At 38.3% G+C, this 288,358-nt stretch overlaps 13 protein-coding genes and 1 long non-coding RNA gene across 26 annotated transcripts; 8 read left to right on the top strand and 6 right to left on the bottom strand.

Moving 5' to 3' along the window:
- Positions 1–17,161: 17,161 nt before the first annotated feature.
- On the bottom strand, positions 17,162–30,642 carry rnf168 (ring finger protein 168). Of its 3 annotated transcripts, none has more exons than XM_055195908.2 (7): positions 30,494–30,642; positions 29,493–29,901; positions 23,399–23,469; positions 22,900–23,070; positions 19,362–19,456; positions 18,900–18,972; positions 17,162–18,233 (listed from the first exon to the last, which is right to left on the bottom strand). In XM_055195908.2, the coding sequence occupies exons 2-7, from the start codon at positions 29,824–29,826 to the stop codon at positions 17,535–17,537; spliced, it is 1,443 nt and encodes a 480-aa protein (XP_055051883.2). In that variant the 5' UTR covers positions 29,827–29,901; positions 30,494–30,642; the 3' UTR covers positions 17,162–17,534. The 3 variants fall into 3 exon arrangements, with proteins under 3 accessions (XP_055051883.2, XP_073718778.1, XP_073718777.1); XM_073862677.1 differs by lacking the exon at positions 30,494–30,642 and adding an exon at positions 30,176–30,439; XM_073862676.1 differs by lacking the exon at positions 30,494–30,642 and adding an exon at positions 29,987–30,133.
- A 1,649-nt stretch (positions 30,643–32,291) lies between these two features.
- LOC129454735 (uncharacterized) lies at positions 32,292–41,345 on the top strand. Of its 2 annotated transcripts, none has more exons than XR_012367798.1 (2): positions 32,292–33,257; positions 40,656–41,345. It is a non-coding gene; the product is annotated as an uncharacterized lncRNA (long non-coding RNA). The 2 variants fall into 2 exon arrangements; XR_012367799.1 differs by lacking the exon at positions 32,292–33,257 and adding an exon at positions 38,363–39,087.
- Positions 41,346–75,653: 34,308 nt separating this feature from the next.
- Positions 75,654–93,969, top strand: LOC129437638 (SH2B adapter protein 2). Of its 5 annotated transcripts, none has more exons than XM_055195902.2 (10): positions 75,654–75,806; positions 76,026–76,114; positions 78,966–79,857; positions 80,423–80,524; positions 80,701–80,792; positions 80,885–80,985; positions 88,777–88,908; positions 89,024–89,229; positions 89,526–89,697; positions 92,529–93,969. In XM_055195902.2, exons 2-10 carry the CDS (start codon positions 76,110–76,112, stop codon positions 92,825–92,827), a joined length of 2,001 nt encoding a protein of 666 aa, XP_055051877.2. In that variant the 5' UTR covers positions 75,654–75,806; positions 76,026–76,109; the 3' UTR covers positions 92,828–93,969. The 5 variants fall into 5 exon arrangements, with proteins under 5 accessions (XP_055051877.2, XP_055051876.2, XP_055051879.2 ...); XM_055195901.2 differs by having other exon boundaries at positions 76,026–76,151; XM_055195904.2 differs by lacking the exon at positions 76,026–76,114 and having other exon boundaries at positions 78,977–79,857.
- A 5,136-nt stretch (positions 93,970–99,105) lies between these two features.
- dnajc30b (DnaJ (Hsp40) homolog, subfamily C, member 30b) lies at positions 99,106–100,745 on the bottom strand. The gene has a single exon (XM_055195907.2). The coding sequence runs from the start codon at positions 100,537–100,539 to the stop codon at positions 99,940–99,942; it is 600 nt and encodes a 199-aa protein (XP_055051882.2). The 5' UTR covers positions 100,540–100,745; the 3' UTR covers positions 99,106–99,939.
- Positions 100,746–107,487: 6,742 nt separating this feature from the next.
- On the top strand, positions 107,488–114,615 carry bud23 (BUD23 rRNA methyltransferase and ribosome maturation factor). Its single transcript, XM_055195906.2, has 12 exons — positions 107,488–107,802; positions 108,295–108,332; positions 108,750–108,845; positions 108,922–109,004; positions 110,334–110,430; positions 110,523–110,619; positions 110,820–110,870; positions 112,205–112,290; positions 112,399–112,444; positions 112,522–112,583; positions 113,414–113,503; positions 114,309–114,615. The coding sequence occupies exons 1-12, from the start codon at positions 107,617–107,619 to the stop codon at positions 114,361–114,363; spliced, it is 987 nt and encodes a 328-aa protein (XP_055051881.1). The 5' UTR covers positions 107,488–107,616; the 3' UTR covers positions 114,364–114,615.
- A 2,043-nt stretch (positions 114,616–116,658) lies between these two features.
- stx1a (syntaxin 1A (brain)) lies at positions 116,659–139,366 on the top strand. Of its 2 annotated transcripts, none has more exons than XM_055195899.2 (10): positions 116,659–116,890; positions 118,975–119,049; positions 121,455–121,548; positions 128,084–128,158; positions 130,363–130,421; positions 130,517–130,625; positions 135,773–135,843; positions 136,787–136,924; positions 137,313–137,423; positions 137,858–139,366. In XM_055195899.2, exons 1-10 carry the CDS (start codon positions 116,861–116,863, stop codon positions 137,933–137,935), a joined length of 840 nt encoding a protein of 279 aa, XP_055051874.2. In that variant the 5' UTR covers positions 116,659–116,860; the 3' UTR covers positions 137,936–139,366. The 2 variants fall into 2 exon arrangements, with proteins under 2 accessions (XP_055051874.2, XP_055051873.2); XM_055195898.2 differs by having other exon boundaries at positions 116,676–116,890; positions 135,770–135,843.
- A 180-nt stretch (positions 139,367–139,546) lies between these two features.
- Positions 139,547–145,256, top strand: p2ry13 (purinergic receptor P2Y13). 2 transcript variants are annotated; one of them, XM_055195897.2, is made up of 3 exons: positions 139,547–139,655; positions 142,079–142,788; positions 142,891–145,250. In XM_055195897.2, exons 2-3 carry the CDS (start codon positions 142,081–142,083, stop codon positions 143,230–143,232), a joined length of 1,050 nt encoding a protein of 349 aa, XP_055051872.2. In that variant the 5' UTR covers positions 139,547–139,655; positions 142,079–142,080; the 3' UTR covers positions 143,233–145,250. The 2 variants fall into 2 exon arrangements, with proteins under 2 accessions (XP_055051872.2, XP_055051871.2); XM_055195896.2 differs by having other exon boundaries at positions 139,553–139,655; positions 142,037–142,788; positions 142,891–145,256.
- A 4,572-nt stretch (positions 145,257–149,828) lies between these two features.
- mlf1 (myeloid leukemia factor 1) lies at positions 149,829–164,834 on the top strand. The gene is made up of 7 exons (XM_055195900.2): positions 149,829–149,988; positions 154,428–154,590; positions 159,304–159,381; positions 161,721–161,849; positions 161,929–162,088; positions 162,325–162,463; positions 164,384–164,834. Exons 1-7 carry the CDS (start codon positions 149,948–149,950, stop codon positions 164,424–164,426), a joined length of 753 nt encoding a protein of 250 aa, XP_055051875.2. The 5' UTR covers positions 149,829–149,947; the 3' UTR covers positions 164,427–164,834.
- Positions 164,835–166,153: 1,319 nt separating this feature from the next.
- gfm1 (G elongation factor, mitochondrial 1) lies at positions 166,154–185,018 on the top strand. 2 transcript variants are annotated; one of them, XM_055195892.2, is made up of 18 exons: positions 166,154–166,339; positions 166,989–167,141; positions 167,605–167,737; positions 167,917–168,121; positions 170,624–170,740; positions 170,960–171,110; positions 171,198–171,352; positions 171,698–171,782; positions 171,868–172,005; positions 172,182–172,283; positions 172,747–172,803; positions 172,888–173,025; positions 175,215–175,297; positions 181,457–181,619; positions 182,229–182,373; positions 182,666–182,826; positions 183,108–183,161; positions 184,667–185,018. In XM_055195892.2, exons 1-18 carry the CDS (start codon positions 166,265–166,267, stop codon positions 184,796–184,798), a joined length of 2,247 nt encoding a protein of 748 aa, XP_055051867.1. In that variant the 5' UTR covers positions 166,154–166,264; the 3' UTR covers positions 184,799–185,018. The 2 variants fall into 2 exon arrangements, with proteins under 2 accessions (XP_055051867.1, XP_055051868.1); XM_055195893.2 differs by having other exon boundaries at positions 166,179–166,217.
- lxn (latexin) lies at positions 175,496–188,056 on the bottom strand. The gene is made up of 7 exons (XM_055195894.2): positions 187,841–188,056; positions 180,756–180,911; positions 180,561–180,623; positions 180,226–180,401; positions 177,935–178,067; positions 177,170–177,232; positions 175,496–175,691 (listed from the first exon to the last, which is right to left on the bottom strand). The coding sequence occupies exons 1-7, from the start codon at positions 187,976–187,978 to the stop codon at positions 175,566–175,568; spliced, it is 855 nt and encodes a 284-aa protein (XP_055051869.1). The 5' UTR covers positions 187,979–188,056; the 3' UTR covers positions 175,496–175,565.
- Positions 188,057–193,308: 5,252 nt separating this feature from the next.
- mfsd1 (major facilitator superfamily domain containing 1) lies at positions 193,309–215,956 on the top strand. Of its 2 annotated transcripts, XM_073862582.1 has the most exons (17): positions 193,309–193,563; positions 193,652–193,704; positions 193,882–193,994; positions 194,094–194,136; positions 194,303–194,370; positions 194,448–194,556; positions 198,031–198,133; positions 198,776–198,879; positions 200,063–200,169; positions 200,298–200,354; positions 201,757–201,913; positions 202,132–202,229; positions 202,406–202,518; positions 203,805–203,852; positions 203,935–203,986; positions 213,676–213,787; positions 215,739–215,956. In XM_073862582.1, the coding sequence occupies exons 1-17, from the start codon at positions 193,413–193,415 to the stop codon at positions 215,796–215,798; spliced, it is 1,548 nt and encodes a 515-aa protein (XP_073718683.1). In that variant the 5' UTR covers positions 193,309–193,412; the 3' UTR covers positions 215,799–215,956. The 2 variants fall into 2 exon arrangements, with proteins under 2 accessions (XP_073718683.1, XP_073718684.1); XM_073862583.1 differs by lacking the exons at positions 213,676–213,787; positions 215,739–215,956 and adding an exon at positions 211,769–213,601 and having other exon boundaries at positions 193,316–193,563.
- A 19,160-nt stretch (positions 215,957–235,116) lies between these two features.
- On the bottom strand, positions 235,117–237,508 carry LOC141361578 (uncharacterized). Of its 2 annotated transcripts, none has more exons than XM_073863092.1 (2): positions 236,883–237,508; positions 235,117–236,267 (listed from the first exon to the last, which is right to left on the bottom strand). In XM_073863092.1, exons 1-2 carry the CDS (start codon positions 237,203–237,205, stop codon positions 235,556–235,558), a joined length of 1,035 nt encoding a protein of 344 aa, XP_073719193.1. In that variant the 5' UTR covers positions 237,206–237,508; the 3' UTR covers positions 235,117–235,555. The 2 variants fall into 2 exon arrangements, 1 of the variants encoding a protein (XP_073719193.1); XR_012367705.1 differs by lacking the exon at positions 235,117–236,267 and adding an exon at positions 236,393–236,797.
- A 10,929-nt stretch (positions 237,509–248,437) lies between these two features.
- On the bottom strand, positions 248,438–250,259 carry LOC141361373 (uncharacterized). Its single transcript, XM_073862470.1, has 3 exons — positions 249,290–250,259; positions 248,929–249,155; positions 248,438–248,797 (listed from the first exon to the last, which is right to left on the bottom strand). Exons 1-3 carry the CDS (start codon positions 249,650–249,652, stop codon positions 248,758–248,760), a joined length of 630 nt encoding a protein of 209 aa, XP_073718571.1. The 5' UTR covers positions 249,653–250,259; the 3' UTR covers positions 248,438–248,757.
- A 9,065-nt stretch (positions 250,260–259,324) lies between these two features.
- On the bottom strand, positions 259,325–261,113 carry LOC129437630 (prenylcysteine oxidase 1-like). Its single transcript, XM_073862734.1, has one exon. It carries the CDS (start codon positions 260,980–260,982, stop codon positions 259,453–259,455), a length of 1,530 nt encoding a protein of 509 aa, XP_073718835.1. The 5' UTR covers positions 260,983–261,113; the 3' UTR covers positions 259,325–259,452.
- Between the last annotated feature and the right edge of the window lie 27,245 nt (positions 261,114–288,358).

Below are 288,358 nucleotides of genomic sequence, written 5' to 3'. Positions count from 1 at the left end.
CGATATCAGCAGTGGAACAGCAAACTGTGGCGACGGGACGTGACGTCTCCGTTCCCTTCCTTCAGGGAACGAGGGTTACATATGTAACCGAGACGTTCCCTTTCAGTCGGTCACTACGACGTCACGTCGTGACCGACGAATTGGGAATCCCTACCAAAGCGCCACTGAAGCTGACCCTTCCAGTGCCTGCGTAAACCCTCCGACTCTCCTCTTTTAGGGAACGGAAAAGGGGTTGAAGCAGAGGCCGGTCACTACTTGTTCCTTAACCCACGATAGTGACTAGGCGAACTGGGAAGCGAACTCGTCAGGCGAGACTAAGATCGCTGCGGAAAGAAAACCCTCTAGGGGTCTACCACTAAGGTGATGGAAAAAAAGACACGAGGTCTAAAATATACACTCTCTAAGCAACACTAGAGAGGTGCGGAACGAACTCCGCTAAGGGAAACGTGGTAAATCAGAAACTTTCCACGGAGATCCTCACAAAGAAACCACTAGGGGGCGCAATGTGGGCGCTAACCTCACCCAGATTGTCAAGGGTACATCTAGTGAGAGGCTGGCAGCCGATGCTCCGCAACATCGGCCACCAAGCGGTGGAGGAGACAAAAAACAGTTTTTTGTAAAATTTTTGCCTTAACTGCCTTCCATACTGGTGCGGTTGTGCAGCACCGAAAAGAAAGGCTCCAAGCCGACACAGGAGCCGTTCCTCGATGTTCTCACTGATCTGACGAGAGAACTCGAGAGGATACCGGCTCAACACGAACACTGTAGAATCTAGTGAATGTATTAAGTGTCGCCCAGCCAGCAGCTCTAGATGTCAGAGAGGAACCACGAGCCAATGCCCAAGATGATGCTACACTTCTCGTAGAATGTGCACGCAGATTAAACGGACAAGAAATACCCTGCTTTTCATACGCAAGGGTAATAGTGTCCACAATCCAATGGGACATCCTCTGCTTGGTGACAGCATTCCCCTTCTGCTGACCACCGGTACAAACAAAGAGCTGTTCTGAGGTTCTAAAGCTTTGCGTCCGAGTTACATACACACGTAGCGCATGCACCGGACATAATAAAGCCACGGCTGGGTCTGCCATCTCCGGAGGCAGCGCTTGGGAATTCACCACTTAGTCTCTGAATGGAGTAGTGGGAATTTTGGGCACGTAGCCGGGCCGGGGTCTCAATATTAAAATGAATTCAGCGGGCCCGAACTGTAGGCACGAATCGTTGACCGAAAATGCAAGAAGTTCCCCCATCCTTTTTATCGAAGCCAAAGCAAGGAGTGTTAAAAATTTTGAAAGTTAGAAAGTCTACACTCACAGAATGCAGAGGCTCAAAGTGGATGTCCCGTATAAGCTTTCAGCACCACGGACAGGTCCCAAGGAGGAATAGAGGGAGGACGAGAAGGATGGAGCCTTCGTGAGCCTCTCAAAAACTTAACAACCAGGTCGTGCTGACCCACTGTCCGACTGTTTATCGGGGCGTGGTGCGCGGATATCGCAGTGATATCCATTTTAATGATATAGGTAGACAGCCTTCTGTCCAAGCAAAGGAGATAAATAAGCACGAGTCTGATCGAGCATTTTCGGATGTCTTCTCGTGAGAAGCACACCAATCAACGAACAGATTCCACTTTAGCGAGTACGCCTGTCTCGTAGACGGCGCTCGCGCTGCAGAGATGGTGTTAGATACCGAGTGTGGTAAATCACCTAAAACCTCCGCGCCCCGTCCAGAGACCACACATGGGGGTTCCACAGATCGGGGCGCGAGTGCCATAATGTGCCAGGGAATCAGCCAGGGAGGGACTGACGCGAGGAGAGTGACTCTGTAAAACCAATTCCTAGTTGTCTGATACGGCGCAACGAATAAAATGCGCTCCTCATCCTCCCTGACTTGCACAGTGTCTGCGCAATAAAGCTTACTGGGGGGGAACCCCGCGGCCAGCTGTGTGCCAGTGCATTCTCGCCGAGTGATCCCTCGGATAATGAATAAAACAGGCGACAATGGGTTGTCTCTGAAACAGCAAACAGGTCTAACTGCGCTCTGCCGAAACATTTCCAAAATCAGCTGAACCGACCGGGGGTGGAGTCGCCACTCACCGGAGCGCGCTGCTTGTGAGAGCGCGACTGCCGCTGTGTTCAGCAACCCCGACATGTGAATGGCACGAAGAGACCTCAGATACTTCTGACTCCAGAGGAGGAGAGACGGGCGAGATGCGACAGGTGACGAGAGCGCAGACCGCCTTGGCGATAGATATACGCTACAGCCGCAGTGTTGTCGGTGCGCACTACATCTTAAGCATCATTCACGCCGAGTGATCCCTCGGATAATGAATAAAACAGGCGACAATGGGTTGTCTCTGAAACAGCAAACAGGTCTAACTGCGCTCTGCCGAAACATTTCCAAAATCAGCTGAACCGACCGGGGGTGGAGTCGCCACTCGCCGGAGCGCGCTGCTCGTGAGAGCACGACTGCCGCTGTGTTCAGCGACCCCGACATGTGAATGGCACGAAGAGACCTCAGATACTTCTGACTCCAGAGGAGGAGAGACGGGCGAGATGCGACAGGTGACGAGAGCGCAGACCGCCTTGGCGATAGATATACGCTACAGCCGCAGTGTTGTCGGTGCGCACCACATCTTAAGCATCAAATCACGTTGATGAAACGGACGAGCGCAAGATATACAGTGCACAGCTCGAGGCAATTTATGCCAATGTCGCTGGAATGTCGACCAGACCCCCGAAGCGACGAGCCCGCCGTACGTGGCTCCCCACCCCGTGATAGAGGCATCTTTGCCAACAATAGCATGCCTGGAGACCTCTCAGTGGCACTCGCACCCTGAGAAACGCTGGGTCTGACCACGGGGTGAAAGTGTGACGGCATCTCGATGTAATTATAATACTGTGAAAGCCGGTGAGCCACGCTCTCCTCGGGACTCGGTCATAAAGCCAACACTGAAGCGGTCTCATATGGAGCAGCCCGAGCGGTGTCACGGCCGCGGCTGCTGTCATATGCCCCAGAAGTTTCTAAAATTATTTCAGTGGAACCGCAACCCTGCCTTTAAATGTTGAGGCAAGCCAGAATTGACTGAACACGCGCTTCTATGAGACGTGTTGTTAACTCGACCAAATCCCGTTACTTTCCGAGAAAAGAGATCCTCTGCACGGGGCAAAGTTTACTCTTTCCCCAGTTGGCCTGAAGACCGAGACGAGGGAGGTGTTTAAGTACACGATCTATGTGTGTGCACAGCATCTGACGAAACTGAGCTATTATAAGCCAATGCGCCAAAACGCAAACACCGCTCTCTCTCTCAGGGGCTGCAGTGCGCCATCCGCAACTTTCATGAAGACACAGGGAGAGAGAGAGAGAAAGCCCGAACGGTGAGACTTTGTACTGATATGCCCTCCCCTCGAACACAAAGCGGAGAAACGGCCTGTGTCGGGGGAGTATGGAGACATGAAAGTACGTGTCCTTCAGGTTGAAGGCTGCGAACCAATCCTATGGGCGGATGCATTAAAATATGCTCCTCTGCGTAAACATTTTGAACAGCATTCTGTGAATGTGAATTCTGTGAATTCTCGATTCAGTACGCGCAAATCTAGGATCGGACGCAACCCGCCACTCTTCTTGGGTACAATGAAGGGCTGTAAAGCCCCGAATTTATCTCGGCTGGAGGGACCGGCTGGATCGCGTCCTTTCGCCAATAGGACAGCAATCTCCACACGCAGTACGTGCGCATTGACAGCCTTCACCGTGGTGAAGCGAATGCCTGAATATTTGTAAGGTAGCCGGGCAAATTGAATGCGTAACCGAGACGGATCGTGCGTAAAAGCCAACGCGACGGGCTGGGAAGCTCTTCCCAGGCCCCCAGATACCGAGCGAGAGGAAATTAACGGCACGATGTGTGTACCCGTGGCGAGCGGAGACGGGGAACTCAACGACGCATGCTCTTTGGCCGCATTGTGAGATGTTGTGTGTAATGAAACACTCACCCGAAACCGCTGATGGATGCTGAGCAAAGGCTCCTTTGTAGATGTCCCGCTCGATACATCCGCTGGCGAAAGAGGAAGAGGAGAACTTAGGGTTTTGAGCCTGTCCGAAACTCCTATATGCCTCCGGTGATCTGGAGAAAGAAGAGGAATTCTCTCTTTGAGGTTAGTGGGTGCCGATTGAAGTCGGCGGAACACAAAACGAAACCAAGGATTCCCCACCCGGCCCTCCTCCGGGGTGGGGGGGAGAATGATGCTTTCACCATCTCCTGAAGAGCGATCCTCTCCATCTTCAGATCGCCCGACTCAGAGCCGCTAAGTTTCATTTTCCACCTCTGTAGCGGGCTGAGTGGGCGGGTGTACTGCTTACGACAGGTTCCTCAGAGCTGCCGGGATGAAGGAACAAAAAAAGACGTAGCAGGACGCCCTCGGCGAAAAGCAGACCAATATACTGACGTAACGGAGGGGGCAGCTAGGCTCCGACGTGGCATGATGCCTCAGTCTGCTCTAAAGCAGCCGATCATTGTTGGACACTCTCAGCCGCGTCGCCGAAATGGCTGGTCTAAAATAGAACATTAGGACGATTATTAACGACCTACTTAATGCCCGCAAGACACAACCAGAGATGGCGTTTCTGGACCACCGGGGGTGGGCATAGCACGTCCGGCGGCCTGTGGGGTGAACCCAGTCGCTCGTAGCGCCAGGTCAGAGCCACACAGGATTCTTTAGTTGCCGGACCGTGACCTCACCTGTGCAGATCCTTCAGTGCCTTAGCCTGGCGGACCTGCATCACGCCATGGCGCGCACAGCAGAGGCCGCCTCTCACAAGCCTGTGGGTCTGTGAGGGGAGGGAGGCTGGTCTCTTGGAGCAGCATAACCCTTAGCGGCCCCGCCGTCAGGAGAGGTGAGAGGTGATGGCTGAACGATCGGTTCCGGGAGGAAAACGAGTTTTCCACAACCGTGTCAACCAACATGCACCCCGGGAAGAAAGGCACAAAAGGCTAGGGCTTTTCTTGCAGTCCTGAAGTGCCAATCATCTAGGCGGGACGGTGCGGTGGGGGAGGAGCTCTCCGCTCCACGCAGACTGTCTCCGCGCTCCCGAGCGTACATGGCCGCCACTCGGGGTCGAGCACGGGAGCCCCTACCCAACCCGAAGGCGGGAGTGGGTCCGAGTCGGCGACCGAATAGACGACCCCCTCTCCGATGCTGTGACAGACATAGAATCCTCGTGAGGACTGAAAGAGGACGAGAGCGCGTAGAACACGCGCCACCCGTCTCTTACGGCACCTCTGGCTGTGGATGGGGGTGCTGAGAGTCACTGGACGAACCAGCTAACCGATTCAGCACCGTTTATACGGAGATAAGATTTCCGGAGTTTTGCCACCGCACCTTTAACGGGGCTCCGCAACGGAAAAACGGGGGTGACGTTCCCGGAGGTACGAAACCCGTCTCCGCCATCCAAGAGGTTCATGCTCTCTTAGGAGTATGAACCCTCCACGATCGCAGCCCCAGCATGCACTCTTGCGCACGAGAGAAAACGATCGTGGCCACCCGGGGACCCATACATTTGCCGCATCCAGAAACACGGACGGAAAGACATCTTTAAAAAGACGCTCCCGTCTCAGTGCAAGTGAAATGCTGTCTTTAAAAAGACGCAGAACACCGCAATACTCTTTTAGAGGAAATACTCTTTTAATGTGCTGATGTTGAGGAAGCACACAGGGGAACGGCTACGCACACACTCAACTAAGAGTGAGAAAAAAGTCAAAAAATTAAAAAGAGAGGTGGAACACCCGCGAGCCTCCGCTGAAATGCCTTTGCCCAACCAAATCGAACACGCAGAGTTCTCCAAAGAGCAGAGAGTAGCTTCTCGTGAGCAGTCAGTCTGCCAGCTTTCGAAGCTAAAAAGCTGATTTGATAACTGCACCTGCCGCTCATTAAATACCTGTGCCGCGGGGCGGCGCCGGCAGATGCAATTATCTGCATGCCAAGTTCATTGGCGTTTTAAAGGTTTCTCGAAGCAGATAGGTCACCCGCGAAGCGGTTCCCAATTCGTCGGTCACGACGTGACGTCGTAGTGACCGACTGAAAGGGAACAAATAATATGTAAAAATAGCTTTCAGTTGTGTTAAAATGCAATATAATGTGACAGATTAAAGAGTAAAACACGACACAATGACGGCACATATATGCTAATCGGCGTGGGACGTCATCGCCGCCACAGTCTCTCAAAATCCTGTGGGAAACACTGCAATTGTTAAAAAATAAAGAAAATAGGCATATTTGTGGAAAAAAATCTAATACAGTCACCTCCACAAATATTGGAACAGAAGCACATTTTGTGTCATTTTAGCTGTTTACCAAAATGTATTCCAGTTACAGTTATGATGGTTTTTCTTTATAATGGAGGATAATGCGATCATCCACCACTGTTATCCCATTTAGACATACAGGATTTTAATGTTGCTAAGCTCACCACTGTGTTGTTTTTTATCTGGATGTGCCAAATTGTTGATGTGGCCAGTCTTAATGTTCCTGCCATCTCTCTGATGGATTTGTTGTGTTTTTGAAACCTAATTATGGTCTGTATCACTTGCATGGAGATGTCCCTGAATCAAATGATTTGGGTTCACAGCCACAGCTTCCAAATGCAAATACCACACTTAAAATCAACTCCAGACCTTTAACAGCTGTCATTCATGAGGAAATTATTTAACAAATAGACAATACCTGTCCATAAAACAGTTTTTAAGTCAATTGTCCCATTACTTTTGACCCCTTTAAAAAGGGGGAGCTACATATTAAATGGCTGTAATTCCTAAATCCTTCAGCCATTATGGAAGTGAATACCCTAAAAATAAAGCTGAGAGTGTTCACTGTAACCAATATTCATAATATGAATGTAACTCGAATACATTTTGGTAAACAGCTAAAATAACACAAACTGTGCTGTGCCAATATTTATGGAGGTGTATTTGAGATACATAAAAAAACGTTTTATTTGTTTTCTTCCTATACTTGAAATAGTGGTCAAGAAACCCCCCGCCCAACACAAAAATGGTTTGGTAACTGATCAAAATTTTATGATGTCATTTGATTTGAAGTTCAGTAAGCTCAAAATATCTGGTCAGACTCAGCACAAGTCCGGTGCTCAGAAAAGAAAAGAAAAGAAAAGAAAAGAAAAGAAAAGAGAAGAAAAGAAAAGAGAAGAAGAAAAGAGGGGGTTGACGTTATATAAATAAAAGTTATTTTGTGTCAGTATATAGTGTCAGTACTACATTTATTTACCATATAAATGTTGAATACAATGTATAATAATGCAATATTCGTGGGTCATGAATCTGATAATGCCAAATGTCTTGTTACCAGTAAAAAGTAGGGGGGCCGAGGGGCCCTCCAAGATTATCTTGTCCCGGGCCCAGGCAAGACTGTCAGCTGGCCTGCCTGCCTTAAGTGAAATGTGGTGTTTATTTGACTTTGAAATACTGTTTCCAATTCCAGCCTAATGCAAAGAGACAACCATAAAGTAAGAATCTGATACAGTGATTCCCAAGATAATTGTAAACATCTTTTACACATTACTGTGTTCATGTGAAAATACTAATCAACCTGGCTCAGCAAATTGTGTAATATCTATGTTCTATTTGTAATGAAAGACAAGAGAATGTTTAGGTAACATGCATGAAACAGTCAGTATTTTTGCAATACCATTTGAAGATGCTAGTAGCATGAAATTATAGATGGTATTGTGTGAATAGGCGGCGCTTGTGTGGCGGCCGTGGAGATCTCGTGCAGGAGTAAAAGTTTGTCCGTGTTTGTTTGTGTTTATGTCTATGGTGCAGTGCATTATGAAAATAACCTACACCCGAAATGAGCTACGTAACATCAGCGCATCATCATTTCTTAGTTGCCACCCTGATCTGCAGGGTTGTCATTCGGATATCCTTAGAAGCTCCACGGAATATAGCCCATACAAACACTCGACAGCCCGTCCATGGAGGCTGCTCCCCCGCTACAGAGCGAGGGGTAATCGAGCTGGGTGCCGTCGCCGCTTTGAGAAGAAAGGGTTCCGCGCATCTCTACCTGGACTAGTTCTGGCTAATGTGAGATCACTTAGCAATAAGCTAGATGAGATCCAACTTCGGGTGGAGACGGACAAGGACTACTCCCATATAGCGGCGTTCTGCTTCACGGAAACCTGGCTTCATTCTAATATTCCTGACACGGCGTTGAATCTGCCTGGCTATCAGCTCTTTAGAGCGGATCGCGATACGACAGCCAGTGGAAAAACAAAAGGCGGAGGTGTTTGCTTTTATGTGAGTAACAAATGGTGCAGTGATTTGACAGTTATTTCTGAATTTTGCTCCCCCGATCTGGAACTGGTGGCCATACACTATAAACCTTTCTACTCGCCTAGGGAAATACCATCTATTATCCTTGTGGGTGTTTATATTCAGCCACAGGCGCACGCAGACACAGCGCAGCAGCTCTTAGCTGATCATATCACGGATGTGGAGAACAAGTTCCCTAACTCCACTGTATTTGTCATGGGTGATTTTAACCACACTGATCTGAGATCTGAACTTCCAAAATACCATCAGCTGGTGCGCTGTGCCTCCAGGGGAGAACGGACTCTCGATCATTTCTATTCTTCCATCAAGGATGCGTATCGTGTGTGGGCGTGCGCGCCACTAGGCAATAGTGATCACGCTGTGATTAAACTCATCCCCACATACCGGTCTTTACTTAAAAAACAAAAGCCGATCAAGAGGGTAGTACAGAAATGGACACCCGATGCTGTTGAAACATTACAAGCTTGTTTTGACAGTACAGACTGGGAAACTTTTAAATTGGCATGTAATAGCTTTGATGAGTATGTAGACACATGCTCATCCTACATCTATTTCTGTGAGGAACTTTGTATTCCCAGACAATCTATTGTAATCTATGGGAATAGTAAGCCATGGTTTAATAAAGAAGTAAGACTACGGAGGAGAGAGAAGGAGGAGGCCCACAGAAGCAGAGACAAGGCTGCCTACACCAGGGCCAAATATGCACTCAGCAAAGCCATCTAGCATGCTAAGAGGTTGTATAAGGCAAGGATTGAACAACAGGTCAATGACAAGAACATCAGAGCTGTCTGGAAGGGTCTACAATCTGCCACAGGCTATAGTAAGTCACCTCCACCAGCTCCCACTGACCCAAACTTACCAGATAAGTTCAATGTGTTTTGCACTAAGTTTGAAGCATCGTGTGAGCACCCCCCACTCAACCCCCTGGCCCCTCCCACCCACTCCATTAGCTCACCTGCTCCACTGGCTATTAGGGAGCATGAAGTCCGAAGGCTCCTCAAAGGTCTGAACATCAGGAAGGCGTGTGGACCAGACAGGGTGTCACCTGCTTCCCTTAAGCACTGTGCTAGTGAACTGACCCCAGTGCTCACAGACATTTTTATCTGGAACTTTGCCGAGTGCCTGCCTGCTTCAAAACCGCTGTTATCATTCCAGTGCCGAAAAAGCCCAAGATCAGCTGCTTGAATGACTACAGACCGGTTGCTCTCACTTCTGTAGTGATGAAAGCTTTTGAACGCTTAGTTCTCTCTCATCTTAAAGCATCTATCGATCACCTCATTGATCCTCTTCAATTTGCATATCGTCCCAACCGTTCAGTTGACGATGCTATCAACATTGCACTTCACTTTATTTTACAACACTTGGACAATCGGAATACCTATGCTAGACTCCTATTTGTGGATTACAGCTCTGCCTTCAATACTATAATTCCCAATCTTCTTCACAGTAAACTGTCCCATCTGAACATTAACCCTCTCCTCTGCTCATGGATTATTGATATCCTTACTAACAGGACTCAGTATGTCAGGCTGGGCCCATATCTCTCACAGCCCCGCACATGTAACACCGGTGCCCCTCAGGGCTGTGTGCTGTCTCCTCTGCTATTCTCACTGTACACCAATGACTGTACCTCTGGTGACCCATCTGTCAAAATCATCAAATATGCGGACGACACCACAATAATAGGCCTCATCTCTAACAACGACGAGTCAGCCTACCGCAGTGAGGTTAGTCGCCTGGAGTCCTGGTGTGCAGTCAGTAACTTGGAACTTAACATCAATAAAACTGTGGAGATGATTGTGGACTTTCGTAAAAGGCCCCCGACTCATCCTCCTCTGCTCATTAATGATGCATCCGTGTCTGTCGTGGAGCACTTCAAGTTCTTGGGCACAACCATTACCAACTCAATCAAATGGGATAATAATATCTCCCAACTAGTGAAGAAGGGCCAGCAGCGTCTGTTCTTTCGTCGCCGCCTAAAAGGACTACTGCTTAGCACCTCCATCATGGTACAATTCTACAGAGCATTCATTGAGAGTGTGCTAACTTCCTCCCTTACGGTCTGGTTTGCCTCTGCATCAGCCCGTGCAAAGGCCAGACTACAAAGAGTCATCCGGGCAGCAGAGAGGATTATTGGCTGTCCCTTGCCCTCTATTATGGACCTGCATAGCTCTAGGACCATTAACAGAGCTGTGAAGATTGCGGCCGACCCCTCTCATCCTGCCAACAGTCTGTTTAATCTTCTACCCTCGGGAAAGCGGTATAGGGCTATTTTGCCCAAAACATCACGCCATCGCAACAGTTTTTCCCCCCATGCAATAGCCCTTCTAAATGACTCTTAACTTAAATTCATTTGCATGTTGTATGTTGTACTGTGTGTTGCCTGCATGGAGAATACCGAACCAAATTCCTAGTATTTGTATACATGGCGAAATAAAGTTGAATTGAATTCAGCAGTAACAACATAAATGGCTTTCATGGAACAAACATAACTTCCAGTAAATTTCCACAAATAATTAAAAAACAATAGAGTCATTATATAGTACTTTATTTCTGATAACAGGGGAATAATAAATAAAAAATACACTCTAAAAAATGCTTTTAACACAAAATGACATAATGTGTTAAATAGCATAACACAAAAAAAGAGTAAAAAATTAACACATCCTTTCTAAGGGGCCAGTCACACCAAAAGCGCTTTAAACGCTTGCAAACGCAAGGCGCGACGACCTGCCTTTTTTAAAAAAGAGCAGTGCGACGCGGCTTTTCATATTGCTAAGCAACCACAGAGTCAGCTGTCTTGTCAATCAAATATTGACTCGGCGCTCATTCAAAAACGCGTGCGCGGCAGGCGGCAAAAAAACGCAAGGCACTCGGCGCGCATAAACAATGCGCAAACGCGCCCTGCCCATAGAATATCATTCAAAAAAGGCGCCTGCAACTGCCATAAACGCTTTTGGTGTGACTGGCCCCTTAGAGTGTACCATTGATCCATGATCACCGTCTCCAATCGTCTTTAGGAAACCAAAACATTTGTTATTTTTGACAAGCTATTTGTTCCAGTGTTCAGTTTAGCTAATTAGCTAATTAATAACTTATTTTCAGTTTTTTTTTATACAAGCTGCAAACTCATTATGAAAGAACTGGGGGATATTAGTCAGCAGTGAGGATTATTCATGCTGTGACGAGAGGCACGGGACCACACTGGGAAGTGCTGCAACCCGTTTTAAACCACAAATATGGAAATACTAAAAGAAAACTATAATAGGATATGAGTAACGCAAAAGAGACGCAATAGTCGTTACAATTACTCTGAAATTCTTTCTAGAACAAAGTGTCTAACATTGAAAGCTTGGTGAGATCATTTCTTCAGATTTTCATAGAATTTACGTTTTGCAGTTTTCATGTGATTTTATATAATATTTTATATGAATGGAATGCTACTTAAAACACAAAGAACCATCATTACATAGAACCAAACTCACACATTGCCCATAAACAATACAATAAAGCCCTTGTTTATCTCTTTCGTACCAGCATGCAAATAAACCAGCTTGTCCCACAGCTAAATGTACAGAAATGCAAAACAGTCTTACACCACCAAGCCAAAAGATTAGTTGTTTTGCAATGCTATAAGGACTATTATTGTTTCTCAGTCTCTTTACAAGAATACAACCAGAAAATAAAGAAACATTTTTATTCATTATTAAAAAAACTGAATAAATTATAAAGTGTGTAAGCCACATGATCTAAGTTTGATCTAAGCTCTGTCAGTTTATCTTAAATCCTCTGTTTTCCTATTTTATTCGTATTTATTTTATTTTATTTTTATTAAGTTTACATTTGCACAATAAATCATCTTATAGCTATGGTAGGTCTCTGACTAAATACTGATTATAGTTGTTAAAAGCAATAGCAAACATAATAGTTCTGTATTTTTGAATTGCAGCAGACAAAGACTTTAAATAGCTTAGCATTGTATGAGTGGTTGGAGACAAAAAATTTAATACCTGCCTTTGACTATCATAATGTTAATTTTGGGGTCTTTTTGGACAACAAAGACATTGAATTTTTGTGTAATAATGTGTTGATTGTAGCCAAATTTTAGCTACACAAATGTTGATTTGTTAAAGTTTCTCCTTGTTTTGAGGCATTTAAAAAAGACTTTATAATTATATTTAATTCCATGAAACAACTAAAAATGAGGAGTGCCTTAAAACTCTCTAAATTACTGGCAAAATATATGGATTAACCCCCATGGAACTTAATTTACTCAGATATAATTTGCTTTTCATGTTTTATTTATTTATTTTATTTTTTATTTATTTACATTATTTTTTTATTATATTATTTACATGCTGCTTGGTATTTTGTTAAGATCTATCATCGATAGTATGTTAATGCCTTTTTATTATTCAAAATGATAAAAAAAAAACTTTAAATAGCTTAGCTATGTGGGCTTGTATTTTTGGTGCGAAATGAAAGTGGTAGGGGACCCAACCTCATATTCTTTCATAGGGCCCAGAATTGCTAGTGACGCCCCTGGGTTGATGGATTTATTCACACATGTTAAAAATATTTATTGAAGCTACTTTTTCACATATTATTTGCATAGCATTATCAGAATAGGCTGTATATTAAAGTGGCCGTTTTTCATGATGCCATTTTTCAAACTTTAGTGGGTCTATGTTGCTGTTAGAGCATAAATTATGCCTTCAAAATTATAAAGCTCAAAGTTCAATGCCAAGCGATATATTTTCATAACAAGATGAATTACACAGAATGGCCAGTTACAGCCCTCAACTTCATGTATACATGACTTCAATATAAACACTTTTTTTTACTAACCTCCGCCCACAGGAATAAGCCAGTCACCAGCTAAACTAAGCTGCTGTTGAATCACAACACAGTAAACCAGCTACACAATCAGAACTCGATACATATTTCTGAATGAGGGACGTCTTTGAACAAGAATACTGTTTTTTTTTAACATAAAAACATTAACATGTTGTATTGGGCACCATTAACACAATTAAAGCTTCGAAAAAACAGTAAAATGGGACCTTTAATATATTGTGAGAAAGCTGTTGTGTAATCATATGTGAAATCAGATCATTTTAAATTTAATGATCCTCTTTTTATAACACATCTGCAACGATTCGACTGTGAGATGGTAGTTGAATCAGGCTTCTATCGAAGCAGTGGCGTAGAGGCTGGGCATGCAGGGTATGCACGTGCAAATGGGCCCGGGCCCACACCAGCTTTTAATTAAAACTTTTTTTCAATTAAATTTTTATTTGTGGCCGCAATAAATATATTTTGTATGCATATCATGTGTAGTGATTTCTTATTTCTCCATAATGTCTAACTTCTCCGTCATTTCTTGTTTGAGTTTATTATTTTTTTGCACTCTGTGGCTGCCGTAGACTACTACGCCATAATTTTTTTACATGACGCATCGCCGCGCCCAAAAAAAAAGAAAACACAGTATGAGAGGTTACTATAGCGGCTATCTACATGAACATTAAGGATGGACAAATATAAACATAAAAGTGGGGCCTTAAAGAGAAAAGAAAAGGCGGAGAATTTAGTCACGACCCAAAACATTTTGTTTTTCTTTATTTAAATCTACCCTTTAAAGTAAAAAAGTAAAGTAAAAATATTTGACTACTTTATTAAAAGTATATGTTGTTAACAGACATGCGCGCCACAGTTAACAGTGCCAATGGGCAAGGTTGGTGGGGGGCTTTGGCTTAAGGGGGCCCGTACATTTTTTTTGCATATGGGCCCGGGACTGACTTGCTACGTCACTGTATCGAATCATTGAATCTTCGGCTATTCGAGGTTACCCCTATAATACTTATTTGTGTTTCATGACATATTACTGAAGTAAGCCATTAAACTTCATTATACGAGTATGAAATTCCTCATTAAACTAATCTTTGTAAAGTAAACAGTTTAAAATGCCATTTCTGACTACACAATACATGTCACATTAAAACAATTAAATTTTCTTCTTAAGAATGTTTTGTGAATCCAGCCCCAGGTCTACAATAAAAAGGTGAACATCACAGGTTTATGAAAAACTTAGATCAACAATTTCAATATCGTAGATAGTGACCCTATGTGTCAGAATGAGATTAAGTGTATGACTGTGTAGATGTGTGGACTGTGTGACCATTTGCATTAAGCCGAAGGAAACAATAAGACTAACATATCAACATGTCTGAATCACAACAAACATGACTTTTAAAGTCACCAACAATCAGGAGCATTTAAGCCTGTGTGGTGATGCCACCTACTGTATAGAGTTAGCAAATTCATAAAAAAGTCTCTGTTTAGCTTTGGAGAATGGTATATAACCGCAATCGCCAGGTATTTGTCCCTTTTTAGATGAGTACATTTAGGCATTTAGCAGACGCTTTTATCCAAAGCAACTTACAAAGTTTAGGAAAAAACACAGGGGTTGTGTCATAGGGAGACAACAGTAAAAAGGTGCTTATACCAAGATACAAGTTTTCACTATTCCGAAACAATACCTGATGAGAGAAAAAGAAAGAGTTGGTGGTTTTTCTTATTAAACTGAAAAGAAAGAAGAGATTTCTGAATGGTTCTAGAAGTTTCTGGATGGGGTGTAGGAAGGTGTGAAGTATGCCGGTGCAGTCCCAATGAAATTTCTGTAAGTGATACTTACGGATAGCGCATTTCATAGCTCAGCGTACTAGAAGCAAAATGCTTTATACAATACATTTGACAGCGATTTATAACTTAAGTATATATATAGCAGTATAGCATTATATAGTTAACCATTACAGCAATGGCTTCCAGAAAATTTTAATATCAACATCCGGAAGAAAGTAGTTAAGCTAAACATTGCTATGCTCCGTGATGTGAGGACTCCTCAAAGTTCAACTCTGTATGATTTTTCAAACATTTCCTGTGAACAAAGAAACACGCAAAAAGTAGATTTACAACATTCACCGTGTCCGTGAGAGATTTAACATCACATCTTATACAATGATCGGCAGTCATTTTAAAAGTTATGACCTGGTCGTGCAATTGACCCATAAAGGGCGTTGCTTGCTAAGGAAGGAGGTTGTACCCAAGGCCACGTTATCCTAATGGGCAACATAGGCTGCAGCCCAGGGCCCTGAACACTTTGCTCGGAAGAGCTGTCACGGGCCACCACTGCTTTGAAGATCTACAGGAGCACATGGATGATAAACTTTGCGTTTTGCTGCTCCCTCAACAATGACTTCTCGCCTAGTGCTTTTTGTCCCTATCTGCTATTATAGCTTATCAGAACGGCGGAACGACATGGAAGCCTCCTTGGACTTACCCGTTCAATTTAAGTAAAGAGAAGAAATTCTAAGCTTACAAAGAAAAGTCACTGGCAGAGGCCATTTGACACCAATGAGGACATATTTATGAATAAAGACATTGAACTTGGTTAATAAAACACTTCAGTCCCTTTAAAATATATTAAACTCACAGGAGAAAACAAGATTTCAAGAAAACAAGAAAATGTCAGTTAATTCTAATAAATTTTGGTAGAAGAACATCCAGGACAGCTCCAAAATGATAATTGTAAATTATTTGTGTAGAAATCAAGTTTGTATAGCTGTCAAGACATGCGTTTTCACTGAAAGTGTTGGGGCACTTTGGAACAGGTACTTTTGGTTTAACCATATCCGTAAATAACTCTTTTCCTTTTGCCTATTTGAAGGGAGTATTGCATAGAACAACAAATAAATCAACTGATTATTACAGATAAAGTACAGGTCATCTGTGGTGTTGGGTTTTTAGTGATGTGCCTAACCATGTTTTGTATTTTTGTGTGTGTTCCTGAACTTTTAAAGCCTATTGTATATACAGGGTTCCCACACCTTAGTTAACTTCAAATTCAAGAACCTTTCAAAGACTTTCCAGGTCCAATACCCTCAAATTCAAGGACTAAATGTGGGGACACATTTCAAGAGCAAGGTTACATCGTGTTACCTTTTAAGATACATTATAACAGTTCCCTTTCGAGCGAACTCGCGCTGCGTAACTGCGGTGACACTTTGAGGACGCTTCCAGGGGTAAGTGCGTCTGAATGTGTAAATCAAATTCAACCAATGATGAGGCTTAACGACAAAGACAGGGTGACACTGGAGCCAGGAAGTATATTGCTATCTGAAATATTGCGTTACAGGGACGCAGGAAGTATGAAAAGGGAGACGCAGCGTCTCGTTCCCTTCTCAGGGAACAGCAGTTACATACATAACCCGAGACGTTTTCATGTGTCAAACACAACTATGCAAAATATCATTTTGGTATGAATCAACATTGGCATACAGACGATATAAGCATTTAAAGCGAACAGTTTAGCACATGTGCTTAAAAAGTCTATAATTTTTATGATATTATCCTACACTACACAGGAAATAATATTGATCTTTTTTCCAGAAAACTTCTTGCGTAAAATAGATTCAAGCACTTTCAATGACCTGTATCTATGTATATTTTTAAAAACTTCCCAGGGCTTTGAATTTCCCCCCAGATTCACAAACTTTCAAGGATTTCAATGACCCGTGGGAACCCTGTATATAAAAATCTCAACCACGGTGCTGCTGCTGCTTATGTACAGACCTATGCTAAATGGCTTGCTCTTCTGCATTGGTATATTTAAATCTCTATCTTTTTAAGGCAGGTCCCGTGTTGCAGATACACTCGTATGTTCTTCACAAACTTTAAAAATCTAGTTAATATTATCTGGAAAAATCCAAGTTGAACCTACTTTAGTGATTGTTTTACACTTGTCAAATAACCACACACCATGAACACTTATAGTTTTCCATAAACTGATTTTTCCGTTTATTGAAATTATGTAAGAAACACCTGCAAATGCTTACAAATAAAATGTGTAAAACTAATTTATTTTAAAGCATTCCCACTATTACATACTCTTAACTTGTCAACTTTCAACTGCTCTCAGAAATAAAACTATTGCATTTTAACTTTATAGTATGACCCTCCCAAAATTACAGCATGGAAAGGCACTAAAGGGGGATAACACCAGATACAGACAGAAGTTGAAAATGCTAAAGATTACACAACATTCTTTATTAGCAGCAGTGCCCATAACAACATTTTTTAAGTTGTGATTTGTAGTCCTTGGAGTATAAAAGAAAACAGTCTAAGGCTAGAGAGGACAGCTTTAGCTGCTCATGTTGGTAAACATTTCAGTAAGGGTGGTCTGCTTGGTCCCTTTCTTAAGAGGAGTGGATTGAACTGTTGTTGTTGTTGCTGGAGGAGAAGACACAGTACTTTTTCCAGAAGTTGTCCCTACTTGATGAGCGCTTGTTCCAGACAGTTTCTTATCAGCTTTCTCCTTGTCTTCCCTCCGTCCTGTGGAGCTCCTTGTGTTTGTTGCACTGTTCCTTCTCGTACTTTCCTCATCCGGGTTTGAGCTCGGAGAAGCCATGCTGTTTTTCTGCCTAAGCTGATAGCTATCGGCCGAACCCTTTCTGCGGTCCACGCTGTTATCACGGTTCAACTCTTTCTGAAGTCGCATCGCCAGCCGCCGATCCTCCTCCTCTTGCTGCCAGCGGCTCCGCAGAGCCTCCTCGTACCACACCATCTCTGATAGGACGGGGCTTTCCACTAGTGCCTGTTCACAGCTTGGATCAGCACAAGGTCTTTTTTTGAGTAGATCTTCTTCAGTTTCCACCTCTATCTCTGAACTCTTTCGTTTGGATGTAGTGTTGTTTGGACTGTTGTACGTCTGTTCTAAGCAGTCAGAGTTAGAGTTTGAGGTTGAAGGTTTGCCATAGTAGTCCAGCACAGGCATGTTCTGGTCAGCCATGTTCTTCTCAGATTGGGAAAGGAGGGTTTTTGGATGGTTCAGAATGTTTTCCTTAAAGGCAAGACAAATCATGAGACTGTTACAAACTAGTTTTTTTCATTTGTGACACAGTGTTTGATACAGTTTAGACATGATCTTTCTATTACTGTATCACCTAAAGGATTATTAGGAACACCATACTAATACTGTGTTTGACCCCTTTCGCCTTCAGAACTGCCTTAATTCTACGTAGCACTGATTCAACAAGGTACTGAAAGCATTCTTTAGAAATGCTGGCCCATATTGATAAGATAGCATCTTGCAGTAGATGGAGATTTGTGGGATGCACATCCAGGGCACGAAGCTCCCGTTCCACCACATCCCAAAGATGCTCTGTTGGGTTGAGATCTGGTGACTGTGGGGGGCATTTTAGTACAGTAAACTCATTGTCATGTTCAAGAAATCAATTTGAAATGATTTGAGCTTTGTAACATGGTGCATTATCCTGCTGGAAGCAGCCATCCGAGGATGTTTACATGGTGGTCATAAAGGGATGGGCATGATCAGAAACAATGCTCAGGTAGGCCGTGGCATTTAAACGATGCCCAATTGGCACTAAGGGCCCTAAAGTGTGCCAAGAAAACATCCCCCACACCATTGCATTAATGAGAAATTGAACAGGTGTTCCTAATAATCCATTAGGTGAGTGTATGTAACTGCATTTAAAAGCATGTTCACCTTATTAGCCATAATAGAGGAGTCTGGGCTGCTGTCACTGTTTGGCTGTTTATGAGGCACTGGGCGTAGAAACCTGAGGTACAGGAGCATACTGTTACTTATACTCTAATCGAAAATGTATTAATATTCTACTTTTCATTCAAGGGATGTCAAAGAATGTCAGTGAGATTTGGCACACACAAAGTCAAACTGGTCGAAAGTGTTTTCGAAAACGCATCTTAATACCAGGTGTTAACAGCCCCTAAGTACCGCAAGAGCGAAGTCTCTAAATGCATATTTTTTTCTGTAATACTGTGCCTATGGTAGTAGGGAGGGACAGTCTCATTTGATTGTAAATGCAAACATGTACATTTTGTTTGTTTTTAATTTAACTTGTAAACATACAGCTTCTCAACACAACACATTATCATTTACAACAATACTAACATGGTGGGGTGCAGATTAAAAACAAAAGACACATACTTCTCAATATCACCTCCTGTTGTTTTCTTTTTCTTTAATGGCGTAGCATCAACAGGCTTTATGTTCCAAGATGACTCAGAGATTGGTCCTGAATTCTGAACAGACAACCACAACAACAAAACAGCATTACAACTTGATTGTACACTCTTGGGTTGAAAAACATGCAGTCTGACTGATGTTTTTTCTAATCAAAGCGGAATCAACTTAAAATATTCCATACTTTGTATACATTCATTATAACATCAAAACTTTTTGCTTATGTTTAAAAAATAAACAGGATGCGCTTTCAGACGTGTCTGTCTCCACGAGCATCTTTCTGAAATACGTTATAAAAAAATCTATTGATTCTCTGTGAATACTTGTCACACAAACATGATACACATCTAAAAAAAGCCTGAAATGTCTACCTTTAAACAAAATAATTACAATCGAAAACAAATATTGGATGTTTATGTAATCTATATGAAAGAAAAGAGAGGTACAGTTTTTCCCACTGATCTCTCACTGGATTGCGCAAAAGAGTTGGAGCGGCCATCTCTGTATTCCCAACCGGCAGAGGGAGTCATAGACTTGCATTCAAAATCATGATCTAAATTTATCCGGTTTACAGCATAAAGATTATTTTTTAGGATATATGTAAGTAAATTAATTGTTACTTTTGATGTTTACGTTTTAATCGGGTTTTATAGAAAACGTTAAAGGGATAGTTCACCCAATAATGAAACTTCTGTCATCATCTACTCACTTTATAAATGTCTTTGTTCTAATGAACACAAAGGAAGATATTTTGAGAAATGTTTGTAACCAAACCGTTTGTGGACCCCATTTACTACCATAGTATTATTTTTTCCTACTATTGAATTGAATGGTGTCCACAAACGGTTTGGTTACAAACATTTCTCAAGATATCTTCCTTTGTGTTCATTAGAACAACGAAATTAATACTGTTTTTTAACAACATGAGGGTGAGTAAATGATGAGAGAATTTTCATTTTTGGTTGAACTATCCCTTTAAGGTGAGTGTATCTGTATTCTGTTTATTTACACCATAATGACACAGGTGTAAATAAAGTTTTATGACATTAAGGGGTGGTTTCCCGGACAGGGATTAGCTTAAAACAGTACTAGGTCTTAGTTAAATTGGGATATTTAAGTCATTTTTAAAAGCACAATTTATAAAAAATGTATGAAGAGTTTGGTTCCAAAATGCGATAAACAGCATTTTTGATAAAAAGTGAGTAACTGCCAAAATCAGTATTATATCAGGTCAGTATTTAAAAGTAAATTCTTAATTTTCTCCCTTTCTCCCAAAACGCAATAAACGGCACTCCTTTTCTACAGAATGAATAATAAATCCGCTCCACAAATTACAGCGCACCATTTCACGCATTGTAAACAAACATTGGCGGCGCGTTGAATACACGGAATCTTAGTTTTCCTCATCTACTTTGTACTTCGTGATCAACAAACAAACAAAAACAAAATAATACTTTAATGCCATTGATAAACCTGTGATGGTTTTCTGTGCCGGGAAAGAAATGTAAGCCTATAATAATCTAATAATTTACGTGAGAGGCACTCGGAAGACGGTCGCTTGTTCTCCCGACAGCATCAAGCTTTTGTCATGCTAACACATTGACCCCAGGGGATCTTATGAAAAACTTTCCATCATTTTACTCAAAGTCAACGAAAATCGAGCGGGACCAAAACATTTTACAGCTGATCGCTGTGAAAAATGTTAAGTGATGACGTCAAGAATAACCACAGCAATGACAGTGATCTTAATATGACAAAGTAAGTGTTTTGATTAATGTCATTAATGTTTATTTTTTTAATCAGTGTATACCACTAGTCAACTAAATGAATATAAAATGGCAAATATAAATGCACATTTACACATTGATTGAATAGATTTATAGCATTTTGAAAAAAAACTTGGAAAAAATAATTTGTTCTTATAAAAAAATCAACTTATGGATTTAAATTCTTTATGTTTTTATAACCTAAAGATGCTATGTGAAAGTTTGTAACAGAAAGTAATGGTTTTCATCTTGTCAATTTCTTGGTATAGAAAACAAGTTTTTACCGAAATTTGTCAAAATGGATTTATTGCGTTTTGGAACCAAACTCTTCATATCTCAAAGATAAAAAAGGAGCGTTTCCCGGACTCAAAAAAATACGCTGAAGTCGAGTTGCTCTTTGAATAGGAAAATAGTAGCATAACAAACCAAAAAAACTCCAAGGCACTCTCTTAAAAAAGCAAAAAAGCCTTTATTGATATGGCTTGGTCATAATAAACCTAATAAAAAACTTCGGACATGGTAAATCCGGCGCGTTTCGGCATACAAGCCTTCGTCAGGGAGTTTTTTACTCCCTGACGAAGGCTTGTATTCAGAAACGCTCAGAATTATTAGGTTTATTATGACCAAGCCTTATCAATTAAGGCTTTTTTACTATTTTAAGAGTGCCTTGGAGTTGTTTTGGTAATTGTTATACTACTGGTGTGCATCTTGAGACACAACACTCGTGCTAAGGGGCGGTTTTCTGGACAGGGCTTATCCTGCCTAGTCCTGGATTAACCTAAACTCTGTCCAGGAAACTGCATCTAAGAGCATACACGGTCAGCGTTATTTCTCTGAATAATTTGTAAAGTTAAAAACACCTATATTCTATGGCTGTTATAAGCATAGCAGCATCGAAATTGGGGATAATATTTATATAGCTGAATCAAATGTTACTTCAACCAAAGTTTAAAACATTATCTTTGCATTTCACTGTACAAACTAAACCAATACTGTATAAATTAACACAATTGCAAGACCAGCAAATTATTGCATGCACATGCACTACTTAAAGCATGATTACTCATCAGTAATCCACTTGCCATCATCGAGGGTAAAATGAATTATTACGTTAAAAAAATCCTACAGGATAATGTCAGGGTGGCTGTTCACCAGTTGAAGCTCAGTAGAGGTTAGTTGATGCAACAGGACAATGACCTTAAGCATTGTAGTAAATCCACTACACACTGCACCTTTAAGAAAAACAAAATGCGGCATTTGGAGTGGCCTAGTCAAAGCCCAGACCTTAACCTGTGGAATGACCTCAAGAGAGCGGTTCACACCAGACATCCTACAAATGTGTCTGAGTTAAAGCGGTTTTGTAAAGGGGAATGAGCAAAAATTGCTTCTGAACGAGGCGCAGGTCTGATTCAGAACTACTGAAAGCGATTGCTTGAAGTATTTGCTGCCAAATGAGGTTCAACAAGCTGTTAAATCCAAGGGTTCACTTACATTTTCCTCCAGCACTGTGAATGTTTAATGGGGGTTCTCAAAAAAGACACAAGAAACTAGAATTATTTGTGTGTTGTCATATATATATATATATATAATTAGGGGTAACTTTCGAGGTAAAATCTTGCCATAGTCTCTAAAAAAGCAGGTCTGCACAAACACTGTTAAGTAGTGATATTTATGTTAAATAGTGGGTGATAGTTCACAACTCTTGTATAACTCTTCTGTGTGATGTGTGACCTCACCAGCTCTTGACTGAGCAGTCTGGCCAATCTCTCATCATTCTCTAGCTGCTGCTCCTCCTGTCTTCTCTTTGCCTCCACCAGTGGCTCCTCCTCTTCGGCTAGGAGGCGTTGAATGTACTCCTCACTGGCTCTCCTCTCGGCCTCTTCCAAAGCTCGCTTCTCCTCCACCAGCTGTTTATTGCAGCAAAAGAAGTAATGACCACTATAGCATACTGGAAAATTGCGATTCTTTTCCAGATGCATTTTAATGTCGCCCAGCATGACAAGGGGACAAAACTGCAGTCACTTTTTTAAATGCCTTCAGTTTAAAAAAGTTTTTTACCAAAGGGTGACAGAAAATATGTGGGGGCAATACATTACAATATCACCAATATTACAGTTAATACATTAAATGTAAACATGAGATTTAAACTGTGATGTGTACATTCAGTAAAGCGTGCCTGTTACTATATGCACAGGCATCTAAAAAACCCTAATTAGATTATCATAAAGACCTCACCTTACTTATCTGATCCTCATACTCTCTTCTCACTTCTCCTGGCTGACACACCCGAGGCCTTGGAATCATCACTGGAAGAGGAAAACACAGAAAGCATTAAATGACAATTCACCCAGAAATGATGAAAAGAAGAAATTAAGAAGAATGTTCACACTGCTCTTTTCATACCAGTTCACGTTTAGTGCTCACACCGGTGCCACTGCAAAACTGATTCGTTTATAGATTAGTTATTCTGTCATCTCAGTTTCACTTTCTCACACATTCACTGTATGATTTAACGAAATATGAATAACATGTATTAAATATTGAATTGAAATTTACGAAAAAAGAAATGCCTCTCTTAACTCCTGACAATTTGGCCTTTATTATAAATGTATGATGTGAAAAACCAGAAGGGCGCAGCTTAATGAATTGAATGTGGAAAGCGTGGTTGTTGCGGTTACTTGTCATCCATGCGGTTAAACTTGTCAGTAGCGCGGTAATACAGGATTGCGGATACCGCGACAGCCCTAATTGGTATCATTAAAAATTTATATATTTTTTGTAATCACTCTTTTAATTTCTGGGGTCATTTCTGTGGGGTAAAACTCTAATACATTCAGGAAAATAGGGGGCGTATGAGGGTTAAAAACATTATTTTATTAGGAATTTGGCAGAAATGTTGTCAGTAGTTGACAGAATGAAACACAAATAATAATTTTGCTTAAAAACACATACAAAAAAATCTGAAAATCTTGGAGTGGTCTCTTAATTTTTCCACAGCTGTATTTATGTGTTAAATTCATCACGTTTTGATGAAGTTTAAGTTTTCTTTCTTTCTTGCCACAACTCATGACTCTGGTGCTACCAACTTAAGTCCCCGTGCCACCAACTGTACTCTCAAATGTTAGTCTAGAGCCCTGGACCTATTTCATTATAAATGCGAAATAACAAAAGGGCCATTCTGTGTCTCATCAACCAGATGTCCCTGGCTCAAATTTTTCATTTCAATTATTCTTTTTCTGGTGAAATACTAAAGTGATGGGAAAGCCAAACTATTAAAAGCAATAGATTAATATTTACTGAGTAATGCATTGATTTTCAAAGGGAGGTCAAAATATGTTAATTTTTACTTAAAGATGCAGTGTGTAAATTTTTGTGGCATCTAGTGGTGAGGTTGCGCATTGCAACCAACGGCTCAGTCCACTGCTCACCCATCACTTTTGAAATGCATAGAGAAACTACGTTAGCCGCCACGGGCAAACATGTCATCATTGGAGACAACTTAGTTAAAAAAAGTTTGTCCATTAAGGGCTTCTGTAGGAACATGGCTGCTAGGGGTGCACGATTCAGAAAATTTCACGATTCGATTTCGATTTTTAGGCTCAAGATTCGATTCAGAATCGATTTTCGATTCAAAAACGATTCACAGTATGTAAATGTAGTTTACTTTTTCCTATGTGACTGATTGTAGTAGATATACAATTTTAAAGAAAATAAACACAACAAATTAAATGTAGTTTGATATAACTTTATGTCTTTATGCAAAAATAATAACTGATATGAAGCAATTAGATGACCCCTTTTATCAAACTCTATTAAATACAATAATATAGCATATTAATGATAGACAGTGCAGGTCTATAGATTAGAAATGTGACTGGTGTTATAATGATTACTATTTCTATTAGATAGAGCAGAAGCAGGAAAAGTGCCTCTCTTTCTATTTCGATAAAAAAAAAGCTAAATCCACTCATTATTTCAGATTCAAAAGTCTACTTGCTGTCCCAGTGACAGCGGACTTTACATTACAGCTTTGCGTTTTGTAAATCTTGAGTCAGCTTGAGCTTTGCTCGTTCATTGCAATAGGTTGTAGAAAATATATGGTTTATTAAAGGAATAGTCTACTCATTTTCAATATTAAAATATGTTATTACCTTAACTAAGAATTGTTGATACATCCCTCTATCATCTGTGTGTGTGCACGTAAGCGCTGGAGCGCGCTGCGACGCTTCGATAGCATTTAGCTTAGCCCCATTCATTCAATGCTGCCATTTAGAGATAAAGTTAGAAGTGACCAAACACATCAACGTTTTTCCTATTTAAGACGAGTAGTTATACGAGCAAGTTTGGTGGTACAAAATAAAACGTATCGCTTTTCTAAGCGGATTTAAAAGAGGAACTACTTTATGGCGTAATAGCACATTTGGGAGTACTTCGACTCGCCTAAAAAGTCCGCTCCCCTTCTCCCTCTCATAATGGGAGAGGGAGGGTGTTACTGCGCCGAGTCGAAGTACTCCCAAAAGTGCTATTACGCCATAAAATATAGTTACTCTTTTAAATCCGCTTAGAAAAGCGCTATGTTTTATTTTGTACCACCAAACTTGCTCGTATAACTACTCGTCTTAAATAGGAATATGATTCAACAGTTCTTAGTTAAGGTAATAACATATTTTAATATTGAAAATGAGTAGACTATTCCTTTAATAATAATAGAAAAGAGCCAGTTTTAGCGCGGTAGCACTCACGGCCACTCTCCGTTCGACTCGGGTTTTACACACAATATTAATCAGACTCGGGACCCGGAGTAATTAAGTATGACTGACCCGGACCCGACTGACCATTTCAAATACAAACCCGGAACCATACGAGCCGCGGGTGCTCCGTGAAGTACTCGTAAAACTTTGCTCAAGTTCAGAAACATGAAGGATACAATGTGACACAAGCTTGTTCGCGTCGCATCCCAATTCATTGAGAAACAGAGCACGTGAACGCACACCGAACTCATTATGTCGCACACAAAATGTCATTATTAAAGAGTGTCATCATCACGGAAAAACAAAAAAGACAAAATTGGATGCCAGATATACTTGGGCACTTGTTAACCTGGGCAGCGCTGCACAGCAATGTGTGGGGAAAGACTGTGACAAGAGTGTGCAGGCGTCAGTGTGACTTCAACGCGCCATCTATGGGAATACTGAGATAAACTCATTTCAGGACAATAGTAACACGGCGTTAAAAAAATATATATATATGAATCGATTTTTGGAATTCTATGAATCGATTCTGAATCGGCAATGCTTGAATCGCGATTCAAATGTGAATTGATTTTTTTGCACACCCCTAATGGCTGCACAAAATGGCGACTTCCATGTAAGGGGACCCTCGGTGTATGTAGATAAAAACATCTCATTCTAGGGTAATAAAAACATAATGGTTCATTATAAAAGGTCTTCTTTATACACCCCTGATCATATAGTTTTGTATACTACTTCCCATTTCTGTTGAGAGATCCTTCTAAAAATTACACACTGCACATTTAAAATTTGGAGCCAGATTTCACGGGGTGAAAGATGACAATAAAATAATGGTAAAATCTTGATTTAATTTTTACGCAGACATTGGTACAGGGAACTACACTAACCTTTTCCACTGGTGGCACTTGCGCTACCAACTTTTTCAGTTACTGGCGCAAAATATGATTTGGTCGCACATATTTTTTTCAAGTTATATCAAGGCACCCTGGATAATAATAAACAATAATGATTAATTAATTGTGTAACAATAATGAAACTGTATTGCATACAGATATGCTTTTTATTTTACTTGCCATCTTTTAAACCACATGCCTTCTTGTTTTCTTAAACGTTGCAGTGTTTCCCACAGATCTGAAATTTACTTGTGGTGGTAGCTGGTGAAAAGGGCAATCATTATTACCCACTGACAAATAATGGTCTACTACACATGTGACGAAGAACTAATAATGTGTGACACAACACAATACTTTGATTTATTGAAAATTAATATTAATTTCACATTATATTTCATTAATCTAACCACCCCAAACTTTCTTTTGCCATTAACAAAGCTGACACTGTTTGTCAAAGCACCACGAAAACACTTACTGTTTTTGCACTGATATATGAAGCAATAAGACCCCTTTTATCAAACTCAATATAATACAATACTATGTATAGTATATTAATAGACAGTGCAGGTCTATAGATTATAAATGTGACTGATGTTATAATACATTGAAATCACTCGCGCTTCACGCCTCTACCGCGGTTGGTGTAAATGCACCATTACGTCTGACATTTTATTCCGCGGTAACGGAATATACTGTCATACCGCCCAGTCCTACCCTACAACATGTACTGATAATTTTAAGTTCATTTCACTTGAATGTTTTAGTTTAATGGATTTTATACGCTTAAGTTAAAAGAACTCATTTTTTATTAAAATTTACTATGCAGTGACTATAAAACAGTTAAATAATACAAGAAAATATATAATACGACTTACTATTCCCACACAGTTCATTTTGTACATGAATTAATTGTGTATTTATTTAAAATTTAGTTCTCAATAAATGTTGATATATTACTATGTAGAAATTATGAGCTTTAATCTTATATTTTACCACACAAAAAGTTTGTTTATTCAGTGCAGTACAATTTGATTCCCTTGTCAAGACCGGAGGAAAGGATGACAGAGGTGACATGTGGTGATGTCTAAGACATCTAACACACTGCAAAGGAGCACACTAAACTTTAAATGAAAAGCTTATGTTATATTTCTTTTGATTTTAAACAACTTTGCTGTTTATTAGTAATAAACCGCAATTAATTTAATGTTTTATATAATAATTGTCATTATTAGGCTTGTTGGGATAGTCTGTGAAACCGGTGATACACGGTGCTTTAGACTTTCACCGATTAGATCACTTGCCCACCGCAGCATCTTCTTCCACTCATTTAGATTTTTTCTAGTAATAAAATCATTTAGTTTCGTTAGAGAGAGCAGACACTAAAACTGAATGTCTTCTGCCTGAATTCAGTGCAAACTGAATGTGTGTCATATCACAGAGCAGCAGGTGTCAGATTTAATTTATTACTGTCCGAGTGTGAGGTCAAGCCGACTGACAATGACTTTGTCGCCATATTGATTGCATCTCCTCACTCTACGGTAGCACAAGAGTCAATCGGAGTCAACAGAGAGCGAGCAACTACACGCGTATTATGTGCAGCTTACGGTGTGCCTCATAAGTCTTATAAAGTGAAGCCGCTGGCTCTTTGATCGCCCCCTGGTGGCTGGCTGCAGTACAAGTCACATACCCCGCCCTCTCCATTTAAACGAATAGGACTCTGCTCTAAATAAAAAAAAATTTACACATCCAATAAAAGTTTCCAAAAGATGGTTTTGGTCCTTTCAACTTTCAAGTAGTTGTTATCATGCTGATATATGTTCAATTGTTCATTTTTGTGATAAGTTTAATTTTAGCTAGTAATTTGATGCTATAGAAACGTGGTGTGTCGTTATGATTGCCGTGGTTGAATTGGTCGCGCAAGCGTTTGGGCAAAAGTTTGATATCGCGGCTCCACCTCTGGCTCCAGGGACGATTCCTTCTGCGCATGCCTTGGCTCCAAACTGACGTTTTTACGTAACATGGCAGCGACCATGGTCGGAAATTTTTGGCTTCAATTCATTACAATGGAGGGAGGCAACGTCGCGTCGTCCATCTTTTTTTAGAGTCTATGACTGATACCAGATCGTATTGAAATAACCTTTTACAAGTAAGAATAAACAATAATTTTGGTTATTTTACCATTTACAATATTATGTTGTGTATAATATGTGTAACCAAACTGTGTGAAAATCTGGTAAAAAAAAATCAGGGAGTTATGCTTATTGTTGTTGGGGATACACCTTCCTCAGTAGAAATAAAAGCAGGAAGGGACCCATCTAAGATGTCGGACGCGTTGATACGTCAGCTTCAATAGTCAGTGTCAGTCTATGAGGCGTCTATGTACATGTCTATGGCTAAAACAGTCTATATAGGCCTTATAAATGTAGATACCAAAAGACAATACATTAAGAAACAGAATCTTGCATTGCATTTACTAACTTTGTTTTCTTGATTATTTTAGTATTATTTTCCCCAGAAAGAGTCATCAAAATAAAAAAATTGAGCAGGAAAATTTCTAGAATTTGGTTGATTTGACATGGAATGAACCAAAACATATGATCTTAAAGCAACTACTGTTCAACTTTGCCATAAAGTGGCTCATTTTTTAAATGTTGGAGACACAAAGTTCAGTCACACTATACTTACTGTCAACATCAACATCTTCGATTCCCTGTAATCTCCGCTCACATTCCTCTGGAAAAGCATTCTGTATGCGTCTCCAAAACTCCATATTGACCAAAGTCTTGTTCCGGCTATTGAGTCGTGCCCAAGTGGACACTCGTTTCCGACAAAGAGGACAGCACATGTTAGACTTGTCCACGGTCTCCAGAAAGCAGGGTTTGCAAAACGTATGCGTGCAAGGTAAGGTGACAGGCTCCATAAATATGTCCAGACAGATGGTACACACGCAGTCTGACCGTGTCAGTCCATCAGAGCTTTCTTTAACAGGACTCATGTCCACTTCAGACACTGGGGGCATCCTGAAGCCTGTCTTTCTAAATGATGAGTGATGTTGTTTCTGGTCTTAGATTTATAAGCCACAAATGCCAATTATCTGAAAGACATGACAATAACAAAATATTTAAAAACACACAGTGGCTTATTTATAACGCTGAAAAACATTAAAGAAAAACTCTTACAATTCCTGTATTTGACGATCTAATGTAAACATCACACAGACAAACTCACAAGTTTTTTTCCAACAAATCTAGAACTTACTAAAAGTCATTAGTGTAAACCTCAAATAACTAACCATTCGTGCTATATTAAAACATGCTCAGTAAGTTAAACTGGAAAAGAAAAATTGAAAAAGATTTTATTGTGCTTACATGTTTATCAGTTCAATGACAAAACGTATATGCAGCCTACAAGTTTGCAAATATTTTACAACAACAAGTGCAGAATGGATTATAATTTCTAAAATTGAAATATATTAACAAAAAACCCAAATGAACTACAGTAGTTTTTATGTCTAAAGTTAAGTTGTTATACTAAACAGCACATCTACTTATAATCAACTTAAACATAGAGATCGATCACTTAAAACTGAAGGTATCGTGTTTAATATATCGTCTCAAGTGTTAAACGAGTAATACATTTGAGCGTAGAAACCCAAATACAACTGTTTAAATTCATATCTAAGTTACCTAGTAGGCCAAAGATTCCCTGTATTTTAGCGCCTTGTTACTCTTTCACGTGAAGCCATCAACACCAATGACACGAAAGATTTTCAAAATAAGAGTCCCAATATGGGATGTGAAGCCACAGAGACCACTGGCAGAAAAGACTTTCAAAATAAAAGCCACAATATTGCCACAAAAAGTAGATTTTTTTTCTTAATAGATTTAGGGGCGGTTTCCCGGACAGGGATTAGACTAGTCCTAGACTTAAACACTTTTAAGAGCTCTCCAAATGGAAAACAACTTTCACTTACAGATCTTAAAATACATCAGGGCCCTTTGTTTTACTTCAAGATGCACACAGGTAATGTTTTTAGTAGGCCTAAGGCATGTTGTTTAAAACTAGTTATATGTCCTAATTAAACTAAGGCCTAGTCCTGGATTAAGCTAATCCTGGTCCGGGAAACCGCCCCATAAGGTTATAATATATATCGGAGTGACCAGGGCTAGTTATTGCAGTGTTTACACTTATAGGGGTGGTTTCCCAGACAGGGATTAGCTTAATTCAGAACTAGGCCTTAGTTTCATTAGGAAATATAACTAATTTTAACAAACATGCCTTACTAAAAACATTACTTGTGTGTATTTTGAGGCAAAACAAAGGGCACTTGTGTATTAAAAGTATGTCAGTGCTAGTTGTTTTCAGTTTGGACAGCTCTATTTTAGTCTAGGACTAGTCTAATCCCTGTCCAGGAAACCACCCCATTAGGCTTAAAATGAATTGATGCAAACAAGTGTGTATTTTCTTTAAGAGTATTAATGTATTTTAAGACCCAATCCTATATTTTCTATTATAGTTATATAGATGCTTAGAGAACACAGGTAAAGATAATAGCATGACAGTGAAGAAAATAACAGAACAGTTAAGAAAAACCACAATCCTAATTTATACCCCATACCCTTTTAGCGCATACGATTACGTCGCAGAGCTAGCTGGAAGCAAAACCAAGGAAAAACTGGCCTATATTGACATTTTTGCTTTTATTGTTAATTTGTGTGAATTGTATGGAAGCCCGTTTCCGCCATGTTGTAAAAAAAAATTAAATAAAATTCTGACTTTATATCTCAAAATTCTGAGAAATAAAGTCAGAATTCTGAGATGTTAAGTCAGAATTCTGAGATACAAAGTCAGAATTCTGAGATGTTAAGTCAGAATTCTGAGATACAAAGTCAGAATTCTGAGATACAAAGTCAGAATTCTGAGATACAAAGTCAGAATTCTGAGATACAAAGTCAGAATTCTGAGATACAAAGTCAGAATTCTGAGATACAAAGTCAGAATTCTGAGATGTAAAGTCAGAATTCTGAGATACAAAGTCAGAATTCTGAGATGTAAAGTCAGAATTCTGAGATATAAAGTCACAATTCTGAGATACAAAGTCAGAATTCTGAGATACAAAGTCAGAATTCTGAGATACAAAGTCAGAATTCTGAGATGTAAAGTCAGAATTCTGAGATATAAAGTCACAATTCTGAGATACAAAGTCACAATTCTGAGATACAAAGTCACAATTCTGAGATATAAAGTCACAATTCTGAGATACAAAGTCACAATTCTGAGATACAAAGTCAGAATTCTGAGATATAAAGTCAGAATTCTGAGATGTAAAGTCAGAATTCTGAGATACAAAGTCAGAATTCTGAGATACAAAGTCAGAATTCTGAGATACAAAGTCACAATTCTGAGATACAAAGTCACAATTCTGAGATGTAAAGTCACAATTCTGAGATACAAAGTCAGAATTCTGAGATGTAAAGTCACAATTCTGAGATATAAAGTCACAATTCTGAGATACAAAGTCAGAATTACGACTTTGTTTCCCTTGCAATTCTTGTATTTTTCTACAGAAATATGCCATATATTTCACAATTCTTCTGACATAGTTTCTCACAGTTACTCATTTGGATCTTGCGTATGGTCATGGATAACATTATAGAGTATTATTTTCGTTGCGGTTTCACAAATAGAGAGATCCTGATTTCATTGGAAGAGTCACACAACGTAAAGCTAAGCCTCCGGACTCTTGAAAGAACGTTACAGAGGAATCGGTTGTGGCGAAGACGCAACAAAACAGATGATGCAGAAGTGGCATATTTTATACACCAACAGCTTCAGGCATCAGGGCGTCAACATGGCTATCGGTGGATGCACCAGAAATGTTGGATGTCTGGGATTATTACAGACCGAGAAACGGTTCGCCAGTTAATGCGACTTTTAGATGGACAAGGTGTGGATCTTCGTTCGAGAGGTCGTCTACGTCGACGCGTATATACCAGTCGCGGGCCAAATTATGTTTGGCATATTGACGGGTATGACAAATTAAAACCTTACGGAATATGTATAAATGGATGCATTGATGGTTTTTCCAGAAAAATCATCTGGCTCGAGGCTTACAAAACTAACAATGACCCACGAATAATTGCAGGATATTTCGTAAATGCTGTTGATGAAAATAACGGATGCCCACAAAGAATTAGAATTGACCATGGAACTGAAAATACTCATATGGCAGATATGCAAAAATTTCTCAAAGAAACTGCAAATGGAGAAAGTGTCACACTTGGTCCAAGCACTGGAAACCAAAGAATAGAACGATGGTGGTTGACACTGAGAAGCCAGTGCATACAGTTTTGGATGGATCATTTTGAACAACTTAAAGAAGATGGACACTTTGTTGACAGCTTTATTGACAAATCTCTTATTCAGTTTTGCTTCCAGCATTTTATTCAGGTAAGTTAACACATTTGGTTCAATGTCAGAGTCAGAATCATTTGTGACCCCGCCTGTGAAGGCTAATGTCGTGTAATAAAGCTTCAAAGTATTCATGACCAGGGTTGCAGTAAATGATATATGCAATTGACACTACGCTTTTATTCTTTTATATTTAATATAAAATAAACAAAGAAGAACCCAATAAATAAATAAACATTTAAAACATTACATTATCGTCATTGCAGGAGTGCAATTTGCTGGTTGTCCTGCAGGTGACCTTGTAACTCTGTTGTACGATGCACTTATGAATGAACGATTACTCCAGAGCACTCGTATATCTACGATGATTTTAAAGTGCAACTTAAGTTACGAAGCTTTTGGGAAACAGCCAGTAATTCTAAGATGATTCGTACGATCGTTTTTACGATCTACTTAGCCTTACGATGCTTTTGGGAAACCCGGCCCTGGTCAGTGCAGGCATAAATATTGCGACTTTAAACTTTATTCAAAGCAGATATTTGTTCCACCACTAAAATTTCAGGAACAGCTTCCCTGTTTTTTAACTCGAATTATGTCAAGGAAACCACGTTATTATTAAATACATTGATCATTTTATGTCGATAATGTTTACAGAGCCCCGCGCGCGTTGCAGAAAACAATTCTATTTTGGCGGAAAGAGCAAATCTTTGATCACCGTTTTATAATTAGCACACTCAGTTTATAAACCATACTCAGATCCCTTAGTTTAACAAATCGCGCTCATTGAGACTGGGTAGCAACGGTACACACTTCTTACACCACTGTAACACAACGTTTTTTGCATTCCGTACCCACAAATTAAACAGTATGCACGCTCTTGCGTTGTGCAATCCGACCCCAGTTTTTTCCAAACTGTACTCACATCCTGCAAATGGAAGAATAAAACAACGAGTAACAAGTTTATTGTATTCTTTAATTCTATATAATTCAATTAAATACATTTAACTATATGCTTAAATGAACTATATATAGCTGGGTTGAGCTAGACGTACATTGCACAACAATTAAATGAGAACGATGTCTTGCCATTCTGTTTATGTATATATACTATATACATACATATATACGTGTGCGCACACGCACACACACACACACACACACACACACACACACACACACACACACACACACACACATACATATACATGTATACACACATGTATATATAAACTCCTCACAAGTTACAGGGTTCTTTCAATCAAAAAAAAAAACTTTACTCCAAAAGTGATGTGAACATATGTAAAATACGTCCAGCTTAAATTCAACACCCTATTATTAATATTATAATTATTTTTATTATTATTATTATTATTATTGTGCATCGTATGGAGAAAGAGTTCTGATGTAACCTGCATGACAAATCGAATCAAAATTAAGTGTCTGAAAATAAATGGTATTTAAAAATAAAAAGTGGTTGTGACACTTTGTAACTTCATTTCTTAAGAGAAATAATTCAAAATGTATCAGTATTCATGATAAAACATAATTAAACAATATCACAACACCTAAATCAGGTGAAACTTAATTAAAAAAACATTAAAAAAAGCAAATGATACTATCACAAAACATTGGGGTTCGTGGGTCGTGTCCGTGTACCTTCGGATAATTCGTTTATTCGTTTCTGTCTTCAAAACGGAAAAACAAAGAAACAGTTCATTTATTACATATTCCACTCTACTCGTGAACATAAACACCAGTTTTGGGTTTGTTTTTGTCAAAATGTGATCTACTGCATCAAATAAATTTACAATAAAACCAAAACGAAAAATCAAGCATTTTATGATCAAAGTTCGTTTTTGTCCACCGGAAGTTCTCTTGTACTGGCTTGTGAACAGGAGCATTATAAATATTAACATTAAATAGCAACTTAAGGGGAACACTATGTGCTACCAAGCGACGGACACATAAAGCTGCCTGCTGTGCTGGAGCGTGAGGGTGTAGCATACACGCGTGTACCAGCGAACAATATTATTATACTATAATAAAAATATACTACATAATAGGCATATACTATAATAATAAATAATACACAAGCTTGAATACAAATTTATAGGCGTTAAGTTGTAGAACAGCCCCTAGACTTCTTCATACTCAGTCAATTTAATACCTTAGCAGAAATATGCCAATGAAATCATTTTAATAAGGTTGTGCATATGACAGAGCAATCATGCTCTCCTGTAAGTCTTATTCGCTTATACAGTCCCACTTTTAAACTTTTTTCTGCTTTTTTCTGCTATTATTATTTATTTATTATAAACACCTTATGTAGTGGAAGAGGTTTGCGCAGCATTTATTTTTTAGGCAATAGCCTACACATTTTTTTTATCACGGTGCATGCCATATCCGAATAAATAATAATAAGAGAAAAAGGTTTAAAAGTGGAACTGTATAAGCGAATAAGACTTACAGGAGAGCATGATTGCTCTGTCATATGCACAACCTTATTAAAATGATTTCATTGGCATATGTCTGCTAAGATATTCAATTGATATTATAATATATGCCTATTATATAGTATATTTTTATTATATAATAATGTTGTTCGCTGGTACACGCGTGTATGCTACACCCTCACGCTCCAGCACAGCAGGCAGCTTTATGTGTCCGTCGCATTTATTACATATTCCACTCTACTCGTGAACATAAAACACCAGTTTTGGGTTTGTTTTTATCAGAATGTGATAATGCATCAAATAAATTTACAATAAAACCAAAACGAAAAATCAAGCATTTTATGATCAAAGTTTGTTTTTGTCCACCGGAAGTTCTCTTGTTCTGAGAGCTTGTGAACAGTAGCATTACAATGCAATCCGTGTATCGTTCGTTGAGATTTTTCAAATTAAAAACAAAAATAATAAAACGAATAACGACTTGTTTTTCGATTTTTAGATTGTGCATTCAGATCAAAAATACAAAATATGAATAACGGGATTAGGACAAATTTTAATTTTGATTTTTTATTTAATACCTTAGCAGACATTTGCCAATGAAAGCATTTTAAACAGATCAGGGCTGCGTTTCCCGATAACGTTGTCTCTTAGCGCGCTACGAAGACTCTTAAGTTAAACCTTAACTACAGGTATACCTTTCCTACGTGTGTTCTCTGAACTATACCTTAGGATGTTGCTCAAGGTAAACCTTCTTAAGTTCGACCTTAGCGGGTGCTGTCCATGGTGGAGGTGCTGAATAGGTTGATATCGATTGCTCGACAATCAATTATTCACTTCATGTAATAGGTTTCGCTGCGTTATGAGATAGCGGTGTTCTTTATTAAATAAACATTTTAGAAATAGTTCAAGTTTAATTTATTAGGAATATCTGGTAAAAAAATATTTCAAATTGCAAACAACTAAATTCAACCTTCTATATTTTATATCAGACCCGTGCAAAACCCGCAACTTTATTTCCAAACGTATCATGTTTAAACTGCTCCAATTCATCCGCTATGCCTTGAAAGGATCATTTATATTAGGGGTTCCCAATAAGTGCGTTGCACAGGGGAATAAAGTGGGTTGTGCAAGTACTTGGCTGTGCATTACACTTAAAGTATATAAAAACAAACTGCTGTTGTTCATTCGTTCACGCGTTTATTGTGCTTGGAAGCAGCGCGTTAACAATGCGGATAAACCTTAATGGACGCATTTCTGGAGCCTGTCTGTCTAAATATAACATATCAAATATTATATAATAGCCTATAAATATATAGTATGATTGCTTTAGATTTTAGCTTTGATTAGTTTTAATGTGGAAATTTTGTTGACCTTAGACTATCCAAGCAGTAATGAAGTGCACAGTTTATTTTGAATGTTTATCAAGAATATGGCATGCAGTTGCCTCAAAGTTATAAAACATAAAAAAACTTCGCTGCACAGTCGAATTAACATTAATAATCATAATTATTTTTTGTAATTTTACCCGATTTATTTATGCAGCTAGAATACTAGCCGTTAGACTAAGATTTAACGGATATGAAATGCACAAATGAAATAGTAGGATTCGCTGTATAGCTGCCAGTTTCACCAACTCCATCACCCAAAATATATATTTTTAAATAGTTTCTTAATCCTGTAGCATTTAATAGTTCGCAGTTGATGTCCCTTTGGAAAACATAATTAAAAATCTAACAACCATCAATGTAATGATGTCTAATTATGTAAATGTTTTATTATTTAAATATAAAAATATTTGCCTAATTAAACACGGAGTGTATTGCATTTTTTTTTAACAAATATTTAGTTATATAGACTACAATGTAAGCTTTTATGAAAGTGATGGCCCCTAGTGGACATCATGTGGGATAAGGTATAGCTAAGAGTGCTCCAGACCAACCTTCCGAACGAACGACTTACAGAAGTGATACGTAACTAAGAACGTTTCGGAAAACACGTATTAGCGATAAGGTACAGCTTAAGGTACAACTTAAGAACGACGTAGTTTCGGAGAACGCAGCCCTGTACCTTAGCGGGATTCTTAAGGTATACTTTCTGACGTACGACGTTACCAGGTGCTGTCCATGGCGATGGTGCTGAATAGGTTGATATCGATTGCTCGACAATCAATTGTTCACTTTATGTAATAGGTACTTCGCTGCGTTATGAGAGAGCGGTGTTATTTATTAAAGAAACATTTCAGAAATAGTTCAAGTTACATTTATTAGGAATATCTGGTAAAAATATTTCAAATTGCAAACAACTAAGTATAAACCATGTAGGCTATATTTTATTTTATATCAAACCCATGCAACTCGCAACTTCATGTCCAAAAGTATAATGCATAAACTGCTCCAATGCATCCATTATTGCTTCACTTTAAAGGATAATTTATATTAGGGGTTCCCAATAAATGCGTTGCACGGGGAAATGGGGTGGGTCGTGCAGGTCACCTGGCTTGGCATTGCACTTGAAATGTATAGAGACAGGTTGTTGTTCATTGGTTCGCGCGTTTATGTGCTTGGACACTGCGCAAGCAGCGCGTTTACAATGCAGATAACGCCTAATGGAAGCATTTCTGGAGCCGCGCCTGTCTGTTTACCTTAAATATAACATAAAAATATATATTATGATTGTTTTAGATTTAAGCTTTGATTAGTTTTAATGTGGAAAATTTGTTGACCTTATACAAGCAATAATCAAGTGGAGCATTTTCTTTTTAATGTTTATAAAGAATATGGCATGCAGTTGCCTCAAAGTTATAAAACATTAAAAATCAACAATTATGATTTCGTGATGAATGTGCTACCGTGGCATGCAATTTTTTAACTTGATTTGTTTTATTTGCAGCTAAAATAGCCGGTAAACTAAAGATTTAACGGATATGAAATGCACAAATAAAATAGTAAGATTCGCTGTATAGCTGCCTGCCGTAGTTTCACCAACTCCTCCACCCAAACTCTTTTTTTAATAGTTTCTTTAGCCTGTAATAATAGTTCACAGCTGATGTTCCTTGGAAAAAAATGTTAAAAATCTAACAACCATCAGTGTAATAATGTCTAATTATGTGAATGTTTTCATCTTTAAATAAATAAAAAATGCGTGATTTAACACGGAGTACTTCAACTTTTTTTTAACAGATATTTAGTTATATAGACTGCAATATACACAAGCTTTTATCACAGTGATGGCCCCTAGCGGAGTCAAGTGGGATAAGGTAAAGCTAAGATTGCTCCAGACCAACCTTCCGAACGAACGACTTACAGAAGTGATACGTAACTAAGAACGTTTCGGGAAACACGTATTAACGATAAGGTACAGCTTAAGGTACAATTTAAGAACGACGTAGAGCTAAGAAGGTTTCGGGGAACGCAGCCCAAGTAGGTAACAGATTACAGACATTTTAATAAGGTTGTGCATATGACAGAGCAACGAGCAAGAGCAATCATGCTCTCCTGTAGTCTTATTCTCTTATACAGTCCGACTCTTGTCGGATTCTGTGGTGCGGGATTAAATTTAAGAGTATAAATACGGTAGCAGTCGGAACTCTGGGGTACCCATATTGGACGAATGATCCTCACCCAATGTGCATGTAATAATATTGTTAATAATATTGTTTGATATTGTTCAATGACTAATTGCACATTTTAATAATTTATGCTATATCATCTTTTCAATATTTAGTTAGGACTCATTCCATTGTGAATTGCCTTTTTAAGTTTATAATATTGCTTATTTTTGCTATCATTGCTATATTAATATCTTATGCCGTTTATTTTACATTTATTTTACCAGCACGGATGTATACACTGTTCTATGCATACTTTACACATTATTTTAAGCACAGCCTTTGGTCATTATTAACTTCACATTAAAATAATGAATTATAAGAGCTTAATAATACAATGTCTCTGCAAATCTTTAGTCTCCTCACGTATTGCCTTCTACAAAATAATAGATGAGATCTTACATGGGAGCACAGTGCTATTCACGTCCTTATAAAAGGGCTGTATCTGTTATCACAATACTTGTTCTGTTTAAAATTAGATATTAATATAGCAATGACAGCAAAAATAAGTAATAATATAAACTTGAGAAGGCAATGCAGTGAATGCACAATGGTATGAGTCCTAACTAAATATGGAAAAGATGATTTCACATCGCATAAATTATTTAAACGTGCAATTAGTCATTGAACAATATCAAACAATATTATTAACAATATTATTACTTGCACATTGGGTGAAGATCATTCGGCTAAACTTTTAACAAGCGTGTGCTACAATTAAGAGTAATTCTGTAGGCGACATTTCAGCACTTGACAAACGTCGAAAACAAGTCGTTATTCGTTTTATCATTTTTGTTTTTAATTTGAAAAATCGATTGAACGAACGATTCAGGAATTGAGGGGAATATGTTTATTCGTTTATCCGTTTTGAAAACATAAAAGAATAAACAAATTATCCGAAGGTAGGCCTACATGGACCACATTGACACCCAAAAATGATCAGTCATCATTTACTCACTCTCATGTACAAACCTTTATAAATGTATTTGTTCTGATGAACACAAAGGAAGATATTTTTGTAACCAAACCTTTTGTGGGCCCCATTCACTTCCATAGTAATGTAATTGAAACCTTTATTGTTTTCAATATTTTTCGATCATTAGTAGGCGAAAATATTTTTTTTCACGGCCGTACTCAGTCAATATTAAACATATCAAGGTGATATTTTGACCACATGTTCTCTGTATATTGAATGATTTTATGTAAATAATAAAGCAACGTAAATCACCAAAAAGACTTCAGCAGCGGGTTTTCACGGGCGGGCTCACATTTTAGATGATACATTATCTAAATTTAAATAAATTAATAATTTAACCTTTATACATGTCATATAATTATACCTCAGATAAAATGGTTTTGTTTGTATTTTTTATATTGAAGGAGGATCTTGATGAAACAGTCGATGCCTGGAATTGCCACAGGATAAGGCCAACTCACAACCCACGTGCCCCCAGTGGTCGACCTTCAATAATGTTTGCTGTTCCCAATTTATATGGAGTGCAGAATTTCGTCCATCCAGTTGATCAAACAAAACTGGCCGTTTGCAGAGAGGATTGTTTATTTAAAGACTATCCTTGTGATGAGGACGTATTTCACATCTGTGTGGAACTAATGGCTGACCATAATCTTGTCATGCCAAATGATGTTTATGAAATTACAGACCTCTACCTTAGACTTCGTCAGTTGATCCTTCAGGAACTGGACTTGGATGACTAGGTTAAATTATTCTACAATATCCACTAGAAGCCATTTAAATACACTGTGTACACTTTTAAGAGTTCAGATTGACAAAATATTGAAATTTGGGCCATTTTTTCTTCATAAATTGACACCTGTACTTGTTGAACTACAGCAATACCCTCCTTTACTCAATGTACAGTGTTTGGACAAGTCATTTGATATGATAATTTGCTGCCTAAACATATATTTAAGAAATGAGGTTTTTGTATTTTATAATTTATAATGAGAGGACTAAACATGTTGTTGTGCGTATATTTGGGCACATCATCACAATCAATCTTAGAACTTTTTCTGTCATCTTGGTATTTTGAATAAAATGTATATTAACCATGTTGGGGTATTTCGCTCTAAAAACTCTTTATCTAAATCAGGGATGGGCGTCTTCGATCCTGGAGGGCCTCTGTCCTGCAGTGTTTAGCTCCAACGTGCCTTTTGTTTAATTATGGTTGGAGCTAAACCCTGCAGGACACTGGCCCTCCAGGACCGAAGTTGCCCATCCCTGATCTAAATAGTAATGCTATACTCATAGATAATTGTACACTCATTACTAACATAATTGTCTGTAATACTGTATTTTGTATTACAGTAACAATTAAAAAAAGTTTAAAATGTTAACATTTAAAGGTGCAGTGTGCAAATTTTAGCAGCATCTAGTGTTGAGGTTGCGAATTGCAACCAACGGCGTAGTCCACTGCTCACCCCTTGCTTTTGAAACACATAGAGAAGCTACGGTAGCTGCCACCAGACAAACATGTCATCGTCAGAGACAACTTAGTAAAAATTGTCCGTTAAGGGCTTCTGTAGAAAAATGGTGGCACAAAATGGCGAGTTACATGTAAGAGGACCCTCGTAATGTAGATAAAAAGGTCTCATTCTAAGGTAATAAACACATAACGGTTCATTATGAAAGGTCTTTGTACACCCCTGATAATATAGTTTTGTAAATTATTTTTCATTTCTGTCTAGAGATCCTTCAAAAAATTACACACTGCACCTTTAAAATATTAGAATAAGTTAACAATTTAAGCATTTAAAGATAAGTATTTAAGTAAATGTTATAGTAGCTATATAGACAGCTATATAGCTATAAGGAAAATGCACATTGTTAAAAAAATCCATAGAAATTGCAGCTGGGTTGCCGGTAACTTACCGTAGATTTAAATTTATGTTGTTTACTGGCAACATTTTGTTCAAAGTTAAATGAACATTTAACATTTACAAGTCTTTGTCTAAAATAAAAAAACAGCATCAAGCAAAACATTCAAGGAAACAAAATCTGAAGCAAAAAAAAAAAAAACAGAAAAAGGTTGATGATGATTTCTGGTTCCCAGAATGCTTTGCATGAGAGGCTGTTATTGTATAGTTTTATTCTGTAAAGATAAAGACTTGTTAATATTTAAAATTCATTTAACTTTGAACAAACTCTTGCCAGTAAATAACATAAATTTAAATCTACTGTAAATTACAGGCAACCCAGCTGCAATAACATTGTAATTTCTACGGAATTTTTTACAGTGCAACAGTACTGCAATATATGACATTTACCATTTTAGAAGTGCCATCGAATAACAAGATTCAACAAATTGTGCTGCTTTTCTAGTGGTGATTAAACCGAAATGCATATTTAAATTTTGAACATGCAAGTATAAATATGTGTGGTAAAAAGGACAGGAGGACTTGAAACTTTATTGTGCATTATTTAATGCACAACTTGTATTGGCCACTGCAACTTAAGTGCACTCATCACATTGGTTCCACATATCCAGCTTATATTTGAATATACCGTAACACAAGGTATTTAACAAAAAATTAAATGGTAAATAAACAAACCACCGTAAACAATTCACTTGTTAGTACAGTATCGAAGTTCACTAGCAATGCAACCCAAAACTGTACTGTATCCATATAAAGAACACTTGATTTTAGAACACGTTAATACAATTTAAAGCCTGACTGACAAATTGACTGACAGAACAATGAACACAAGCAAATAGTGTTTTTGCAGGCCTTATGATATTCAGATATTTAACCTCTAAATTATATCCATGACCCAGACATTGCTCTCAAGAATTTTATTCATTTCTGACCTAAAATCAGGATAGCTGTCATAGTGCACTGAAAGCATAAAAAAACAGCCACATGTATGTGCCACAGGTCTTCTCTCAAAGCCTTTAAGGTCTGTGAAGTCAATAGTTATAGTTTTGCCGATAAAGAGATCGGAGCCTGTACAGAATCTCAGGAACAAAGACTGTTTCTTTGTGTCACACTCCCGCAGGTATCTTGTCAAATGCTTTGAAATTTCTTTTTGGTATGCATTCATTGTTTCAGGGAATTTCAGGGATCTCACAATTTTCTTCACAGTTGGCTGTAGTTCCCCATATGCAGCTTCAATTTCATCAAATTCCTTGCTCAAAGGCTTAAGTATGCTTGCCCATTGTTCGAGAACATAGGCAGTCTCTTGAATTAGTTTCTTGTGTGCCAGTTCTTGCAAAACTTGCTCAATGTTTTCTGCCGTGGGAAATGTCCGGCAACTGTAGCTGTCCAAGACGTCCAGTAATTCCTCCTGGTCTACACTGTAGAAGTCTGTTCTGCAGGTTTCTAAAACAGCACATTCATTTTCTGAGACGTACTTTAAAAAGTTGACAATCAGATCGCTTCTTACAGATCCCTGTATTGCTTGCTCCATAATTACTGGTGCAAGTTTTATTGGGAGATACTTTTCCTTCTTCCAGCCAAAGTATATGATTCGGCCAATGCTCTCCCACTTTTCCTGGCCAAAATCATGCCGAAGAAAAGGTACTTTAAAGCTGTTGCCTAGTGTGCACTGTTCATAAAATTCATGCCAGAATTCTGATAGGCAATCTCTGAAAACTCCACCAATGTCATGACCCATCTCATACTGCCCATTTGGGAGAAGCAGCCTGATTTCAATTTCACTCTGTGTGTGTGGAAGGCTTTCATCAAAGAAGTGTGAAATAAGTTCAGAAAATATCTGTCCCCGTCGAATCACAAGAATTCTTTTGTGTGGGATTGATGCTTCTGGGCTCAGAGGCAAAGTGTCTTCTAAATTTTGTTGATCTATCTCAGTGATTTCTCCAGTTAATATTGTCACTTCATCACTTGCATCTAGCAAAGCTGTTGTGGAACTGTGTAAAGAAACGTTGAGATCATCATATGCAACATTTAGATCCTCTCCGGAATGTAGGCGGGGCACATCATAACTGTTTAAACCAGTACTTTCCACAAAAATAACATCCACGGCATCTGAAGACTGAAATATTAGAGTAGAAGAAGAGGGGAGACTCTGGTCCTGATCATTTACATCCTCCACTGTGTCTGAATCTGATATTTCCACAACAGCTTCCCTCTTCATTTTTTTTGTTGTGAGGTAGAACCTCATCATTGTGAGTTTTGATGCATCATACATTTCCCCTACTGTACTGTTGTCATCTAATGACATTTCCTGATAATTCATTAGATCCACTTCAAATTCAGAAATGCTGCCTTGAGAATTTTTTCCATTTGGGAAAAATAAACGAATTGCCTCCTCAGTCAGTTCTCGTTTTTTCCAGTCTCTTGGCACAGTCAACTTCCTTGTTCCACCTCCTTTTTTGGTTCTCATTTGAACAAAGCCTTCCCCGTCGTGGAGCATCCACCCAATCTCCACTTTTCTTGTTGGTGGAACATTCTTCTGTCTTGTGGTTTGCTGATCTGTTTCGGAATTATTTGTTTTTTGTCTTTTGTTTAATTTTGATTTTAGGCGCTCAAACAGCTTGGACTTCCTAGTAGTGGGTTCGCTTTCTTGCCTCCTACAATATCCCATCACTGCCAGCCTGTCTCCATAGGAAGGCAAATAGTTTTTTATCTGGTCATCATTCATTAGCAGAAGGACGCTTGGATCAATCTACAAACAAATACATTTAGTATTAGTGTAGGAGGAGTGTGTGTGTGCCAACCTCCATAGATGATTAAACTCAAACAACTAAAAAAATTAGGATGTCTGTGTAGCTCTTGTCTATACTGCCCTCCAAAGGCTAAGTGCAGTATCTACGCAAACACTGAAACTGAGAAAAATGGCTTTAAAGTTTTTTACACCAGCCAGTCAAACATGTTACTGCAATTTTGGCACACACATTTCTCTGAAATGGGACAAAATTTAACCAGGAGACTTTGTCACAAGACACAACAGATCTCACAAAGCCCATTTTAACCCTTAACTCAATTTTGACCAAATGCGTAGTTACTGCGCTTTCGCTTTGTAGGGCAGTATACAATAAAAAATATTAAATGTGAAATCGGACGATTTTTCTCCCAGCCATTTTGCCTTAAAGACAGACAAGCATTCAAGTAAAATATATGGTTGGATTGTCACTATCAGTAATAACACTAAAAACCAAATTGCAACTTGCACATAGGCAGTTAAAACAAAGTATTGATGAATGTCTTAATGAACCGGTAACACTTTACAATAAGGGTGCACTAATAATCATGAATTCATGCTTAACTAATGCACAGATAATACTGAATGAATGTATTACTAATGATCATCTAAGCTATTCATTAGCAATTCATTAATGATTGCCTCATTAGCAACTAATGAAGAGTCTGTTTGATTAATATATTAGTTCATATATGAATTGTTATTAATTAAATATGTAATTGTGGATTAATTCCATCATCACTTCTTTTATGAACTAATAGTGTTAATTAATTTGTTAATTACCACAATGATCAAAAGCCTTATAATACAGGTAAACTAATATGCATTAATACATTATTAATTACAGCATTAGTAGTGTGTTAATTAGTACAATTACTAAATAATGAGATAATAATGATGTGCAAGTAAAGTCACAACATAATGATATATTTGCAAACCATTAGCTAATGATTAATTAATAATTAATGACCATCACTAGAGTTTATAAAAGTTATTTATTTAACACTGTTTCCTAAAACATTGCCAAAAACACATTTCCATAACACACTACATTTAAACACAACATTAAAACATAAAAAATAATATAAAATGAAATAATAGAAAAAGAAGACTGATCAAAATTAGACAACACGTTCAGATACCTCACAGATATCTGTGTTAATCTGGCACCCGTGCTAATACATAGCACAAATGTACATTTTTAAGTCCAACCGTTTCAGTTTGTCAGTTGTAAAAATTGGATGGTAACAAACTCTGATAGAGAAAAAAAACATGCACAGACAAATCCAAATTAAACCCTGCGGCTCGTGACGACACATCGATGTCCTAAGACACTAAACAGTATTTATATAATTTTTTACCTCTAATACAACACTAACCCCAGAGCAACACGTGCATTCACATCACCGTTTTGTTTATTTTTCACATCACCGTCTTATTCATCTAATGTTTAATGGCGGGTTGAACAACTTTATAGGTGCATACTGCCACCTACTGTATCGGGAGCCCCGTATAGTTTATAAGCACCCTCATGCAGTGCACCCGATACGGTAGGGGACGGTATGCACCTATGAAGTTGTTTCGCAACCCACCATTAAACATTAGATGAATAAGACGATGAAGTGAATGCATGTATTGCTCTGGATAGTGTAAAAAATGGATAGAGGTAAAAAATTATATAAATACTGTTTAGTGTCTTAGGACATTGATGTGTCGTCACGAGCGGCAGGATTTAATTTGGATTTGTCTGTGCACGTTTTATTTGTCTATCAGAGTTTGTTACCATTCACTTGTACGACTGACAGACTGAAACTTAAAAATGTACATTTGTGTTATGTATTAGCACGGGTGCCAGATGAATACGGATAACTGTGAGGTATCTGAACGTGTTTTCTAGTTTTGATCAGTCTTCTTTTTGTATTATTTCATTTTATATTATTATTTTATGTTTTGATGTTGTGTTTAAATGTAGTGTGTTGTGGAGGTGTGTTTTTGGCAATGTTTTTGGAGGCAGTGTTTGGTGAATGGCTTTTATGGGCTCTAGTGATGGTCATTGATTATTGATAAATCATTGGCTGGTGGTTTGCAGGTATATCATTATGCTGTGGCTTTACTTGTTGAGGCACATCATTATTAAGTAATAGTATTAAATACAACACTACTAATGCTGTAATTAATAATGTATTCATGCATATTAGTTTACCTGTATTATCTGGAAGTTGAAATATAATGCTTTGGCTCATTGTGGTAATTGACAAATTAGTTAACACTATTAGTTCGTGGAATAGGTGATGATGGAATTGGTCAACAATTACATATTTAATTAATAACAATTCATATATGAACTAGTGTGTTGGTCAGGCAGACTCTTCGTTGGTTGCTAATGAGGCAATAATTAATGAATAGCTAATGAATAGCTTAGATAATCATTAGTAATACATTCATTCAGTATTATCTGTGCATTAGTTAAGCATGAATTCATAATTATTAGTGCACCCTTATTGTAAAGTGTTACCTCTTTATTAATAAGTTATTATTTCAAGTCTTCTGATGCTATACACTTGAACCGTACATTATTAGTTATAGTTAATTTTAAATTAACAATAAATGCATAGCAGTGTTTTCACTCTCCTAAAAATGGGCTGATGTCTTCCTTGTTCTAGGAAGTCCCTCCTTCTGAAATCTGTATTGAGTTCTGATTGTGTAGTTTGTTTAGTGTGTTGTGATTCGACAACAGCTTAGCTTAGCCAGAGCCGTTGGAGCTTAGCTGGTGACTGATGTATTCCTGTGGGCGGAGGTTAGTAAATAAAACATTACACACTATCTAAAGTTTGACAAATGGGATCAGGAAAACCCGACCTTTAAGCTGTTCTTCACTGTGTCTTCTTATTGTGTTCCTTATAACCTGATCTTGTATACAAACTGTCTTCTGTATGTTTTTTGGATTACATTTTCTGTCACTCTCTTTGAGTAACCATTTTTCAGGACTCTCTGTCCCTCCATTTTATGCGAGTTTAATTGGTCACGTCCCCTAATAAAATTTTCCTTTTGTCCTTTTAACTTATGGGTAATTTTATTTGGTTCAATACCTTGTCCTCCTGCATTCTCTGTATAGTAGACTCTGGGATATTCCTCTCCCTTAGAAAACAAAGAAGGTCTTCCATTCTGAAACAAAATAAACAACAACAATATAACAAAACAAACATATGTGGAAATATACTGAAAAATAAAATGCAATATATTAAATAATACATTCTCTTTGTGTAAGGGCTTCTGGTACCCCAGTTTTCCCCAAATAAATGGTTACTTGAAAGTCAATGCCTGTATATCACCTTCATTTAAACAGTTTGCATAATCTTTGTGGCTGAAGTTGCACAACAAAGTTGTAAACACTTCCTAATTAATTATCTATTCCACTAAAATGTAATGCTATACCATGCAGTACCATATAAAAAAAAATCTTTGTTACGGCCTTTATTTTACCCTGGAATGACTGTATGGGGGTTTGGGTGGTGAATGTTTGTCATACCAAAGTTGTTTAGCTTGGTTTAGTTGACTTTATATGCAAACCAGTGAAGTTTTTAATCATTAATTTTTTTAACCTTTCTTTGTGCACATGGGCATAATCATGTTGAAATAGATAAGGGTCCTGCCCATACTATTGAAATTATAAAATCCATAAAATTAGAAACACAAAACTCTCATATACTGTAGCATTAAGATTTGCCTTCACAGAAATGACTAAAGTAGTCAATCCTCTTCATTAGAAGGGGCTGTCACATTCCTTTTGTCCTTAAAGTGTATGCCAGTCACAAAAAAATCACCTGACAGTTGGCAACTGGCAAGACTTATACCAAATAATAAAGTTTATACAACAGTTTCTTGTGGTTCTCGAATCTGATTAGCTGAGTGCTACGTGCAAACTGAAACTATAATGCACACACATTCACGTTTAAACTGTCTCTGTTTCATTCACCCTTACGAAAATTAACCATGGTTTTACTACAGTTAAAACCAAAAAAACAATGGTTAGTGTAGTAAAACCATGGTTAACACAAAATAACCGGTTTCATCATGGTTTCATAGTTAAACCATGGTTACTGCAGTACAACCATGGTTTTGCCAATGGTAATCAATACACACACACACACACACACACACACACACACACACACACAAAAAAAAAATGGTTACTACACTTTTACCACAATATAACCACGGCTAATTTTGTAAGGGCACACACATCCCCTCTTCTCACTAATCTCATTGATTCACACTAATAACTTCACTGAAGCAGAAGTCATTCATTACTAATTCTAAATTTACGTTTTAAAATTCGAGACTTGTTTGTGACTGTTATGACCAATCTGAGGAGAAAGTTCCCTAAAAGAATTTAAAGAATCTCCTTCGGAGTTTTTGTTTCATCTGCGCACTTGTCCCGTCGAACTGATGTATAAACACAAAATTACTCTTGATATTGCTATAATAGTGATGAGGAATAACCGCAATTAGATAAGGTGTTATGGAGCGTCACACATATTGTTGGGACGGAAGAACACAGATGCAGCGGTTATAACTCCAATGATCTCTCTGTAAAAGCAGATTGAGGAGAGGAGACATTTTATTATAGTCTTGAACTCAGTTATTACATCCTACTAGTGCAGGAGCAGTTTGTGTCTACATTCATGAGGCGCATTCCAGCGTCACAATCAGTTTCTGCGTGTTTCTCTATGTGCGTACTAATTTCTACTGTAGCGGGCGGGGTCTAGTCCGCGCAGAGCGCGTATTCGCGCCGCATCAAACCATATCGATATGAACAGATATTGTCTAATTCGGGGAGTCGTCGTCAGGGTAACCATATCGATATAACCCCAAACCCAATATACCGCCCAGCCCTAAAAAATGGATGGATGATGAATTGATAGCTTGAAATATTTTGATAAAAATGTCGCAGTGCTCTCACTTATGCCTGAATTATTACATGATACATCTTACATGACGTTCAAACGTCAAAGTATAACAAAACATGCTTTATTTTTATGATTTTTAAAATTGTTGATTGAGTTTTATACTATTGGGGCAGTTTAAAATCCAACTGTGTTAGATAAATGTTCCAGACCCCTAAATTCTCGAATATGTAATAATAATTGGTAAAACAGCTATGCACTTAAGAGTTAATTAGCATGAATTCACACAAAATGTTCCAAAACCACATGTGAGCACGTGTTTTTCCACACGAAAATGTTGGCCTATATTAGCTGTATATCATGCTGGTAACGTGCTCTCGTTACGTGTATGTAGTCACATTTCAATTTAAAATGCTAAATATTGTACAGTAGCCTACTGCCATACCTTGACGTGAGATGTTCACAGGTCTGTTGATGGTGAAAGTGTGCTGAAAGAGCGCGGTAACAGATTCATCACGTTGCGTGGTTCAGGTTCTGCGGTCAGGTGCTGCCATCTAGTGGCAAAAAAGTCAGAATTCTATGATATAAAGTCAGAATTGCGACTTTATATCTCAGAATTGTGACTTTATATCTCAGAATTGTGACTTTATAACTCAGAATTGTGACTTTATAACTCAGAATTGTGACTTTATAACTCAGAATTGTGACTTTGTATCTCAGAATTGTGACTTTGTATCTCAGAATTGTGACTTTGTATCTCAGAATTGTGACTTTATAACTCAGAATTCTGACTTTATAACTCAGAATTCTGACTTTATAACTCAGAATTCTGACTTTATAACTCAGAATTCTGACTTTATAACTCAGAATTCTGACTTTATATCTCAGAATTGTGACTTTATAACTCAGAATTCTGACTTTATAACTCAGAATTCTGACTTTATAACTCAGAATTCTGACTTTATAACTCAGAATTGTGACTTTATATCTCAGAATTGTGACTTTATAACTCAGAATTGTGACTTTATAACTCAGAATTGTGACTTTATAACTCAGAATTCTGACTTTTAAACTCAGATTTCTGACTTTACATCTCAGTATTCTGACTTTACATCTCAGAATTCTGACTTAACATCTCAGAATTCTGACTTTATAACTCAGAATTCTGACTTTATATCTCAGAATTCTGACTTTGTATCTCAGAATTGTGACTTACATCTAAGAATTCTGACTTTGTATCTCAGAATTCTGACTTTGTATCTCAGAATTCTGACTTTGTATCTCAGAATTCTGACTTTGTATCTCAGAATTCTGACTTTGTATCTCAGAATTCTGACTTTGTATCTCAGAATTCTGACTTTGTATCTCAGAATTCTGACTTTACATCTCAGAATTGTGACTTACATCTCAGAATTCTGACTTTATATCTCAGAATTCTGACTTTACATCTCAGAATTCTGACTTTTTTTCTCAGAATTTTGAGATATAAAGTCAGAATTTTATTTAAATTTTTTTTACAACATGGCGGAAACGGGCTTCCATAGAATTGTCACTTAATAAAGCATTAAAAAAAGGAAAAACTGGCCCATAGGCAAATTGACTGGTGGAGTTCTAACAAACTTAGTTTTTTGTTTATTTGTTTGTTAGAAACAAATGCTATTATATTAAAAGAAAATGGTTATGATAAACTCTTATAGTAAAAGAGGTCTAAATTTTATTGATCTCAATTTCCTAAACTATACTTAGTATATAAACTCGCTAAATTATTACTTCAAAAAAAATCAACATTCCATCTGATTAATTATCTCATTAAAAAAATTCTCAGAAATTGGAGGCATACAATTTATGGGATAATTATGACATTTCATAAATCCTAGTTAAACTCTCAAACTTTCATCAACAGGTATTGTTGGCATGGGCTTTAATATATAAGCATAATTTTACCCCCATAAGAGGAGACACCGCACCAGATGGAAGATCCGATACAGCTAAGGATGGCCCTGATCAACGCGAGGTCGGTGGTAAATAAGACTTTTATTATCAGAGATTTCTTTACTGCTCGATCATTAGACTTTTTATTCATCACTGAGACATGGCTTTCAAATGGAGATCTAACTCCGTTTTCGGAGTTGGTACCACCTAGATGCAAATATCGAAATTCACCCCGCCTTGCTAAGAAGGGTGGCGGCTTGGCTACTATTTTTAAAGACTGCTTTCAATGTCGGACTATACAAAGAACTGATTACAACAGCTTCGAACTACAGCTGCTCATGTTGGACTCAAATTCTCCTATTGGTGTTGCTGTGGTCTATAGACCCCCAAAGCCACATAAAGACTTCATGAGTGACTTTAGTAACTTTTTAGGAGATATTATGTCAAACTTTTAGAGATTTTTAATCCTGGGGGATTTTAATATTCCTATATGCTGCCCCCAAAATTCATTCATCAAAGACTTTATAAATTTAACAGAAGATTTTGACTTAGTGCAACTGGTTACTGGACCTACACATATTAAGGGGCACACCCTCGATCTTATTCTGTCCCATGGGATACTACTGAGTGAAATTGAGATAGGTGATCATAGTTTCTCTGACCATAATCCCATCACATTTAACATGCCTCTAGCACTTAACACGATAAATCTCTGTAAAACGGGGAGGAAGACACGGAGAATCACTGATGCTACCTCCACTGCCTTTGCTGAAGCTTTTGAGGAGCAGTTTAATTATCCTGAATCTGTTTTATCAGTATTGAACCCGGATGAACTACTTTATAATTTTGAGTCTACCTGCAATACTATTTTAGATGATATAGCGCCACTGAGAATAAAACACCTGAAGTCCATTTCTGAGCCCTGGGTCAATAACACTACTCGTACCCTGAGACAGATATGTAGAAGGGCCGAACGGAAATGGAAAAAAGACAAACTACAGGTCTCTTATGAGATGCTTAAAGACTCACTTTTTACCTATCAAAATGAGTTGAGAGTGGCCAAATCAACTTATTTCTCTACCCTTATAGATAAGAACCACAATAATCCCAGAGTTCTTTTTAATATTATTAATACTGCAATAAATTCAGTTGTGTCCATCTACCCGAGTGAGTCAGTGGCTATGTGTGAGCAGTTCTGCAAGTTTTTTGTTGATAAGATAGCGGGAATTAGAAATAACAGGCAACTGACCACGGGCAACCCTGTAGGTCAGTTAAACTACACCGGCAGACTAAGTAAGTTTATACCAATCACTATGACCTTCTTACATGATACGTTGAAGCAGCTAAAACCTACAGGATCACCATTAGACATTATCCCAGCACGACTATTTAAAAAAGTGTTTAATGCAGTGAGTACGACATTATTACACTTTGTAAATAAATGTCTTGAGTTGGGAGTTGTCCCTGAGTGTTTAAAGCATGCGTCAGTACAACCCATACTAAAGAAGCCAAATTTAGATTCCTCTAATCTATCAAATTTTAGACCTATTTCACATCTCCCATTTTTAACAAAATTTTTAGACAAAGTAGTCCTATGCCAGCTGGAAACTTTTTTGAATGAAAATAAAATTTCAGATATATTTCAATCTGGTTTTAAAAAATTTCACTCCACGGAAACGGCGCTTGTGAAAGTGCTGAATGACATTTTTATAGGCACTGATTCTGGAGACTCTGTAGTTTTGATACTCCTGGATTTAAGCACTGCATTCGATACGGTAGACCACAATGTGCTGCTATCTCGTCTAGAACACTTAGTGGGCATTAGAGGCCCTGCTTTAGATTGGTTTCAATCTTACCTTACTAACAGGAGTTTTTCAGTTAACATTGGTAACTACCAATCTACACCAGTAAAGTTAACATGTGGAATTCCTCAAGGCTCCACACTGGCTCCTATGTTATTTTCATTATACATGCTTCCTCTGAGCACTATTTTTAGAAAATATAACTTGAGCTATCATTGCTATGCAGACGACACTCAAATGTATTTTCCCCTTAAATGTGCTGTTAGTTAGTTTACTAGGTTAAGTTAGTTTACTAGGTTAAGTTAGTTTAATAGGTTAAGTTAGTTTGCTAGGTTTAGTTAGTTTACTAGGATAAGTTGAGTTAGTTTACTAGGTTGAGATAGTTTACTAGGTTAAGTTAGTTAGTTTACTAGGTTAAGTTAGTTTACTAAGTTAAGTTAGTTAGTTTACTAGGTTAAGTTGGTTTACTAGGTTAAGTTAGTTAATTTATTAGGTTAAGTTAGTTGGTTTACTAGGTTAAGATAGTTAGTTTACTAGGTTAAGTTAGTTAGTTTACTAGGTTAAGTTAGTTTACTAGGTTAAGTTGGTTTACTAGGTTAAGTTAGTTTACTACACTGTAAAAAATAAAAAGTTGACTTAACTTAAATTTTCAAGGCAACTTGCTGCCCAGCTTTTTTGAGTTTACTCGGATGATGTAGTTCACCTAACTCAATTTACTGAGTAATGTCAACTTACACCAAAAAGTTGAACCAACTTAAACTGATTTGGTAATAAGCAAATTTCTATGTTTACTCAACTAGTGACTAAGTTGGGTAAAGAGTAATTTAGTATATCCAAATTTAACTAATCTACATAATTTGGACTGTACAAAGAAAGGTCTCATAAACAAAGTCTTTGTCTGACTTAAACCAGAGACCTTTTTGCTGTGAGGCAACAATGATGGGCGCTAACTCACTGTGCTGCCCTCTACACTGAACACACACTTCTCAATCATGGTAACAATGAACAAACATAATTCTTTAAAAATTACTCTAAATACAACATATAACTTACATTAACAACATAAAAACATAAATAAATCCAGCAAACATTAAAACAGTCATCTTTTTTAGTGAATATAAACCAAAGAAGTGAACATGTCGCAATGCATGCTGGGAACCATTCCGACCATTGTTTTTTTAAATTGCTTGTTCAGATTACTCAGTTTGGCAAGTTGGGTGAACGAATTGGACAAAACGTATACATCTAAGTCCAGTCAACAAAATAATATTTGTTAGCTGAATGATTATGCTCTTTTCATTCAGTGAACACAAAATAATCAATTGACGCCCTTTGTTCAAATCTTTGTTCAAGTTACTTAATGTTCTTTGTTGAATGAACATTTTAAAGTTTGATTTTTACAGTGTAAAGTTAAGTTGAGTTAGTTAGTTTACTAGGTTGAGATAGTTTACTAGGTTAAGTAAGTTAGTTTACTAGGTTAAGTTAGTTAGTTTACAAGGTAAAGTTTAGTTAGTTAGTTTACTAGGTTAAGTTAGTTTACTAAGTTAAGTGGAGTTAGTTATTTTACAAGGTTACGTTTAGGTAGTTAATTTACTTGGTTGAGTTAAGAAAGTTAGTTTACTAGGTTAAGTTAAGCAAGTTAGTTTACTAGGTTAAGTAAGTTAGTTTAATATGTTAAGTTAGTTTACTAAGTTAAATTAGATAGTTTACTAGGTTAAGTTAGTTAGTTTACTAGGTTAAGTTAAGTAAGTTAGTTTACTAGGTTAAGTTAGTTTACTAAGTTAAGTTAGTTGGTTTACTAGGTTAAGATAGTTTACTAGGTTAAGTTACTAGGTTAAGTTAGTTAGTTTACTAGGCTAAGTTTAGTTAGTTTACTAGGTTAAGTTAATTCGTTTACTAGGTTAATATAGTTTGCTAGGTTAAGTTACTAGGTTAAGTTAGTTTACTAGGCTAAGTTTAGTTAGTTTACTAGGTTAAGTTGGTTTACTAGGCTAAGTTTAGTTAGTTTACTAGGTTAAGTTGGTTTACTAGGTTAAGTTAGTTAATTTATTAGGTTAAGTTAGTTGGTTTACTAGGTTAAGATAGTTAGTTTACTAGGTTAAGTTAAGCAAGTTAGTTTACTAGGTTAAGTAAGTTAGTTTAATAGGTTAAGTTAGTTTGTTAATTTAGTTAGTAACAAGATTTAGTTAGTTAGTTTACTAGGTTAAGTTGGTTTACTAGGTTAAGTTAGTTAGTTTAATAGGTTACGTTAGTTTAATAAGTTAAGTTAGTTAGTTTACTAAATTTAATTAGTTAGTTTACTAGGTTACGTTTGTTAGTTTACTAGGTTAAGTTAGTTTACTAAGGTTACGTTGAGTTAGTTTACTAGGTTGAGATAGTTAGTTTACAAGGTTAAGTTTAGTTAGTTAGTTTACTATGTTAAGTTAGTTTACTAAGTTAAGTTGAGTTAGTTATTTTACAAGGTTACGTTTAGGTAGTTAATTTACTTGGTTGAGTTAAGTAAGTTAGTTTACTAGGTTAAGTTAAGCAAGTTAGTTTACTAGGTTAAGTAAGTTAGTTTAATATGTTAAGTTAGTTTACTAAGTTAAATTAAATAGTTTACTAGGTTAAGTAAGTTAGTTTAATATGTTAAGTTAGTTTACTAAGTTAAATTAGATAGTTTACTAGGTTAAGTTAGTTAGTTTACTAGGTTAAGTTAAGTAAGTTAGTTTACTAGGTTAAGTTAGTTTACTAAGTTAAGTTAGTTGGTTTACTAGGTTAAAATAGTTTACTAGGTTAAGTTACTAGGTTAAGTTAGTTAGTTTACTAGGCTAAGTTTAGTTAGTTTACTAGGTTAAGTTAATTAGTTTACTAGGCTAAGTTTAGTTAGTTTACTAGGTTAAGTTGGTTTACTAGGTTAAGTTAGTTAATTTATTAGGTTAAGTTAGTTGGTTTACTAGGTTAAGATAGTTAGTTTACTAGGTTAAGTTAAGCAAGTTAGTTTACTAGGTTAAGTAAGTTAGTTTAATAGGTTAAGTTAGTTTGTTAAGTTAGTTAGTAACAAGGTTTAGTTAGTTAGTTTACTAGGTTAAGTTGGTTTACTAGGTTAAGTTAGTTAGTTTAATAGGTTACGTTAGTTTAATAAGTTAGATTAGTTAGTTTACTACGTTTAATTAGTTAGTTTACTAGGTTACGTTTGTTAGTTTACTAGGTTAAATTAGTTTACTAAGGTTACGTTGAGTTAGTTAACTAGGTTGAGATAGTTTACTAGGTTAAGTAAGTTAGTTTACTAGGTTAAGTAAGTTAGTTTACTAGGTTAAGTTTAGTTGGTTAGTTTACTAGGTTAAGTTAGTTTACTAAGTTAAGTTGAGTTAGTTATTTTACAAGGTTAAGTTTAGTTAGTTAATTTACTCGGTTGAGTTAAGTAAGTTAGTTTACTAGGTTAAGTTAAGCAAGCTAGTTTACTCGCCTAAGTAAGTTAGTTTAATATGTTAAGTTAGTTTACTAAGTTAAGTTAGTTAGTTTACTAAGTTTAGTTAGTTTACTAGGTTAAGTTGGTTTACTAGGTTAAGTTAGTTAGTTTACTAGGTTAAGCAAGTTAGTTTACTAGGTTAAGTTAGTTGGTTTACTAGGTTAAGTTGGTTTACTAGGTTAAGTTAGTTAGTTTACTAGGTTAACTTAGTTCACTAGGTTAAGTTAGTTGGTTTACTAGGTTAAGATAGTTTACTAGGTTAAGTTAGTTAGTTTAATATGTTAAGTTAATTAGTTTACTAGGTTAAGATAGTTTACTAGGTTAAGTTACTAGGTTAAGTTAGTTAATTTACTAGGTTAAGTTAGTTGGTTTACTAGGTTAAGTTAGTTAGTTTACTAAGTTTAGTTAGTTAGTTTAGTATTTAGTTTACTAGGTTGAGTTGGTTAGATTACTAGGTTAAGTTAGTTAGTTTACTAAGTTTAGTTAGTTAGTTTAGTATTTAGTTTACTAGGTTGAGTTGGTTAGATTACTAGGTTAATTTAGTTAGTTTACTAGGTTAAGTTAGTTAGTTTACTAGGTTAAGTTAGTTAGTTTACTAGGTTAAGTTACTAGGTTAAGTTAGTAGTTTACTAAGTTAAGTTAATATACTAGGTTAAGTTAGTTTACTAGGTTAAGCTAGTTAGTTTACTAGGTTAAGTTAGTTAGTTTAGTTGGATAAGTTAGTTAGTTTACTAGGTTAAGTTGGTTAAGTTAGTTAGTTTACTAGGTTAAGTTAAGTTACTAGGTTAAGTTAGTTTAGTTGGTTAAGTTAGTTAGTTTACTAAGTTAAGTTAGTTAGTTTACTAAGTTTAGTTAGTTAGTATACTAGGTTAAGTTGGTTTACTAGGTTAAGTTAAGTTAGTTTGTTTACTAGGCTAAGTTAGTTAGTTTACTAGGTTAAGTTACTAGGTTAAGTTAGTTTACTAGGTTAAGCTAGTTAGTTTACTAGGTTAAGTTAGTTTAGTTGGTTAAGTTAGTTAGTTTACTAAGTTAAGTTAGTTAGTTTACTAAGTTTAGTTAGTTAGTATACTAGGTTAAGTTGGTTTACTAGGTTAAGTTAAGTTAGTTTGTTTACTAGGTTAAGTTAGTTAGTTTACTAGGTTAAGTTACTAGGTTAAGTTAGTTTACCAGGTTAAGCTAGTTAGTTTACTAGGTTAAGTTAGTTAGTTTAGTTGGATAAGTTAGTTAGTTTACTAGGATAAGTTAGTTAGTTTAGTTGGATAAGTTAGTTAGTTTACTAGGTTAAGTTGGTTAAGTTAGTTAGTTTACTAGGTTAAGTTAAGTTACTAGGTTAAGTTAGTTTAGTTGGTTAAGTTAGTTAGTTTACTAAGTTAAGTTAGTTAGTTTACTAAGTTAAGCTAGTTAGTTTACTAAGTTTAGTTAGTTAGTATACTAGGTTAAGTTGGTTTACTAGGTTAAGTTAAGTTAGTTCGTTTACTAAGTTAAGTTAGTTAATTTACTAAGTTAAGTTAGTTTACTAGGTTAAGTTGGTTAAGTTAGTTAGTTTTCTAGGTTAAGTTAGTTTACAAAGTTTAGTTAATTTAGTATTTAGTTTACTAGGTTAAGTTGGTTAGTTTACTAGGTTAATTTAGTTAGTTTACTAGGTTAAGTTAAGTTTTCGATATATTACATGATTAGGCCTATAAAAATGTGTTTATTTACAAATATCAGCATTATTGTACCAACATGATTAATACATACGAATAGTCTAAATAATTTATACAGTACTGTTTTTTCTGCTTCTTGAATTTCATATAAATTCATCTAAATGTACAATTAAAAATTTGTAATTAAATGTGTAAATAATTAAATAAAAAGTATATGACCATACTATCAATTTAACATCAAACTATTCTCACATATTCTCATAATGTTGAGTTCATGGTATGAATGCACAATAAGTGTGCCTTATATACGATGTAAAGATATGGACGAGTGGTTAGAGAGACTTGTTTGTAACCCTGGGATCGATAGTTCAAATCCCACAGCCGGCAGGAAATGACTGAAGTCTTTCGGTGTTGCAGTGGATGGGTGAAGTGCGGAGACAATCATGTCTTTTTGCTTTTTTCATGTCTCTTTTTCTTACACGGAGGTCCTACGGATGTCGACATTTAAACATGCAGAAGACGTCGACAAAAAGACGTCGCCTGGCGTTACAAAACAACCCCTTTTTGGACCCGATTCGGATGTCCAAAAATTACATAAAAAAGACATCATTCCGACATCAATTTGCGCAGTGGGTATGAACTCTCTGCCTGGTCCAAAATTGACTATTTGAATTAACCAGTCTCTCTGTTCCATCTATCTTGAGTTTTGTTTCTCTGGCTTTGCCTGCCTCTCTCTCTCCTGCTCTTGTCTACAGGTCCAGAGCACCTTCAGCACCACCATGTGTTGCGATCCTGACCAGTTCGCTGATTACGCTTGCAGCTTCACCCTGGTCTCCAGCTATGCTCTGGTCTTTGGCCCTCCCTGCGGCACCACCCTGGCCGCCAACTCCACTGTGGTCTCTGGCTTGACCTGCGGCACCACCCTGGCTTCCAGCTCTGTTCTGGTCTCTGGCTCCACCTGCAGCACCACCCTGGCTTCCAGCTCTGCTCTGGTCTCTGGCTCCACCTGCAGCACCACCCTGGCCTCTAACTCTCCTCTGGTCTCTGGCTCCACCAGCAGCACCACCCTGGCCTCTAACTTTACTCTGGTCTCTGGTTTCGCCTAAAGCTTCACTCTGGTCTCTGGTCCCGCATGTGGCTCCGCCCTGTCTTCCTGCTCTGCCTGCACAGCCCTGACTTCCTGCTCTGCCTGCATCTCCCTGGCTTCCTGCTCTGCCTGCACTGCCCTGGCTTCCTGCTCTGCCTGCTTCGCCCTTGTTAATGCTCTGCTGGCTTCACTCTGTTCTCTGCCACACGAACTTGACCCACCCTTGTTACGTCTGCGCTCCATCCTCCTCCATCTCATTGTGGCCCTGGGAGTGTCTTGAAGCCGCTCTTGAGGGGGGCTCTGTAATAAACCTGTCTGTGTTTGCACTGTGTTTCTGTCTGCCATTTTCCCCAACAGCTAATTATTTGCTCCTCCCACTTGTTTGTTGCCATGGTCATTCATTAGACTCATTCATTCCCTCTTGTGTGTTGTCATAGTTACTTATTGTCTTTGCTTAATGATTGGTTGTTGTCCTTTATATCTACACTGTTTGTTCACTTCCCTGTGTCACGGCCGGCTCGTTCTCGACCGTAACACAAAATAGGTTCACACTTGCACAGATGATTTCACTTGCAAGACAAATTTATTAAAGTACAAATGAAACCATTACAAAGAATATAGTAATGTCTAGGGGTTTAAACAATACAAAATAATAATCCAAAAAGGTAAGGAATGTTCAATCAATTAATGTAGTCAGGCAACAGGGGTGTGCAATCAACCACATGCTTCCAAGAGATTCTGCCACCAGCAGGAAAGGAAAGGGAGCACAAGGTCGTAACACCTGTGGCTAGTCGTTGTTCAATGATGTCACCAGTTAGCTCTGTGTCTGCTCGTGTTTGTTTTGCCTGTGTTTACCTGCCTGTTTACCTGTTCAGTGTTACTTTATTAAATATTGTTTAAACTGCACTTGGATCCTCACCCGCCTCTGCCTCATCCCAACAACCATGTACAGAGCTTGTATTATTCATCTATGCCTGGATAAAAACAGTTTTACATTCTGTGGCACCTTTAAAATCTCTATTAAAGTGTCTGTTTAATGCCTAATTTAAACGTAATGAAATAAGAGGTCCAAACCTCAATCACTTGATCTAGGCCTCCTGTCTGTTTTATTTTTGATACAGATGTGCATTGTGAAATCATATTAAGTCTTAGTTATTGCATCTCATATAATTCACTAAGTTAAAAAAACGTACGCAATTATTAGTGAATAAGACCCAATGTGTCTAAAGTCAAAAGGTTTCTCTGGACTTACGTTTCACATCAATATCTCATTCCCATCCCAATATACAAACTTGCTCAATGCCAAAAAAAAGGAAATGTTAGCTTAGCGTAGCGTAGCGTAAGTTCTACCAGGAAACTCAAATGTTACGTCATTCATTTCCAAGGCGCAATCAATCACCCCTGATACTGAGAGTATATAAGCCTCGTACTCACCTGTCTTTGCGTTCGCAGATACTGATGCCAGCATTTACACGCTCGATGTCCAGTGCATATGTACACTAAAGCGTTAGTTACCCGTAAATGTTGAGTGATTTTATCGGGCATTCGAACTGTTTTCCTGGGATTTTCTCATCTCGTTTCGTTTCACCTGCACCATCGCGAGGAGCTCTCACGGAAGGTAAAAGACTTAAAAAGAAAGTCTGCAAGCTTCCTTAAAAGTGTGTAACCCTGCAGTACACAGGGAAGGATACCACAGGCCGTTTCTTTTTATGAACAGTGCAAGAACATTTGGATGATCTGTAAAGTGTAACCATAATATTGACTGTTGCACACTCTGAACGCCCGCAGCAGATGTCAGTAATCATCATTGATTGGCGAAGCGCTGCACCTGCACGCTGGCAGTCGCCGTGGCGGGTTTGGAAGAATGCCGAAGGTTGATATCTCCCTCATCACAGGATCTTTGTCTTCCATCTACAATCCGCTTATTATTGGTTTTAAACTGTACGCAAATGTTTTGTGAAGCAAAGACATTGAATTGACTTGGATGAACGGCTATTGCTTACGAAAATTTGCTTAATTTTCGATCGCATATTAAATAGGGCGTGTATGCAATGCATGACATGCCGCAAAGAGGCGAATGACGCGGCCTAATGCTCGTGTGTTTCATTGGAATAAGGAATGCGCAAAGTATAGGAGCTTCATCTGAACTGTCCATTTCAGTGTTTCCCTAAAAATAAATAATATAAGGTACCATTTATTCATGTAACAGGCTATTGCAATGTCCTATACCTGCTACGGTACTACAATGCAAGTTGCTTAATGCCTAACAGTTATTCATGCAAACAGATCAACGGCAAATATTTACGTTAGATCTTCACTCACCTGACCCTAATTACAGACTTTAAGGATACGGGAATACGCTATTTTACGAACTTTAAATCTTACGGTAGGACACACCATTAATATATCATTGGAGAATAAATCCTGGTCATACAGCGTAAAGTTTTCAAGCCCACATTTTGTTGCTGAGCAAATCGTAAGTGTGTGTGGTCGAATGGCAACAGTAATGCATATTGTCAATTTTATTGAGCACGGGGTTCAGCATAAATGTTTCTATCTAAAGCTTTGCGCTTTAAGATCTTCAGTAATTTATGTACATGCACATACGCCTTCTCAAATGAGACTTTATTCCAGATCTCGGTCAACTTCTTATCCGAGCTCGGTCGCGTTGAACATCCATCTATTTATCTGGATTATCTTCTCCTAAGATAAGCTCTCTTATTCATTATACTGGATTGGCTGATATTGCACATTACATGCTTTTACAACCGAAAGATGGCAATGACCATGTCTAACAGCGCGACATGGAGACGGAGCTGAGGTTGTGTGGTGTATTTAAAACAATTAAAACGTGCATTGGTGTTATTCCTGAGGGCTTGCCGTTATTTTGGTCGGTGTGCGGATGTCTCAACAAAAGTTGAGAGCCTGTACACCCTCATGTTGAGTTTGTTTGTTATGCAGTAGACATCACTTAAAGTTGAAAAACGCACGCCTTGCTTCTTTAAGAACACGACAGGTTGCATCAGTTTAAACCATTTAAAAGCATTGTGCTTTGTTTGCGACGCAGGCACCCAGAGCATGCGCATGGGTGGCTACAGCGGATGTCTGAACACTGGTTTGAAGATGTAATGTGACTGCTAGCTTTTAAATCACAGCACGTAATTTCAATTTAAAGTGCTGTTGAACGTTGGCAACGTATGTTTCGCCCGAAATGGTGGTGCCACCAGATATAACCACAGGATACAAACACAATTCCTTCTTGTTTTAACATGGACCAATGGAAATAATGTCTAAATATTTCTTTGAGTGGTGTTATGTTCGAATATAGTGGTGTTATCTTATGTGTTTAAACTATTTAATTCTAATCGTCATATGCTGTTTTAATGAATTCCAACATGACTGGAGAATTGGAATGCATCTGAAATAACTTGTTTCTAATTTAATTCTATGTTCTGTTTAAAGCCTGGAATACACCACAGGATTTTTGCACTCCAACAAGATTGTAGCAGCAAACGCATTGTGCGGTGATCATGCTGAATTTCTGACACTGTCAGAAAACTATTGTAGGCTATCTTGGACGCAAGACCAAGATAAACGTCCGTCTTTGAACTTCTCCCACCGTACAACACTGTACCACCGACACACCTGTCGCTATGGGCGGGCCACAGGGGGCCGGGGCCGCCCCCCAAGCCGCTTGGGCCCTCCCGCCCATTATTTAAATAATACGGTAATTTTATATTATCATATTTTTTAATTTTGTGTTGCATTAATGTTGTTTTCTTTAACATTAAAACATCAAAACATTAAAAATATTTAAAAAAAACAATGGTGTGATTTTGTTTGATTGATGGGAATCTAGCTACACTGCAACAGCCTATCACGAGGCTATGTTCGTGACGTAGCCTACGTCAGTATAGCCGCTCAACAGTTACTGCACTTTTTTTAAACTGGATGAGTTTTAGCTTAGCTACTGCTTTAAAATGGATATCAGCAAATGGTTTAAAAGCCCACCAACAGTCTCCTCTGCCAAAATTAAAACGACATTGACGCCTGATGTTGGAGAAGAAGACCCTGGACGACAGCCTGAGCCCGATGCCAGCTCCGTGGAGCCCGACCCCGGGCCTTGCGGGTCAAGTGCAACCGCGACTGGGGCAGCATTTCGGCCACAACAACTGCCTGTTGAAGCGGGTGTGAGTGACCTCGGCACGGACAAACCCAAACAGGTTGTGTTGAGCAAATTACCAGTCAAAAGGTTGGTTCAAAAAAACGATCCTTTTCCTCTAGCTGGTATTTTAACAGGGACTGGCTTGAGTACTCGGTGGAAAAGGACTCCGCATTTTGTTACGCCTGCAGGAAATTCAAATCGGTATCATCGGGCACAACGTTCTCTATTAAGGGATTTAATGATTGGAAACATGCAAAATCCTGAGTCAGGTTTATGATGGCGCATCACTCATGTCTGGCAGGCATGGTGGTGTGCAGAAATTGCTCCAAAACAAGCTGGATCGTAACATACCATATATTCACTGCTTTAATCACCAGCTTTATCTGGGTGTAATTCATGCCATGTCCAGTGAAGCAGCTGTCGAGGATTTTTTTGGAGTATGCAACATGCTGTACAACTTCATCAGGAAGCCAACCGTTGCGATTCTGTACAAAGGTGATACCCTGAAACGTCTCTTGGATCAGAGATGGACTGGCCACTTGGCAACGGTCAAAGTTGTGGTGAAGAGTTTTCACGACATTTCCACATTACTGACAGAGGTGGAAAACACACGAGGCCTTGGAGCGGAGGTGCGCGTTGAGGCTACGGGGCTGCTTCGTGCCATTACGCAGCGCAGTTTTCTTTTCATTGCGCACCTTGTTTTGAAACTGTTGTCACTTTTAGAGCCGCCTAACAGACTACTACAGTCAGAAGATATGGACTTGTTCACTGCAGTGACACTTGTGAACAGCACTTCTGACTGCGTGAAGACACTGCGCACAGAAAACGAGTTTTCTGCACTGTGGGATATTGGCGCTCCTCCAGCATCTGTTACCAAGACTGTGCCGGTGACCGACCCTGGTCCAAGCAAGAGAAGACGCACAATTAACGAGAACCTTCACGGATTTGCAGTTGAAGAAACAGTTGGTCAGCCACAAAGTGACATAGATGAAAATACTGAGTTCATGAGATTGTTTTACAGTGTTATTGATGCTGTGCAAGGAGAGATAAATGAGCGTTTTGGAGAGCGTTGTAGCGCGCTCATTTGCGCACTGGCTGCTTTGAACCCAGAGGATGTGGATAATTTCCTGGACCCATCAAAGGTAACCCCTCTCCTAGTATTAGCTGGAACTGATGTGGTTGAATCTGAATATACTGTGGCTCATGAGTTCCTGGTGAAGAAAATGACTGACACCCCGGTTCCCCCCGTAGATAGAAAATGGACAATAGCCAACATCCTCAGCACATTCAACTGTGCACTCCAGGCTATGCCTACTGTTCTCACAGCCTACACACTTGCCCTAACTTTAGGAGCTTCCACGGCGATATGTGAAAACTCATTTCCACGCTCAAAAGCATCTTCTCAGAGCATCGGCGCAGTATGCTGCACAGACGCAAGGCCCAGCTGATTCAGCTTGCTTTTGAAAAGGACCTCACTCACAAGTTTAATTCCAAGTGGAAGAAGACTTTAATGAGGAGGTTCTGCTCGGAGAAACAGCGCCTGCCGCTGTACAGGAGGGAAGGGAGAGACGACAGCGCATCCTTCACTCAAGTGCCGGTAGGTTCAAAGTCTGCGTGCGTGTGTGTGAATGTGTGTGTGCGCACGTGTCTCATGTCAATGCATATCCCTCTGTTGACTGCTTTAAAATGCAATGTTTGAGAGATGCCTCTGGTGTTACATGTAATATGTTTTATAGATTTATGGATATTCATAAAATTGTTTCTATGTAATGTGGTGTAGGCTATAGGCTATCTGGTCATATTGCTGATGGTTATGTTTAACGTGATGATTACGTGCTGCGCGAATAGAGTATATATTATTATAAGTATATGTATTATGTAGGCTAATAATAAGTGTGCCCTCCCATGCATTTCATATGCCCCCCTTAAGACTGAGGTCTGGCGACGGGTCTGACCACCGACGAAGAGCCACGATCATAGAAATCGTGATGATTGTTTCACGATGGAAATCTTTCGTCTGGGAAAGCCAAAAATCATGCAGTTATGATTCTAAATGATCACTTTCCAAGGAACTTTGTCTGGAATTAGACGCGTACAATCCACTTACTCTGCATCCTCAAGAAATAGCGAAACATGCATCAACTTTCCATATAACCACATTACACCGGCTGCTAGGATTTAAACCATTATAACAGCGCGGCTGCATACATGAGGCAAGCTATTTTAAAACGATATACATGTTTTTACACAGACTACGGACATGCAGTTCTATAAGTGCTTTATTTTCAGTGCGTGTATTACCATCAGGGCTCTTTATCGACTTCCAGGAACTCTAATTGCAAACGGCTGCAAGGATTTGAACATGCATAATTGCTACATGTACAAGAAATAAGCTTTCGTTAGTATTGGGCCGTGCGCACTTGCCGCGTGCACGCAGGTTGTCACGTTTCACGTGCACGGTCGTGTATGGTGCGGACTTCGATCTTTTCTGGAATGCCAGTGTGGCGGAGGATCTTCATTAAACAAATAATTCAGAACTTCTTAAGTGCATATCATGTAAGACTGTTAGCACAAAACTGTCACGTTTAATCATGCTATTATGGTTAGTCAAAGTTTAAGCTGTAAACTTTCATCTAGAAGGCTATTACTTTCGGAGTACGTCCATCTATCAACTGCACAACCCTACTGATACCGCTCCTCAGTTTTTGGGGGGTCTTAATTTACATTGTAAACAGAGAATTTTATAATCATCTGTGTGTCATGGCAAAGCAGGCAAGACAAGGCAATGGATCCAAATGCAATGGTTTATTTCTTAAAAACCCCAAAGCGCACAAAGCAGAACCAGAATGAAGACCAGAATACAGGACTAAAAAGTGATGACAGCAAACTATACTCGACAAAGGACAACTGAAACACAAGGACTGTATATATTCATGTGGGTAAACAAGATATCAAGACACACCTGGGAAACAATCTAGAACAAGGACCAACGAACTACAAGAACTACAGACATGGATGACATTACAGAACTTCAAATAAAGAGTACAAGACTGGGGAAACACAAGACACGACAGTGACACAGTGCAATCTTTATCATCAGTCAGATTTGTTTGTAACCATCTAATCTTCTCCCTACTTTTATAATGACAATATAAAAGCATGCCTACATCAATTGTCTCTCTTCATCAGAAGCCGCGCTCCTAATTTCACCGTGTGCAGGAAAACACTATGACATTCAATTCAATAATGGCAAGCAATAATCAAGGTATGTTTTAAGCAAATTACTGGTGGTGGTGGCGTATTCAACCATGCTATATCATGGCCTTTGCACCATTTATATAATTTCTCACTCTGGCATAACATTGCCTTCTGCGGCCTACGCGGCCTCTCTGCTGTCAAGCCTAACAAGGCTTTATTTTCCAGCGGCCTACGCGGCCTCTCTGCTCTCAAGCCTAATGTGGCAGCCTTCTACGGATATCCTTTACTGCTGACGTTATGGTCAACATTTACGGACATATTAATGGTATGTATCTTTTGTCAATACTCGTGGTGGTGAATCTTATTGCAAGCTAACCTGTTGGCTTTTCCTACTGGGCATATTGTTGCCTTCTACGGCCTACGCGGCCTATCTAACCCTGGCATATCTTTGCCCTTCATGGCCTACACAGCCTCTCTCAGCACGGCATATCATTGCCTTCTATGGGCTATGCGGCCTTTCCCACTCGGCATATTGTAGGCCTACGCGGCCTATCTCTATCTGGCATATCGTTGCCTTCTATGGCCTACGCGGCCTATCTCTATCTGGCATATCGTTGCCTTCTATGGCCTACGCAGCCTATCTCTGTCTGGCATATCGTTGCTTCTAAAGCCTACGTGGCTTTGTCCCACTAGGCATATGTCACCGGGTGACTATGATGGGGCGGAACCGAAAGTGGCGGAGAAAGGTTCCGCCTGAAGATGGTTTCCGCCCGGGCCCGATTTTTAACTACACATTTTACTTCCTGGTCTCCCTGGCAACACAGATCACGGGCAGATGAGCCACAGGTGTTACAGATTAAGCTGGCAACTAGTGATTGGAGGAGAGAAGAGAGACAAGACCCATAAAAGGTCCAAGGAAAGCACAAACAAGGAGAGTTGTTTTGGGCACGAGCTCCATTGCTGCTTAGGGCAGAAAAATTCACACGCTCCGTCCTTGGAGGAGCCGGAGGGCGCCGTTGATCCACGGAGTGCTTATAGCAAGAGGAAAGAGTGCGGCAGCCAAGAGAGGCGAAAAGGACGGAGCTGTGATATTTAAAGGAGCACTGCACCACGAGGACGCTTTTGTGTGCTTAGTGTGTGAGTTGAGGTGCGGAGCTGTGCTCGTCCGATACGCATTGGAGGCTGGTTGTACTTTCTCTCTCTCTCTCTGTCGTAGTTCGCAGTGGATGTTGGAGTAAGAGAAAACCCTGTGGGTAGAGGAAACATCGGTATACGTGACACATTTAGAGAAACCAAGGAAGAAGGAAACGAAACAGTTTTGCAAAACATTAACCAAGAGGACCGCTGTGAGTATTAGCTTCTGGATGTAAATGAAGTGTAACCACTAACCTGTGCATTTATCGAACACCTCCAGGAAGAGGAGGGCGGCCCTGCCCCTGATCCAGCGCGGTAGGTGAGCCGCAGGAATAGTTGGACTCAGCAGCCACAGCAGCAGAACTAAACATCCCGGCCGTATTGTCATCGCCCCCATCCGACCTCAGCGAAGTGGAGGACGTCGGGCGTCTCTTGTGTACACCTGTAGTGTGGTGGGTGAGTCCATGTAATTTGAAAACCTTTCACGTTGAAGTGGTGCTGTGTATTTGCTGTGGGTTGCTGTGCAAGTGCTGTGTGTCTTGTCAGACGTACCCCGCATCATCCATTTTACTGAGGAAGAGACGGAGAGGCTGACGGTCGCAAGTAATATCATTCATTATACGCTGTGTGCGGTTGAAGTGTGAAGTGACGGTGTGGGCCTCTGGAAGCTGCCCCCGTCTGTCTGTCGACAGGTTTCGGAGTGTGGCGGTGAAGACTTGAAAGCTGGCAGTGTGTGTGTGAGTACAACTACGGGCCTTTGCATTGCTACTTCACCTGTGTGTTTTCCCTTGTGGCAGAGTGAGAGGCGAAGGTGTTCCGCCGCCCCGTGGTCTCTACAAAAGGGCGCCCCTGTCCGGTATTCGATCGCCCTACGGGCATTGAGGATAGGGCAGCGCTCGGCCCGGTGAGACGGTGTGACAGTTCGCCCCCTGCTGACCAGCGAACTCGCCGAGAGGGTTTTGCCCCCGGCGCCTTCTGGGGAAATCATCGCCCGTTTGCCCTTCTGTGTAGGCCAGCCATCGTAAGCCCGCCCCCGTGCATTGTCGATCAGGACGCCGTACAGCGGAGAGGTGAGAAGCATCTAAGTTGAACTAACCGTGTTGTTGTGTCCAAGCTGCCTGTGGAGAAAGAGAGAACGAGAGTGAACGTCAGGAGAACGAACTGCGGACCGTCATACGTACCCAGAGCTGTAAACAGCGAAGAGGTGAGGAGCATCCAAGTTGAATTAACCGTGTTGTTGTGTCCAAGCTGCCTGTGGAGAAAGAGAGAACGAGAGTGACCGTCAGGAGAACGAACTGCGGACCGCCATACGTACCCAGAGCTGTAAACAGCGAAGAGGTGAGGAGCATCCAAGTTGAATTAACCGTGTTGCTGTGTCCAAGCTGCCTGTGGAGAAAGAGAGAACGAGAGTGAGCAGTGAAGCATCAGCCTAACGCGATACAGGTACAACGGGTGAAGAGAGAGTTAAACCCTTAAATCACACTATTTTGTCTTTGCCTCCAGGAAAGAAGAGGAGGGCGCCACGGATAGCGGAGTTTGGCAGGAGCCTGTGTTTCCCGTCTCCCCCCCCTATACCTTTGGTCACCAGCCCCCCCCTGGAACCCCCGTTGCCCTCTTCCCCTTCTTGCCACCTCCCTGTGTCGTGGTCTGCCTGGAAGGCAGAGAGGAAGCTTAGTTTTAATTGCCCCTTCCCCATTTCCCAAGTTATTTTAAATATTTAAATAAAGTTTGTTTTAATACTTACCTGTTCTTGTGTTGTCTGGTCATTGGGTTGGCTTTGGGGACCTCCTCGAGGTGGAAGTTGAGAAGGGGCGTGGCTTTAGTCAAACACAGCCAGCCCCTGGTGGTGACAGATTTTGGCGTAGTCGGCAGGGTCCCACCTCGAGTTGAGTAACCAAGGTCACCCAATGGCCGGCAACGGAGAGCTTGAGGCCCTTCCTGTTTTTAGAGGGAAACCCCACACATTTTACCTGTCCCTACGAAGAGCCCGTTCTAGGGACTAGAACGGTTTGGCAGGGGGGGATGTCACCGGGTGACTATGATGGGGCGGAACCGAAAGTGGCGGAGAAAGGTTCCGCCTGGAGACGGTTTCCGCCCGGGCCCGATTTTTAACTGCACATATTTGCTTCCTGGTCTCCCTGGCAACACAGATCACGGGTAGATGAGCCACAGGTGTTACAGATTAAGCTGGCAACTAGTGATTGGAGGAGAGAAGAGAGACAAGACCCATAAAAAGTCCAAGGAAAGCACAAACAAGGAGAGTTGTTTTGGGCACGAGCTCCATTGCTGCTTAGGGCAGAAAAATTCACACGCTCCGTCCTTGGAGGAGCCGGAGGGCGCCGTTGATCCACGGAGTGCTTATAGCAAGAGGAAAGAGTGCGGCAGCCAAGAGAGGCGAAAAGGACGGAGCTGTGATATTTAAAGGAGCACTGCACCACGAGGACGCTTTTGTGTGCTTAGTGTGTGAGTTGAGGTGCGGAGCTGTGCTCGTCCGATACGCATTGGAGGCTGGTTGTACTTTCTCTCTCTCTCTCTGTCGTAGTTCGCAGTGGATGTTGGAGTAAGGGAAAACCCTGTGGGTAGAAGAAACATCGGTATACGTGACACATTTAGAGAAACCAAGGAAGAAGGAAACGAAACAGTTTTGCAAAACATTAGCCAAGAGGACCGCTGTGAGTATTAGCTTCTGGATGTAAATGAAGTGTAACCACTAACCTGTGCATTTATCGAACACCTCCAGGAAGAGGAGGGCGGCCCTGCCCCTGATCCAGCGCGGTAGGTGAGCCGCAGGAATAGTTGGACTCAGCAGCCACAGCAGCAGAACTAAACATCCCGGCCGTATTGTCATCGCCCCCATCCGACCTCAGCGAAGTGGAAGACGTCGGGCGTCTCGTGTGTACACCTGTAGTATGGTGGGTGAGTCCATGTAGTTTGAAAACCTTTCACGTTGAAGTGGTGCTGTGTATTTGCTGTGGGTTGCTGTGCAAGTGCTGTGTGTCTTGTCAGACGTACCCCGCATCATCCATTTTACTGAGGAAGAGACGGAGAGGCTGACGGTCGCAAGTAATATCATTCATTATACGCTGTGTGCGGTTGAAGTGTGAAGTGACGGTGTGGGCCTCTGGAAGCTGCCCCCGTCTGTCTGTCGACAGGTTTCGGAGTGTGGCGGTGAAGACTTGAAAGCTGGCAGTGTGTGTGTGAGTACAACTACGGGCCGTTGCATTGCTACTTTACCTGTGTGTTTTCCTTTGTGGCAGAGTGAGAGGCGAAGGAGTTCCGCCGCCCCGTGGTCTCTACAAAAGGGCGCCCCTGTCCGGTATTCGATCGCCCTACGGGCATTGAGGATGGGGCAGCGCTCGGCCCGGTGAGACGGTGTGACAGTTCGCCCCCTGCTGACCAGCGAACTCGCCGAGAGGGTTTTGCCCCCAGGCCTTCTGGGGAAATCATCGCCCGTTTGCCCTTCTGTGTAGGCCAGCCGTCGTAAGCCCGCCCCCGTGCATTGTCGATCAGGACGCCGTACAGCGGAGAGGTGAGAAGCATCTAAGTTGAACTAACCGTGTTGTTGTGTCCAAGCTGCCTGTGGAGAAAGAGAGAACGAGAGTGAACGTCAGGAGAACGAACTGCGGACCGTCATACGTACCCAGAGCTGTAAACAGCGAAGAGGTGAGGAGCATCCAAGTTGAATTAACCGTGTTGTTGTGTCCAAGCTGCCTGTGGAGAAAGAGAGAACGAGAGTGACCGTCAGGAGAACGAACTGCGGACCGCCATACGTACCCAGAGCTGTAAACAGCAAAGAGGTGAGGAGCATCCAAGTTGAATTAACCGTGTTGCTGTGTCCAAGCTGCCTGTGGAGAAAGAGAGAACGAGAGTGAGCAGTGAAGCATCAGCCTAACGCGATACAGGTACAACGGGTGAAGAGAGAGTTAAACCCCTAAATCACACTATTTTGTCTTTGCCTCCAGGAAAGAAGAGGAGGGCGCCACGGATAGCGGAGTTTGGCAGGAGCCTGTGTTTCCCGTCTCCCCCCCCTATACCTTTGGTCACCAGCCCCCCCCTGGAACCCCCGTTGCCCTCTTCCCCTTCTTGCCACCTCTCTGTGTCGTGGTCTGCCTGGAAGGCAGAGAGGAAGCTTAGTTTTAATTGCCCCTTCCCCATTTCCCAAGTTATTTTAAATATTTAAATAAAGTTTGTTTTAATACTTACCTGTTCTCGTGTTGTCTGGTCATTGGGTTGGCTTTGGGGACCTCCTCGAGGTGGAAGTTGAGAAGGGGCGTGGCTTTAGCCATTAACAGCCAGCCCCTAGCCGTGACACATATCATTGCCTTCTACGGCCTACGCGGCCTATCTCTCAGCCTATCTCTCCAGCCTATCTCTATCTGGCATATTGTTGCCTTCTATAGCCTACGCGGCCTATTTCTCTGGCATATCATTGCCTTCCAAAGGCCTATGCGGCCTTTTCCCACTAGGCATATTGTTGCTTTCTATGGCCTACGTGGCCTATCTCTATCTGGCATATCATTGCCTTCTAAAGCCTACGCGGCCTTTTTCCCACTAGGCATATCGTTGCCTTCTACAGCCTACGCGGCCTATCTTTCAGCCTATCTCTCCAGCCTATCTCTCTCTGGCATTTGCTGCCTTCTACAGCCTATGCGGCAATCCCATGGCCTCTTACGGCATCCGTCAATGTCAGTAGATAACAATTTCTCTTATCTCTGTTTCAGGAACCTCTAAGAAACACTGGTGGGTACCGATCATCGTTACCAATTTTTGGGGATTAGATTCTGGCCTGTCTTCATCTTCAGACAGGAACAGCAAGAATCCGTGACCCCCGGATTTGAACTATGGTTGGGGCCTACGCCAAAGAACTATACTGTGTTACATTCCAGCCTTGGTTGCTAACTACTGTTAAATAAACTCATATTAATTCATATCCTATCTTCGAGTCTTTCTGGTAGAAATATTAGCTTAGCATAGCGTAGCGTAAGTTCTACCAGGAAACTCGAATGTTATGTCATTCATTTCACAAGGCGCAATCAATCACCCCTGATACTGAGAGTATATAAGCCTCTTACTCACCTGTCTTTGCGTTCGCAGATACTGATGCCAGCATTTACAACCCACCCTCCCTACCACCATCACCAGGTCGGTTCCGTCCATACTTGAGGGGAATTAGATTCTGGCCTGTCTTCATCTTCAGACAGGAACCGCAAGAATCCGTGACCCCCGGAATTGAACTATGGTCGGGGCCTACGCCAAAGAACTATACTGTGTTACATTTCAGCCTTGGTTGCTAACTACTGTTAAATAAACTAATATAAATTCTTAACCTATCTTCGAGTCTTTCTGGTAGAACTCACAGATAGAATGTAAATATTCCTTGAATTTTGTGCGTCATGGATCATGTTGCCAGCATCTGCTCCTGGGGATTTTTTCTTTACAATGTAGTGTGGGAGGAGAAGCTGAATAATTAATGCTATTAATCACTGGGTGGTCCCAGTGATAAAACAACCGGGTCATGAGTCGCAGGCGGTAAGTAGAACTGCATCAAATGTGAGATAGTGGAATAATGTTTTGCTCAAAATTCACTTGCCCACGCAACGCCTCCAGGAGCTCTGCTTTTTCCGAAAACAATCGTTACAGCTGATCTGTCTTTTATAAATCTGATAAAACTAAAGACTCTTCAGAGATATGAAGGATGCAATAATACTCTATAGGTACTCAAGATCAACATGAGATGAGCAGAAACAGAGAACATAGCCCCAGCGTTTGAAAGCAGAGAAACCTGCCTGTTCTTCCAAGATTTTGATGACTTATAGTGGTTTTTTAAATCGTTAAAATTTGGCTGGGTGGTTAATATCACATTTTTTGTGGTGTCACAAACTAAGAACTGGAGATGTAATGTTTACCATTTTAATGGTTAACCGTGACAAAAAAAGGCAACGGTTAGTATTACCGCATAATTTTTTATTACTGTTTAACTGTGTCAGTGTCACAGCTCAAAAACCCCTGTTCAGCATCAACCAGTTTAAGCAATAACATGAGACAAACACATTAATTCACATCTGCTCCCATGTGTTTGTAATTACAGTGCTTCACTGATTGAATTTAAGTCCAAAAGAATTTACAAATTTAGGGAAATCTAGTTGTTCACTTAATATTTCTTTAGACAGACATCTTATTAATTTTCCATTAAATGATGAGATCTGATGAGTTTAAAGCTCTGTTTGCTTCTTTAGTGATTGCTGTGAGCAGGTGTCATGCAGCTTTACTCCTGGGTCCTAAAGTACACCCCAAATTTCTCACAACATATGCAGACAGATGACTTACTGATTTGTCCTGTGTTTATATATATGATTTACTCACTTTTGTTTCATCTGAGCTAGATGAACATTTATCTCACAACCCCGAATGTGCTATGATTATTTATTTGATGTTTATGAGAACAAAAGTGCACTTGCAATGTAAAATAAATTTTAAATTTGGTTTGCATCAGTACTTTTTTTTACATTCTAGACATTGTTCACAAAACCATGATCATATCTGTTGTGATTTTGGTCACTTTAACCGTAATGTAACATTTTCATGCCATTTCATCACTTTTTTCATGCCAATTTACACAGACTTGAAACTCCACTAAGCTGCTGTGCTTGATCTACCGTTTTTAATAAAACATTTTATAATTAATGGAAACTTGTTGTTTTATTCCTATAAATAGCATTTCCAAAACAAATTTAAAAATAAATAAATTGAATAAATAATTAAACAGGAAAGCAGAATGAATAAATAATAACTTTATTTTTATTTTTTCTCTGTATGTTGATAATATAAAAAGAACAGATAGGCCTAAATGAATGAATATTGATATTTTTCTAATAATTGAATGACTCATAATAAAGTATTTCTTGCGTACAATAAAATTTCACCTCTATGTGGATAAGGAGAGAATAAAGGCATGACATTACTTACAACATCTTTATTTCATGATGAACATCCCCTTCCTACTGACTCTGAGATAACAATGACAGCTTTTAAATATGAGATTTTTAGCATATACAATATGTAAAACACTCTTATACATATGATTGTATAGATAGATCACACAGGATGAAGCAGGACTTTACTTTGATGTTCGGTGCTGTATACATATGCAAACATACTTTTGTTTCTAATTTATTAGCATGTGTATATTGTGGCCATATGTTGTACTGTAAATGACCTTCCTCCCTCTGGAGAAAACCTGTGCACTTTTGAATTATTTCTTCATGAATGTTAAATGTGATCTACAGTAATCCCTGTGCATGATGCTCTCAATCACATTTGTTCACTGGTGACCGATGACTTCATGACGTGTCCTAGTTAGGGACCAATCAAATCACGGCACTTTCTCTTTAAGAGCAGCTGGTCAGGCTGGAGAGAATAGTTGAGCTCGCGTCAGGCGGATGGAGATGTTGTGAGATACTGCGGCTCATGTAGCAATGAGATGTGCGGGGATCTTCTTAAATAACAGCACGGATGCGTTAATCACGAAGGTGAGAAAAAACGACTTTATATTCAGCGTGCGCGTTTACACGACGCGTTAATAAACCTCTAGATTTGAGGTAAATGTGTGTGTGTAGCGTGCGCGTGCATTTATATGTGTTTATATTGATAATGATTTTATTGTAATGCGAATGATCAGATGTAGTGTTCATCATCTATACATTGTGTGTGTGTGTGTGTGTGTGTGTGTGTGTGTGCTATTGATTCAGGCCTGATCCACACAGACGGGCTTCATTCAAATAGAGACTCGTGCACTCGCATCATCATCATCATCATCATTAGCACAATAACAGATGATGTACAGTACAAGGCCTCATGGATCATCTGTATACACAGTTAGATTGTCTTCTCCACATTCGTTTTCTTTGTATTTTCTTTATTTAGGATCCTTTCTGATCATTGTGTTCTTATGTAGTGTTTTATTTCATTGTGTATATAATCTCTTAGACATCTTGGCCACACAATATTTGTGATAATATGTAAGATTTAATTTTTCTTTTAAAGATTTCACACTATTTTTTATTTAAACATCTATGACATTATGAAACTGCACGGTGTACCTCAACATTAGACAATGTGTTTACATTAGATATTTAAGTAAAGGGTATAAATAAACGATTACTTTAACCCAATATAGAGGATTTGTAAACAGATTTCAAGTTGGATTTCTAGATTTCACTGCAGTTTATCTCAATCTCCAATCAAAACTTTATTATTTAACTAGTACGATTTTTAATTTACTCTACAGTGGCCATTCTGACTAGTCATTACGTGTCATTACAATTGCGACTAAACTTTATTATTTAACTAGTAAGATTTTTAATTTACTCTACAGTGGCCATTCTGACTAGTCATTACGTGTCATTACAATTGCGACTAAGATAAATAATGTTATCAGTAACTATTGCAAAATACACTAATGTCTAATATATAAGTACTAGTACTTAATGAATAACTACCAGTGTCTATTAAATAGGTACTAGTATCTAATGAATAAGTACCAGTGCTTCATAATACTTACTAGTATATAGTTACTATTAATATTTAAAAAGACACTTGTAATGTAATTTTTGGAATACGTACCAATTAGAAATGATTAGTACTAGAATAAATACTAGTACCCATTTATTCTGAGATATCTGAGATATCTTAAGGAACTAGTAAGAAGCTGTTTGGAGATATCTTGATTCAAACCAATTATTTCATAAACATAAGTACCCCTCAGCCATCCAATCAGAGTTTACATAGTAATACAATGTATTACTATTTGAAGTGATATTGATTGTTTAGTAACTGTATTAGTATGTTAGCTTATCTGGCTAATCGGTTGGCATAAAGACACAAAGACATTTGCACTATGTAAAATGTTTTACTCTGTCATGGTAAAGAGTTGAATTTAATCACATTAAAGGTGTCAAAGAATGCATTGAAATAATGTCAAATTGTTCTTTGATATTTACATAGAAGGTATGTAACTTTATTAAGTGCAAAAATTATCCAGAAATGTTTTTAAATGTCCATTTACAACCCTGGGATTTGTCCATTGAATGAAATGGTCTATTTTTGCCCTATTTAGAAGGGTTATGAATAATAATGTTGAGCTCTGCTCTGAGGCTCATGCCAGTAGCTCACATAGTAAACAAACCTAATGTTTGAGTCTGTATCAGACAAAAAAAAAACTGATTGAGGAATAACTACTTGTTTGGGGATTGTTAATGGATGTTTCTGAGTGGTAAGTTTGTAGTTCCTCAATTGGGTTCCTCAATTGATAGTTTTCAGTCGCATGACCCATCAGGGGGCTTAGACAGTTTACATTGGGAGAGTCCACACAAACCAGTCAATTTTCCATCTGTTTCAAGCCACGGTTATTTAAATGACTTCTTAACAGAAGAAAAATTAACATAATGAACACAAACTACAAATTGTGGGCACTTACAATTATACACAGCAGCTGATTTTATATTTTATTTTTATATTTTGATTTTATATACTTAGATTTATAGTCACTAAAAGACCAACAGATAAATGCCAGACCATGTTTACATGTATTTTATGGAAAAGTCCTTGCCTTATACTGCCACCAGGATTATATATATATATATTTTTTTGGCAGTGAGAGTTTTGCTCGCTGTTTATGAGCCCTGAGCATCTCTCGTTTTTTTGTAGCAGCGTTATAAACGATATAAAGAGTGCTCGCCTTTTATTCCTTAAAAGGCAGGGTAGTGCACCTTGCGTTTTCAGACGTTTATCAAACATTTTGTTCGATGCAATTACAATTTGATTTAATTTATCGATACATTAATATTATGTGCTTAGTTAAACAGTTACATTTTTAATAAAGAATGCAACCAAAATATATAACTTGTACTTTTAATAAATTTTTTTTTAAAGGTACAATCTCCACCAATGGGACATTTACAACAACAAACTAAGAAACAAATACACATAAATAAAGAAAATTAAATATTGAGGGGAAAATATCATATAAAAACAAGCTTATGATGGTAACAGTCAATGTCTTTAGCGTTTCAACTGGGGCTGGCAAAAGTTTTTTGCCAATCTGTTTGTCCAGTCCATTTTCTAAATACAAAATATTTCCAAACTCACGATTTGCGTCCGATAGCAGTCACAACTTCTTCTGCCTCTTTCGCTGTGTTTTTGCTGCTACAACCGCTTTCACTTGCTGACACTAGCACAAAAAAAGAAAATGCACGCTTGAAAATGGCGGAAATGCGTAGATAGACGTTACTTCAAGGAATGAGGACGTGGAGAGTGTCAAAATAAAGATATCGATATTTTATGTGTGGCATCGATGCATCGTATCGTTAGAAATTTAATTGATGCATCGATCCATATAGATGTATTGTTACACCCCTATACTGTACATAAGAACATGAGGGTAAGAATAGATGGCATTATTTTGAGTTAAAGTCAGTGATCTTGATCTTTCTGTTTGACACGTTGGTCAAATTAGATTTTCACAATGTCAAATTGCTTAGAACTTTACACACAGTTTTTTTTCTTCAATGAAGGACCGGAATTACAACACCAGCAATGACAACTACAACCACAAATGGTTTAAATTGAATAGCAATAATGGATGCTTTTAAACATATAGTGCTTTACCTCTCTTTCTGTCTGTCTGTCAGTGTTTTTTTAGGGCATCAGCATGGCCCAGTAATGAATGGTGACGTGGCTCCTAGCAGCCCGGAGCACTCCTCCTGCCCGCTGCCAGACTGGAAGGAGTTTTGCGAGCTTCATGCTCGTGCTTCTGCAGCCGATTTTGCACACAAGTTCCGCCGTTTCATCAGCGAGAACCCATGTTACGACTCGCCTGGTGCTGACGCCAGCTTCTCTCAACACTTCGCCCAACACTTCCTGACCTGCTTCTCCTCTCTCCTAGAAGAAGCTCCAGAGCCCTGCTTGCCTGGTGGCACCTTGACCCCCAAATACAGCATTGTCCCTTTTGTAGGCATTCAGAGTTGCTCATCGCCCTACGGCCACGACCTTTACCATCGCCGCAAAGACTTGGGGGCCTCGAGTGAATCGCTGGATAGCATGGACAGTGGAGAGGGTGGAGCGAGTGGACAGGAACAGCAAACTCCCACCCGTAAAATGGGTGCTGTAAGCCAGTCCAGAAGTTCAGAGGACGTGTCGCTGGGGCATCGCAAAGCACGCTTTAAAAAGGGCTTTTCCCTGCGCAACATGAGTCTAAGCGTGGTTGACGGGGTTAAAGAAATTTGGCACCGCAGGGCATCTCCAGAACCAGACCCATCGGGTAGTTCCAGGAGGGCCAACGGAGCTGAGGTCGTGGGGTCAGACCACTGGAGCCAAAAGCTAAGGCTAACGCGGGGCTCTCAGAGCCAGAAAACAGAGCTGTTAGAAATCCAGAGAGAGGGTACGCTGAAATACATGGTAGCCGACGACACAAATTGCATGGGAGCGACACAATGGCAGAAATGCAGATTACTGTTGAGGAAGACAGCTGCCTGCATGGACACTGAGGAGAAGTTTCTGCTTGAGTTTTATGTACCACCAAAGGTAGAGGAACACTCAACATTTCAAAGCTTTCATGTTTATGTGTGACATTTATGGACAGGTTGTGGCTAGGATGTTTAGGCGGTATAAAATATGTCCCGATCAAGTTGTTTGTGTCCCCAGTCTGATTATCAGCTAATACTACTCGCTAATACTACTGAGTTCTATAGTAGGGATGCACCGACCGAAATTAGGGAAAAGGGCATTTTCTGTGTTCGGCTGAACAAGTAAAAAGACTGAATAAATTTTACAGAACAATAAGGTTTTTGATGATCAAATTGCAATCAAATAGCAAATATAGTAAAAAGGACATTCTAAAAATGTAACTAATGCAATGCAAAATAATTGGGGGGAAAAAACAACCATGTTCCGTATTCAGCTTTCGGCTGAGTGTTTCATTATTTTCGTCTTTCGGCAAGAATTTTCCTTTCGTTCCATCCCTATTCTATTGCTGCAGGTTATGTAAAGTTGATTTTTGCATGAGCACCTCAGGTCCATGTGGGATTGGTAATATTTCCAAAGAGACTGTGTTTATTTAAATGCCATTAATTTTGTGTTTTGTTTGTAGTCATCTAAACCCAAAGTGAGTGTTCCTCTATCTGCTATCGTGGAGGTGAGGACCACGATGCCTCTGGAGATGCCTGATAAAGACAACACATTTGTGCTCAAGGTAAAATTAAATCTTACTCCATTACCGTGCACTATGAGGAATTCCTAAGCTCATATTGTTCTACACTGAACAGATCATCATGTACAGTCTGATATCACTGAAAATGCAAACGTACTATGCCACAAAACAGCTCAAAGAGACTTGTAAAATGAGTTGTTTTGTATTTTATGTTAAAGGTAGAAAATGGTGCTGAATACATTTTGGAGACCATCGATTCTTTGCAGAAGAACTCGTGGGTGGCAGATATCCAGGATTGCATAGACCCTGGGTAAAAAAAGAGATTATTTGCCACCTGTAGATGGGTTAATGTTTTTAAAGGACCATCCTTGGATATATTTGATTGTGTGCCATGTGTTACAGGGACAGTGGAGATGACATTGAGCTGGAGTCATGTTCACACAACCATTTGCTTAAAGACCTCTCACTGGTTTCCTCCTGCAGCTGTGAGATGGTGTGTGATGGTATGTTATCCCGATGATGCACGACACACACACTACGAATATGTGCTGTTCGAGATATTGATACCACTTTCTATTGAGGTGTAGTTTCATTCGACTCGATGTTCTACTACAGGACTACAAACGGTCCACGGCACATTGGCTCATATGCCTTCACATCCCTTCAGATTTTACATACATACCATACACATTACTGCTCAAATGTTTTGGGTCACTTGGCTTAAATGTTTCACGTGATTTAAAAACATTTTATTCCAAAAGATGTTTGCTTAAAGAACACCTAGTATGCCCTTAACCTTGGCTTTGTTTATTGGGGTGTATTCATATTTTTTACATTATTACAACTTTTCCAGTTTGTTTCAACGCTCTGTAACTTCTGGACCCCTCTTTCCATTTGATTGGTCAAGCTGTTCCAATATCTTGTGATTGGTCAGTCACTTAGGGCCCGCTCACATTACAAAACAAACCGTCCCTGAGCATGCAGGGCTCGCAAAATTTTAAAATCCATGGTAGCCCTTTGGGCACGCACTCTTCAGTTTTTGGTAGCCCGAAATAAATGCAAAAATTATATAATTTTTTTATGTAGAATATTGAGACAAAACATCTATCAAAACACAAATAATAATAATTTTAAATAGTAAAATTACAATTATCAATCCAAACATTTGGTTCTAACTGAACTTAAAATTACTATAAACTTCAGATTTTGAATCTTTTGAAACATAAATGGAAGTCACAGATAAGAAAATGCCACTTGATGTTGAGGGCAAAGCACATGGTTCCTCAATTAGTTTTCACCACAAGCCAAATTTTGCCAACAACACAAAGCTAAGGGCCACTGACCACAATGTTTGCTCTGCTATTCTTGTTTTTGATGCCTGAGAAATCTGGATTTCCATGCAAGGCAACTGTTCCTGTTCTCTTTTTTTTTCTCCACACTGGATCTACTCACAATTTAATAGTGGTTTCAATGAGTCACAAAACTCACAGTTCGGATCATATAATGTTTTCCCAATTAGATATGTAATCTCAAAGAGCGCTGTTCTAAAGGAGAGAAGTCAATTGCGCGACCACTCGCCTTCGTAAAAACTATCTGATGCACCCAGCTGGGTTACGTGAATGTCTGAGCTGCACACTCGACAGATCAACTAAGCAATATGATAGGCATGTGAGAGACAGTGTGTCATCGCGCACCAAACAACTCAGAATAAAAAAAACACAAACTTAAAGGGGCGGTGAATTTGTCGATTTTATTGTTTTATAATGTTGTCTGAGGTCTACTTATGATGTTTGCATGGTTTTTACATTTAAAAACATCAAAAGCAGGGAACTACACTGCGACCAAAATGGTCGCATATGCGACCTTTTGAACTGCCATTTGTGCTACCTAATGTTTTAGGCAATATGCTATGATTTACTATGAGCATTTATTAAAACAGAAATGTGGATTTTAAGAAAACGTTTTATAACGTGCTCTGAGCCTTCAACACGTTGGCTTCATTTTGCGTGAAAGCACGTTGTGTCTCTCCCTATGAGTGTGCGTTCGCAAGCTCAGTGTCTTCCATGTTTCTGAACTTGAGCAGAGGTCTTGAGGACGCGGGACCCGTATGGTTCCGGGATTATATTTTAAATGGTCAGTCGGGTCCGGTTAGGTCCTAGTTAAATTACTTTGGGTCCCAAGTCTGATTAATATTGTGTGTATAACCCGAGTCGATCGGGTTTCTATGGCGATGGTTCTTGTTACGACCACGCGCTGCATTTTCTTTCTCACATTTTTTTAATAATCTTATTATTAATAAACCATATTTTTTCTAAAACCATATCCATATTTAAAAAGTTTGCAAAGAGATTGTAGCAAAAAAGCAGTGCTAATGTCAAGCCCATTGCACTGAACGAGCAAAGCTTAAGCTGACCCGAGATATAAAAAACCCAAAGCAATGTAAAGTCTGTCATCGGGACAGCAAGTAGACTTTTAAATCTGAAATAATGAGTGGATTAAGCTTTTTTTAATCGGCAAGAGAGAAATAGAAAGATAGAACATAAGCAGTAAAAGTGCCTATCTAATAGAAATTATAACCATCATAACATCAGTCACATTTATAATCTATAGACCTGCACTGTCTATTAATATACTATACATAGTATTGTATTATATTGAGTTTGATAAAATGGGTCTAATTGCTTCATATATCAGTGCAAAAACATTAAATGTTTTCGTGGTGCTTTGACAAACAGTGTCAGCTTTGTTAATGGCAAAGAAAGTTTGGGGTGGTTAGATTAATGAAATATAATGTGAAATTAATATTAATTTTCAATAAATCAAAGTATTGTGTTGTGTCACACATTATTAGTTCTACGTCACATGTATAGTAGACCATTATTTGTCAGTGGGTAATGATTGCACTGGCTACCACCACAAGTAAATTTCAGATCTGTGGGAAACACTGCAACGTTTAAGAAAACAAGGCGGCATGTGGTTTAAAAGATGGCAAGTAAAATAAAAAGCATATCTGTATGCAATACAGTTTCATTATTGTTCATTATCATCCAGAGCGCCTTAATAAAACTTGAAAAAAATATGTGCGACCAAATCATATTTTGCGCCAGTAACTGAAAAAGTTGGTAGCGCAAGTGCCACCAGTGGAAAAGGTTAGTGTAGTTCCCTGAAAAGCAATAAGTAATAGGCTATTTTGTAACATGGATTAGTGGCTCTCTGGAGAAAAGCTTCGTTTGAAGGGGCGGGCCGCATTGAAGACCTGGACGTAAACGCCCACTTCTATGATTGGACAGCTTCATTCCCCGTCATTACATGTGGGGAAATGTTTTAAAAACATTCATGTGTAAAAATAGCAGCCGAACACAAATATGTTTGAGCCACAAAAGATTCTGGGTGCTAAAAATGATACACATAAATGACAATACGTATAGTAAAGTAAAAACAAAACTTTAAACTCAACGTGACTAAATTACCATATACAACACAGTAAGCGCGCATCAAAATTTAAACAGCAGCTGATAAATCCTTATCAATAACTTTGAATATTTCTATTGTGCTTGTGAGGTTGCTCTTATATTCACGTAACGTTACATACCACAGTTATATGATAAAAAAGCTTTGTTGAATGTTGGACCTTTCAAACGCAACTTGCCTAAAATACCATAAACAACACAGTAAGTGGGCATGATAACCTAAATTGCGGCTGGTAAGTCCTTCCTTATCACTAAATTTGTATATTTCTACCGTTAAATTACAGTCGTATTGTTAAGTGTTGAACATTTATTTATCGTTTAACGTTTTTAGTAAATTAAAACAGTCAAACATACTTGTTTATACACGGATGTTACAACAGGACCTATAAAGCTATCTCTTCTAACAAAGCAATAGTGAAACGCAATAACTTAAGTAAAATGTTTTACTTACTGTGTACTGCTGTGTCATTTTTGTCAGACCCAATATTAGTGGTGCTTTTAATCAGTCTCTCTGCAAATCCAGCATCGACTTCTTTACAAATGAATCCGCGGTACACAAAGTAAAGAAACACTCCCCACATGAGCTGGACCTTCTTCAAAAGCAAACTTTATCCATGCATTCCTAATGTTATGTTTTGAGCCTCCGTTTTCCAGCATCTGTGTTCTTCCCATAGACGGTTCTTCCACAACCGAAAACTAAAACTGCGTTTCCATGGTTACTCTATCATAACAGGGGCCGTATTCACAAAGAATTTTAAGGCTAAAAGTAGCTCCTAACTGGCGAATTTAGGAGCAACTCCTAAAAATAATGGGCGTGTCACTCCTAACTTTAGGACTCCTAATTTTTTTCACTAAAAGTAATTCACGAAGCATTTTAGCCCTAAAAGTAGCACCTAAGTCTGGGACAGCTTAAAAGAAGTCGAGAGGACTCCTAACTTACTAAGACCTATTCACAAAGGATCTTAAAATGCCTTAGGGGCTGATCCTCCTTAACATAGACAGTTTCACCAACTCAAAAGCATTGCCTATACTTAAAAGCACACTTTAATGTAAACATATTGTTTATGACATTTGTTTCATAATTCATTCATGACAAGCAGGAAGTTTTTAGAATTACATGAAACAATAATGATATTAAATATTTATTATAAAACGGCCAGTTCTGGTTCTTCATTCTGATTGGTTGAAACGCGTTCTCAGCTGTGATAAAACTCACCAGTAAACCCACGGCTCAAACCGTATTACATAGCTTGTATCACTGCGCCACTGTTGTTGTGTACTGTAGAAAATAACTGTCAAAATGTCGGATTTTGTTGTCAATTTTGATTTATTGGGTGGGCTAATTATATTATATTGTATTAATTATAATCCTCAACAATTGAACAATTAATGGCGATATCCAGATAAGTGTCAATAAATATTGTTGAGTTTTCTTGTTAATGCTTCCGTGAGGAGTAGTTGTACCGTATATTATCCACTGGGTGGCGATCACTGATCAGTGGTGGCGATCTTACACAACATAAACACTGATGCTTTCACTCAACACTTTAAAACTCAAGTGTATTTTTTGATCAGCGATCTGAATCGGATCTCTAACAAAAGTAATTCACAGAAATGGAATTATCCCAACATTTTGCTCAAAATTTGAGAGGATAAAAGAACAATTGAAGGTAGGGTGAAACGTTTTTATTTTGTTGTTTGAAAGCAGAGGGTCTGTTCTTTCATTTGATATATTGTATGTTTATATATCTAAAGAAGAACATTTTTCTGGAAGGCATTAATGTTTAACTAAAGCTGGGTGGCAACTCTTTTAAAAAACGCTGGCAGGGAAAGTGTTAAGCATGCTTCCAAGCATATTTGATCCACACGTCAACAGTTGCACGGTATAAATGTTAATGTATAAATTAGATGAATGTTGATTTATGAAAATAAACACCACAGTCTTAATGAATCATATTTTCATTGTGTCTTTGCTCCGTCTGTTTTGCTTGGGAACCGCTCTGTTGCAGACACACTTGAGTCTGAGGAACTACTTTGTTTGGCGGAAGACTAATATCTGTACTAATATAATTACAACTTATTTGCTGTGTTTTATTATATGAAATCCTGCTATACATAATTTGAAGCAACCGTTTTATAAACGCAATAAGCCCCGCGAAGCAGTGGGTTACCAGTGCATTTTATAACGGCTAAGGGGGTTTTAGGCACTCCGCTTCGCGTCGTGCCTAACAACGCCCCTTAGCCGTTATAAAATGCACTGGTAACCCACTGCTTCTTGGGGCTTATTGCTTTAATATTGTATGCCAACCTGTTGCCATGCTTGCCCGTTTAAAGGCTGCAATCTCAACCCTTGACTGCGATTGTAATGCATACCACCGCCTCTCGCAGTCGTCCGGGGTCCGCGACACAAGCGGGAATGCTGCATTGATCTGCAAACAAATCCTCTCCCAGTGATACGCTGGGTTGATCCGAAATGAGCGGGTGCCTGCGGTTATAAGTCATCCAAAAATATTTTTTCATGATATTCGGGTCGCGGTTGGTCGGGTCATTTGAAATAAAATGCCAGTTAACTATTTTAAACAATAACTACTTTTTAAAAAATGCGGGCCAGGGAGCCGGTCCGGTATATTTATTTTTTATGTTTTGCGGTCCGAGTTGCGGGCGGGTTAGTTGAAAACGTTAGTCGGGTGCCGGTTGTTTTGAACATTGATCCACACATCACTGTCTCCCAAGCTTACTTTTGCTTAATATCTCAGTGCTGAATTTCCCTTTTATTATGTTTCTTTTTTCCAGCACCAACTGGGACAGCAGCAGTAACTGATCCTGCGTCCAGTTGGGCTTTCTTTTCCGTTTTGACGAGTTCATAATCCACCCTCATTTATTTATTACATTAGGCCTCTTCAATATGGGCAACATTTCCTTGCTTTAAGTAGTCTATTTAGGCTAATAGGATGTAAATTAATCAAGCAAGTGTTAATGCAATGTCGTTTTATTATTAGGCAAATGGCGGTTTTATTTGGGTATTAGGCTCCCTTGATTTAATTTAATTTCATTCACGACTTTTCTTTTATATATATGCATTTCGATGGCATTACTATTATTATTTTGTGTAGGACACAAACATATTTCGATGTAATTCCATGATTTGGTGCGTCTGTGTTATGTTCCGCATGACAGCCCTGTCATCTAACAACCAATCACCGTGGTCATTGCGAGTCAGCTCGTGCATGAGAATTGACGTCATCCATATCAACGAAGACCCACTTTTAGTTTAGGAGTAATCATTTTTCCTTACTAAAAGTAGGTCTGAAAGGCGTTGTGAATAACTTTTAAGAGAAAACTCCTAGCTAAAATCTTTTAGTGTGATTTAGGAGTACTCTTAGTGGTAAGATAAAATTCTTTGTGAATACGGCCCCAGATCACCGCATCAAAATAAAAGTCTCTCAGAAAAGATTTATTTAAAAGTCATTTTGGTTACATTTTGGCAATCTTTTTAAAGACATGTACTGATTGTTGAGACACACGTGTGTCACGCGAAGCTGTGGGCGGGGCTACAAAAGTGGTCATTGTATTTGGGTTTGGGTAGGTGCTTCAATTCTACTCTGACGTCATATTTCCTCACTCGGTTTCAGTAGCACGGACGTTTTCAGTTCTGAAACTTGCAGGATGTTCACTTAAGTATGATGATCTCTTATATATCAAATTATCAAGTTAAAGGAGCGGTGAATCAAATACTCAATTTTAACATTACATAGATATATAAGTGGGCCCTTAGAGTGTGTGACAACAAATGTCTTGTCTCTTAACATATTGAGCTTGCCAGGAGGCTAAATCCTTTCTAGTTTATGAAGTACAAGTGATGTGATTGTCAAGTATGGTAGTTCATACTTGAAATGTGACCTCGCACACCCAGAGCAGTGGGCAACTATCACTGCAGCACCCGGCGAACAACCTCAATTACAACCTGCTAGCTGTCAGACTCGAACTGGTGAACTTCAGGTTACAAGCCCAACTCTCTAACCATTAGGTCACAACTGCATTACACAGAATAGCTTTTACAGTGGATGATAAAGTCTTTTGAATGGATTATTGGGACATTATGTGTGGAATAGTCATAACACACTATAGGAAAGACAAAGTCAAGAAAAGCAGCATAATATATGCTCTTTAAATGCTTGAAATGAGTTATGTTGACAAAAAAGGAATATTTTCTTTCATTAACTAAATTTACTTTTTACTAGTTCAAAATGGACGACCTTCACTAAATAATGAAGAAAAAGCAGCCAATAATAGATATAGAAAATATATCACAGTGTGAAAGCTCATGTGAAAACATGTTCCTAAACGTTTGATTGATAGTGACACCAGAGCTTCTCAAACGTTTTGCTGCCAGGGACGCCAGGACCTCTTTTAAAATTCTAACAGTTACTAAGCATATTCTTACCCTAAACTAAAGCTTATTTTTATACTTGTTTCATAGTGATTCAATTATGTGTTTTAGGAGGGTTGTTTTGTTTAACATTTGGACTCAACAGTTATACTTTTAAAATAATTATCTTAAAAACTTTCATAAAATCAACAGTAGCAAGACTGACATAATTCTTATATGTAAGTATCTCCTTCTTAACAATGCAACACAATTATATCATTATTTAACATTATTTTAACAAATTATTTCTCAAACCCCCTGGCTAAGCATTGAGGACCACCAGGGGTCCCCGGACCCACTTTGATAACCCCTGATGTACACACATTCTAGTAGTGTCACGATTCTCCAAATCCTCGATTTGATTACATTTTCGATTGTCTGCATGTTTCATTCAGAATCACATCGTGGGTCTGAGCGTTCATGTAGTAATACGGGCGATCACCTGACTGTTACCCAGCATCCCTCACACGTGGCCTTAGAAAGATTTCTGCAGTCACCAGAGTCACAGAAGACAAACATCACATCAGGTACATTATCATGCTTTTTCTGGTCCTGCTAATTTTCTGAATACGAGTTGATGTAATAAGCAAGAATGCTGAAAGAAGCCAATTCTTCAATTTAATATTTTGCCTGAAACTTTAGGAAGTCCTGGTGAAACCACAAGAGAAATAGAAGGAGAACCCAGTTTGTCCGGTTACCCGTGGTTCCATGGGACCTTGTCACGGGTGCGAGCGGCTCAGCTCGTCCTCACCGGTGGCGCCCGCAGTCACGGTCTGTTTGTCATTCGCCAAAGCGAGACGCGCCCCGGAGAATACGTCCTCACCTTTAATTTCCAGGGTAAAGCCAAGGTGAGATTAAAGGTGTCATTTATGACTGAGCGCTTAACATGCTTGTCAAACATTATTGTATGCATTAGCTTGTTATTTATATTTTTCTGCTCAGAATGTGGTCGGTTCCCATTTTCAAGGTCTTGCCTAGGGCCCCATAACCTCATGTTGTGATGTTGTGTAACACATTGATTAGTCAGATACAGTTTAGGTCATCAACACTACACATGATTCCTGTATGACTAAATGACTCAAAGGCTGTTATTGTTTAATATTTCACTATATCATCTCATCTGATCTGATATTTGTGTTTGTAGCACCTGCGGTTGTCTGTGAATGAAAACGGACAGTGTCACGTGCACCATCTCTGGTTCCAAAACGTTTCGGACATGTTACGACATTTCCACGCTCATCCTATACCTCTGGAATCTGGCGGCTCAACTGACATCACACTACGATCATATGTACAAGTCCAGCAAATGCTCACAGGTACCCTGATGTCAGGAAATTATATTATTGTTGTTCATGGTTACAGGATTTACTCAGTTAATAGTATGTAGATCACTTTTTTCGAAAAACTTCATTAATATGCATTTGTGTTTAAAATTCCTATTTACACAGGAGAAGACAAATCAGTTATCTGTTATATCTGATATATTGTCCAGTGATCAAGTGAGAATATACTCTACTATAAGTAAAGATCAGGGGCCGTATTCACAAAGAATTTTAAGGCTAAAAGTATCTCCTACCTGGCGAATTTAGGAGCAACTCCTAAAAATAATAGGCGTGTCACTCCTAAGTTTAGGACTCCTAATTTTTTTCACTAAAAGTAATTCACGACGCATTTTAGCCCTAAAAGTAGCACCTAAATCTGGGACACTTTAAAGAAGTCGAGAGGATTCCTAACTCACTAAGACCTATTCACAAAGGATCGTAAAATGGCTTAGGTGCTGATTAATACATACATGGACAGTTTCACCAACTCAAAAGCTTTGCCTAGACTTAAAAGCACACTTTAATGTAAGCATATTGTTTATGACATTTGTTTCATAATTCATTACATTCATGACAAGCAGGAAGTTTTTAGAATTACATGAAACAATAATGATATTATATATTTAATTGTACGCCAACCTGTTGCCATGCTTGCCCGTTTAAAGGCTGCAATCTCAACCCTTGACTGCGATTGTAATGCATACCACCGCCTCTCGCAGTCGTCCGGGGTCCGCGACACAAGCAGGAGTGCTGCATTGCTCTGCAAACAAATCCTCTCCCCAGTGATGCGCGGGTTGATCCGAAATGAGCGGGTGTCTGCGGTTACGAATCATCCAAAAATATTTTTATGATATTCGGGTCGCGGTCGGTCGGGTCGTTTGAAATAAAAATGGCAGTTAATTATTTTAAACAATTACTACTTAAAAAAAAATGCGGGCAAGGGAGCGGGTCGGGTATATATATAATTTTTTTTTGCGGTCCGAGTTGCGGGCGGGTTAGTTGAAAACGTCGGTCGGGTGCCGGTTGTTTTGTACATTGACCCGCGCATCACTGTCTCCCACGTCTCAAGCTTAGTTTTGCTTGATATCTCAGTGCCGAATTTCCCTTTTATTATGTTTCTTTTTTCCAGCCCCAACTGGGACAGCAGCAGTAACTGATCCTGCGTCCAGTTGGGCTTTCTTTTCCGTTTTGGCGAGTTCATAATCCTCCGTCATTTATTTATTACATTAGGCTTCTTCAATATGGGCAACATTTCCTTGCTTTAAGTAGTCTATTTAGGCTAATAGGATGTAAATTAAATGTCGTTTTTTATTATTAGGCAATTGGCGGTTTTAATTTGGGTATTAATTTCATTCACGACTTTTCTTTTATATATGCATTTCGATGGCATTACTATTATTATTTTGTGTAGGAAACAGACATATTTCGATGTTGTAATTCCATGATTTGGTGCGTCTGTGTTATGTTACGCATGACAGCCCTGTCATCTAACAACCAATCACCGTGGTCATTGCGAGGCAGCTCGTGCATGAGAACTGACGTCATCCGTAGCAACGAAGACTCACTCTTAGTTTGGGAGTTATCATTTTTCCTTACTAAAAGTAGGTCTGAAAGGCGTTGTGAATAACTTTTAAGAGAAAACCCTTAGCTAAAATCTTTTAGTGCGATTTAGGAGTACTCATAGTGGTAAGATACAATTCTTTGTGAATACGGCCCCAGAAATGCATTACATTAACAGCCAATCATATTCAATAAATATCAGAGGATTCACTCTTGATAGTCATTCAGTAAACATTTCACTGTTTCACACGCACTGTTTACATCTAAGGCATCTAAGTTTACACGACAGTGATGTAGTAAAAAGACGTTTTATTTTTTTGCATTTTTGAATAATGTCCTGTTCACACTACACACCGCATGTACGCATTCTTCTACAGAGCAGCAAATACAAACAATCAAGATGGCGAAAGCATGAAGCAGTTTAGTTTAGATGGATGATGAGAGAGGTTTATTACTTGTACACGTTGTTGGAGAAGTGTTCATAAACTCAGGATCTTGAGCTGCAGTCCTGTAGGACGCCATTGTTGTGTTGGTTACACTCACGCATGCCTGTAGACTGAATAAACACAAGCATGATGTCGCCGTTATCACAAATTCACGTTTACATAATTTCAAAACTCTTCGTCTATTTTTGAGCCCGATGCTAATGGTCTAATCAGATTCAACAGATTATGCTAAGCTATGCTAAAAGTGGTACCGCCAGATCCGGAGATCAGCTGAATGGATTCCAAAATGGTAAAAATCTCCTTTTAACTCTAAGGTAGCTGGAAAATAAGCATGCTACATGCTTAAGCAGATGGCTACAGATTAAGCACATCTTGTCGCAACCGGCAGATCATTCCACAAATGTGGAGCAGAACCAGAGAAGGTATTTGATGTGATTTTTTTTATTTTTTATTTTTTGGGATGGCACCACAAACTGTCGCTTGGTGGCAGAGCGCAGGGATCTAGGGGGTATAAGCGAGTGAAGGTAAGGGGGGCTGACCCAGTGGTGGTTTTAAAGGCCAGGAGCAGAGCTTTGAATTTGATGCGGGCTGCTATAGGAAGGTGGTGTAACCTAACAAAGAAAGAAAGGAGTGAGTAACACCCTCTTTGGCTCATTGAAGACCACTCTTTCTGCTGCATTCTGGATCAGCCTGAACTAGGACTTGTGTAGCATGCTCAGATAGGAAAGGTCTAATTTTCCTAATGTATCAGAGGGGTGTTTTCCAGTGAGCTGTTTGCCATCACATTGACTTTATGAAGTTTTATTTGTTTGTGTTTAGATGCTACTGCACCCCTGCGAGATGCTGCTGCCTGTCGGACCGAAATCTGTCCGTCCGCTCATCCGGTGTCCGCCGGTGTTACCGCCCCGCTGTCAGACACCGCCCTTTCATCCAGCTCATCTTCATCACCGATGGCTCAACCCAGTACAGGAGCATCGATGTCCACCGGACTCCACAGTCGCAGTAACAGCGCCGAGAGACTCCTCGCACCCACCGCCACCGGCAGCACTGATGATTATCATGACAGCGATGGTTCTCGACGGACTCGAGCCGTAGAAAATCAATACTCCTTCTACTGACATCATCGTCACTCACTGATTTCTCACCATCATGAATGATGAAATACACACTGCTGTCTTTAGATTCTCCCTGATAGACGTTACTGCTAAGTGCTCAATATTAAACTCTTTTTTTTTTTTTTGAAGGTATTTGCACGTAAGGCCGTTTATTTGATCCGACTTACATTACTTGAGTTCAGTGTTTACAGATGAAATGTAAATGAGTTCAGTGTGTATTGCCAGTGTTTTGACAGAAAAGAATGAATGTTGGAATTAATTTATTTGTTGTTGTATGATCATTATAGTATGTTTTCTGACTGGTACAGTGTTTTATTTTTTTCTCATAAAAACAGACCTGGTTGAAATGTTTCCTGACTCTGAGACAAATGTTGCTGTTTTAATACCTCACTCAATGGGTTTTCTGTTATCCTACTGTAGATGTTTACTGATGAGTATTGGGATCTGTGTTTCATGAAGGTTAAAGTGTTGCACTGTTTCTTATGTTTAATTCACACACTTCTTTATTTCACAGATGTTAATCTCACTGGTGGCATAAACAGATTATCTGTAACCCTAACAAATTCCCTGCAGAACAGCTGTAAGCCGTCTTCCTTCTGATCCCTTCACTGCTGTCATATATACACCTATTAGCAGTTTAAGGATGTTTGTTCATCACTAATCTAACAGTGTTGAGTATTATATCAGTTTGATATTTTACTGCTGAGGAAACTTTTGATTTCTGAAACTCGTGATCGGCTCATGATGATGGTATTTTGTGTGTGTGAGAGAGAAGTTAAGGATTGTTTATCTCTCAGATGTTAGTTCACAATCTGTAGTCTGTATCTGCTGCTATTTCATGTGTTCATGATTTAATGTTTCTCATTTTGATTTCTCAGTTTTTAAACCGTATTTTGTGTAATTGTGTAGAGACTCACAGAAAATAATTGTAATTTTCGTTCCACAAAGTTTAGTTCCCATAAAACAATCTTCTGTTTGTTGATTTATTGTTTACTATTTGTTTTGTTTTATAGGAAAATAATTATGCTAACAATGGAACGTTTTCACCATTTTGAGCTTTTGTATAAAGTGATGAACGACACACAACTTTATATTTCTGTGAATAAAATGGGTGAACAATAAAAAAATGAACAAACAATCTTGAAGATTTGTAGTGATAAAACTTAAAGTAACTAATGTGTCTTGAGTTTATTCAGTATGCACTTTTTAATGCAGCATAGCATAAAAAAGAAAAAGCCAGAGAACAGATACACATAGTGAATTCAAAATCGTGTCAGAACCTGTTCCACCTTTATTGTGAAACTACAACCTATATATTAAAATGAATAACAATAAAAATTAATATGGAATGAAAAAATGGCAAGTTAAATTGTTCAATAACCAGGTTACATAAGTGTACACACCCCTAAACTAATACCGTACTTTAGATTTTATCACACCATGCAATTTTAATGAGTAAGTGTCAATCAGTTTCACCAATCTTGACTTTGCAATTTTACCATTTTTTCCATGCAAAAGCATTCTAACTCTGTTAAATTGGTTGGGTGTCTCCTGTACACAGCCCTCTTCAGATCACCTGATGGGATTTAGGTCTGGACTTTAAAAAAAAAGATCTGGACTCTGGCTGTCCCATTCCAAAACCTCGATCTTGTTTTGGTGAAGCCATTGATTTGGAGGTGTGCTTTGTGGTTGTCATGTCAAAAGCCTGAAAATCCTCTTCATCTTAAGTGTTTTGGCAAAAGCATTAAGGTTTTGGGCTTTACTTATTTGGAGCTATTCATTATTTCTTCCTCCCTTATTTAAGCACCAGTCCCTGCTAAAGAAAAGCAGCCATTAACCATGTTGGTGCTGTCACCCCGATGCTTAACTGTGGGTTTGGTGTTCTTCTGGTGATGTGCTGTTGGGTTTTTTGCACCAAATATACCTTTTGGTATTATGGCCAAATTTCAACTATATGGTCTCGTTGACTATAATTCATTATTCCACATGGTTTTGTGAGATAAATATTTTTACAAACTTAAAAAAGCTCATAATCAAACATGAAGAATTCAGGATATTTTTGTTTTTACAGTGCTTCAGGGTGTATTTAATGTTTTGGAATTTTTTGTAACCCTCTCCTGATTTATATTTTTCAACAAGATCCCATACCTGCTGAGTGAGCGCTCTGTTGCCCATGACTTTTTCAGTTGGATATTATAAAAAATAAACAGCACATTATAGTTTCTGCATCCTTAAAGTATTTATTATACAGTAGTAGAAATGTGAATATTTGGTTAGCATGTTGATTTACGGTGTGTGCCCCTAAATTTTCTGGTTGTGCCCCTAAAATTTTCAGTTGGGGGGCACTGTGCTACTAGTGAAAAAAGTTAGTCTGGAGCCCTGCAATTTATTAAAGGAAAACACCACCGTTTTTCAATATTATACTATGTTCTTACCTCAGCTTAGACAAATGAATACATACCTATATTTTTTTTCTCTGCGTGCACTTAATCTTTGTACAGTGCGTTGTGAATGTGTAAGCATTTAGTCCAGCCCCACTCATTCCTTAGGATCCAAACAGGGATGAATTTAGAAGCCACCAAACACTTGTTTGGATCCAAAGAAATGAATGGGGCCAGGCCAAGTGCCAACACAGTCAAGAAAAAATATCACTTTTTATATTGAAAATCTGTCATTTTGTGTGTGTTTTTCCCCAAATCAGTGACACCACTTATGAACTTGGCAATTAAAGAGTTAAATCATGGAATTTTTGTGAAGATTTGGTAGTTTTGATCAGTACTGAGGTTGATTAACAGATTTATGAAAAAAATTTGGAAAAAATATTTATCTGATACATTTTTATAGCCGTTGCATTTAGTGGATGTTTTCATCCACTAACAACATGAAAGGGTAGTAAATTTGCCCACGGTATATCGTTGAGTTTTTTTTTCATTTCAAAGCATTTTCTTAAAATATATGTAAATATAAGATTTGTCACCAAAAATCATTCAATTTGCTGAAACAGAGAGAGTTGTGGCCAAATTAAAATAAAATAAAAACTCTAGTGGATAAAAACATCCCCAACAACACATACAGGTTAAGGGTTTATTCTGTCATTTTAATGATTCTACATATATTTAAAAGGGTGTGCACAGTCATGCACTTTAATTTATAGGTAGAAATTACACAATAGAGACAGAAAAGGTTCTGACATGATTCATCTTATTTCTCAACGGGACCTGCGGGTTAGGGTCAAAATTATATAAGCAAATGACTCGGGTGGGACCTTGGGCTTAATCTTTTCCGCTCAGTAAAAAAGATTATTAATCATCGCTGCTGTTCACCGTAAAGAAAGTTTGGCTGCTGCGTGCAACATGCATCACAGAGAGGGGCAGGGGCAGACCTGACGCCGCTGTGTGCATCCCTTTAGCCTGGAGAAGATGAAGGAGTTGGAGAAAAGTAACTTGCCGCAGTTGAATTCACCATCGCTACTACAGGAGGGGTAACCGCTGGCTGGGTACAAGTGTGAGTTCTTTTTATTTATTATTGTGTGATTTTTATTTATATATTTAAAGTTTATTGTTTCAGTTGTTTGTATTGTTAATTGGCATATAATTCATGTTGAGGCATAAAAAAAAAAGTTTGGTTCCGGTTGGTTGTCAGTTTAGGTCATGGGTCGGTAGGGAATTTATTTTATTTTATTTTTTATTTTTTTTACAGTGGCAGCAAGGGATAGGTAGGAAATTGTTAAATATTTAAATTGAATAGCGGATATATTTGAGGTGACTTTGGCCCTATTGCGTGTTTGTCTCACGCAGCGCAGAGCCACAGATCTCCACGGATTATCTATTTTTAATTGTGTGTGTGTGTGTGAGAGAGAGAGAGAGAGAAAGAGAGAGAGAGAGAGAGAGAGAGAGAGAGCAGTAAATGCAGCTGAACGAATACACTGCGTGTTTTAAAGTAAAAAAATAAATAAATAACGAAACGCAATATGTGGAGGCCGGTGTTGAATCTGTCTGTATGATATGAAAAATATCTTACGTGAGCCTGTGGCTAAAGTATAAAAGTGGAACTCTTTGTAGCATAATCAGGGCTTGACATTAACTTTTTTGCTCACCAGCCAAAGTGGCTAGTTGTTTTTCAAAGGTACTAGCCAAAGTTAAATTGTATATGATTAAATTTGACTTTGGCATCCTAAAATTACTTTAATTCGAGCAAATTTACTTACTAAATTAGATGCAGACTGAATTTCAAATGCAGTCTGACTACCCGAATTAAGACAACATTTAGCTGGTATATAGCTAGTATATGATAAAGATCATATAAGATGCATGAAAAACATGCTAGTAATTAAGGCATAAATAGATTAACTTTGAATGAATATATTAAAAGTAGAACAGGGGTGTAGAAGAAACACTAATTCTAAACTGAAAAGATAAACACAAAACCCATCGATAACCACTTGTCAACTGTCAAGATATGTACATTAATTTTACTGTCATGCAGATGTATTTTATAAGCTAAATGGTTTCTGATAAAAGTGATTTAAGACTTTTAATGACAAATGTCGGGAGGGCATTATTGTTACATTAAAATGATGCGCGAACCTCTCGATGGCGGGTTTCTTTTGATTTCGTGTGCATTCAGATGCGCTGAATTTCTCTTCGCTCTTGCACTGAGAGTTTGCACGCAATTTATATCTAATCAATCACTTCCATGCAATTGTTTTATCTTTCCCGAAGTGTGCATGCGCTCAGACTGCGTCCTCTTGTGCATTCGCAAATCCATCTCGCGCGCTCTCTGGATGGTGACGCTTTGGTCCGCAACGCCCCGCTGATCGCGTGCGCGTCTCTCAACAGATCTCTGTGCGTTGCTCTGGGTGCAGAATGCTCATGGAAGTTGTAGTATCCCAGTGTCGCATTGCGTATTGTTTATCATTTCGCATAACTTTTAAGAAAACAGACCCGCCTTACGGCCGAAATCTTACCCGCGTTTGGCGGTGTTAATGTCAAGCCCTGGTCATAATACCATAAATTCAAATATTATAATTCACTTACTGTAGGTATGTTGCTAACTCCGCTGTCGCGGCTGACGTTTTGGTTCCACTCAGCGAAACTCAAGATTTTCTCAGGCGGCGCGCGGTGCTGTTGAAAATAATGCTTCTGTTGGTTTGTTGATGGCGAAATTTCTGAGTTTTTATTGTTAACACCACCGGAAGAACCATAGGTACCTTCTCGTTTTCAGTCACAACCTTTTATGTTTCACTACTGGCCGTGCGAGCTCGCCAAAGTCGGTTGTTTGAAAAATAGTCGTTGTTTTTGCTGAAGTTGAGTAAAGACATTCTTGAAATTGTAAAGACATTTAGTTTAATTGCTAAACTACAAGTGAACGAAATTTTAAGAAATTTGACCGACTACCAAAGGTGGTTTTACCTCTACCAAAATCTGCTTGAATGGTAAAGAATGGGACGCAGCCGTATAGCCATGTAGATGATATCTGTATATATAGACTGAATAAAGAGTGTTATTTGGTGTAATTAGTGGTTTGTTTTTTTATATATCTGACTTTTCAGAAGTGGAATATGTAGAGGATATATCAAACAGCTTATCCTGAAAGATTCAGGTCAATATCTTAACGATTTAAAAAGTTATAGCTAAAAACTTCATAATTTTCATGATTCGGTCACACATTTTCTTGAATTTTAATGGAAAACATGGGACCAAATAAAGTTATGATTTTCGCGTTTCAAATGGCCAGTATTTTGTTATTCTTTAACCCATATACATGATCTTGGTCTCATTTAAAAGCTTTTTTCAAGCTCTTTCTATCTGAACAACTCGTTTTAGCATTTAACCATTTTGAAAATTTTAGCAACATACCTACTTACTGCCAGCAAAAATGAGCCTTGGTTTGTGCTCTCTGGAAGAGAAAAGCCCACTTGCATATTGTTGTTCAGCTCGTCTTTTTTTGTCTGTAATTTACAACTTTCGGCGGGGCAAAAGATCACGTTGCTGTGTACGAAACAGCATCTCGAATGCACACCAAAAATTACCACTTTACCAGTGCTTTTGTAAGTGGCGACAACGATCTGTGAACTATTGTGTTAACGACTGTGTAGCTGCTTTGTTTGTTGCTGGAGGACGCGTGCTTTACAAAAACGGTGCTGTACTAAAAGGTAAATTATAGTTCGCCTCAAATTTTTTTTATTTGTGTATTTATTTAATGTGAATTATTTCTTCCCCAAGCTCATAAAATAAATTTGGGTCGCACATAAATTGGCAGGGTCGGTCGGAAACCGGAACCAAACAAATTTTTTTTTTAGGCCTGATGTGTCGGGTTACATCCAGTCCAGGCTTTAAAAGCCACGGGTCGGGTTGTAATTTTCAGGCCCGTTGAGAACTCTATCATCTTGGTTTCATTTGTTAAATCACAATTAAAACCTGCCATTTTAACAGGGGTGTGTGTACTTTTAATCAAGTTTATTTAACTAAGTCCGGAGAAGCATGGTCATGTTATCCAACCAATCAGCATGAAGAGGTGCCCTTCAAATAGCTGTACTTCACCTCTGTCCCGTGACATTTTTTGCAACATCCCTCCTCCACCCCATCACCTCACTCTCAGCTAGTTTCATCTATCCCAGTTAAAGAGGGGGAAGTACTCTAGGTTTGGGCTAAAATTCCGAGCTCAGAGCCCCCTCGGACAGCACACTAGCTCTTACATTTATTTTATTTTAGTCTAGGACTAATCACTGTCTGGGAAACCACCCCATAGTGTGGCTTCAGTCGTATTTTTGGTCAACTGGGAATTGGCCATATGATATTAACACCTGGGTCACAATATTGCTATTTTTATGTTAAGAGTATTCAATTGTAAAATTGAACATTTTGTTACCTCATTTTTTATTAGTGGTGGTCAATCTAATCCCTATCTGGGAAACCTCCCCTAAGTGTTTTGTTTTTAAAACAGTGGCACATAGTCTCATGTGTTATGCACCAAAGCTTAAAACAAACAACCAAAATATGAAAATATGATACTTTACTGAAGAAAACCAACTGTTAGAAGAGTTCAAATTATTGGCACCACAGCCCATTAGACACAACCTCTCTCTCTCTCTCTCTCTCTCTCTCTCATATAATTTAAGATTTTAAATTGATAAGAATGACTCCTCCACACAGCAGCAGAACGCCGGCTGCTATTTCAGTACATTTGTTCAGTTTCCATCTCTTGAAATGTTCCCGCTGCAATTGTTCACTTTGTTCTCGTGTGCGTCTCATCTCTTTCTCTCTCTGCAGCTGCTCGCCATAGTGAGCCTGATAAAACGCGTCGAAGTTAAAGTACGCGTTCTTGGACGCGTCTGACGCTCGTCTAGGCTTTTGATGCTTTTCTGATGGTCTCCCGGTGGCTTGCGCGTCACTGTGCGTCAGAATGCCGCGGTCATATCTCCTCCTGAGCGCCGCGCTGCCGAGCACGCTGTACGCCTCCGAGATGAGGGCGAAGCGTTGCGACGCCTCCTCGCCGCGGTTCCGATCCGGATGATACATGAAAGATTGTTTGTAATAGGCTGTCTTGATCTGCGCCTGCGTCGCATTCGGGGAAACTTGCAGAATGTCGTAATACGCGGTTCTGCTCATCTGGCGGGGAGCTGACGCGTCACCGGCTCTGCTGCGGCTGTAAGCTCGCGTTCCCCTCAGAAACATGAGGCAGCCTCGGATCTGAGGTCTGTTGTAAACAAACATGATCTAAAGTCTGTTGTAAGTCCTATCAGGCAAATATCATGATTCCTTTAGTTTAGCATGTCGCTAATAGCTCATTTATACTCGCATACACAAGAGGTGGCTGATCGCAGATATATAAGAACATGCGATCATCTAGTTGTTTTTTTAAAAAGAAGAGTTTGTGATCGACTCCTCACACAGCTGTTGACCTCTGTAGTTACTTTATATTTCCGGCATACTGATATGACCCAATCAGATTCAGGAATCTGCGTAGACCAATGAGCAACGTTAGTAGGGTCTTCTTCTTCTTCTTCTTCTTATGATTTTGAATGGCGGATTGCAAACCAGCTTTTTGGAGCATTACCGCCACCATCTGGACTGGAGTGTGGATCAAGAGGTCAACCCACACTTACTTAAATCCTTTTTAATAACCCAGTTATCTTCAAGAAAGGAAACAAAAATTGAAAGCAAATGTTCTCTGATCCTCTTTGCAATAAAAGCTGTAAATTTAATGTCATCTGGCTCTCACTAAGTTGCGAGATCAATCTTTGTCTGGCTTGATGGTATTTAGGACAATACATAATTACATGCTCTATGGTCTCTTGACTATTGCAATATTCACACATTCCATCAACATGCTTTTTCATTATAAATAATGTTCCATTTAATCCTGTATGTCCTAGCCTCATTCTAGACAACACATCTTCTTCTTGCTTATTTCTGCATGTATTCCTGCTCTTCCCCACTTCTCTTTGGAATCTATACAGGTGTCTCCCAGACTGTTCATTATCCCACATAAACTGCCATTTTTCTTTCGTTTTAGCTTTAATTATACTTTTGACTTCAGCTTTACTGTACTCAACATTCACCTCTATATCAGGTAGTTCTGCTGCTTTCTTTGCACACATATCTGCCAGTTCATTACCTCCTACACCTATATGAGCTGGTACCCATATAAATGTAGTACTAATACCAGACTTAATCAGATTGTTCGCTAGTTGCATTATTTCATACACTATATCCTGTCTTGTCTCAGAGTGAAGAAACTTAAGGCTTGTCAAAGCTGAACTGGAGTCTGAGGCAATCACCGCTTGCTTAGGTCTGTTGCTCTCTACCCACATCAAGGCCAGCCATATTGCTAACAGTTCTGCTGTATATACTGCCAAATCATCACTAATTCTTTTTGCAACTTGAATATTTAATTGAGGGATAACATACGCAATTCCCATTTTCGTATCAGTCTTCTTAGAAGCATCAGTATATATAATAATTCCTCCTTTATATTTCCTTGAAATGTATCTCTGTACCATGTACTGATCCACTTCATTATCCTCTTTTTCCTCCAATAAGCCTAAGTCAACTGGTACCTCTGCCAAAAACCAAGGAGGAACCCCTGGGTAAACTACTGAAGGGCTTATTTTAAGTGCACTAATTCCCATTATTACTACCTTCTGCCTTATTGTCCATCCAAAACTTTTAATTAAGTCATTCTCTCTTTCTTGACATTGCCATAGAACTGACTGACTCAAATGTTTGTCACCATGACCCCTCAAATTCGCCCAGTAAACAAGAGACAATTGGTCTCTTCTGAGATGGAGAGGCATCTCCCCCATCTCTACCTGAACTGCTGCTACTGGAGTGGTCTTAATTGCCCCACAGCATAGCTTCAAACCTTGATTTTGAATTACATCTAACTTTTTTAATGATGTTTTGGCAGCTGACCCATACACTATACACCCATAGTCCAATACCGATCTCATCAGCCCTGTATAAATGGATTTCAAAGCAGTTCTACTTGCACCCCATTCTACTCCACGGAGACATCTCATCACATTCAATACTCTCTTGCATTTTTCTATAATTTTTTGAATATGCATTGTCCAAGTCAGTTTTTTATCAAACCACATACCTAAATATTTATAAGCTTCTACTCGTTCTAATTCCATTCCAGATAACTTGATTTTTACATTCATACTTATTTTCTTCCTAGAGAAGAATAACGTCTTTGTTTTGTCTATAGAGAACCTAAAACCCCATTGACAGGCCCATTCTTGGACTTTGTTTACTGCCTGCTGCATCTTATCCCGTACAAATTCTATATTTCTTCCCTTTTTCCACATTGCTCCGTCGTCTGCATACAACGCTACCCCAACTGAATTTTGTATATCCTGAAAGATATCATCAATCATTATTGAAAATAATAGTGGACTGATAATGCTTCCTTGTGGGACACCATTTTCCACACTGTAGCTCTTACTTAGTTCTCCATTTACTTTAACTTGTATTGTTCTGTCAGATAAAAACCCTTTTATCCACTGGAGCATTCTTCCCTTTATTCCCAATATTCTTAACTTAATTAGCATACCATCTTTCCACAACATGTCATACGCTTTCTCGATATCAAAAAATACTGCCACTACAGATTCTTTATTCACCTGCGCCTTCCTTATTGTATCTTCTAGGTATACAATGGGGTCCATGGTACCTCTACCTTTCCTGAAACCACTTTGATAATTTTGCATTAGACCTTTATGTTCCATCCAATATGTAAGCCTGTCATTGATCATCCTCTCCATAGTTTTCCCCATCTGAGATGTTAAAGCAATCGGCCTGTAGTTATTCGCTTTTTGAGGATCTTTCCCAGGTTTCCTAATTGGAATGATTATAGATTCCTTCCAGGTTCTAGGAATGCAATTACTTATCCACACTTTATTATACATATTCAACAACACATCCTTCCCCTTATCACTTAAGTTTTCCAACATGGAATAACAGATTTTATCTTTCCCTGGAGATGATTTACCTAATTTCCTCAATGCATTACTGAGTTCAAACTTTGTAAATAATACATCCAATACCCCTTCAACACTATCCTCATTGTCAAACACATATTGATATTTTTGAACTGTTTCTTCTCTACCTCTCTTTTCTTCATAGTGTAAATTTTCTGTGCTGTGCACCTTGGCTAATGTTTTTGCCATAACCTCTGCTTTTTCCTTACTACTAGTGATAGTTCTTTGCCCCTCAATCAGCATTGGATATCCATATTCCCTTCCATTCCCTTTCATTTTTTTAATCATATTCCAAATTCTCTCCACTGGAGTTGTTCGACCAATTGAATCACAGAACTGTTTCCAGTAATCTTTTTTCACCTGTCTTATAGTTTTCCTGACCATTGCTTCAGATCTTTTATATCGAACTAAATTCTGGTAATTATGTGTTCTCTTTAATTCTTTAAACGCTTTATTTCTATCTTTTATTACTTCCTTACATTCTTTCGACCACCATGGTACTATTTTATTTAACATCTTAGGCTTAGTTTTTGGAATAGAATCACCTGCTGCAACAATTATACAATTGCTAATTTCACAACATAATCTTTCGACTTCATGATTATTATCAATAGATGTCAATAATTCATCACTAACTTCTCTATACTTATCCCAATCTGCTTTATCCAAAATCCATCTCTCTTCTCTTACTTCATGTTCCTTTCTTAATTCCACTCCTATCTGAATTCTAATAGGATAGTGATCACTTCCTACTGTATTTCCTCTCAACACCTCCCAAGTACATTTTACTGCAAGTGTTTTAGTGACAATAGTGAGATCTATTGCTGTCTCTATACCCCTTGTCACATCTATTCTGGTTCCAGACCCATCATTCAGACATACCAGCTCTTTCTCTTCCATAAATTCTTCAATTACATTTCCATTAACACCATCCCTCTCTCCCCATAATGTACTATGTGCATTAAAATCCCCACAACAAACAATTCTCCCTGTCAAATCCTTCCAAATATCCTCCAGATGTCTAATCTCTATTTGCTTACATGGATTATAAAAGTTTATAATGGTCACCTTATCTTCACTTGACCTTACTTCTGTGATTATATACTCCAAATCTTTTCCCGTTTTAATCTGTCTATACTGAAGTCCCATTTGTATAAATATTACAACCCCTCCTCCTTTACCTACTTCTCTATCCCTTCTTATAGAATGATACCCCTTTATTACAAAATCCAGCCTAGGCACTAGCCATGTTTCCTGCACACAAATTATATTAGGCTTTTCTTTGAAATTGTCAACATATTTCTTAAATTCTTGACCGTTTGAGATTAAACTCCTAGCATTCCATTGGAGTATAATTAAAACCATTATGTATCCCCAACCCATGTCTGAGATTGTTGTGCTTCATCATTAAGAATGTCTCTTACTCTTTCCCAAGGCATACCTTTTGCATCCAAGTATTTTTCTGCAGACTTAACAATTATTTTAATTCTTTCAGTTCTGCTACTGGTTTGTGCCGAACAATTGATTATCTCCGCCATGAAAAGCACAAAATCACCTTTACTCACAATCAATGTCTCTTCTTTCAATTTCTCACACTTTGCACATTCCCCAACAACTTTAGTTCTGGTTTTTATTGCCTCTACCGGTACACCTTTTGTGACTTTCTTAGTAGCCTCCGCAAAGGAAACTCCTTGGACTACTTTAACTCGCTGTACCTCCTGCATTCTTTTGTTAGTCTCACATCCACCATATGCTGCGCTATGTTCTCCACCACAATTACAACATTTTGGTTTTGTCCCTTCTTCACATCTTCCGTATTCGTGTTCACCACTGCATTTGCTACATCTTTGTTTTCCCTTGCATATCGCAGCTACATGCCCATATCTTTGACATTTAAAACACCGCAGTGGTGGAGGGATGTAAACCCTAACATCATAGCTCATGTAGCCTATAAAGACTCTTTCTGGGAGTTTCTCTTCCTCAAAGGTTAACAAGACTGAAAGACTGTCACATATATTTCCATTCCATCTTGTCTTTAGTCGTTTTGCTTCCCTAACTTTAACATTGCTTATTCCTTCTTTCACCGAATCTACTGATTCACTTAGGGGAATCCCTGAGATTACACCCCTAACAAGCTTCTTGTCAAACACCTTTGAACACTTCACTTGCTGTCCATTTAGTTTATTTATCTTTATTGCTTTTTGTTGTTGTTCCACATTTCTACATATTACCAATAAAGAACCATTTCTCAATTTTTTAGCACTCTTTACCTCCCCAATATCTTTATGTAAAGCTTTGGTTAGTAAAATTGGACTCCACTTATCAAAAGTAGTCCCCTCTTTCAACAGTTTGATAAATACCTTAACCTCATTTTCACTCCTTTCCACCGTATTTGTTCCCTTATCACTGTCACTATCATCCGACTTATCCCTATCCTTATTTTTGCGCTTTTTTTTAACTACTTTCCACTCTTCCACATTCCCACTTCCAACATCCATCTCTCTTACCTCACTTCCTGATCCGTCACTATCTAACTCTTGCCCATTCACAGTCCAGTTGTTGCAAACCGCCTGAAGCTCATGGTTAACAGACAAACGTCTACGTTCCTTTACTCCAGAAGCCGCCATTTTCGTCCACACCGTTAGTAGGGTCTTCTTCTTCTTCCTTTTAATGGCGGGTAGCACCAACTTTAAGGTGCATTATCGACACCTACTGTATTGCAATATGGACCAGAGTTTCAGCCTTACATTGTTAAAAAAAAAAAAAAACACTAAATTCTCCCAATCAGCCCTGTTGTTTTAAGATAAATAAATAAACTTTGTAATCCATTATGTATTATATTTTTAAGATTTAATTCCACCACTCCGATCTTCCTAAGTTCATTCCTCAGTATTTCTCGTTCATTATTACGGTATATTTTTGACATACACAAATAACATGTTCAACTGTTTCCTCTAGTCCACAATGGTCACATTTTCCTGTTGGATGTTTATTTATTAATTTTAAGGTTTTGTTCAACATAGTATGTCCCAGTCTTAATCTTGTTAAAATAGTTTCCTCTTTTGTGCCTCTTTTAATTATCCTCACTGCTGTTACTTCTTGCTGTATTTCATAAAGTTGACGTCCTGTATTTCCTGTATCCCACTCTTGTTGCCATTCCCCAATAGTATAGGCTTTAATTATTGCTTTCCCTTCAGATTTACTTAGTGAGATATTAATGATATCCTCAACTTCCAAAGCCTGTTTTGCTAATCTATCAACCTTTTCATTACCCTCTATCCCCTTATGAGCTGGTATCCACATAAACGTTATCCTGATGTTCCTATGATTGAATCTATACAGATTTTCATATATCTCATTTAGTAAATCCTGTCTACTAGATGTGAATGATTTCAATGACTGTAATACTGAACATGAATCTGAACAAAGTATAACCTTTTCCACTTGAGTATCTTCTATCCACTTGAAATGCTGTTGCTATCATTTCTACAGTATATACCGATAAATGATCTGATGTTCTCCTATTAATAAAAATGTTCAAAGATGGAATACTAAAAGCAAAACCTGTTCTCCCGGTATTAGGATCTTTAGATCCATCAGTATAACGTTAGTAGGGTAGACGGAAGTAAATATTAAAACTAGAATGGAACTAAGTCGTTTAAATGAAAAAGACAGGCTATTCGCTATTTCTTGTATTTTAAGTTTTAGTGTATTTTTGTTAAACTTAAAATTCTTTCAAACTTAAAAGTTTGTTTGCAGCGGCACATTAATGTCACGTGACATGTGTTATTTTTCGCAGCGCTGAACAGGGTAAACTAATCACAGTTTGTGAATAGGCTTGTTCGACTTTATGCGGCGCCGCAAGAATCGACAGCTGGATGACGTCAGGGTACCGCGAGAACGATTATTGAAATCATACGAAGACTAATTTCGTCTCGCTCTCGCGGTACTTTGACGTCATCCGGTTGTCGGTTCTTGCGGCGCCGCATGAAGTCGAACAAGCCTATTCACTTTTCTATTTGGTAAATGAGTTTTTGCAAAGGTGGGGTTCCATTACTATCGAATAAAAATCGGTGAAATTTCTAATTAAAAACGTGCTTACAAACCCTAGTAACGATTGTGTTTCCAAAAATAACTTCACCCGAGAGGTGCGTGTGTAAAACACTCTCTTCCTAAAGATTCAAGTAATTTATGCACTGATCACCGTCTTTTGTGTGTTAAGAGATGAGTCATTCGTGGGTCCTCTCATTTGTCCTCTCATTTGTTTATATGTATTATTACATGATATTTATCATTATTCGAGTGAATGCTGAAGAAGACAAGCCCGTGTCGTCGCCTGCCGATGACGTCATCTGCGTGCTCACACCACACGTGTGATTATTACAGTAGTGTTTTGATCTGTATTAAGCTGCAGACTCTTGTCTTGAATCAGTTCAATATCAACATGTCTTCAAGTTGTCGTAGACCTGAACATTCTGCTCCTCCTGAGGTGGTGAGTGAACTTCCCTGTTTTAAGTCATCGCGTCATGTGGGACACGTTATGATGTTAACGTTTCAGAGACAGATCCACAGACCAAAACTCCACAGATGTCATGTGGGAATAAAGTAATAGTACTGAAGACATTTCTGTCCCATTACACCTACTTTCTCAGTGTTTTTGTAGCTTTCATCATTTTACTTTACGTATAGCTTATACATGTATACATACATGTGCTTAGGTAGGCTAAATATGCTTAAAGTTTATTATGTTGTCATATTTACAAATACATGTTTTACGTTGTTTATTTCCATCACGTGTTACAACTCTTTCTAGTTGTTTCTAGTTGACTTTATAACAGCTTAGAAGTAAAAAATGTCAAATCCTCACCTGAGAAAATATAAAATGTTTTTGTTGCAAAATCTCAAAATCGTAATAATCAATGGCTTTTACATTTTATTCACTACAGTTTTGTATCAAATTTGCCTGTTTTGTTTTCATTTACAGTTCTACAATGAGGAGGAGGCCAGAAAATACTCACAGAAGTAAGTGTAAATGACAACAATTCACTAGTGTATTTTGCACAGAAACTCTAATTATAAAAAGTCTTTAAAATTATTTACATTCATGCATTTGTCAGACACTTTTATCTAAAGCAATTTACATTGGATAACAAGGTATAAAATTATACTGCTCTCTTTACACAAAATTATAAAACAAGCTAAAAAAAAAACTAGCAACAAGTGTGCCGAAGTTTAAAGTATTTATTTTGCTATAATTGTAGCAAAGAAAAAGTTGCAATGAATTTAAGTACCCAAAATATCTACTTAATTGTACTTAATTTATAAATTGTTCAAAGCACTGTAGATTACATTTTTGAGTATTGATCCACAGTTTGTTTGTTTGTTTGTTTGTTTGTTTGTTTGTTTGTTTGTTTGTGTGTGTGTGTTTGTGTTGTGTAGCTCTCGTATGATAGAGATCCAGACACAGATGTCAGAACGAGCTGTCGAGCTTCTTTGTCTTCCAGAGGATCAGCCCTGTTATCTGTTGGATGTTGGGTATGAGCTTAACACTGCTCCTCATTAACAGATATTACTCTTCAGTTCCTAATACAACATTTACATTGATTGACAGCTGCGGCTCTGGACTCAGTGGAGATTATTTATCTGAAGTTGGTCATTACTGGGTTGGTGTGGACATCAGTACAGCCATGCTGGGTAAATATACTTTACACACGCTACAGATTATCAAAATAAAATGTTTTAACTAAGAAAAATAGCCCTTTACAGTACATACTAAACAAGAAGTCTTCAAATAATAAAATCACTGCAGAAATATTCATTGATGTATTATTATCTGCGGTCAAACTTATTGTTTTTGTGTGCCACACACTGCTTCCTTGTATTTTTATTTATTTATGCTTACTACAAAATGCTCTCTAAAATGCTTGATTCTGATTGGCCAGCCACAACATTCTTTTCAGATAACTACAGCTCAAAATTAATAACACATACCTGCAAATCATTTTGACAGGTACAGTTTAATATTACACAATAACTATAAAATAACTATAAATGTCTTTTTAGTAACATGTACATTATATTTACCAATAATTACACCAAATGGTGTGTTCGTGGCATTTGAACATTTTATCTTAATACCGAAAGTAAACAGGTTTTCCTCTGGAAAGGTCTGCATTTGTTAAAAATGAGCAAATAAAATATTTCAAATCGATATTTAATTGTCAGACCTTATTTCTGTGATATCAACCTGCTGTCTATACAGTATACCTTTCTTATAAGATGCTAAGGTGTGTTTATTATTAATACAGGGTTCCCACGGGTCCTTGAAATCCTTGAAAGTTTGTGAATCTGGGGGGGAAATTTCAAGGCCCTGGGATGTTTTTGAAAATATACATACATAGATACAGGTCATTGAAAGTGCTTGAATCTATTTTATGCAAGAAGTTTTCTGGAAAAACAATCCATATTATTTCCTGTGTAGTGTAAGATATCATACAAATTCTAGACTTTTTAAGCACACGTGCTAAACTGTATGCTTTAAATGCTTATATCTTCTTTATGTGAATGTTGATTCATACGCACTTACCCCTGGAGGCGTCCCCAAAGTGTCACTGCAGTGAAGCAGTATGAGTTCCCTCGAAAGGGAACTGTAACAATGAATCTTAAAAGGTAACACAATGTAACCTTGCTCTCACTTGAAATGTGTCCCCACATTTAGTCCTTGAATTTGAGAGTATTGGACATGAAAAGTCCTTGAAAGGTCCTTGAATTCGAAGTTAACTAAGGTGTGGGAACTCTGTTAATAGTTTTAGTAAATACCAAATCTTGTGTTTGTATGAAATGAGAGGCTGTGTTATACGAGACATATAAGGTGACCATTTACCCGAATGAGCACTTTTCTCATATATTTAGCATTGCCATGGACAATAGTGACTATACAGAGATATTTGGCTTGACCAATGGAAATAAAGTTTACTGGACACTTGTATACTTCATGTGTTTTATAGTATTGTCTTTTTGCAGATGTTGCTTTGGACAGAGACGTAGAGGGAGATCTTATACTGGGAGACATGGGTGAAGGAATGCCATTCAGACCGGGAATGTTTGATGGCTGTGTAAGGTACAGTAAAGATCACATCAGTTCCTCATGACTTTTTTAATTAAGTCAATGATTTAATTTAATAAGTTGATTCTGAATGTTTTCGCTGTAAGTATTTCGGCTCTGCAGTGGTTATGTAATGCAGATAAGAAAACACACAGTCCTCCAAAGAGGCTCTACCGCTTCTTCAGCACACTATACTCTTCACTGGTGAGTTATCATCAAGGAATTATTCATCAATACTAGTGAATCTATCTTTGGTTAGTTATGACTGATTAACTCTTTATATGCCAGTAATTATACTGTACTGTAATACAGGATGGAGAAAATGCTATAGAAACAGACAAACGTTTTGTTGTTTGTTTGTTTATAAATTGAACAACTGACTGTGTAATGTTCATGTTTTTAAGGCAAGAGGCGCACGTGCCATCTTTCAGATTTACCCTGAAAACTCAGAGCAGGTTTGTATCTACATATTCACAAATCTGATTTCTTTTTGTTGATTTTTGTCTTGCCACCCATAAAAATGATGCAATTTATAGGAATAATGGCACTGCTAATAGTGTCTCTAGATATGGATATTATAAATATAATAAGTGCTGTGAGGCATTGACCATGGAGTCTGTTTAAACTTTTGACGCTTTTACTTTCTATTAGACCTTACCCGTTGTGTTGCTTTCTTGTCTTTCTGATCAAAGATTTTTGTACTATGAGCAAATGGTATGTCAACAACTACGTAGCTGTCTGTCACGTCATCCGTTACTTTGTGTTAGTGTAAAGATACAGTGCATTAAAAATGACTTCAAACTGCAGCAGGATTGCTCCATAAGGTTATGCACAGTAGATCTTACGACAGCAAACATCTCTGCGCTGCAGTGAGATATTATATAAGCCTTAATAGACATCACAGAGCATATTACTACATTACATATTGAATCGTATGTAGCACAATAAGTGAATATGCGTGTGATAAAACGTGTTCACAAAAGGAGTTGCTGCCATTGTTGTAGTTTAACCAGTAGATGACAACAGCGCCTCGTCAGTCATTAAAGTTTCAGGATCTCCTGTAAAGTAACGAGTAGTGAGACTTCCTTCAAGGAACTGGCTTGGTGAAATGTGCAGTTTTTGACACTGATTTTATATTAATTAATTTTGCAGATTAAAATCCCTTGTTTATTCTTCTCAGCACAATGGGAGGTGTTACATGCACCCATTTTTTTGTTAATTACTTAAATAAAGTTTTGTCCATTGCACAAATAATACTTTCTGTTTGATATTAACGTCCATTACTATGGTCACAGGTGCAGCGTGCGAATAGCATACAGGTCTGAGGTCAGTTGCTCGTTCATACAAGGCACTGTTCTTTTTGTGTCAGTAAACTGATGTGTGAGCAGGACATTTATAGACTCACACCTGTAAATGTGGATGTGACTCCCGAAATTTCTCCCGACTTAAAGCATCAAATGAAGGTTTGGGACATTTATAGCATCTAAGGCTTTTCGTCCATTTAAAGGCTTTTGAGGCAATGATGGCATCAAACAAAGGCTTTCAGGGATTTTGATTGTGTCAAACAACCGATTATAGCGTCATACAAAGAAATATTTATAACAAATCATCTTCAATCACTGTGTCAGACAACTACATGAATAATCCTGTGTCATGTCATGTGTCAGAATACAACAAACAAAGCTCACCTTACAACAGTATAATTGAAATACACTTGTAGTTCACATTAGACATTTTTTGTTATTTCTTGTATAGTTAAATCATAATGTTGATATTTTTTTCTCCTCAGCTGGAGCTGATAACAGGTCAGGCTATGAAGGCAGGTTTCACAGGTGGAATGGTTGTGGACTATCCAAACAGCAGCAAAGCCAAAAAGTAATTTCAGCCTTTATTATCCTTTATTATTATTATTTAGTCAGCACAGATATATTTACTTGTAATGTTTAGTTTTATGATTGTGACTAATCTTTAAATCTTCTAAAGGTTTTTCCTATGTTTATTTGCTGGAGTGTCAGGTGTATTACCCAAGGTATGTACATAAATGCTTAGTGTAAGGACACATTTGTGCGGTTGAATCCAGAATGTGATCTCTGCGCTGTATTTCAGGGTTTGGATTCAGAGAGCGCTGACAGATCTGTATCAAATCAAGCTCAGTTTACAACACAGAGGTAATCACATACACATCTCATGTTGTGTTCTGTGTGTTAATCAGTGCTTATTTGGAGGCACTACCGTCCTCAAATCATATATAACATAAACTTTTCATTTACAGTTCACATGGGCTCTTTTTCAGTGTTTTGTAGACGACTTTGACATGTCTTTGACAGTGTAAATTAGTGGACACCAATCAATGTTTGGTATTTTTTACATTTTATTAAAGGGTTACTTTACCTGAACATAAAATTTTTCTCAGAGCATCCAAGATGAAATTGGCATTGACAGTAACTATTTTTAGCTTGAATCATTGAGAGACAAAGTGTGGTCTGAGATAAAGAAAAATAGGGTTGTGTACTTTTTTTACAGTCTGTACTTTGATGTATATTAAGCACCTCCAATAGAACCAATAGAAACCAATGCAGCTGATCTGGAAAACACAAAAGTGCCACAGGAGGACACAGTTATGATACACAGTCTGGACAATCAGCCGTTCAAATCGGATATGCACAAAAATGTTAAACTGATATAAACTGACCGTGTGAACATAGTCTAAGGAACTTTATTGTTAGTTAATGCCAGTATAGTGGGTATGTGTTTGTTCATTACTTATGTTAACATGAACAAATTTTCATTTTAAATATGTATTAGATAAGGATTTAATTTCATCAAGATTCTAAACCACTGCTGTAAAATTGTTGTTATTTTTAATGTAGGTAATGAACTTTGTGAAGGAATGAAATTTTATTGTAAAGTAAATTCCAAAGCATCTTTACATTAATAAAAACATTGACACTATTGAAAAGTGTTACCAATGTTTATTTTTTCCCAACAATTTTTTTAGGTCACGGTTTAAGAATATGAAAGGGAAGTCTGTGAAGAAGAGTAAAGACTGGATTGTAGATAAGAAGGAACGACGACGCCGGCAGGGAAAGTATGACTGAAATTCTTTTAAATATACATATATTTTAGTTTTCAACAGTATTTTCAATATGCTGTAAACGCATCTTCAGTTGAGGGCCCTAGATCTGTTATAAACATCTTATTATGATCTCATTGACACTATGATCAGCCAATCACAGTAAGATGGAGGCGGTGCCGCCTTATTATGTGCCTGGATTTTACATCTACATGCACACAAGAAAGGCCGATTTCCTTGAACCCTACATACACTGTTGTCTGATTTTTTAAACACACTCATGTTCAGTTTTTTCTTTTTGACCTGTGCTCGTTGTAAGAAGTTTTTTAAGTACAGTAGTATTATGCTGCATTTACACGTGTGTCCTATATCCAGCTATTGTCCACATACTTCTTGAATATATTGGGATATTATTTTCTGATCTTGTGATCGGATCTCAGTGGAATGTCAATGCAATTCAGCCAACATATCTCCATTCACTGGTCATTGTTAAATTAAAGCCCACCCATTATCTTTTCTCTTTTAGAAACTCAAAGGAAATGTAGATGTGTGTTTATAATGAAGTGAGTCTTGCACAGCCATTCATTCTCTGTAAAAGATTTCCACTAGAGCTGTGAATCTATTTGATTACGATTCATGGGGTCACGATTTCATGCATCTTGTTCAATGAATTAGTCAAAATGTAGATACTTGAAGTTGGCCGCACACGTGTTGCACTGCATCACAGTTACTTCCTGAAGTTAACGCCAAGTGTAACTGTGGGTAAGAGATCTGGTACACAAAACTATTTTATATTTCATCTTTTTTTCTTTCTCTTTAGGGATGTAAGAGCTGACACAAAGTACACGGGTCGTCGGAGGAGACCACACTTTTGACCCCTCTGCTGCATGAACACCTACAGTCTGTCTGTTGAATTCAGAGATCTTATAACACATCCAGATGACCTTTGCTTCAGTATGTCATGTATTGAAATGGATAAGAGACTTACAGACTTTCAGGAAATCCGCAAACCTGGCACATTTTTTAAATAACTATTGTATTAACAGATCTGTTAATAAAACAGGTTCACATTATCCATTCTAATAAAAAGTGCAAGTAATTGATGTACTTCACTGGTCATGAAACAACGGCGTTATATTATTTACTTTACTCATTAGGGGCAGTCGTAGCCTAGTGGTTATGAGTAAGGCACCTTAACCCTAACTGCTCCTCGGGTGTGCAGTGATAGTTGCCCACAGCTCTGTGTGTGTGTGTGTGTGTGTGTGCGCGCGCGTGTTTGTGGTGTTTACTACTCACTGGGATGGGTTAAATGAAGAGGTCACATTTAATAAAAAAAAATGTACTTTGTGCCAGGATTTTATTTAGTTGATTTACAATAGGAAACAGAACTTCTTGGTTTTACAAGTTCACATTCTGTCTGTAGTGTACACTTATTGGACACTTTATACTCTTGCTAGTACACTTTAAAGGATAATTTATATTAGGGGTTCCCAATAAGTGCGTTGCACAGGGGAATAAGGTGGGTCGTGAAAGTCACCTGCTTGGATGTGCATTAAAATTAAAATATATATAAAAACAAACTGTTGTTCATTAATTCATACGTTTATTGTGCTTGGACACTGGATGCGCAAGCAGCGTGGTTACAATGCGGATAAGACGCATTTCTGGAGCCGCGCTTGTTAAATATAACATAAAAAATATATATATATATATTATGATTGCATTAGATTTTAGCTTTGATTAGTTTTAATGTGGACATTTTGTTGACCTTAGGAGACTATACAAGCAGTAATCAAGTGGAGCAGTTTCTTTTGAATGTTTATAAAGAATATGGCATGCAGTTGCCTCAAAGTTATAATAATATTTAGGAAAATCAACAATTATGATTTCGTGATGAATGTGCTCCCGTGGCATGCGATTTTTTACTTGATTTGTTTTATTTGCAGCTAAAATAGCAGGTAAACTAAAGATTTAACGGATATGAAATGCACAAATGAAATTGTAAGATTCGCTGTACACTCTAAAAACAAAAGTGGTTCTTTGCTCATAATCATAGAAGAACCATTTCTAGTGCCATACAGCACCGGTGAAGCACCAGTGAAGCACCTGTGTAGAACCACACAGTTCTTTGTAGAACCATATGTGGTGCTAGTGGTGCTATATGGCCCCTATATGGTTCTACACAGGTGCCTCACCGGTGCTATATGGCACCAAAAATGGTTCTTCTATGGTTACGATCCAAAGCAACAGTTTTGGTGCTATATAGCACCGTTTGTTTTTTTAGGGTGTATAGCTGCCTGCCATAGTTTCACCAACTCCTCCACCCAAAATCTTTTTTTTAATAGTTTCTTTAGCCTATAATAATAGTTCACAGCTGATGTTCCTTTGGAAAAATAATAATTAAAAATCAACCATCAGTGTAATGATGTCTAATTATGTGAATGTTTTATTCTTTTTTTTACAACTATTTAGTTATAGACTGCAATCTACACAAGCTTTTATCACAGTGATGGCCCCTAGCGGAGTCAAGTGGGATAAGGTAAAGCTAAGAGTGCTCCAGACCAAACTTCCGAACGTATGACTTACAGAAGGTATACATAACTAAGAACGTTTTGGGAAACACGTATTAATGATAAGGTACAGCTTAAGGTACAACTTAAGAACGACGTAGAGCTAAGAAGGTTTCGGGGAACGCAGCCCAGGTAAAGCAGGGTTTAAGTTATCCGAGAAGGTGAGGAAAAAGTCTAAGTTAACTCTTTCACTGCCAGCGTTTTTAAAAAAAGTTGCCAGCCAGCGCCAGCGTTTTTCATGATTTTCACCAATGTTTAATGCCTTCCAGAAAATGTTCTTCTTTAAATATATAAACATACAAAACAGACCCTCTGCTTTCAAACAAAAAAAAAGTTTCATCCTACCTTCAGTGGTTCTTTTGTAATCAGCTTTTGAATATGTGTAGGTTTCTGCAAAAACACCACATTTTGAGCAAAAAGCAGAGATAATTCCATTTTTGTGCCGGAGATCCCATTCAGAGCGATCTTTAAAACAGACACGGACATGCAGCCGCTTGCCATAGGGCAATACTTCCGGGTTTAAAAAGTTGCCACCTGGTGGATAATAGCGGTATTGCAGAAAGACGGAAAATCTCGTCATTGGCGGGGAAGCGTTTTCTCATAATTGACGAGATATCTCGTCAATGGCGGTGAAAGAGTTAACTTGTAAAGCACTGTAAGTGGTTTTGGATAAAAGCGTTTTCCAAATGCAATGTTATTAACTGAGCAGAAGAGGTGGGGGTTAAGTTAACTGAGCAGGTAAGCAGAGGTTAAGTTTACTGAGCAGGCGCTTACTACCTCATCTTACCTGCTCTAATAAAACATGAAGGATCGCATACAAGAACTCAGACAGGTGAGTAAAATCCTAATACTCTCATTTAGCTTCTGTCAATTCTTTCAAGATGAATATTATGAATAATGCTCTATAGGAACATCAGTTCATACCCGATGAGTGTCAGAACACACAACATGGGTTTAACTGAGACCAGTGTCTGATCATGTGTTTAACACAATCATTCTCTGTTCATCACTTAGAAGCACATTATAACATACATCAAAATTCATCATTATAAACTGGATTTGTGTGTTAGAAGCTGATGTACAAAAGATATACGTTTTAGGGTTAGGCGTTTTATTTTAAAAAGTACTTAAAGTAAATTACTGACCTGACGCTTCTAGTATAAACAAAAAAGTTATGACATATGAAAGATTTATTTCAAGCTACATGGTTGTGTGGTCAGTATTTAATTTATATTTCCTTTCTCTCTGGATCCGAACTGTTGGCTGATCTGAGAGCAGCACAGTACTTATAATCATTGACTAGTCTTGACCACTGAACAAACACGAGAGATTCTCTCTGTCTTGTTTCATCTATTGATTTATTCATGTCAACAGCTAAAATCTACTGTGTGTGTGCGTGGGTGTGCTTGCATTTGCTTGCATGTGCTTTAGGTTTAGAGAGACTCCCTACACACACACACACACACACACACACACACACACACACAGCATCTTCATCTTGTCCTAGAAAGTAAACACTGACCAGTATGGAAAAAGTAAACTAATGGCGGGAGTAGATGGGCTTGTACTGTTGAATCACTGCACATCATCAATTCCTCTTTTATATGTGTAAAAATACAATCTTCTGCCTTTCGTCTTGTCTGAAGGTTTTGTGGGACAAACAGCTCGGAAAAGTTAAAATCCTGACTGCTGCAGGCACAGCGCAGCCAGATCTCTGTAAAGAGACAGAAGACGAAGATCAGTCTGACCAGTAGCTTCTTGTAGAGCACTGCAAGCCCGTCGGGGCCCGACAGGCTAAGCCCATTTGGGCCGGGCTCGGGCAGTTTTTTTTACAGACCGGGCTCGGGTCGGGCTCGGGCTTATTTTAGCGTCTCTCCTCATTGTGTCTATGTGTGTTTGCGTGTGTAGAGACAGCGCGTATCTGAGAGCGCGCATCCAAGAGAGAGAGCATGCATCAAAAAGCGCGCGCATCAGAGAGAGCTTAAAGAGTAACTAAACCCTAAACCAACTTTTTTTAGTTAATGATCTGTAAGATCATTAGTGCTGTTCATTGATTTTAGTACTTTTTTTGACATTTGGATATAAAGTGTTTCAATACTACAATATATGGTGTAAAACATCTGAGTGCTGCCCTCTTCAGGTTAAACGGTGGCTACTGCAGTTGAATTTTCCTATTGGATGTTGGGTCCAAAAAATGACTCGTGACGTAAGCAGGTTCAAGCTCACCACGCCCTTGTTACGATCTCACCACACACTTGGTACGAGCTTGGTTCGTCCCCTCTATCTCCGTTGGGATCTGCCCACTTTTCTTGAATTTTTCAAATATTGCCAGTGGGTGGAGTCAGGCTCTGACCAGGGGTTTAGTTACGCTTTAAAAGTGATTGAAATTGGTCTCGGGTCGGGTTTGGGCTGAAAAAATTGCAGGCATTGTCAGGCTGGGGTCGGGTAGGGCCGGGTTAGGGCTGGAGTTTTTGGCCCGTGCAGGGCTCTAGCTTCTTATATGTGCTGTACCTATGTGTGCAGTTTCTGAATCGCTGTCTCAGTACATTGTCATTGATGTAATACAGAAATCTTTTGAACACACCTGCAGGGTTTTCACTTAATTTCCCCCTGTGTGATCACGTGTGTAGGGCTCTCCATTTAAACTCATTGAAAGAGTTACGCCAGTAGTGTGTGCACTCGTGAATCGTAAGCAATGACGTACGTCTGACTGAATGAGATGGAGGAAGGTTAGCAAAAGAAGGGCATTAAACACAGGCCTTGGCTAAGCTTGATCGGTTTGGAGGTCATGGGCTTGAGGATGGGGGAGTGAGGAAACATCAGTTTTTAAGTATTGTGAAGAACCCTTAGATTCCACATTAGCATTGCAAATAATCCAACATTGCTTGTGTATAACTAATGTATTATATTTCTTAGGGAAAAGTCCCAGGGGAGGAGGTTGAGGAGCCTGTTTATACTGAAACAGGCTTCATGGAGGACTTCTTTGAGCAGGTGAGATATAAACATATCGACTGTGTACAGTATTCTCTCTATTACTTTAGCCCTTTTCACACACAGATTACAAAAAATACACGGAAATTGCGTCTGGGATTTGTCTGATTTTTGGTTCATTCCGGGTGTGCCTCATACGTCTTGAAAAGTGAAGCCTCTGGCTCTTTGATTGCCCCCTGGTGGCTGGCTGCAGTACAAGTCATAAACCCCACCATTTCTATTCAAACGAATGGGACTCTGCTCTAAATAAGAAAATGAAGGCGAGCTACAGGGCAAAGATCTTCTAGTCTGTACATACAAAACTGCGACCATCAGGGAGGTAGACGCTCCAATTGCAACTTGCCCGCCATCTCCACCTGTGGAGTCAGAAGAACCTGAGGTCCCTTCGTGTCATCACATCCCGGGTATGCTCAATCGTGCGGGCGATGAGGTGTCACTGTTAGTAAGATGTTCATACACTAATCTTATTTTGCATGTCCATGGACCACGGCCGTCCATAAAGTATACCAAATAGATGTTCAGATATTGAACCTGTTTTGTATGTCCACAGACATCCATACGGGATCATAGTCTGACGTTCATACAGTGAACCTGTATTGCACATCCACAGACATGCAAAAGGGGTGCAAGAGTGACGTCAAGACACTGACCCTGTTTTGCATGTCTACAGACGGTCCAATAGTGGTTTGTTGTCTGACGTACACACGTTGAACCTGTACAGCACGTCCACAGAAACCCATAAGGTGAACCAAACAAACGTTCATACACTGAACCTTTTTAGCACATCCACAGACATCCAAAAAAGTTGCAAGAGTGACGTTCAGTCATTGACCCTGTTTTTCATGTCCACAAACGTCCATAGGGGGTTGTAGTCTGCCGTTCATACGCTGAACCTGTACTGCACGTACACAGACGCCCATAAGGTGAACCAATCAGACTACACTCAACCTTTTTAGCACATCCATGGGCATTCAAAAGGGGTGTAAGAGTGATGTCCAGGCACTGACTCTGTTTTGCATGTCCACAGACATCCATAAGGGGTTGTAGTCTGAGGTTCATATGCTGAACCTGTTTTGCACGTCCACAAACGCCCATAAGGTAAAATAAAGGATGTTCATACACTGAACCTTTTAAGCACATCCACGGATATCCAGAAGGGGTGCAAGAGTGTTGTCCAGTCACTCACCCTGTTTTGCATGTCCACAGACGGTCCAATAGGGGTTTGTTGTCTGACGTTCATACGCTGCACCTGTACTGCACATCCACAGACGCCCATAAGGTGTACCAAACAGACGTTCATACACTGAACCTTTTTAGCAAATCCATGGACATCCAGAAGGGGTGCAAGAGTGATGTCCAGACACTGACCCTCTATTGCACGCTCCAGCTGATTTGGAGACAGTTCGGAGTAGCACAAGTAGACCTGTTTGCCTCTCCAGAAACCTCTCATTGCCTCCTCTGGGTCTTTACAAATACGCATTCCCCCCAGTGAGCCTTCTTGCACAGACAATGTGCAAAGTCAGGGAGGATGAGGAGCTGGTCCTACTAGTTCTGCCGTATTGGCCCACCATAGCTTGGCTTCTTGCGACAGCACCCCACTGGTGGATTCCACTGAGAAAGGACCTTCTTTCTCAGGGATGGGGCACAATATGGCACCCGCATCCAATTTGGAACAGCATTCTCGGTCGACGGTTTGTGCCTACAATTTGGGCCAACTGACTCCAGTGTAACACTGAGACACCAGCCCAGCTACTTGCCCAAGGTTCCCATCACTTTTTTTAGAGATCAGGTGGTGAGCCTACAAATGTCTGATGCCTACAAATTCTTGAAAACCTATGAAAGTCTTGGCATCCATATGAGCAGGGGGGATCCCATGTGTGTAATATCCGTGGAGTAAAAACTAAGCCCACGTTTTTCCCTCAGCAGAGTTATCTCTGCGGTCTCTGTACCAGAGTCGTCTTATTAAATATCCACCCAAGACCTCAATATGCAGTAAAACCCTATGCGTTATTCCATATTGTAAAATCCCACAGTTGCTGAGTAGGTTGGATTGGAACAGCAGTGACCGGCCATCTCTGCAAAAGGCCCTGTTCCACCTAAGTAAAATAAGGGGTGGAAGGCTTAGGGCACTGGAGGGGTAGCCTTCTGTGGCACTTTGGTAGGGATTCCTAATTCGTCGGTCACGGCGGGACGTTGTAGTGGCTGACTGAAAGGGAATGTCTTGCTTATGGATGTAACCGTTGTTCCCTGAAGGTAGGGAACAGAGACATCATGTATATAAAAGAGATAAGCTTGTGGTTTGTTTGTTTTCTTATAATGTTGTCTTGTTTTCCTAAGAAGAAGTTTCATGTAGTGATGCTGAAGCTGTTGCTCATGTTTGCTTAGTCTTGTGTTATGTTTTTTAGGTGAAAGAAATTCAAGGATCCATCAACTCGTTGGCTGAGAAAGTTGAAGAAGTAAAGAGAAATCACAGCACAATACTGGCATCTTCAAACCCAGGTGAGAGTAAATTTGTTCCACAACATCAGTAAACTCACAAAGATGGATATATGAAAATCACAGTCATTCCAACTGATGAAGATCCACAGTCAACTAATGCTTGTGAGAAAATATTTCCTGTCTGGTTTGGGATGAACAGCTCTCTCCAGCTGTATTATGAGATGAAGACAAACACCCCCTCACCCTGAAATACATTATATTTCATTATACCTGTTGTGTTGTGAAATAAACCACCAGTGTGAAAAAACAAATGAATCAATACACATCAGACTATGTGAGCAGATTGGAACTGCAACTATTTCCCCTCTGTTCTCAATGCAGTTTATATTAAAGGGATAGTTCGGCCAAAAACGATATTAAACCCATTATTTACTCACCCCCAAGCTGTCCAAGTTGCATATGTCCATCGTTTTTCAGACAAACACATTTTTGGATATTTTAGAAAATATTTTAGATCTTTCTGTTGATTAAATGTAATGTTACGGGGTCCAGCAATAGTCCACGACCTTCAAGTCCAAAAAAAGTGCGTCCATCCTTCACAAATTAAATCCAAACGGCTCCAGGATGATAAACAAAGGTCTTCTGAGGGTAATCCGTGCGGTGTTGTTGTAGAAATATCCATATGTAAAATGTTATTAACGTAATTAAATACCTTCCGGTAGCGCCGCCATCTTAGACTCAGGAGAGAGTATTAGCGTAGTGTACGCACTTTTCTTAGTGACGTATGACAAATCGGAGGGCGGGGGACAGAGCAGCAGCAGAGAAACCGCTGTATGATGCGTAAGCGCTCATCCTGAATGCGGATGACTCTAAAATGGCGGCGCTACCAGAAGGTATTTAATTACGTTAATAACATTTTAAATATGGATATTTCTACAACAACACCGCACGGATTGCCCTCGGGGGACCTTTGTTTGTCGTCCTGGAGCCGTTTGGATTTGATTTGTGGAGGATGGACGCGCTTTTTTTGGACTTGAGGGTCGTGGACTGTTGCTGGACCCCCTGGCATTGCATTTGGTCAACGGAAAGATCTAAAATATTTTCTAAAATATCCGAAAATGTGTTTGTCTGAAAAACGATGGACAGTTGCAACTTGGACAGCTTGGGGGTGAGTGAATAGTGGGTTTGGTGTCGTTTTTGGCCGAACTATCCCTTTAAAGTTTCCATGTAAAAATGACTTACATCTCCCCCATGTGGTTGAAAAGCGCAACAGTGCCTGGTATCAGACACTCTTCTGCAGGCGGCTGGAGGGGCGGGGCTGTGTTTCCTACCCTCCACCGCCACTTTCAGAGTGTGCTTGTAGCAGCTACACTGAAAAAAATGATTCATTGAATTTAATCAATTTTTTTAAGGTAAGTGGTTGCAATAAATTTATTTAAGCTACATTTAAACAAAAGTTTTATATTTTACTTTGCTTTACTAATCTTTTTTGTTTAAATGTAGCTTAAATAAATTGATTGCAACCACTTACCTTAAAAAAAATTGATTAAATTCAATGAATCATTTTTTTCAGTTTAGGAGGCTGGTCAGGTTGCAGCAACAGTAGAGTTTGTCCAGTTAAAAGTTGTTCTATCACTGAAATAATTTTAGAGACATTATTTAAAGGTAAAAAAAACTACATAGTGTTGCTTTAACACAGCTCCGATTCGGGTTTGAATTTTTTCCAATGGACTTTATTTGAAATGTGATAATAATAAAGCCAATAAATTAGAGATGCACGAATTAGTTCTAATCTTACCCAAATCCCCTTTTTAAAATAAATATACCCACCACCCAGACCTTTTTTAAATAATCTCCACCAGACCCAAACACTGAAGTATGCTGCTTTTAAGTACATTTACTTAAAATTATTGTGTCTGTCATGTTTCAGACCCAGTAAATATCACATGCCTAGACAATGTAGTTGATTTTCCATCATTAGGATTTATTGCATCCACCCGCAATTTATCAGAATGTTTTTTTATTACTTGACCCGCCCAACCCCTGCATTATCTGCAGTGTGCGAGGATATAACCGCAATGCATGCATTATCTGAGAGAGAAATGACATATCTAGTGAGGAGTCCTGTTGCTCTGATGTGACCGGAGGCTGTGATATGTTGCTTTGGTTTCCTTGGCTGTTTTCCAGAAAGTCGTCCTTGGGTGCTGAATCTTGGAGCAGTTCTAATCTGACACAGTCTGACTGTGGTGAGCTCTGTGGGCAGGGCTCAGCTGAGATTGTGTCCATGAGCAGTGGTTGTTTTGGCTGCGTGGTGTTATCTCTTTCCTTGTGGGATATGTCAACGGCATGTCCATTCAGGTGCTGAAGAGAAGTCCTGTGGTCATTCATACTCTGTCCAGGTGTGTGTGTGCCATTCAGGTTGAGTGGATTGGCACACACTGCTGAAGGATGATGAAGGGAGAAATAGATATTGTCCTTTAGCCCTCTTGCACCCAGTCTGTTTGGGTGGATGCCATCCTGTTTAAATAGTTGTCTCTGACTCCAGAAAAGGTTGAAGTTGTTGATAAAGTTCAGTCCCTTTATGTTGCAGGTTTTTTGCAGCCATGGGTTAAGTCCAAGCAACCGTGAAAACTTATTTGTTCCTCTTGCTGGAAGTAGAGGTCTACACGGAAGACCCGAAGACCCGAGACCCGTATTTTAAATGATCAGCTGGGTCCGGGTCGGGTCTCAATCTATTACTTCGGGTCCCGGGTCTGTTTAACATTGTGGGTAATACCCAAGGTCGATCGGACTTGGAGAACACACACTCACATTTAAATAAAATATTTCAAAAACAGCAACAAAAACTGTCGCATAAATTTTTTCTATGACGTTAAAATTGCGTTAAAAAGTTTATATTTGGTTGCTCCAACCAGGCAGCTAACGTGCATGTGCTCTATTAATGTTTCTCTGGCTACCAGTCAGGAGCTATTCCGTCGTACCGTGCATTTTGGACTGACATCTCTAATATTTATAATAATATTATAAATTGACCATCTTGCTGTTATATCTAAAGTTTTCGCGACTCTGCTTAAAGAGCACCGAGATGATAGCAAAGAAGTAAAGCTAACGAAAGCAGCCATGGCACTGAACAAGCAATCGTTAATATAATCCAAATGGGCAAACATTATTAAGCAAGTTGATCCGATACACAACAAATGTAAAACTGCGTTATTAATCACAATGACTGTAAAGTGGACTTTTAAAGCTGGAATAAGCATTAAACATTTCAATCGTCAAGAGAGGAATAACATGGATGGAACTTTCTTGGAAATAAGGATTGTGCATCACACAGTCAGGTACAAGGAGGAAGAAGACTAACTTCTATGGGTAAGACAAAAAGTTTAATTTTCGCTACTTGTTTATTGACTTGTTTAATAACATTTAGCTAAAGAATATTTGCCGGTCGGGTCTGTGTCTTCCCAGACGGGTTCGGGTCCAGATTTTAAATAATAGACGGGTCCGCGTCGGATCCGGGTCCAGCTTTTAAATAATAGACGGGTCCAGGTCGGTTCCGGGTCCAGCTTTCAAAACAACAGATAGGTCCGGGTCGGTTCAGTGTAGCAGATTTACGGGTCTGATCAGGTTCGGGTAGGAATTTTTGGACCCGTGTAGACCTCTAGCTGGAAGTGGTCCACTGATGAACGGCTGAACTTTCACTGTTCTGAATCTTTCAAAAAGTTTGATGAAATCCCTCTTAAGGAGTTCAGATTGCTCTTTGTAAATATCATTCTTCCCCACATGAATGACAACTCGATTTACAGTCTTATGTTTCATCAGAATGTTCTGAAGTTCCCTGTTTACATCCTAAACAGTTGCTTGTGGAAGGCAGCACGTAGTTGAGTCCCTGTTGCTAATGTTTCTGATAACTGAGTCACCCAATATCAGAGTTCTGTTCTCGGAGTGCCGCTGTCTGCTCGATCTTGAGCGGCAGTTAGCATCAGTGTTAGCTACTGGCTGATTTGATCGGTGTTCAATCACATTTATTACATTTGGGGATTCCTCACTCATATTCATTAATACTTCAAATCTGTTCTCAAGATGTATAGGTGGTGGTAGAAAGTCAGTGTTTGCAATCCTTGTCATAGCTGTATCTGGGGTAGAGGAAGCTACTGCGGCAAAATGTGATGCTCGTGACAGTCTGATTTCTCTAGTGATTTTGGGTCTAGCTCCCTGTTTGTACCATTGATTAGTGTGTTGATCATTAGATTCATGGGACTCACCGGCTGTATGCTGAGGGTGTCCATGATGACGAAGCTCTGTTGTGTGTTCCATCTGGTTTGGTAGTCCTGTAAGTAACTTTGTTTCAAGAACAGCAATCCTTTGTAAAAGTCTGTGGCAGTTTGTGCAGCACGTAGATTTTTGTTGAGGCATTTCTTTTTCTTATCCTTTTGAATGAAGGCTGCTGTGTTTTTCCTTCTGGAATGTAAGCTGATGGCGGTGGGAGGCTAGACGGATGAAAAATTCCACTTTTTTGTAATCCTCCAGTCCCGAATGTTTGTAATTTAACGTTGATGCCAAGCTTTGTTGTTTGAGCACTATGCTGATTTGCTGAAGTTAAAATTATAACATAAAATATAAAAAGCGATACAGCAAAGCGCAGAGCAGTAAGCATGAGCGTCTGAACAGTAGCAGAGTCAGAAGCATTTACCCAAAATTAAATGATTAATTATTGTCTTTTCAGCCCCATATAATTCCCCATTTCCAAGCATAAACAGCCTTATTTGTCTCAACTTCAAATACCACACTATTATCCAAACTCATTACCACACTATTATATAAACTATTACACTAATCAAAACTATCGGAAAATTGACAGGATAATTCTGGTCATATCCACCCTCACAGACAGTCCTAACTGTTCCAAACACAAGCTGCTATCATTACATCGGCCACTTAAACATCATGATGCATATAATCCTGCAAGGCCACCATATAATTTCACATCTCCTCTCTTGAGTCTTCAGTCCACAACAAGCTCAGTTTATCGATAATCTTCCTGAAACAATGGAAAGGTCTATCCTTTTTCTACAACAATCTGGCTTCTCTCCCTAACGATTCTCAATTGTATACTGACACAGCCCCCTCCACTGGCTTTGGTTGGTTTTACCAAGGTCGCTGATTAGCGTCCACATGGCCCCCCATCTGCTAAACTTACCACAGCCACTATCATCCACAGCATTATTCGAGCTGTATCCTCTAGTTGTCGCAGCATTTTTATGGAGAAAAGAATGGTTCACAAACAGCATCACAGTGCAATGCGACAAAGAAGCAACCATGCACTGCATTAATAAAGGCTGTTCTCTTTCTCCTGCATTACTGCCTCTTCTGCTCAATATTTATCATAACAGCGAAACACGTTCCCAGCTCCAAAAACCTAATAGCTAACTTCCTCTATCGTTTTGCCTTCCAGAAATTCAGGGGCTGGCTCCAGATGCAGACCCACATTCAACCCGGGCACCTCACTATTCAGAACTGATATTCCAATAAACCACCCATTCAAATCCCTCCTCAACGCCTCTCCAAAATACCATTCTCCAAGCCATTTCCCCCAGAACAGTACAATCCTACATAACTATTTGGAAGTGCTTTAAGACCGTCCACTTTTCCACCTAAATTTTCCCCACTACCGCAGCAGTGGTGCTTTACACATATATGCTTGTCAAACCATCCTACATAATGTTAAGAACTTTCTGTGAAAATATAATCTTTATATCATTAATATTGACAGAGTAAGATCATGTCAAAGAATGAAATCAATGTGAAATGAATGAGTGAAATCAAACTTTTATGCTTGTTATCTAAGAATTTGATTTTGAGACTTTAGCCTGGTTTTTACAGGCAGCTTGAAAGTTTGTGAACCCCTTAAACATAAACTTGTTTGGCTCAGATGGTGTCCAGCATGCGTGGTGCCAGCTATGCAAACATAATTGTTGCAGTGTGCAGTGTGGTCTGAGCACTGACAATCTGACGTTCCGATGATGATGTCACTCCAGCCTTTCTCAACTGACTGAGTTCTGCAAGGAGATTTGGGCAAAAATCAAACAAGAGACTGGTCAGTGGTTACAGAAGATGTTTGGTTGAAGAGCTGTAAAGGAAGTGCCACAAGCTACTAAATAAAAGGGTTAATATACTTTTGCACAAGTCACATTTTCTTTTTTTGTGTGTGAGATAAACCAATTTTGTTAAATAATGACAAAATATTTTTATATACTATTTGTTTGTGTCCATAATTTGAAAAGGTCTGCTTTACAAATTAGGTTGAATGTACATTTGATAAGGTCAAACATTTTTTTACACAAAAACAATGACCATGTCTGGAGGGTTCACAAACTTTCAAGCAGCAATGTACGTATATATACACATTAATAACCTTTGGCCCTTTGTGTCCCTTTCAGACACTGAAGTTGAGTATCTCTGATGTAAATGATAGACAGAAAAGTAGGAAAAGAATGTGCTTGTGCTATTCCAACAACCGTGAAGTGTGAAACACAGAAAGACTTTTTTCTAAGTTTGTGTTCAGTCTCGTTGTCTCACATTTTCCTATTTTTAACAGAAACACAAGCTGAATTGGAGGAGCTTATGACAGATATCAAGAAGCTGGCTTATGAAGTACACTCCAAATTAAACAGTGAGTCCCTCATCCAGAACACACTATAAAATGTGTCTAGTTTTCACCTGGGTGTCATGCACAAGGAGCCACTTGTTGCTTGAGTTCTTTCAGAGATTCAAAGTTCAAGGGTCAGTCAAACCCTTGTGCAGTTATTTTAGTGCCTTGACAATTTAGGAAAATACTGTGGACCACATGTTTTTTTTGACTGAAAATGTATATCCAGGACAAAAGATCATAGAATTGTCTTTTTGGGAGGAACACAGGGCTGAGACGGCTTGACCAACAATGATGTGTATGGAAATTAAAGTCAGGACCCAAAGATCATTTAGGATGAATAAGGACCAAAAGTCCAAGATGCAATTAATAGAAGAAAAATTGTACTGAAGAGAATTATTTGCAGTTCATGATATTGGATATAACAAGATTGAGCTCTCTTACTATGAATAGGGGACAATGTAACGCTCAATATGGCCGCTCTGGTAACAGAAGTCTTACCTTCCAGTTAAAAGATCCAATCATAAATTGATAAAGACTGCTGATTCTCTGGGGGATGGATCTATACTTGCGTGAGGCAGTTGTCAACACATGTGCATGCGCTAGTGTTGTAGTTCTCCACTTTTTAAAGGTCTTGGTCTCGTCTTGGAATCAACCGCTTTTTACTTGGTCTCAGACAAAGAGGACTCAGAATTTTATTTCAAGACTGGTCAAGACCACAACTATGGCACATCAAATTTATTTTTTATCATTAATTTTATGCAGTTTATTCAGGTTTTGCATATGATGAACATTGTTTAAGCATTGTTTAAGTCTCTCCCAATGACAATTTTTCTAATATTATTGCTAAAAACACCTGCATTGTGTTAAGTGGATGGCAATTTATGGAAAGACAGTTCAGAATAAATGGTTAAGTTCATTTCAGCTCTTTAGTGTTTGTTCACTTTTATTTGCTTATAGACAAAGATAAACTCCACATATCTGCAATGCCTTTTTATCAACTTCTCTGATGGCATACACACACTCACACATGCATGCATGCACACGCGCGCGCACACACACACACACACACACACACACACACAGACAAGAAGTGCCTAATCATATGCATATTCCACATTTTATCATAAGTGTTTTAACGCAGTGACTTACACTGGTCTTGGTCTTGACTTGGTCTTGGCCTGTCTTGGTCTTGACTTGGTCTTGACCCTTTAAAGTCTTGGTCTTGTCACGGTCTCGGCCTGTCTTGGTCTCGGTTTAGGTGGTCTTGACTACAACACTAGCATGCGCAGTAGCTAAAACACCTTTGAATAAAGGTGTTTTATGCAATTTCAACTTAAGAAACAAATGTTATGGTACACTGGGGATGTCGTACACTGAATGCACCTTTTATCCAGCAGCTATAGATGGAAACTAAACCACTATGACATATTGCAGAATAGGTGGTGGGATGCACATGCATTTGTCTCTAAAGAACAAGTCTAAATGAATGGCGCACACCATCTCCTTTTATATCCATATGTTTGGGGTCAAGAGCAGCTTGTAAATTCCACTAGGCAATTTTCTTTGGCCTTTTTCAAAAAGATCAGAGGTGATTGAGGCTCCCAGAGCAAACCCCTAGTGCCAGTACATCAACACATAACCTTAAATCAGTTAAAGTCACTATGAAACAGAAGTAGCGATTATCTTATTTCCCTGTGGTGACGTGTATCCGAGTGAAACGGCTTCTGAAATGAAAGAAATGGTAGGGCTGGACTTGAATTCATGGAGAACTGATTGGATCGTTTGATGTTGGGTCATGTTGCTATTTGCTAATCGCTGTGATCTTTTCCCGGACCCTGTCCACCTGCCATACCATGTGACCGGAAGTAAAGAGAGATCGTTTGGAGGAGGGGAGTAGATTTGCGTTTTTGATTAAAGATTATGAGGCCACATTAATAAAAAAAATAAGGAATACAACAATATTTCAAAACAAATTACAGTTTTTCATTTTAATTTCATTGCAACTTTAAGTAAGTAGCAGAAAGTAAATACTTTTTTTTTTTTTAGAAATATTCAGTATAATATGTGCAATAAATTAATTCTTTAATGTTTTTCTATGTTTTAAGTATGTCATAAAGAGTGTCTGTTTTGTTTTCTAGCTCTAGCCTAATAGTTGGTACAAAAGTAATGCAGCTGATTTTTATATTGTCAGTGAATGAATGAAAGTGACTTTTGTGTTTTTGCAGATATCAAGCAGACCGTAGAGCATGAGGAGACAGTGAATCTGAGAATACGCAAAAACCAGGTGAGATCACTCAGAGTACGACGACTTCACTAACCGTATTGTGACAGAAATCTTCCCCTATCTACATCAGTAAAATATGTTGCGCTTTTTTTCAGCACTCCATCCTGTCATGTAAATTTGTTGAAGTGATGTCAGATTATAATGCAATACAATCAGACTACAGGGAGCGCTGTAAAGGTCACATCCAGAGACATTTGGAGATAAGTGAGTACTGTATAGAGCCACACATAACAACTGACAAAGAGAGAGAGTAAATAAGTCCACATGAAGAAGTGATTGTTTCACTGCAAATACTAAAAGGCACCACTATAGGCTTGCAGGCTGTGTGTTATTGCCCAATGTATGTACATATTAAATACACTAAAAGGTAATGGTTTAAACAGTTATATAAATATATTTATTTATAAATATTTCAATAGTTAATGAGCTCAAAAATGTATGTTTATATAGCCCTTTTCAAACAAAAATTCTGTAAAATACACGGCATATGAATCCTGGATTTTTCCGGAATAGTTAGATTTTTTTTCATTCACACTGCCAAGTTTACCCGGCATGTGACGGTCCCGGAAAGACACGTGACCTATTGAAAGTCCCGCCCTCTCTTCTACGCAGCGTCTGAAGTTTGCATATTATATATTATTTCTCCCTCCAAGAACCACTCGCGTGCACTTTTGTTTATGATAAGATTATTAAGGAGCGCGTGACGCACCGTTGTAATGCTGGTGAATGATCTCAGCTTCAGAGTGGATATTTGACGAGTTCCCTGAGCTCTGCTTTAATACAGTTTTCAGACATTTCTCATCGGGATTGTTTATATGCATTTAAAACCCGCATTTTGAGGAGCTGAACAACTTGTTGGGATGACGCGCGGGTATTTTCGTTTATTATAGCTTAAATGAGCACGTGACGCGATATTCTTTTATGCTGCTGAATGATCTCCGTTTCAACGCAGTAAGTAATGAGCTAACTTACCTGATATCTGCTTTAGTCCAGTTTGCTGACATTTCTCGTTGTGAATGTTGTAAATCCCTCATTTTAAAGAGTTGAACCAACTTCATGTAGCCATGACACGCGCGTCCTAACTACGGCACGTGCGTCATTGTTTATGTGTGTCATTTATAATTTCCTGATTACTGCGTCAATCTAGTTTGCAACATTTCTCGTGATGAATGTTTATATGCATGTTGTAAGGAGCAACATATACAATATCTCGTTGTAAGGAGCTGAACCATAACTTGTGTTGTGATGATGTGCGTCCTCACTTCGACACGCCCATTACGGCATTCTTGCGGCTTTTTGTTCACACAGAGGGTTACCCGCGTATCTTACTAGGTCCTCTTTCCGGCAACGATCCCAGAAGATTAACGGAACGAGTTTTTGTTCACACAGACGCTTGTCTGTTAATTTTACGGGTATTTTCTGGGACCAGAGGTCTGTGTGAATGATGTTTATGTTCTATGAGCTATATTCCCTATGTTGTAATTGTCATGTGACTTACCAGTTTCAATTGGATTACGTCATCTCCATTCCCAAATCCTCACTCATGGCGTCATGGGATATTAAAGTGTCCATTGAATGCACTCTTCAAAATACAATGGGAAAAAGTACATAATCCAGGTACTTTCCACCCACTCTTTTATGAGTACTTTTATTCTGACACTTCTTTTGTCATATACTGTTTCTCGCCTACCATATAGTTGGAAATTAGACCGTTTCTAAATGTGGAGGTGTAAAGATGTTGGGCAGGAGGAACCAATGATCTTTTCAGTCAACCTGGCTATCTGTTGTAGTCTCCTGATATCTGATTTGGTAGCTGAACCAAACCAGACAGTTAAAGATGTGCATAGGACAGATTAGATGATGGTCGAGTTTCAGCAGCTCCTGTTGTGGAGGAAGCACAACCTCTGCTGGGTCTTTTTGCAATGGAGTCAAGGTCATTGTCCCACTTCAGGTTTTGAGAGATGCTGGTGCCCAGGAGCCTGAATGACTCCATTGTTGCCACAGTGCTGTTCATGATGGTTGGGGGTTTCTCCTGAATCATCTCCACTGTTTTAATGTGTTGAGCTTTAGGTTTTTGTGAGTGCACCAGAAAGCCAGCTGTTTAACCTCCAGTCTATAAGCAGACTGGATGAGGCTGATGACCGTAGTGTTGTCTGCAAATTTCAGGAGCTTGACAGAGGGTTTTTAGCAGCACCGTCATTTGTATATTGGAAGACGAGTTGTGGAGAAAGCACAACCCTGGGGGGGGGGGCAGTGCTGATAGGCAGGAACCTGGAGGACCTAGGTCTGTCAAGATGTGGCAGGATATAATGCAGTCCCATCAACCACAGACCTGTTTGTTCTGTATGCTACGAGAGCATGAGATGTTGGTGTATGTGTGAAGTCCAGTCAGAGCGGGTGTAAGGCTGGGCTTTTAAAGCATACAGTAAAACACATCTTCAACAAATTCCCTCGACCTCATGGGTTGGTTTTTGCTCTGATCTGCATTGCTAGCTGTGATGTCTTTTAGGCTGGATTTTGTGAGGCTTGAGGAACAGATGAACCCAAACGCAACAATGTTGGGGAAAAACAGAAAACACTTTATTTACAAACAAAAACCCATGAGGGGGTAAACATGAAACATGAACTAGACGAATAACACTACAACTATGACTTGGTATCTTGACTAGCAAGGTAGCATGAACACGAGGAACAGAACAAAATGAACCTGCACAGAACTAAGGATACAATGACATTAAATAGAAAAAAACAAACAGGATAACGAGTGGGAACAGGTAATGGGAGAAAACCAATGATTACTAATAAGCAGGAGAATGACGGGGCGGGGTCAAAAGACAAGACACCGGAGGCTCATGCCACACACAAAAACAAGGCATGAACCTCCACATAAGGCCTGGGACTGCCAGAACTCTGCCACCATGACAAAATACAAATATAACATAAGACTTCAAGGCAGAGTCCTGACAGTAGCCCTCCCTCAAGGGACGCCACTTGGCGTCCCAAAAGGGAACACACAAGACAAGAAAACATGACAGATAATTAACATGACAAGACTAAGAACACATCAGACAATAAAATAACGCGGGCTCTGTCGGGGGCGCGGGCTGCGCGGGCTCCGACTGTGGCTGCGCGGGCTCCGGCTGTGGCTGCGCGGGCTCCGGCTGTGGCTGCGCGGGCTGGGTCGGTTGCGCGGACTCGGTGGGTGGTGCGGACTGCGCGGCCTCGGCCATCCCGTAGGCCGAGGCAAACTGGACAGCGGCCAGTCCAAGGATCGGCCCGGACAAGGCAGCCAACCCCTCAAGGTCCGGATCGGACTCAACGACGGCCTGCCATAGATCGGCAAAGAGCCGCACTCGAGCCCGCCTGGTCAGCCAATCCGAGACAGGGCGCACCGCGACGGGCAGCTGGACAAACATTGTAGCTGACCCCGACACCGTCGCTGGGTTCAATCTTGGCAGGTTCATTCTGTGAGGCTTGAGGAACAGATGAACCCAAACGCAACGATGACACCATGACAAAATACAAATATAACATAAGACTTCAAGGCAGAGTCCTGACAGATTTAGACTCCTGATCTTGATGCCCAATTTCGATTTGTTGCCTGAATCTGATATTTTTAACGCCCCGCTTAATTATTTTTTCAAACCGACTTGTATTCAATATCTGCATTTACACTAAACACTTGGCAAAACAATTCAAGGTAGATATGCTGACCAAAAACAGCTTAAACCTCGGAGGAAGTAAAATGTTGCGATATGCAATGGACACAGACAAAAGATTATAAAAGATTATAAAGCTAACAAGACACAAAACTTCAACATTACTTAATTTAAGCGGAGCTGTCATCCTCCACTGTGCTGCTATACCTACATTTAAAAAAATTAAGGGAACACTTATGGTGACAGCAAAGACCCATATGTTATGTTATTTGGATTATGTCAGGATAACAAGAAAACAACTTCTGTTATCTCAAGATCATGAGAAAAATGAAGTTGTAATCATGAGAAAACAAGCAAGCAAAAACAATAATATCTTGTCACATGTCCTCTCTCAGCTTTTCAGGTTTTAAGGTGGTGGCCAGAGATACAGATATCGACAGATATGTCGCTAATTTTGTGTTTTATTAGGGTCATTCTCACTACTTGTACCATAAGGCAGTACCTACAAACCAGTCAGGGTGCACATTTAGTTTTGCTTCTTCATGGTGTCACTTCTTTATTTAGCATTGCTAGGAGGTTTGGTGTTTCTCCCTAAATGGTTTCAAGAGCATGAAGGAGATATCGGGAGACAGGCAGGCTGTTACACAAGAAGAGGTGGACAGGGCTGTAGAAGGGCAACAACCCAGCAGCAGGACCAGTATTGGCAAGGAGGAACAGAAGGAGCACTACAAAATGACTTTCAGCAGGCTCTTGGTGTGCATGTTTTTTTGACCAAACTGTCAAAAACAGACTCAATGAAGGTGGCAAATGGGCAAGTCGTCCTATAGTAGGACCTGTACACTTAGCCCAGCACTGTGCAACTAGACTGGCATTTGCTAGAGATCCCTAAATTTGCCAGATCATTTACTGGCACCCCATTCCCTTCACACATACACAAGGTTCACACTGAGTACATTGAAAGAGTTTAGAGATGCCGTGGAGAATGACATGCTACCTGCAACGTGAACCAAAAAATATTGAATATTTAGTTTATTGTTATACCATGGGTCTGTTGAATGTTTTATTCTGATTGTTTGAGAAATGTTTATCGGATCTTGCTCTTCTAACTTTCACTCTGTGCGTGCACGCGCCGCACATCCACGTGATTGACATCAGAGGAGCGCGAGAAAAACTCGAGACAGTTAAACTCGACAGATAACTTCCCTGCGCCTCGTCCATTAATTGTATATAGCAGGAAAAGTTATCAGTCTCTTAGAAATACAAGGTGTGAGTGTTTAAACTGACTGAAATGCATGTATCTCACAGTGAATGTTGGCTTTTCACAGAGCAGTTCAGTCACAAATAGACGCAATTATCTAACAAACACATGTGCAAATGAAGTTTACCTACCACCACCTCTATGACTTCACATGACTGGAACCCATTTGCTCGGTTTCAAAACGCTTAAGGCTAGACCCAGACTAAAATGAATGTTTGAGTGTTTGTTGTCTTAACGGAAAATAACTTGCTCTGCATATCTTAAAATATGTCAGTGTCATAATTTTGTCTCAAGATACACACCAGTAATGTTTTATAAAAGTGACTTAAACATTTTAATTTAACTAAAAAAATAAACCTGTGAAACTGGTACATAATGTCCTATAAAACCAGCAAGCTGCTGATAGCATGTTTATGTCTGTGTGTGTACAGCAGGAATAAATACAACAGATGTTGATTTGGAGAGCATGTTGGAATCTGGCAGTCCATCTGTCTTTACATCAGGGGTGAGTGGAAGTGTGCAGCATCTTTCACACATGACAATAATGTCATCTCTTATTCTCAGGGATTGTCATGATGTCATTTGCTCTCTTCTCATGGTAGTTTTTTAAAATAATTTGACCCATATGTATGTAGCCTACAATTTTTAGTCCGTTTTTGTGTGTGTTTCATTGTTAATGCTCTCAACAGTTCTGAGATGTAACTAGCAATATACTGTATCTCCCTATGGCAGGGTAAGGCAAGATCCAACCTAGCGCTGTGCAAAAAAATCACCTGCGATTCTCATGCGTGTTTCATCAGTAAAGCCGGTTTCCGTGATTAGAAGTAAATCGCCATCACCTCCTTTCAGATGGAGAGGCATTTACCACACAGAGCTGTAGTTCACCGAGAAGCTAGGCAAAATCACATAGATTATTGGAGTCTATTTTTTTAATTGAGATTCTGGTTGCACTTGGATCCTGGGTCTTTTCATCATTCATGGCACCTATGTTAATTTGTGGTGATGTTAAAAATTGCTGTGCATGACAGCAGTGAAATGCAATCATTTAACAGATTTATCATAAGACAAATGACCAATTTAATACCGAACGCTGCCAATCCTGCCTATGAGATTTTTTTAGATCAATGATCCCAGATATATAAACAAAAAATGTGTTCTTTACATGATGTTTTTATGATATAGGCTACAGTGCATGCATTCCCTGGGATCGATCCCATGTCATTTACGCTGTTACCAATTGAGCTACAGGAACCACGTTTTAAACTACTAAATCACAAACATCACAATTTTACTGTTAAAATAATTATAGTTTTTTTACATGAATGTTGTAGAAACGTACACTGTACAAATCTACAGGGTATTTCTGACAATTTTTACAATAATGTTTACAGTAGTTTTTGAATGAAGTGCCCTCTGTATAAACGTCAGTGCTTCACATTTCCTTGCAGATAGTCACAGAGTCCAGCATCACCGAACAGGCCGTGAAGGAGATTGAGCTGCGACATAGTGAAATCATCAGTCTGGAGAAGAGTCTCCATGAGCTGCATGAGATGTTTATGCAGATGGCCATGCTGATAGAAAGCCAGGTCAGAGAATATGACTGCCTTCCATGGCTTTGAATTAAATATTTTATTTTTCTCAGATTTGTGGGTCATTCAGATAACACAATTGTACTTACACAGATAAGGGATGTAGCTTTGTGTTACAGTGTTCTGGTAGTCCCATTGCTAGGATTGGGTTAGCAGTGCAAAAGATCATGGGTTTGATCCCCAAGGACCATACTGATAAATTTGTGTCACTTTGGATTAAAAACATAAGTGTAAATACAATGAGAAAATTTTTAACATGCTATATGTCAACATCTATTATACCCATAAAACGGTCGTAATTTTATTATTGGAGTGTGCTGAAATACATGAATGTGTTCAAGTAAATTAAAGTGGTTTAGTTTGACTTTTTCTGTAATTCTTGCAGGGCAAGTTGATGAATAATATAGAGATAAGTGTGAGCTGTGCACAGGATTATGTGGAGAAGGCCAAAGAAACAACCAAAGCAGCTATTAAAGTTCAGAAAACAAACAGGACGGTGAGATAAAGCACAGCCAATCCATTAAACTTTTTTAAAATCATCCTGTGTCTCTTTTCTGCTGCTTTTTTCCATCTAATGTGAGAGATGAGAATAGTATGTGGAGCATTCAGAAAGTTGTAAGGTACCAGTGTAAAGGTTAAAGGGTTTAGCCCCTTTCACACAAAGATTACGGAAAATAAACGAAAAATGTGCTCAGGCTTTGTCTGGGGAACGTTTGATTTTAGTTCATTTGCACTGCCAATGATTTTCAAGAATCTGTGCATGCATTAACATGAATTTGTTCAAAAGTATTTAGCTGTGTGCCATGTCACATCACATTTTGCAGAATACTGTACGCATAACACAGTTATTATAAGGTTTGTCATTTTATGAATCATATAGATTAGAAAATGATATTGTGAAGGAAATTGAATACTGTATTTCCTCCACAGAAGTTGATCCTGATAGGGGGTTGTGTGGCTCTTTGTCTACTCATTGTCATCATTGCACTAGCCGTTGGATTGAGCTAAGATACTGCCCTTCTTGAGCCATTTCAACCTACAGAAGATGTCAAGAGGAACCATTTAGATTCTTTCACATTATATCTGTGTACATCTTTGCCATATTTATGAGACAGCGTATAGATTTTGTAAAAAAAAATCTACATAATTGCAAACATAATGATTCTATATGAATGTAATAACATTCATCTGACCTATATGACCTGTATTGTTGTGTGAGAATGCACTATCAATATCAACTTCACTTCTTGTTTTATGTGTCATGTGTTTAATTGCATTTAATTTAAATTTACTTCTACAGTGCTTTACAATATAAACATGACTACTCTTTTTTTAAGCATCACAAATACTCATCATTACACCTGAGAGCTTGTCTCGCGGCTTTATGAAAAGACAATTGCAGCACGGCAATTTAGCAACCAAACAAAAATAATGAGTCCTACTCAGTCAGTGAACAATATCTTTCATTGGAGCATCTTGGGCTGCGTTCAGCCCCGACAAAAAGTTGCACAACGTTTTTAAACAGAAACGGTGATGCGTTGAACACCCTTTTCTGAGGGTGAAAGAGAGCGAACGAGCATCGTCCATCTTTTTTTACAGTCTATGGAAAATACCTGAAACAATTTGAAGAAAAGTGATTTAAATATTTTTATAGACATTTCCTGGAATAACGTTAGTAATGCTACTTCTTCTATGGCACAAAGGGTGTTTCTGCACAAGAGTGCCCCCTGGCTTTTGTATGTGCAGGGATTTCACCGTAATTCATTAAAATTCATTTAATGAGAAAACGCACATTTGCACGGTTAATCGTTACACCCCTACTGGAAACCGTAGCAAAACGTTACACGCACCGGTTTGAACTTAAACGTGCCACAGGTGTATTCAATTAACTCATTTGTGGGCTAAGATTGTGCATGAACATAAAATTTTTTTGCGGAATTATGGAAAATGCGTCCGGGATTTGTCCAGGGATCGCTTGAGTTTTTGGTTCATTCACACTGCCGATGATTTTCCTGAATCTGTGCATTAATTCACACACATCTTTACAGGACCGTAAAGATCCCGTAAAGACGTGATGCAATTCCTGCACTTGGTAGTTTTTTTACACAGCATCTGAAGTTTGCTAATTATCTCTCATGCAAGTGCAGGTTAAGTTTATGACAATATAATAAGAAGCGTGTGATGCGCTATTCTGTCATGCTGGTGAATGATCTCAGCTTCAGTGTTGAGCTACCTGATCTCTGCTTTAGTCCAGTTTGCAGACATTTCTCATTGTGAATGTTGATCTTTTAGGTTGAAAAAAGTCGTCATGGTGTCAATGGTACTATTCTATATATGTAATAACTCATCTCTATTGTATGACATCATGTCACTAACAACACAGTCCAGCCAAAAACAAAACCTTATCATACGAAACAGTAAAGAGAGCAACACTCTGTACCTTTTTTATTGTGTGTCATGGTGTTGCATGTATAGGACACAGTTTTACGCAAACCTAAACATCATATCCCCCCATATGTCACTGCCTCACTTTATAATGTGCTGCTGATTCTGTATATCAAATTCATTTTCTCAGAATTAGGGTAAATTTTTTCTTCAAGGGTTGACAGGAAGAGAAGAGTGTGCGTGTGTGTGTGTAGAAAAAAAATTGACTTAGGATAAAGCTGCAGGAAGGAGTTAAGACATTTCTCCACTCGTTTTTGAGCAGTGGACAAGAGTCTCAGAGCCGGTGAGTGTTTATTATAATTTTAATTATTTCTAATTGTCTATATAGGATTGCAGTCAGTTACATTACATTAAATGTATATTATTTTGATTATATGTAACAGTGCTGTTAAGCAAGTATTTGTGTCTTAGTACATGTTTACACAATCTGAATGTGAAATATCTGAATGAAAAGATAACTGAATTGAAAACAATTGTGTCAATTTAAACAATTTCAAGAAATGAATGCTTATCAGAAATATAGCTTTCATTTATGCCTCATGTTCAAAGAATGTTGCAGTTGTGAACAGGAAGTCGTGATTGATTTTACTTGTATTGTGATGTTTTTCTGAGTTAAACAAAATATCACAAGAAAAAATAGGGTAACACTTTACTTGAAGGCGTGTTCATAAGACTGACATGACACCTTCATAATCATGACATGACATGTGCTATGAACATGAAGGAGATGTCATGCACGTTTATGACATGTGTCATTCTTTCAATTCAAATTTTGTGTAATTTTTATTGCAAAGATGACATTCATTGAGATGTCTTGAGATGTCATGACAACTTGACATTAAACAATACATCATAACTGACCACTTTTTACCAGTGATACAAATTGAATTTGTCATTAACATATCATTAAGTGTTAATACTCTGTCATATAGTTTTATAACAGCGTTATTAATATTTTTCTTGACCTCAACTACAGTGGTACAAATATCATTTGTCATTAAAATGTCATTAAGTGTTAGTACTCTGTCAAATAGATTTATAACATCATCATTAAGTTATAATTAGGTTTCCTTTATAATAATAATAATTAAAATTGATAAAACTATATTTGATTGCATTTGGAGACCGATTCACCTAAAATTAAATGAAAACAGTACAATAATGGGTTAAGCTATGCAGTGTTGGGTCCATATTGCTTCAAAGTTAATTACATTAAATTGATTAATTTAAATGTTTTGTTCATTTTTTCTTCTATGTCAGAAAATTTAAAAACCCTCTGGGTGAGGAAGAACAAGTTCTGTTAGTTGTCCGTTTTTTATGTATTGTGCACATACATAAAGTATAATATTTTGACGTGTCTGTTGCATACACAGTGTTAACATTTAATGACATTTAAATGACAGTTTAATTTAATGTTAACCCTTAAAGCTAGGCAGTTTCTTAAGTTTGATAATTATTCTGTATGTCATGTTTATGACAGATTTATGACAAGTTATGATGTATTGGTTTATGTCAAGTTGTCATAACAAAGACAATTCAAACAATGTCATTTTTGCATTAAAAATGACATAATTGAGCAAATGACACTTAATGACAGTTGTCATAAATGTGCATAAAATCTCCTTCATGTTCATGCCACGTGTCGTGTCATGATTATGAAGGTGTCATGTCACCCCCTTCAAGTTAAATGTTACCAAAAATATTGGTTGTGGTTTGTGTTGTTCTCTGTGCATTGATTGGATATAGAAAAGTAGGCATTTCATTCAGAAATGGAAGTCATAGCAGACTGACAGTTGAAGGGGGCGGGGTTAACAAATCCTCCTTCCAAGCCATCTAGCTGACATCATCAGAGAAGGATCACCACAAGAGGGTGGAAGTACATTTTCAGATTTTGAAGTTTATGAGGGAATTTGAAAAATAAAAATGACCCACATTGATAAATTGTTTATAATGAACACTGCAATATCTTATTAAAAAATAAGAAAAGTCAGTTTTGATTTCATGGGGACTTTAAACCCAGACTAAGTCAAGACCAAGACTCCAAACATTCACATAATTCTAAGCCTAAAAAGTCATAAGAAAATAATGCACCCAAACACAGTTGTGTGTTGCTTTGAAACACAACAGATCTGCTATACTGTAGGTTTGTTTGGACCTTTCACTTCACCTAAACAGAACAAAAACGTTTTTGCAGTTATATGATATCTTAATTTTTGTATTAGGCATAGTCCACACGTACATAGGTATTTTTATAAACAGTTTTCCTCTCCTGCGTCCACACAAACACGCAAAACACTGATATGAAGAGCCAAACCAACAGATGGCGATATATCCCTAACTGTAAAGCTATGCTGGGCCAGTGTTTCCCAATCCTGGTCTTCGAGGCCCCCCTCCCAGAAAGTTTTAGATGTCTCCTTATTTAATACACCTGATTTAATTTATCAGCCTACTTCTAAAATGGTAAACATGTCTCCCTAACAAGCTGATGAGTTACATCAGGTGTGTTAAATAAGGAGACATCTAAAACTTTCTGTATATATTTAAATATTATTCAACTCAACTGAGTTATTGAATATTGAGTATGAATATTATCATTACTCTTTTATTGCCATTATATCATTATGGTTGTTTTAAGCATTTCTACTGAATGTGACAGTCACACAGTTTTGCAGATGGTGTTCAGCAGTATCAATGTTCTTTCATCAGACATGGAGATGAACGGCAGTCAGGCGAACGCTTCTCTCAACTGCGAGCGCGACACGAGCATCACCTCCGTCCTCTTCCCCTGTCTCTATGCAGCTTTGTTTCTGTTTGCTATCGTGCTGAACTCTCTGGCCGCCTGGATCTTCTTCCAAATTCGCAGCAGCTCAACATTTGTCTTGTACCTGAAGAACGTGGTGGTTGCAGACCTATTGATGACCCTTACCTTGCCTGTAAAGGTTCTGACCGATGCCGGGTTGGGCTCCTGGCATCTCCGGGCCTTTTATTGCCGTTACTCGGCGGTCCTCTTTTATACCACCATGTACATAGGCATCCTTCTGCTCGGACTCATCAGCTTGGATCGCTACCAAAAGATTGTGCATCCATTCGGGAAGAGCTGTCTGCAGAAAGTCAGGGTGGGTCGTGTCCTCTGTGCGGTTATCTGGGTGGTTATGTTGTTGTTGGCTCTGCCCAATGTTTTCCTGAGTAACCGCGTACCGCAGATCCCGTCAGGCACTCTACTGCGGTGCACCAGAATGAAGGGCGAGGTGGGACTCATGTGGCATGAAGGCTTTAACTACTTCTGCCAGGTGGTGTTTTGGGGCACGTTGTCACTCATGGTCATATGCTACACATTCATCAGCAGAAAAGTGTTTGAGTCATACCGGGTGTCACACAGCAACAGAGGAGCGGCTAGCAATCAAACCACATCCAAGGTACAGCTAATTTTCTACTGCCTGACGTTATAAACTTATTGAATCATGCCAATAATGTGAAATAATACAATCCATGTGAAACATCTCTCATGTCCTCCACAGGTGTTTGTCGTAGTGGGAGTTTTCTTCATTAGCTTTGCTCCTTTCCACCTGGCCCGAATCCCCTACACCCTCAGTCAAACCCGAAACACATCTGCCATGTGTTGGGCCAAAGACCAGTTGTATTGGGCCAAAGAGATCACACTCTGGGTGTCGTCCTCAAACGTGTGTCTGGATCCTCTTATTTATGTTTTTCTGTGTCGGGTCTTCCGGAGAAAACTCACAGCCACACTGAGCCGTCGACCCGAGCGACATGGACTGAGCTCTGTGAGCGAGTCCAGCACAAGGAGAGAGAGGCCCAACCTGTCTCCTCCTGATGTCAGTAAGGATGTGTGTTGTCCATAACATCCTTCTCTTGCTGTATGTGCTTTCTGTACATCATGAACCTTACAAGATGCATCACAGAGATGCTCAAAACTAGAAAAGGTAAAAAAACTAAAGCCCTGAATGTTCATCAATATAATCAAAGACAAACCTGTGAAGCTTGGCCCTCATTTATCAACCAAATGTAGAAACCAGCGTACATCTGAGCGAAAAGATTCATTAAACTTTCTTATACGACCACTTTCCCCACACAAATGAACAGGCGTTGGTAAAAGTGATGGCTGAAGACAATCGTAATTTGAATATTATGCCCATATAAACAAACCTTGCCCCCAGAGTTCAGGTCTTGTAAGTCCTAATAATCTAATTATTAACATAATTACTGTTTAATGTATTTAAGGTTTTAATGTCTATATTTACACTGAACAAAATTATAAACGCAAGACTTTTGTTTTTGCCCCATTTTTCATGAGCTGAACTCTAAGATCTTTTTCTCTTAAATATTGTTGATTAGACAGCATGATTATTGCACAGGCGTGCCTTAGGTTGACCACAATAAAAGGCCACTGATTTTATCATACAGCACAATGCCACAGATGTCACAAGTTTTGAGGGAGCGTGCAATTGGCATGTTGACTGGAGGAATGTCCACCAGAGTTGTTGCCAATGAACTAAATGTTAATTTCTCTACCATAAGCCATCTTGATAAATGAGTGCCAGTAAATTTAAGTGAAAATTAAGTGTATGTACAGTAAAATGTTGTACTGTGTACTGTTATGACTCTCTGAAAAAACCCACACATGAATAAAGAAAACAGGTGTAGGATATTATCGAAAGTAATAATGATAGTCACAACATTACAGCATTTTATGGGAACCTAATTTTACATCCAGCCTATTTGTGACAGGCAGATTAATGTTTGGTTTCTTATCTAGAAATGCAGCAGTTGTCTTCCCATCCAGTAATCGTCACTGTCATTTACTGCAGTTCCTGTTCCTGTGTGTGTGTGTGTGTGTGTGTGTGTGTGTGTGTGCGCGCTTGCGTGTGTGCGCGCTTGCGTGTGTGTATGCAGACAGTGTGCTCTACAGTTATGATATATATGATATACCCTCTTAGAACGGATGTGTTAAAAACAACACAAGCAGTGTTAGTTTAGGGACAACACACTAAATGCTTTGTCACAGAATACACACATTATGTGTTATTATTAAAACTGTTTTTTATTTTTTGTTACTTTTAACACAGCTTGTGTTTTGTTTTCACACACAATCAACACAAAGTGACATATAATGTGTTCACAATACGTTAAATAGCATAACACAAAAAATGTGCAAAAAAAACACATCCTTTCTTATAGTGTATAACTGTACATTAGGATGCCTGATGTTTTTGTTTTGTTGTTGTTTTTTTGTTGTTGTGCACACTTTCATATTTTTTCCATATTGAAAAGGCAACATTTCATTGCAATAATGCATGTTATAGTACATGCCAGTAAATGTAAAATTTTCTGAAAATAAAACTTGTCAAAATTATCTTTTTGCACAAGGGTCTATTGAAATGTTTTAGTAAAATATGTTTTTGTGGACACTCTTGTGCCTTATTGCCTTACAATATAGCGCCCAATAGCCCATCTAGCTATGTATTATGTCTATGGCTTTAGCTGCTATCAATTAAAGGGGCCATGGCATGGAAATCTGACTATTTCCATGTTTAAATGCTATGATTGGATCTCCAGTGCTTCTATCAACCTAGAAAATGTGAAAAAGATCAACCCAGTAACTTAGTTTTGGTAAGCCATTCTCTACAAGCACATGAGAAAATAGGTTGTTGAAATTTGGCTCTCCTTATGATGTCATAAGGAGCTCTTATAATAATACCGCCCCTTAATCTGCACTAACCAATCACAGCACTGCCATTTAGTGCAGAGAAAAAGAGAGAGAGAAAGTAATTCACAGCACAATTGAGTTTCAATTGCAACAAACAGCTCATTTGCATTTAGAAGGACACACCCAAAACGGCAAATTTTTGCACACACCTACAAAGTGGCAATTTTAAAATGCTATAATAAATTATCTGTGGGGTATCTTTAAAGGGATTGATTTTCTTATTTATTTCTTAACCCTGTTCCAGCATGGCTATGGTTGTATTTTTGGTAAGATCAGGTTAATCTATAAGTTCTACAAACAAGTTGGGAAAAGGGCAGTTCGGCATCTTCAGTTTACCAAACTTGCATCTCTTTGGAGTGTGGGATGAAAATCGAAGTACGCAGAGTAAACCCACGCAGACACAAGGCGAACAGGAAACAGAAAGACCTCCTGACCCAGCTGAGGCTTGAAACAGGGACCTTTGTGCTGTGAGGCAACCCACTGAGCCAATGTCATAAATCTCTGTATATTCTTGTTTCTCTGTTGGTATCTCTGTGTTCGAAATTGTATACTGTGACAGTATGTAGATTAAAACAGTACGTTCTATATAGAATGTGTAAGAATGTATGAATACAGTTGAAAGAAAAAGTATGTGAACCCTTTGGGCTTACTTGGATTTCTTCATAAATTGGTCATAAAATGTGTTCTGATCTTCATCTAAGTCACAACAATAGAGAAACACAGTCTGCTTAAACTAATACCGCACAAACATTATACATTTTCATGTTTTTATTGAACACAACATGTAAACATTCATAGTGCAGGGTGGAAAAAGTATGTGAACCTTTGGGTTTAATAACTGGTTGACCCTCCTTTGGCGGCAATAACCTCTGTTAAGCTTCAGTTGGCGGACAGATGGTCCTAAGTTTTACAGCGAAATGTCTTGATAAACTTTGGAATTCATTTTTCCATCGATGACAGTAATCCGTCCACGGCCTGAGTCAGCAAAGCAGCCAAAACACCCAGTAATAAATGGCCAAAACACCCGGTTCATAATTCATAATTTTAAAGTGCACCTCTTTACATTTATTGTTGATAGAGAATGTAAGAAAATTTGTTCTAATTTTAGACCTTTCTTTTTTATCAAAATGACAAAATATATAAGATCTCTTTACTGATCCTGGAAAACAGCGTTGCAATAAACAATTTCTTAAAAATCTATTAGAACAGTTTTTATCTTTTTTGGGAATTATTGTTGTAAGTTTTACTTGTTCGTTAACTAAATTAATCATTTGTAATGGTGTGTTCTTGATAATTCTATTGTTTATTTTAGGGGAACAATTTTTTTTGTATTTTTCCATAAAAATCATCATAATTTAATATATTCCCTAAGTTGTCCATAACATGTGCTAGTGACCATATGCCTTTCTTCCACCATATAATAAAGATACACCTGTTATTCCAGATAGACATGCTTTAGTTTAAGGGACATGAAGTTATTGGTCTTGTGTTCAAGAAGCATGGTGTGAACTTTTTTTCAGAATGTTTTTTGCTTTCACAATTAAATCCCCTTTCCATTGTCTGAATGTGTGAATGAAACACACAAATGAGTGAGTGCATGTGCCAGAGGTAAACTTCACTGAACTCATCTTCAAGACTTTTTGATCAAAAATTTAGTTTTTTCTTGTGACAAAAATAACGCTTTCAAGCCTGAAAATATCTGTAGCAGCATCTTAATACTGGGATGGGAATAATGACAGCCATCGTGTCTTGCTGTGAGATCATCAGAGTTATGTATTTAACATCAACAAATACACAAAATAATGTTATTTTAAGCAACGTCATATGGGCTCTTTAATGCAGTGGTTCTTAAACTGGGGTCCGGGGCCCCCAGGGGGGCCGCAAGATGGTGCCAGGGGCAGGGGGGCCCCAGATTTATAACATTTTATAAAATACATTAATTTATCATGAATTCTGTGAAATTAAACCTATAAAAAATAAGGCTACTAACCAACAGCACTACTTTATATAATTTAATGTTTTGTTTAATTAAAATGTGACGTTTTAGAACAGTTTTTTGTCATTGTCTTTTGTCTTTGGAGGGGGGGCGAAGGAATGCACCATACACAACGGGGGCCGCAAGCTGAAAAAGTTTGAGAACCACCAGTGGCGGTTCTACACGGAGGCCAAGGGTGGCCCCTGCCTCTGTAGACATGTCCTTGGCCACCCCTGTGGCCACCCCGTGCTGACCAAATAAAAAGTAAATTTATTTTGATTTTACACGCGAGCGCCAAAAGCGGAACTAATGCGACCCAACGTTCTACACGGGCAAATTAGAGCGGCGCACCCAATCACTGTAGCTGGATGCGGGTGCGAGTAGGGGGGGGCTGCGGGCCTGGGGCCGGTGGATCTGCGCCCCTGGCGGTTTTGCGCCCCTGACGGTTTTGCGCCCCTGTTGTTCCTCGTACGTCCAGTAGGGGGAGGCTGTATATTAGTATATGAGCCTAGTCATATATCAAAACAGCAGACCGTATGATAGCAGCAGACCTTCTTGAAGCGATACGAATTAAGGTATATTAAATAATCTGCTAAAGTTATTGTTGTTGATTGTATTATAATGATACATTTATTATTTATAAACGATTGATGCGATATACTGCCATTACCGGTAATTATAAGTAACCATTGTTTCTAACACTATTCAACCTTTGCTTTATTTATTTTTTATTAGTGAGCGAGAGCACTTTGATAGCAGGATAAAAAAAACAAAAGAAGAGTGGCAAACCATAGGAGAGTCATGGAGTCATTAAGAAATAACCAAGTCATGGTGTTAATAAAAAATGTTGTGAACCACAATATTGTCTCTTTCTTTTAAATGACCCTTGGAATTTTAGAAAAGTTACATTGTGTTTGTCTTCATAAAATGCTATGTAGGATATGTATTGTAGCTGTATGACGACCTATTGTGAATTGTAAAGCATTTAGGATCCATATGATTACACAGTACTTTATGTCTAATGGCCTAAATATGGTTAAAATCTAAATGTAACTTAATATAAAATCACAACATTATATCAGCCAGTTTATAAATAAATATAAATAGTTAAGTGTGACGTCATCATGCGCCGCTTCCGGGTCCAATCGATTTCAAATGCCACAGGACAACACGCTAATATACACTCGTATCATGATGCAAAATTATTTAAACCCATGATCCTTATTTTTATCTCCAATAATAAAAACCAAGATGACCAGACCTGGAATATGGATTTTTCCGTAGTGTGCAGACTGCAGTGTACACTGTAAGTTTATACAATTTTCGTTTAAATGTGTAATATTAATCAATAGTGCTCTAAAACGGTTGTTTAAATAGGCTAGTATCGTAGTATTTCCCTCTCCCCCTCCTGAACCCATGAGAAGCAAAAGGGGCGCAAAACTGCCAGGGGCGCAAAACTGCCAGGGGCGTAGATCTACCGGCTCCAGGTCTGCAGCCTCCCCATATAGGCGGGTGCTGCTCGGCGAGTGTCTCAATTCGTTCACAATCTCCCAATGTTGAGAATGTGTATGCAGGTTTGGGCACTGGTAAGGACTCTAGCTGACTTGACATTGGGACACTGTTCACTTGTTCTCCTGTGACGTGGCTGCATAAGCGCGGTGATCATTCACAGCTGTTACTCATCAACAACCGGCAAAACCAACATCTCGCTAACTTTTTAAAGTTTACACATTGTAAAAAGCGCCGTAATTATGCTCTTACATATACGTGCATAAAAGTGGAGGAATATAATAAAATGTTACATATAAAAATGTTTACAGTTTAAAATAAATATTATTTAAATACTGATTAGATTGTGGTCCCTAACTGTCTAGCAATGTGTGTTTATAAGTAAACTAAAACAAACGTTTGTCTTTAGAAAAGTTTGCATTTCATAAAGTTTATTGAGTAGGCTCGCATGCTTTTCGGTTAGGGGGCTTTAGAAAAGAGCCCAGCTCCCCTTTTGCACCTGCACTCACTCTTGTATTAAATACATATTCATATGATTGTCAAGTAAAATAAAGTTTAAGGGGCAGTTTCCCGGAAAGGGATTAGACTAATCCTAGTCTAAAATAAATGTAAGAGCTGTCCAAACTGAAAACAACTTGCAATGCCATATCTTAAAATACATCAGTCCCCTTTGTTTTGCTTTAAACTGCACACAAGTAATGTATTTAGTAAGGCATGTTTGTTAAAACTAGTTATATTTCCTAATTAAACTAAGGCCTAGTTCTATCTTAAACTAGTTCCTGTAACCACCCCTATAATCTTTAAATATAATTTCTTGCCATTTTTTTATGTGCCCCTCTGGTAAAACACTGGCCCCTCCTTGGCCCCCCTAGTGAAATTTGTCTAGAACCGCCACTGAGAACCACTACTTTAATGCACCATGAACTAACATGAATTCCTCTATTGGCATTACCAAGATTAATAAATAATGAAAAACTATTGCTTATTGTTACTTCGTGTTAGCTAATGTTAACAAATAAACTTTATGTAAAGTGTTACCAAACAAACTAACAAAAGCTAGATAGCGTTAATAAAGCAGTCAGTGGTCTTTCTGTCTGCACCAAAACTCCACTCACATTAAAAACGTCACAATGTTTACTAATAAAGAAAAATGTAGAAATTTCTAGAGGAAACGAAACCGCGTGCGTTGCTATGACAACACAGACACAGCGCAGAGGCGGGACATTGCCGCTATTATTTCACCAATCAAATATTAGTAAAACGTCACGTGCATTTTCTCCGCCCCCTGCAGCGTGTCGAGTTTCTATGGTCACGGCGGGCTTGCTGGAGCTCGTCACAGTGAGGGTCGGTGGTGCGCGTGAACAACATGTTTAACAGTCGTCCGTTTGAGGAGGACCCGTTCTTCTCGTGAGTCTCTCTATCTTATTTTATATAAACACAGCACACTGATCATGTAAATGTCTCTCTGTCTGTCTGTCTGTCTCTCTGTCTGTCTGTCTGTCTGTCTGTCTGTCTGTCTGTCTGTTTGTGTGTGTTTTTGGTATTTACACACGGTATAATATTCAACAAGATAATTTAACTTAAACGGTTTGTGTCTGCTGCATGTCTGTCAGATAAAACTGTTGAATTTATCGCTCATTTATTTTACATAGATAATTTTACAGGTAAGTGGAGAATAATAATAAACGCCTATAAGTCGTTATTACATTAGTTTTAGTGATTTGTCCTTTCATTGTGTTTATAATGGATCCTGTAATGTCAAGTGCCACACAATATTTATTAAAGTTTGATTCAAGTAACGTTAAAAGGATCAAGTCCACGAAATACATAAACATGTTCACACAATTACATCGTTTCAAAACAACTTTACAGAAAACCATACAGAGCTATGTCTTGTATTACTCTAATGTTGAAAATTGATGAAAAAATAAATATATGAAAACACGTCAACGTATCCACCTTTCATAACAATAAGGTTATGTTGTGACAGATGAATAAGATATTTTATTAGCAGTGTTGTTTAAATAGAAAACCTCTCTCATGATGACATTTATTTAAATATTTAAATAAAAAAAACTTTTAAACAACCACTGCCTGTAAATGTCTATACGTGTGAATGATGAATTGAGATGAAGATCAGGTGAACAGTGTTTTATGTGTTTGTGTTGAGTCCTGAAGTCTTAAAAAGTCTTTAATTGCCTTTACTTACTGTATAAACTGCTGAAATGCTTCTTAAAGGGATAGTTCACCCCAAAATAATTTTTATTTTGGGGTGAACTATCTTTTTAAGAAGCATTTCAGCAAGTAAAGGCAATTAAAGACTTTTTAAGACTTTTGCAATCATGTTTTCCCTTCATGTTGTTGTAAACCTTCTTTGTTCTGGAGCACCATTCATTTCCATAGCAGGGCTTGCGAAAAATCGCTGTTGGCTATTGTGAATTCCTGTCGGGCTACCAAAATGTATCTCCGCCCTGCCCGTCAGGTTATCTTACACCGCTGCAGACTTGAGCTTCCACAAAAGCTCAGGCCACCCCGGTCAAGGACGCTTGTCAAAAAGTACGGGGAAGCTTGTTGACACTTTGACCGCTCTGAAGTCTGTTTTCTTGGTAATAATGTTTTGGTAGGAACGTAAGTTTACATTGTATGTTTCTGCGGAATCAGCCATCGAAGAACTCATAGGCTATATTCCGATTGGTTGACGGTGTTTGCCGCTGTTTGCCACTGAACCGAGTCAATAGCTCATTACCATAAAGTTCAGCTTCTTTCAGCGTTTTGATTGGCGCTCTGGTTGCTCAAAACGTGACGCTGATGGATTTGGCGCTCCTTGCAGCTGAGAGAAGCCAGCTTCCATTGTAAATGAATGACTTCCGGTAACTTTGGAAGCTCAAGTCTGCGGCGGTGTGAACGTACATTTAAGGAGGAAAATATATTTGAATGTTTTTTGCATTTTCTCTGATTTAGTTTGGTAATATTGTATGTAAATTGGGTATCGGGTATAGAAATCGCATTTGAATGCACGCTCGCTTAAACTGTACAGGAAGCAAGCAGTACTGATTTGTCATTGATGCTCTGGACCTGTTGTGCACAATTTCCTCCAATGTCGTCTTGTCAGTCATTACAATCCTCATGTAATAACTGAAATGTCCCGCAGCAAGCTTAAACGTGATTTAGATTGCATGCGCAGTGAAGAGAATTGTAAACTTGCTGACAATTATGTCAAAAATCCCAGACAACAACAAAGAGCAGAGAAGTCCAATTTGCTGTAGCTCAGGCTAAATCAAATATCATTGTCAAGGATTGCTATGACAAAATATTAGGGGTGTCACAATTAATGGATTGTGCGATGCATCGCGATGCGGGGGTGGACGATTCTGCATCGATGCAGTAATAACCCATAATCGATTATAGCCTGCTGACGTCATTCGTTGCGTACAGGTATGTGGTGTTAAAAAAATTGCGGAGGGTTGTAAGACACGAGTGATAAAAAATGCACCAGGTATCTTAAAAGCCAATGTCTGGGCTCACTTCGGCTTCTATGAACATGCTGGTAAGCACGAACTGGACAAGACACGCTGTGTGTAAAGCCTGCCATGCACAAATAAAATATGTAGGCAATACAACTAATTTAAGAAACCACGTTAAACGTTTTCACCCCGAGCTGCTAAAGGATGCAAGTGTTGATAATGCTTTAATTTACAGTTTTATGCACTTTTAGTTTTTCCTAATGTTTTAGTTTTAAATGCTGCTGTTGTTTGTCAGACCAAGTTTGTCTTGTTTCCTATTAAGTAGTATACTTCTTGAAGAAAACAAAATAAAAAGGAGTTCACATACTGTATCTGACTTCTTACATTCATCAATATAAATGTAGCAATGTGCAGTAGTAAAAAAAAAGGATGCAATGCATCGTGATGCATCATGATGCATCGTAACCAGTGTTGGGTAAGTTACTCAAAAAAAGTAATTAATTACTAGTTACTAATTACATCTTTAATCATGTAATTAGATTACTTTACAAATTACTCTCTCCAAAAAGTATTTAATTACTTATTACTAATTACTTTCTAAATCCTATTTAGTACATGATACAAGGATAGGCTTGAAATGGCTCGAAAAAATAATATATAAAAGTACATCAATTATTCTGGTCCCACTTTAGGGTCCAATCATCTCTATTAACTAACTATTAACTACTTTTGCCTCAATATACTCAAATACTGCTTATTAATACTAAAGAAGTTGTTAATTTTAAGTATTGGTAGAAATGGGAAGGGTTAAGGACGTAGAATAAGGTTTTGCAGAATCAGATATCTGCTAAGCATTAATAAACAGCCAGCATCTCATTAATATTAATGCTAATAATCAACCAGTTAATAGTGAGAATTTTAAACTTAAACCATGTTAAATCCACCTTTGTATTACAGTTAACATAATAGTTTTAGAGTCCATACACAGTATTTAGTTACATCAGAAGTAACTGTAATTAGATTACAAGAAAAATAAGAGTAATCCCTTACTTTACTTTTTCAAGGGAAAAGTAATTTAATTACAGTAACTAATTACTTAGTAACTAGTTACACCCAACACTGATCGTAACATCGAATTGGATCAAATCGTTAACTTAATAATTGGAATCGAATCGAATCGAGGAACCAGTGAAGATTTACACCTCTACAAAATATAGCCCCAAATTGAGAGGTATGGATTGAATATTTCTGTACTGGCAAGCTACGTTCAGAAGCTCGCACACAGAGAGTAACATTTCCGACAACGTGCACACAAAATTCAGTTTTCTGTCGGGTTTTTACCAGACACATACACACAAAACAATCTCGCATGTATTCTTGTAAAAACAATTATGAATGCCATAAGTGAACATAATAAATTGAGAAATGAATTTTGGATTTGTGACATTTAGCTCTATGTGGCTCAGTGCCGAACTTGCTCTTAAAGCGACAGTAGCCCCTATTTTTCTGATCTGAAAAATAATCCAATCTGTGACTGCAAAACATTATGTGATCCAAACTGTGAGTCTTTTGATCCATTGAATCACTATAAAATGGTGACTAGATCCAGTGTGGAGATGGGCAGGAACAGTTGACTTGCATGGAAATCCAGGATTGATCAATATTCTATATTAAACATAATATATTCATTTCGGGCTACCAAAAATTAAAGAGTACATGCCCGAAAAGCTACCAGGGTTTTTAAAATTTTGTGAGATCTGCAATAGTATTTGTTCCTACAACAGAACTCAACGGTGCTCCAAAACTGCTTGATTAGAAACATTTGTCAAAATATCTTCATTTGTGATCAGCCGAACAAAAACATTTATACGTGTTCAGAACAACATGAGGATGAGAAAATTTTGACAGAATTTACATTTTGGGCGAACTATCCCTTTAATAGATTCAGTGTTCATGTTCCATATAACTTCATTAAAATATCATGAGTTTTATTTTATTATGATAAATTATGACGTTTGGACATTTGGGTTTTGTCAGTTCATGATATTGTCTCAAATATCAGAGCTTCTCCATTGACTAGACATCAAGTCGTAACTTAACCCCATATCATATCAAATGTGGTTCGCCCATTAAAAATGTCATTAAAACCTACAATATAGAAATGTATGAATATTATCATGATGTGAAGATCCACCAGTAGTATGATAGGATAGTAAACCTGTGACGATACAGAAAGGAATATTCATTAATTCAAGTTTTCTTCTGCTGTCTTTATTTTTAGGTCAGTTGTGAATCACTGTGTGAAGATCACATGACAACACTTTGCAATCTTCTCAGTAATGTCTTCTTGTTTGTTTTTATTTGTACACCCTCCGTTTCCAGAGATCCATTCCAGGTACATCATGAGCGCATGCGGCAGATGATGAGGAGTTTTCCAGACCCGTTCTCACAGAGCTTCATGCCCCGTATAACAGATGGGCGACACAGGGCTCACAGAGGCGAGGTTCAGGCCAACACCACTCAGGCCCTTCGACCAAATGACCAAGTGAGTAAACACCACAGACAGACACGACAATTTACGTATAGCACAGTGTGTTGTTGTCTTTCAGTGTTTGACCTCGATGGTTTATACAGTACACTTGGCTAGTAAAGCTGGGTGCTTCCCATTCTTAGATGCTTGGGTGGGAGCTATAGTGAAGATACTTGAGTCTAGAGCTTTCTACAGCTGTCCACACCAATCAACTCAATGAGATAAAGATTTCAATAGCGTGCCAGGAGGATCATGATGGACCATTGACTGTGACTAAATCATACTTTTAGTCTAATGGGGTTGCAATGGATTTACAGATATCCAATGATTGAATTATTTCACTGACATCTGAAACAATGCTTGTTAGGCAATTTATAATGTAATACTTGTTAACATCATTTTCCTAAGGGTCTAGAGCAGGGGTCTTCTTCAACTAGTCTTCTTAGGTTATATATATACTTATGTTGTTTTTGTTGATTTTTGTTATAGGTCATATATTAAAAAACCTGCACTTTAAAAGAGATGCACATATCTTGTGTCCAGTATTTTGCCTTTTAATTACTGAAAACTCATATTTTCTTTTTTAATATTTTAAAAACAATTGCAGTTTAACACTAGCCTGGGTTTCCCCATGCTGGCTTGCGTGCAAATTTATTCATGCTGCAAGTCTAGCATGGAAACTATGGACTAATTTTGCCCCTGAAATAGGGAACATATTACAGAACGGGGAGGGGGCAGCAAGATGATGATAAGGTCTATGCGACACACCGAAGCAGTTTTGTTTTTCCAACACAGCAGTAGACGCAAAGTCATCTGGTATAATTGAAACAATTGGCTATGCGCTATGTACGGACGCATTTGATGGACATTCGTAGCGCCCAATAAACGGCTCTGGGCATTCGTAAACCACGCCTCAAATACGAGAAAATGAGCATATGGTTCACAGACCATGTCTCATTCTCTATGAGACTGGTCTGATGTTAGCCAGGGGTGCGTTTCCCAAAAGCATCGTTGCTAACTAAGTTGTTGGTTGCAATGCAATTTCCCTTTGCCAACCACCTAAGTTGCTAACAGGTTAGCAACAATGTTTTTGGGAAACGCACCCCTGGCTAACATCAGACCAGTCTCATAGAGAATGAGACATGGTCTGGGCTAGAGCCAAATAATAATAGTTCAACTACGAACATTGCAAAAAAGCAAGTGTAAGTATGAACACATGTTTTTTGTTTAGCACTAACTGTAATGCAGAGCTATTAAACTGCTTTTGTTTATAACTGTTTACCTTTCATAAATTATAACATTTCAAGTATTCACAACATATAGACAGTCTTCTCCAAATGACTAAAGTTGCACTTTACGTTTTCTTTTTTTATATTTTAAAGATATATAGACTAAACTGCTTTTCCATTGTACACAACATCTGGACACGACGGTTGGGTGTTCACCCCCTAAATCCGTGTCAACATGTGACAGAAGATCATTCCAGCACAAGAGCCTTTAAGCTACAAATATATTTATACTTATTAATTTACTTATCGGTAATCAATAGTTTTTAAAGGATTTAATTGTTACTGATAAAGTGAAACAAAAAAAGGATTAATAATTTTCACCTTGTGTTATGATTAAAACACACTGAAATACATCACTTCCAGTCGCCGTGTCACATGCAGTGTAGTCGCACAATTTTTTTTTATGCATCTAAAGCTCAAATTGGATCGGATAATAACACACCCGCAGATGGTTGGCATCCCACCCAGCCCCTTTCCGACTCCTTCCGGTTTATCGGCCGTCATTTGTCATGTACAGTGGAAAGGTAAAAGTAACCACTCTGATTTTAAATCAGACAATGATGATCGGTGGCCCGGATAAAGATGATTGGAGAGCCGCATTTGCCTCATGGGAGCGCCAGTTGACTAGCCCTGCTCTAGAGCAAGTGATAAAGCAGATAAAGGTCTTCTGTACTTCACCTTTTATGTGTACGTGAGGGTCAACATACTGTGCATGTGAGGCAAATTTTGTCATCACAATATTCGTCAGATATTTGTAACCGTGCATACTTTATACACACAGGTCAGGAATGAGCGTACATGAGTATGTAATATGTGATTATGGCAATTTGTCACAATGTTTATGCGTAGAATGCCTGTGTACGAGTACGAGTCTAATTAGGTATATACACTTTGCAAGGCTGTGTTTTCGACTGTGCGGGTACACTTGCGTACGCGTAAAAACACAAAGTATACTTGTGCCTTAAGAATGAAAGGACTCAAATCGATTTGATCTGGGACACACTACACTACATGATTTACAAACATGAACAGATTTTAAATCAGTTGGAGACCAGAGACACATATATCGGTCTTAAAGGTGGTGTTTTTCCTAATTTCCAAATTAACAAGTTAACATCTGAATTAGGCTGAGGTACACTGTAAAAAAATTGCTGTAATTATGCAGCTGGTTGCCAGTAACTTACTGTAGAAGATAAAGAATGAAAATGTTTCATGTTCATTTAACTTTGAACAAACTGTTGCCAGTAAATAACATAAATGTAAAATCTACAGTAAGTTACTGGCAACCAGCTGCAGAATTTTTTTACAGTGATAAAATCAGGTTTTTGGTGAACTAAAAATGTTAAAGGTGAAATGTGAATTTTCTAACAACATTTTAAAATTGTGTCTGAGGTTGGGCTTAAAGTTATCAGTAGTGGATCGTGTCAGACCGGCTGGATAGTTTGGTAGCTCAGATGGCTAAATTTAGTTCTTGTGTTCATCTGTAATCCCCCACCTCTCTGCTTAGTATATTTAACCCTGCTAATTACTTTCATCTGGTGTAAGTCTATTCACAGCACTGTCATGTCTTTTTTTAACTTGTGATATAACCCTGGTAAAGGCCAAGCAAGATGTGGTGTACAGATAGGTCAGGGTTAGAGAGTTTTAGGAGGTTTGTCTGGAGTTTTATGCACCTTATAAAAAATACTAGATTACATACCACAACAACAGGCCAAAGGAACTGAATGTAGACTATCAAGTGCTCGAAACAAAACTCTGGAGTATCTTTGAATAATTGAAAGTCAGTGATTTATAAACTTTGGCAAATGTAGGGTTCGGTTTTGTTTCCAAGCACTTTGGTTAGCCCACAATCAATCAAATATGAACCACTTTTATCAGTCACTTCCTTTGTGTAATATACATTAGATGTTTAGTGGATGGTCACAGACAGCAGGCATATGAAGGGTGACATCTCTGAATCGGTCTGGAAATTGGCGCTTTAAATGGCCAAGGACAGATCGTATGAATGACAGGTAAAGCAACCAATCATGTTTCGTTTTGTGCCAGGCATAGAAATGACCTCACAGTAACAGACTGCTGTGCATTCGTGAACGTCTCAAAAGTTTACAACAACATTTATGATTTTATGCCGTGAAACGTACACTTTTCTAGGGCTGCTACAACTAATCAATAATAATTGATTATGAAACTACACTTTTAAGAATCCAGTGTTTAATTGCTCTTGATGGCTTCTTATTGTCACTTATGTAAACATGACAGCTTTTTTCTTTCGATCAAACCGCTTTGTGTTGTTTCTAGGCGGACCGTTAAAGGACGCAACACAAAACTTATCCTGAAAATCCTGTAGAATTCAACCAATCAGAGGACGACTTTGAATCTGCTGAAGTGTTTTAAGTTAAGTGTGCCGTATCCATCAAACGATCAGCTAACAGTCGGTGGTCGTGACGTCTCCAAGCTAACCCTACCTTCAGACTTTCTTAAATTAAAATGTAATCACATACTCGATCAGATTATTCAAGTTATTTTGATCATTTTACTTAACTAGTTAGTATTCAGCCAAAGCATTAGCATTATTCAACGGTTTTGGCAACATTACAGTACGTAGCAGTGTTTGTGTTTTAGTAACCTGACACATGGTTATTTTTTTATGTTAGGGGCATTTGAAGTCTTGCCAGTGTTTCTCAGAAGTACTGGATCTTCCCAGAGCTTGAGCTTTGCTAAATCAGACGTGTTTTTCCCAACGGGACCGCGAATCGTATAACTAAATCCTGAATGACACACATGAGTTGAGCCAGCGCTGTAACAGAAATGAGTCTTGACCTCATGAGGTCTGTGTCTTCCAAACACAGCTGACCTAACATAGTGTTCTCGACCTCTCGTCCAGCACGTTAAAAATACACCGCCGACTGTGATATTATTAACTCGCTCTGTTTTCAGCTGTGTTGATAGTTTGATAGGTGAAGATGCTGAGACAGCGCACAGTCGATGTGATGACACAAACACCTGCTGCTGTTTCTCCATTATTAAACCTGATAACCAAAATTGACAGCTACCGATATCGTGAACGTTATTCAGAGCATGCCTTAACCCTAACCCTAACACACATATTCATAAACATCATTCTGCTCTTTCTCCACACAATAAAAACTTTCATATATTGTGCATACTGTGACTCTTCAGAATCAATTCTTGATTCTTGCACCTTATTATATTTATAAATAAAACCTACTTTTAAGCCTATTAAGATTTTTTTCATTGTGAAGGTATGACACACAATTCTCACAGTGTTCATTATTGTAACTCACAGCTTAGTTTATTTTCTGTCATTGTTATGATAGTAACATGAAGAATGTGTCTGTAAGTAGAGATTAATCTGTACAGTGTTAAATAAATAAGATTATTCATGCTGTATCATCTAAAAGTTTGTTTTTGTTTACAGGAGGTGGATTTCTTCAGCAATCCTTTCTCTTTGATGGACAGCATGAGGAACAGAATGGAAAAGATGCACAGAAATATTGTAAGATTGACTTCTCATCTTCAATGAAGTTGTGTTCTTCATCTACAGTCAGGGCCAGATTTACTAATCAGAGCAAATTAGCGTTGCCTTGACAATTGCATTTACTTACCAATGTGATTCTGGAAATGTTGTGTTCACACAGTGGAAATAGTGTCTGTCTGTATGAATCGTAGATTGTAAAAAAGGTATAGACTTTCATTTAACTTCCATAAAAACGTCAAAATGTAAAAAATTGGCTGACATCTTGGACCATAGCAACTAATAACTAACTTCAACCAAACTTATTGGAAAAATGAACAATTCAAAGTACACCAACAGGATAAGAAATAACTAAAATAATAGAAACCATAATTGGGAAAAATTTAAGTTAAAGTGTAATTTGATTTTTAATTGTGGCTCATGTCCCATTCATTTACATGGTGAGGACAGGGTTTATGCAACCCTGTATTACGAAATTATGTACCTATAGTCGCACGGATTTGTGGGTCTTTTTCGTGACACTGACACGTTTTTCCACCTTTTTGGGTGAACATGTCACGCATTTCTGTTTATGTGTCGCTGTCGCGTATTTGTTGCTCAACTGTTTTGTCCTATTTTCAAACCATTGACGCTTCGGTTTAGGGTTAGATTTGGTGTTTGCATTAGGCAATCACTTTAAGTATTGGTTTATACCTTTTTTTATGTTTTTTTTATATTATTTATGATTTTTAAAACATTGTCGTCTGGCATTAGGGTTAGAGTTGGGTTTGGGTAAGGATGTCATTTTATGTAAATCTAACCCTATACCGAAGTGACAATGAGTGCGTTTACATGCACAGTCTTATGCCGATTATGGTTAATAAACTTATAACACGTGGGTTCATGTAAACTCATAAAATGGTTTTCTTTAATCAGGGAAAGCCCATAAACGGCGTAAACAAAAACCGAACGGCACAGGTAGTTTTTTGCTCATTAGCCTACCCCTTTTTCGCGTGGCATGTAAACACCTTAATCGTTTATGTGTGCATGTCACCGCGTGTGAAAGATAAATGTCAGACGCATAAGTAAACGCAAAGTAACGCATAAATTATTTTCAAAATATTTTGAAATGTTTTTAACTAATCTAGGATCGTACCTAACAATTGTTATGCTAATTAATAATGAAGTAATTTGATATGTTTTCATAATAAAAATAGACCCAAGTGAGCAATAACCTTTAAAATGACATAATAGTGACGATAATAAAGTATCAAAACAAGTAAACACATTACATTAATATGTAATAAAACCAGCATTATCTATTATAACAAATGTCTGCAGAGGGCGCAAGCGAACCATCCTTGTGTTACTTTTACTTTAGATTGAAAAATGCCTAAAGGCAAACAACATTTAAATCATAGACTGTAAAAAAATATGGACATAGTGTCTGTGACGTCACCCATTGGTTTGTGAAGTCACTGCGAATCACACGCGGAAATACAAAAATGGGTAAAGAGGCGGGACATGGGTGAAGCTGAGGTGACTGGTTGCTGAAACCACGCCTGCCTAGCTCGACTCTAATGACAGCAGTAGCTGTTCAACCGTCACTCAAGTGGCCACGCCCTTAATTATGCAGAACTTTTAAGGCTTAATATAATTTAAACAGATGAGTTACAAAAAAATTCACCCCCTCACAGTTGTCATGAAGGGCAATCTAGCTATACAGACCAAACACACTTTTTGTACCAGGCTGTAACCATATTATTTTCTACTATAAAGTTGGCCATTTTAACATGAAGGTCTATGGGAATTGACTCCCTTCTGGAGCCAGCCTCTAACGGGCAGTTGATGAATTGCAGTTTAAGTCACTTCCTTATTGGCTTCATCAGAGAGATCGGAAGGTTGCCCCTTGGTTTAAATCCATTTAAATCTTTAATATTTGTCCAATTCTTGGACAAGAACATGCAGACATTAAATCAACTCAGAGGGAGGGTTTAAAGGGATAGTCCACCCAAAAAGGAAAATTCTGTCATCATTTACACACTCTCATGTTGTTACAAACCTGTATAATGTTTTTTGTTCTGATGAACACAAAGTAGGATATTTTAAGAAATGTTTGTAACCAAACTGTTTGTGGACCCCATTTACTATCATAGTATTATTTTTTCTTACTATGGAAGTGAATGGGGTCCACAAACAGTTTGGTTCATCTCCTTCATGTGATGATAAACATGTAAAGAGTGACACATGATATTACTCTAGATTGACAACGAAATGCAAGCTCTGATTTGCAGATGATTTATGATGATGCTATACCATCAAGTTCTTGTGTGACATTGACAGGAAGAGAAGCACAGATGACTATAATAACTGTGTTTCAGGGGGACATAACATCAGACTCCAACAGTCACTCAATGTCCACCTCATCTGTCATGACGTACAGTAAGGTGGGAGATGAACCTGCTAAAGTCTTCCAGGCATCTTCTCAGACGCGCTGTGCTCCTGGAGGCGTGAGTAGTGATGCTCTCAAACATCTCATCTCATCTCTGAGATGATCAAGACACTAACCCATCATGTGTGTGTGTTCAGATAAAAGAGACCAGGAAAAGTCTGAAGGACTCTGACAGTGGACTGGAGAAGATGTCCATCGGCCATCACATCCAGGACAGAGGCCATGTCATTGAGAGAAAGGAGAACAGGAAGACAGGAGAGAAAGAACTCAACCAGGACTTTCAGAACATGGATGAGAGTATGTGTGTGCTCTTTAACCAATGACAGATCATTTACATATTGTGCATTTAACATTGTCATGTTTGGTTTATTTTTTACTGAAATCCATGCCGATTGCGGCTTTAATGATAATTTACTTTGAAGGAGAGATCAAAGTATCACAAGTATTACAACCAAGAAACAACAACACCTTAGCGTGGTTCATATGGACAAACAGCAGAGGTTTGGAAGTTATTTTTTATTCTCTTGTTTTAGCTGAGGCACAGTCCTTCGATGAGGAATGGCAGCGAGAAGTGTCGAGATTCCAGGTGTCGGCCCCCATGGCCTGCCTGCAGGCACCCAGACACAGAGCGGTACACAGAGCAGCCATTACAGGTCCACAAGAGACACACAGGTCAGTCACTCCACACAACTGACTTTGACACACGTAACCTCATTTAACTGCTAGTACAAAAACCATTGAATCAGTGGGTGAAGCTTCCACTACAGACAGCTGTTCGAAATGTTTCCTTTTTAAAGTTCAGGAGTTCAGACACATAACTACACATTATTGCTTATTTGATGTAAGAAACACCCACATTGTCCCATAACTACCACAATACAATGTACCAGTCAAAATGCAAAATACACTCACCTAAAGGATTATTAGGAACACCATACTAATTCCCCCTTGTGCCTTCGGAACTGCCTTAATTCTATGTGGCATTGATTCAACAAGGTGCTGAAAGCATTCTTTAGAAATGTTGGCCCATATTGATAGGATAGCATCTTGCAGTTGATGGAGATTTGTGGGATGCACATCCAGGGCACGAAGCTCCCGTTCCACCACATCCCAAAGATGCTCTATTGGGTTGAGATCTGGTGACTGTGGGGGCCATTTTAGTACAGTGAACTCATTGTCATGTTCAAGAAACCAATTTGAAATAATTCGAGCTTTGTGACATGGTGCATTATCCTGCTGGAAGTAGCCATCAGAGGATGAGTACATGGTGGTCATAAAGGGATGGACATGGTCAGAAACAATGCTCAGGTAGGCTGTGGCATTTAAACGATGCCCAATTGGCACTAAGGGGCCTAAAGTGTGCCAAGAAAACATCCCCCACACCATTACACAACCACAGTGCACAGTGGTCACAAGGCATGATGGATCCATGTTCTCATTCTGTTTATGCCAAATTCTGACTCTACCATCTGAATGTCTCAACAGAAATCGAGACTCATCAGATCAGGCAACATTTTTTCAGTCTTCAACTGTCCAATTTTGGTGAGCTCGTGCAAATTGTAGCCTCTTTTTCCTATTTGTAGTGGAGATGAGTGGTACCCGGTGGGGTCTTCTGCTGTTGTAGCCCATCCGCCTCAAGGTTGTGGGTGTTGTGGCTTCACAAATGCTTTGCTGCATACCTCAGTTGTAACGAGTGGTTATTTCAGTCAAAGTTGCATGACAAGGCATTTTCGCACACAGGACTGCCGCATAGTGGGTGTTTATCCTTTTTCACACCATTCTTTGTAAACCCTAGAAATGGTTGTTTGAAAATCCCAGTAACTGAGCAGATTGTGAAATACTCAGACCGGCCCGTCTGGCACCAACAACCATGCCACGCTTAAAATGGCTTAAATCACCTTTCTTTCCCATTCTGATATTCATTTTGGAGTTCAGGAGATTGTCTTGACCAGGACCACACCCCTAAATGCATTGAAGCAACTGCCATGTGATTGGTTGATTAGATAATTGCATTAATGAGAAATTGAATAGGTGTTCCTATAATACTTTAGGTGAGTGTATATATCAACATATCAATAAAACACAGCTGTCTGATTTGATTTACCACGGTCAAGTAATATAACAATATAAAAATACAGTATAATATTAAAGCAATATCCCTTCAATTGGTTCAGTTCTGTTTTCAGTAAAAGATGAGATTCAGTTCTGATATGATGTGAATCTAAAACTTTCAAAAAGACCTGGAGCTCAATCTTCATTCGTGTGATGTTGTGAACAGGGTCCATGTGTACCAAAGCAAAGACTAAACACATCAATAACTTCACAGAAAATTATTATTGACAACAAAACAACATCAATAATACTGTGAGCTCATGACATCACACTGCTGAAATAACCAAACTAACCAATGAGACATGTCCTACTTCATGACATCATAAGGTCACATATGAAGAATTGTCTAGGTTTTTACAATCATTAGCTTGACATTGAGCACATTGAGTTGTGGTGGTAGTAGGAGACCCAGGTTTGAGTCTGACCCGGGTGAAATGATCTTCTTGTTCTGAACATGTTTCTGTATTTCTGTCCTTACAGAGAGAAGCTCAACATCACAGGATCCAGTCTGAAGAAGCAATAAAACTCTTAATCTGTCTGTCAATTACTTCACAGACTCAAGTTTTGCTCAGAAATGTGTCTTCAGATTTACTCTGTTTGTCTTTACTCATTAAAAAGATTTTAATAGAGAAATGTTTTACTATGAAATTTCTTCTTTACATATATTTGGATGAAATAAAGCAAGACAAATTCTCTAATGCACTTAAGAATGTTGTGAATGTGTTTATTTGACAATAATCACTGTACACTCTCTGTACAGTTTTTTGTTTTGCAAGGATTTGTCTTTTGATATATTTGTGTTTTTGTTTGTTGACTCTGTGTAATGCTGTTATGTTCTTTGCTTTTCAGCAGATCTGTGTTTAAGCTCACCAGCATTTCTTACATGTTAATTATTTAACAAACAATAAAGACTTTGCTGAGCTTTGACTCACTGCTGTCTATAGTTGTCTGAATAGTTTGAATTGCAGGTTCAGCTAATTAATTTGTAAAAACTCTGTAAGAGATAGAATAAGAAATGATTTAGCTTTAATTTCATATATGGTCAGATAATTATACAGAACTCAAACAGAGCTCTACCTGCAGCTGTCAGTGTTCTCCAGTAGAAAAAAAGTCTTCATCAATAACATATCAGTAATGTATATCAGTAAAAGAAGAGGTTTTCACTTTATTTTTATTACTGTATTATTGATATTTAAAGACTTCTCAGATTCTCATAATTTTGCCTGCCACAAGGGGGTGGTGTGGTTCTGCTGTGTGACGTCATAAAGTCCCAGTATCTCTATTTTTATTTTTTTATTTAAAGGAACTTTACTGGCATGATTGTGTCACTAACAATATTGCCAAAAGCATTATGCATAAAACAAGAAACAAACAATAACACAACAGTAACAAACATTATTTTGGAATAAATTGTGGTGCTGGGTGATGGATGAACTACTACTGCAAATAAAGTAAAAAAAATAGTTAGATAGAGTTAGAGGATATTTACAATAAACATATTGTTAAATATCCTCTAACTCTATCTAACTTTTTTTTTACTTTATTTGCAGTAGTAGTTCATAAACATATTGTAAAAACAGACTTTGAAATATCAACATTTGAAGTTTACATATGTACATTTAGGGAGGCACATGAGAGGTAACGTTATAGTAAAAGTACTATACAAGATCAGGGCTATTATTATTTACAGTCTTGATAAAACGAAAGTAGATATCAGAGGCGGACACTACTTAAGTATGTTACTTTTTACATAAAAGTAAATGTGCAAGTATTCATACTTTATCAGTGTTTTTCTTTGAAAAACATACATTCCAAAGCATATTATCATAATTTTCACTCGACTACATTTCATAATTTCAAGTTTTTGGTTTATAGTTAATATTTAAGTACATTAAACATCTAGTACATTTTTTTACTTAAGTACAAAGTACTTTCGTACTTTTACTCAAGAAAAGTAAAAGTACACAAATTTTATGTAATTAGGTATTAAATCAATTTTAATATGCAATATAAAAGGAACACAGTATGATTCTATACTTTAATGTGTGGTGACATTTTATAAATAAAGTAAATTTTTTTGACAAGACAAACACTCTGATAAAGCACAGATGCTTGGAAAATGTAACAAAAAAATTCAAGTAGTGTCCACCTCTGGTAGATATAATACAGAGAAGAATTAAACCGTAAAAAATAATAAAGGGAATGAAAGGAAAGCTAAAGTGCGGTTTTTTGCGCGTGTGTTTTGTCCCTCGCGGTTCGCTGTAGAAAGCGGAAGTTGTTGAATAGCTGCCGGTCGGCGTGACATTCAGCTCATGTGTGTATAACATCTCACACACACTTACATTCACCGCATGTATCACAATGAGTCTCGTTAGAGCAGCATCAACTTTATCAAAACTACATCTGCACAAACCAGCAAACAGCGCTTTTAAACGGGTACAAGTGTTACATTTCACTTATAATCGCGTGCTGCTGTTTCTCTATTTGATGTCACTGTGATGTCTTCTGGTGTGTCTCTGATGTATTGTATTGTCTTGTCTCTCTGATGTCACACTAATGTCTCTCTGATGTCACTGTATGTCTTCTGGTGTCACTGTATGTATTTTAATGTCTCTCTAATATCTTCAGATGTCTCTCTGATGTCACTGTAATGTCTTCTGGTGTCACTGTATGTATTTTAATGTCTCTCTAATATCTTCAGATGTCTCTCTGATGTCACTGTAATGTCTTCTGATGTCTCTCTGATGTCACTGTTATGCCTTCTGATATTTTTCTGAAGTCTCTGTAATTTCTTCTGATGTCACTGTAATGTCACTTTGATGTATCTGTAATGTATCTGTGATGTCATTCAGTACAGTCAGTCAGTATATATCTTCTATCTTGTGTCTCTGTCCCACTGTAATGTCTCTGTGATGTCATTCTGATTTCTCTCTGATGTCGCTGTAATGTCTCTGTATTGTATCTATGATGTATTTCACTACAGTACATCTTCTATCTTGTGTCTGTCTCACTGATGTCTCTCTGATGTTACTGTAATGTATCTTGTGTGTCTCTCTCTCACTGATGTCTCTCTGTGATGTCTCAGGTGTTGATCAACAGCTGTCGGTCATGCTCAAATGGGTTCACACCAAACGAGCGGATCCGGAACATCGGTATCTCGGCTCACATAGACTCTGGGAAGACCACACTCACTGAGAGGGTGCTTTACTACACAGGCAGGATAGCAGAGATGCATGAGGTTAAACCACCACTGAAGGTGTCTCATTCAGCTGTCTTATTAGCATCTTAAGGCATCATATGTGAGTTCATATGAATATTTGGGTGTTTCAGTTTATTTGTGGCAGCACATCTGCCAGGGTGGATGGGTTAGTAAGGGTTAACAAATATGTGGTCACCCAAGTGGGATGTAGGGTACACACACACACACACGCACGCACGCACATTTTGTATCTCTCTCTCTCTCTCTTATCTAACACATCTCATCATCAGATCATTGAACTGAGATAAGTGTGTTTAATAAGAGAGAGACACAAAATGTGCAGAGCAGTGGATCACCAGGAACAGAATTGAAAACCACTGACCTAGACAGCCTGTTTGAACAAATAACTTTTGTTATTTTTGACTAATAATCATATAGTAATTATTTTTCTGGATAGAGGATATGTGTTCGGTTCACTGTGTATGTTTGAATGCATTGTCAGGTTAAAGGCAAGGATGGTGTGGGTGCCATCATGGACTCGATGGAGTTAGAGAGACAGAGAGGAATCACAATCCAGTCTGCTGCCACGTACACCATGTGGAAACATCACAACATTAACATCATCGACACACCAGGTAAAGTAATATCACACTACTCATAGTTGTGAGTGGCCTAACCCTAACACACAAAGCATGCGGTACCTTCTGTACATACTGTCTCACCTAAGCAGTGTGAGTAAAAATATGCACTAGGTAGTGGTTGATTCATTATGATGATGGTGAGAGATGTGATCTGATCGTTGTCTTCTCATCAGGTCACGTGGACTTCACCATTGAAGTGGAGCGAGCTCTGCGTGTTCTGGACGGGGCCGTGCTGGTTCTGTGTGCGGTCGGTGGCGTGCAGTGTCAAACCATGACCGTAAACAGACAGATGAAGCGTTACGGTGTGCCCTTCCTCACCTTTATCAATAAACTGGACCGCACGGGTGCAAATCCCAGCCGGGCTCTACAACAGCTGAGGTCAGTCAAAAATCATCAGATTCACAGTTTTAAAGTATCATTATCTTTATAATTGTTATATTATACAGTAAATGATTTTATTAGGCAGCAGAAGTTAAAGAATGGTGACATAAAGCTTCTCTGGTTAACTTCCGTTTCCAGAGGGCTGAGAATAAGACTTTGCAGTAGCCAGGGTTCCCACGGGTCCTTGAAATCCTTGAAAGTTTGTGAATCTGGGGAAAAAATTCAAGGCCCTGGGAAGTTTTTGAAACTATACATACATAGATACAGGTCATTGAAAGTGCTTGAATCTATTTTATGCAAGAAGGTTTTTTAAGCACATGTGCTAAACTGTTCGCTTTAAATGCTTATGTCTTCTGTATGCGAATGTTGATTCATACCAAAATGCTTTTTTGCATAGTTGTGTTTGACACATGAAAACGTTTGGGTTACGTATGAGAAGGGAACGAGGCACTGCAGTCTTTGGTAATATTTCAGATAGCGATATACTTCCTGGCTCCCGCGTCACCCTGTCTTTGTCGTTAAGCCTCACCATTGGTTGAATTTGATATACACATTCAGACCCACTTACCACTGGAGGCGTCTCCAAAGTGTCACCGCAGTGACGCAGCGCGAGTTTCCTCGAAAGGGAACCGTAACAATGTATCTTTAAAGGTAACATGATGTAACCTTGCTCTCACTTGAAATGTGTCCCCACATTATTCCTTGAATTTGATGGTATTGGACCTGGAAAGTCCTTGAAATGTCCTTGAATTAGAAGTTAACTAAGGTGGAACTTTGACTAGCTGATGCTACTGTATAGAGGAAACTGCTTCTCAACAAAATACTGAAGTTTTATTGAATAATGTTGTCAGTGTAACCGATGTCAGTGTCTGTCACTATAACTGCTTTAAATTTACTGATGAATTGTTCAAGATATTATTGTCATGTTATAATCAATTGGTATCACTGATCATATAATAAGAATGAAATAACATGTACATCCTTTTAAAGAACAAAACTTTGATAAAATTAATGTAAAGAAATAAATAAAAGATGAATAAATAAGAATTATAAATTAGACAGGTGATTGATTGATTGATCGATCGATCGATCGATTGATTGGTTGAGGTGTGATGTCATTACATCATAGACTGTAAAAAAAGATGGACGATGCTGTTCGCTCTCTTCCATTGGGGAAAAGTGAAGCCGCCAGTGTCCCGATACGGCGCTGACATCTTGGGTCTTGAGTCTACGCAGTAGTGAGCAGGAAGTAAAGCCGCGAAAGCAAGGCCCCGCCCTCGCTCTTGCAGAATGCAAATTTCACAGCTGTCAATCATGACGTGACACCACCGTTTTTATAGCATTAAATAACTAAAACAAACTTATTTAAAAAAAAAAACATTTGAATTTACATCAGCGTGATAAAAACTACAGTAAATGACAGAAACCAGCTTCGGAAAAAAAGATAATTGAAGTGTAATTAAATATTCAAGTCCCATTGAATGACATGGGGGAGGTGGGGTTTATGACCTATACTGGGACCAGTCACTGGGGGGGCGATCGAGACGTTTTGGCTTCACTTTTCAGGGCTGCTGCGGCACACTTGCATTACATCAGTATTACTGCGTTTCTATTAAAACACTTGATATAAAATAATTGATATTGATATCACTACATTTTTGTTGTTGAGTGTTTTATAAAAATTGGCTAGTATATGAAATAAGATTTGAAAAAAACATTTCACCCTGTGAATCTGTGGTTTACAATGAACTTATTCAGATTTTTGCTTTAATATTCCGGCCCCCCAGGGTGGTTTTGAGAACCCTAGCCTGTTGTGTCACCATGGTTTATTGTTGTAAGGGAAACCCAACATACACAATATTGCAGAAATAACATTATTACAAAACATTATTTATAATACTAAAACAGCAATGAGGACCTTATTTCTGGAAAATAGACACAAGGTTTTAAATGTTTATTTAAACATTTCCAGCCGTTATTGACGACACAAAGAGTCTCAGGATGGCCGAGGCTGTGAACTTGGGTTTCATTCATGGCTTGGGTGTTATGGTTGTTTTTAGTTTAGTTGTATTGCTCTTTTCTTTACCTCTGTTTTTAAACAAAGTCAACCATCATTTTTTAGCCAACATGTTCTCATATCAGAGCTGTGATTATGACTTTAAAACCAAGTTGTTTTCATTTACTAAACTATCTGTATTTGTCAGGTTAACACATATGCTTTCACTCCACCTTTGTTCAGTGTAACAAACACACATCTAACAGCAATGACAATATAACACATCACCAAAAATCACAGAGGTCATCTTCATATGTCATGTGTTTATATGTTGATAAAGTCATCATTGTGACTGGTTGTTGATACTGATGATGGGTAACATTATTATTTAATTCAGTAGCAGTTAAAGCAATGGGTTTGGATTAAGGATTGGATTTGAAAGTGATGGGTCTGTCATAGACCTCATGAGCTAACATAAGTTTTGTTTCTGTGTATTAATGCAGGACTAAACTCAATCATAACGCTGCCTTTGTCAATATTCCCATCGGATTAGAGGGAAACCTGCGTGGGATCGTAGACCTGATCGAGGAACGCAGCATCTTCTTTGAAGGCCCTTATGGGTAAATCATGTGTATTTCATTTTTACTGACTGGAGAGAAATTGTGCTTCTCTCCACTAAGAACATGATAGCAGGATAATGTGCAGATCACTCGCTGATGTTGTTAAGATAATGAATAAAATGACTTTTGCATGTATAATAGTCCAGTAAAGTGGTGGTTGTGAGAGAATCCTCCTCACACTCTTGTGTCACGCGTGTTGGTTGTCTTTGTCTTTTGAAGCGAGAGCATTCGTTTCGATGAGATCCCGGCCGAAATGCGAGCGGAGGCGTTGGACCGCAGACAGGAACTGGTGGAGTGTGTTGCTAACGCAGATGAAACGCTTGGAGAGATGTTTCTGGAAGAGAGAGTTCCCAGTGTGGATGATTTGAAGGTCTGAAGTTGATACTGAAGGGTCTTTATACTGAAGCTGAGCGTTTATGAGTATTTGTTGTTCAATAGATGATGTTTATGTTTTCAGGCCGCCGTACGCAGGGCAACCGTCCAGCGATCGTTCACTCCTGTACTGGTGGGCAGCGCTCTGAAGAATAAAGGAGTTCAGCCTCTTTTGGACGCTGTGTTGGAGTATCTGCCTAATCCCACTGAGGTGAAAAACTACGCCATACTCAACGAAGAGTGAGTAAACTTCTTTATTATCAGATCAAATAACATCAACGTGTAGAACCCACAGACAATATAAAGTAGGACAAATAAACAGTGCGTTCACAATGACACAAATTCAACAGAACACCCAAAATCTGTGATACGCCACTAAAAACTTTTTCTTTATCTTCTCTTTTTCTATTAAATGATGTGATCTGATGAGTTTAAAGCTCCGTCAATTTCAAATTTGGTTTGCATCATTACTTTTTTTCTAGAACTTGGTTCCAAAACCATGATAATATTATTAACTGTGGTGATTTTGGTCACTACAACCTTGATGTAAATTTTTTATACCGTTTCATCTCTTCTCACTTGCAGGGATTCAAATGACACCTCAAAAATGTTGATGGATCCAAGCAGAGACGACACACATCCTTTTGTTGGTTTGGCTTTTAAACTGGAGGTGAGTTACAGTGAATCCATGTTTCACTACATCAGTAATATTTGATCTTCATCTTGACTCTGTGTCGTATTTGTGTGCTGTCCAGGCGGGTCGATTCGGTCAGTTGACGTACGTGCGCGTGTATCAGGGCTGTTTGAGGAAAACTGAATATATCTACAACACGCGGACGGGTAAGAGGGTGAGAGTTCAGAGACTGGTGCGACTTCATGCCGATCAGCTGGAGGTAAGAGAGAGACCTTTGTCTCTGTGTGTTTGTAGTGTTAGCTTGTTTGCAGAGGTTTGCTTTGGTGCAGATTTTATAAGTCAACATTAGTCATGTTAAGAGAACCAGCTAGTTGACTTTCAATGCTGTGGTTTGGTACTAATCTAAATGAGAAATGTGTTGACGTTGATCTTCAGGATGTTGAGGAGGTTTACGCAGGAGACATCTGTGCTCTGTTTGGCATTGACTGTGCCAGCGGAGATACGTTCACCGCCCGAAATAATGCCAACCTCTCCATGGTACGTGAAGGGATGTTTTCATGATACCTTATTTATTATTTAAAGGGATGAGTTTTTATCAATAATATAACATTTGAGATAATCAAAATTAATATTTTTGGTGATTTTTTATGACGTTAATTATGACAAAGTTTTATGTATTTTTCATTATAATAATTTCTGTAAGATCAAACAATACTAAATTCGTACTAATGACCGACATGAAACCAGAAATTTAACTCATCATTTGCTACGTGTGGGGTTTTAATGCCATTTTTCTTTAGGCTATTTTGTTAGAATTTTTAAAAGATTTTTTTACGATGATGTTTTCAACTTAAAAATATACACATAATATAAGCTTAGCTTGTTGTAGATATTGCCTGATTATAAGCCTTCTATTCATGCACATTACTAATTCACATGATCTAACTCTGGTTAACATGTGGTTTGACATTCAGCTGATAATGCTAATGTATGTTTCCAGGAATCGATTCATATTCCTGATCCAGTGATCTCGATGGCTATGAGACCTTCTAACAAGGTACTAAATCAGTCCAGTTCTCATTCATTGACTGTCATATAATGAATAAATCCAGATGAATAACAGTCATCTTTTGTTTGATAGAACGACACTGATAAGTTCTCAAAGGGAATCAATCGATTCACAAGAGAAGACCCCACCTTCAGAGTTCAGTATGACCCTGAGAGTCAGGAGACCATCATCTCTGGAATGGGAGAACTTCATCTGGAGATCTACTCACAGGTACATTACATGAATACTTATTATTACATATCGCGTGTGTGTGATATACATTTTATTCATGTGTTTTGAGAAAGAGCTGTGGATGAAGACGATCATATCATGTCCTGGAGAGTTAATTTCAATCATTCAGTTTGATTTTATTATCAGCAAAATGGGCTTAACAGAAATTAGGGCTGTCAAAAAATTATTGCGATTAATCACATTATGTATGTATGTATGAATGTATGTATATACACTCACCTAAAGGATCATTAGGAACACCTGTTCAATTTCTCATTAATGCAATTATCTAGTCAACCAATCACATGGCAATTGCTTCAATGCATTTAGGGGTGTGGTCCTGGTCAAGACAATCTCCTGAACTCCAAACTGAATGTCAGAATGGGAAAGAAAGGTGATTTAAGCAATTTTGAGCGTGGCATGATTGTTGGTGCCTGATGGGCGGGTCTGAGTATTTCACAATCTGCTCAGTTACTGGGATTTTCACGAACAACCATTTCTAGGGTTTACAAAGAATGGTGTGAAAAGGGCAAAACATCCAGTATGCGGCAGTCCTGTGGGTGAAAATGCCTTGTTGATGCTAGAGGTCAGAGGAGAATGAGCCGACTGATTCAAGCTGATAGAAGAGCAACTTTGACTGAAATAACCAGTCGTTACAACCGAGGTATGCAGCAAAGCATTTGTAAAGCCACAACACGCACCACCTTGAGGCGGATGGGCTACAACAGCAGAAGACCCCATCGGGTACCACTCATCTCCACTACAAATAGGAAAAAGAGGCTACAATATGCAAAAGCTCACTAAAATTGGACAGTTGAAGACTGGAAAAACGTTGCCTGATCTGATGAGTCTCGATTTCTGTTGAGACATTCAGATGGTAGAGTCAGAATTTGGTGTGAACAGAATGAGAACATGGATTCATCATGCCTTGTTAGCACTGTGCAGGCTGGTAGTGGTGGTGTAATGGTGTGGGGGATGTTTTCTTGGCAAACTTTAGACCCCTTAGTGCCAATTGGGCATCGTTTAAATGCCACGGCCTACCTGAGCATTGTTTCTGACCATGTCCATCCCTTTATGACCACCATGTACCCATCCTCTGATGACTTTTTCCAGCAGGATAATGCACCATGTCACAAAGCTCGAATCATTTTAAATTGGTTTCTTGAACATGAGAATGAGTTCAATGTACTAAAATGGCCCCCACAGTCACCAGATCTCAACCCAATAGAGCATCTTTGGGATGTGGTGGAACGGGAGCTTCGTGCCCTGGATGTGCATCCCACAAATCTCCATCAACTGCAAGATGCTATCCTATCAATATGGGCCAACATTTCTAAAGAATGCTTTCAGTACCTTGTTGAATCAATGCCATAATTAAGGCAGTTCTCAAGGTGAAAGGGGGTCAAACACAGTATTAGTATGGTGTTCCCAATAATCCTTTAGGTGAGTGTACACACAACAATTACACACAATACACACACAAAAAAATTATGCAAACACAAAATTTTATTTTGTATGCGATTTAATCTTTTGACAGCCCTGCAAAAAATACAAAAACAGGAAATTACAAGATGTATAGATTACACAATTTTATCAGAATTGTATCACTTAGTCTTTTTTTTATAATTTAACTCCTATGTAATTTTTCATAATTCAAGTCTATTGCATATCTATAGCTGCATTAGCATTGCCTGTTACCAGCATCACAACACAATTACCGTTCACAAATTTAGTCATCACTCACTCATCAGTCATTGAGCACTACAGGATTTTTGTTATTGCGCTTACTTTGTACACATCGGTCATGCATACACCTACAGGAGGATGTAGGATGCAGCCCAGGAGATGCATTGCATTTAGTCACAATGTGGATGCGTTGAACGTCTCTCTACAAGTCAAAAAAACTATGCTTTGCAAGGCTGTGCGTTCAACGCTGGCATACACGTAAAAAAACAAACTATACTCCTGGCTTGACTGTACATCAGTTGTACACTGGTTATTGTGGTGCACTGTGGCTTTCACAAAGACTATTGGGGAAATTTCAGACAGTGCAGGAGCCACATTACAGAGAGTTTGTGTTTAAATACTAATTAATTTCTATAAGACAACATGTGACCATTACAGCTGGTTAAGAAAATTAAAATGAATGAAAGTAAGTGATGTTTTGCTGTTGTGTGTGTGTGTTATAGAGGATGGAGAGAGAATATAACTGTCCATGTGTGATGGGAAAACCAAAGGTGGCTTTCAGAGAGACTGTGACCAATGCTGTGACGTAAGTCTCACACAATATAAGCACATTTACATTCATAGTGCTATAATATAGATTTGATATATTAGATATATTAATATAGATTTGTTTTGGACATTGGATGTGTACTCATGGTATTAATGATTATATTAATGGATTAATACTAAAATAACACAATAGTTATGTGTGTCGTGTGCATACAGACTGCAGACACCCGTGAAATAACAGTAAGATTTTAGACTTTATTAGTCATCATGATCAGATAACTGTATGTACTGTGAGTTTAGTTTGACTAAGGTTCAGTATTGTTATTGTTGGGTGGGACATCGTGAGGGCATTTCGGCTGCCATTCACTGTTCAGCACTCGTACGCCCCCATCTGGAGACCAAGACATCAACAGCTTCCAATGAATGATCTCCTAAATCACAAACATTATTAAACAAACTCATTCGTAAACATTTACATCAGTTTATATACATTTTCCTTATTCCAAAATTTAATAAACTTAAGAATCTTGTGCAATTTCATTCACTGTTAAACATATTCAAATTAAATTCTGTTTCTGTAATAACAGCCCTAAATACTGAAACTAATATAAATACTTAAAACCAGGCAACCCTAAATAAACTCAACTCATACTAGAACAAAGCGTAAATATTCAAGACGAACTAAACAAAACGTAAAGGATCAATTTAGATATAAAATAGAAATTAATTGAGAAGAGCTGTTGTGTTATTTCAGACCTGTACGACTTATTTTTTGTCATGTCTGCAGATGTTTGTGAAAGTTTTACATTGAAATGTAAGGCATTAAGCAAACAACTACAGCAGTATATAGTTTAAAGAGTAAAAAAAAATAAACCAATCAAATGAATAAAATAAAATAAATAAAATGTTATTTGACATTACGTTTACATGCAACCAAATAATCCGTCTGTAATCGTATTGATGCCTCAATCAGATAGAAAAGCCTTCATGTAAACACCTTAATTAATATGATTGAGGTCGATCAGATGCAAATTTTGATCGTTTTGAAAGGGATGGTGTACTCCGATCTGTATTCCGATCATCAGGAGAAAAGTATGCATGTAAACCCGTGAATCATAGTATTTTCTTAATCAGATGCAAAAATACCTTGTGCACATGCGCAGACGTATTGCGCTTGAGTTTACGTCTTATATTTACCTCTCACATCACCTGATTCTAGTCATAGAAACATGCAATAACAAGACAATGGCAACAAGCATTATTAAGGTAATGGAGTCACTGGCTAAATGCAATAAAATAGTGTTGTGCCTTTCGATAATTGTGTTTTCTTTGCCTATATCTGAAAACTTAAGAACCACTTTCTCCAACTCAACTTTGACCTTATACATGTTTCCAGAGATAAAGCGTGAACTCGACTAAAGATGCTGTGTTGCCAAGTCCTCTGCTTTTTGCAGACTTCAGATTCGGTCTACTTTTAAACGTAGCCCAAATCTGTTACAGTGAGTTGATTTTTTTGCAGGTTAAAGATGAAAGGATTTCCTTTATTAGTTATTGCCATTTGGGCTGTGAATAGTCATTAGGGAACAGCATTAGTCTTTTGGGCTAGTTTTGATACGCAACCCTGGCTGTGCGCTTACGCAGACGTTTAGGATACATGTAAACTGTACTTTTGTAACCTTCAATTGGAATAAATTCAGTCGGATTGACAAAATTTTGTGCATGTAAACATAGAAACATGACGAAGATGAAGATTCAAAAGAAAGCACATAAGTTATATGAAGCACTTGTGTTTTTTTTTTATGTAGTTAAGATGTAGCCCATTGATTTCTGTTCATTTAGAACCAGGACAGTCAAATTAAACAGGTTTTTATGACATTTTGGTGCGTCTGTGATTGTGTATGTTTGTTACCTGTGAGGGCATGTCATGAAGAAGAACATAATAGTTCAACATCAACTCGTTCTCATGCGTCACCTGTAATATAAATTGTACAGATGAGCTGTAACACAGACACGTATTAAAACCATTAAAATGAAGACCATTAAAGACCATTAAAACCCCATAAATACAACCAAAGCTTCACTATTAGAGATGAACATAATAAACTGCTTAACAGTTAATCGTCAGTAAGAGTTTTGATCGATTAACACAGTTTTAACCATTAATGAAATGAATTAATTAAAATTCACAATAAACGCATTTACAATAAACATGTCCACAGTACTGTTGTTCAAATAAATCTTCATGTTCTATTGTTGTTCATGCTGCTATTAGCAAATATTAAGTAAAAATAAACTCCTTACTATACGAAAATAACTTTGTTGGTATTTTTAAGGGTTTACAAACACTTCCCTTTTGAATTCAATGATAATTTAACATCTTTATTGGTTAACGATCGATTAATGAGCGTCGGTTGTCAGTGATGAATAATGTTTTACGAAAGTACAGCTGTGTACACATTCACTTCTCTTCATGAGGTACATGATAGGATAACAAAGTATTCAAAAATGCTGCAGAGGTCAGGGTGTCAGTGCTCTTTAAAGATTTCTGGTTTGTTTCTCTATGGCTGTAAGTGTATGACAGCTAGGTTTGATCTGAATTAAAGTGGCTATAGTAGTAGCAGCAGTGATGATTGGCTGTGTGGTTTAGATCAGATGACGCTGTGTATTCACTCACCTGTTGTGTGATGTTTGCCACCTGTGCCATATTAAACTCTGTCTTCTCACTGGATTCTCTCAGCATGATGAAGGATGCAGCCACACGAGCCAAATGCCAAAACTGCTTCATTTCATCAGTCATGTTACCGTAGCTGTCTGTAGAGAGAGTAATAATTGGTGAACATACATACTCTTAATGCTGAAGCTATCGAGTGTTGGTTCAAGTCCTGTAATGTGTCTGAATGATGTGTTTACTGCCGAGTCAAAAAAGCTCTGGAAAAATCATGTTCTTTACGTCAGCTTAACTAAGCTTTCTATTTAGTTTCCTAATTCAAATGTATTACTGTAGTGCTTTTGATCATTTTGGCATATGGCAAAGCAGGTTTACAGTAAATGCAGCCTAGTACTGGCAAATATGAGAATAAATGAAGGTATATACTGTAAAATATGTAGAATCATTACAAAAACATCTAGATCAACAGTAGCAACCCCCCCCCCCCAGTCAAGCCCATGTATGAAATATTCTCATAAGACGAATGAGCCGTACTAACAGTAAATATAGTAAGATATGACAGTAACTGTAAATATCTGTAAGATTGTAATCAAAACGTTAGTTTCATAGTGCTAGCAAACAAATTTCACTTTTCTAGTCTTAGTGTTGTTTATCATATTATATTTATTTATCATATTATATTTATTTATCATATTATATTTATTTATCATATTATATTTATTTATCATATTATATTTATTTATCATATTATATTTATTTATCATATTATATTTATTTATCATATTATATTTATTTATCATATTATATTTATTTATCATATTATATTTATTATATTATATTATATTATATTTATTTTATTATAAAATGACAGTTTTATCAGTTTTGTTATTTAGACATTGGACCACTTAGCATAAACTCTGACAGGTATCATATTACTAAACATTTAAAAGAAGTTTAAGCTTTCACGTATGTGACAAATAATAATGCAATAACAGTATAGATAATATGTACATTTAGCATATATCAGTATGAAAAAGTTATGTAAGGTTAAAGCCGGACTATTATATTAGGAAATGTTTGCAAATTATAAATCCTTAAAAAACTTTTACTCCTAAATTCAGTAAATTTCCACAGATCAAACTCACAAATGTGACGGAAGTATAGAAAAAACTCCATGGCGCTCAATAGATCACAGAGATGGAGACACTTAAAAGGGATCATATGATGCGAGTTCATGTTTTTACATTGTCTTTGGAGTGTTTTAAGATGTCTGTGCATATAAAAAGATCAGTAATGTTGCAAAGATTAGAGTCTCAAACCCAAAGAGATCTTCTTCCTTAAAGGAATATTCAATTTTCTTAAAAAGAAAAATCCAGATAATTTACTCAACACCATGTCATCGAAAATGTTGATGTCTTTCTTTGTTCAGTCGAGAAGAAATTATGTTTTTTAAGGGAAAACATTGCAGGATTTTTCTCATTTTAATGGACTTTAATAGACACCAACAATTAACACTTAACTCAACACGTAACAGTTTTTTTCAACTGAGTTTCAAAGGACTATAAACAATCCCAAACGAGGCATAAGTGTCTTATCTAGCAAAACGATTGTCATTTTTGACAAGAACAATAACAAATATAAATCTTGAAAGAGGACCGTTCCTACGTTGTTGTATGTCAACTGATACTAATTAATGTCTTTGTGTCAGTTTATTGTTTACAATGGTCCGCCAATGTGCGTTTCATATATGTAACACGTGACCTCCCTACGTCACTACGCATTTACGTTAGGTCGGCTGGACCGGACCTAGTCGAAAAGTTGTGGTTTAAAAGACCATATTTTTTATTTTTCTTGTCAAAAATGACAATCGTTTTGCTAGATAAGACCCTTATGCCTCGTTTGGGATTGTTTATAGTCCTTTGAAACACAGTTGAAAAAAACTGTTACGTGTTAAGTGTTAATTGTTGGTGTCTATTAAAGTCCATTAAAATGAGAAAAATCCTGCAATGTTTTCCTCAAAAAACATAATTTCTTCTCGACTGAACAAAGAAAGACATCAACGTTTTGGATGACATGGTGGTGAGTGGATTGTCTGGATTTTTCTTTTAAGAAAATGGAACATTCCTTTAAAGTAAAGGCTCATCCACGCCTTCCTAACACGCCTCATTCAAACACACACCGCACTTTCCACATCACTCTGTGGGAAGATTTGTGTAACACCGCCGTCGGTTACAGAAGTGATGTAATACAGATACAGTACAGTGTGTGTGTCAATGTGCTGGTATAGTTGTTAACACATGCCTGGTATGTATTGTGCAGTGACCGGGCTCTCAGGCGCTCTGTATTTCTGGAAGAAATCTGCTTCTTCAGACGTAAAGTTGATGTTCTGTAGTCCATCACAGTTATACTGAACCTCAGGTGGACCATTCTGAGGAAAAAAGACCTCGGCTGTACAACTCAACACACCTGAACCCTAAGAGAGAGCCATAGAGATTCTGATGTAAATCACATGTGAGGAAAAAAGCAAAGCAACACGACATTACAGTCCACTGAGGTGAAATATTATTCTGGTTTTGTGTCAGTGAATTAAAGCATTCAAACTGCTATGCCACTGAGATGTTGTGTGCGTTACCTCACTGGCCCAGTTGATCACAGAGAAGTCCAGGTTATATTTCCTGCCTCCTGTTTCTACAGCCTGAAATCATTCAAAAACACTGTCACTTTACAGTAAACACCAATATTAATATTAATACAGACTGGGTCGGGTTAGAACCCTCAATCCTTCAGTTAGCAGCTCAGATGTTAAATGGTTGAGATTATAAAGTACCTCAACTCTTGCTTTGTGCACCGTCTGTAGTCCAAACACTTTGAAGGGTGAGCCGTGTTGTGTGTTGATGTAATGTAGGGCTACTTTAGCTGCCCGGCGAGCTGGGAAATGTGTCGGCTCTAAATCTCCCGTGGCCATTTCAGCATCAGCTTCCGTCTGATAAATCAAGCACGCAGTAGAGGAGAATGAATGGGTGTGACACTCCTGTTTGACTTTGACCCTAAACACCACATGTGATCACTCTATAAACAAACTGTGTGTGTGAGAAGAATGCAGAGCTGTGTGTACTTCCTGTCTGTTAGTTGTGCTTTAGTCCCGCCCTCTCTTAAAGAAACAGTGACCTTGATCTCTCAGCAGCTGACAGTGATTCACTCACAGCTATATCTTCAACAGTTTTCAATGTTTGCTAATAATTCAAAGAAATGTTATTTTAGCAGAAAAAATACATTAAATTACCATTACAAAAAAATTCATACTTGTGTTTAGAATACAGCGAGTAAATGGTCTGCAAAATATCTTTTGTGTATTCAAGGCTTAATATGCACAATTTATTTTATCCAACAGTTTGAATATATTTTAGCTCATTAGATTTCTCTTCATCAGAAAACACACTTTTTTTCCACCTGTGATTTTTCATTTCTCCCTGTCTGATGGTTCATACAGTAATATCACATAATGTGAATTGGTTTTTATGAATGCAGGTTTGACTTCACACATAAGAAGCAATCTGGAGGGTCTGGACAGTACGGTAAAGTGATAGGTGTCCTCGAACCGCTGGATTCTGACAGTTACACCAAACTGGAGTTTAAGGATCGCACCATCGGCACTAACATCCCAAAACAGTTTATCCCTGCTGTGGAAAGGGTAAGACACGCGGTTTTAATTTAAGCAATGTTAACACAATGTTGTACAAGGATTAAAACATATGCCTGTATGTTAATAACACACACACACAGAGACACAAACACACACACACATACACACACACACACACACACACACACACAGAAAAAATTATTCATTCAATTTACTCAATTTTTTAAGGTAAGTGGTTGCAATCAATTTATTTAAGCTACATTTAAACAAAAAAGATGAGTAAAGTCAAATAAAATAAAAAAACTTTTGTTTAAATGTAGCTTAAATAAATTGATTGCAACCACTTACCTTAAAAAATTGAGTAAATTGAATGAATAATTTTTTCAGTGCACAAGTGCACACAAACAAGCATGCACGCACGCACGCACGCACACACAGACACAAACAGACAGACACATGCACACACACACACAGAGATGCTTACACAGACACATGCACACACACAGACACACACTTACACACACACACACACACACGTACGCACACACACAGAGATGCACACACACAAACACACCCACACATGCACAGACACACGTACGCATGCACACACAAAGTGTAAGTATCAGTTCTGTCATCTGTCTGTCTTTTCTCTGTCAGGGTTTTAGGGAAGCGTGTGAGAAGGGTCCTCTGACAGGACACAAGATTTCTGGTGTTCGATTCGTGCTGGATGATGGTGCTAATCACATGGTTGATTCAAATGAGATCTCCTTCATTCGTGCAGGAGAGGGCGCTGTTAAACAGGGTATGAGTACAGTTAATTTCTTTCTGAATCACAGTGACCACAGTGAAAGTCTTTTAGTCTGATGGGATGAATCAGATATTATTGTCTATTACATCAGCGTTTAATGACATTTTCTGTCCTTTTAAATGCAAATGAGCTGATGAAATGCAAACACTTATCACCATAATGGTGGTTTGTTGAAATTGAAACTCAATTGTGCTGTCAATTATTCAGTTTGATAACGGAGCAGAATCAAATCTTTGTATGAATGTTTGTCTCTGTTTATTCATTTAAATTTTTTGTCTCTTCACAGCGATGGAGAAAGCAAATGTTGTGATTTTGGAACCAGTAATGTCTGTGGAGATAGTTGCCCCTAATGAATTTCAGGGGGCAGTTATAGCCGGGGTCAATCGTCGTCATGGTGTCATTACAGGGCAGGATGGAGCCGAGGGATACTTCACACTGTACGCTGATGTAAGTACCATCATGATAACTAACGTAAATTCATAGATTTTATCATTTCACTCTATAAATAAAATGAATATATTTTACACCGCAATGTTATTTTCATGAGGTGCAGTAAAACATTCACTGGGTCGCAGTTATTCATTCAGCTAGAGCAATTGAGCCAGTAATGTTTTGTTGGTGAAATGCAATCTCGATGTATTCACAAATGACAGTAAAGATATCATAATGCATTGATATGACTGGCATCTGTATTCCCATAATGCACTCTTATTGGTTTTTGTCTATAGATTCCACTGAATGACATGTTTGGATACTCCACAGAACTGCGCTCCAGCACAGAGGTGACAAACTAAACTACTTCAAAGTCAACATAAACATAATTTACTTGTACACGGTCCTGGGACCTCATGTATAAAACTTTGCGTAGATTCCATCCTTAAAGTGTGCGTACGCACATAATGCAGAATTTGCGTACGCACAAAAGTTTTCAGATTTATAAAACCATGTGTACTCAAGAAACATTCCTAAATCCCAGAGCGGAAGATCCATCTCCTCCCCGAAACAACCATATATGGAGCGTACAACCCTTAGTTTTACTGGGCATAATGTGGGCTGCATATCATTTTAATATGGATTGACGTTACAAAACGCAAGGAAAATATCGTCGCTGTCCGATTGAAACCTGCATTTCCAAAAAACGTTACTTACCCATTCGGCAAAAAAAGTATATATAATTTATATATATATTTAAATATTTATAAAGCATTTTAAAGCATTAAAAAAATATATTTAGCCCTTCATATATTTGAATTCAAGGAAATTCATGTCGCATTGGAAGAAAAACTTTGTTACGAATCTGTAAACAAAACAGTTTTAAAAAGGTTAACATTATTTTCAACTTTAAAAATATACTTTATAAAATTTACTTATGTAGCATATATTTTAAATATACTTTTGGCCAGAGAAATTAATTTTTTGCCTTATGGGTTTTTATGAAATTATTAAAACACTGTTTAAACACTGGCATTGTCAAAGTTGATACTGGTTTCACATATGGCCAGACAGATGTCATTATATTCATAACATTTTAATGTAAAACAAACTCAGAGGGAGATGAAATGTTTTTGACCAGCGGATGGTGGAGATCGTTTCGGGTCATGTTCGTCTATATCTCAGGCGGCAAGTGCATCAATTATACCATTTAACGCGACTTAATGCATTAAGACTGCAATATGACATACATTATAGAGAATAGGCTGCTATATGCAAGTAGACGAGCCCAGCATATAAAAGTTTCGCATTAAGTGTTTCCCATAATAAAACATAAAGACAACGATGTATTACGCGGCGTAGCCATAAGGCATTAAGATATATTAAAAAAAAACATTAGCCTTTAATGCTTGATGAGTGAAGAAAAGACTTATTCATATAGTTCTTTTGCGTTTCAAACACGCAGACGCGCTCGTGACAGATGTGTGTGGCACTATTCACCGTAGAGGCTTCGTCTTTTCAATAATTTTTATCTGTTAAATATTTGCTACTTATTGGCAGGTGCGACACCTAGATGCAATTTGAGTGTTTCATGAATGAAACAGGAATATTAAAACTAAATGTGTATAGAAACAAGAACAGAGTTTGTGTTCTTTCACTCCGCTCAAAAAGAGTGCGTACGCACAGTGGAGAGCATCCGTACGGTGCGCACTTATTTACGGCAACTTTATTTTTTATAAATCCCGATATGTGCGTGGAAAATTGCGTACGCATATTTCTATGCCCATTTTGTGCGTACGTAACGTTTATACATCAGGCCCCTGGTCTTTATTGTGTATCTGTGTATGTTGTTCAGGGTAAAGGCGAGTACACTATGGACTACAGCAGATATCAGCCCTGCCTGCCATCTGTACAAGAAGAACTCATCAATAAATATTTGGAGGCAACAGGCCAACTGCCTGCTAAGAAGAATAAATGGAAGAACTGAACAGTCACCTCACACAGATCTATCAAACACATCTTTCAGAGGATCCTTGATAAGAACATTGATAACATGCTGACTGTTTTACTGGTTTTACATTTATTTTACAAACAATTATTGTACATGTTCTGAGAAATTGGGTTCTGTCATTTATTGTAAATGTATTTGTACAGCATATGTCTGCAGATGTAGTAATTATGAAATAATAAAAAATAAGTTAAAATAATGCGTTTTAATTCAAATTAAGGGAAATAAAGATTTAAGGTTTAGCATTTGCCAAAAGAGGTAATTATGCAAACATTTATAGTTAGTGGTTTGATCACACTCCAATATAAGCATGCTAAAAACAAAAGAATATTAAGAATATCAATTACATAAACATCAACATCAATGGTTAGACCTCAGCAACCGGCGGTGTCAACAGTAAGACCTCAGCGACCTCGGCATCGCCATGAACCGTTACAAAGACCTCAGAGACCGGTGGCGTCAACCATTAGAAAGACTTTAGCGACCTCACCATCAGCCGTTAGAAAGACTTTAGCGACCTCACCATTAACCATTAGAAAAGCATTAGCAACTGGTGGCATCAACCGTTAGAAAGCCTCAGCGACCTCAGCGTCAACCTTTAGAAAGACCTCGGCGTCAACCATAAGAAAGACCTCAACAACCTAGGCGTCAACCGTAAGAAAGACCTCGGAGAGCTCAGCGTCAACCTTTAGAAAGACCTCAGCGACCTCACCAGTAACCGTTAGAAAGACCGCAGCGACTGATGGCATCAACTGTTAGAAAGACCGCAGCGACCGATGGCGTCAACCGCTAGAAAGACCTCAGCGACCGGCAGCATCAACCATTAGAAAGACCTCAGTGTCAACCGTTGGAAAGATCTCAACAACCTCAGCATCAACCTTTCGAAAGACCTCGGTGTTTACCTTTAGAAAGACCTCAGCATCAACCGTTAGAAAGACCTCTGAGACCTCGGCGTCAACCATTAGAAAAACTTCAGCGACCTTACCAACAACCGTTACAAAGACCTCAGCAAACGGCGGCATCAACCGTTAGAAAGACCTCAGCGTCAACCGTTAGAAGGACCTTAACAACCTCGGCATCAACCTTTAGAAAGACCTTGGAGACCTTGGCGTCAACTGTTAGAAAAACTTCAGTGACCGGCGGCATCAACCGTTAGAAAGACCTCAGTGACCGGCGGCATCAACCGTTAGAAAAACTTCAGTGACCGGCGGCATCAACTGTTAGAAAGACCTCAGTGACCGGCGGCATCAACTGTTAGAAAGACCTCAGTGACCGGCGGCATCAACTGTTAGAAAGACCTCAGCGACTGGCGGCGTCAACCATTAGAAAGACTTTAGCGACCTCACCATTAACCATTAGAAAAGCATTAGCAACTGGTGGCATCAACCGTTAGAAAGCCTCAGCGACCTCAGCGTCAACCTTTAGAAAGACCTCGGCGTCAACCATAAGAAAGACCTCAACAACCTCGGCGTCAACCGTTAGAAAGACCTCGGAGAGCTCAGCGTCAACCTTTAGAAAGACCTCAGCGACCTCGCCATCAACCGTTAGAAAGACCGCAGCGACTGATGGCATCAACTGTTAGAAAGACCGCAGCGACCGATGGTGTCAACCGCTAGAAAGACCTCAGCGACCGGCAGCATCAACCATTAGAAAGACCTCAGTGTCAACCGTTAGAAAGATCTCAACAACCTCAGCGTCAACCTTTCGAAAGACCTCGGTGTTTACCTTTAGAAAGACCTCAGCATCAACCGTTAGAAAGACCTCTGAGACCTCGGCGTCAACCATTAGAAAAACTTCAGCGACCTCACCAACAACCGTTACAAAGACCTCAGCAAACGGCGGCATCAACCGTTAGAAAGACCTCAGCGTCAACCGTTAGAAGGACCTTAACAACCTCAGCATCAACCTTTAGAAAGACCTTGGAGACCTTGGCGTCAACTGTTAGAAAAACTTTAGCGACCGGCGGCATCAACCATTAGAAAGACCTCAGTGACCGGCGGCATCAACTGTTAGAAAGACATCAGTGACCGGCGGCATCAACTGTTAGAAAGACCTCAGTGACCGGCGGCATCAACTGTTAGAAAGACCTCAGCGACTGGCGGCGTCAACCATTAGAAAGACTTTAGCGACCTCACCATCAGCCGTTAGAAAGACTTTAGCGACCTCACCATTAACCATTAGAAAAGCATTAGCAACTGGTGGCATCAACCGTTAGAAAGACCTCGGAGAGCTCAGCGTCAACCTTTAGAAAGACCTCAGCGACCTCGCCATCAACCGTTAGAAAGACCTCAGCGACCGGCGGCATCAACTGTTAGAAAGACCTCAACAACCTCAGCATCAACCTTTAGAAAGACCTCGGCATCAACTGTTAGAAAGACCGCAGCGACCGGTGGCGTCAACCGCTAGAAAGACCTCAGCAACCGGCGCCATAAACCATTAGAAAGACCTCAGCATCAATCGTTAAAAAGACCTCAACAACCTCAGCGTCAACCTGTAGAAAGACCTCGGCGTCAACCGTTAAAAAGACCTCTGAGACAACCGTTAGAAAAACTTCAGCGACCTCACCATCAACCGTTACAAAGACCTCAGCATCAACCATTAGAAAGACCTTAACAACCTCGGCATCAACCTTTAGAAAGACCTTGGAGACCTCGGCGTCAACTGTTAGAAAAACTTCAGCGACCAGCGGCATCAACCGTTAGAAAGACCTCAGTGACCGGCGGCATCAACTGTTAGAAAGACCTCAGCGACTGGCGGCATCAACCATTAGAAAGCTCTCCGCATCAACGGTAAGAAAGACTTTAGCAACAACTGCGTCATATTTAGAAAGACCCTGGGGTCAACCGTTAGAAAGACCTCAGCGGCCTTGCTGTCAATCATTACAAAAACCTTGAAGACCTCCCCATCAACCGGTTTGCCCTCGATATCAACTGGCCAAAAAAACTCAGTGATGAACAGCCTTCACATTTGCTTCAGAAAATAAAATTACATTCAATACACATTAATTAAAGCTTGCTTTACCTCAGACTCTTTAATGGTGTTAAGACAGTCGTTCACGAGACTTGCAGACTCGCAGCAGGACAGCAGATGTTTCTGAGTGATGGGTAAAGCTGGGGTGAGCTGAACCAAAGAGAAAACCAGCAAAACAAAGCAGAACATTTTCACGATCCACACCAGGATTAGTTCAGACTGCAGGAGCTCTGGATTCCAACTGAACTGTGAGGTTTCTCTGAAGAATTCTGCTGTTTATAAAGCTAAGGGTCTGTTGCATAACAGCTGTTTAGATGAGCAGTGGGATGACGCTTTCCAGATGACTTCTGTTCCCTGTCAGTAAACCTACACAAGATCTCCTGACCAGACCTCACAGAAGAAATATGTGCTGGCTGTTGAACAGCGGCTCGATTTATCATCTAAACGTGTGTTGAAACATTGTTTTCAAGGTACATAGCAGCAGTGTGTCAGTCAAACAGCAAACACCTGTGATGGAAACAATAGGACACAGAGCTTTTGATATTTCTCAACCTTGTGCTTGCAAAAGAAGTTTGTCTATGAGTGTTCTCAGTGTTTCTGTAGTTTTGTGTTAACAGTGCAAAAGGTCATGGGTTCAATCCCAGTGAAAACACATAGTGGTCAAATAAATAGCTTTTTATAAAAGTGTCTGCCAAATGCATAAAAGTAAATGTATGAGTTGAATTGAGATAAATGCATTTCTATGATGTTGTGAAAATTCTAATCTTTTTTTAAATATTTCAAAAACTAAGGAAATGGTTATTGATTTTAAAGAGTAAAAGCGAAAGTGAAAATTATCCTACTACACTACTGTAATTAACAGGGAGCAAATACAGTTAGTAACAAATTATAAATACCTTGGTGTTATGCTGGACAATAAATTAAAGTGGGATGCATGGTCCGACTGTGTAAGTAAAAAGTTACTACAGAGAATGTACTTCTTAAAGAAAATACTGTCTTTTAATGTCCATAGTAGAATATTGTTGATGTTTTGGGAAGCTATTATTGAAAGCATTGTGTCATTTTGTGTGATCTGCTGGTATAACACTGAGGCCCAGCAAGTAAATTATTAGGAATAAAGTTAAAGATTATAGATAGCATATATAAAGAAAGAACGTTAAATAAGGCTAACATCATTGTGAATGATAAGAGGCGTCCACTATCCAATGAAGTGCTACCATCAGGTTAAAGATACTGTATCCCTAAATGCTCAAAAAATTGGTTTAAATTTTCTTTTATCCCAGTGGTTCTCAACTCCAGTCCTCGGGACCCACTGCTCTGCATATTGTGCATGTCTCCCTTATTTAACACACCTGATTCAGATCATCAGCTCGTTAGGATAGATTCCATGAACTGAACCGAATGTGTCAGATATGAGAGACATCCAAAATGTGCCGAGCAGCGTGTCCCGAGGACTGGAGTTGAGAACCACTTCCCTAAGCAATCAAGTTTTTTAATTCTTCTCCGTCCAGTGTGATAAATAGTTGCCAGACTATACTATTTTTTTTTTTTTTTTTTTAGAATATTTATTAAAAGATTTTTATGTATATGTTTTTTTTTATACTGAACCGAACAAGGTTTTAGAGAAAGGCTTAAATCTAAAATGCAAATGTTGAGAGATACATTTTATTTTATCTTTTAAATAGAAGATAAAGAGCAGTCACCATCTACTTGACAATTTTCATATTTTTATTCAAGTGCATTATATATATATAACGTCATTATATATACATACGTCATCAAGACTGTCTTATTTCAGAATATTAACCGTTATAAAGTTGACTTATTCATAGTTTACAGTAAATTGTTGTAATATGCTTTGACTTGCGAATGTACGGAGCCCTTCTGGTCACCCCCTGGAAAAAATAAAACAATCCGTGATCACGGTTTTGTAATTCGTCCCCTCAGTTTATAAACCGTACTCACGGATTATTAAACTGTTCCCTCAGCTTTACAAACCGTGCGCTCGGATTAATAAACCGTACGCACGAGTTAACAATCCGTGCTCTTAGATTTGTAAACCGTACCATCGGTTTTTGCAGTCTGTACCCACGAGTTTGTGGACCGTGCGCGCGCTTTTGCGGTCTGTTCTCACGGTTTTGCTGGCTGGATTTGTGGCCCCTCCCTCATTTTGGAGGTCGCTGTTCATTCTTGGTCATTCTTTCCAGGTTTCCTATATTAATGTTTGATATTTTCGGAAATTAATAAAGTTTAAACCGTGTTAAGCTGTTTTATACGTTCCTAACTGGAAACGTGCTTTAATATTTACGAAATATTTTAATCGGATGCTACAGTGGGCAGATATCTTTGTGTAAAATTGGCATGTTGTTTGGATTTATTCATCAAATGGGGTGGGTATTTGACTAGCAAATGATTTCTGCATGTCCTATATATTTTGGTCAATATACTTAGGCTTGCTGTATATTTTCGTTTTTGATTGCTCGTTTCGAATTCGTATTTTATGTATTTAACATCAACTTATTAGGTAAGATTAAAAGATTACTAAGAGCTGCACAGTTATGGACATATAGGTTTTATATACCTATAATTCTTGATTGTTGTAAATCAATATTATTTGCATTTAACATCAACTTCATGCCAAACTTTTATTATGATTTACTTAATTTTTTGGTGAAAAATTTTTACATTATGTTTATTATCTGAGCTAATGTAAGCAAAAAAGTAGTTAGAAATTAAGTAGATCACATGTTAATTTAAGGATCAATGAGAAAATATTAATCAAAGGAAACTTCTGGGATGACAAACATCTGAGAAACTCTTTAAAAAATCCAGATAAGTTTGGAGTTTATTAATATTTAAACTTAAAATTTGTACTTTGTTAATTAAATATTGTCTTTGTCCTTGCGTAAAGTTTTTTTATCTGAATACTTGAAGTTATACTGTTATATTAACTGGGTAACAGCTTTCTGTGCAAATACTGCTAGAATAATCGCGTGACTATTTGTATTGTACGTATTTATTTAGGTCACCAAAGTGTTAAAATAGCTGTGCTCTTTGAAATGTGTGTAAAAGAATCAATTTCTGGTCATATTTTTAATGCACAATGAGCGGGTATATGAGCCACACTCTGTAAAACATTTACTAAGTTTTAGTAAAACATTTTATACTTACAAATACTGAGTAAATTTGAAAGCTTTAAATCTGGTATTAACAATAATTAAATTGATTTCCTATTAAAAATAAAATTGAGTAAAAATAAGTAATTGCAAATGTTAAGTAGATGTAGCTGTTTTTTATGAATTTTATTTAAATAAAAAATGAGTTGAATTTACTTAATGTAAAGTGAATTTATTTCATACCATCCTTTATGAACGATGAACAAAGCAATTGTACACAATTGTTTTATTGAACATTTATTTACACATGACATAACTCTACAGTCATCATGAAACTCCAAAAATGCCAAACAGTACATGTTACAAATACAATGAGCTGAATAAACTCTGAGAGGTTGCAGAATCACTTCTTCATTCCAGACAGGTGGATCAGCAGAATCCTGCACCTATATTGTAAATGTAATTACTCATACTCCACACTTACCAGGATTTTTGAGGAGATTCGGAGATGTTTATTTTCTGCAAAAGACGCAATTTCATCTGCTGCTGAATAAAACCCGTTTGCTTTGTTGATTTTTAAATTAACACGTGATCTACTTTGTTTGCCTATATTTACTCAAATAATAGGCTACAATGTAAAAATGTTTGATTGTCGATGTTATGTTGATGTTAAATACATAAAATATTAATTTTAAATGAGCAATTATTATTATAAGTTTTAAAACGTGTAAATATTTAAGTGTGAAATTCTCAAATATATTGATAATCAGATATAATAATATTGATTTACAATAATTAAGAATTATATGTATATAAAACTTATATGTATATTATTGTGCAGCTCTTAATAATCTTTTAATCTTACCTAATAAGCTGATGTTAAATACATAAAATATGAATTTAAAATGAGCAATTAAAAACGAAAATATATAGCAAGCCTAAGTGTGGCATTCTCAAATATATTGATTAAAATATTAAGGATATGTAGAAATCATTTGTTAGTTAAATATTTATTTTATTTGATGAATAAATCTAAATAACATATGTTAATTTTACACAAAGATATCTGTTTACTGTAGCATCCGATTAAAATATTTCGTAAATATTAAAGCACGTTTCCAGTTAGGAACGTATAAAACAGCTTAACACGGTTTAAACTTTATTAATTTCCGAAAATATCAAACATTAATAGGAAACTTGGAAAGAATGAATAAGAATGAATAGCGATTTCTAAAATGAGGGAGGGGCTACAAATCCAGTTAGCAAAACTGTGAGAACAGATTGCAAAAGCGTGCGCACGGTTTATAAATTCGTGGGTACGGATTGCAAAAACTGAGGGTACGGTTTACAAATCTAAGAGCACGGATTGTTAACTCGTGCGTACGGTTTATTTATCCGAGCGCACGGTTTGTAAAACTGAGGGAACAGTTTAATAATCCGTGAGTACGGTTTATAAACTGAGGGGACGAATTACAAAACCGTGATCACGGATTGTTTTCTTTTTTCCAGGGGGTGACCAGAAGGGCCCCGTACTAATGTACTCCTCAGTTAATTTGAAATAAACCAGGCTTGATGACGTCTGCATACGCGACCTCGGGAGGCTGCAGCCTTCGGATTGAGAAACGGCCTCAGTTTTCGGTGAGTTTAGACTTCATGCGATGCTGCAGGAACCGACAAGCTGATGGTTCAAAGTATCGCGAGAGCTATATGAAAGCCGGCTTCTTTGTATGATTTCTCGAATCGGTCTCGCGGTACTTTGATGTCATCTAAAATTTCGGTTCTTGCGTCGCCGCATAAAGTCGAACACAGCTAACGTCTAGCAGCTAGCTGCTGCAGCCTTCCGAGGGTTGCATTTGTAGGCTGCAAACATTATCAAAACTGTCTTATTTCAGAAAATTAACCATTATAAAGTTGACTTATTCTTAGCATTACATTCGCAAGTCATAAGCACATTTTTTTATTATTTTTTTAAGTCATAAGCACATTACAACAATTTACGTAGGCTTGATGACGTATGAAACCTCCATGTGTGACCTCCAGAGGTTCGGAGCAGGCTTCGGATTGAGAAACGGAGCTTGTTCGACTTCGTGCGGCGACGCAGGAATCGACAGCCGGGTTACGTCAAAGTAGCGAGTCGCGGAAAGAGGAGTTTGCTTTTAATCATTTAAAAAAGAAATGGAACTGTATATTGATTCTATAAGATTCTCTTTAAAGCAAAAGGCACTGAAAACTTTAAAAATGTGTACCTTATTTAATATTCTATTGTAAATTCCCCCCTAGCATACCCTGTATTTGTATTGTTACTGTCAATATTTTTTGTTGATATCTGTTGTTCATTTATTCAATAAAAAAAAAAGTTTGCTTTTAATCGCTCTCGCGGAACTTTGACGTCGTCCGGCTGTCGGTTCTTGCGGCGCCGCAGGAAGTCGAACAAACCTATGGTCGCTGTTTGTTGTCGCGTGACCAGAAGCTGTCACATGACAGTCATATGACCGGGTGTTTGTGAAATGGCTGCGTCGCGCGAGCACCGGTCTCTTCTGAATGAAGATGACGATGAAGATGATGAAGGTGTGGTGGAGAGCATGAGCCCGCTGTGTGATCCGCGTCACCTGCTGCACCGGATCGTGGTTCTGTGCTTCATGTGTTTCCTGGGCTTCGGTGAGATATACAGTCATGTACCGAGTTACTGATCACCTACTGATTTATTTACTGTGCCATGCACTGATTTCTTTTTTTTATCTTACAGGAAGTTATTTTTGCTATGACAACCCGGCTGCTCTTCAAACTCAAGTCATACAGGTTTGTCTGTCTGTCTGTATGTCTGCTGGGTCATGAGCTGAGATGCTGACAGGTTCAAACTCTGTAGGAACTTTTACTATTGTGTCATGTGACCGTAATGTTGACACTGTTTGAGAGTGGTGTGTGTGTGTTCTGGATATCACCCTGAACTCTGAAGTTTTTTTCTCTCTCTCTCAGGATATGAATCTGAACACAGCTTCTTTCATGCAGTTGTATGCGTGGTACTCGTGGCCAAACGTGGTTCTGTGTTTTCTTGGTGGGTTTCTGCTGGACAGGGTCTTTGGCATCAGGTGGGTCCAAAACAAAGTTTCATACGAATTCAAATTCACGTCTGCAGCTCTCTGATAATGCTTGATGAAGGTATAACACAATGTTTACATTGTTTTCAGGTGGGGAACGATAATCTTTGCATCATTTGTGTTATTAGGACAGGTGGGTTATGACACACGGGTACAATTTTCTTTGTGGGGGGGGCGCAAAGGGATGCGTCCTACATGCAGAAAAGTTTAAGTAACCACTGGTCTGCAGTAATCCTGCAGGCTTTATTGATTTGTGACTGTGATCAGCTATTGAATGTCTGTTCTCTGATGTTGTACAGATCATATTTGCTGCTGGTGCACTGGTCAATCATTTCTGGCTGATGGAGGTCGGACGCTTTGTTTTTGGGTAAGATGCGTCTGTTGGTCAAATCTGTTTATGAATGAAAGCGGGCCTGATTTTCTGTATGTTTATATCTCTCTCAGTATTGGTGGAGAGTCATTGGCTGTGGCACAGAACACATATGCAGTTAACTGGTTTAAAGGCAAAGAGCTCAACCTGGTGTTCGGTCTTCAGCTCAGCATGGCCAGACTGGTAAGAAAATTAGTAGTGGTGAATGTGTGTATATTACTGCAATAAACTACTGTTTATGTAAAATCACACTCATTTGACTTTTCACTTGTAAAACAGGTGGGTCAGTATGATTGCACAGTAGCTTAGGTACATCTAAAGCCCAACTTAGAGTCGTGCGTAAGTTCTACACCGTAGGTTATCCGTGGCCTGTGCGTAGCCTGACGTGCACCTTGCCAAAATTTTAACAGCGCTTCAGTTCTATGCGGATCGCAAGCATTGTGATTGGTCCACTAGAACAGTGACTCCCAACCAAGGGGGTATGTGAAGAGTTTCCAGGGGGTACGCAAAAAGATTAATATTTTGCTTTGATCTTATTTACTTTTAATAAAAATGTCTCTTGTTTGTCCAGTCACTTACATAAGATTGATTTTTGTGAGGAAAGCATTGTAAAAATTAGTACAGGGTCGCAAATAAGCGACCTTGCCCGGACATCGTAATGAAAATGCGGAGTGTGAAATTCCAGCTAACAAAGTAAAAGTAGGCTACACTATGAAAAACCGGGGGATGAAAGATGAAGGTTTAAAAGAAGTTTTGAAACGCCTGATTTGACGACTTCTCGTGATTTCTCCTCCTTTTTTCTCCGATATTTAAAACAAAAAGTATGTTCCTCTGACAAACTAAATTTAAATACTCTCCTTCAATTAATGTTGCATCTTAAAGGAAAACTTCTACAAATGCATATGCAATAAGGTCGCAAAAATAACACATTTTCAGGGCTACATATCTACTGCGTGTCTTTAGTAAGTTCAGTCGTTATTTAACGCCAAAATGATGGTTTGCGCAAGCTGTTAGTAAATCTGGCCCTTAAAGGGGTCATATGACGAAATTTTTAAAGATGTAAAATAAGTCTATGGTGTTCCCAGAGTCCGTATGTGAAGTTTTATCTCAAAACACCCCACAGATAATTAATTATAGCATGCCAAAATTGCCATTTTGTAGGCCTGAGCAAAATGTGCCGTTTTTGGGTGTGTCTTTTAAAATGTAAAGGAGCTGATAAAATGCTAACACTTGCGGTTACACGTGTGGATATTGCCTACCAGCAGTCTGCATGCGTGTTTGCACATCGACGACGCAGAAGTATATATGAAAACCGACACTATCCCTACGCCGTCGTTGCTACACTGTAGGACGTACGCACAACTAAAATGAGCCTTTAACTCTCTCACAATTCCTCACATGAAAAAAAAACGGATAAATAAATCCACTATACAAGTATTAAAGGGATAGTTCACCCAAAAATGAAAATTCTGTCATTTCCTAACCCTCATGTCAGTCTAAAGCCATATGAGTAACTCTGTTATATTTATTATGTGTATCCTTGGACCACAAATCCTTAAGTCGAACGGATATATTTGAAGAGTTTGGTTCCAAAACGGGATAAACGGCATTTAAAAAAATAATTAGTTACTGCCAAAATCAGTATTATATCAGGTCAGTATTTAAAAGTAAATTCTTAATTTTACGCAAATACATTTTCCGCCGTGTTATTCTGTCATCTTTTTTCCCAAAACGCAATAAACGCCACTCCACCTTTTCTGCAGAGTGCAATAAATCCGCTCCACAAATTACAGCGCGCCATTCCATACATTGTAAATAAACAATGGCGGCGCGTGGAATACACAGAATCTTAGTTTTCCTCATCTTGTAATTCGTGATGAACAAACAAACAAAAACAAAATAATACTTTTGATGGCATTGATGAACCTGTGGTGGTTTTCTGTGACGGGAATTAAACGTAAGCCATCAACATCTAATAATTTACGCGAGAGGCACTCGGAAGCCGTTTGCTTGTTCCCCCGACAGCATCAAGCTTCCGTCATGCTAACACATTGACCCCAGGGGATCTTATGAAAAACTTCACATTATTTTACGCGAAGCCAACGAAAATCGAGAAGGACCAACATTTTTTTTACAGCTGATCGCTGTGAAAAATGTTAACCAATGATGTCCCAAGTATAACCGCAGCAATGCCTGTGTTCTTAGTTTTTTAAAAGTAAGTGTTTTGGTTAATGTCGTTAATGTTTATTTTTTTAATCAGTGTATACCACTAGCCAACTAAAGAATATAACATGGCAAAGATGAATGCACATTTATATATTGATTCAATAGATTTAGAGCATTTTTTAAAAAAAATATTCGTTTTTATAATAAATCTTTTTAAAAATTATGGAAAATAGTGGTTTTCATCTTGTCACTTTCTTGGTATAGAAAACACGTTTTACTGAAATTAGTCAAAATGGATTTATTGCGTTTTGGAACCAAACTATTCATTTTTAGCAATAGCCAAAAATAGATTGCATGGGTCAAAATTATCAATTTATTTATGTCAAAAACCATTAGGTTATGTCAAGATCATGTTTCATGGAGATATTTTGTAAATGTCCTACCATAGAGTAAATATATCAAACTTTCTTTTTGTGAGTGGATGCAGTTGATAATAGTCCCTTTCACACATACAGTCTTTACTGGTAATTTACTGGGAAATTGCAGTTAACATGTCATGTGTGAACAGAATCTTTCCGGTAAATCAGTGCTGCCAATTAACCAGTAAGAGAGATTACCAGTAATTTACCGGTAAGCGCTATGTGTGAACGAAAAATATAGAACGGATGACGTCAGACCGCGCTGGCAGCTTCGGGACAATCATAACGTTTTAATACAGGTGAAGCGATAACCCCCGCACTGTTACGGACGTTTCTGCACACATGCTGCTTAAAAGTCGAGCACACCTGAAGTTAACATCCACATTTCTTCACCAAAGTTGTTTAAAACAGCTTACCATCTATTTGCCGAATTGTCGACGTTCTTAGTACATTCTCTGTGAAGCCTAATGTGCAAACTCAGGTTCCGTTTGGCGTCGCCTGACGCAATATTGTTTGGTCACGGACGCGACCGTCAGCGTTTGCCACAGATGTGAAAACAACTAAACACGGAGAGTTGATAACCTTCCATTGCTTACAAATACAACACTGAGCTCGCCGGCCGCACGGAACAGGTAACTTCCGCTTTCTCTCCGAGTTTACCGGTATTTTGATACTGATGTGTGAATGATGTCTTACTGGTAAAAAGACAGAATGGCACTGCATGTGTGAACATCACATTTTTGTATTTACTGGTAAATTAATTCTGGCAAATTCATGGTAATTTACCAGAATTACGGTGTGAAAGAGGCTAATGACTTCATTAAGAGAACTTTAAAGGTGATTTTCTCAATATTTAGAATTTTTATTTGTTTCACCCTCAAATAATTGTATGTCGGGCAAATATTGTCCTATCCTAAGTTAAACCGTACATCAATAGGGGGCTTATCTGTTTTCTGTTTATTTTCAAAATTGACCCATAGGTTTTGTGGTCCAGTGTCACATATGTATGTGTGAAGATCTGAAGTTGTCATTGTACAGTATCATAACCCCCCCCCCCCCTTGTGTGTTTCAGGGCAGTACAGTAAACATGAATGTCATTGGTTGGGTATACAGTCGTATTCAGATGATGGTGGGCTCAGCCGGATACACCACACTGGGAATAACACTCATGATCTGTAAGAAAATGCTCTTATTTATTTTTGGGGGGTGAAATGTGATCCAGACAGCTCTTATAAGACTCTTCATGTTTGCTACAAGAGTCCATATAATGTTAGTTGAGATCAGTCATTGAAGTGTCAAAGCAAAGATCATATCATGTGTTTTGAAACTAGACACTTCTTCTGTCATTTAGGCACTCAGCTCTTTATACAGTGTTGAGTTTTTCACTTCTCTTATTGTTTCATTTTGCTTCTGCTTATCTCTTAAATCTCATTTCCCTCTCACAGTACACTTTCAGATGAGAGTTTAGTGTCTGGGTGAACATGGATCTTAAAGTGAAAGGATTGCAAATGTATATTCGGAATTTGATCTTTTTATGTAATCTATCCATTTTCATGTAATCTATCCATTTGGTGATCATTCAGTACTGTTGTGTTTATCAAAGCAGTATTACTATTTGATATGATGTGTGTACCATGAGAGCACATGTAGATTTATTATTTGTGTTTAATAGATCAGTTTGTGTAATTCTGGGTAGTTTCAAACTTGAGAAGTTCAGAAGCTCGGTTGTGAGTGGATGAGCTTCAGACATACACTTCACTCTTTAATATAGTGTGATGTCATGTGTTTAATATCATTTATCATTTGTGATGGGACAGCGGCGTCCACGTGTCTCTTCTCACTCATATGTTCACTGGTTCTGGGTTTCCTGGACAGAAGAGCAGAGAGGATTCTTCACAAGGAGCAAGGAAAAACCGGAGAACATACAGCTCATCCAGATCTTACAAACATGCACTGTATTTTATTCAGCATACAGCAATATGACATTGTGCTGTGTATAACCGAGGGGCAACCTTCAGATCTCTCTGATGAAGCCAATACGGAAGTGATTTAAACTGCAATTCATCGACTGGCCGCTAGAGGCATGCTCCAAAAGAGAGTCAATTCCCATAGACCTCCATGTTAAAATGGCCAACTTACAGCAGAAGATAATATGTTTACAGCCTGGTACAAAAATAGTTTTTAGTCTTTATAGCTAATTCTGCCCTTCATGACAACTGTGAGGGGGTGAATTTTTTTGTAACTCATCCGTTTAAATTATATTTAGCCTTAAAGGTCACGTTCTTCCTGATACCATTTTTTAAACCCTAGTTAGTGTGTAATGTTGCTATAATAGCATAAATAATTCCTGTAAAATGATAAAGATCAAAGTTCACTCCCAGGCGATATATTTTCTTCAATAAAATTCCTCTTTAAAAGCCTACAACGAATTGGCAGCCCTCTATTTCCTGCTTTAATGACGTCAGTAAAACAGTTCGTTGACTAAACTCCGCCCACATGAATACGTCAGTCACCAGCTTTGGCTCAAACGGCTCTGCTAAGCTAAGCTGCTATCGAATCACAACACACTAAACAAACTACAGAATCAGAACTTGATACGTATTTCTGAAGGAGGGACTTCACATAACAAGGAAGACATCAGCCTGTTTTGAGGACAGTGAAAACAGTGCTTTACAGATAAGTAAATTGTGTGAAAAATACCGCGTTTTTTACACGTGAAGCATGAACACATGTTATATTTCCCACTATAAACACAATCAACGCTTCAAAAGCACAGACAGAACGGGAGCTTTAAAGTTCAGCATATTTAAGGGCGTGGCCACTTGAGTGACGGTTGAACAGCTACTGCTGTCATTAGTCGAGCTAGGCGGGCGTGGTTTCAGCAACCAGTCACCTCAGCTTTACCCACGTCCCGCCTTTTTACCCATTTCCGGATGTCCGCGAATGATGCACGGTAAAGCGCGCCAAGATGCCGATGGCAGACACCGCCTACTTTAAGCTTCAATAACGATCTTCAGAAACCGTCACAGACACTACGTCCATCTTTTTTTACAGTCTATGTGTATAACCCAAACATTTGCTGTTTTGCTTGTTATTTAGGAGAAGTGATCAAGCTTACAGATGTAAAGGATTTTCCGCTTTCTTTATGGCTTATCTTCATCATATGTGTGGGATATTACGTGGCCATCTTTCCATTTATTGGACTCGGCCAGTGAGTACGCACGCACACACGCATTTACCAGACTATTTCTGACTATCTTTGTCATGAGATGGAGGAATAATATAAAAATGTAATGTGCAACACAGTTTAGGTCATGTTTGTTTTATTTTCACTTACAGAGTCTTCTTCATAGAGAAGTTCAGTTTCACTCCTGTCCAGGCCAGAGCCATTAACAGGTACACACACATGTTGGCTTATTTAAATTGGAACAAACTATTAATCTCTTGTATTTAGACCGCGTTTGAATCTGTCTGCATATCGCATGGCTGGGATGATTAATTGTGCGATTCTGCTTGCTATGCTTCTCAATGAATTCATGTGAAATGCCGCTACATCCAAAAACCAGAGGGCGCTCTTGTGCAGAAACTCAATAGATGAACCATTACACACGCAGCTCCACAAAATGCCTATAATCATATTTATTTCGCTGTTCATCAGACTTTTTCAGAAGACAGTATGAGTATGAATCGTGATTAATCGTCCCAGCCCTAATGACCGCATTCAGTTTTGACTCTAGATCACCTGACTGTGTTTAAATCTGACTCCAGACCATATTCATTTTTCTCTCAGTAAATGTTTAGGAGATTTGGGGTTTCTCACCTATAGATGAATATCCTATACATTTTACGTCATTCCAGTTGCCTGCCGCCATCTTGAGTACCTACCGAGTACCAGTAGGCTACTGACAAGCATTGGCTAGCTTGCTGCGATTTACGGATTTCTTATCTTTTACTGTCTGATTCTTACGGATACGGGAAATGACAACATTTCGCACATCGACTGTCATGAAAAGAAACGCTACTGTAAAAAAATATCTTGGTTAGGGTGTGATGCCTACTTGATCCCTGATGCGTTCTTCCAGCCGCTGTCCGCTGCTAACACTATTTTTACAACATTAAAACTTTGCTCGAAGTATCACCTGGATCTCTACACATGGACGCGAGCATTGAGAACATTGTTTGTGTACACAGAGTTTACTTAAAAGAATGTTTTGTATAACTGACTTTGGCTGTTATGGTGTCTGCTCGCCATCTTTGCCAGACATAAAGAATCGATTTCCCAATGCGTATAAATGAATCTCATATGAGGCTCCTTTTTCAACTAGAAGGTTAATATTGTTTTTCACTTGCGACAAAACAACAAATTTTCTTTGCATTTATTTGGAACTATGCTTTAGGAGTTATCCATCTTTACTCTCCTCCCTCCTTACGTTGCATTCGGAGATCGATACATCTTGACTGGCAAGATGGCGGCGAGCGGATGCCAAAACAGACAAAGTCAGTTGTTTAAAACCTTCTTTTTAGTAAACTCTGTGTACACAAACAATGTTCTCAATGCTCGAGTTCACGTGTAGAGATCCAGGTGATACTTTGAGCAAAGTATCATGTTGTGTCGAACCTTCTTAGTGTTGTAAAAATAGCTAATAGTTTAGTGTTGTAAAAATAGCTATATGTAAAAATAGACTTCAGGTACTGAAAATGGCGGAAGACAAATTTGAGATGTGAGTAACATCAGCTGATATTCATGAATAAATGTATATTTAAGACACAGCTTTTGTTTAACTTTGTAAAATTGCAGTGTAGTGTATATCATCTCAGCCCCTGCTTCACCTTTGTTGGGTTTTGTGGTTGATAAGACGGGCCGGAACATCATGTGGGTTCTGTTGGCTGTAGTCACCACACTCTTCTCTCACGTCATGTTGGCCTTTACCCTCTGGAACCCCTGGATTGCTATGGTAACCTCATACTAAACTACAGTATATCAGTGGGATGATTGGCATGATAAAGAGTGGACTTGTGCACTTGTTATAAAATGATTACTTAATGAAAACTAATCAAAAATCAAGATCATTAGAAGAGATGTGAACTGAGGATAATCTATTTGTAGAGTGCAGTTATATCTTCAGTATTGTGTGTTTTAACACAACTGTATTGACTAATGTTTGTGTTAAAGTCTATCTTAGGTTTGTCCTATTCTCTTCTGGCCTGTGCACTTTGGCCTATGGTGGCATTTGTCGTACCAGAACATCAGCTGGGAACTGCATATGGATTGTAAGTGTGAAATATTGAAAGGTTTGATACAGCAGATGTGTTATAAGATGATTAAATAATGCATTACTGTTATTAGTGTACATCTTAAAGATGAACAGACCTATAGTATTCAGTTATAGGTTTAACTTAGATATAACGATGTTCTTGAATTGTTCTTGCTTTTGTGAATGGTGTAGTATGCAGTCTATACAGAACTTGGGTCTGGCTCTCATCTCGATGGCCGCAGGAACTATCTTAGATACCAGAGGATATCTCTTCCTCGAGGTTTTCTTCATTGCCTGCGTGTGTTGTGAGTATGAAACGGCATTAAAGTCATTTTAAGGAAGTCGCGTGCGTCACTGCACCACCATATTTGCAACGCCTCCAGGTCTTGTTAAAATGAGACCTGTCGATTCTGCGCATGTGCAAAGTCTATCTTTCAAAGGATTCCTTTTTTTAACGTTTGGCAATTGGCTATTTTTACTGGGAGGCGGGGCTAGAGGGGGCATTCTGACTGTTGCGATCTCCCCCATGCATATCAATACCAGTGACGCATCTTGTTAAAGTGCACCTATTATGCAAAATCCACTTTTACAAGGTGTTCGGACATAAATGTGTGTGAACAAAACTACCGTACAATAAAAAAATCAACCTGCTTCTTGTTTGTTAATCCCCATTAAACGAAAGCAGTCTCATTAGACATGTCGTTTTGATTCTCTTATCAATGTGAGGTCACTGACAGTCCTGCATTATCATAGTTTCCACCTTCAGGGAGTTGTTCTCTCTCCACTAGATACTATTGTATCAGACTGTACTAAACAGATCTATTTTAACTGAAAGCACTCACTGTCTGTTTGTAAGAAAGTAAGGAGCTGTAGCTCATTTGCATTTAAAGGTACAGACATTAAAACCTTTTTGCTCCCACCAAAATAGGGGCATTTTGGACATGCTATAATGAATGATCTGTGGGGTATTTTGAGCTGAAACTTTACTAAAACATACCAGGCAAAGACTTATATTTCTATTGTAAAAAGGCCATAATAGGGGGCTTTTAATATTAAATATTAATAATAATATTATTAATATTAAATTGTCTTTTATATAAATGTAGCAGACGTACTGTATGTAGGAGAATAATTTTCCAAAAGGATAAATTAAAAAAATCTCTCTAAAGACATCAGAACATAAACACACTTTATTTCTCCTTCATCTGATTTAACAGTTTAAGTGATTCCACCATACTGCTGTTTCACCAAGACCCAATGCAGTTAAATACCTGTTTAAAGGGTTATATAAGGGTTATATATCCCCCGGTATTCCACCAACAAATATGCAGTGGGATAGATCTCTTTACTGGACCACTGGTTTTGTATATTTGTCATAGGTCTATACTTTCTGATGGAAGAAAGAAGCCAGTAAATCTGTATGTTGTTAGAAATCTGAATGAAATAAAAAGCACAGGTTTGAAATGAGAGATTCCTGTGATGTTTTATTCTAATGTAGATGTGATGATTGTGTATTAAATAGGTGTCACACATGTGATGTGATGATGCTTTATATGGTGGTCTGATGTTTTCTCTCCGTTTTATTTTGCAGTGGCTTTGATCGCTGTGGTCTTGTTGTATCTGTATAATTCTTATAAAGGTAATGTCAGTGGTGAGTCAGTGTTAATAAATGATTTCATGAGTCAGATCCAGTATTTACCTTGACTTGTGTTGTTTATCAGATGGAGAACTGAATCTGTCTGCTTCGTCAAGAGCTCAACGTACTAAAGCTGAGTGAGTATACAGTTCAATCTCACTTCACTAATCACCACAGACAGAGTCACACTTGAAAATCTCTCTCAAAAGTGTCTTTTTTAATTTGTTTTCTGTATGGTCTACTCAGAATTCTTAACAAGTTTTTGGCCCAAAATGTGTCAGATTCAGTATTATATAACACTTATTTCTGGTTTTTGAATCTGATTGGCTGAGAAACTTTTTAAGCCATGTAATATCCCCTCAGTATTATCATGGAAACCGCTTCACGGTTTGTATTATTCTGCCAGTGGTCATTTGAGAAACGTTAACGGTAGGGGTGTAAAGATTAATCGATTCGTATCGATGCATCGATTATACAGGCGCCGATTCGATGCATCGATGCGTCCGCAAGAGGATCGATTATTAATGTGTTTATTTTGCCGCCTGTCTGCTCGCCTGTCTATTTTCAGCATTCGCTCAGACATATGCGTACAACCAACTATTAAGCTGCGCGTGGCGCTCACTAACCTCATTGTTATCTTCTATGTCACACCGCTTCACACGCGTTATTAAAGTTTCACAGTCTGTTGTTCACACACATTGCAAAGTCTTTTAAAAGCGATGGAACCGTAAGCGCAACACGCAATTTCTGTTTGAGCCTTTGTCTAGCCCACAGCTGGATGAATTGAGACGCAGCAAGTGACCCGCGCTGTCTCGATGAGTAGGAAGTTTTCATAAAAATAAGAACATTAAGCTCTCGTCTAGCGAATCCAATGCTGTCTAAATGGTCATTAAACATCTAAAATAATCCTTATCTGTACGTTTCATGAGAAGTGTATACTGTCCCAAATCCATAATCTAAAGCAAAGATGCGTCTTCATTCACTTTCGGTTTCGTTTTTAAAGCATGCAGAAATTACAGAAAATACATTGCTTGATGTTAAAATAATTATTAAAAGAGATAAAGTTTTGGACCTGATTGATGTTAAAAGAGTTATTAAGAGTGACTCAAAAGCAATCTTCCAGACGCTGTCGTCTGACGCGCATGCACACAAACGCGCGAGTGCGTGACCCTGATATAGACATTTAAAATTACAGTTTAAAAAAAATCTGTTTTGACAAGAATTCACGCAGGTATGACATATAATCTGTTATATCTGAAGTGAATGTTTTGTTAACTGTTGAGGAAAAGTATCTGTTGTGTAACATTAGGCTATATTAAACCCTTGCATTAGTCTACATCTTAAAGTGGTCTGTCTTAATGTCAGATTAAAACAATACAAAAAACCATAAATTTAACACATAGTGATATTGTTTTTGCTTTGCGTGAACAGGTGTAGTTCTGTCATGTTTTGTCAGATTCCAACAAATCATGCATTGTTTTGAAGTTTTTTAATGTTAAAGCAACACTATGTAGTTTCCATGTAAAAATGACTTACAGCTCCCCCATGTGGTTGAAAAGCGCAACAGTGCCTGGTATCAGACACTCTTCTGCAGGCAGAGGGAGGGGCGGGGCTGTGTGCTCTACCCTCCACCGCCACTTTCAGAGTGTGCTTGTAGCAGCTAGGAGGCTGCGCAGGTTGCAGCAACAGTACAATTTGTCCAGTTAAAAGTTGTTCTATCACTAAAATAATTTTAGAGACATTATTTAAAGGTAAAAAATGTGTTGCTTTAAATGTTTGTTAAATGTTAACTAATTTAAGAAAATTTGCTCATCCCAACTCAATTTGCAAGCACAGGTCACAAATGATGCAGCAGCAAACAGAAATGGAGAAAGAATAAGGTCTTCTAAAGGAAAATTAAATATAAAACTATGACTGATGGTTCTGTTGAAAATGTAAACAGGCTGTTGTAAACATACATTTGCATATAGCATAAATATTTGTCCAAATCCATGTTGATTGGAGCATTAAAAACTTTAAAATTTTTTATCTGTTCTAAATTTACCCTAATTTAACATTTTTCATCTTTTGACAGCCCTAAAAAATATCTAGAATTGAATCGGATCGAATCGGATCACGGGGAATTCTGAAGAATCGAAAAGAATCGAATCGTTGACCTAAGAAATCGGAATCGGATTGAATCGTCATGAAGGCGCCGATTTACACCCCTAGTTAACGGAGGCATTTTTGACTGGAAAAGCTGCCACCACTCACACATTCAGCTGCACAAATGCTCTGAAAGCTCTGAAATGCCTTTCCAAGGCAGAAAGGCATCAAGGCACGTCCAAATCCAATGTTAGGTTTACTTCCTGTCTCCTGAGATAGCTTCATCGTCTTGTCCCACAATTCTATCCGTGGGGAATGTAATTGGTCAAGCCTGGTTGAGTTGAAGTAAAAAAATGAAATGGCGGTCAAGAAGCGTCTGGAGCATAAATGTAGTGCAAATAAAGTTATATATTCACTTTTTACAACTTCTAATTTCATTTCTAGCAAGAAATTAGTATTGTAGTTTTCAAACATGGGTTAGTTGTCACAAAGTCGCTCTCTGTTTATATTTAAAACAGAATTTCATTACGCTGGCTATAAAGGCTGTCCGATTGCATTTCCCAAAGCTGCCTTAAAGGCGCAAAAGAGGATGTTTCCGCCGACTGAGAATCCAAAGACCGTTACTGAGTTTTTTAAATAAGCGCATGCGCAAGAACAGCCTCCCTCCTTACAGCTCATTTCTAGGAAACGCCTTCCATAACTCGTGCACGAGTATTTGAACACGAGTGTTTGTTTACCACTGGCATATGCTGTGTTGCGTCAGTGGATTCATTATGTGAAATGATATGATAATAAACACATAAGACGTTAGATCAGTCGACGCTACTCCCATTTCAACTAGCGTGTAGCAGCCTGGTCACTTACAACTACAGTACAAGAACAACGTCGATATACCTGAATAACAGTACAACAATAATTATTCCAAAAAGAAAGAATAATCACTATTACCTGTCATAGAGAATTTTTGCAACCTGCGCGTCTGACACCTCTCTGTTCCTTCATTGCTCTCCAGTGTTGAAATGTTTCTCCAATAACGACTCTGGTTAGATAACATTCTTCTGACAATTTTCTCCTCTTCTCAGCGACTTAAAAACTCTTTCTTTTGCGTCCTCCTTCGGGTTTCTTCTCTTCCATGGTGCAGATTCGAGGAGGAAAGCAGGAGCGAAAATGAAAACAAACCGAAACTTAAGACGGAGTTTCATGCGCTATGCGCATGCGTCACTCGTGTAACGTTACTGGAGCGCGCACGTCTCTCCCAAGAAACGTAATGGCAGTGATTGACAACCCAGAGGGCCAATGACGATTGCGATGATTGCATCAACGATTGGCTGATGTTTATAAGGCCCTACCTTATGCACAGATGACATATATTAATTTTATTACTTTCAGTGCGCCTAATAAATAGTCTTTTATCATTTAGTAAAGACAGTTTCAGGTAACATTGCAAAAATGTATTAAACAAACATCCTCTTTTCCACCTTTAATGTCGCCGAAGTCATTACCTCATGAGCAGTGTGGCAAAATTCTGGAAGTTTTGGAAACTTTCCATGGAAATTACATGGAAAATATAGGATTTGTAGCAGACAGATTCAGTCAGATGTTGAGGAAGCTAATGTTTGTATGTGACGCAGTTTGTATAAATTACCCAAAATGTACAAATAATTTCCTTTAATTGCTTAAGTTTCCAACTTGGAATATTCCAAAATTCCCAAGCTTTGCAACCCTACTCATGAGGCAGCAAGGCCTTAGTTTTCGGACGCAAACTGTGTTTATTAATGTCACAGACACTTAAAACAAGAGCACAATTACTATGATAAACCAGAACAAATGCATCAATCAAACGTGATGGCCAACACTGCTCTTCTCTACTGTTTCGGCTGTATAAGTGACAGTGCATCATTTTAACCCTGTTTAATGGGGGTCTGCACCCTAACTGCATGCACACCACCAGCCACTTTGGTACTGTGTGTCGCTTATCTCTACAATGAGATTGTAAGAAGGCATTCTTAATTCAAGTTGACCAGCTATAAGCAAATAACTGTCCTGTCAGTAAATGACGACGAGAGACAAATGACATAAACACTACTGCTTCACTCTCATTGGTAGTCACTCCTGAAAGTCACTTCTCATTTGCATGAAGTTGAACTGTTCTCAACTTTGTCACGTAGCTGGACAAGCCCACTTCCTGTCACCAAGGGTCATGTCACCAAGCTTTCATTGAAATGAACGAGATCACATTGTTCTGCTGTTGCTAGTCGCTGGCAGTGTGCATGCACCGTAATAGTGCACTTATTTCCATCAGCTATTAGTTTAGACTATAGATGTAATGCACAAAATCATGGTTAGGTACGTACCTCGGTTTTTAAGTCACACAGGGTCCCCGCGGGTCCTTAAAAAGTCTTAAAACGTCTTAAATAAAATTTTCGATTTTTAAGGTCTTAAAATGTCTTAAAATCTGGAATTTCCACTAAGAAGGTCTTAAATTTCATGTCAGACTCTTCATCCAGTGTTTCCCATACATTGTTATATTTCATAGATTTTCTATATGTATTTGTAGTAGTATAATTGTAATATTTTAGTATTAAAACGGCTTAATTCATTGTTTCGAGCGCTCAGCGGCGCCTCTCTCATGCTGCGTCGTGTAGCACCTCACACATGGCACGTGGGGGAAGGAATTAAAAGTGTTTATTCTCTCATATTTTATATATACGCGATCTACAATAATACTTTTACTTTTAAAAGCGCTTATAACACAACAAGACGAGAAGAGCAACGGTAAAGCTCTGCACTGCATGAGACACACAGGTAATGTAGCCAAAATCACCTCGTAATGTTATATCAGTTCTTAAATGTAAATATATGGTGATATTGTCAGAAGCGTTTAGCTATAAATCAGGATTTAAGCAGTAAGTAATGTAGTTGGATTAAACACGAGGGTCGTGTTAACTTATTGGGTCGTGTTTAGTCACTATTTTTTTGTCAGTAACCCTATTTATTTACACAGGCTCTCAAGTCTCACGCATTGACCGTGAGACACACGCATTTCAGTCAGTTCAGACACTCACAGGCCACACCTTGTATTTATCACGCTGAGAAGTAAGAGATAAATTGTCCTGCTATATTCAATAAATGGACGAGGCGCATGGCAGTTCTGTCGAGTTTAGCTGCTTCCTTCGAGCGCCACAAAACCGACACGCAGATGACATCAGGGTACCGCGAGAAATCTTGCGAAGGAGGCTGATTTCAAATCGCTCTCGCGTTACTCTGATGTCATCCACTTTTTTTTTTTTTGCAGCGCCTAATGAAGTCGTTCACACAATGCATCCTATTAGGCAATCAAACATAAACGAGAAGTTGTTTCTGGTGATGTTATCCCGCTGCTAGCACGTTCATTACTAACATGGATTTAACGGAGTGGAAGTTGGATGAGCAAGATCCGATGAATGCGGTAGATATAACCCACTTTTTAAGCATTTTGATTTTACGATTCCTGGACGAAATCCTTGCCTTTGATCAAAGACAATGAAAGCTAATATTGGGGAATAAAGCCAAATTCGTGCTAAATTATTATTGATTCAGTCAAAAACTCCAACATCTTTGCAACCAGAAGCTTTAGTTACCTGAAATTAAGGAAAGTACTAGAGGCTTCCTGAAATATATAAAATGTAATAGAGATGCATTTCATTATTATTGCCCTTTCATCATTAAATGTTCTGCAATACTGTATGTGTACAGTAAGCTCAAGTTAAAAGAGTACAATTCTATAATCCACTTAAAGTGCTCTATTTTCATGTACTAATGTTGTACTTAATATAGCCTACATTTTTTGTTCTTTAGTACATTAATATGAAATATGCTAAAATGTAATTTAAAAATGTATTTAGGTACCACTTGAAATAAATTTGAACCCATCTTTGTATGAAAGATGAGTACACGTTAACTTCAAGTGGTACATTTTTGTCATACGAGATATGTTAAATGCATTTCAGTTCATATTAATGTAATCTCAAAATAACACTGATAACGACACTTAGATGTTTTTAAGATTATCTTAAGTACTAAAGTATAAACTTTGTATTATGTACAAAACTATTTTGTGAAAATAGGGCACTTTAAAGGGATAGTTCAACCAAAAATAACAATACTGTCATCATTTTCTCACTCTCACGTTTTTACAAACCTGTATACATTTTTTTGTTCTAAAAAACACAAAGGAAGATATTTTTAGGAATGTTTGTAATCAAACCTTTAATGAGCCCCATTCACTTCCATAGTAGGATAAAGTATAATATGAAATTCAATTGGGCCCATTAACGGTTTGTTTACTAAACATTAGGTAAAATTAAACAGTTAGCAAAAACTTGAGAATTGGGTGGGGCCGAGGGGTCACAAATACCCCTCTCCTGAAATCTCACTCCAAACTTTTGGTAAAACTTGAGAGCCCTAATATCCATGTCCGACAACAAAACAGATTATATGTAAAAATATAATTAAGTTGTGTTAAAATACAATATAACTCAATTAACCTACTTAAGTCTGTGTCATTAATGTTAATCAAACAACCTAAGACAAAGAGAAAATCCTTTTCTGTAGCTCTAAAAACCCCTTTTATTCTGATCTGAACCATGAGTTTTGTGATCCGTCACACCACTATTTTGTAATGTTCTGGGCTGTCCTCCATGTCTTTTTTAAAATGCTAAGAGGGGCCAGAATTTATAAATTAACTGAAGTACCTTAAAGGCAGATTTTTACATACACAGTCAACCATGTCAGAATTGTTAGGCGAATTAGCACTTAGTATAAAAGTTGTTGTTTCCCTGTGATGTGTCGTGGCTCAGGCGAGCTGTGCCGTGCTATGCTGTGTCGTGTCGCGCTGAACATTTTCCTGTTTTTTATGATAAAGTCTTACATTTTTATTTTAGAGGACTTAAAAAGGTCTTAAAAGTCATTAAATTTGCTGTTAAAAAATGTGCAGATACCCTGTCACTGTTCAGTTTTGGTACAGTTGGGGATAAATGTAAAACGTAAAATTACTTTTTGTTTATAATTAACATTTGTAAGCATAAACATTTGTAAACCGTAAAAACAACGGGTTGATTTATATGAAATAAATTAAAACAAAATAGAATAAAACATTAGGGAGTAATGGAAATTCCAATGCCAACTTGCTGCTGTAAACAAAACCGTGCAACGCTTGTCCCACCTCTAGGGTTTCCTGATTGGTCCACTATTCTGGACCTGACATTGTCCAGATCAGCACTGCCCTCAAAAGTTGAAATTCTTTTAATTTCACAAGGTGTATTAAAACTCAGCACTTGTGCGCTGCAAAAGACCCAAAACATACGTACAACGTTTAGACACATACCTCTAGTGCCTGTTTACATAGAAAAGCAATTGAAAAGTAGGACAGTGGAACGAAAAATCACATTCTCCCATCCAAGTACTAACCAGGCCCAATTATGCTTAGCTTCCGAGATCGGGCGTGCTCAGGGTGGTATGGCCGTAAGCGAAAAAACGCATTTTTAACAAATTTGCGGTCCGCTACTTAATATGTCTGTGTGGAAACTCTTGATTTGAAGTATGGCCCGCACGTTAAACAAGCCTACTTTTAAGATTGCATTCGGTCTCACGATCTTCATGCTGTTGTTACATGAAATTAAAACTCTGCCTGTAAAATCAGTTATGACATTCAAAACATTGTTTTTGATTTATTTGCACACTTGTGCGGTCGAACTGTAGTATAAGCAAAGCATCACTCTCGTAGTCGTGTGATCTTTCTTCCTTCTCATCTGTGTTGTGTTTCATGTGTCTGAACATGTGCTGATGTATTTCAGGTGAAGCTTCTTCTCTTCTTCTCTTCTCTGAGCACCTGACTGGCGTCCTTCATCACGGGACTTCATCACCTTCTCTTCTCTCTTCTATCACACATCACTGAGCACTTCAGATAAAACATCTGAATCATCTCACATCACTAAAGAACTGAACTGATTCTGGGCCTCCGGAGCTCTCTTATCAACCCCATTTTATTTACAGACAAAAGTCTGTAAAGTTACTGCATATAAAACGGGTAAAAAAGTATTGAACACGTCACCATTTTTTTTAGTAAATATATTTCAAAATTTTCATCCTTCATGTTGATAACAACCCATACAATCGTCACATGCAAAGAAATCATACCATAGATGTCCATAAGGACATCTATTGCATGGGTTGTTACCAACATTGGTGAAAATTTCATGACAATAACACCTTTAGAAATATGTTAACTGAGAAAAATGGTGACGTGTTCAAAACTTATTTTACCTGCTATATAAAGTTAAACGTAGCTACACACAGGATAAGCGATGTCCTTCAGAGATCACAGAGATGTTTGTGTCTACAGCCAACACGTATACTTTACCCATCAATAATCTGTTTAGATTTTCTGCATGATATATTCAACATGTGAATATTACAGAGTTCAATACCATTGTTGATGATAGAGAGCCTGTTTTACTTAAACGTTGGGTTTAGGGACGGGGCTTTAGCGTTGGATTTTTATTTTCAAAATCTAGAACACTGCTTTTACATTGTACAAATTCATAATCAAATTAGTCACTTAAAAAAATAGTTCAGAATTCCCGTGGGATCAAACTGGAATAAGATAAGAGCTCACAGCAGATTCACCAGATTTGAACTAGCATGTCAGTTCACACAGCGTTCCTCTAAACCAGGGTTGTCCAGCCCTGTTCCTGGAGGGCTGCTGTCCTGCAGATTTTAGCTCCAACCCCAATCAAACACAGCTGAAGCAGCTAATCAAGGTGTTCAGGGTTGCTTGATAATTACAGACAGGTGTGTTGGAGCTGGGTTGGAGCTGAGGGTCTGCGGGACGGTGGCCCTCCAGGAGCAGGGTTGGGCACCCCTGCTCTAAACAAACCTCAGTTACTGAGATAAACAGACAAGCAGGTGGACTTTCATTTACTTCATCTGTTAATGAAGTATTGATAAATGTTTAATAGTAAATATGTACAGTTAACTCTCATCACAGCTCTTGAGGATTGTCCTATCACAGCTTTGGTAGGGTATTTCATAACCACTGATAATGAATGAATTCATAGTTTTAGAGTCAGAATCAGCCACTTGATCAAAACAATACTCTTCTTCACTATTCATCTCCTCTCTGTTGGGATTTTATGGTTTATTTTTTGCACTTATCAACTGTTTTTAAATGTTTTAAGTGTTTTTTGCACACTTGCATTACTTGAATGATTTTATACTCCAGAAACAGTTTTTGCAAATAATGTGAAAACATTAAATTTGGCTACTTAACAGTTCTTGACTTATTGTGCATGAATTATTAGTGCTGAAATTGATCTACTTTTTAAAAAATATAATGACTTGCTTTGCCTCTAAAACAACTATATATACTTATTCTTTTTTGTATTTTTGTATATTTTAATGTCATTTTATCAGCCAGTAAACAAAGATTTTCGTTTGAAACTGCTTAAAAACTGTTATACATTTTTTATCTCAAAGATCTTGTTGAAAATACCGTAGATCTTTTTTGATTCTGTTAGCTGCAGGGCAGCATATACAGAGAAATGTTGTTCTTTCTAAATCTATAAGTGTGTTTCTGTTAAAATGCTGTCATTTGCCAAAATAATACAGATCTGTTTTACGGATGGAGATCAATTGTTGTTTATTGTCTTGTTTTGTTTGATGTATCTTTTTTTATTATACTATACTGGGTGTTAATCGACAGGGATGCTCAACGTCTTCGCCGCCAGCAGCAGTCACAGGATGATCAAGATCATCTGAAACCTCTGTCTCCATTTGGCCTGCGCAACCGTTATCTGTCCAGACTGGGTGTTCAGGTATTCCAACAACCTCAGTATGAAAACTACATTTAAACTTATCTAGCAACTAACCAGAGCACAGTGCCAGCTCTTTAGCTACTAACCAAAGCACCCTGCCAGCTCTCTAGCAACTAACCAGAGCACCCCACGAGTTTTCTAGCAACTAACCAAAGCACTCTACCAACTCTCCCCCAATTAACCAAAGTACCCTGACAGCTCTATAGTACCTAATCAGAGCAATAGCGGTTCTAGCTTGTGTGGCGCCCTAGGCGATTCACCCCCTTCAGAGCCTCCAACTCAACACCAGTTTTTTTAAAGCTATTTAAATAATTATTTCAAACAAACAAGCACTAAATAAAAAGCACAGAAAATTATTTATTTTCACTAAATTCTAAACATTCCTAAACCTTGACTTTTCTTAAATAAAAATAGCACTGAATCTTCTTGTTAAGAGCCTGTAAATGTGCACAGAAAATACAGTCTAACAATTCTGATAAATAAAATGTAACCTAATTAAATTATAACCAAATATGCATGTCATTATGCACAATGTATCAAACTTTGAAAGTTAACCAAATCAATAACTTGATAACTTTTCTAATATGTTAATTACAACCAAATTAGATTAGTGTGGTTGAAAATTTTCAGCTATACATTATTATAATAAGTATACAATTAATTTTACCCAGTGTAAACTAGATGGACAACAAATATTGTTGCTCTGTGTAATTGCATATGATCCGACATAGCCTAATATAAGTGATATTTATTTAATATATTTCACAATATGCATATTATACTTATAATGAGTGACATGATTTCATACATACATCTCACGTTTCTCCTTATTCTACTTTCTAACATGTCCACCTGATGGCTTAGACTCGAAATTTTCTCTTCTATAATAGTACAAATAAACAATTATATGGAACTTATGATGATAAAATGATGGATGATTATGTAAATCTGTGCAGCGCCGCATAAAGTTGAACATCTGGAGCTTCGGCAGGGCACACACTCATAAGCCCTATTCGGACGGGATTAGTTTTACAGGAGTAGATGTAATGTTATTTTACCACAGGACGTCTTTAACATTGATGGTCAATTCACACATGATTATAAATCTCAGTAAAGCATTCAGTGGCTTGCTCTTTGATATTACATGTGCAAACACGAGAAACCTCAAAGTTGGACCAGGGATGAATCACTCTGTTTAATTTGGTTTGGGAGAACGTCAGTTTAAGAAAAAGTTTGTTACCTCTGAGAAGTGGTTTTAAAAGTCTGTGTAGTGGTATGCAGGAACTAACTTGCCACTGAGTTGTTCCACCGCCTAGAACACAACTGAATATTTCTTTATACTGAATACAATGTCAGTATTGTATTAAAATGAGTATTATCTGAGGTAATTTATCCAGACCTTTTTACAGAAGGTAGAAGTCACCACAAGTTTACACTGACATTGTCCATAATGATTACTGACATGGAGCATTTGGAAGGGACTAAAACAATGAGAAGCTCTGATAAAAAAAATGGGTTTACCCCAACTCCCTATGTAAAACTAATCCTGTCCAAATTGTATTATAGTCTTAAAAAGGTTAACTGTAAAAATCTAAGTCGTGCGACTGAGATTTTGCAGTCGCCCCCTGCCAAATGCCGCCATGGCCAGCTGCCCATGTCGCCCGTGCTTAAATCTGCCACTGAACCAGCTCTCTAGCAACTAACCAGAGCACCATATCAGTTCTCTACCAACTAATCAGATCACCCTGACAGGTCCCTAGCAAATAACCAGAGCACCCTTACAGCTCTAAAACAACTAACAAAAGAACCCCACATCTCTCTAGCATCTAACCAGATTACCTGACAGGTCTCTAGCAAATAACCAGAGCACCCCAACAGCTATGTAGCATCTAACCAGAACACCCTAGCAACCTGCATAATGATAAGGGCTGATTTTTGCTTGCACCGACAGATACCAGACCATTGCTGTCCACATCTGTCTTCACTGGCCTACAGAAGTGTCCTCAAATGAGTCTCAACGCCTTTCTATTTGCCCTTTTGCACATTATTCTTCAACAGGCCTGCCTCTATAGTAAACTCACAGAATGCTGTTACATTTAAACACTGCCTAAATCTATGTAAAATTATTAGCAGGAATAAGAGTACATTTAATAAAGTTTTTTTCATGCAGTATTTGGGTGCTTATTTAAAACAGCAGCAAAAGTTCAGATTTCTGAACTGCGCGTGACCAGTGAGAGGTGACTTGTGTAGTTTTACGCGTGAAGCGCGAGTGATTTCAATGTTAAGTCAATGTAAAGACGCATTGACGCGTGTCAGGAGGTCCCGCGTTACGACGCATTCACACGGGGCGTCAGCGTTAACGCTTTCCATTCACTTTTAATGGGTGACGTCATGCGTTGCCGAACTGAATTGTGGATCCGTCGGCGCAGCGTCAGTGCTGTTGCTCACGGCAGAAGTTGAACATTTCTCAACTTTTCAAGCGGCAATGCGTGCGTCAGCCAATCAGATCGCCTTAGGCAAATTACCTCGACAGAGCCAGCAAATTACGTTTATGGAAGAACGGAGCATGTGTAGCGGCCACTGTGATTGGCTGTTGGCCACGCTTCAGACAAGCCTTCCGTTAAGCGTTAACGCTTACACCCCGTGTGAATGCGCCGTCACGGAAGAGGCGTTCGCTGCGGAAGACGCGTTTCCGCCTCATTCGAGCATGAAGCTCGCGCAAATTGAGCGTTGTACACGGTACGCGCGAATGGTGCTTTTTGTGCATTTTACGTTCACGCAAATTTGCGGCTGACGCCCGAGTTGAAAAATTTTAATTTTGGCGGAATTTCATGCCGCGTTAACCAATCAGGAGCCTGCTTCCTGCTGTGGTGGTAGCCCCGCCCGGAGTCACTCACTCAACCAACTCTTGATATTGTCCGTGAGCAGTCACCCGGAGCTATACAACACAAGTTCTTATTTCTATAGAGGAAACAGGAATAAAAAGGACCTCGCTTGGAAGAGTGTCAGTGAGGACTTTGGGCACCCTGGTAAGTTGTAATACAAACTTCAGATTTGAGTCACGTGACGTTTATCGACCCGCGCCGTTTATTTTCCCCCTATAGTAAGGTTACCAAATACAACATCAGTCATCTTGCAAACAGACAACCGCATAGCCCTTGCCCCTCCCACAAGAAGCGGATTTTGTCTCTGACGCGCGTCAAATGCTTGCTTTTTCCGCGCGTCTACTCTGCTCTACACGCACAAATGCATTCAAACTGTTCAAGGGGCAAACAAGGCGCGGTAGACGCGATTTTGACGCCTGAAACACGGTTGGTGTAAACTCAGCATTATACCTGTTTCCATCATCCAGTACCATATTTTTCTGTCTATAAGCCGCGTTTTTTTCCCATAACTTGGCTGGTGCTGCGTCTTATTGGCGGGTGTGCCTTGTAAGTCAGTATGAATTCATTTTGACATTTATGAGGCAAGAGACAACATTACCGTCTACAGCCGCAAGAGTCCGCCAAATGCTGCTCCTGTATTTATGTAATTCAATGGATTCAGTAATGTGGAATGATGAGTCTGCAAACTTCATGCTAGTTGGCTTGTTTGGTTAGTTTAGACTATTCAACCTTCAAGGTAAGTTCTGTATGCTATGGTTTATCATTTAAATAACTGATAATATTACTTTAACGTACAGACATCTATTCAGCCTGCTGTTCTGTCTGCTATTGTTTAGTTGAATAACTTGCCTTTCCAGATTAAATGTCTGTTTTTCGGCTTGGATTTTGTGAAATCATTTTCTAAATAAACGTGACGTATTGTTATTTCGTCTTAATTACGCATTTTTGAATAATGCGGTTTATAGTTCGGAAAGTATGGTATATGTCCCTTATTAATATGTACTTTTCCATTAACCAAAACTAACCAGAGCAACCTACCAGCTCTCTACCAACTTACCAGGGCACCCAGACAGTTCTCCAGCAACTAAAGCTAAGACCACACCAAAACTTATCAGATTTTCAAAATGTAAGTGTCACACGGTGACGAATGCATGGGGCGGAACCAAAACTCTGAAAGATTGGTTCCGCCTGGAGTGGAGTTCCACCCGGCGACATATGTGGAAACACCGGAACTTCCGGGAAAACGCCGCAGCGAAAATCAAGCGAATGAGACACAGGTGCGAAAAACGAACGCAGCGATCAGGGATTGGAGGAAACGAAGGAGTATAAAGAGGAGGAGAAAACGAAAGGTTAGTGTTGATTCTTGCCCATCGGGTTTGTGGTGGGGACTGGTCTCTTTGTTTACGGTGGTGAAGCGGATACTGTGTTGCGGTGGCGTATAAACGGAGGATTAAAGGAGAAACCGAGTTGGAAACAGAAGAAAAGGAAAACGGTGGTTGAGTATATTGGAAGTTTACTGATGCTGTGAGAAGTTGATATGCATGTTTTCAATTTAGTAGTTGGATGAATGCGATTGGAATCCGCGCACCAGTAGTGAAACCAGCCCGTGTGGATATCACGGAGGCTTGAACGAGGGAGTGACAACGTATCGTGAGTACAAGGAATTTACAGCTGGATGTATTATTTGAACGTGCATTGCTTCATGTGTGTGTAAGCCCCAGGTGAATGAAGATAGCGGCCCTGTCACGGAGCAGAGTGATAGGCGAGCCGGTCGTGTAACATCGTAAGGAAAGAGGATCATTGCAACAGCCAACTTCAACTATCAGCCTTCATTACAACGCCCCGCCGGCCCGTAGCTGACTACGGGAAGATCTTGGCCTGACCTTAATAGTTGTCACTAGAAGTGTGTCGTGGGTGAGTCTTGACTTTGCTGAGTGTGTACACTTGATATCGTGCAGTGTCGTGCTGTGTATTTGTTGTCAGGAGCCATTACAGTGAGTTGGCCGTGAGAGAAGACGCTGTGCGGTGGGTGGAGCGCTTATAAATCATATTTAGCGTGTAGTAACCTGCCTGTCACGAAGCCTCTTCAAAGGTGCGCCCCTGTCCCGATCTCTGGAGCTACACGTACGGAGAGGAGAGGGCAGCGTTCGGCTCGTTGGTGACAGTATCTCATCCTCAGGGCTGTGTCGAGGCCTAGGGAGTAAAGATTACAAGTAACCATCTCCTCGCGAAAGGTCTGTGAGTACATCCATTCACTGCACACCTAGTAGGTTAACGAAAAGTCTATGTTAACACGAACCTGATACCAGAGAAATACCTACCGTATCTGTTGATGCCAGTCCACCTGTAAGAAAGAGAGGAAGTCACAGTGAGTTGTGAAAGTGTTGATTCTGTGTTGCAGTCACGAACCTTCTAAAGGAGGAGATCACGAATCCAGTACCAGAGAAATACCTACCGTATCTGTTGATGCCAGTCCACCTGTAAGAAAGAGAGAAAGCCACAGTGAGTTGCGAAAGTGTTGATTCTGTGTTGCAGCCCCGAGTCCCCACAGGAGGAGAAACCACGAACTAGCCTGAAGTGAAGAAGAAGCAACTGCAGTTAAAGGTGAAGTGTGAAATTTTGTGGAAGCTAAAGTGCACCCTCATGTTACAGCTTCGAGCCTCTAAAAGAGGAGAAACCACGAACCAGCGACCTAAAGGAAGGAGGAAGTGATTGCAGTTAAAGGTGAAGTGTGAAACCGTAGAAAGGCGAAGTGTGAACCTGGGTGAAGGGGAAGTGTGACCCTATGTTACAGCTCTGAGCCCCTGAAGGAGAAAATTCGAACCAATTACCTACAAAAATACTCTCGAGATCCACTGCTGCCACTACCTGCAAGTAAGAGAAATCTTGGTCATTTTAAAGAATAACTATACTGTGTTGCAGAAGAGGACAGGCCACTGGAGTGTACTAACTACAGCTGCAGGGGTCTCCTTCGACAGTCTGCCTCCCGGAAAGCGGAGGGCGCCACGGGATCAAGGAGGAGCCCCTAAAGAGCCCCCCCCCCTTCCCTTGCTGTAACGTCTGTCTAGGCCAGAAGAGGCCCTCATTTTTAGTCCCCTCCCCTTTGTCGCAACATCTTGCCTAGGCCAGAAGAGGCCTTTAATTTTAAGTCCCCCTCCCCCTTTCCTGATTTTGCATTTTAAATAAATTAAATAAAGTTTCATTTTTAATTTACTTGTACCTTGTGTGTCTGGTCATTGGGGTGGCTTTGGGAACTTCCTCGAGGTGGAAACTAAAAGGGGCGTGGCCTTATAGTATCTGGGTCCGCCCCGACTTGTGACATAAGAGACCACAAACATGACGACATGCTTCCGAGCAGATTCAGGCGCTCTTAACATACCACGCACCACAGGAAAATCTAATAAGATAATCTGTGCAACCACGAAGACGATCAGGACATTACCTAGAATTGTCTTTAGGGGGAAAATCGGCCCAAATTGAAAATAACCCAGCATCGTGAGAGTGTACAGTGACAGTCAGAAGACGCCTGGTTGAAGCTAAGCTGTTTGCAAGAATCCCCCTTAAAGCAGCATTGTAGAAAAAAATGGCATGTGCAGAATCACATCAACTGGCCCAAATGTGGGCGGAGGCTTAAACCCTCCCAGTAGTAGATTTTTCTATAAATGCCCCAAATACAGGTTTCCAAACAAATGGAAAGGACAAGCAGAGATGTGTACAATCTTTATTTACTCTCAGGAAATACAAAAATATAATTCAACCCAAAAACAACTTTTGGGGGAAAATACACAATTTATAAACACAACCACAACATTCACACACACACAAACAGACTCTTAATATCATACAATAGTAACTTGTAAAATCGGATCTCGGACCAATATCAATATCCCATTGGATAAATTAGCATTTGGGGAGGAGAAATGAAAGAGAGAGAAAAAAATAGGAATTCAAATAAATTAAATCCAACTTCAGTTCACACCCTCATGCAATTGTATAACCAAAATCACACTCCACACAATAACCAAACCAAATTATAAAGTAAAAATAAATCCTCCTGAACCCAGCAACCAAATATCCTTTATAAGTGGATTGATAATAGATAAGAGCAGTGCTGACAACCGCTCACAGTACTCGACACAATTGACAAGCAACCCACAAGCAAACAAAAAAAAAACAAATACAGATATGGTTTGACAAATATACCAAAACAACTTATTCAATAACAAATACTCACAATATTTCACACAGTTGACAAAACGAAAAGAAACAAAACAAAACAAGATAACATTAATACTGCAAAAATAACAATAATAGATTACTCAAAAACCACTCTGACCACACACACGCATAATATTGTCACTCAAACGCACACACAATGTAATCACCCAAACACGCACAATGTAATCACTCAAACACGCACAGTATCGTCACTTAAACACGCACAGTATCGTCACTCAAACACTCACTCGCCCTGGCACATGCTCACATAAAACTCATTCACATAAAACTCAGCGCATATAAACGTGCGTCTTTAAAGTAGTCAATGGGACTTGAGCGCGCACTCTCCAATCTCCACCCCTCGGATCCCAGTAAGATGCCGCAGCAAAGCAACAGCGGGCAGATTCTATAAAATATTCACCCAATTTGATCATTAACCACAGAGGAAAATTACATCTTTAGTTAGCAAACGATTTAGAAGAGCCACAAACTTACCTGCATCACAATTGACTGACCCTCGGTAAGCACGGTGAACAAACCACCAACACTGCCTTGATCACATGGTGAACAAACCACCAATACTGCCTTGATCACGCTATATAAACGAGTCATCATTAAACGGCACTACTAAAAAAACCATGCAGCACCATATCAGTATAATAATGTACCTTAATTTATGCAGTTGCACTTCCACAGGCCCAAGCCGAGAGGTAAAGGGAATTTCCCCCTTATGCAGGTCTACGCCACTGAATCAGCACTCAATGCTTAACGCATAATAAATAATTATTGCGACACAAACGAACGCAGCCTGCATACCATGCCAGAGGATAAACAGAAATGGAAGGAAAACTCTGCGGTTTTAAAGGGGCCCTGAGCTTATCTTCCGCCTAAATCCATCCACCAAGAACGAAAGAGAAAACCCCAATTAGAAAAAGGTTCACCCCATTACACAAAGAAAAATGGTGTAACATTCTGTGGCCTGATGAGAGTAAAATTAGTCTTTTGGGGTCTAGTGGTTATCAACAGAACCTCAGGTGTCCCTCGGGTACTGAATTCAAGCAACAGTACACTGTAAAGGCAGTTAAACATGGTACTGCAAAAATCATGTTATGGGGATGTTTTTCATACTACTGTGTTGGGTCTATTTATCGTATGCAAGGGAACATGGATCAGTTTGAATACATCAGAATACTTGAAGAGTTTATGTTGCCGATTGCAGAAGAGGAAATGCCCCTATAATGTGTGTTTCTACAACACAACAACCCCAAACATAAAAGCAGGAGGGCCAAATCTTTGTTCCAGACAGAATTGAGGTCCCCTGATCTCTACCCCGAAAACTTGTGGGGTGAAACTAAAAATGCAGTTTTTGAAGCAAAACCTGAAATATCTGTTTCTGTGTGCCAGAAGTTGGTTGACGTGATGATTTGACACAGATGTGCAGCAGTTATCAACAACAATGGTTATGCAACTAAATTTTAGTAATTCAATAGTTTTAAGTGAAGTTAAATCTTAAGAAATTTCTCTAGTTGTAAGTGTCCACAGAGAAAAATGTTGACACTGCTGAAAGCTTAATTTATTTTCATTGCTTCCCTTAAAAGAACAAGGCAGACTTGATCAATTCTAATACTTAGATTTTTCTGTATATTTAAAAAAAGGAAATAAACTCCATAACAATTTTGCACTTTATTCACATTTTTAGTACACTGCTATTTTTTGTAACACAATTGTATACAAATGTGTATAGGACTGTGTTTACACTGCCTTAAAAATCCGTTTTTTTACTCATGTCTGACAAAGATATGGAATATGGCTGCACTTGTATTGCTGCAAAAAAACCCGCACAAGATCGTATTTTTGCATCGGGTCTGAGTCACTTTCAAATGTGGTTTAAATCAGATACAATTCCGATATGCTGCATTCTGATACTTGTATCATGTAGTCATATTTTGGTTTTCGTCTTCTGGAATTGTTTTAAGAGTGCCATTAATGCATTTATATTTTATATACAGTGCATGTACTGCCTGGCAATGTACAGCCCATCTTGTCTCTGATAAAGATTTAAGTGTTTCCTAAAAAAAACAGCAACAGTCTACTGTGTTTACTCAGAACTTCAATGACTGAATTAAAAATGGATTCAACAAGTGTGATGACTTATTGGCACAAGGTTACAAACCCTTCTTGAACCATACTCTCAGGTAAGATGTAACGCATAATAACAGTCAGTTGATCAGTATGTGTAATATCTGGAGTTGGGTCAACACATCAAAATACTTTTTACAGTTCAGATTCTGTTGATTATTTCTGAGTAAACCTTTTCTCCCATTAATTTTTACAGTTCTTTACAAGTAGTGGTTGACAAGTATGACGGTGTGCCTTTGCCAGCGTTTCCAAAGCAAGCAATGTGATCACCAAGAAATGGATCAAATTTACTAATTAATTCAAGCAATCCTAAGTAATTGTCATTGTTTTACTGACCAAAAACATGCGTCTCCCCTCTTAATGCGAGTCCACGCTCAGCTAGGAACTTCACAACAGCCACAACCCTTTGGAGTACACTAACCCAGTAGTGGCATTCTGTCTGAAACTGTTCTCGTAATTCATTGTCAAATCTTTACTTTCTGTGCTGTTCAACATGCCCAAACTTATACATCTGTGATGTGACTTAGACCTCTCATGCTCAACCACACGCTATTGTGCATGCTTCCAGTCATTAAATCCACAGGAGGAAAATGGGAAATCTTTCTTCTCAGAAAACAAGAAGCACACGAAACAAACTGCACATTCCTTTGATGGAGAATAAAGGATCCATTCACCCTAACTACTGCAAACTCAAATGAAGAATTGGATTCCTGATATGGGCCTCCTCTTCATCATATCCTTATATTTACATTTTAAATACACCTGTTAGGTGCTTTCTTCGGTTGCCAATTTAAGTAATCGTAGCCTTCTGCAAGCAGCAGATGTCATCAGGTGGTACCCAGCCTTTCTTGAGTGTTTTGACCCTTGGCCACAACGCTCTCCAATTGGTGGGTCGGCAGTGGTGGCCAAATCACTGCCCATCTGCTCCTGGTTTCCAGCTTTCTTCCTCTCTCTTACTCCATAACCAACATGAGTCTCGTTCAGTCTCCAAACCCATACTATTAGTTGCATGCTTCTTACTCCTGTCATCCATGCCTAAAGCTGACAGCAACCGCCATGCTGATTTGGCAGGAAAACCTCTACATCCTATTTGCACAGGGAACAGCCGTGCCTGCCACCCCTTGTTTTTGCACTCTTGGATTAACGCCTGATATTTCAAGGCTTTTCTCTCATGTGTCTCCTCACAGTCCTCCTCCGATGGCACTGTCAACTAGGATGATTTTGTGATCTTTGTCTGACCACAGAACGATATCCAGGCAAAGAGCTGTGTGGACCACTTCCGGGAACTGCAGCCTCCTTCCAACATCAACTCTCATTTCCCAAGAGTTTGTGGCCTGCAGCAGGTTGGATTTTGCTGACACATTAGGCCTAGATCCCTCCTTAATAAAGGTCATAGCTTTCTCACCTATGCATTTTGGCCTCTTCTTGCACCTCTCTCGCTCTATTGTATCAGCGAAGGACAAGAGTACCTTGTCATGGCGCCACCTATAGCGTCCTTGGGTTAAAGACGTTTTGCACCTTGACAGTATATGTGCCAGTGTCCCCCTTTGACCGCAAAGTTTGCAGTACGGGTCGTCTCTCAGAAGGAAGGGTGTCATACACAGAGCGCAGCTGGAAGGAGATACGGTATGGCTCCAATTTCCACAATTCTGCCCATGTGATCTTACGCTTAGGCAGATCCCATTTTGTCCATGCTCCCTGGGATACTTGTTCCACTGCTCTGGACAAACACATCTGGTACTCTTGAGCCCGGATTTCTGACTGAACCATACCTCGCCTATCTGTTGTGCTTGCATTACCAAACTGTTGGAAATGTGTCAACCCCAGGCCTTGGAGTCCTAGGCAGGGATTGCCAACAATGTCTTGCAACTTCAATGACCTTTCGACAGTTTGCTTGTTAAGAATTCAACATGAGTACGTCACGTGTAAGTTCGATACAGGCCAATTACTGGACCCCTTCAGAAATGTTAAGCAAAGAAAACAAAACTAACAATGTTATTCAACAATTTGTTCTCCTCCTTGGTCCTTCGCCTTTAAAAGCAGACTACGGCGCATGCTGCTGACATTATCAGTTACGCTGGCAAGTAATTTGTGTATTTTTTCGGGCTGTTTAACTCTTTTCCCATCATTGATGAGTTATCTCGTCAATTAAGAGAAACGCTTCCCTGTCAACAACAAGTTTTTATAGCAATCCATATTCCACTATTATCCACCAGGTGATGCTCTTACCAAACTTATAAAACCCGGAAGCATACCCTTAGGCCAAACAGTAAAAACTCTGTGGCTGCGTCCTAAACTGTCTACTTCCATACTATATAATAGACAAAAAGTAGTATGCGACCAAATAGTATTTCCGAATCCCAAGAGACCAGCATCTCGGGTCTTTTCAGTTGTAAGTAGCTATTACAAACAAATAACGCAGTTCCTTCTGTTAAAATTTTTTTGAACAACACATTTGTTAAACTACTGAACAGTAAACTGTAAATAGTTAAAGGTGTAAAGACGGTATACTATATTGTATTTGTGATTTTGCTGTAAAACGCGTATTTATAGCTAACAGTGGAGCTCTATTATGCTCACATACGTCTCTAAAGTAGATTTAGACACACATTCTAAACCATATACATGTTTATACATACTAAATGTCTATTTAACATCTGTATACTACAGAAATGAATTAAAAATCTATTTAAATGTTAAGTTGTAATTTTTTAACTAATTTTAATTTTTGTCCACTAAAAAATTGTGTGTAAAGTAATGAAATATTGGACAGCATTGTCATTATTATCGTGCATAACTGTTGGGTTGGGCCGGCAATGTAATTTTTGTTATGCCGCATGAACATGAACAAGCCTACTACATCGTAGGTCACATGATAACTTCAACATGGCGGATAATGTCCATACTCTTTTAGCGTTCGTTATGTGGGTATTAGGGTTTAATATTTTTCCCGAAAATTAGATCAAATCAAATCCCGGGAAAAGACGACCCATTTCCCGGGAATCCCGGGAAATAGCAGTTTTTTTTTGCACAAGTAATGTATCAATATCATTCAAATATGCGTTCCCAACATGTTTTATATTATTTGTATCATTATTAGGGCAAGAAACACAGTTTATGTCCATATCAACAACGTTTTTTGCAATGATCAATTCTGCTGCGGATCAAGTGAGCTGCGTGCGTGACAGCCTGCCGTAGCGAAATGCCAGGTGGATTGTCTGTGACTTCTGAAAATCTTTAAAATTATAAAACTATAATTAAGAATAACTGAGGAATAATCACTCGAAGTTAAGCAACAATTTCTTTATTAGGGCAGGTATATTTCTCTTTTAAATAAATATAGGCTACAAGTTTTGACTACCCTAAATAAAAGCAAACGACCCACAGAAAAATGCAACTGTGCACGGCAATAATTAAAGACAGGGCCATGCCTATGTAGACTAAAACTGAATTTAAATAATATTTTAAAAACTAAAACAAAAGCATAAACACAAACAGTAACACTGCCGCAATAGGGCAATTTCGCGCAAAACTGCCACTTACAAGTTAAGCAACAATTTTTTTATTAGGGCAGGTATATTTTTCTTTTAAACATAAAACAATTTTAACTGAATAAAAGCAAACGACCCACAGAAAAATGCAACTGTGCACGGCAATAATTAAAGACAGGGCCATGCCTATGTAGACTAAAACTGAATTTAAATAATAATTTAAAAAACTAAAAAGCATAAACACAAACAGTAACACTGCCGCAATAGGGCAATTTCGCGCAAAACTGTCACTTACAAGTTAAGCAACAATTTCTTTATTAGGGCAGGTATATTTCTCTTTTAAATAAATATAGGCTACAAGTTTTGACTACCCTAAATAAAAGCAAACGACCCACAGAAAAATGCAACTGTGCACGGCAATAATTAAAGACAGGGCCATGCCTATGTAGACTAAAACTGAATTTAAATAATATTTTAAAAACTAAAACAAAAGCATAAACACAAACAGTAACACTGCCGCAATAGGGCAATTTCGCGCAAAACTGCCACTTACAAGTTAAGCAACAATTTCTTTATTAGGGCAGATATATATTTTTTTTAAACATAAAACAATTTTAACTGAATAAAAGCAAACGACCCTCAGAAATGTGTAAATGTGCACGGAAAGATTTAAGACAGGGCCATGCCTAGGGTAAAACAGAATTTAAATAATAATTTAAAAACTAAAACAAACGCATAAACAGTAACACTGCTGCAATAGACACTTTCGCTTGTAATTGCCCTATCACAACATCAGCATTGCATTTCAAACCATTTTTATTTCTCACCTTGCCCTTCATTTATTTTATTTTTTTGGAAATGTGCTTTTAAAAAGCAGAGAGCGTCGATGGACTCAGGCGGTTTCGTATTTTTGTAACAAATTGGCCGCAAATAGAGAACGCTCTCTCCGCCTCCACAGATATAACTTAGTGCTAAGAGCATCAAACAGCTGTTGCAGGTGGGGTGGTCTCCTTTTGGTGGCTTCGAAGAGGGAAAACTCTTTGTTCAGAATGCTCATGAAGTCACCGTCTTTCATTTTCTCTGAGGCTGGCTTAGTGGTCATTGAAAAAGCCAGCTGCAAATCTAATCTAGCGCACGTTTATATAAAAAAATATATATAAATTTCCCGTTTCCCGTCATAACTTTTCCCGGGAATCGGGAAATAGTCTTGATAAGATTTCCCGGGAATCCCGTTTCTCGGGATTAAACCCTAGTGGGTATTGTCACGGCCAGCTCGTTTTTGACCATAACATAAAATAGGATTACACTTGCACAAATGGTTTAACTTGCAAGATTTATTCATTAAAGTAAAAATGATTCATTACAAAAGAATATAACAATATCTAGGGGTTTAAAGAGTAAAAAGAAATAATACTTAATAAGGGTAAGGATGTTGATAAAGATGAACAAAACAGAAGAAAATGTGCCCCTTACTGACTGATCACTGTTTTAAGTCTGAATGAGAGAGATATGGCGTTTGGAAACAAACTGAATGACTGGTACAACCTAATGAATGAGAGGGAGTAACGTACAGAAATTTTAGTAAAGTTATAGTAACCATGTTTAGGCTGATTATTTACCTTAATACTAATTTTTTTACTATCTAGGTAATAACTGTAGTAAAACATGGTAATTCTGTTTAATGTTTTACATACCGGCATTTTCCCGGTGGGCCGCGGAGCTATTAGAGCCGACAGTCTCGAGTCCGTTACTCTTTGAATCTATTGGGCTGGCCCAATTACATTGTTAAGTACCAACCCCTTTTACTTTGGTCCTGCCAGCGTTATGCATTCAAAAAAAAAATTGTGCAAGAGTAATAATAGTGTAAGTAACCACTGGCCCTTGACACACGCTCTGCGGCCCATAGGCTATTATCTTCACTGACGTAGTTACAGTGTAAAAATGTTGACAAATCAAAATGAAAGGCGGCGGGAGTTTCTGTTCACAGCAGCTGTCGTAAACGACTCCCAACCAATGAAATTACATGGCCGAGCAAGATTTTTAACCATTCAAAAGAAAGAAATCGAGTTTTTGTTAAGACGAACGTGAATTCCAGCAAGTCACAATACAGAGCTAAGAAGATTTCCAATCAGTTAAATGCAGTGACTGTCAGTCAAGCAAATAGAAACAATAAATGTTTATATCATACAGTATAAGATAAAGTATGAATGTGTGTAAATTGTGGATTAAATTAGAATGGGAAGAATTCACGAGAAGGCAGAACTGTTATCACAAGTACTGAAATGATATTTAGGGCTAAGTTTGTGTCAATACGATTTTAAAAATCTTATTAAAGCTTCCTTCTCATGTTAACAAAGTCTGTCCACATCTTTGGTTACACTTTTTGGCTTTTCTGGTAGCTTTCAGTAAATTAATTTGTTCTCAATAATGATTTATAAAACTTAATGTGAGAGATCATCATCCTTAGATCTGACAAACAGAACAGAGAGTCAAAGCCTCAGTTCTAACCTTGTTTTACGTTATGGTTGGTATACACACTCAAGAGACCAAAAAGACTGAAAATCTGTGTGTTATCGAATCGGGCCAGTCTGGTCCATAATGCCAGGGCCAAATCTTTTTGTCGCGGTCCGCCCATGGTTTTACTCTTTTGATCACTCTGTTTACTGTAGTAAAACAAAGTAAGTGTCTGGCTTTTGTTGTTAAAGACAGACAATAGCGTGAGCCAATAATCTCTGAGTGTGAGCTGTTAGGAAGAATATTATTGGTTTGAGCTGCTGAACGAATACACCCTTTCATTGAATGTTAGACAGTCATCTGCGTCTGAACATCATGAATGACATGAACAAAACTACATAATTCGTTAATTAGGATCTGATGACCGACTGATGATCTGATGAGCAAAGACATGAACAACATGAATGAAATGACATGATTCGTGAACAAGGATCTGATGACCGACTGAACCAAAGGAGGCATGCTAATTCTTTATTACAACAAATCCAGATTAGATGTACAACCCCGAAACAGAAAAAGTTGGGACACTGTAGAAATTGTGAGTAAAAAAGGAATGGAATAATTTACAAATCTCATAAACTTATATTTTATTCACAGTAGAATACAGATAACATATCAAATGTTGAAAGTAAGATATTTTGAAATGTCATGCCAAATATTCTCTGAGTTTCTCAGAGAAAAATTGCAATGAGATTGAAGTTATCATCATCTACAGTGCATAATACCATTCAAAGATTCAGAGAATCTGGAACAATCTCTGTGCGTAAGGGTCAAGACCGGAAAACCATACCGGATGCCTGTGATCTTCAGGCCCTAAGACAGCACTGCATCACACACAGGAATGCTACTGTAATGGAAATCACAACACGGGCTCAGGAACACTTCCAGAAAACATTGTCAGTGAACACAATCCACTGTGTCATTCGCTGTTGTCAGCTAAAACTCTGTAGGTCAAAAAAGAAGTCATATCTAAACATGATCCAGAAGCACAGGCGTTTTCCTTGGGCAAGGCTCATTTAAAATTGACTTTGGCAAAGTGGAAAACTGTTCTGTGGTCCAACGAATCAAAATTTGAAGTTCTTTTTGAAAAACTGGGATGCCATTTCATCCGGACTAAAGAGGACAATGACAACCCAAGTTGTTATTAGCGCTCTTTTTAGAAGCCTGCATCTCAGATGGTTTGGGGTTGCATGAGTATGTGTGGCATGGGCAGCTTACACATCTGGAAAGGCACCATCAATGCTGAAAGGTTTATCCAAGTTCTAGATACATATGATCCCATTCAGACGTCGTCTCTTTCAGGGAAGTCCTTGCATTTTCCAACATGACAATGCCAGACCACATACTGCATCAATTACAACATCAAGACTGCGTAGAAGAAGTATCTGAGTACTGAAATGGCCAGCCTGCAGTCCAGATCTGTCACCCACAGAAAAGATTTGGTGCATCATAAAGAGGAAGATGCGACAAAGAAGACCTAAGACAGCTGAGCAACTAGAAGTCTGTATTAGACAAGAATAGGACAACACTCCTATTCCTAAACATTGGTCCTCCTCCAGCTGTTCCTTATATGTACATTTAACTTTTCTGGCCTCTTACTGCTACCTGTCCCAACTTTTTTTGGAATGTGTAGCTCTCATGAAATCCAAAATGAGCCAATATTTGGCATGACATTTCAAAATGTATCACTTTCAACATTTGATTTGTTATCTATATTCTACTGTGAATAAAATATAAGTTTATGAGATTTGTAAATTATTCCATTCCTTTTTTACTCACAATTTCTACAGTGTCCCAACTTTTTCTGTTTTGGGGTTGTAATAAAACTGTATGTGTGTCTTAATATATTCTGTAGCTTGATCAAATTATCCTTAGTATTTCACAATTTGAGCTTTAATAAAGCCTAATGAGTTTTTGTAAAAGAAAATTTCTTTGTCTTATATCACATAAGACACACATCTTCACCACCTACTGGTGTATTTATGTAAAATAAAGAAATGGTCATTGAACGAATCAGTCAACAAATCTAAATGAATCATTTTGGTGAACATACTGAAAATGTACAAGTCACTTAAATGAATCAAAATTTCCGTCACTAACAATCAGTGTAGTGAGTCAGTAGGGGTGTACAATCAACCACACCCTCCCAGGTCATTCTGCCCACACAGCAGGGAAGAAAAGGGAGCCCAGAGTCATAACACCTCCCTCCTCAAAAAATATTTGGCAATGAACAAAAAAAAAAGATCAAGCACCACCCAAAAGGACAAGTAATCTAGAAGTCCAGGAAGCGTCTTCACTCCACTACATCCTTCAACACCTATGGGCCCTAGAAATAAAAAAAAACACAGAGAAGAGGAAAACACACAACACAGATGTTACACTCTAGAAAGAGTGTCAGCTATTATGTTGTCGTTTTCTCTTACATGCTTGATGTCTGAGTGGAAAGATTGTAAAATGAGAGTCCATCACAAAAGTTGTTGATTTTGATTTCTCATCCGATTTAAGAAAACCGCTGTGATCCGTATAAATGCCTCACATCCAGATCAATCCACCAATCATTGGAAAGTTGCATGTGCATTACAAACTCCGAAAGGCATTACTGTGTACTGTAGGAAAGCATCAGCATAACAAAGTATAACTCTTTTTCATGGGTAGTCAAAGGCACCTTCCAGTACCCCTTTAGAAGGTCAAACTTACTGACGTATCGGGCAGAGCCAGCCAATATGATTGACACAGTCATCAACATAAGGTAAAGGGAAACAGTCTGTGTTTGTCATAGCATTAAGTTTTTCGATAATCTCGTTTCAAAGGATTAACCCCATAAGTATTTTGTTTAATGAAAATTTCGCAGCTTAGCCTTCTTGTCAAAAAAATGTTGCATCTTTGTCTGAGACTTCTTTTTAGCAATAGCTAAAGTCAGTCAGTAGGGGTGTACAATCAACCACCCCCTCCCAGGTCATTCTGCTCCCACAGCAGGGAAGAAAAGGGAGCCCAGAGTCATAACACCTCCCTCCTCGTAAAATATTTGGCAACAAACAAAAAAGAAAAAGATCAAACACCACCCAAAAGTACAAGCAAGGCTGGACTGGTAATCTGGCCCATAAAGCAGGGACAGCGGCCCATTGGTTCATTTTCCAAACTGGCACTGGGCTGGCCTAATCATCCCTTAACAGGCTCCGCCCCTCCCCTTCTGTTTCATCTGTCAGATGCAGAGGGGGAGTATCATCATCATACACTCTAATTTTGTGAGACGAATCATAAATCTCACATATTTTTGTCTAACCAGCCCATAACACTTGTACATCGCACCATGCGGCCCGTTGCTTTCTTTCTTTTTTTCTGTTTTTATGTAATTCATTAATGGCGCGGTGGCAATGTACTGCATTTTTTTTAAAAGTTAGCGTAAGACACCTAATCAGCAACCCATTGGTTCTTTTTTATATGACATTTGGCTATCCCAATCACAACTTTTCTATGAAGCATGCAGTGTTTGTGTGCGTCTGTAAAATAAGACACTACGTAATATCACAATCAGGCCAGCTGACAGTCGTGCCTGGGCCCGGGACAAGATAATCTTGGAGGGCCCCTCGGCCCCCCTACTTTTTACTGGTAACAAGACATTTGGCATTATCAGATTCATGACCCACGAATATTGCATTATTATACATTGTATTCAACATTTATATAGTAAATAAATGTAGTACCGACACTATATACTGACACAAAATAACTTTTACTTATTTAACGTCAACCCCCTCCTTTGAAAACCTCTGTTTTCTTCTTCTCTTTTCTTTTCTTTTCTTTTCTTTTCTGAGCACCGGACTTGTGCTGAGTCTGACCAGATATTTTGAGCGTACTGAACTTCAAATCAAATGACATCATAAAATTTTGATCAGTGGCCAAACCATTTTTGTGTTGGGCGGGGGGTTTCTTGACCACTATTTCAAGTATAGGAAGAAAACAAATAAAACTTTTTTTATGTATCTCAAATACAGTCACCTCCATAAATATTGGAACAGAAGCACATTTTGTGTTATTTTAGCTGTACAAAATGTATTATAGTTACAGTCATATTATGAATATTGGCTTACAGTGCACACTCTCAGCTTTATTTCGAGGGTATTCACATCCATAATGGCTGAAGGATTTAGGAATTACAGCCATTTAGCTCCCCCTTTTTAAAGGGGTCAAAAGTAATGGGACAGTTGACTTAAAAACTGTTTTATGGACAGGTATTGTCTATTTGTTAAATAATTTCCTCATGAATGACAGCTGTTAAAGGTCTGGAGTTGATTTTAAGTGTGGTATTTGCATTTGGAAGCTGTGGCTGTGAACCCAAATCAGATGATTCAGGGACATCTCCTTGCAAGTGATACAGACCATAATTAGGTTTCTAAACAAAACAAATCCATCAGAGAGATGGCAGGAACATTAAGAGTGGCCACATCAACAATTTGGCACATCCAGATAAAAAAACAACACAGTGGTGAGCTTAGCAACATAAAAATCCTGTATGTCTAAATGGGATAACAGTGGTGGATGATCGCATTATCCTCTTCATTATAAAGAAAAACCATCATAACTGTAACTGGAATACATTTTGGTAAACGGCTAGAGTGGCACGGGGTGTGCTTCTGTTCCAATGTTTATGGAGGTGACTGTATTAGATTTTTTCCCACAAATATGCCTATTTTCTTTTATTTTTTAACAATTGCAGTGTTTCCCACAGGAGAGACTGTGGCGGTGATGACGTCACACGCCGATTAGCATATATGTGGCGTCATTACGTCGTGTTTTACTCTTTAACCCTCCAAAGTCTAAGGGGTATTAAGTCCGCCTGGCACTATGTTGACATATTGGCTTCTGGAATGGTCAATATTCATAGCAGAGTGAAGAGAGACATATTTCTGGATTCTATAGACTCTCAGCTACAATGTGGATGCATTGACAATACATTTCTTGAGACACTTGTGTGTGTTCTAATATGATATATCACCAAGAAATACAAAAACAGAAGTTAAATTTTTTTGTTTTTATTATATAAAAATATGAAACAAATGAATAAAGGATTTTACAACAAATATTTATTCCTCAAAGGCTTTAAGAACGCCTGCAAAAAAAATTGGGTGAAAAAATATAAAGAAACAAAATAACTATTTACATTTATGTGACTGTAGTCACCATACGTTTTTATTTGAAAAACACAGAAATAAGAAATAAGAAAATATAAAGGGAACAAAAATGTTCATTTGAATGAAATATTCTGTCTCAATTTACTAAACATCCAAAAACCACCCCTAGATGGCACTGTGCACTGCATTTGAAAGACTTGAAAGATTGATGTGCTGTTCATCAGTTGTTCTTTTCTTACATGTTGTGCCACATATGGAAGCAGTTACGCTCTGGCTGTAGGCAGACTCATTGCATTTCCATGAGGTGTCTTTTCTTGGGAGCCCATCTGTCTTGCATTTCTCACACCTCAGCCTTCCAACTGGTTTTGAGATTGGCACAGGTGTATGTCCAGTTCTCCTCTGTACAGGCACGGCCCCGACTGTGACACCACACAGCTCAGCCACAAGCTGCTCCACCTAGGCCTTGTGGGTGATGAGCTGGTTGGCTGGTGTGTTCCTCAGCTTCTGAATTTCTCTGTACATTATAAAGCCATTGGTCACAGCAATGTCAATGAAATGAAAAAACATGGTCCTGTACCATCTTCTTGTTGTGTGGTGAACTGAATAGTACTGTATCAGCTGGTCTGATAAGTCCACTCCCCCCATGTACATGTTGTAGTCCACAATAGGTTTTGGGACTGGTATGTTTGTCTCCTCCCAGGATCCATCCATCTTTTTCTGTTTCCTCTTGACAGTGTCCCCATCATAAGCAACATGGACACTGCTGCACATTGCCACCTCTCTGTTGTCCATCCACTTGGCGAAGACAAGGTTCTCTTCTCTTATCCACCTGAGAGTTCCTCTGGGGGATTTCTTGGTCAGTTGGTTTATTTTTGTTTTGGAGCCTCCTTCCTCCCTTCACGAATGGTACCACAGGCTCCAAAATTGAGGGACAGCAGGTGCCTGAAGAGTTTTGGGCTGATGTAAAAATTATCACAGTAGAGGTGATAACCACTGCCTAGGAAAGATGGCCTCATCAATGCCACCACAGAGTCAAATGAGAGCCCTAGCCCAGAGGCTAACCTGCTTTTACCTGTGTAGATGTTGAAGTCACAGGTATAGCCATTGCTGGAGTCTGCCAGCACAAACAGCTTTATCCCCCACTTGGTCGGTTTTGCTTTCATGTACTGGGTCATCCCAGTTCTTGCCTTGGTGGCCACCATCCTCTCATCGATGGAAAGCTGCTTCTTGGAATGGTATGCAGACTGACAGGCGGCCTTGATCTCGGTCATCAGTGGCTTCAAACGAAAGAGTGTGTCATACTCATCTGGCTGACTCTGCTTCTTTCTGTCATTCACAACATCTTCCTCTGGGTCACTCATATAAATATTCCAGGATATGGCACGGAACCTATCCCTTGTCATGACCGTGTTCGGAAAATTCACAGAAAAAATGTTTTTTTCTCTTCCAATAGTCACTGACTGCTGGGAGCTTTAGAACTCCCATGTACAGAACTAAGCCAATGAATTTGAACATTTCTGCAGGGTTGATGGTGGTCCACTTGTATCTTTTCCCAGCAGCAATGTTTCTCTCTGCCAGTTTGTTTGTGTTGGCAGACAATGTCCTGATGGAATCAGCACTAAAAAAGTGCTTGAAAAGGCCAAGGGGGCTTTGCTCTACAGAGGTGTCCAATTGCACTCCAGGTTCCAGTCTGGGGCAAAACCTATGTGGAATGGGGGCCACATCAGGATCCTTTTCAGTCTTCCATCCTTGTTCCAGCTGGTCTGGTGGTGCTGGACAACTCACAGGTGAAAGTGACTGGCCTACTGTGGAGCCAAACTGACTCTGTGACACAGAGGGCCTCCTTCCCCTATGACGCGACCTCAAGGCAGGGGTCACAGACGATCTTGGTGGCTCTGTGGCAGTGCTGGAGGAGCCGGGTCGAGGAGGACAAATGGATCTGCGGGATGCAGGAGGAGACCTAGATCTGCGGGCTGCAGGAGGAGACCTAGATCTGCGGGCTGCAGGAGGAGCAGAAGCGGTGCTGGGTGGAAAAGGGCGAGCCATCGGGGTCCTGGGTTCAGCAGATGTACTCGGCTGCTCTGTGGTTTCCGTATTTAGACTAAAACACACAGATTTTGTCATTAGTTTAGATTCCCACATATCAAAAGGTGTACAGACTTTCTTATTTATATATGTGTATGTGTGAGTATTTATAGTTGTATTCATGTATTGTTGTGTGTAAGATTTGGACCTTGAGTCTGTAATAATAAAAGCATATATATTATAATGAAATAAAGATTAGCTAGTCATCATCATGTGTGCATTTTTTTACATCCAAGTCATAGAACTTCTAACTACAAAATTATTACTGGAGCCTTCATCATAGTATTATATGCACAGAGTAAATACAATGTCTAAACCAACCAAACCCCCTCCCATGTAGACAAATAGTACAGGCCTTAGATAAGGCTTACTGCACCCTTATTTCTGAAAAACTACAATACAATTTCCCTAAAAAACATTACAATAAAATAGACAAGCAAAGTAAACTAAATAGCTTATAATGAAGATGGACTCGTTACATGCGGCCAAAACGCGCACATTTGATGGCACACATTATTTGATTACTGCTCCGTTATTTCTGAAAAGCTAAAATAAAATAATTCTACTAAAAAAACGATACAATATATATTAGAAAATATATTATCAGCAATATAGCATTCATAATACTTACTCCTCAAATGGATCGATTCCGTCCAAGATTTGATCCTCTTCCTCCGAATCAAACCTATCTGGATCAGATCCATTCTCACTCTCATCGCTGTCGGCAAAAAGCATTTCAGCAACTTGCTCGGCAGAGAATCTTCGTTGTGCCATGTTTTCTTTGAAAATAATCTTTCCAAGTACAAACAAGCGTATCTGATATATCTCTAAATGTGCGCGTCCAAAGACCGTGAATGAAAAAGCTGCGTCAGCAAACAATCCGGGAATCCCAGGTGGAAATGATTCCAACCCCCTCCCCTTTTTTACGTTCCTAGGCCATGCTGACAACGTCATTTTTTGTTTTTGGTCTGTGATTGGTTCACACACAGATCTGTGATTGGTTCACACACCCCAACAGCCTTGCATATCATTAGATAGAATAAAGTATAATTTCCTTGTTTTGCGGTAAAATACTATAGATTTGCACTAAAATACTGAAGGCTTATCATTCGCGGAAGTCAACACTGTCTATGCAGACGAATGTCAGCTTTTTCATAAAAAAAAACTAAGTTAATACCATAATCCATTCCGAAGTTATTAATAGATATATCAGGGGTGCGCACTTTGACGCTCTAGAGCGTCAATCGACTTAGAAGGGTTAATCTGTCACATTATATTGCATTTTAACACAACTAAATGCTATTTTTACATATTATTTGTTCTGTTGTCTATAAAATAGTGAATAAACAGGACCCAGTAACGACCCAGTGACTAATTGTTAATGTATGTTAATGTCAATGTAAATCCAATCAGCTCTTTCTTTATCTGCTGCTAAAAACGCGCCCTCATCTGACAAAATCATCATACATTTACATTGAGGCTGTGCTGATGTTGCTCTTCTCATCAGTGTTGTTGCGTTATGAGCGCTTTTTTATTTTAAACACGAGTGGTAGTTTTATTGTATATCATCGCGTATAGCGCAGACAATTTGTTGCAAATTCAGAATATGAGAAAATACACGGTTAGTGTTACTACAGAACACGTGCACGAGCATACCGCATCATAGGTAGGGAGAGAGCTCAGACACAGACTCACACCAGAACGGGTATGTGTGGTAATACTGACCTTTTGTTAAGTCACTCATGATGAACTCGATCAGCCATCTTCTCTATCAGTGACATCCTTGACTGTTGACGTTTACGCGAAAAAGAAAGTAAAAGGAACGCGGAGTAAAAACAAAAAAATTTTGACTGTAGAGAGAGCCGCGCTGCTTGCAACAGGAGAGAGAGGGGAGGGGCGCGCGGTTGAGGCGCTGCATGCAACGAGAGAGGGAGGAGGGAGGCACGCTGAGCGCTCACTACAATGAATATAGTAAAATTAAAATGTAAATGGTAATCATGAAAAATAGTGACATCCTTGACTGTTGACGTTTACGCGAAAAAGAAAGTAAAAGGAACGCGGAGTAAAAACAAAAAAAATTTGACTGTAGAGAGAGCCGCGCTGCTTGCAACAGGAGAGAGAGGGGAGGGGCGCGCGGTTGAGGCGCTGCATGCAACGAGAGAGGGAGGAGGGAGGCACGCTGAGCGCTCACTACAATGAATATAGTAAAATTAAAATGTAAATGGTAATCATGAAAAATCTATTTCTGGCGGCCAGTGTTGATTCTATGGCAGATAAATCAATGTATTGAAAACACTGAATTAATCCATAGGTTCCAGTTCTGGGCCCCCATCATCCTGGGCCCGGGACAACAGACCCGTTTGAATTGGTAAAAGGTGTCCAGAAAAAAAGTTATACAAATATTCTGCAAAACACTGTAATGGGACTCGTAGCTCTGCTGCGAGAATGCGACTTCGTTGTAACATTTATCAGGTCTCGGTGTTAATCATACGCTTACATATTTATGTTACGTGTCAGCTCTTATACTTTTCTGCTTAATCATTACATGGAATTGGTAGTCAAGATTGCACAAAGATTTGTGATCCTATGTAGTGGGCTAGTCAGGGCCAAAATGCCAGGGCCAATTTTTGGTCCCAGTCCAGCCCTGAGTACAAGTAATCTAGAAGTCCAGGAAGCGTCTTTACTCCACTTCATCCTTCAACACCTATGGGCCCTAGAAATAAAAAACACAGAGAAGAGGAAAACACACAACACAGATGTTACACTCTAGAAAGAGTGTCAGCTTTTACGTTGTCGTTTTCTCTTACATGCTTGATGTCTAAGTGGAAAGATTGTAAAGTGAGACTCCATCACAAAAGTCGTTGATTTTGATTTCTCATTCGATTTAAGAAAGCCGTTGTGATCCATATAAACGATGATTGGTTGCGGCAATTGACTCCAAATATACCTCGAAATGTTGTACAGCCAACACCAGGGTGAGAGCTTTCTTCCTAATAGTTGAGTAGACCTGTTGATGCCAGTTAAACTTCTTTGAAAAGTAACTAACAGGTTGTTGAATCCCATTTTGAAGTCTTGCAAAAGTACTGTGCCTGCACTGCAAGCAGGAGCCTTAATTGCAAGACTTAAAGACCTTTCAAAATTCGGGACACATGCCAGTAAAGCTTTACAATTTTCAAAAGCCTGCTGACATATCTCAGACCACTGAAAAGTTATTTTCTGACTAGATCGGTTAGAAGTGAAACTACACTAACACAATTCTTGCAAAAACTCTTATAATATCCCACTATGCCTAGAAATCAACACAATTCACAACAAGTGGTAGAAAAGGAAAGCTAGAAAGGTCTTCTACCTTAGTCCCAATTGGTTTCAGACATCAATATCTTACTACCTTACCTAAATACGTGACAGTCTCCTTTCCAAATTCAGATTTAGCAAGGTTGAGAGTGAGATTGGCTTTAGCTAAGTGGGAGAAGAGTTCTTTATTTGGTTAAGATGCTCAGACTAGGAAAAACTATATAGGACAATGTTATCAAGATATGGCTCACATTCAGACCAATCCACCAATCATTGGAAAGTTGCTGGTGCATTACAAGCTCCAAAAGGCATTACTGTGTACTGTAGGAAAGCATCAGGCATAACAAAGGATAACTCTTTTGCACGAGTAGTCAAAGACCTGCCAGTACCCCTTTAGAAGGTCAAACTTACTGATGTATTGGGCAGAGCCAACATGATCAATACAGCCATCAACCAGAGTATGTGAGCGGTGCGGAGTGGGAGCGGAGCGAGGAGTGGAGTGGCGTGATTTTGCCAGGAGCGAGGAGCGGATTTTTTGAATGTTGGAGCGTCGTGATTTTCTCTCGTTCCGAAAAAGCTCCACTATCACTCAGTCACGAGCAAGAACCAAAAACCCTGTGAGACAAGGGAGGGGCACTGAAAATGTTTCTAAACATATATTTTGGCCCCAATTGCATTTGTTTTGTTTAACTACACAAACATTAATATAATATCATGTTATTTATTATTTAAGTTTTTAAATATATTTTACTGACCCCTTCGCGATTTCTGCCTTTGCATTATATGATGGATGAATTCATAAGTTATTAATAAGCACAGTTAAAGGAAGACGGAAATAAAGAGTTTCTGAAATACTACAGTGCAAGGGGGGAAATACAAATGTATTTTAAAAGGTAATGATGACAAAGAAGAACGTGATTGCGGGGAGGTGATTACAACATCAAAAGATTCCTTGTGTAATCTTAAAAGGCACCTGTCAAGAAAACACAAGTTTTTTGCTAACATTTGGAAAGAAAATCTAAAGGTTGGTATTAATACAGCTTTAACAACCTAAACCACCAACACACAAAAAAAGAAAAAGCCATTTAAATTTGTAAATAATTTTCGGCATTTACCTTGCTACAGCGCGGTCCGTGACACACTTATGCCATATGCTTTATTAGAGTTGGACAATAAATTGCGCCTTGTGCTACAGAACTGCAATGGACTCTGATATTTTAACGAGCCAATGAGGTTTGTGTTATTTCAAAAGAGAATTAAAATTTACAATGGAGCGAACGCGGAGCGAGACGTTAATAAGGAGGGCGTGGGGAGGGAGCGAGGAGCGGAATATTGTACATCCAGAGTGGAGCTATTATGAAATGCTTTGAGCGCGGAGCGCAAATTCTTTCCACTCCACTCCGCTCACATACTCTGCCATCAACACAAGGTAAACCGTCATAGATATAAGTTTGTTGATAATCTCGTTTCTAAGGATTAACCTTCTAAGCATTTTGTTTAATGAAAATTTCTCAGCTTAGCCTTCCTATCAAAAAAATGTTGCATCTTTGTCTGAGACTCAGCTTCTTTTTAGCAATAGCTCGTGCCTCAAAGTTTACACCAAAATCCACTTACATAGTCTAAAATGTTTTCAGAAGGCTTAGAAGTACACCACTCATCAGCTAAACAGCAATAGGTCCTCGTACTGTACATCCAAACACTAGTTAATTTGGACTAAAACCGCTGATCCGCGTGAACTGTCTCTTGAATCAGAGCCGGAAGCACTGCAGATTCGCAGATCCGCCAGAAACATTGCAGACTCGAGACTCTCCGGCTCGGGGGCTACATAATCAGGACACAGTTTTTTCTACATTTTCTCTATATTATTTTGATATTATTATTAGGCCTATTTTTTTAAATGGTCGACCATACACACCAAATCTAAAACCTATAAGCATGTTTTTCAGAAGTGAAAGGCCTTCTGAAGGATGTATTGTGGATCTGCTTTTGAGGAGACTTCAGTCGCTCTATATATCCACTAACCGGCTGATTCGCGTGGATCAGCCGTAGCCGGTTAGTGGATCTGTAGAGCGAGTGAAGTCTCATGAGTCCCATGGTCTGCAAGTCTGCAATGTTCCTGCTCTGAGAATCTCGAGTCGCGTGGATCAGCCGGTTACAAGTGGGTCTGTACTGAGTTTCCTTGGCGATTTAGCAATACTGACTCAAATGACTCACACAACCCGGATCACTTTAGTGAGTGACTCACAGTAACCCGGATCCTTAAAAGGAATCAAGTTTCCCAGGCCTAATAACAGGTAGTTTGACACATAAGAGTGAGAAGATATAAATGACCAGTCTTAGACCAGGGCAGAGGACCACAACAGTGTCAATAATCAAATGTTCAGGTAAGTCAGAGAACAGTCATCAAAATCAGAGAAACTAACATTGGTTCCAGTAGCACAGTTTCATTCATACCCGGCAATGACACAGTTCTTTCAGTGATAAAGGGTGTATAATCAACAGATGCAGTTACACACTGATGTAACAACAGATTAGGGCTGCACGATTCGGAGAACAAATCTAATTGCGATTTTTCTTATCAAAATTGCGGTTCACAATTTAAAGTGCGATACATTAGTATATAATAAAATAGCTACATCCAGGTTTGTTGTGGTGGTTTTAATAGCACCAAAGAAAGATGCTGTGCAACTGTTTATTTAAAACCTCTTAAACATTGTACCAAGTTGTCTGCAGGACTTTGCTCTTCTGCAGACACACTTTTTTTCTTTTTTAAATCTAAGAACATTAAAAAAAAATACAATTTAACAAAAATGTATTACAAGTTTTATTTTAAATAACATATAGGCCAAAGTATTTTGGCTGTCACTACAACAATGCTTCTGACAAGCAAATGTTTAGTTTTTTTCTTTTAATCATAAGACTATACTCATCTTGTTTTACTTTTCAGGCATCTGTAATAAATGTAAATATATTAGTTATTAGAATCTATGATTTAACATAAGCAAAAAATACAAATAAAACACTGCACAGTCCTCACTGTAGGATTTTAAATGTGGAGCTGCAGAAGCTTGTTCAGTTAAGAGTAAGGACTGATTTTTATTTTTGGTGTGTAATAAACATTTCTGACACAGAAAGTACCAGGTTACTGTCACTTTAAGACACAAGACAGCTTTAAAACTGCTCTGCTTCAATATACTGATAAACATCCAGCTGTTTATGTTCACTTAGACAAGAAAGAAAACTTAGTGATCACGCGTGTGCTAACTGCTCTGTGTGTGTGCGCTTCATGAACCCTCGTGCCTGTAAATATTCAAAGCGGTGCAGATGTGCACATGCAAGAAAGTATAATGTACCTCTTTCGTCTGCTGTGTTCCGGGCTTTAATGAAACCTGCTTATAGTCTGATGAGGCGCTTGTCATTGTTTGCGATGCATGACGAGAAACGGACGTATATACACCATTCTTTAAGTCCAACATTACACAAAAGGGAAATGTTTTCGCGCATTTCTGTCCTTTCATTTGCCGGTTAACTCATTCACCGCCAGCCTTTTTGAGAAAAGTATTTGCCGGTTAACTCATTCACCGCCAGCCTTTTTGAGAAAAGTTGCCCACCTGCATTTTTGTGATTTTAACAAAATTTTCACAAAATTCCTTGCAGGAAAAATTATTTTCTATAAAAATATAAACATACAAATTATATCAAATTAAAGAACACACCCTCTGCTTTCAAACAAACAATAAACAAACAAACAAACAAACAACATGGGGAAAAAACGTTTCATTATATATTTACTTTTTCTACTTAATTTACCACTGAAATATGGATATTTCTCTTCAAAAATACAACATTTTGAGCAAAAAGCTTAAAAAATTTCGTTTTTGTAAAGAAATTTATGTTAGAGATCAGACTCAGAATGACTATCAAACATAAACGCAGTTAAAATAAACCATTAACTTTTTTAAACTTCCGTTAACTTTCGTTTTTGATAAATTTATCCACCATCTGATGGATAAAAGCGGTATTACACTTTCACTTTGAAATTCGTCCAGAAAGGCACATTTATTAGTTAAATATGAACTCATAAATGATGAGATAACTCGTCAATGGCGGTGAATGAGTTAATGAGTTATAATGGGTTTTAAAAATTACTGAATCCAAAATCTGCCAACTTCATGACATTCCGCGTTGTGCAGTTAATTCCATTTGTATGCATTTCGCGATTCTCTCCGTGTTTTCCGCATCGCGGAAATCATATGGCCGTACACTTTGTTGAGGAGTTGAACTGCTGCTCGCTCATGTTTTCCAAATGGTGTTTTCTGACGTGTAGTCAGCACCTCAGTGTTAATGCCCTCTATTGGTTTAAACTGCATCAAACGTAAAATGCGCATGACGCGAACTGTCAAAAACTGCGTACTAGATGATTGTTATATTTGATAGTTTTGAATCGAAATAAACGCAGCTCTTGCGATTCGAAAATCGCATCCATTCACATTGCGATTTTGGTTTAAAAACGATTAATCGTGCAGCCCTACAACAGATGTATCACAAGAATTAGGCAAAGGTGATCTGTCTCATCAAGAATATCATTAATGGTTGACAAGGTAGCAACTAAAACAAATGGTTTCAAAAGTCTTTCTTTCTTCTTAAGAACAAGACAGTCAGATTTTATGGCCAGACTTTTTACAATAAAAGCAAGCCATGTCTTACTAAAATTATCAACATCTGTTGCCTTAACATTCCTACTCACAGGAGACTTTGTCTTAGCTTGAAAGCAAAACTTACTTGTGTCATTCTTAAAGCTGACCAAACTAAGAGGCTGTTTACACTTGGCATTAACATGCGTTTTCATTGATCGGATCACAAGTGGACGATGTTAATGCCAGGTGTAAACGGTGTTCAAAACAGTTTGAGCTCGTCACTAAACAGCCTATTAATGACCCCTGATGGGTTAACACAAATTCATCAGCCATGAAAGCAGCTTCGGAAAGTTTATTCACTTTATGTTCAGTGATATGTACAGCTACAGCATGAGGAACAATGTTTAAACTCCTCCAAGAGCACTAGTTCTCTTAACTGCTCTTTAGTTGTAATTTTCATAGAAGTACACCAATGATCAAACAGATTTTCCTTTTTCCTTGCAAATTCAACATAAGTGCTTTCAACAGTCTTCTTATAACTCCTGAATTTTTGGTGATATGCCTCAGGGACGGTTTCTAAGCATGTAGCACAACAGATTTCACAATTTCATACTCAAAACTCTGTTCCAGTGTGAGAGCAGAATAAACTTCCTGGGCTTTACCCCTGAAAACACACTATAACAACAAGGTCCGAAACTTTTTCGGCCATTTCAAAGACAATCGACTCGTTCAAAGTTTCCTTCTCAGAAAAGTGTGTGTGTGTGTGCGTGTGTGCGTAATACATTGCAGTATATTGCAAAATATACAAAAGATTGCCGCTTTCAATATATTGCAAATTAATATAATATGTATGTGTTTATATATTTCAAAATAGATGCAATATTATATTTATAAATATCCACCATATTGTATTCCGCTTTATATGCAAAATTGTATAAACAATATATGTACAGATATAGTGTCACATGTATGTGTACTATATGGTAGAATATATTTCAAATATATGTAGATATGTGTTCAATATATTGTGGAATACATTTTAAATATATATGTAAAATTAGAAGGAAAATATGCAAAATATATGTACATATATATATTGGAACATGTATTGACAATATATGTATAGATATACTGTCAAGTGTATGTGTACTTTATATGGTAGAATATATTTCAAATATATGTAATATTATATGGAAAATATACATGAAATATATGTAGATGTGTGTTCGATATATTGTGGAATACATTTTAAATATATGTCTAATTAAATGGAAAATATGTGAAATATATGTACAGATATAGTGTTGCATGTATGTGTACTATATGGTAGAATATATTTCGAATATATGGAAAATATATGGAAAATGATATGGAAATATATACAGGAAATATATGTAGATGTGTGTTCGCCGTTATACACTGTTTGTTATGTTGTGGAATACATTTTAAATATATGTAAAATTAAGATTATATTAAGATATATACATGAAATATATGTAGATATGTGTTCAATATATTGTGCAATACATGGTTTTTTTTTGTGTGTGTGTTTTTTTTATTAAATTTGTTTCAGTTCAGTGTTAATCAGCTTGTTTAGTTCTACTTATTTTCTCATTTTATGGTTATAGTTTGCACCTGTTTTTAATCATAGTTGAGTTGTGACACCTGATCATGGTTTTGTTTGATTAGTCACTTACCCCTATATATTCTGCCCTCATGTGTTTGTGAATTGTCGGTTGTCATCTATGTTGCTGCTGTTCCTCGTGTGTGTTAATAAAGTTCCAGAATATATTGTAAATCCTATTTCATAAGCCTTGTTGTCATCGTTGTTTTGTGCATTTTGTAGTAGAATGAGTTAGATTTGTGACAGAAACATCATATATATATATATATATTTTTTTTTTATTAAATCTTAAAAGAGGAAACATAGATTATTTTTATAGCTTTCTTTGCTCATACAGTTTTTACCAAGGGTTTCCAAACTTTCAAGTCCCACTGTATATGGTAATGTAATGTATGTGTACTATATGGTAGAATATTTTTCAAATATATGTAAAAACATATGTAGATATGTGTTCCATATATTGTGGAATACAGTTTAACTGTATGTAAAATTAGATGGAAAATATGTGAAATATATGTATGTATATAGGAAAATGTATTAACAATATATGTGTACATATATGAGAACATGCAGATAAAATGTATGTACATATACAGTCAGGGCCGCCTTAACCTAATGTGAGGCCCTGGGGCTGAGAGGTTTTGTAGGCCCCTCATACCCTCGATTTATAGTCTCATTTTTTTTTAAGTGTAGTATCTAGGTAATCTACATCACAAAATTCATTAATTTCTTTCAAGACATACAACATTGAGTTTTCCCTCTTTGACCCAGAAAACACCATAATATCATTATTAACATATCACTGAGCCCACTTGAGCATAAACACAAGACACTTTATTTAACAACCACACACAGCAACTTGTGGTGATAATAAAACCAAAATGTATTTATATGTATATATGTATATAAGTATATATGTTTATAAGCTTTATGTTTATATAGTTTTTGGAATATACAAATTTGCAGAAAATTCATTGCCACTCACTTACCAAATGCTCAGCATAGTTTTAAAAATATAAGACGTTAAAGTTTATTTAAAAAAGTGAAAATGCATTCATGATAACAAAAGATAAGTCTTTATAGACAAAATCTTTAAAAATTTTATCAGTTATTTATTTTGTAGGATATTGAAGATATAGTATGCATTGTATTTAGTATTTATGCATACATAAGCATGTAAAACGAACAAGCATGAATATGCACAAAACAGACAGGGAACATACCTGTATATAAGATCTTAAAGGCGGAGTCCATGATGTTTGAAAGCCAATGTTGATATTTGAAATCACCTAAACAAACACACCCCTACCCCAATAGAATCTGGACCTTCTGTTGATAGACCCGCCTCACACATACGCAACCCGGCATTTGATTTGATTTGATTGGCTATAAGTGTGTTTTGGTAGTCGGCCCGTCTCCTTTTCCAAAGCGTTTTTCAAACATCGTGGACTCCCCCTTTAAGATAAGGAGATTATAAATATGAATGGTGCTATCAGGGGATGATCATTTGAGATGGTCTTGTCGCTCTTTACTTTCTAAGACTTGCACCTTTACCGTTGCGCCTCTTTGTTGTTTTTCTAATCTAAACCAACAGATGTGTGTACTGTGAGCTAACGTCGCGTCAAACTACATCGCTCCAGCTGCGCACGCGTCACTGATATAAACGCGAGTAAACTTATATTTTATAACAACTAACAGCATTATGTGCGGGAACTCCTTTCTTTATTTGGCGGCACAGTTTCTTGCCAGAGACTCAGCTGCACGAGCACTGAGAGAGCGAGCACGCGTGCGCAAAAGAGAGAGAGACCTGCACCTCACTGGTGCTTATTATGAAATTTCAGAAATTACTCTTTCATTTGTTGGTGGATTATTTCCCATTTCTTTGTCACACTCAGTCTAACATGCAGGAATGCCAAGTTGACAACGCACACTTAATTACATTACGCGGAATAGAAAAATCGGACTGTTAGGTCTGACATTTTATTTCACGGTAAGTTACCACGGACCAATCAGCAGACATGTAACGTGCAATTAGAGTGATTGACAGAAAACCTGACAAGTTACAAAACAAAATGACATTTTCAGCTCATCATTAACGCAAAGATGGGAGGCCCCTGGGCTTTAGCCCAGGTAAGCCCGTGCATTAAGGTGGCCTTGTATGTGATATATACAGTACATATAGACCCCTTCACGGTTCAAGTCACAGGTGGTTGTCACTGCGCATGTCGGGGTCAGAAAAGCCATTACAGCAGATTGAGTTGTGTATTATTTGGTATCGTCAAAAATGCCTACTTACGTCGTGGGCTATGAAAATCGCACCAGGTTTTCCCCTTTAAGTTTTCGCGATTCATGCAGAATCTCAAAAACAAAAAATTACAACATCTGTGGCTGCAAGCAATTAACGTGAAGACTGGAATAATGTAGTGCTCACTTCATTTGAGGTAAGTCATCATTTTTCAGCCCTGTTAGATTAAATTATAAAGCCTGGATGGTATGAACAGTTTGACCCCATGCTGCGCACGCACCCGATAGTCATTCAATGTTTACAAACTTTGAAGGGGTCTATATGCATCTTAATCTTCATAAATATGCAACCTGCAATACCACATATTAACACAGACTAATGGGTAATGTATAAAGCTATCATCTTTATTTTATTGTAATCAATTTACATTTTTACAGTATGCCATTAAACAGAAAAGTTACAAAATATAAATTAAAGCAAAATTAGCAATGTCTATTTAAATTATAGCTGTGCTGTTATACAATATAAATAAAATATATATAAACAAAATGCATGGATAATAATAAATAAATAATAAACAAACTTTTAAGGAAATAAATGGCCTTGGTTCCATCTTGGTTCTTCACTTATTGAAACGACTTATATAACCTTGCCCTTCACCTGGTGCCTTAGCTGACATATTTGACTGTTTATGGACTTTCTCACATCAGCTTCCTTGGCCGTCGGAAAATGGTTTACAACAGCATCTGTGGAACAAAACAACAATGATTACGGTCTCTCCCTCATTACTCCTTCTTCTGCCCCTCTGGTTCACGAAAATCTCTCCTGGCAAAGATGCAATTAAAACTGGAAAGCAACAGCTCTGAAAACAATGTACCTTGTAAAGCTTGAAGTTTCTTTGGGTCTAGACTCTAGAGCTTGTCGACGATCAGCAGTAGGATCCAGCTTGCTGACCCCTCCTTTCAGGTTGGACTTGAGGAGGACATCCACACTGAAGAGCCCCATCAGTGGCACCATTGCCATCCCATTGGGGGTGGAACAAGCTTTTGCAGTCTCCCAACAATGTGACGAGACAGTGACGGTTCCATCATTTCCAATTTGCACCTTTAGAAAACAAATAGATAAATAAGAGCATAAGCAAAGAAATAAACAAGGAAATTCACCACAAGCCATAGAATGCAGAAAATGCTTTAAGTTCTAATGTTTGTTTTGAAATTTACCGATTAATAAATACTTACTTGTGAAGGTCTGCTAGGTGTGCAAATTGACGTTTCACCTGGGCTGTCACTCTCAGCATTAGGGTCATTAACATCTTTGGTGGAGTGGTCTTCAACATCTTTGTTGGTGGTGGTGCTGATGGAAACAAGCTTTCTCACATCCACCAACAATGCTGGAATTTCTAAGAAAAAAAGTGCAACAAGACTATACAGACAGCAACCATAGAAGCCAATGTGCCTGAAAATCTCCAGTTTTTGAATATTAATCCATTTAGAGCTAAACTTGTCCAAGAAGCTACAAATCAATTGACTTATCATTAAAATAAACACATCGGAACAAGAAAAAGTGGTAGGACTGACCTCCATGGATGTATAGAATATCATTCTTGTTTGCACACATGGCTCATTAGACAACAACAATCAGTATAATAATGATACAGACTGCGTGCAAGTAACTTCAACCATCAGTCAATCATATGGAACAAACTGCAACCTCATTTTCTTGCTTATACCCGTGAGTGACAAACGTTTTTCAAGGGTTAACCTTGACATTTTCAAAACCCACATTTTTAGACTTGCTTCCCCTTCTAATTTAAATTATTCGTCTTTTTAATTCCAGTGATTTTTGTTAAGTTCTTAGTCTTGTTAATAGTTATGTCTTAATTAGGGGTGGGTCGATCCGATATCCTGTATCGATATTAGTCCGATATTGTCGAAAATGGCCTGATCGAATATTGTACAAGTTGGGGAGTACCATCCGTTCTGATACCAACACGAACCTTAACTGTCATGGCAACTTGGCGTAAAGGCGACTTACTGAGCAACATGACGTAAAAGCATGACATAAGCAACATGCTGTAAAGCGCGGCAAGTAGAAACCGTAGCTAAGCATAAGCAATAGATGAGACCTGTCCGGAGGTACTTTTTTATGTTTATCATACTTAAGTTATGGTTTACTTCAGACATTTACTTTACATTTTTATGGCTAACAAATGTGTTATTTGCAGCTTAACTGATTAAAAGGGCGATAGAGATGGTATTGGATCGGGATCGGTATCGACAGATACTCAAGGTTGTGGTATCAACATCGGTGTCACACATGAAAAAATGGTATCAGCCCAACCCTAGTCTTAATAAAGTTGTTTGTTTATTTCTTTCTCTTGTAAAGTGTCTTTAAGTATCTTATATAATTATTCTTATTTTTTGATTCTTTAAACATGCTTTTGCCATCCTTTCTAAACACATACAAGTGAGACGTGAAACATTTTAGATTTAGAAAACGTATTTAGAATCACCTTCAGATCTAAATGGATTAATAACATTTGATATAGGTACTCAATACTTGCCTTTAACTACCATGTTCCGCAGTTTGGTATTTTCTTTCTGTAACACCTTGATCTGGCTCTGCAGGTCTCTGATAAGGTCGCCCTTTTCCTGGGTGGATGATTCTGCTCTAAACTGGTTGTACTCTGACAGTAGTTCCTCCTCCGCCTGTCTTTGTGCAACAATCTTGGCCTTTTTCTAAAGGGCAAAGATGTTAATTTTTAATATTTAATCATGTATAATCCACTACACAAATGATCCCTAATGCGAAATAAATCTATGCTGTTTAATTACCTATTTTTGATTTTCAGAGCCAGAGACTTTGTCACCAGTACTGGTATCTTCATCACCCAAGTCTTGGCATTTTGCTTTTCTTACCCTCTTCCCTGGCATGTTATCTGGGTAGAGTTCTCGCTCAGCAGCTCTGAGTGTAGCCTCTTTTTCTACATAAAATGTAGAAGGACATATTTTCTTATTTCCAACAATCAACACCATTTTAATGAATAATAAATTCTACAGAAGAAATAAAAAATTATTATGTGTCCCATTTTCAGACTTCTTTAAAGAAGTAGTGCCAGAAGTAGTAGTGTTTTTTTTCCAATTATGTATGCATCTATTGATGAAATTGATAGTAGTCATGTAACCACCTGGCCAATGGAAAAAGACCTTGCAGTGATAGTGTAGTGATCAACAAATTTTACTGTACATATATATATATTTTTTTAATATATGTTCCTTTGTTTATTACAGTTTGTTCAGTAACAGGAGTCTCCATGTCTCTCTAGATTTTTAGTTTAGTTTCAGCCCCAATTTTGTCCAACCAGCAAAAAGAATTCACACAGGATACAGATTAAACAATTTAGATTGGAAGTGATGTCACAAAGAATTGAGCTGGCAAAATTCAAACGGGAACATTTTAAAATGTATGCTAATATATTGGTACCCTTTCAGTTATGAACATTTTCCTCTGGAAAGCGAAGAGCCACTTTACACTGGTTTACGACTAACCCAAGCGCAGAGTTTTTTATACTTATACTTTTATTTGTTTTGAGGCACGGACTCCAAGGCATGGCTCTCTATGATCTCCTAGATTTTATCATTATTTACTGTCCAGAAAACACACAGTTGACCTCAAAGCATATGTTCTTAAAATAGCTTAAGCCTGTGGAATGTCACCTACAACCTACAAAGGGAAGATATTGCACATTGTCTGAGGTCAAGAGATAGCACATGTAATTCTAAAACTTATGAAGATATTGGAAGTGGTAAAATGTACCATGATCTGTACAAAATTGGAGGCCCGCTTCACTGTACTCAGGGATACTCCTTTACACTCAACTGTGATGGAGTGCCTGTATTCAAATCTTCACTCGTTGAGGAACTTCTATGCTAGACCCAAAGCTGGTCGAACCAATCAAATTGTTTTTTGATCGGAAAGATGTTTTTGCCGTCCTTCCTACGGGATTCGCTAAACGTTTTATTTATCAGCTAGCTCCGATGGTCACTATGAAGACGGGACATGAAAACCCTATTGTCATTGTTGTTTCTCCTTTGGTCGCACTTATGGAGGACCAAGTTAAAGAAGCAACTGAAATGGGTATCACGGCAATGCAACTCGGCGTGCAGGAAGAGGTGAATATAATTAGTGGTCGTTCTTTTTGGAAGCCCGGAATCGTGGCTGCTGAATAAGTGGAGGGACATGCTAGGCTCCGATATTTTTCAAGCAAACGTAATGGGTATCGTCGTGGATCAAGTTCACCTAACGTACAAATGGTAAGAGATACTCTGACTGTATAACTTAGTAAATACTTAATGTTGTGATATAAACTAAATGTTGTAAACATAGTAGGTGTTGATGTTCGTTAGCTAACTCAGACTTAGTATAATCACAATGTTAGTGTCATAGTAGCGAAATAACTAGCAGTTCAGTCAGGCGGCAAAAGACGCCATTTCAACATACGTCACACACTCCGTTGCTCTGATTGGTCGTAGGTCTATCCAATTGAGTGCAGAGGCATTTTTCGGTTGAGACACGCCTCATAATCATAGTCCAATGGAGCGGTATCAGACTCAAATTCTGACTAGAATTGAGTATGACAACGTCAGGCTAGCTAAAACGAATTCTGCCCTGGGTATTTTACCAGCACTGGTAAATCCTTGTCACATTTATGTACTTATTTTGCAAGGCCATTATTATTATTATTATTTATTATAAGTGCAAAACATACAACAGATAGTTAAGTAGTAAACAACAAAAACATAATAGACAACTAAAACAAAACAACAATTGTGACGATGGGTTGTTTTGCCCAATGATATAATAAATAACTGAATAATAATTTAAACGGAAATATAGATGATAATATTGTTATGAAGCAATGATAATAAGCAAAATAATAATAATTAGACAAAATAATAATAATAATAAAATAATAATAATAAGTTAAACAGATAATACATATTTGGGTATATTAATAATAATAATAATAAATATAATATCATGTATATTATGTCATAATAGTATTTACAATAATAATGGTAATGCCAATGATAATTCTAGGGATTGTTATGGTTTTATTATTGTTGTTTTTTCCCCTAATCCCATTATAATAACTTAATAATAATAAATAATAAACAATGATTATTATTAATGATTATTATTAATAGTAATGATCATTATCAATAGTAATAACAGTTACAATACTGACAACAATCAATATAATATTATATAAAATTATGGCGATGATATTAATATTTTGTAAATAATAATAATAATACCAACAACTACATTAACAACATCAATAGCACATGTACCCAACACATAACACACCAATCCAAACTTCTGTATCAGTGTTTGTTTCTTTTTCTTCTTTTGGATTCATGATAAAATGATTACTTGTATATGTAAATATGTCCAAGCTAAGGTGGTGCATTAAAAGAAAGATGCGGTGCATCAAAATCAGCATGTGGTGCATTAAAATCAAGGGTGGTATGTATTGGGTACTTGATTTAGTTATATTTATGTATTTTAATTATGTTTATTTAATTTTGTTTTATAATATTTAAATCGTTACTTATACAAAATAAAAATATCATCCCAACACTTTTCAATACCTCTATGTTATGAACAATAATATCACTATTACTATTAATAATAATAATAACAATTATAACAATACCTAAAAAAATAAAAATTAACAGTAATAACAATAATAATTATAATAATATCAATCATAAGTGAACTAGGATGGGTGTGTTATCAGCATTAATAAGAACAATAATAATGGTTTCAAAATTAATTATAATGGTTTCAAATACAACATTAATAATAATAATAATAATAATAATAATCATAATAGGTAAAAAAATGTATAAGTAAATAAATGCATAATGTTTTTTGATAATAATAACAATAATACTATTAATAACAATAATAAAAAGTAGAAAATACATGATTATTAAGATAAATGTGTTATCAACATTGACAATAATAATAATAATAATAATAATAATAATAATAATAATGATCAGAGTATCCATAATAATTGTATTGAATTATAAATAATTACATGATTAATTACGATAAATGTTAAATATGTAATAGCTGAGTATGAGTATGTCATATGAGCGTGTTACATTTGTGTATGTTAGGATGAGTATGTTAAATTTGTAATAGCTGAATGAGATCTGATCTAGATGGTTGTTGTTCCGAAATATAGCTGTAATGTGGTACAGAATATTCTAAGGAGATGTGATCTATGAGCAAGTTTTTCCAATGTGTTATGTGTATAGTGTTCCGGGATTTCCAGTTCATGAAGATTGTTTTCTTGGCAATGGTTAAGGCCACCAGGAGCATTCTTTTGTTTATTATTTCGTGAGCGAGACTTGATAGATCACCTAGTAAACAGAGTAAGGGGGATAGTGGGATGCAGCAGCCCAGGAGACAGGATAAGGATTCAGTGACCTCTTTCCAAAATTGCTTAATTGGTGGACAGAGCCATGTGGCATGGATGTATGTCCAGGCAATTTTGTGAGCAGTGCGAAGGTTGGCATTTTTTGTCATAAAATAAATATTTTTGCAAATTTGAGTCCAAAAGTCAGTATCTGGAGCAATAGATAAATCTTGTTCCCGTTTGATTATTGGTAAGGTTATTATTTTATGCAAATTAGTTATAATTTTGTATATTTTAAAAAGTAGTTTTTTTGGAGAGAATATATTTACTAAATCTGCTAATGCTGAAGGAAGTTGAAGAATAAGGGTTTTGGTATTGATTTTGGATAAAACAGCGGATTTAAGTTGCAAATAATTCAAATTGGTTGCTCCCAATACTGTACTCCTGGACTATATATGAAAATGTGACCAATTTGTTAGACTGAAAAATGTGACCCATATGTGTAATACCCTTTTCTGCCCATTCATGAAAATGAAGTGATTTTTTGTTGCTTATGAAGTCAGGGTTGTTCCAAAGTGGAGTGAATTTAGATAGGGCCTGATTAGTGTTTGTGATTTGATGATTTTCCACCAGGCTGTCAGAGTTGAAGCTATTGTTGGTGCTTTAAAGCATGGGTGATGTTTAATTGACTGACTGAGAAATGGTATGTCTGATATGTGCAAGTCTTTACATAGTGATTGTTCTATATCCAGCCATATGGTGTCTGACTGAGTGGGGTGAGTCCATTTATATATGTATTGGAGTTGGTTTGCTAATGAATAATGGTAAAAATGTGGGGCTTCTAATCCTCCTAAAACTTTGGGTTTTTGTAAAGTACTTAATTTTATACGGGGTGGCTTATTTTTCCAGTAAAATCGGGTAATGATTGAGTCTAAAGATTTAAACCAGGTAAGGGTAGGTTGAGTTGGGATCATAGAGAATAAGTAGTTTATCTTGGGAAGCACAGTCATTTTGATTATAGCTATTCTTCCCTGGATGGAAAGTGGTAAATTGTGCCAGCGGAGAAGGTCATCTTCTAATGTTTTCAGTATAGGAGTGAAGTTGAGTCCTATCAAATCTGTCAGCCTGTAGGAAACCTTGATACCTAAATAGGTGATGTGACCGGTGCATAGAGGGATGGGTGATGCCTGGGCTACCGCATCGCCTTTATTTTGATGTAGTGGCAGAATTGAAGATTTATTCCAGTTTATTGCATAATCGGAAATTCTAGAGTATGAATCAATGGTTTTTGTAATTTCCTGCAGAGACGATTGAGGTTTTTGTACAAAGAGTAAAATGTCATCTGCATATAAACTAATCTTATGTTGTCTTTGGGGTGTATTGATTCCTCTGATGAGTGGGTTCTGGCGAATAGCTGCTGCTAAAGGTTCAATGAAGATAGTAAATAAAGAAGGAGAGAGTGGGCATCCTTGTCTAGTTCCCCTGTGCAATGTGAACCTTTGTGATGTTAGTCTATTGGTGGTGACTGTTGCAGAAGGTGCTGTGTATAAAATTTGTATCCAATTAATAAACGATTCGCCAAAACCAAATTTGTGTAATGTGGTGAATAGAAAGTTCCAATTGACTCTATCGAAAGCTTTATCTGCATCTAAAGTGACTATACTGGTGTTTTCCTGTTGTAGTGATGAATAATTAATCAAATCGTATAGTCTGCGTGTATTGTTGGATGCTTGTCTACCTTTGATGAAACCGGTCTGATCTGGGTGGATTATGAATGGGATAATTTTTTCTATTCTATGTGCAATAGCTTTACTGATTATTTTGATGTCTACATTGATGAGAGATATAGGACGATAGTTGGAAGGGAGTGTTGGATCTTTATTAGGTTTGGGTATGAGTGAGATAGTGGCTGTATTCATGTGCACAGGTAGTATTGAGGTTTCTTTAATTTCTGTTATTACTCTGATAAATAATGGAGATAAAATGGACCAGAAGTGTTTGTAGAACTCAGCAGGAAAGCCATCCGGTCCTGGTGCTTTATTATTAGGCATTTGATTCAGAGAGATATGAAGTTCTTCTTCTGTAATTGGTTTGTCCAGTGTGTTGATTTGTTCTGTGTTAAGTTTTGGAAGTTGAATATTATTGAAAAATGAATTAATATCCTCTTGTCTTGTGGTATTATCAGATGAGTAAAGTTTAGCATAGAAATTTTGGTATATTGCATTTATTTCTTGAGGGGAGTTTGTAGGCTTTCCTGCTGAATTCTTGATAGTTGAAATTGTTACTTTTTCTCTGTTCTTTTTTATTTGATTTGCCAAATATTTACTGGATTTGTTGCTATGTTGATAGGTTTCCTGGCTGAGTCTCTGAATATGTTTTTCTTATTGATGATTTCATTAAGCAAGAATCTTTGTCTTCTTAATTCATTATATATTATTTCTGTTGGGTTATTTGCATGTAAAATTTCAAGTTCTTTTATTTTTTTCTCATTTCTCTTTATGGACGGAGAATGAAATGATTTTACCTCGTAGAACTGCTTTACCTGTTTCCCAAAGCAATGAGGCTGAAGATTTGGGTGAATCGTTTATTTCTAGGAAGGATGTCCACTCTCTTTTAATATAACTGTCAAACTCTGGGTCTTTAATGAGTAATATGTTAAATCGCCATCTAGTGTTATGTTTATGTAAATTATCTGTATTCCATATAAATGTTACTGGTGCATGGTCGCTGATACTAATGGAGTGGATTTGGTGTTTATAGATATTGGGTATGATAGAATTGCTAGTTAGGAAAAAGTCGATGCGGGAGTAACTTTTATGAACTGGTGAGTAGAATGTATATTCTCTGTCAGTTGGGTGCTGTAGCCTCCAACCATCACCAAGGCCAAAATCCTTCATAAACTGGATTATTGTACTGGTAGATTGCCAGGGGTGTTTATTACCTTTAGATCTGTCAAGTGATGTGTCCAATATTGTGTTAAAATCACCTCCTATAATGACTGGTCCATTGGAGACATTTGAAATGGAAGAAAACACAGTATGGAAAAAAATGGGGTTATCTGAATTTGGGCCATAAATGTTGCCGATTGTTACCGGGTTATTGTTAATGGTTATGTTTATAATAATAAAGCGTCCTTCTGGTCTGAAATAGTTAAATTATGGACTAACTGAATTTTTTTTTGCTTATTAAGATATATACTCCTCTTTGTTTTGAATTATAGGTGGCTGAAAATGAATGGATGAATTTTGCTGATATTAGGGTGTTTTGTTTTGAATCTGTAAGGTGCGTTTCTTGTAGTAAACATATATCTGCTTGTAGAGTCTCCAAATAGTTAAGAATTTTATTTTTTTTGTCTGAGAGCCGACACCATGGATATTCCAAGTTATGAATTTGAGTTGCATGTTGATCTAATATTCTTATACTGGTATGTATGTATGTATGTATGAGTTGTGCAAAACATCAAACACAGAACAATAAAACATAATAACACTAGACAAACCTAGCCCATAACAAAACATACAATAAAACAAAACAAAAAAACACATAATTTGAAAAGACCTTGGTGACTGATGTGCATGTTGGTGTAGTGCAGCGAGACGTAAGTGCACTATAATATAATATAGATGTAAGAAAATGGGGAGGGGGTGTCATTAAAGGTTATTGTGTTATCGCTGGGATGATATTGTTGAGGGGGGATGCTAGTAAAGCCAGGGGGTAATGTTCTTATCTTTGAAAAGCTGTCCATCGACGTACAATTTGTCCACTGTAAGTATTGCTTTCTTGCCTTCTTTTATCATCTGCTTGCGAATGGAGAATAGCTGTTTACGTCTATGGATGATTTCTTGTGGAAACTGATCTTTAAGTCCATAGTGAGTGCCCTTTAACTGTCTTCCCTGTCGATGAACCAGTTCTTTCTGTTTAAAATGTTCGAATTTGACAATGATTGGGCGTGGTCGGGTGGCGTTACTGAGCTTTTTCCCCAAACGGTGAACACGATGAAAAGTAATATTATCGACGGTTTCAGTTGTGCGTTGGAGTTGTTTGACCACGAAATCCTTGACTCTCTCGGGTTCATCAACAGATGCTTCAGGAATGCCGGTGAAGATTAGATTGTCTCTCATGCTGCGTGTTTGTAAGTCCAAAATAGTTTCTTTCATAATTTTGTTTTCGTATGTGACGGAAGCGAGCTGAGTTGTGACTGTGGACAGTTACGTTGAGATGATTTTAACCAAGTTTTGAAGCGAACTGTTCTCTTGTGTGAGGGTGTCGATCTGTTGTTGGCTGTATTCCAGGCTGTGGCGGAGTTGTTGAAATTCTTTGTGCAAAACTTCTATCAATGCCACTCTGGCGTCCAGTCCGGATACTTTATTGTCTATAGATGTAAGTATGTCGCTTACCTCGAGACAGCACGGAGGGTACGGAGATGTGGGTGAAGAGGAAGCATTGGATGGAGCGGGAGAGCCTGATGTGCGTGGTTTTTTGCTTTTTGAGAGCGTCCCATGATGCAGAGTCTATTGTATGCAGAGTCTATTGTAGCATTCGTCGATATAATCTTCTAAATGATCCAGGTCCGAAATATAATCCAGTTTATTGTATTTGTTAAGAATGAAGTGAAAAAATAAAGTCCAAGAAAAGTTTGTTGACTTCTAGCAGCAGCGCGCCGCCATGTTCATTCTCGCACTCGTCTCGCGAGAGTTTGACATTCACAGAGCCGCCAGTTTGCCTCTTTTTTTTTTATTCAGAAGGTGCAATTTATTTTGACCATGTCACAGATCATATTTGCAGGGGATCATAAAGGGAATCAACATTAATTATAAAAAGAATGTTGTTTTTTGTGAAGGTCAAAACTTTTCATCAGTATTTTCAGTATAAATTAGTACAGCAATTCTAATGAATAAATCACTTTATAGCCTTTATTCAGATTGTCTTGCTTTTAAATCATTTTCTATAAACTGCACCACTTTACTGTTACAGTTCACTTCTAATTTTGGTGTGTAGATCCTCCTGGTCGATTTTGTCTGTCTGTTGGTACCAGCGGTGGTGTGCGAGCAGGACCACATTACGGGCGGAGATGGCGCTCATCTCCATGGCGCTAGCTGCCCACTCTATGGCATTGAGATAGTAGAGGCGGTCGTGCAAAATGAACGGAGGTGTACCGCGGTGCGGCGGGCTGTAGGAGGGATACGCGAGCCAGGGCGTCTCCGACACGGAGTCCCAAGAGATAAAGATTTTCTTCAGTTCCTCCTGAGGCAATGGTTCGGAGGAAAATACCTTCCACACTTGGCTTTGGCTGGCCGGAGTACGGGAGTAGTCTTTGGGAACGTGGACCGGGACTAAGGAGCTCAAGCTTTGGATGATGACGGCTTTGTTATCCGTTGTGAACACAACTGAAAAGTAAAACTCTTCAGGCTTTTCTGTGACACCCAGATAAGACACATTGAGCAGGCCGTGGACCAGCGTGGCTACCGTTTTGTGGTACTGGCCAGGGAAATGAGATGGAATAGGAGGGGAAAAGCCTGAGAAGTTGATCTCAGATAAGCCCTGATGGAGAGGCGTGGCTACTATAACTATGTCGTACATGCCATGGGCGGCACCAGACTCACCGACGTAATTCACTTCATAGAAATTTCCAGCTGGACCAGTTTTGGACGGTCTCATCTTCATAGTGATGGAGGTCACACGTGCCGGGATAAGTTCAGCTTTGCTGTTGTACAGAAGCCCAGAACAAACTCTTTTATTTCCTCCGTCCACTGCCCACAAATCTGACCCAGCTCCTGCTAAAGCTACAGCACCCACAAATCCATGCAGTCTGACGGTCTGACCGTAGTTGACTCGCGTGATGGGCGTTACGATGTCATTGAGGAAAACCTGCGAGAAACCCTCAGCCAACATGGCCTCCTCTAATGTGTGATTGACCAGAGAGAGGAAATCATCTCCACCCATAGCATGCAGAAGTCTCTCCACACTAGAGAAGGAGTAGCCGAACTGTTGGTATTGATATATCCTCATGAACTTGTCCAGGACTCCCTCCACCCACATATGCATACGAATGTAGTTCAATCCGTATCTCCACAGCATGCGAATGACATTCACTATGTACCAGTCGCTTTCTTCAAAGGTCAGTTCGTTTCCATCAAATATTGCCAATTTAGAAGGTATTTCAGGTTTTGGAGACAGTCCGAGTTTGTCCACAAAGTGTTTCATGTGCAGGTTGAGAGAGTGAATAATGGATCCTCCCGTCTCATAGTCGTATCCTCCGATGTTCTCAGTGGCCAGACGACCTCCTACAGTTCCCGACTCGAACACTTCAATCTTTACTACTGGACCAAACTCTTGTCTCAGGAAATAAGCAGCCGCTGTGCCTCCAATGCCTCCCCCAATTATTGCTATTTTTTTCGGTGGCTCTTTGTTGTCTGCAGCCGAGACCAAAGTCCTGCGTCCAACTTGACAAAGTCCCAGAATAAAAAGGGTCTTCCAAGATAGTACTCTCAAAGCCATACTGGGTATTTAGTGCGTCACAAACATTGAATTCTCAGGTTCAAGTAAACACAAACAGTTTGAAAGTGCATAAAAACAAACAGCTGCGCGACATCCAAGAGAAACACGGAACCGGAAGTGGTGTACTGGCAACGGCGGAAGCAGCGTGATTCAGCACCAGCAGCGTGATTAATTCAGTGTTTTGCAAGGCCATTATTACAGAAGAGGACATTAAAAAATGTGAAAAACTTGTTGTAGATTTTGTCAAACAATTTGAAACACTGTATGGAAAGGCCCATGTGTCATTTAATGCACATTTACAGTATGTCTTCATTTGCCAGATTCTGTCAGGAATTGGGGACCTTTGTGGGTTCATTCTGGGTATATTTTTGAGTCATTTAATGGTGAAATACTGAAAATGTTTTATGGCTCTCAGTTTGTTCCTTTACAGATAATGAAACATTTCACATAAAGACAAATATTGCCTCTTTTGAGGAATAATGCACTGACAAATGCTTTTCCTGAATGCATCCATCTATTTAGTAACTTAACTGGCCTAAGAAGACTGAAGCAGTTTGAAAGAGTATGCGATCAACTTGTTACCTTGGTTTGTATTATTCTCGAAAACGTTCTAGTGAAGAGACACTGGTCATGAGACAGCAACTGTGAGTCACCACGGATACAGTCGTGAAAATATTCAGCCAGCTTGTAGTCAACGGAGAGGTGTATTACTCACAGGAGTTACTAGGTTAGTAAAAAGGAACAGCTTCACTGTGCTGTTGCAGAATGGACACTTAATCACTGTATACTACTACATTGTAGTGCAACAACATGGTGGCAGAAAATGTTTTGCTTTTAAAAGACAGTATGACAGATCACATAATACACTGATGATTAATGTTGAAAAGGTATTTGGTCTGAAAAGGGAATTTCGGGGCAGGAAACAGATATTTGATGTGACACTGTTCAAAAGAAAATGTATGCTAATTGGTCTGCCACAATATGCAAGCCTCTATACATGTGTACCTCCAAGATCCAGTGTGGAGGATTGTAAATTTAAGGGCTAAGTACATTTTGTAAAATTTCAATTGTCAAGGAAAAAGTCTATTACTATAATTTATAGTGAAGAGTGAATGTGGTCTCTGCAACTCAATAAAACTGTTATTTGTGTATTGCATATTTTTGTCCTTACCATTTTCTTTAAGATAAATAGCTATGCCATGCATGCATATACTATACTTGTTTATTTGGACAGTAGAAAGTGTAAAATCATTTATAATCGGTATATCGTGAAACGCCAATAACGATTCTTGAGGCGCGGGATTAATTTTAAAGTATAAATACGGTAGTTGTCAGAACTCTGGTGTACCCTACTTTGGACGAGAGCGGGCGGTCTGGACTGCGCTTCCAGATAAAATAGAACTTCGCACTTAAAAGCGCTTTCTAGGAGCTACTTAATGAATGTTCGTTATTCTTTCACATGCTGTACCGCTCATCATATACAGTATATTGTGATTTTATGTATATTTAGTTTTAATAGGTTTTACATGCTTTCTTGGTAATTTTATTCAATTTGCTATTTTATGTATTTATGTCTTTTATTTTGCATGGTCTGCCTGTCATGTGAGTAATCACATGACAAGAAATAGAAATGCCACTTTTAAAGGAAACAGCCAGAGCACATTGTTAGCTTAGCTTTAGTTCAAACAAACAATTGCTGGATAGTAGGGCTGTCCTCGACTAAGGATTTACATATTCGAATCAGAATTGTCAAATCTTTTCATAGTCGACGATAGTCGAATCATCTTTGTGTGTGTGCATGGGTTGGGAGGGGGTCAGACCAGGTACAAATTGATAACTTTTATTTTCTTTCACAAGCAGCACACATAAACAACTTTCTGATAAAGTGACCAAAACTGTCTTTCAAGTGATGAACGAAGACAAAACTGACGATGCATTTATATATTTTTAAGGTAAAATGTAAGGCAACATGTGTTACAGTATAACATTTTAAAGCCACGATCTACAGAACATCACACCAAAAAACATTTTGATAACTAACCTATAACCTTTGTTATAAAAATATAACAAAGGTGATGCTGCCTTGGAAACCTCGGCTAATTCAGTGTTTTTATTTAATTTGGAGATTAAGCGCATCAAAGCAGTCATGACCAAAAAAAACAACAAATGAGAAATGACAAATAATTTGTGATTGTTACTGCAAATTATAAAAACTAAGCTTTATATACAATTCATAAAAACACCGAAATTAATGATTTTATAGACACTACGCGTTATTATTTAGCACAGAAATACCTGCTTGCTTTCACTTTGATCATCTCTATTCACTTTAGATACAGAAACAACTGATGATATTATTTATTTCAGGAATCTCTTTTCTATCATTTGAAAGTGAACACCGACCATATTATTAAATCACAAGAAAGACAGTCGTGTCAGGCATAAATATAGGTTCGGTGCAGATATTTTCCGTTTCATCACCGAAATTTAAAGAAACGGCTTACCTGTTTTGTAGTTTAACTTTTGACAAGATAACCACTGTTTTCAATAAATTTTAAAAACTTATACCCGTCGAAAACATCCGTTTTTTAATGTTTAGTTTGATGAACTTCTAAATATGAGACGCAGAGCACCTAGCACGTTCGGCTAAATTGCATGCGCAAGCACGCAATAGTGCAAAATCTATACAACGAAAAGCAATCCAAAATGTACAGACTTAAATTAGATCAGAATTTACGTTCATAATAAATACATTTTTTTAAATAAAATAAGGTCAGAAGTAACAAAGTGCAGAACAAATGTGCAAAATGCCTCAAGTGCACGAAAACAAAACACAAGCCAAATAGATACATCAGATAACCCTGAGTGATTTATAAATAAAATAAAATAAAATAAAGAAATTATTAAAAGAATGAAAGTATAGCCAGAATTGCCAGCTTTTTCTTTTAAATGTAGAAACAAAGAGGCAATGGGAGAAAGCTGTTATATGTGAAATCAGATTTGTGCACAGTGCACCCATATACGGCCAAAATTAAAGGATCCTCATTTCATAACATCTGCGACGATTCAACTGTGAGGTTGGTAGTCGAATCAGGCTTCTCCTATCGATGCATTGAATCTTCGACTAAAACTACATAGTGTTGCTTTAATTATTCATTATTGGTTATCCCTATCACCTGTGCTGCCCTCGTTTAGTTCCCCTATTTAATCTCCTCTTGTCTCTTGTCTTGTGCTGGTTCATTGTGTTCATTCGTGTCGTGTTATGCTGTTCTCGTTGTTCATTCAGTTTAGTTTTTCATCTCAGTCTTGTTAACCATGTTGTGTCAGTGTTTTGTATAAATCATGTTTTATGTAGCTTTGCCCCCTCGTGGGCGTTTGGTTTTCTGTTTTGTGTAATAAACTACTATGTTCACTCCCCGATATCGTCTGCGCTTGGGTTCTCTTGTCACCGTCCTCAACCCTGACAGGAAAAAGTTTGGCAACCATTTTAAATACTTGGTTAAAGTTAAGCATTCTGGAAAATAAAGTCATGTTCCATCGTGTTCCATAAAATTACAATTACGAAAAAATCTAACATAATTATTTGTTATGTGATTAGAGTTTTAACATTAATTGCTGCTAACATTTCCTGTTAATGTAATCTGTACAAGTAGTTCAAACTAATATAATGTATAGAATATTTAATGCAATCATATCTGACATATAATACTGATAATCTAATAACCCCCAAGCTGCATTTTTAACACTTCACTTACTGTATAATATGTATATGAATTTCTTTGAATTTCTTTTAAATTGCAATTCTGCTTCCTTTAATTTAAATTCGAATTGTAATTCTAGATCCTGTTTTTGACATCTATTTAAATTCAATTCAAATTCAAGAATTTTGAATTGTGCACAAGCCTGATAATGTTTAAACTACTAATAGAGCATGGACCTTTGGCGATGTTGAAGAAGTGTGAATCAAACTACAGTATATGGGACAGTCACAAGCCTTCTTGTTTTATAAAAAATCTAAAGATGTGCTTTGAAGACAATTGAGGGCGTTGGCGGTTTAGAACGGCTTAATCCCAAGGATAAGTGATTTATGATACATTTTTCATTTTGGGGTGAACTGGGGTTACAGCATTTACCAACAGGGTTCACTGTTGTAGCTCAAAGTGAGCTGAGTGTAATGCTGTAAAGTTTTCACTAGAGGACAGTCAAGTACCATAACTTCTGTCTAATGATCTGATTCCTAATTCATCACACATTCATCTTTGCAGAAGAGGCTGAGAAGTGATGGATGATCTGTCACAGCGTGCATCAGTGATCTCGTGATTATTAATGATCTGACAGCAATTTAAATTTTGCTTAAATATTTAACATAATGGCACTACTTGAATTCAAAGACATGTAATTTTAACAAGAGCTTTCTTCACAGACATGGGTGTGGTCATAGAAACATTTTGTCATCATGCACTCAACTTACATATGAGGCCTAATGTTCTGGGGCCGGTTGCACCAGCTGTGCGTAAGTTACAACGTACGCATTACTAAATGATTTTGCGTTGCACCATTAAACTTAGTTTAAACGTAACAATACGTTGTAACTAAATATTTACGGAAGCCTCTGTCCATGAATAACGCTTGGAATAAGATGTCAGACAGATTATATTACATCGTTGAGCTCGTATAAATTATGAAGAGCCACAAGTTCGTCAACGAGTTTTCAAGAACTTAAATTTTCTGTGTATCCATCAATTACAATAAGATTTACAATTTCTTCCTGTTTATTTTCTCATCCATGTGTGGGATAGATATTTTAATCAAAAGTGTAATGTTTTGAGTTCGATAACGTTTGCTTTAACGTCTTTTTTTAACTTTCAGTTTAGGCGAGACAAGAATGAGTTTGAAATTATGTACTGTTCAGACCATTTCCTGTTTACCCATTAGAAGGCTTGTGATTGGGTTAAGAAAAATAGACGTCATTCTATGCGACAACGCAATACTTTACGAAGAGCTTACGACCTACTAGCTACGTTCTGCCTTAAGAACAAATGGTGCAACCGAATTAAGTAAAGCGTTAGTTATAAACTAGCTAGTAGTTACTAAGCCTCTAGTTTGGACTTTACGTCCCAGTTTAAGTAAGAACTTACGAACGACTGGTGCAACCCTACCCTGCAGAAGACATCTACAGTGTGAACTTGTGGGTTTATCACTCTGGTAGACTGCAACACCTTGTTTTCTCATTTATTTGTAAAGCACTTTGAATGACCTCTGTGTATAAAATGTGCTATACAAATAAACTTGCTTTGCCTCCTCGGAACAAAATGTGTGTTCGGTGCGCCATGGGGAACCAATGTGCATCGTGTGTCATGTCGAAATGCGTGCCTGATGCATACGTCAGACGGGTTTATGATAAAAGAAATGCTTGTGTCTCACAAGACCCTCAATAAACACTAAACTCTGACACGTGAGATTAAGCGAGTATCTAGCAAACGTGAACGTCTCTTTTATCGTAAACCCTTAACTCATTCCCCGCCATTGAGGAGTTATCTCGTCATTTATGAGTTCATATTTAACTAATAAATATGCCTTTTTGGACGAATTTCAAAGTGAAAGTGTAATACCGCCAAATCGAATTTATCAAAAACGGAAGTTAAAAAGAGTTTATGTTTTACTTTAACTGCCTTTATGTTTGATAGTCATTCTGAGTCTGATCTCTAACATAAATTCCTTTACAAAAACGCAATTTTTTAAGCTTTTTGCTCAAAATGTTGTATTTTTGAAGAGAAATATCCATATTTCAGTGGTTAAATTAAGTAGAAAAGTAAATATATAATGAAAAGTTTTTTCCCCATTTTGTTTGTTTGTTTATTGTTTGTTTGAAAGCAGATGGTGTGTTCTTTAATTTGATATAATTTGTATGTTTATATGTTTATAGAAAATGATTTTTCCTGCAAGGAATTTTGTGAAAATTTTGTTAAAATCACAAAAATGCAGGTGGGCAACTTTTCTCAAAAAGGCTGGCGGTGAATGAGTTAAGAAGCGTTTGTAGCGGGCACATATTTTGACATGACACGCAATGCACATAGATTTACATATGACACAAGGAACACATATTTTGACATGAAGAGCCACAATTTCTAATGTGGGATTTTGCTTCTAGATCTCTATGTAGATGGCTGTAAGATTACCACTAATGTCAGCTATGGTTCGAACTGTTTGATTGTTAACAGAGACATCTCATAGCAGACAAGCTGTGAAGAATAAATTATGTGATTTGCTGCTAACGTTTGTTACAGTATGCAGATTATCAGAAGCAAATCATATGTTTACAGACAACAATAAGTTTATAATGAGTACTGTAATTTGACTTTTCTTTTCCTGTTTGAGTAACAATATTTTTCAAAAGTCAAAGAAAAGAGTTATGTAAGAAAATAGAGTGCATTCAGAAATCATTTAAATAATTGTAGTATCACATTAAAACAAAGTAAAAAGGGTCTGAATAATTTCTGAATGCACTGTAGGGCCTATACTACAATCACTACTTATGGTAGCTGCTAATAAATATATGAAGAGCTCAGATGCAAAACCCTCTAAGTGCATCGGATATGTTTTAATGTTGTTAATGAGCATTTTTTTAATCAGACTATTATGTTTAGGTTCAGCCATTTCACTTTAATGGCAATGAACATGTTATTAGGCAGTAATTGAAATGCCTTAATTTCACAAATGTCACTTTAGTCATTTCAGCAAGTTTGACTGTTTTTCGCTGCAAAACCCTTTTTATGCCAAAATCTCCACTTCTAAAAAACAGCTCTTTGGACAAGGCACAGTAAACATCACTGCAAGCACTGCAAATGAACAAAGTCAGAATTCAAAAGGTTCAGGTCCAAGAACTCATAAGTTTAAATGTGATTTATGATCATTTCTTACCATTCTGTACACAATAATGTCATGCAAGATCCAGTCCCTTATCAAAACCAGTTCCTTGATGAATCAGAGATTTGGTTGGGTTTTGACAGCATAAGGGGGAACCTACATGATATTAGTCAGGAGGTTTTCATGTTGTGGCTGATTAGTAGGGATGTCCCGATCCGATCACGTGATTGGAAATCCTCCCCGATCACGTGGTTTCAGACTCGATCGGAATCGGACGTTACCTTCCGATCAGGACTCGGATACATATGTAGGGTTTAAATTGGGCCAGGACCGCACACATACTGAAGGTCTCGCTCCGCGCCAGTGTATGCGCTGCGCTGGTGCGCAGTGTTGCCAGATCTTTTTTGTCACTATGTGCTCAGTTAATCTACATCAGTACGCAGCTCCGTGTCTTACCCAGAACCTCAAGAATGCGCATTCGCGCAGGAGGATCACATTACACATTGTAGAGATGAGAGATAGAGAGAGAGAGGTAAGAATGGTGCGAAAAAACTTAGTATTAAGAAACAAAGTATTAAAGTATGTATAGCCATGTCATTCATCTTATGTTAAGTAGATAACTGGATACAACTTATTGTATAGTTTAATAAAATAATGTATTTTGATTATACTAATCAATTACGACCTAACTGTAGTGATTGTTTAACTAACTGATTTATAAGACATAGCCTATTGCTGAATAAGTGTTTTTCTTGTTAATAGAGTCTTTTTGGGTAGTCTATCTTATGCCTAGAATTAGTCAAGGAGGTTGAGTCTTATAACTTCCTTCAAAGTTTGATCAATTGTGCATAATGACATGTGAAACAAATGCATATAGGGTGTCAGACTCATAGATTTGCATAATTTAAAGTTCAGGTTTTAAAGTTTGGGTCAACCTGTGGCACAGCTTTAAAGCTGAAACGTATAAAATCCTATCAGAGGTCCAAAATGTTATTGAAACACACCAGTGGCTTTGCTGTCATCAGGATTAAACATGTTACCCCTCAACCCCCCCCCCCCCTCCTAACAGAGCATCCCCACAAAACAAACCCCAATTTAACCCCTGAACATATATACTATATTCTCATTATTTTTTAACACATCAATAGTTATGCGCTGGCACAGAGTTAGACCCTTTTGACTCCACACAGAAACAGCAATGCGTGCGGCATGACATAAGGAACATCCTGGATCTGTTTTTTCGCTCTTCTTTATTCTTTTTTTATGTATTATAGTATCAGATCGGGACTCTGTATCGGCAGATACTCAAAATCAAATGACTCAGAGGCAAAAAAACCTGATCAGGACATCCCTACTGATTAGTGTATAAATACAAAGACAACAATTAAAGTGTTTTTATAGTTAAGATCAAGCAGGTCTATGTAGATAAGATCTATAAGCATTCCTATTCATCTTAAGTACACTGTTCTGTAATTTTTTTAGCCGTAAATGTCATGTGACTAATGACTGTAAAGTGAATCTGGCTGGACCAAGACTCTATTACAGTCTGAATGCACTCCTTCAACAGTCTGTCAACTCTTCATCACTTGAGAAATAGACCTCTCATCTGCTATCGTTCTCCATCAATCGGTCTTCTCTCTCTCTCTCTCTCTCTCTCTATCTATCTATCTATCTCTCTACCACCCATCTGTCAGTTTTATGTCATTCAATATTTTTTCATAGCACTTCTTCAATGTCAGATCTACTTCTCCTTTAACATATCTCTTTTTGGTCTTTTCATTTCTTTCCTCATTGTTTTGTTCTCTGGTAATGACTCCTTAACTAATTTGTGTGTGTGTGTGTGTGATTGTACAGTGGAGAAGAAATGGAATTGTATTTTGATCAGTCAGTACACAAAAGTAAATGTGCACAAATGTTACCCATCTTTTAATACAATGGAACACTGAAATAAGGCATGTATAAAATCCAATCATAGTATTTAACTATTTATATATATATTTTTCATCAATCACACCATCACTGGGGGCTGAGCCTCTGGTGACTATTTTGTATTTTGGACAAATCCTAGGGTTGTAAATGGACATGTTAAACGTTTCTGGATAAAGTTTGCACTTAATAAAGTTACATTCCTTCTATGTAGATATCAAAGAACAATTTAACATACTGTTTCAATGCATTCTTTGACACCTTTAAAATAATCACCAGAGCAATGTCTGTGGTAACTGTGGTATTACATTTTACATTCAGTGAACAACCTTATAAGTTAGATATTATATTGGTCACAGTTTCATACGGTATCAGTCAAAACTGTTTTATCATTTAATGAAACACTCACCACCATGTTTCCACTGTTATGTGACAACAACAACAACAGTGAAAATAATTTACTTGTTAAACAAGTACAACTTAATCATGGGGAATGCATTACCTGGTACTTATTGCTTAATGCTTACATGTGAAAAGTGTTCTCACATAGGGTGACAAAAATAGTTGATGACAAAAATGAATAAAGGTAAATACAGTTTTTAATTCTATGGCACCATTAAAGACATTTGACAGGTCAGGTGAATAATGCATACCTGTGAAATATTTCTCAACAAATCAGAATAAAGCATTCAACAACCCTGTGATATAATTATCAATAAATGTGGCAATTAAATGAGAATGAATAAAGACAGAATGATGAGTAATTGTGTTAAGAGTTATACATTATCAGAAAAAATTGTATATAAAAATGGTCCCAAGCTGTCATTGGTGCAGCATGCTTTGAATATGTCCTAATGTGATCTCTTTAAATGCAAAAGTTAACTTAAAAGGGTTCTGCCACAGTGACAGCTTGGGACCATTTTTGACCATTTTATCTGACCGTGTAGAAAACAGATGACTAAAGGAGGAACTGGAGTGGGACACAAGTGTTTTTGTGTTGTTCTTCACTCCCATTAAAGTCAAAAAAACTAATTTTCTTACTGACAAAAGGCGGCTGATGCATTTGAACCTGAAACTAGTCCAGCTGGAGCAGTTATCTGAGACAAACAGTAATGGAGTATAGTCAAGTTTCTGCTTTGCTTCACAGAACCGTACTTCTGTTACCATGGGGACATCATGGGCTATTTCAGGAGAAAGTTGGACAAGGAAGAACAGAAATTGGCCCAATTTATGATTTGCACACTGTGATGTTGAAATAAAGACACATGCTGAGAGTGCAGTTGTTTGTCCCACAGGACTCACTTTACAAACACCAGAGTCAATGTGAGATCAGAAGAAGAAAACACAGTGATCATGATCATATGGGCTTAATCTGTTTTCTTTTTCAAGGTGATTGAAGTTATGGATAAGGCTATGTGAGGGCACTGTCTGTGGACTGGGTGAAGGTTTCTGGACAATCAACAATTGTTTTTTTTAAGCATTTGGTTTTTACCATTATGCAGACTCTGCAAACTTGACCACAAGTGTACCTTTCAATTTAGGGCTGCCAACTTAATTTCATTCAGATCTATAGGCATTTCTATACATGCTAATAACTCAAATCTAATAAACGTCTCCACTATGTCTGTAAAATCTTCAGTTTTGAAATAAGTTGCTGTGCAGAAGTATTGTTTACTTTACAGGTGCTTGAGGTATTTCTTTCCACTGGAGAAATGTATATGGATTGAGTCATATTAACTCTGTAATTACTCATAGCTCTTTATATAGACTAACACATGAGTGTTTCTGGGAATCTGCTTTCAATGAAAGATGAACCGTCTGTATGAGAGCGGCCTGATGCTTACACAGAGATCATGATTGGATTTAGTTCTCTTCCATTACTGGAAAAAAACACCTGAAATGTAAAACCAGTTTTCTTTACTTTGATGACAAATCAGTTCTGTTACAGATTTTTCAGTAAACAAAATGTGTTCTAATATCATAGAGACAATGTAACGGAAATCGGTTAACAGTTTCTCGATTAAAAATAGTGACACACTGCCTCTAAAGCATATAGTTCTGCATAGGACCTATGCTGTAGCTACGCCGCAAGTTATTTAAATCTGTGCGTAGCCTGATGCACACCTCTCCAAAATTGCAACAACGCATCCGTTCTGCGTGGACTGTAAGCGCTGTGATTGGTCTGCTGAACCCCTCCCGTCAGGTCAAAAAAATCTGCGTCACATTTCCTTGTATGCATTTCCACTTGCGACGGTAAAAAGAAGGATAGGCCTAGTTAGGGAGTGATATTTAACTCAAGCTGCAACAAAAGTCATTCGTTTAAATGTATAACAGTAGTGTTAAACAGATTAATTCATAACCAGCCACAGTAGATGATGTTGGATATAAAGGCCTTCCAGCACCCAATATCAACTTCAAAGGCATGAAAATGTTTAACGGATGTGAAGTCAATGTACACGTAAATAGTTTACTATACCACAGAGCATCGGGTTTATCAGCAAGATCTACTGTAGTGTATCAGCTGTATTCATGAGTTCATGAGAAGATAAACATGTTAACAGAAGAGATGCTAAAGCGTAAAGTATTAGAATAAAATAAATAATGTTTTTATTAAATGTAAGTCTAGCAGATTGGACATATAAAATTATGAACTTGACAATTAGCATAAGATTCTTTAATGAATCTGTTGTTAAGTTGTTGAATAAACATTAATCCATCACTAAATAAACAGTTAATATTGATCATGTATTTTCTAGTAGAATAGCACTAGGAGAACTACACACTGAACTCTACTATACAATGACATCCCATCTCACAGCTACACAGTGGAAATTAAATGGTTTCCATTCCATCACACACCAAGGAGACACCAGGAGAGATCAGCATCTGCTGCAGATGTCATCCATCAGATCTCTGAAGCGAGGAGTAAAACATCACTTCTCAAAGCTGAGATGGTTCAGCATCACTGCAATCTGCCGTGACTACAATTTTTTGATCTCAGATAAAACAAGTACAGTTATTACCACTGTGCCACCAAAAGTACCCAGCAAGTATCCGATATAGTCCAGCTATATGAGTAACCCATCTCTAGCCAAAATAAACTTGATTTTTGTTTACATGCCATTTTTACCCAAACTAACTTGTGAGATTATATTTATTATTTTGAGATGTGTTGTTAATTGTATAAAAAATATATTTTTTTAAACCTTTGTTTATAGATTTTTCAGTGACATAACAAACCATGAGGTAACATTTCAAGAATCAAAATAGTGTCAGGTATAACTATCTTGGACAAAAAAAAAGTACAAAAAAAGACTAGATGGTCACCCACTGCAAAATAAAAGCACAATATATATTTACTTATACAGACATAAATAAGAGAAACATCCCAGTATGCAACAAATTTACAAGAGAGAAAAAAAAAATTGGTAGACAATCAGGGTGGCTACTCTGGAATAGCTGTAAAAGTCAATCCCTCAACGTGTGCGAAAAAAGGACCCCAAGTTTTATTATACTTTGCCAGAGAACCATGTATCGAGCACCTAACTTTCTCCAGTTTCACAAACTGCAGGATATCCCTGATCCAAGATGAATGAGGCGGCGGCGCAGCAGACTTCCACCTCAATAAGATCAAACGTCTAGCCAATAATGAGACAAAGGCTACAAAGTCAGCTTTATATTTAGAAAGCTGCAAAGTAGGTACAACCCCAAACAAAGCAGTACATGCTATAGGATCGAATTGAACCTCTGTACAAACAGACATAGATTTAAATATCTGTGTCCAGAAATTAAATAGAGAAGGGCAAGACAAAAACATATGGGCATGGGTAGCTGGGGCCCGATGACATCTAATACACATGGGGTCAACATCATTATAGATTTTGGAAAGCCTAACTCGAGTAAGATGGGTTCGATGTAGAATTTTGCACTGGATCAGACCATGTCTCGCGCAAAAAGATGAGGAGTGGGCCCGAAGCAAAATGGCATCCCACAGCTCCTCCGAGATCTCCTCCCCTAGATCCTTCTCCCATTGGGTTTTAATTTTGTGCTGCGGGGTAAGCAGTAGAGAATAGATAAGATTGTATAGCTGTGAAATAGCTCCCTTAATGGTGGGCAATGGGGTTAAAAAGGAGTCAATTAGAGAGGCTTCTGGGAGATTTGGGAAATTGGGGCTAAGATTGCGGATGAAACTACGAACTTGAAGATATCTAAAGAAATGCTGTCTAGGCAAATGGAATGTAATTGTAAAAAAAATATTGTCATCGAATTCAGTGTTCTTCATTTGTCATTAACATTATGCAAATTAGCGTATCAAATACGTCTCATTGCGCATGCTTAGAAATAAAACGTTTAGGATTATGGGTAATGTAGTATCATATAACAACGTAATGATCACATTTTATAATTAAGATAAAATGAGACTTATTTTAGTGATGTTGCAGTGGTAGGCATATGGCATCAAAACAGTATCTTTCGGCAGCTGAAAAGAGAAAAGCAGAGGAAGAAAAGCAAGCTCAAAGTAAAGGTATGTTCTGCTTTACATTGTTTAATGTGTATGCTAATTTAAAATCACTCTAAAAATGAACTCAGATGAAAAAAGACAATTATACAATATCATTTACTATAGTAAACTTTGGTAAAATTCTTAGATACTAAAATATGTACTATATAAGGTTCAAAAACAGTATAGAGAACACTATTGCACAATTAGCAGCAATTATTCTGTATTAATATCTATGTCCTTAAGGTACCCTTCATTTTGAAATAGTATTTTAAGCATAAAATCATGTTATTATTTTGTAACATGATTACAGACTTTATTTAACATGTGTCCTTTCTTATTAATAAATGGGGGCAATGCTAAAAAAAATTTTAGTCAACAAACAGTTACAGAGACAGATCCAAAAACATCTGAAGTTTTTCATAGCACTGCTGGTGAAGAATGCAATTTGATTATATTTTGCACAAGCTAACTTGAATGGACAAGTTAGAGAATGGACATTATTGATGCTTGATCGGTTAGAATTGCTCATTAATTTCTGTTAATGTATATTTAACTTTTAAGGGCCATTTACTGATTTAGAGTCTTCAGAACCCCATACATCGGATCAGACTGTTTACCTGCTGTAGATGTATATCCTGAAGTCATGCAAGCTTCACCACTTGATCCAGCTGACAGGCCCTCTGTCTTATCAGATGCGGTTAGAATTGATTTTATAAACAGAGGTCCATTGCAACCCAATTCTGACTACACATTTCCTAAGAGGGAAGATGGCAGATCACGCCACCACAACTATTGTTACAGAACCTTGGTGTATAGTGACAAAGTGAGGAGAAGCTGGCTAAGCTATTCACCTAAAGCCAATGCACTCTTTTGCTATTGCTGTAAACTGTTTTCTGTTAAAGAGCACAACATAGTCAGAAGAGGAATAAATGACTGGAAAAATTTACCATCTTATTTAAACATCCATGAGATCTCCTCTGAACACATCAAACATTTGGCAGCAAGGAGTTAGAGATGCGTCTCAAAAAAGGGAAAACTATAGACAAGCACGAAATGGCACTACTAGAGTCTGAAAAGACGCTGGAGAGATGTTCTTACCCGTTTAGTAGCCATCATTCAGTCTCTTGCATGCAGAAACCTAGCATTAAGAGGATTAAGTGACAAACTGTATCAACCAAACAATGGCAACTTTTAAAAGAGGTGGAACTTCTTGCTAAGTTTGATCCTGTAACGCAATAACATATTGCAAGAGTACAATGTGCTACTGGCCACCAGCCACATTACCTGGGGAAGGCAATTCAGAATGAGCTTATTGCAGCAATGAGTGGCAAAGTAATAGAACAAATTGTGACAGAGATTAAAGCTGCCAAATACTACTCAGTCATTCTAGATTGCACCCCCGATGTAAGCCACCAGGAGCAAATGTCTGTTATCATAAGAACAGTCACTTACAATGGCATGCCTGAAATCAAGGAGCATTTCCTCGGATTCCTTGCACCTGAAGCAACCCCTGGTGAGCAATTGTCAAAGCTAATACTTGAAAACCTGGAAGAACACAATCTTTCAATTGCAGAGGTCAGGCATATGACACTGGAGCACAAGAGCATCCAGGCAAGGCTACTGAATAAGAATCCACGTGCATTTTTGTACCATGTGGTGCACATACACTAAATTTAGTTCTGGCTGATGCAGCCAAAGCCTCTTTGGATGCAAGTAGTTATTTTGGATACCTAAAAAAATCTACTGCCTTTTTCAGCAGCTCCTCAAAGGTAGGCAATACTTAAAAAAACATGTGGAAATCAGTGTAAAGAGCTGGACAAAAACAAGGTGGGAGAGCAGGATTAAAAGTGTAGAGGTTCTACGTTATCAAGCTGCAGAAATAAGAGAAGCTCTCTTGGAGGTGAGGGAAAAGACCACTGATGGAAACCTCGGAATTGAAGCTCAGTCTTTGGCAGAGGAAGTGACATTCTTTCCTTTGTCCAGCATGTAAGCAAGCTTATGCAGTCATCTAATATGCAACTGGATGCAGCTGATGATCTGCTCAATAAGACACACAGGTCCCTCACTAACTACAGAGTCTCTGGTTTTGCAGCAGCTCAGGCAACAGCCAAGGACATCTGTGATGCCATGAATGTTAAAGCCGCACTAAAGCAAAAAAGGCTTCACAAAACGTTGCTTTGTCTATGAAGCTCATGATGAATCTTTCATGGATGCATTAAAAGTGACATTTTTTAATGCTGTTGTAGATGTTGCCAAATCATCTATTGAAGAAAGATTTGTCAGTCTCAGTGAAGTGAGAGACAAGTTTAGTGTGCTTCTCAATTTTAAGAGTCTGAGACTCTGTGAATTGGGAGCCCAGTATGAGACACTTAGTAAAGCCCTATCAATAACAAATGACTCTGACATCAGTGGCAGGGAACTTGCTCTTGAGTTGACAAACTTGCCAGAACTGCCTTCAACCAAAGTGACCCTGCTTAGCATCCTGTCATTTATTCACTCCCAGCATTTGACTAAAGTTTTCCCCAATCTCTGGACAATAACCTTTATTGGAATGTAAATGTACATCCAAGCTTAGCTGCAGGAATCTGTGAGGGCAACGGACAAGAAAATCGGTGTACCTGTCTGCTACAGTATTCCCAGTGTTGGGGGTAACAAATTACAAACCCGTTTGATAAATAAGCCAACTCACTTTTGATCAACATATCAGTTATATTAAGAAAAAGTGCCATAAAAGACTGTCAGTTATCTATAAAATAAAAAGCTCTTATGTTATGCCATCGTCTTTTGCTGCTGTATCAGAGTATGTCTTAATTTATTATTTTATATTGCTCCTCCTGCTTCTTCAGCATGTTATCTGTTAAGAACAAGGACAAACTTACATGTATAACTACTAAAGCTTCTAATATAATTGGTCTTCCCACACCAAATTTGACAGATTTAAAGAACAGGGCTGTTAATTGCAATTTCAATTGAGAAGGACATTGCACATCATTTAAAATGTTACTTCACTCCACTGTCCCAGGATGTAGATACAGGGCACTACAGAAGGGCTTGTTTTGGGAAAACCCAGATTCCTTCTGCTGGCTGAACAGGCTGGATTGCGAACCCTGTTAATGTAGTTTTGTCTTTCAAATCTGCGTTTATGTTTTATTGAACAATGCTATGGAGAAAAATGTCCCTAAGGAGGGAAAATAAGAGGAAATATAGTCTTTAGGGACAACAAAGTCTGAAGTCTAAAAAGCTTATTATACTGGTTCGAAATAAATAAGTAAATGATGAATGTAGAAAGACAGACATTCACATTATATTCTTTTAGTTGTTTATAAACAGTCCCTGGACCATTGTAATACTGCATCCGTGTGTGAGATAAATAATACATTTCACAGAAAAGAAAACTCAGCAAACAGAGAGAGAAAACAAATCCTCTATAACGCTTTATGAATAAATTTTACTTACTTACTTACTATAAAAGAAAATAATTAATCAAACCTTCATTCAACAAAAACATTTAAACTGAAAAACAATTTTTCACAAAGAGCAAATTTTCTTCAAACTCAACAGTAAGAAAAATAGAAAACAAAGCAAAGCATAAAAACTAGATAGTAAACTTGGACAATCAAGCTGCATTTGAACACCTTTTGCACAAACAACATCTACACATCACTTATGACAGTGCAACAATCTTGAACATCAGATACCGCTTCACTCCTTGTTTCCTGATGCTTTATCTATCAATCCAATGTGGCCGACGACCAAAATACTTTGCAACGCAGAGAGAAACAATGGTACTACAGGCGCTCCCCCAAGATGCCACACCAAGAAACATGTGCCTGGGTCTGAAACAGGCCAAAATAGAGCATACAAACCTCCTTTGCCCAGTATCCTGCTCGCAAATGTCCAGCCTTTTGAGAACAAGATTGATGATCTCTGAGGATAAGTTTTCAACAGGACATCAGGGACTGTAACATTCTTTGTTTCTCTGAAACATGGCTGATCCCATCGATTCCAGACAATGCAGCAAGGTCACGTCTAACTCCATCACCCTATAGGAGCACCTCAGGGTTGTGTTCTTAGCCCTCTGCTCTACTCTCTATCTACACATACGAATTTGTGACCTCTCACAGTTCCACTCCAATTTTGCTGATGATACAGTGGTTCTGGGTCTCATCTCCTGTAAACAATAGGACGCCTATTGTGATGAGCTGGAGAAGCTGACATCATGGTGCCAAGCTGTCTCTCTCTGAATGTCAGTAAAACTAATAAGATGATGCACATTTGACATCCACAGTCCAGGTCAAGTCCATATTTAAGCCCAGGTATAGAAAGCCAGGCAGCGGATGTACTTTCTGAGACAGCTGAGGAAATTCAGGGTCTCCCCATTGATTCTGAAAACTTTCTATACAGGTGCTACAGAAAGCATTCTATCTCATTGTGTTATGAAAACTGCTCCAATCAATTTTCGTCACAACCTTTTTTCAATACTTCTCATTTATTAGATATTAACAAAATTCAAATGCGGATATAAAGGAGGATCAATAGCAATTATTCATGTAAAAAGTAGCAATGACCAAAAACTGATATATGAGGTTTCATTTTGTTAACTCTTGTGACAAGCTGTGACTGTTACATTTATGTTTGATTTAAATAAATACGCACCACTTTGATCTTGCTTTGCCAGCCTTAAACCATGTCTTACAAACTGACAGATTAAGGTGAACTAGAATGGTAGTGTGATGTAGTGAAAGAATCGACTACTTGCACAACCTCTTCCGCTTTTCCTCAAAGCGGCTTAGTCATTTACGGGAAACATCGTTCGCCATATCTAAATGCACATATCTAAATTCTTTATTTTTAGGGTGGTCACTTGATTAAAACAATAAATCCTATTTGTGATGTTAAGCGTTTATGTGGCTTTTTATGACTGATCTTAAATTAACTGAAGTTTACCTCCTAATATATTTTATAAAAGTATACTCAACTCCTGAATAATAAAGCAGTTGTATGCACCTGCAGCAGTCCATCGCTGTCCTAAATGTTATTAGTCTCATTCATTCATAGATGATATTTCATGAATAAAATGATATCATACAATGACTGTTGAATGTTTAATGTGTATTTTAAATTAATAAGACATTCACACTGGAAAGTATTTTAAAACATATAATACACTTATAATCACCTACCTTTGCTGTAATAGTAGCAAATGATGCTTTAGATGTGGGGCCTCATTTATAAAATGCAGAGTAGAAATTGGCCTAAATTTGATCTCACAATCATTTCTCAAAAGTGTGTATGTGCGATTCATAAAACTAACGTGTGCACAGAACACGCGGGTATAGATGTAAATCTATAAATCGCAAATGATCTTTAATTTGTACGCTGCTACATAGTTTCAAAAATGTTCTTCTATAAATATAACAGACCCTCTGCTTTCGAACAAACAAACAAACAAAACTGGAAAAAAGTTTCATCCTAACTTCATTTGTTCTCTTTTTATAACCTCTTAAACAGGCACGTGCAGAGGAGGGGCGAAGCGTGCCTAAGCTCCTTCCCCTTTACCCCTTGAAAACCGAAGTGCCGTTTGTGTCAAGGCATTTTTTATTTAATGCCCTTTTGTGAAGGCCTGCCAAATCTAACTATTAGTAAAATTAATGAAAAACACTTTAGCCATAAATAAAATGAGTCACATTATGACCTATTAACCTTTTACCGGACCATTTCAAAAGCACCCCAATGACCAAGCAACGGAACCAGATGAGTAGAATTTAAAACAAACTTTATTTAAATTAGTTAAAATCAAAAATGGGAGGGGGAAAGGGGAATTTAAAATAATAGCCGATGTGAGTAGTAAATATGAGGCACACGTTGTCAAAATGATTGATGGTGCCCTTTGACCTTAGGGGAGGGGCTAACCTTTGACCTCAGGGCAGGGGCTGGCCATTTGACCTGAGGGGAGGGGTGACCTTTGACCTGCGAGGGAGGGGCTAACCTTTTGACCTGCGAGGGAGGGGTGACCTTTGACCGGACCACCCACGTCGTGAACCTTTGACCTCAGGGGAGGGGCTAACCTTTGACCGGACCTCCCACGTCGTGAACCTTTGACCGGACCTCCCACGTCGTGAACCTTTGACCTCAGGGGAGGGGCTAACCTTTGACCGGACCTCCCACGTCGTGAACTTTTGACCGGACCTCCCACGTCGTGAACTTTTGAACCGAACCTCCCACGTAGCATTGAACTTTTGAACCGACCGCCCACGCTGCGCTGAACTTTTGAACCGACCGCCCACGCTGCGCTGAACTTTTAACCGGACCGCCCACGTAGCATTGAACTTTTAACCGGACCGCCCACGTCGCGTTGAACTTGTAACCGGTACGCCCACGTCACGTTGACATGTTTACGTCCGGGGTTATCTCCGGGGCGTGTTAAATCATGTCCTCCTACGATAAAACAATAAAAACAGTGTTTACACAAGTGGTCTTCATTAAAACACATTCCATGCTCCCATCATAATTTATATAAAGTGGGGCATAATATGTATAATAAAAGCCGAGGAAATCAGAGTTACAACAATCACAAACATGGATAGGCCATGCAGCTCGCAGGGTACTCCGGTGAGTGAATGGTGAAATAGCATGGAGCATCTAGCTATGGCGACGAAAAAATGTAACTTTTAACATGCATTGAAATTTTAACATGCACCATTTTAGAATGCGTGACATCGTTATAATCTGCCATGCTGGCATTGAAATATTGCGAAATCCTCTCATTGATTAGTTTCATTAAACACAATTTTTATGTGAAATGATCAAAGAAATTAAGTGTTCTTTCTTTTCTTTTAAACGTCATCCTGGCTTATAAGGCTATATTCATGGTGAGAATAAGCTGTAATTATATAAAGTTAGATTAGAAAAGATGTTTAAAATGAACTTTCTCTAATAATCTTAGCACTATGTATGGATACGACGGATTAAAAAACATGTTCAAAAGTATCAACATAATAAAAAAGGTTTCTCACAGCGGCAGATGAAATACAATCTAAAAGAATAAAGAACGATGAATTCTGTCAAGATGAACATTTTGTAGGATTTTCTCTAGAGAGTAAAAATTGATGTGTAATTTTTAAATGTCCTATTCTGCATTTTGTATAGATGACCTGATTTTCAAAACAGAAGTTATGTTATTTCAAATAAACTGTTCAATACAAAGATATGGTCTTCTGCCACTTACACAGATCGTAGTCCTTAAAGTTGCATTCCTGAGAGATGCTTCCACTCCGAAGCGTAAATCGTTGTGGCAGTGCCCGTGTGAGGACCGAGGTATTTTGTTTTTTAACTCGTAAAGCATGTCCAGTCCTCCTGCGATAGCAGGACAGTGTTTATACAAGGGGCCTGCATTAATGCAGCTTGCGTTGCTTTCATCATATTAATAAGTACAGCATAAGAAAAGACAAAAAGACACATATTACAAAACATTACCTGTCTAAAAACTGAGACTTTTAACTTTAGGTTATTAGTATATTAGGTTCAGTATAGTTTTCAGACTTTCAGAAAGAACTCATCAACGTAAAGAATAAAGCACTTATCAATTACATTTATTTTAATTATTATTATTATTATTGCACCTGAAATACAAGTACCTGAGACATGCTCACACTCCTTAGCCAAAACACTAAAACTTTTAGTGCTTTTGTATTTAATATAATATTTAATAATATTTGACAAATTACTCCATACAAGACAATCAAATTATATACATTCAATGAACACAACATACAAAGTCTAACTTCATCACATGCTTTGATGCACTCATTTCTCTGTCTCTGTTGTTCTCAGTTATCAGTTGTTGGCTATGTAAACTGTGTTTTTTTATAAAGTGTATTAAACTCACACTACTCTTTACCCAGAATAACATGTACTTCTTCCGTGGTGACAAAGCGAGGTACATGATTTCTTCAATTTATAAAAACACAAGTAAACTTTTTATTGTAAAATAGTCAAATAAAATAGTAAGACTAAAGACATAGGCTAACTGATGATCCTTACATATGAAATACCCGCACAAAATCATCTAGGTATATTCTTAAAGCGACGTTGGTTTTATTACACCATAACATAAGAATAATAAATCAGTATATACTATAAAGATTCACTTTGCTATCATTTCCAACTAATGTTGATTTATTGTGCTGTACTCAAAACATCTGAACTTCAGTAAGCTTTTTGGGGGGCTGAGCATTAATTTACTTTTTAAAGATTCCAACATCTAGTTGATTTTGAAAGATTTCGACATAGTTGATTTTTAACCCTTACCTATACATGTTGCTTGGCTCACTGTAAACCCGGCATGCTTACCGTTATGTTTACCTTTGAATGAGAATATAATAGCACTTACACCATAAAAACAAAAAATGTCATCACAGAAAACAGTAACAAACCATCTGGTAAATCGAGTGTTGTAGAACAACGAGTGAAATCTATGTGTTAGTTCAGATTAAAAATACCTCGCTTTATTATATACAGCTCTACAAGGCAAAACAAAGATCTCACGTAGTCCATCATGTTACACCGGCAGTTTGATTATTGTGACTACCGTGTCCTTTAGTGCACTAGGGGCATTATGGGAAATGTAGTCATTTTCACAAGGCGAATCGAACGCTGTATATGTTAAAGGTTCATTGTGCTACTTTTAAAAAAGACAAAAATGCTAAATAATATACATAACTATATTATCAGTGGTGTATAAGGACCTTACATAATGAACTGAATTATTTCTATTACCTAAGAACGAGCCATTTTCATCTCCATACACCGCGGGTCCCCTTATACAGAAGTCACTGTCATATCTCTACAGTAGCCCTAAACGTACAAACTGGTCTAAAGAGCACGTCTCTTCCCTACGTTGTCTCAGACGATGACATGTTTGTCGTGCGACAGCTACCATACGCGTTTTAAAATTGAAGAGTGAGTCGTCTGTGGCAATTCACAATCTCACCAATAGATACCGCTAAATTCTACACACACCACCTTTTACTGTTTCCAAGATGCATTACGATCTAAGCCATCGCACTGGGAGAGAGATGACATAGTGAGACATATTATTTACCATTTTATTTGTTGTTGTTGACACAATTTAATGTAAAGTGTAAGATCTTATTCATTTATAAAAAAATAACAGCTTAAAGATAACTATTAGGACTGAAACTAAAAACCCTCATATTAGCTGTGTACATTATGAAACTGATTTTATTTCACCTGTTTTACAAGTTAAGAAAAATTTAAGCGTTCCACATAAGAAGCAAGAATTCCTTTTCCTACGGGCGCATAGAGCGGAGAGGATGATATAGAAAATACCGGGAAAGACTTTTCCCACTGACACTTTAATATTCTATAGCTTCATAACTCACACCGATGACTATGTGATGAGGGGCGTGTGAATTGCTGTGTTTAGAGGGGACGGGTCAGGATTTTTAGGTTACAAATCAGAGGCTGAAACTCGGAGCTCTCACACCTCAGATACGACGCTCTGGCATGTTCATTTAGCGGCAAATTTGAAGGCTACTTTCAGGAATTCTCCATTAAATTGTTTAAAGCAAAGTTTTTAACACGGCATAGCTCAACTGTGCAGGATTCAAGGAGTTGCAGACGCTATTTTTGAGGACGGTGCAAGCACGATCGGAAGCTTAACAAAATCAGGGAGAGACTTGTGGACGTACATCGTGTAAAGTTGTCTACTACGCTGCAGATTCTTGAAAGGAGAGAACAAATGCCACCCGAGCGCGACCACAAACGCAAGACGCCGCACGTGTGCGGCCCTCCAGCCTCCAAAGAAATGCCCCCAGAACACTGCAGGAGTGAGCTTGTTAATATTTTTTATGCAGTAATATCTGCAAATGCCGACGTGTGCCCGCCGCAAAACCACTGCGAAACTGACGCCGCGCGCGCAACCAACCCCAAGAAAAAAACAGATGTCGTGAAAAGTCCGGACAAATCTTTTGATAAGATGGTTCAAGTGTCTGTTAACGCCGATGAACCGATCAATGTGTTCATCAAAAAAGCCCTAGATGCTATGTATGAATGTGATGATGAGGAGGAGTTTGACATTGCTAACATCCTCCTCATGTCTGCATATGTAATAGATGTATGTGTTGCCGTAGCGACAAAGAAGGACCAAATCAATGTGCGTGAAATTGTTGAAATTGCTGCTGACTTTCTGATCGACAAGAGTCTTGGCACGTGCCTACACTTTCTATTGTATCTAGACAACATCATAACCTTTGGTGATGATTGAAAACATTGCGAGTTCCTGGGACACCTCGTACACCTGAAAAAACATTCACTTTTTTCACGACCTACCTTTAAACATTTGAACATGGTCTTTTAATTTTTCTTCACCTTCTTTACATCTCATGGCTGCTTATTTGATAAGTTCTGGTTTCAGCTCTTAGAAAGTTCGTGATAAACGTTTGTGTGAATTGTTACCACTACATTCGGTCATTTGGACTTGTAAACATCTTGTTCATACAAAGTGTGACACTTATTATGTTATGTAAAAATAAAAGTGACTTGCATCAGTATGAAAAGCTAAATCCGTATGCATGACCTGATACAAATTTGGTGATTTTGTAACTTAATGATTTTTACATAGACACGTCAGTTACTTTGCATAACCTGTATAACTCTATGAAACGTGTCCTTCAATAACTGAATCATGCCAACATTTTTACTCAAGACTTTCAATACTTATCAGGACAATTTTAAGCACATTACAATATACCATCATTTATTTACCATTCGTAAAACATGCGTAGTTGCAACACTACCATTCAGTTAGACTTTACATTTCTAGACTGTGTTTTTTCTCAAAGGTTGCTTATATTTACAGACAACACACTACACCTAAGTGTATCTTAACAATGGCAAACAGGAATACCAACGTTTGCAAACAAGTGTAGTTAAGCACTTTGATTTTTGTCATAATTCACAGAAAGCAACAGTGAATCATCAAAACGTTGCTAGTTTTTTAGTTTCCGAAAGTTTGCATTTTTACTTGCAAACAAACCAGGAACGTTATTCATCTGAACACTTTCACCAGACCTATGTCTTTGTTGTTTTTATTTAGACAATCTTTTGTTTTCATGGTTTTAATCTGTTCCTGTCAACTTTCTTCTGTATATCTTTCTCAGATTTCATAAAATCACGCATTTACCTTTAAAACCTTCTTAATGCCATCAATGTATTTATTACTTATCCGTTATTTGCTATACTTTATGTCATATTTTTTAGTTTACACCATTCATTTTTATAGAAAGTTTCAGAAACTCACATTTACACGGAATTATGATACATTTTACTTTTAATTGTGCCCAAGAGTGAGTGCTGGTTTAACAGGGGTAAACTGTAATCATGCCACAATCCTGAAGGTTTATAATCCAAACAAGAGCCCTTCAACACCTCAAACACTATACTGATTTCGTTTAACTGAAAACTGCAAAATGATGTACAGACGAGCCCAAACCGCAAAAACAGTAGCAAGAAAACCAACAATGTTTCACTAGTACAATCGTCACTTATAGTTTTGTCATATGATGATGATATGATGTTTCATCTTTCAGGTGTTTGTTGAAGTATTTTGGCACAACTGTTTACTCCAATCCTCAATCAGCCATACATGGCAAAAGTTTTTTGTTTTGGTTTATTTTAGTTTAACTCATCACACTAATTTATGCAAACAGAAATTGTCAGATTTCACGTTTTCAGGATTCAAGTGCACAACACATTGCGATTACTGTCTCAACTCGTTCTCTGATTTATCTAGAATATCTACAAAGTAACGATTGTTAAGATCTGCATGCGCAGGGCTTGCCCACGGAGTGTTTGCTCTGGTCTCATAAAAACAACCATTTACACTCAAAACCTATGGCTTCTCTGTCTTGGTGTCATCAATTTGTTGTTTTCTCTGCATCATCGCCAAGGTGTTTCGCTGTGGGAGTGTGCAGGCTGTTTTGCTTCGGTCTAGATTTTTGTGGAAAGCTTCGGAGAGTGTCGGGATGCTAACATTTACAAGAATGATGAAGCATTTTACCTTTAAATGGTCCAAAGAGTATGGGTTGGTGTACAAGCACTATCTTTGTTGCAACCATCAAGAATATTATGTTCGTAACAAGAATTATATCAACTATATGTTGCGCGTGTTCTAAACGATGATATTGCAGAGAGACTATTCAAAAGAGAACCAACTTTAACGTAAATTGTATATGGCCCCTCGATTTTTAAAAACAGCAAGCTGTACCCAGTGTTTCTAACAAACTGTTATAATCACATCACAAGCCTAAATGTTTAGAAACATAAATCTTTTTGAAGACCTCACACAATAGGGATTTCATCTATCTGGAAAACTTTAAAAAATATACGCACATGAGCTCAAATAGTAAAAACAGTTGCAAGATATACTATTAATGCTCAACTAGTACATTGTATAAACTGTTAGTTTGTATAAATGACATGTCACGTTTGTAGGGGTTGTTGACGTATTTTAGACGCAAGTTGTTTATTGTAATCTTTAAACAATTGTGTATGACAAAAGTTGTTCTGACTGAACTGACATTAAGGAACGGTACTGAAATGCTAAAACTAGGTAGATACAACTTCAACAGAATATAGATGTTTTTAATCTATTGGTACCTATTTTAAATGTGTCCAGACTATTTCAAACATTACTAAGTTGTAGATGTTTGCATCTTAATTTACAAGGTTTTTAACAAACCAACACACGTTCCTGTTTTGTCATGCTCTGTTTCATAGCATTGCAACTGCATACTTAGGTACACCGCATTATGTTGAAAGGATTACTAAGTTAAAGCTAAACAATCTTTATTATGCTGTAGACGTTTGGCGTATATTTTCTATGGAATTGATGAATTTACATATTCAAACATTAAATTTTTCCTATATTTACTGTATCACGGTGAAGGTTTTAGTAAGTAAATCTAAAACACACTTCACTGTGTTGCTGTGTTCCCTTGGTCGTCTAGCGGCAGTTTTCGGGAGATTGCCGGCATGTGTGGTGTGCTGACTGTCGGGGGATCTGGGATGTACTTTGTTATTTTCTGAAGTAATTAAAAAGTTAACTATCTAACACTTAACTGCACAATAACTTAAGCGATAAAGAGTTTGACAAATGTTACTTAACCTATAGAAACGAAACCAACTGAATTACAAAGTCACTGACATAAAGTTTACACTTACAAAGAAAACAAATCACGCAGATGTTTAAAGTGATGTTGTTCCACCCAGAGAGGTATGTCCCTTAACTCCAGGACTCATATCTCCGCCTAGCTATTGCGTGCGTTAAAACGGTTCAAGTTTGGAACATTCAACGCATTTGCTTAACAAGTTTCAAGAAACGATGGACTCCTACTGCTACACCAACACATTCGCGCTACCCACACCAGAGCATTATGAGGATGAGAGAACCTACAGCTGGACCTGCGCCCTCAAGAAGGCCCATGCAATGCCTAGTGCCAATGCGTCCCCTGCAAAGCCTGATGGAGGTCCATCACCCTACAACAAGACCCTTTGTACAGCTCCAGTGATGCCTGATGATGTTCCAATGGAACTGTGTCCTCAAGAAGGACCCTGCAATGCCTGCTGACAACTCATGGCTGGATGAGTTCTGCATGGATCTGTGGTACAGCACCCTGACTTTCCTCACAACTCAGTATGGCTGCACTGTAACAACAGTCTGCGCAATACACTTTGCGAGTATCGATTCCACAGACTGATAGTTTCAAGATCATAAAAGCAAGCGTCATGATACTTCTGTTGCAACTTGTTGACAAAAAGCTAAAGGCGCTCTGTAGCATCTGTGAAAACTCTTACCTATGTGGTTTGTGTGTGTTTTTACAATATCAAATAATGATCAGACTGCTGTTTGTGAAATTATTGATCCGACGGATGCTTACATTCTCGAGAAAAACGTTGTGATGTGTATACATTTCTAAGCTACATTGGTGACATATGATGTATTTCTTTTACTTGCTGAGAAATAAAATCTTGTTTCTTTTTAAACATCTGCGTGAT

The sequence above is a fragment of the Misgurnus anguillicaudatus genome, chromosome 24, assembly GCF_027580225.2.
Source record: "Misgurnus anguillicaudatus chromosome 24, ASM2758022v2, whole genome shotgun sequence".
Classification (NCBI taxonomy): Eukaryota; Metazoa; Chordata; class Actinopteri; order Cypriniformes; family Cobitidae; genus Misgurnus; species Misgurnus anguillicaudatus.
This window is presented reverse-complemented; position numbering and strand designations above follow the sequence as displayed.

What these genes read in the sequence shown, in the direction of transcription:
- gfm1 (XM_055195892.2), top strand. Translation starts at nt 166,265, where the DNA reads ATGAGTCTCGTTAGAGCAGCATCAACTTTATCAAAACTACATCTGCAC. An exon ending in CGGGCTCTACAACAGCTGAG is followed by an intron (nt 168,122 to 170,623) that starts GTCAGTCAAAAA and finishes GTATTAATGCAG; the next exon opens with GACTAAACTCAATCATAACG. An exon ending in CCAGTGTGGATGATTTGAAG is followed by an intron (nt 171,111 to 171,197) that starts GTCTGAAGTTGA and finishes TTATGTTTTCAG; the next exon opens with GCCGCCGTACGCAGGGCAAC.
- mlf1 (XM_055195900.2), top strand. Translation starts at nt 149,948, where the DNA reads ATGTTTAACAGTCGTCCGTTTGAGGAGGACCCGTTCTTCTC. An exon ending in CGCGCTGTGCTCCTGGAGGC is followed by an intron (nt 161,850 to 161,928) that starts GTGAGTAGTGAT and finishes GTGTGTGTTCAG; the next exon opens with ATAAAAGAGACCAGGAAAAG. An exon ending in GGTCCACAAGAGACACACAG is followed by an intron (nt 162,464 to 164,383) that starts GTCAGTCACTCC and finishes CTGTCCTTACAG; the next exon opens with AGAGAAGCTCAACATCACAG.
- stx1a (XM_055195898.2), top strand. Translation starts at nt 116,861, where the DNA reads ATGAAGGATCGCATACAAGAACTCAGACAG. An exon ending in TGGAGGACTTCTTTGAGCAG is followed by an intron (nt 119,050 to 121,454) that starts GTGAGATATAAA and finishes TATGTTTTTTAG; the next exon opens with GTGAAAGAAATTCAAGGATC. An exon ending in AGTACACTCCAAATTAAACA is followed by an intron (nt 128,159 to 130,362) that starts GTGAGTCCCTCA and finishes GTGTTTTTGCAG; the next exon opens with ATATCAAGCAGACCGTAGAG.
- LOC141361578 (XM_073863092.1), bottom strand. Translation starts at nt 237,205, where the DNA reads ATGACGTTGTCAGCATGGCCTAGGAACGTAAAAAAGGGGAGGGGGTTG. An exon ending in GGAATCGATCCATTTGAGGA is followed by an intron (nt 236,268 to 236,882) that starts GTAAGTATTATG and finishes TGTGTGTTTTAG; the next exon opens with TCTAAATACGGAAACCACAG.
- p2ry13 (XM_055195896.2), top strand. Translation starts at nt 142,045, where the DNA reads ATGGTGTTCAGCAGTATCAATGTTCTTTCATCAGACATGGAGATGAAC. An exon ending in GCAATCAAACCACATCCAAG is followed by an intron (nt 142,789 to 142,890) that starts GTACAGCTAATT and finishes TGTCCTCCACAG; the next exon opens with GTGTTTGTCGTAGTGGGAGT.
- bud23 (XM_055195906.2), top strand. Translation starts at nt 107,617, where the DNA reads ATGCTGAAGAAGACAAGCCCGTGTCGTCGCCTGCCGATGACGTCATCT. An exon ending in ATTCTGCTCCTCCTGAGGTG is followed by an intron (nt 107,803 to 108,294) that starts GTGAGTGAACTT and finishes TTTCATTTACAG; the next exon opens with TTCTACAATGAGGAGGAGGC. An exon ending in GCACACTATACTCTTCACTG is followed by an intron (nt 110,620 to 110,819) that starts GTGAGTTATCAT and finishes CATGTTTTTAAG; the next exon opens with GCAAGAGGCGCACGTGCCAT.
- lxn (XM_055195894.2), bottom strand. Translation starts at nt 187,978, where the DNA reads ATGTTCTGCTTTGTTTTGCTGGTTTTCTCTTTGGTTCAGCTCACCCCA. An exon ending in ACACCATTAAAGAGTCTGAG is followed by an intron (nt 180,912 to 187,840) that starts GTAAAGCAAGCT and finishes TTGATTTATCAG; the next exon opens with ACGGAAGCTGATGCTGAAAT. An exon ending in TTCATGACATGCCCTCACAG is followed by an intron (nt 175,692 to 177,169) that starts GTAACAAACATA and finishes TTTGTGATTTAG; the next exon opens with GAGATCATTCATTGGAAGCT.
- LOC141361373 (XM_073862470.1), bottom strand. Translation starts at nt 249,652, where the DNA reads ATGATATTCTATACATCCATGGAGGTCAGTCCTACCACTTTTTCTTGT. An exon ending in CACCTAGCAGACCTTCACAA is followed by an intron (nt 249,156 to 249,289) that starts GTAAGTATTTAT and finishes TGTTTTCTAAAG; the next exon opens with GTGCAAATTGGAAATGATGG. An exon ending in GAAACTTCAAGCTTTACAAG is followed by an intron (nt 248,798 to 248,928) that starts GTACATTGTTTT and finishes TTTGTTCCACAG; the next exon opens with ATGCTGTTGTAAACCATTTT.
- LOC129437638 (XM_055195901.2), top strand. Translation starts at nt 76,132, where the DNA reads ATGGATCATCTGTATACACA. An exon ending in ATGGATCATCTGTATACACA is followed by an intron (nt 76,152 to 78,965) that starts GTTAGATTGTCT and finishes TCTGTCTGTCAG; the next exon opens with TGTTTTTTTAGGGCATCAGC. An exon ending in AGTTTTATGTACCACCAAAG is followed by an intron (nt 79,858 to 80,422) that starts GTAGAGGAACAC and finishes TTTTGTTTGTAG; the next exon opens with TCATCTAAACCCAAAGTGAG.
- LOC129437630 (XM_073862734.1), bottom strand. Translation starts at nt 260,982, where the DNA reads ATGGCTTTGAGAGTACTATCTTGGAAGACCCTTTTTATTCTGGGACTT.
- dnajc30b (XM_055195907.2), bottom strand. Translation starts at nt 100,539, where the DNA reads ATGTTTGTTTACAACAGACCTCAGATCCGAGGCTGCCTCATGTTTCTG.
- rnf168 (XM_055195908.2), bottom strand. Translation starts at nt 29,826, where the DNA reads ATGCCCCCAGTGTCTGAAGTGGACATGAGTCCTGTTAAAGAAAGCTCT. An exon ending in CGAAGATGTTGATGTTGACA is followed by an intron (nt 23,470 to 29,492) that starts GTAAGTATAGTG and finishes TTCCTCTTCCAG; the next exon opens with TGATGATTCCAAGGCCTCGG. An exon ending in GACTGCTCAGTCAAGAGCTG is followed by an intron (nt 19,457 to 22,899) that starts GTGAGGTCACAC and finishes TTGTCTGTTCAG; the next exon opens with AATTCAGGACCAATCTCTGA.
- mfsd1 (XM_073862582.1), top strand. Translation starts at nt 193,413, where the DNA reads ATGGCTGCGTCGCGCGAGCACCGGTCTCTTCTGAATGAAGATGACGAT. An exon ending in GCTCAACGTACTAAAGCTGA is followed by an intron (nt 203,987 to 213,675) that starts GTGAGTATACAG and finishes GTTAATCGACAG; the next exon opens with GGATGCTCAACGTCTTCGCC. An exon ending in TGTCCAGACTGGGTGTTCAG is followed by an intron (nt 213,788 to 215,738) that starts GTATTCCAACAA and finishes TTGCACCGACAG; the next exon opens with ATACCAGACCATTGCTGTCC.